The sequence below is a fragment of the Stenella coeruleoalba genome (genome assembly GCF_951394435.1).
Source record: "Stenella coeruleoalba genome assembly, chromosome: 5".
Classification (NCBI taxonomy): domain Eukaryota; kingdom Metazoa; phylum Chordata; class Mammalia; order Artiodactyla; family Delphinidae; genus Stenella; species Stenella coeruleoalba.
Window position 1 is genome coordinate 119,201,162 of NC_137150.1, and position 288,358 is coordinate 119,489,519.

Consider the following 288,358-nt stretch of genomic DNA (forward strand, 5'->3'; position numbering starts at 1 on the left):
TTTGTTTTACTTTAAATATTTTCATTTTTATATATTTTCTATGTAGTTAACCTTCTTTCCTTGAGCTTAGTGTCTTATTTATGAAGGATGTTGGTTTGATTAAATTCCTTGCTTGTATAGTCAGTGCTTTTCTGATGGTAAGTAGTTAACTTCTTTGGCTCCGGATGCGCAGGCTCAGCGGCCATGGCTCACGGGCCCAGCCGCTCCGCGGCATGCGGGATCTTCCCTGACCAGGGCACGAACCCGTGTCCCCTGCATCGGCAGGCGGACTCTCAACCACTGCGCCCAGGGAAGCCCAGTAGTTAACTTCTTAGTGGTGAGGGGATCGGAGGATCAAGTAGTGAGACTAATTACAATTTACAGATTATTTTGAACTTTTTTCTCCAACTATACCAAAAGTACCACGTGAACTTAGTCTCCTGCTTCTGTTCCTGTGTACTGTCTAATAGCATGGCTACTGATATCCGAAGTGGTAAAAAATTAACCCAGCTCTACAGAAACTGAATAATTCACGGCTGAGTTTTCTCACTCTCTTCTCCACCTTTTTTTTTTTTGTTGTTATTACTGTTCTGTGCGTTGAATATCTATTCTTTGGGTCTGTCAGTGTTATCCAAAGACATTTTAAGGGGATACTTCTGAATATTTTTATATTTATTAAAATTACATTAAGTACTCTTTTTTTTTTTCTTTTTTTTTTTTTGTGGCACGCGGGCCTCTCACTGTTGTGGCCTCTCCCGTTGCGGAGCACAGGCTCCGGATGTGCAGGCTCAGCGGCCATGGCTCACAGAGGGCCCAGCCGCTCTGCAGCATGCGGGATCTTCCCTGACCAGGGCACGAACCCTCGTCCCCTGCATCGGCAGGCGGACTTTCAACCACTGCGCCACCAGGGAAGCCCTACATTAAGTACTCTCGCTCTTAGACATTAAAAATAGTATGTAGGAGATTATGTTTCTAAAATTTTGTTACTTAATCGGCAGTTGCAGTAAAGTTTGTTAAAATATTTTAAAGATAACCAGTTCTATGTTGATAAATTGCATAATATCTGTATTATTTGTTCAGCAAATACCAGTTGAGCACCTAGGGGCATAGAGTGCCTAAATTCTGTGTAGGCTAGGACTGTGTCGGGCAAAGTATCAGGGTAATATACGTGTATAAGAATAATAAATATCATTATAGGATGGTGTATGATTAAGCTTCTAATGAATAGAGACTATGTGACCAAATTAGAGTAAACATGACATTGAAATGATTTAATATTCTAAAACTAATGTAAGATGCTGCATGTGTTTTTTTCTTTTCCATTAATTGACAAAAATAAACAGAATTATATTTTTGGAACAAATGAAAACAAATTTACAGGTTATTTTCTTAGTAATTCAATTTATTTTCTCTGAACTATTAATTTAATGAATAGTGCCCTAGGGAAAAAAAAAATTAGGCAAGAGAGCAGTACCAGGTCATTGTAAGAAATTTCAACAGTTTTCAAGTGTGTGACAATTGAAGAAATCTTGCCTCATAAAACCAGGGAAAGAAACAACTTGCAAGCCTTAATTTATGATTATTTTTTAAAGAAGTAGACACTATTGGAAAGCAAATCTAAGATGACATTGTTTGTAGGGGACAGAAATGTGCTTTAGAACATTTTTACTCGAATCATCAATTCCAGGTGCAGTCCATATGCAGTTATCTGCTGCTTATTGTTGTGATGAGAAATCTAAATTATACACCAATAATAGTACAGAAATAATCCTGCTGGTCTTTGAATCACAGTTAGTGTCTCATGTTATGCTCACCAATTCTTGCCTATCTTTTCCTACTTTTGTACCTCCTTTGTCATTATTACCTGTAGTCGGTTATCATCAGCATAGATGCTCTGGATTGCTAAATGCAGTTTGGGGTTACAGGGGTTCACCCAGTGGATCCAAGTTGCAAAGAGATCTTTATTCAGAGGTAATTAAATATTGACTTTATACTTAGATCATTTCATATAAATTTAAATTCAAAATACAATTAGCTGGAATTTTTTTTAGAAATCAATGTTCATTTTGCTTTATAATAAACTTTTATTTTCATCTGCATTTGTATTTGTCTTATTTATCATTATGTATGACAACTGCACTTATTATTTACAGAGATTAATCCAACAGCTCCGATAGAAAAGACTTATTTTACAAATCAACCTGGAGACACTCATCAAAACGTGGTTGTTACTGAGGCAGGTAATTAGTTCACATGTCTCTAACTCACCTATCAAGAGAAGAAAATGTACTTTTACACTTTGCTTCACGTTGGCCCCAACTTTTCTTGTTGCTTGGTGAAATAGTGCACTAAATATAGGCCTATGGAAATTTACTTTAGGACTAGGTTAGAACAAATGATGCTAAGCTAGTTTTTGAATAGAAAAACCTATTTTGTTTTCTTTCTATTTTCACTTAAGTGGATGTATCTAGTACTAAACTAAGTATATCCTACACCAAAACGTGGATCCACAAGGATCTTCCCCAGTATGTAGGTGTTATGATGTAAATGGGTGCATTCAGTGGCCTATATACAGTTGGGTACTGTTAAATGTTTAGGGATTGGCTGCGGTGGGCTGGGCTTAAAAAAGCCTTATTTGTAGACTTTGAGTTTTCTGTGGTGTGGATACTCCCACCCTGGTCAGTTTCAAGCTACCAAGTGACATCACTGAACAGCAGGTTGGGTAGTAGGCATCCAATGAGCTTTCAACTCTGTGTCTCCAGCACGCCACTGTCTGCAAAAGACACAAAATGCAATCCCAGTGCAAATCTCATGTTAGTCAAAAACTGCTCTTAGGCTCCTTTAGGGGCTTGTTTTAGCATGGCCCTATGCCAATTGGACAGGAATATTAATTTATACTAGTTACTTCGTAAAGATTGAGCCAAAGACCCAAAGTCTCAAAGTCTTTCCACAGGTGATGCAAAATCCATGAAAGAGTATGAAATACTTTCTTTTTTCTTTACTCTTATATGTAAAGGATCATGATGGTCTTTTGAAAAGGAAAGGAAATGCGTCTTGAATCCTTAAAATGCTTGCAGTCACCTTAACAGGCTCAAGAGTGGATGAAAACATAGCAGATTATCCCCAAAATACCCCATCACTTGACCTCAGTTAATTTTTCTTCTCTTAACAAAGGAAATGATGTGCAGTTAAATGGAGAGTTTGATATAAATCCTGTCCACTTTGACCAGAATTATTTAGATTAATTATGATGATGGCTTTCAATTTGCTAGCTCAATGCATAGTTTTCCAATTTGCTTTTCTTGTATGGACATGATATTAAACTTTAGCGCTTTTCACTTTCAGGTGTCTGATTTTAAAACCATTCAGAACATGTAAATCTAATTAAATAGATCAGTAAATAATTACATTAGGAATATTTACCCGCCTATGACATTGAAAAATTGTTTGATAAAGTCATTTTAAGTCGTATGGGACATCAGTGTGGCACTTTTTTATTTTACCAAGAATACCTAACGTTATCAAATGTGATAGAACAGGATTAAAAGATGATTCATTTTAGAATTTAATGAAGATCAAGTGTTTATGCCTCTGTAGTCTTATGTCTCTAGGTTATGACTCTATCATCATTTAATATTTACATATTTTGGTTTAATCTCAGAGAGTCACGCATATCATCATGGCACTGGGCTTATTAGTTAGGATAATTACATATCCAATAAATCAACAATTATTTTAATCATGATTATTCGTTAATAATCAGTACTTGTTTCTCAAAGTAATAACTGAGAAGGATTAATGAAGCGAGATAACTGAGATTATTAATATGTTGTAAAAACCAGTCCCTATCTTAACTGAAGATTTAATAATAGTTTTGGAAATATGGACATTTAAGTGGAGCATGGCAACCATGCAGTATATTTTGTTTTTAATTTCTAATGAAACATGAATATATTATTTCATTAGATTATTCAGTATTCTGGGAAGAACTGTACTTGGAATCTTATTGATAATAATTATACTTTGCCTTAACTTTTTGGAAAGATTTTATACAACTTTCATGTCAGAATCCTGCCTCAACTATCTGTTTACGTTAAGACTGTTTTACTTTTGTAGGAATAATTCCCAATCTAATCTATGTTGTTATACCAACGATCCCATTGCTCTTACTGATACTGGTTGCTTTTGGAACCTGCTGTTTCCAGATGCTGCATAAAAGGTAAATAACTCATATATGCAGAGACAACTTGAAAAGCTTTAAATAGGTTTTCAGGACTCTTTAAAAATTTAGCGTAAAATTATATTTTTAAGTTGTCTTAAGAAAGTTTTGATTTTCATGTCTGTCAGTACATACCCGTATACATAATCTAATAAAATATACCTCGATTATAGGATTATGAATTATCTCATTTAATCCTCACAAGCCATATGAAGTAGGTATCCTTCTGTTTCCATTTTTCAGTTGAGAAGATGGTGGCTTAGATGAGTCACACAGTTTGCCTTGGGTCTCATAGCTAATGTGTGTGATGGACCTGAAACGTGAATGCTTATAAGCTCACAACATATGCAACTATGTTACACTGTCTCTTTTTATTAAATATAAGCATTAATGCTAAACCTTTCAATCCTGACCTCAAGTTGTATGAAAGACTTGAGTTTTGTAAGTGAACTTTGTAGTACCTTTTCAAAATTTTAATTCATAGACTTCTGTTTTATTTCCAAAGGATCTTTTAAGTATAAGAACTATAGTATAATGGTAAAAATGGGTTACTTTTTAGTAGGCATCTTGAAATAAAGTGATATGTCTTAACAGCAAGATTCTTGAGAGTATTACTTTATATCTGTTTACGCATACCCTGAGTTACAGGTGAAATTTTTTCATATGTGTCAGTTTGGCAATTAAACTAAAACATTAATGTATGAAATATAAATATGTATCAAAGGAAAAAGGAAAAGATGTGGATTTTAATTAGTGCGTGCTTGCTAGAATAAATTAGACATTTTTGTCCAAGTGTTTTAAATAACAACTGATTAAGAGAATGCTTCCTTCAGGGAAGGACCTGCAAATAAGTCATTTTTCTCTTTTGACTTTACTTCATCTTCTTCTTTTCCTGAAATGAACCCTAAAGAATTGCTAAATAAAAATGCCCCAGAAAAAAAAATTAAATAGATGTAAACTCTAAATGGTTCACATAAATTTTTTAAAGAATCCAACCTGTGATTTACTGGCTGTTTAAAGAAGACATTTTGAATAATGATAAATAAAGCCTGGCAAATTAATACTACCTATTGTGACATATTTTGTCCTCTTGACTTTCATATATATATATATATATATATATATATATATATATATATATACACAACACACTTAAAATTATTTTTCAATATTTTATGCAGAATAAAGACAATAGTAAATATCTAATTTTTACCCTTAATTCCTAAGGCTATAGATGGAAAGAAAATTTATGATTACGACAAACAATGAAGTAGAGCGAGGATTTGATATAAATCCCCCCATAACCCAGCCAAACTGTTACAGAAGAGCTGTAAATAACAACTCAATTTGAAAAAAAAAAGGATTTGAAAAAAATTATGTAGACCTTCTCATTTCTAAAATTAACATTAGTAAAGTGCCTGTTTTTGGAGTTTTCTCTGAAGTTCGTTTTCCTTCTTCCAAATAGTGTGTTGTTGTGGAGATTCCGCTCATTCTCAAGTCTTCCAGGTTTTTATACTTTGAAGACCCGTGGAGTTTTCACTTGTTTGAAATTCTCAGAGTGAGAAAATAAATCAACATAGACTACCTCTGAAATTAAGCTGTTAGCGCTTAATTCATTCTCTCTTAGATCCTCCCCTTTTTCCTTTCTTCCAGGAAAGCAAGGAGAAACTTCATCAAAGACTCAACTCCATTGTCATCTGAATGCCTTGCAGAAAGTTTAAATTCCAATCTGGTACACATGATGGCTTCTGTCATTCCATGTCATGTTCAAAATAAGAAGTCTTGTTTCCTTAACTCATAATAACTCCTAAATTAAATAAATACTAATGCTACACAAAAGCCACATTAATAACTTAACCACCCTTTTGTTTTAACCATTTAGGAAACTTTCATGTTTTTCATAGACTTTGCTTGGCTTATTTTCCATTCATGTTAGATGACTTCATAGATAGAGATGTACTGATCTTACTTAATTGGGTGCAAATCTTTAAAACATATCATTTAGATACGGTAATTTATTAGTAACAAATTCACAGTTAAATTGAAGTCAGTTAAGTAATATAAAATTGTATGACTCAGGCTTGTTTAGGAAGACTTCATTTCTTTCTTTGAAGGAATTCTGCAATGTCTGATAGACAGACTGATTACCATCTTCACATACTGGAATAATCTAGAATTTTTTGTAGGAATGAAAAGTATGCTGGTGAGAGAAGAAAGACGCTTTCATAATAAGGGTCTGACATATCTCCAGTTGGACCAAGACATGCCTAGTTTGATAAGAAGTCTCAGACATTGAACTTATTACTTCTTCTGTTTTTCAGTAAAGGAAGAACAAAAACTAGCCCACACCAGTCCACACTGTGGATTTCAAAAAGCACCAGGAAAGAAAGTGGCATGGAAGTATAATAATTCATTGACTTGGCTCCAGAAAAGAAAATAGAGTTTTGTAATTCTGGATCTGTATAAGGAATGGCATCAGAACATTAGCTTGGAATGGCTTGAAATCTCAAAGGATGTACAAGATGAACTGTAAGCTCCCCCTTGAGGCAAATATTAAAATAATTTTTATATGTTTATTATTTCATTTATAAAATAACGCTGTGCTGATAATGGAGTGAGACATGCTTATTTTGCTAAAGGATGCACCAAAACTTCAAGTAAATAGGATGGACCATGCAGATTAAATTGCTATGAACACATCAGAGAAGTATGTGCATTGGAAGCAGTTATTTTTGTTTCTTTCACCTTTCATAAGTTGTAATCTAGTTAATGTAAGGTAAATTGCATTGAAGTTTACAGTGTGCAAAATATTTTTCCTTTACATAAGTGTTAGATAAAAATGGACTGTTCTTGTATTTATTTTTACAGTGTTTCATTTTTAAATACGTGCTGTTTTGATTAAAGAAATGTATCACTGCTGTCAACTGAATTCACACACACATAAATATATTACCATAGAAAAAGTTTCTTTTCTAGAAATGGCTCATCTTCTTTTAGTTTCTCTGCTTTGGGTCAGAGTAGGTTTAGGAAATCTCTTCAGAAATAAGAAGTTATTTCATTAACCGTGGTATAGATCTAGTCAAATATTTTACTTGGAGGCAAGCATTGTCTAATTTCAGTTGTGCAAGACATGTGCCTTACAATTATTTTGCATTTAAAATTCAACAGATTTTGTAATAACTTTGTTAATAGCTGTATAAACAATAATATACTCAATCTAGAGCAACAAAAGTGGCATACACGATATAAATCATATGTCTTCACGTATTGCCTATGTAACCACAAGTAGCTCTCTGAGGGTTCTGGAATCGATTTGGCCCCTACCTTGCCAACAACACAAAGATGGTTGTGTGGGGTCTGGGACTGACCCTGGAGGCCGATACCTACAGAGTTTGTCTAAGGTTTTTCCTAGCTCCGTTTAGCCTCTGTCAGCATATAAGGCGGTTTTACAGTTGGGACTAGTTGAGTGGTCACCACTAGTGTGCAGTTAAGCACAGCACACTGACATTTCTGCAAGGAAAGAAACTGAATTAGTATAAAAATGGGTTGGAGGGCATCAATGATCACGTGTTCGCTGTTCACGTTTGGCTGAGAGAGTAAACTGGGGTGCCTCCGTCCTATCTTCTAGTTTCTTCAATGCTTGTGGCTCCTTCTTCTCAAGAGAGAGTTGTAACTATCTGGTCTTCAAATGTCTCTGTGCTCCTTTTAACCAAATAAAAAGTTCTTGTTTCTGAAGAATGATCATTGGTGTTGTCTCAATATCTTAAGTGAACAAAGTACAGATATGTTTGCAATAAACTAGGGGAACAAATGACTGTTTACGTGTGGTAAGAATGGAAGTTATGGTTGTACACTGTTTTAAACCTCATCTTTTCAGTTAGATAATGAAGAGCTTTCACTAAGGCAATTCACAACTCCAGTTGGTTGGCAAAATTAAGAGGCAAAATAGAAATTAGTGGGCATTGGTCCTTTTTCAGCTGCTCAGAGACTGAGGAAATAGGCAGCTGCGTTCTAAGCTTAGATCTGCCCACATTTAGCACTTCTTTTTCTTTTCTTGGCGACTCATCTTTCTGGGCAGAATAGGAGACCAGCTGCTGGGATCTACCTCTTCCCTCCAAGCTCCCACCATGCATTTCTTCCTTTAGTCAGGACTTGATGGAGGGAGACTAGGCTTTCCCCATCGTCTGTGCCACCCACAACTGCAACAGCTGCAGGGCAGGAGAGGCAAAGCAATGGGGAAGGGACTTGGTTTTGCCTTTTATCTTGATCCAGAGCTGGATTACTCTTCCGGTGTCAATTACTAAACGCATAAGTTCCTAGAGTTGGGATAATGAACTTCTGTCTTATTGGAAGATGGTAGAGAGACTGTCCTAAGGGTTCCTTAAGCTGACCTTTGAAAAATAAAAAGGAATAGATGTTGTATTTGTATATTCAGAGCATACTTCTAATAAATGTTGTGAAATGCAGAGCAATATTCAGGAAATAAAATCAAACAGCAGACCCTACCCTTGCTGTTCCATCCTTCCTAACCACTCCATCCTTCCTATTAGGAACAGGTCATTGGAAAGGTTTTAAAAAAGAGTAGTGTGTTCAGGGACTCCCAATTTTTGTCCTAAGAATAAATCCTGTGATTGTTTACCAAGAATTTGTAATCCTCAATCATCTGGATACACCTTTTCTTTTTTTAATTTTTACTGCCGTATAGTTGATGTACAATGTTGCATTAGTTTCAGGTGTACAGCAAAGTCAATCAGTTATACATATATCCACTCTTTTAGATTCTTTTCCCATATAGATCATTACAGAGTATTGAGTAGAGTTCCCTGTGCTATACAGTAGGTCCTTGTTGGTTATCTGTTTTATATATAGCAGTGTATACATGTCACCTTCTTTATATGGTATTGTTTTCCCTTTCTCTGACCATTGCCCAGAGAGAGTCTTTTGCTAGGACAACTCATGATTATCTACTGTCCCTTCTCCCTGAAATTTCAGGATCTCTCCCACTTACACGGTGGTCCCCACTGCCTCTTCAGTACGTCAGTAACAACTATTCCTCTCAGGTGTAGCCCAAGTCTCCTTTCTTCCATAAGGCCAATATAAACTGATTGACCCCTTCTTTCAACTGCTTGAAACCTTACTCTCTCTTCTATTACTTTGGACCATATAGACCCATGCAAGAATGTATGTGTGTGTGTGTACATTTGTATTAATTTGTATGAATTTTGTCTTCCTGAAAAAATCAGTAGATTTTGTGTGGTAAGCTAAATTGAAGTTTACATTTACTCTGGAAATGATCCAAGAGTTTAAAGCAGTGGAGCAAATTCATTTATTCCACATTTTTGGCCTTCCAGTGGGCAATTCAGCTGTGTCTAAATAAGTTTTGCACATGTTAGAAATATCCACTGTAACTCATCTATCAGAGAAAAACCACATTTGTAATAGTTGTATTTCTTTGATATGTCTGATAATTTTTGGAAACCTAAAAAACACTAGCTTGAAATAAACGGGCTGTATGAATAATCCAGGTAAAAAATGATCCAATGAAAGTATGACAATATTAGTTAATTTAGCTTTAATTTTGGTACAAGGGCGATATATGGACTTGTGCTATTTTGCTGTTTAATTAGCTTATTTGAGAGAATTGTGCGATCAATTTAGTTCAGGTCTGTGACATGAGCTTACAATAAATATTTTTGATAAGTGGGAAAAATATTAAGGATGTGCTCAAGTTGGATTGGAAATGCATTTGGATAGAAAAGCAGGAGAATTACTGAGATTCTTATAATAGTGATCTAAGGTGGAATTAGATAATTTACAGCAGTCTATTTTAAACAATAACATACTTTGTGCAAATAGTTTATTTTGCTTCTCCTAATTTTGCTTAAACTTTAAGTGTAATAGTATATGCTTTAAAATAACATTCCTTTAAATAAGAGAATATGATCAAAATAATGATTAAGAACAAAGGAAATATCTGTGAAAGAATAACTGTTCACAATAAAATCAAACTTTATTATTTTAAAGTTACTTTGTATTGTAAAGATTAGTTTTTGTTTTCTCCCCCAGCATTTCAGTGGCTTAGGTAAAGAATCAAGGCTTTTAGAAATGATTTTTTCAAAACTCTCAATTTCCATGCTTCTTAAAGTGGAATGGGAAAACTGCCTGATTTTCATCTTTGCTTCAGGAAACACTCTAATGTAGAAAACTTTGTATCCATTCTGTGAACCTCGGAACCCGGGAGCACACCCCTGGGCGATTAGGCAGTGCACACTGGTATCCAAATGAGGTCACACCAACCAGGAACCATCTGTTGTTTTCTTGGCACGTGAGTGGTCCTCCTGAATCCCCCTAAAGAGTAAATTGCAAAAGAAAATTGTAGATGTGTGATCAATTGATATAAATATATATATATATATATATATATATATTTTTTAAGCAAATAAGTTCAAAACTGAAGATCAAAAATATGGTTTAATTGCCATTGCAAGTCATCTGTAAATATTCTCACCATCACTCTAGGCCAAGAATTAGAAATTTTCACTGCTCAGTAAGTACACAGAGAAACTATAGCAACTAAAACAAAATTTATATGTAATTTTTTATGATTTACTCTTATAGCAAGCATTTCCTTGCTTTAAGTATGGCATTTTAATGGGTACCAAGAAATTTTCTAAGGCACAACTCTGAGAGCATCCCAACCAAAATATATGTTAAAAGCTAATCCTTTTATTAAAGGAGATATGTCCTAAGTATTATGAGGGGCTTTGTGGTAAGACAATATTCCACATTATGTGCTTTAGGATAACTAATAACTCACACATAAAGTTGATTTTAGTTCTCTTGGGCAGCATTAACTTTTTAGCATTAGACAAGCACAGTCAGATTTGAAAAAAAAACAATATTTCAGCTGAAATAGGCACATTTATGATATAATTTCTAGTGAGAGGCACACATTTTCCTCTATCTTAATTGATGAAATGCTTTTAATTTTCATAAATGTTAATTATAGCAATGCCTAGTTGAGTTCATTACATAGATTTTATTTCCACAGGATTATTCCCGTGTAATGCAAATGAATATAAAGCAAATGTATAGTACCGTTATTTAATGACAGAGAATTGACAAATATTGTCTCCCACATTAATTGTGACAGCATTTTAAATTAATCTCTTTTATATTTATGAAGGAACTTAAAGCCTTGTGTACTTTGGTAAATCACTAGTACAATAGAATATTTCAGCTAAGCTTATGTTAAAAAGTATCCTGAGAGACATTTTGCCTGATTCTTTATCACCTTTGGGACTTATATTTAAGGGAAAAAATTGTGGTCTAGAAACTCACCCTTTCTCTCCTGAGGGAGAGGAGTATAAATCTCATTGGCAACCATGGGTTACTCCTTTTCTAGATGTAACAAATGCGTTCAAGCTGTTTGAAGGCGGGGGTTGTGATTGGACTTCTGCATCCTAAGCCTTAGTTCATAATATGGTTCAGAAATATTTACGGAACAATGTCAATTCAAGGTAAGAATAAATACTGACTCAAAGTGATATGTGACTTAGAAGTTAGTAAAAATAAACCTCAAATGTTTGGGTATTTTAAAAAGGAGTCATTTGGTTTGCTTCATATCTTCAAAAATAATTTCATATTTTTTAAAAGACAGTAGAATCCAGACGTTGATTACTTGAACAAGGATTTTAAATTACCCAGCACGTACTGGCTCAGTGGCTGTTATTCAAAGAATCCACCAGCAGGCCTGAGGCCAAACAGCTGAGTGTTCTGTCTGTGTCTATCACTTCCCATCATCTAACTACATACACCATTTCAGTTCTACTGTGTTACTTCTCTTCGCTTCATTTTCTGATTTGTTCAATGAAGTTATTTCCTTCCATTATCTCAGAGATGTGTAAGTACTTCAAAAATATGAGTGAATGTCCAGACCATAAAGTATTAACCTAAAATTTATGTTTCTACAGAGATGCTATATCTATAAAGGAAAACAAAAATCATTAACTTCTTTGACTGAACATCTGAGTATAAGGGTTGAAGACCATTTTTATTTAGGGTAGTGGTTCTTATACCTTGGGTTGCATCAGAATCACCTGAGGGCTTGCTCACACAGACATTGCTGGGCCTCCACCTCTAGAGTTTCTGATTCAGTGACTCTCTGGCAAGGCCAAGAATTTGCACCTATAACAGTATTTCAGGTGATGCTGATCTCCTGGATTGGAGGCCACATTTCAAAAACCAGTAGTGTATAGAACAAGTCTCAGAATAGTCAGCAGAATGGGTTTTCTCTTTGTGTCATTCACTTAGTTTTATAGAGAGAGGACTTTTGACAGCCACTCATGGTGCCTTAAAATCCAAACAGCTGCCTAGCAAGCACAAGCCTTTGGGAAGCCAGAAGATATTCAAGAACATGTGAATGACTAATAAGGCAAATTCTTCACCACTATAGGGAAAAAATAATGCTTCGAAGAACTCATTCAAGTGATATATCAATAGTAACATATGCATAATTTAAAATAATGTATCCTTTTGTAATCAGTCCTCCTTTTTAACACAATATTAAAGATGAACAAAGAAAATCATGTAACTCTCTAGACGATCGATTACTCAATCATGATAACATTATATTATACAAGGTATTGCCTTGTGTGGGAGCTTTCTTACTTGCTAATGAATAACATACTTAGACTCTCTAGAAATTGGAACCAAATATGAGATTTCAGAGACCTGGCATGAGTTGCTGGCTTAATGTAACCCAAGCATCGATAACATCAGCAGTCATATTTTCTACCTAGTGCATGAGGTGCCTGCCACACAACCCCCATTAACTCTAATTGAAGTTGTACAGCTGATTTCCCTTCTGAGCAATAATTCTATAAATCTCCCTCTAAGTGGCAATATATCTTACCTTTAGCACACTCTTCATTTTAAAAGGAAAGTATAAGAGAAAAATTGTAAACAAGAATGCTATCCTATTCGTCTTGAATATGCAAGTGTCATCAAAGCAGAATAAATATAAAACTAAGCTGAACATTTAAGATGACATGAGACATTGACTTCACTAGAGAACACATATTCGGATCCACCTGTTTAACTGTCTGTTAAGAAAGTCTTGTATTCAGTCCAATTATTATGACATATGTATTAGTATGTGTCCATATAGATAACAAGTTGTTTACACTTTAACAAAGTGAAGCCCTTTCCTCACAGTATAGATCGCTACATCTGCATTTGTAGATTAGTAATTTGCTCAGTACTGCTATCAGGTTTCATCTAATCCAGTAGATGTTAGTGCATTAATATTTTATTAATTTTCAAATATAGAAAATATGCTCCAAAATTTATTTTAAAAATCTCGTAATAAAAATTGTTAATATTTTTGTGCCCGTACTTAATGCCTTACATGTGTTATCTCTTTTAAACCTCTCAATAATACCTAAGTGACTTGCCCAGACTCACTGGTAAGCGTTAAAGCAAGGGTCAAAAAAGTAGTTTGAGCACAGAATCCATGCTTTCATGGCTAGTCCATACGGCACCTAAAATTTAATTATAAATCTAAAATCTAGCAGAATCTACTTTTTATTTGTTGAATGTATATAGATTTCATGGAGCTGATAGATGGCTACATTATTTCTAGGTGGAAATAGAGACACAGATGTAGAGAACAAACGTATGGATACCAAGGGGGGAAAGTGGCAGGGGTGGTGGTGGTGTGATGAATTGGGAGAGTGGGATTGACATATACACACTACTATGTATAAAATAGATAACTAATAAGAACCAGCTGTATAAAAAAATTAATAAAATTCAAAAATTCAAAAAAAATAAAAACATGTTTTTATCTTCCATGAGGGTTAGTTTGTGGGTAAGAGTTTTCTTTGAAAGTCACACAAGTCAAAAGAATGAGCAAAAAATCACACCTCTCTAAAAAGTTCCAATTGAAAACCTCATTAGGACACTGGATGCCAACTTATTAGTGCTTCTATTTACTTATTTTAATGTTATTCTCAAAGTATTTGTTTTTTAAATAAATCAATTTTTATTCTGTAAAAAAAAAAAAGCTAGTGATACTTCAAACATATTGCAGGCTCTCTAGGTTGGTTTTCATGCAGAAATTATTCTGGGTCACTGGACGCCTGGACTAGACTCTAAATCAGGGTTGAGAATTAGAGGAGTACAGGCCAATTTGGCCCACAGACCTGTTTTTCTTTGATTTGTTTGAATAGGGTTTTAAAGAATTTGAAATTGAAAATAAATGATTCTAGCTAAGGTACATACTCTCAGTTCACCCCCAGGCCCAATACTGCATACTTTTCCTGGCAGTCAGACACATCCACATGTTATGCCTAGTCCCTAAAGGCATCTGATTTGTAACCTTTGTTGATAAAAATTAGTTCTGTTTCTAATGCTCAGGTCCACCAGGAGTACTATGCAAATAAGCCACAAATAAAAGTGAAAAGTCACAGTTTTGTAAATGAGGAAATGAAATTAAGACCCTGATGATTTCTGCACTCCCTAATCATTGTTGAGTGATGAACTCATCATGTAGCAATGCTTTCTGGAAATATTGAGTGAGCAGTTTTACATATTTACCTGACAAGAATCTACACCTCCTTCTTCGTAGCCTGCACACACCATATTTTCTGTAATGTTATACTCTGGCATCTCTTGTTGGCATTTCTCATTTGATAGAAGGGGAACATCAGCTTCTTGCAGTATGTCTGCAGGAGGACCTGTTCAAAATGGATAATGCAGCCAGCCAGTCAGAAGTCAGAAGTGATCATCATTGAAGGAGCCACCATCAGTCTTTTTATTTCAATAGTTCACTCTCATTACTGAGTACTGTGTGTATACATAATGGAACTAAATGCTAAAAGCACATAATAAAGCCCATCTGCAGATTTTGCCAAGTGGGTAACAGTAAAACACTTCTTTAGTTCCCAAGGGCTAGCAGGGATGGTGGGTTGGACTAGACGGTCTTTAGGTATTTTCAGTAATTTCAAATGGTTACAGCATTGCTTATGGGGGAAAAAAGCCCGCCAACACAAAAAGTTTCATTCATGGAAATCAGCAAAGTCTCAGAAATCCAGCAGTGCTTTTCATTTGGCACCTGAAGAGGTGCTCCCTTATAATGGCATTCAGCTCCTTCGTGGGGCTGTATGAGCAAACAGGTGCGTACTGAACAGGAGACGAAGCTCAGAGGAACTGTGCCCTGGTCTCAGGGCAATCAGCTTGTCATCCACGTGCAGGGGAAGAGAAAGGAGGCATTTAGTAGCAGAGTATACTTCCATGCTTTTCACAAAATGACTCATCTACTGGAAGCATGAATCTCTGTTTACCGAAATACTAATCCCAAGAGGGATGTGAAAAAAACAGGTGTCTAGTGCACCCAGAAAAGGTACATGATAAGCACTTTCTAATAATTAGCAATTCTATTTGCTTTCTCAGGAAAGGCAGAAAGTTGAAAATAAGCTAGTACATTTGACAGCCAATGTTGTTGCAAAAATGTATGTGCCCTCATTTCTAGCTAAGTTTCATCACCACACTAAAAAGACAAGAAACAAACGCGCACGCGCACATAGGTGTAAAGCAATGTATATGTAATCAGTGGTGTGTTGGTAAATGTTTAATAACCGATTTTTCAAGAAATAAAAACAAAGCCCCACTGTGTATTGTCTGCCAATTTGTCTGTTGTAAACACTGCAAACATGGTCAATTTCAAAGTATGACAGTGTGAAGTTGGGAGGCGATTACCAGCTGGTGCCAGTGACTTCAGAGGCTGGATGACTTTTCAAGTTTGACAATGAACTTGAATTTTAAAAAGTGATTTAGAGAGGTTAAGATGGGGGAGAACTTTCAGCATCTCACTGTCATTTGTTCTATGAAGATTGAGGATGGGCTGGTAGAATTAGTTTTAGAATTAAAAATAAAAGAAAATTTTGCTGCTTGTCAAGGAAGAAAAAATTGTTTGGATATATGATAAAACTTTTTGGTAGAAAGAAATTTGAGCAGTGTTCTTACCTTTGATATTTGTCAACATGAGTTACCATGAGGATAATTGAAAATATACATATTCATACCAAAAAACCCACATAAAAATGTCAGTAAAGTTATTTAAGTTTACTAGTTGCCTTAATTTAATCAAATAATACTCCTTTCTCTCTTAGTAAGCAACATGTTCATGATCTTAAAAAATTAACTAGTGTAATATACTCAAAGGGGAAAAACTGGGGTTTTAGAAATAGTTGGAAACCCTAGGAAAAAGTTCATAACATTTGTTAAAATTGCCACACCCAAGAAGTATTTAAAAGTAATCTGTTTATTCCTAAATGAAATTGATCTCAGATGCAGATTTTTTTCTTGTCTCCATACCACTCCTAGAGACTTTTCCTAAGTCAATTAAATGCATATCTTTAGTGACAATAAGCAAATGTGAGCAAGTTTACTCAACTCTTAAAACAATAATAATTTCCTATGGAATAAAGAGTCTTAAATTTTGTTAGTAGATAATTTGCTTTGAAGAGTACATTGTGGTCATAAATGTCTTTTAGCTTGAAGTCTGATAGAGAAAATATCTATCTAAGAATCATTTTTACTCTTTAGATTTCAAATTTAATAAGTCATGACATTTTTCAAGTGGAGGAAATACAATAATATACAGACTTTGACTTCAACATACTTTATGGGCAGCGGAAATGAAGCATTTCAACAACATAACGTAATTGCAGTAGAGAACCTTTGTCAGAATCGTCAGGCAAGGGTTTGACTTAGATTTTATGCTCTCTTTTACAAGAAGTATTTTAGCTGTGAATCCTTTGCTTCTGGGACATGCACCTCTCCACAAGATTTTGTGCCTTTTCATCTTAAATGCAATTAGGATTTTTAAATATCATGGATATGACCTGTTGTAACTCTAGAGACCAGGTTTTTCCACCCAACAATACTGCTGTTCCTTTTTGCTTAACTATTAGTGAGTGGTCAAACTCTAGCCTAGACGGAGTAACTCCTATTAGGAATTTTGAAACCAGTGAAACTTGCAGTTACGTTTAGAGGGTTTGAAGTACTAGAATGCTTTAAAAAAAAAAAAAAAAGTGTGGTTATTTTTTTCCATTGTAAGACATGCTTTATTTGCCATGAAGAAAGAAAATAAATTTTCCAATTTAACTGTGGCATTTTTTTCATTTTACATAGTTTAATGTGAAAAAAATGTACATCTTAGAGTTGATGAAATATTGCAAGGACATTGGAATAAATTTTATCGAGGTATCGTTGGCATACAACATTATATTATTTTCAGGTGTACAACATAATTCGATACTCTTTGTTTGGAAAACATGCTATTAAATAATGCTGGTGAGTCATTGGTTTATTAATTTATAGTCTTCAATGTAAGATTCATGCCATATCTGAGTCTTCTTGTCAGTAGGCAGAATGAGCATGTTGAAACTGACTCCCTTCTCATCTTAGGGAATGTGAGTGTGAAACATTTATATCATAAATACAAATAGTTTTATTGATTTGGAAAATGTGACAGTTAATAACTTGGCTTTTGATGAGACTTTATCCATATGCTTTATAAAAATACATTTTTGTAGCCTTTGGTTATATTTATTTCAATAGGTATATATTTTCATCAGAGAGTTTATAATACTAAAATTAGATATTGAGTTTAGGGAATGCTTGAATTTCCCTCTAATAAGAATTATAGTTTTATAATATGCTCCATGCAATTTGGAAAAAAAATTAACTCTACAAATATGCAACATATGAATATAAGCCAGACAGTGCTTTTAAGAGATATTGCAGACAATTGTTATAGTATAAGAGTTTTTTAAAATGTTGAAAATATTCACAGGATAGAGCAATAGCATGCTTTTTACTAATAGGCGTTTTCTATTGAGTCTGATAATTTACCTTGATATACAAGTGTTCCCCAGCCAGCAATAGAACAAATTCTTCCAGGAGGAAAAACTTGATTTTCTTCGGGTAAACAAATAGGTTGTATATAATCTGTAAACATGAAAGAAAACAAAAACAAGAACAGACACACATTCATTTCCAAAAGTTTTAAAAATCAATCATTTTCAACATTTCATCTAAAAAAAGCCTTGTATTTTCATTTTATCCTGCCTGGACATTTTTTAGACATCAATCTTAGGGGATAGAAGCATTTCAGAGAAGCACTTCTTTGACAATGGATTAGGTACCACTGATGGCCTTTTAGGATTTTCTCCATTGTCTCTATGACTCTGTTATTATGTACACAACATCCTAGTTCTGGAATTAGTCATTTACATTTGATTTTTAAATAATCACAGTACTTAATAGAATGTGGTTCCAGTTCTATGAAAATCTTGGTAAGACTGTATTTTTCAGGGTCAGTTAAGAGAAACTTGGGCAAATGTTCTGAGGTGTTTTTTTTTGTTATTTTCCCCAATTACCTACACATTCAAAAAGCTTTTAGGCGATTGTTTTATAGGGTACTTACGGAGGCATTAGCATTGGTGGCTGACTTTTTCAGCCTTTCTCCAACAGTTTGCAAGCCTCCTAACATTCATTCAACATCCATGACATGTAAAACCCAAGGCAGACACAAAAGTGAATAAAAGGATAGGTCTAATACAATGAACTGCAGCAATCATCTGCCTTTGTTAAGTGCTCTCACGCATGCGGAGACAGAATTCCAGAGAAGCACAGGGACGCACTCTCTCCTGACTGGACACTGGGAAAGTCTTCAGTGTAAAGGTTGGAGCTGAGCAGAGCCCTTCAGATGAAGTTCACTCCCTCAGGTGATTTCTTGCACCTTATCTAGGTATTTGGAGGAAGTCCTCCATCTGCTATTTTATTAATATTATTGAATCTCCTTTATGAATGACCATTCTTACTCACTTCGCTCTTTGAACATATGCTTGTCTCTCACTTTGTCCTACTCCGGCCTTTGTGGCAGATGGACCTATCTTTCTTTCCCATGAGAAACAAAGACGGCACACAATAGAGCATGACCTATTATCTCTGGGCTGCTCCTTGGAGTTTACTGATATAGAGGGCTCTTAGAGTTGTATTTTACTGTTCAATTTTCTAGAAAGTTGGATTTAAGCACTGTGATGAAGGTAATTTAATGTGTTTCTCTATATTCCCCAATTTCATTTAAATTATAGCGATTTCTATAACAAATTATCCAACTTTTATGGACTATTAATGCACTGGTACTGATATTTCAAATCTAATTTTGAATTAATTTGGGCAGATAGGATGACTAAAACTGATTTCTCTTACCTGTGTAATTCACTTTCGATTCAAGATGCATCATGGCAATGTCACTGTCCTTTCTCCGTTTATTGTAGTGTGGATTTATGACAATTTGGTCTATCAACCGAGTTTCTATTTGAGGAGAAGTCAGATTCGATGTCATATGCAGGCCTAGGACTGCTTTCCACTTAGATGGCTCTAAATTTCTCCTTAAGTTTAAGAAAAAGAAGAATAAGAAACACTCCATCCACCACAGTTAGTTTCTAGAGATCTTCACAGTAGGTATTTCAGAATTATGTGTTCCCATCCTCAAATATTCTTGAGTTTCTTTGAAGAATTCTTCTTTAAAAATATTTCCTTAATTTCAATTTTTTCTGATCAGATCATAGAGGAAGCCTTAATTTGTGCTAATCTCTATAACTTCTCTTAAATCATCTCTTAATCTCTGGTTCTAGATTGTGGTTCTCAACTTCCATTTCCCATTAGAATCACCTGGAATGCTTTTAAATAATGCTGTTACCTGCTCCCCCTTCTCTGTCTCTGGTTTAATGAGTCTGGGATGGAGAGGGGCATTTTAAAAATTCATTTTTCAGTTAAATCTCCATGTTGATGATAATGCATAGCCAGGTTTGAGAAACGCTGCTTTAGATCATATTCGAGTGTGGAGACTGCATCTTTGTGCAGGGTTTCCCTCAGCAACCACAGTAGCTATGGTAACAATGGAAGGAGGTTCAGCAGCATCTCCTGTTTAGGAGGTCACTGAATTCACACAGAGTTCACATAAGCAGTAAAACCTATTATGATGTTTATAAGCTAATACATGAGCTTGAGTAATTTCCACACATAATGAACTCGAATAATTTTTCATACACAATGTTGACCACTGATAGTGTACTGGTAAAAGATAACATTTGTGTTATAGGCAGATTAAATTGGAGAGTATATTAGAGTCTGAAAGTGTACAGGCACTCCTAAATGTGCTACTGGCCTGCAACATCTTCATGCCAAGAAATTACCAGTGAACAGCTGGAATTAAGCCAACTGAGCCATATTCACAATGAAGTCAAAATTCAATAACTGCAATTAGAGCAGAGCTAGTGATTTAATTCTCAATAGTTGCAAATGCCTAGTTTAACATGGTATTTCAAATGTTAAAATACAAGTCACCTACAAATATATAAATATATAAAGAGCATGAAGTTATTTCAAGTCCATCTGTTTATCTTTTTATCTATCTATTCATTACATTGTTATATTTCCTAAAGGATTATGTTTGATCAAGTAGCAGTCTTCAGTAAAGCCGATGAATGCCCAAGCATCCAGAAAACACCCTCTGATAACTGCACTGCCTTAAAATCTGAGGAAACTTACTAAGTGTTTTATAGCAGTAAAACAACTCCCATTTGTGGAGAAGCTATTTTGTGCCAAGTGTAGTGCCAAACACTTTGCATCATCTCATTTTGCCTTTAACACAATTCTATGGATTTTACTATTAGAACAAACTGGGTGCTAAGAGTTTAACATTGTAGGGTAGAGAGGATTGGTGCCGACCAGCACTCACCAGCCTGAGACGCTTGTCTGCTCACCCGCTGGCGCGGGTAGGGGCTAGGAGCTGAGGTTCGGGCTTTGGAGGTCAGACCCCAGGGAGAGGACTAGGGTTGGCTGCGTGAAGACAGCCTAAAGGGGGCTAGTGCGCCACAGCTAGCCGGGAGGGAGCCTAGGAAAAAGTCTGGACCTGCTGGAGAGGCAAGAGACGGTTGTTTCAGGGTGCACAAGGAGAGGGAATTTCTGTTCTGTGTGCTCACAGAAGGCAGAGCACCACCTAAGTGAGCTCCAGAGATGGGCGTGAGCTGCGGCTATCATCTTGGACCCCACAGATGGGCACAGACCACTAACGCTGCCACCGCTGCCACCAAGAATCCTGTGTGCAAGCACAGGTCACTACCCACACCACCTGGGAGCCTGTGCAGCCCACCACTCCCAGCGTCCCGTGATCCAGGGGCAACTTTCCCGGGAGAACACATGGCACGCCTCAAGCTGGTGCAACGTCAGGCCAGCCTCTGCCACCTCAGGCTCGCCCTGCATTCCAATTATGACTACTGTACCCCTCCCTCTCCCCGACCTGAATGAGCAAGACCACCTATTCGGCTGCTGCTTTAACCCCCTCCTGTCTGGGCAGGGAACATAGGCCTGAGGGTGGCCTACATGCAGAGTTGGGGTCAAAACCAAAGCTGAACCCCAGGAGCTGTGCAAACAAAGAAGAGAAAGGGAAATCTCTCTGTGTAGCCTCAGGAGCAGCAGATTAAATCCCTGCAATCAACTTGATAAACTCTGTATCTGAGGAATACCTGAATAGACAACAAATGTTCACAAAATTGAGGTGGTGGACTTTGGGAACAATTGCAGACTTGGGGTTTGCTTTCTGCGTCTGATTTGTTTTTGGTCTTATATTTATCTTAGTTTAGTTTTTAGTGCTTGTTATCATTGGTGAATTTGTTTATTGGTTTGGTTGCTCTCTTCCTTTTTTTTTTCTTTTTGTGAGTGTTTGTCTGTGTTTCTTTGTGTGATTCTGTCTATTTAGGTTTGCTTTTACCATTTGTCCTATGGTCCTGTCTGTTCGTATTTTTGTTTGTTTGTTTGTTTTTAATCACTGTGTGTGTGCATGTTTCTTTGTGTGATTCTGTCTATTTAGGTTTGCTTTACCATTTGTCCTAGGGTTCTGTCTGTTTTCTTGGTTGCTGTTGTGTTTTGTTTGTTTCTTTCTTTTTATGACTGTGTGTGTGTATGTTTCTTTGTGTGACTTCGTCTGTTTACTTTTGCTTTTACCATTTGTTTTGAGGTTCTATCTGTTTGTTTGTTTTGTTCTTCTTTTCCTTGTGAGCCATGTAGCTGGAAGGGTCTTGGTGTTCCAGCCTACTGTCAGGCCTGAGCCTCTGAGGTGGGAGAACTGAGGCCAGGATATTGGACCACAAGAGACCTTCCAACCCCACTTAATATTAATCAGTGAGAGCTCTCCCAGAGATCTCCATCTCAGCACTAAGACCCAGCTCCACACAACGGCCAGCAAGCTCCAGTGCTGGACGCCCTATGCCAAACAACTAATAAGAGAGGAACGCAACCCCACCCATTAGCAGAGAAGCTGCCTAAAGTCATATTAAGTCCACCAAAAACACACCACCGGACATGGCCCTGCCCACCAGAAGGACAAAATCCAGCCCCAACCCCCAGAACACAGGCATGAGTCCCTCCCCACCAGGAAGCCTACACAAGACATTGAACCAACCTCATCCATGGGGGCAGACACCAAAAATAACAGGAACTACAAACCTGCAGCCTGTGAAAAGTATGGAGTTTCCTTAAAAAACTAAAAATAAACCTACCATATGACCCAGCAATCCCACTACTGGGCATATACCCTGAGAAAACCATAATTCAAAAAGAGACATGTACCACAGTGTTCACTGCAGCACTATTTACAATAGCCAGGACATAGAAGCAACCTAAATGTCTATTGACAGATGAATGGATAAAGATGTGGCACATATATACAATGGACTATTACTCAGTCATAAAAAGAAACAAAATTGAGTTATTTATAGTGAGGTGGATCGACCTAGATTCTGTCATACAGAGTGAAGTAAGTCAGAAAGAGAAAAACAAATACCATATGCTAACACATATATATGGAATCTAAAAAAAAAAAAAAAAAAAAAAACTTCTGAAGAACCTAGAGGCAGGATGGAAATAAAGACACAGACGTAGAGAATGGACTTGAGGAAACGGGGAGGGGGAAAGTAAGCTGGGATGAAGTGAGAGAGTGGCATGGACATATATACACTACCAAATGTAAAATAGATAGCTAGTGGGAAGTAGCCACATAGCACAGGGAGATCAGCTCGGTGCTTTGTGACCACCTAGAGGTGTGGGATAGAGAGGGTGGGAGGGAGGCGCAAGAGGGAGGAGATATGGGGATATATGTATATGTATAACTGATTCACTTTGTTATAAAGCAGAAACTAACACAACATTGTAAAGCAATCATACTCCAATAAAGATGTTTAAAAAAAATAGAAAGAAAAGAAAACACTATATAAAAGCTTTTCCCCATCAATTATATTTATAAGGTTTCCTAAAATATAGTTTGTTTAGGAAAGCGAGAATAAACTTAATTCTCTCCCTTAATTTCCATCTTTCAAAGTAGAAAATTGGAGCACCAGCACTCCCAGTGGTGACAAATGAGTTGTATTTTACGGAGGGACAGAGAAAGCCTCTCTGTGTTTGAGCACGACTGATATTTGGTTAAGGTTATTCTATCAACTGTAGACATTTTCTTTAAATGCTCTGAGTGGTGTGTTTGGGGCCTGTAGGCTTTCTTCGGCCTAGGTCTGGGGGCTTCTGCCATACTCCACCAGTCTGGGAAAGCTTCCTCCCTTCCAGCTGGGCCTTTGAATGGGGAATTGGAGATGGAAATCTGGCACTGGGGTGCTCACTGTTCCTGGGATGTCTTTGTATGTAAGCTTTATAGTCTATACTGGTACGAAATACACATTCAAAATAAAATAAAGTCATGATTCCAAAATAAATAAATAAAATAAAATAAATTAAAATAAAATAAAATGGTAGGGCAGAGACTTTATGTGGGATGGTCTGATTTTAGAGGCTTCCCTTGCACCAGGATACTGGGGAGCCTCATATAGCTATGAGCAGGTTCTGTGGGAGGGACTGAGAACATGAGGGGCAGGCTGGGAGGCAGGAGAGGGAGACATTCCCACTGCCGTTGGTTACCTGGGCTCAGGTAGGGGAGGATGTCTCTGCTTCTACTGATTGGTGGCAGCTCCTTAACTCTCCAGGTGCTGGGCCAGGAGGGCATAATGTGCTGCAGAGGCCCTGTTTGATTATCAAAGGCCTTCTGACTTTCCCTTTTTCAGGTCAGAGGAATCAGTACTTTGGCCAAGTTGGACATAATGATAATTTCAGATGCTCTGACAGCACCCACTTCCACTGTCCCTTGGGACTCCCCTGCCCACTTTGACCTGTCCAGGGAGAAGGGGTAGGGTGAAATCTCCTCCCTGGTGTCCTGTCTCTGAGCTTCTTTCTCTGAGGACAAATACTTGAGAATACAGAAGTCATAGCCAATGGTACTTAAATTTTATGAAGCAACTGAGAAATTTTCTAAAAATTCAGATTGCTAGTTTCTAGTTCTGGAGATTCTAATTTGGAAGGTTGGCATGGTACCCAAGAATTCATACTTTGTAATCACTGTTGGGGTACTGAGCAATATAAAATCCTTCTAGCTTTTCCATTCACCCAAAGCCAAGAAATGGGGGAAGAAAGCCTTCCGAGAAATCATTGCAGATGAAGAAAAGGGACTTAATTATATTTCAAAATATTCTTGTTTCAAAGCATCTACATTCCAAAAAAGCAAGGAGAAGCTATAAGACAGAAGACAGGTGAGGATAGGAGCAGGACGTAATCCCATAGGATAGGCAGACCCCAATTCAGCTGAGGCTAAAGATGGCAGAAATAGCTTACCTTTAGGTAGAGAAAATTGGCTGAATTTTTGCTACATTTCACCTTTGCCTGCTCTGGCCAGAGTGTTTTTCTCAGTAGCAAGGGAAAGAAAGGTACAGTTTGATAGGAAACAGGAAACATGATCCTGACTTCTGTAACCTCAAAGCCTAGCATACTCCTTGGCACACACTAGATGCTCCACAGATGTTGCACTGGATGGGATGAACTAGCGCTGTCCCGTTCTATGTTGCTCTGTGTTGGGTTGTAAATAACTTCACTACTCTGAGCATAAGACTGTCCATTTGTACATGGAATTTTCATTGTGGTGGGAAGTAAATGTGGTAAGATAATTATGATAGAGCAACATAATATGCTGAAAGGAAAAAAAAAGATCAATGGGACCCGATACCATAAATTGAATTTTTTTTATGTTCTACCATTACTAATGGTGGCATAAAGCAACCTCAGCAAGTTTGCTTACCGCCAGTCCCAATGTTTACCCACAGCACAGAGCTTTTGGTCTCTATTAATCATTCTAAAATGAATGGGAAAAGATTCCTGAGAGAATAGCCAACTCCTTTTTTTAAAGGCAAGTAAAAATTAGAATGCCCCTGAAATGTGGTGGTATTGTCAGAGAGCAAGAAAATTTTCAAGAATATCAGAGGTAATTTTTAAAGAATAAAGGAGCCACATTAAATGGGATAACACTAGCTAGCTTTAACAATTTGGGCATCATATAATAATCATAATAATTATCCTAGTTAATAAAATACACTGTTAATGAAGGCCCATGAGTCGATAAAGAAACTCAAAAGCAAAAAAACAAAGTGTGTAAAAGGCAGTTGTATTGTGAAAGAAGGGTAGACAGGGAGGATGTGTTCAATTATTAGTCTTTATTTTGAGTAGGGACAAGATTGTCATACATGTGAGTATTTCTATTTCATTAAGTAGAAGCATGTTTTTAAAATAAAGGTATGCGTTTATTTGTTTAAGTGTAAAAAAAGAGAAGTAAGAACAGGGAAACAGGAGTAAGCCAAATAATCCTCAGCATTATTTGACCTGGTGGATTATTTCTAGAAATTTAAGGAATCACCTTTGAGCTCCTTTCTTCACTTGACTCCCAGCCAGGACTATCCACACACTTGTGATTGTCCTTTCATTTCACTCTTTGATTTTCCTCAGTTTTTCTTTCCCAGCTCTTTTCTTCTCAAAAATCTGAATATTTAGAATACTCTAGAATTCTGCCTTCCGCCTTCTTCTCTTCTTCATTAACAGTAATTCCATAGATGATCTCATCCAATGCCATGACTTTAAATACCAGAAATATGCTGAAAACTTCCAAATTTGTGTTTTAATTCTTGACTTCTCTGAACTTTAGATTCACGTACCTATGTGCCAATTGGCCAGTAAATACCACTTCAACTCTGGTAGGAAGTCTCAAGTTTAGTATATAGAAATCAGAACTTTTATTCCCCTTCCAGTCCTGTTTCTTCCCATTTTCCTCATCTCAGTAAATGATATCAACACTCATCCTATTGCTCAAACCCAAATCCTTGGTTCTTCTCCTCATCTATCTGTGATCACTAGTGAGTTTAGATAGCTCTAAGCATCTGAACTTACTAATGAGATCCAGACATTTGTCCAGCTTCCTCAGCCATAATCTTAGGGCCACCATTGTTTCTTTCTGACTGGTCCCCCCAATTTTATCCTTGCTCCTCTCAGCAGTCTAATCACCACACAGACGCCTAATTAGATAATGTCACTCTTCTGCCTTCTAAATTGTCTCACTTCCTATTTACCATGGGCAACTGAGTCCTCACCAGAGCTTAGGATCTGGTCTTGCCTGCATCTCCAATCTTGTTCCTACCCCACTGCCAGTCACTTCCTGATCAACTGTGGTAGCTGGGTTTCTCAAGGTTTCTGTTTTCCTGCCCTATCCTGTAATGTAAGCATTATTAGGGCAAAGACTTTGTTCGTCCGTAGAGCACTATTATCCCCAAAACTTAGAACAATGTTTGGCACAAGATAAGTGCTCAGTGACTGAATAGGTATATGAAAAACAAGAAGCAATCCAGGAGCCAGAAAGATTGAGCACAACCAGTGGTCACACATAACAGCCAGGTAAAGAGAGGGGAGTTGTAAATAAAGCCATATCAGGACAAGTGGTTACACAAAATACATAAGGAAAAAGAGGGCACAGTAATGTGATCCAAGATGATGAATTAGTTCTCAAAGTAGAACTAGCTTCAGAGATCTCATGCTGGAACTTCTAGGAAATAAAACTTCTGGGTAGACTAATAACTATAATAAGATACCTGCTAATAAGAAGTGTGTTATTAAAAATAGTGTTAACAGAATAATGTCAAGGAAATGGGTTATATAATATGGGCCGTGGGTGACTTGAAGAATGCATAATTTTAAGGAGATGATGCCAGGTTGGAAATTGGTAAAACCTATGAGAAAGGCAAAAATCTAAAAGATTCTAGTGAAGCAGTAAGAAATTTTTTACCTATCAAAAATATGAATAGCAACTCAAGCTTGAAATCCGTTGGAGTCAAGATCTATGCCATAACCAAAAACCAGTAAGTCACTAATCTAATCTTGAAATCTCTACTCGCCTAGGAAAATATTCTTCCTTTTTTGATCTGTAAAAGTTACTATAATCTTGAAAAAGTATTATAGTATTTCTGCAACCTGAAGAAGATAATTTATTATTAGCTGATCTCCTAAAGCCGTAAAAATAGGTAGATAAATAGAGAAATTAACTAAACCCATGATGTTTATTTTTTAGAGTAGGTTTAAGTAGAAATGAAATAATTTTTAAAATATTATATTTGAGTAGATTCTGTATCCTAGACCTATTTAGTATGTTTGAGGTATTAAAAAGAATCCAAATTTTAAATTGTAATTGCACTATCAATTAATTAAGCAATGTTATTTTATAGTCAATACTGTTTAAAAAGTTGGTTTTCAAAGTTTTATTAGTGCAGTTAAATTAATTTAGCACTAAATAAAGTATAAATAGCAGTCTGTATTTCTTGCCATACACCAAGACACCTCATTATGAAATCATCTACTTCAGAAATGTTAACACCTATTTCAAGAAATCATTTTAATAAGAAATGAGGTAATCCATATGGTGCATTTGGTCTTCTCTGAAGAGCAAGTTAAGGAATGGAAGATTGGCAAGAGGCTTCTCTATGGGTAATTTCATCATTGATATATGTCTATTCAATAGATGTGATCCAGACTGTAAATCTATAAATGACCAGCCCACCCACCATGGAGACTGAATAGTGGTCCCTTCTGGGGTCCACTTCAGGGATGGTGATGACTGGGAAGGGGTATGAGAGGAATTTCCAGGTGATAGAAATGTTTTATGTCTTGATAGGAGTGTCGGTTATACAGGCTGATGCATTTTCAAAACTCATCAAATTAGATACTTAAGATTATGCATTTTGCTATATATCAGTGGGAAAAAAATGAAAACAAATATTAAACTCCAGTTGGTAAGTTTGCTTTACACAGTGGTATGGGTTCACAATTTTCAAACTATTTTTCCATTCTAAGCGTGAGCAAATCCATAGATATTTTGTGGACAGCACAAATAAGATAAGAGCTACAAATACGGAAGGAAAAAAGACTAGGATGTACCCTATGGTATATTATATGAATTAGAGCTATCCTTATGAGTTCATATTTGTATGTACAGAGCTATGTCCATTGAGAGGGTGTAGAAGCAGGACACACAAGCAGCTGCAAGGGGCATGGAAGATCTTGTTTTTTAAAATGTAAAAGGAACTAAAATAGCTAAATGGATTTGGAGTTTCTTATAGAAAGCTTGATTTCAGGGCAAAGGCAGGGAAAGCACAAGATGAACCTGGAACATCTTATTTTGCCAGAAAGTAAAAATGTTCTCAAAGAATGGGGATATATCAAGACCAACAAGGGAGAAAGCTTGAAGGGTTTCCCCAAATATAAGGACTGTCTATAAAATAACTTGCTTGTATTAAGAAAAATAACAAAGACAAGAAAGAAAACCTGAGAAAGACAAAGACAGTAAGGCTGATGGAAAGGCTATTCTAGATTAAAGATGAAAGAGGCATAGCAAATAAATGCAGTGCGTTATCCTAAATTGATTCTCGGGTGGAAAACATACAAACAAACTATAAATGTTATAAAGGGCATATTTGGGACAATTGACAAAAGTGAATACATACTGTATTAGATAATTAGATTAGATAATTGTATTGACTTAATGTTAAACTTCCATGATTTTCTGTGATTATGTAGGAAGATATCCTGTTCTTAGTAAAAATAAAAAACAGGGTAAAGAGGCACAATGTCTAACCTACTATCAAATGATTCAGAAAATAAATATTTCTCCAAATTGGAGGGAATTAAAGAATGATAAGAAAGTTTTCATAGCATAAAATGTAAACAACTGGTGAATCTCGGTGAAGGTACACAGGAATTCTCTGTACTGTTATTTGCACTTTCTGTGCATGTTTGAAATTATATCAATATAAAAAGTTTAGAAAATAAATGTGCTGAATGTCTCGTGGGTAAGACTTAGAGTCTTCTTTCACAGACCTTTCCTGATCAGGAAACAATAAAAATTTTATTGCACATTTCTATAATTCACAGTACGCAAAAGCATTGCAGCATCTTAATTTTGTCCTGACAATCACCCTAGGAGGTAGATACCCTGTGGACACCCTACAGATGAGGATCCTGAAACCCACAGATACTAAGTCACACAAAGTCAGTAGCATAAGTTGGATCAAAATATTCTCTGGTTTGAAGTCAACCTTGTCTTTAAATCACAGCAAATATTTCTTAAAACTTCACAAATATCTCTTTTAAGGTTGGAAAAGAAGACAAGTCAGTAGTAGAGAAACAGAACAGGCACAGGGAAGTTTAGTGACATCCAGGAATACTGAGGCTGAGGAGTGGGAAAGAGAGTGTGGACAATCTGAATGCAGACATCGAACTGTCCGATTAGACCATTTAACTACCCACAGGTGAAAACTCCTGGAGCAAATTTACTTTGGGGTCAGGTCATTTGTGTAGTATGGTTTCAATAAGTTTCTTGATCTGGGTTCTTCTTTTTATTAGGAAATTAAGCTTTTTACTGTATAAGTAGAGTTTTAAAAGACAAATAAGACTCAGTATTAGCATACTAGTAAGAATATTTTTTGGATAAAACTATTTGAAATAATATCAGAAACTTTCTTGGTTAGAGACATAAAGAAAAAAGTAAGAAAACTCCTGGTAACCGGAAAAATAAGAACTAATACCACTGAGTGGCTAAGGAGAGTAAAATGCAAGGTTGGTGAGCAAATGTTTTTCATCACGATTCTGTTACAGCTTATGTTTGTTTGCTTTCGTTCAAACTGAAACTGTGTGAAAAGACATTTTATGTCCTATATGACTGAACATGTGTTTATATTAGACGAAACTGCTTTTCTATTTCCCTCATATATTTACGGTTTGAAAAGATGTTATTGGTATAATTGACCTATAGTAAGTACATCTGTAAGGTAGCTAATTGAAAGAAGTCACTAATATCACTGCAAGCCTGGTTGACTTTTAGAAAGCATATGTTCTGCAAGAACGTCAAATGGATGAATTTACAAAATCTGTGGTTAATACAGGAGGTGGCTGTCTTACTAAGACCTACCTATGATGCAGCAGGAAACACTGAATTTCTAGCTAAAGATACCTTTTACTTGTAACACAGTTAGGATATAGGTTACCCACCTGTGGCACACCTAAGACATAGAGTATGTATAGGTAAAGGTTGAAGTCATGTTTAGCAGAGGGTGGGAAAGTTGGCTGCTGTAGACATTTGTTATGATATGGCTGAAAATAGATTAAAATATAATTATCAAGAGGCAGCAAAGTTAAGAAGGTGTAGTTTAGATATGGAAGAGGCTATAGTTTAGTCACCCAGATACGGGGTGTAATGCACAGACTCAGACAGCTTTAGATGTAGATGGGCAGTGCCTTGGACAGTCCTTCTGGAGCGCAGGTAATTGGCCAAGCTGGGATGTAGCTGAGGGTCCTCATTTCCAGGTTCCCAGCCTTACGAGTTTGAGTTTACTCTCACTCTTGTATGATGGGTATTTCTGCATAGGCTCAATCCTTTAATACTCCTTCTCCCTGGCCCTCCCTATCTCCCAAATAATTTTGACAGCCTCCTGTAGCTGATAGTCTGTCTCCATCCATCCAAGACCTTTCAATGCCTGTGTTTGTACGGAGTTAGTCTTTTATCCTGATTAACTAAGGCTGCATCCTCCATTCTGAGCACACACACTTCTCTCAGAGATTCTGAACTCTAGAGGCTCATTCTAATCCTCACAGGTAAGGTCATTCCCTGGAAGTCTCTTGGGGCAGGAAATCACCCTTGTCAGGGCTTATGAATCTTTAGGAGGAAGTTACGTTTTTTTCTAACTTAATTCAGAAGTGTTGGAGTACAATTACCTAAAGAGGTGCCCTCTTTCAGGCAGAAGAAGAAATTAACATGTTCTTGGGCCCAGGAATATTGATGTTTATTTCCAGGCCCTTCCACCCACTCTCTTTTCTCCTGTGACACTGCTTTAAGAATGGCTGCTCTAGAGGGAGAAGATAAATTCTAAAATTCAGCATGTATTTTGTCATATCAAAAAAAGAATTCGACATGGTTGATATTAGTTCTAAGTTTTAGTTACAGTTAGCATCAAAACAGATCTGACCTGAGAACTAAGGAAACATTTTTATGCTAATTCAGAGCAAAGCGCTTACACGTGAATTTCAAAGGGCACACTTTTTAATTTGTAACTTGAAGGCTATCTATACATGCTTTTTTTGACATTGACACTTTGCTGACAATAAATATTGTCCTAATTGGCTGATAACCAGCAAAATTTACATAGTGAAAACTAATTTTATACCTTAAAAAATGCTTACCTTGTAAATAGGTGGAAATTTCAATTTTTATGAATGTATGAACCATAATACTTGATCCAAGGGTCTAATGAAGAATAAATTTTAACTATACTTTCTCTATTTTTATACATGATTTTAATGGGAAAATGATTGGAAAGTTTATAATGTTATAAACAGCAGGAACATTTTCCTGCTGGGAGGGTTTGGGGAGGCTGCCTGAAATGGGATGCCTAGTGTCTGCTGGGGTCACCTCGTTGGGGAAGGGCCAGCTGTGATATCGCACTCACCCATACACGCAGTGGGCGGCCGACACCAGCCAGTCCCTGCTGACCAGAGAAGCCCCACAGAGCAGCCGGTCGTTATAATACACAGCAACGATCCAAGGCCAGGCTCCTTCTCGGGAATTGTTTCCTCCAACGATCTTCGGGCTAACTTCTTGAGCCACCAGTTTTTTTCCACACGCTGTTAAGATCATTGAAGAAAGAACTTGTAGTTAATTTTGGTGGATTTCCTCTGGTCATGAGAATTGAGTGGATCACTGCAAAATAACTTTAGGTGACATAGTGACTCTAAACAGAATGATTGTGATGACTGAATAGGAAAAACTGATGCCATTGCTACTGCCACCATCTTCAGTAAAGCCTAAAGACGGTCTTCATAATGTATGGAGATTCCTCACTGATGTGTTGCAATGGACACTCCCTGTAGATCACAACAACAGGATGAGAAGACTCAAGTTTCAAAGTGACCTACAGGGTGATATTGGAGAGAACTGTATCCAGGCATGTTGACTGTTTTCATTGTTGCCATTGGAGTAAATCTCAGGAGCTTGAATGATGGAGGTGTTATTACACAGAGAAGCTCAGGATGGTGTGATTTCAAGGCTTCATTACAGTACTCCCATAAGTATTAAGTGCACATTTTTAAAATTTTCACATATCACAGGGAAATTTAAAATTGACTCATAAAAAAATCATCTTTTTCAAGATTTCAAAGGACATGGAAATTCGTGAAGTATAATATCATCTTAAATGCCTTTTTAAAATTCTGCCGCCTCTGTCTGTGTTATCTACTATTAATGAAATTTTGTGCACATCCTTTTGGGTGTATGGATAAATTTTAAAAAAGAAATAAACAGAATTTTAAACTGAAGGCTTGAAGGAGAACAGGAGGAAATATTTACTTACATTTATGGTTACATTGTAACAGAAGCAGTGAATCCTCTAAGCACTGTTTACTGTAATAGAAGAACAACTGTATTTCAAAAATGGTGCACACAACATTTTAAAGCAAAACATAGTGTAAGTTGTCCTATTTTTTCTCTTTAGTAAAATGGACCTTTAAATGTGTCATACATAAAATGCATAGCAGAAAATCCTCAAAGTCAAATAAAGCTGAGTTCGTATCTTTAACTCTACTGCTTACTCTTCATGTGATTTTGGATAAGTTGCTCAATATCCCCAAGACTCAGTTTTAACATCCATAAAACAGGAGCAATAGTACTTTATTGGAGTTTTGTGAGATGTAAATAAATATTTGCAATGGAATTATTATTGTGTGTTATACACAATGAATACCTGATGAACGGTAGCTTCTGTTAGTTTCTGTGAACCAACCTTGAATTTCACCGTTCTATAATACAGAATATGCTTCACTATTGCTAACGAGGGCCTATTCAGGGCCCCAAACTGTGTGTGAGGCTGTGTACTTTATTCAGGGAATTCAATGATGAATGAATCATGAGTCCTGCTTTCAAGGGAGGCAGACATGTAAATATAAAATAAAGTGCAGGCATAAATAATTAAAAACTCACTACCCATTTAAATATTTGGATACCAACTTTTTTCAAAGCCAAGAATTCTAAAGAAAAATTAAAGAAAAAAATTTAAATGTGTTATACTTACTAACCACTAGAGGTCAGTATAACACAAGGAATTAAAGTACTTGCCCACACCTTTCCCTGATGGCAGCTACTGTAGCTATCGTTTGCCTTAAAACACACAAGTACACACAGATAATTTTAATGGTTTCTATTTACATATTTAACAACACCTACTGTGCATGTTTTTTAGGTGCTTGAAATTTTAGGGAAGAACAAGTCAAAAAACATAAAACATGGCCCAAGATGCATATGAGATCATTAAGTACAACAAAACAATTCAGTGTGTCTGGAACATACATGATAAGGATTACTTGAAATTACATGCATTCATGTTGTCTGAAAAATCCCCGAGAGCAGACATAGCCAATTGAAATATAAGTAAATATACATTTTATTAATAAGCAATGTGCATGTAGGTATATCTATCTAGATATAGATAAATCAATATGCATTCATAATTCCCCAAAGAAGAAGTCTCAGTTAATGCTTCTTCTGTTATCCACCTATGGTTAGGAGAGAAGTCGTTTTTAGGATGCATCCCAGCATACTGTCAAGTTTCATTCAAACTTTCTACATCTACAATATCCATCAATGAAAACTCATATTCAAAATGGTTCATCATTTTTAGGTGTTAAACAATATTTAAGACTCTGTGGTCTGTGAAAAATGGATGAATTTCTTTTCAGCAAGCACAGAAAAGTTTTTGGTTAACTTAATGGTTACCAGAGAATTAAACTGAGCTTAACACCTCATTCTTCAAGTGTTTTGGTTAATTAAAATTTTCATACACAAACACACACGTAGGGTCTCAGTATACAGCAGTAAGTTGCTTCACTTATGGTCAGAGTGAGCAGTGAGTACATTTGTCCAGGTACGTTATAGAGATTAGAGGAAAATAGAATAACTTTCCTGGCCTTCAGTCCTGGAGTCAGAATTAGGTCAGCCCTCTGTATGGGAAAAAAGTAAATGCCATGATCCTGTATCTTGCTTTCAGCCCAGAGGGACAATATCGGGATACAAATGGATGGGTTTGTATCTACTGTGTTGACAAAATGAACTGATTTCTCTCCCTATATATGCCCAACAAGTGGCCTTTTTTCTTTCTTTTTCCTTTCCAGAGCTGTTATTTAAAGTGATATGCTGCCTTGGAGAGTTCAGAGGTAGCACAGTAGAATGGCAAGTGGAGGGCTTTGAAGCCAGATAAACCTGGGTTAGAATCTCATGTTGCCTCCAGCTTTGTGAACGAGTCCAAGTCACTTATCAACACCAGGCTTTTCTCCTCATCCTTACAGTGGAGCCATGCTACTTAAGTCAAAGAGACTAGAAATAACCTCTGTAACATTGCAATGTTTCTGCCACAGCATCTGTCACAGGACAGGCATTCAATAAACTGTTGATAAGCACTCTATATCCTGTACCTAGCACCATGCTTAGAACACATTGTCAATCAATATATATTAAGTCAAATTTTTTTTGTTGTTGTTATCTAGGACTACTAGACAAAAAATTGGAGGAAAGGGAAACCCAATACTGGCAGCAGCATGAATTGTACATTTCCAGTTATATCAGGTCAGATTGCTGGTACCATGTTGAATGGCCTTCTCTCAGTGGTGGGAAAATAGTAGTCTAGTCATGCATATGCCTCATAATAGGAGAAAAAAATGGGGATCTAAGTTGATCTTCATAGTTGGAAGAATCATCTTCTTTGATATCCTCTTCCTTTCCTAATTTTTTTATTATGACCACTAGTGAAAGGGTGTTTTCAAAAACACCAGATTTCATGGGGCAATAAATGTATTTCTGCAATAAATAAATACATACATACATACATACATAGATACTAACTAAGTGCATATATGTCTGATTTCCTGTCAACCCAGTATAAGGTGGCTAATTAAGGAAGAGATTAAGAACGTTCTGGATTATTGATGTGATGAAAGTTTCAAGTATCTTTGTGTGTAAATGGTGTCTCTTTCAAATAACATGAACATACATACAATAAAGACATCAATGTATAATGATAATGGCATTTTGTTGATAAGCATGGAATAAACTAGTTCTTATTTTAAATATGCATATACTTAATATAAAATATTCTGTACTTTTTCCTTTTTTTCTAACTGATTCTTAAATGTCTATGAAATATAAATAAGAGACATTCTCAGCATACACACTGTTCAAGATCTATAATGATAATGCAAATTTAGACATGCTTTATAGAAAGGAAATCTAGTAGGCCGCTTTCTCACTTGCAGATGGTTTGTTTCACCCTTGATGAGACTAATAAAATCAGTCAAGGCCCTGCAAATATTCATACAAAATATTCAACTGCAAAGTACTTTGGTACTAAAACTACTCCTTTAACAATCTGTTTTACTGGTTGAGCTCACAGACATGGCAACTTTTCATGAAGAGCTGAGTAATTATATAATTTCACTTTTCACCATTAAGTGTATTAAACAAAGAACTTCAAGCTAATGCACCAGCAATGATATCTTAAATCCTTGTCTGTTGTTACAGCTTCTTCTTGAAGTTACTATCTTCCCATCCAAGCTGGCCTTTAATGGAACTGTAAAATTCAGAAGCCAATTTCAACCGAAGTTATCATTAATTCCCAAACAGCAGAAATGACATAATCTAAGCTAAAACAGATCTTTGAATACAGGAAGGATGCTGCTTTTTAAAACATGAGTAAAAGCTGTAAAAGTGAACCTGATTGTAAAGAGCAAAGGAGAAAATGCAGACACAACTTAAAGTCTGTACTCTTTTACTTAATAACCATGTTCTATTTGCTAGAGAAAAGAATACCATGACTTTTTTATCCCTTTCTTCTCTTTTGATGATAACTAATTGTGTCACTCTTTTTAGTCTGATCAACATTGGACCTATTTATTCCAACTCTCACAATTTCTTTGTATGGGGTTTACTTGTTTATAAATCCAAGAGTATGGATAAAAAGAATGTGGAAGTAAAACTTATTGAATCTCTATCAGTGTGCTCTCTAATTACACTGTAATCTTCATTTGACCCTGTTACCATACGTATATGAGGATTAGGCAATGTTATCAGATAGGATCGATTAGATACTGTTTGAGATTACCTGAATAACAAAAAAAATAAATAACTTTCAAGATTATGTGGCATATATGGTGGTAATAAAAGCTGACTGACTTCAAAATCCACCTTCTTTCCTGTCCATGTACAACTAGTCAAAGAACACATTTTGAGACCCACCTCGGTGTTAGTATTAAGCTGCCATTAGGTGTTGTGTTTAGTTGTACAAACGGTCCATGTCCAGTAGAAAAGATTGGCATGGATGAGTTTCCACTCCTAGGGAAAAGCACGCAGACAAAACAAAAACACAAACAAAAAAGTCATAAACGAAACTTCTAGTTATTTAATGCTGTGGACGTTGAAATAAATTATGAAATTCCAGGCAAAGAGATTAACATTTTAATATTAAGCTTCAAATGTTTTGATGTCTAAAAGATGGTACAACTCAGTAGAAGAATTACTCATAATGACATGAAATGTAATTTTAATTTTTGCATAATACCTCTTGTTCTTATTTGCCTGCTCATATATGTTATTTAACAGAGTTAAAATCAGTGCATATGTCATTTGAGTGTCTGATTTGTTTCATTTGACTTTTCTATGTTGTCCAACAATTTCTATAATGGTCAATTATAATGACAACTTCAAAGAGTTGCCGCAACATAATTTATTAATCTTTTTTTTTCCTGTTGAGTGTAATTCATCTTTTAAAAAAATGCACGTTACCTAAGAACAACATAGAAAAAGGAGATCCTCAGTGTTTACTTTTGTTGCTTTGTTCTTGATATTTCATTCAATTCAAAGCCTAACAGCCCTAATTTAAAATCGGAAGCTATGTTTTTGCTCTAAAAGAGGGAGTATGCAGCCTGTACCTCCAAGTGTCAAATGGTGAACCAGAATGGGATAAAAAGACACCTCCATGTGACAAAAGACATTAAGTTACTGGTCTTTCTTATCCCTGAAAACCTGTTACAGCCATGCTCTCAACTGTGAACCTTCACTGAAGATTTCTTTTAATTATCCACTCTTCCCTAGGCTTAGCTGGAAACTTTTAGCTTCTCACTTTCTAATCTTTTTCTTGCCTTTTATTTATTCCAGATTTTAATCTTCATATAAAAATATACCTTTAGGCTGGAAACATCCTGATTCCTGCTATCTTCTCTGGGCTGGCAGGGAGATGATGTGGTTCCTATCTTTTAGAGTATCTTGAAGGACCCATCCACTCCCTCTTCAAAAGAAGGTCCAGTGTTTTTTCCAGGCTATAGTCAACGCTGACCCTTTTCTGTCTGTGTGCATAGAGGAAGTTTCCAAGGAACACTCACGGCTGTTATGATCAGTAAGAGGAAAAGAATGAAGTAGAGGGTGTTTCCTTTCTCTTTCCGGTAAGACAACACCTTAAAGAAACTGAAAGTGTCTGATACCTTTCATTCACTGAACAGAGAACTGGAACAATGGAGCTTGTATTTAATGTCCCAGAATTTATCATCTTGCACTTTCATTTTATAAACAGATAAATGTTAACTCAAGCACACAAATCAATCACCATTCCTTTAATAAAACCTGAAATGGATTTACCAAAGGGAAAATGAGTGTTGCTACTATTATTGCTAAAGATTAAGATATTCCTTCCATGTGGGAAGAAGAATCATCTTATTTAAGGACTTATATAAAATATATTTTTTTATAGCTCAGAAAACAAAACAGGCATAAAGACATGCAAAAAAAAAAAAAGGAAAACACTAATCTGAAAAGATACATGCACCCCAAAGTTCATAGCAGCATTATTTACAATAGCCAAGATATGGAAGCAACCTATGTGCCCATCGACAGATGAATGGATAAATAAGATGTGGTACACACACACACACACACACACACACACACACACACTGGAATATTATTCAACCATAAAAAGAATGGAATCTTGTCATTTATGACAAAATGGATGGACCTGGAGGGTATTATGCTAAGCAAAATAAGTCAGACAGAGACAGACAAATACTGGATGTTTTCTAAAAAACAAAACAAGTGAACAAATATAACAAAGTAGAAACAGACTCACAGATACAAAGAACAAACAGGGGTTTGTTCACAGATACAAAGAACAAACAGGGGTTGCCAGAGGGGAAATGGGTGGAAGGAGGGACAAAGAGGTAGATTAAGAGGTAGAAACTTCCTATTAATCTGTCTCATATCAATTTAATTTAGACCAGCCAGAAGAAGCTATAGAAGGGTAGAGGAAAATTTCTCCCTCCCTGACAGTGTGTAATCTATAAAAATATCCAATATGTTGTACACCTGAAATTAATATAATATTGTAAGTTAACTATACTTCAGTTTAAAAAAAAAAGATCTCAAATGGCAGCAGAGGGTATAGAAGATCAGGAATGCTCTAGATCAGGAAGGACTTTACCACTGCAGGAATCTTTTAGTTAAGGACTCACACATTTAGGGAAGACAGGATGTGGATCAAAAGAGATTTTAGATGACTGAATTTTACCGTCGGTACAGCTTCTGGTACAATTCATCAACACTAATCTTGACTTTTAAGAATATCAGGGAATGTCTATCCAATTTGAAGAGGTTCTAGTTGTGTTGACTTTACATGAAGGCTCCAGAAACATCATTGGAATTGGTTGATTAGTGTACCTCTTCACTGGGAGGGACAAGTTGGTGGATCCTAGTTACTCTCCAATCTCCCCTTTAGATGTCTGTCTTCTTTTACCACTTTTGGTTCATGTTCTCAGTATCCTTATTCTGCTGAATGCCTATGTGTGTTGTATATTCTTCTAGGTAGTTTTCTATGTTCCCGACTCTCCATGATGAAAGATTTTCCAGGTGTGTAATCCAGATAAGCAACATTAGCCTCACCAGGGGCTAGTTACAAATCGTCCAGCTCTATCCCAGATCCACCCACAATTTTGAAACTCTGGGGGTGAGATCCAGTGATGAGTCTTTTAACAAACCTTCCAGGTGATTCTGACGCTTCCTAGTCGCAAACCATAGTCAAATGAAATATCTAATTCTTTACTTGTTCAGGAGGCTGCTCGTTGGTTTCCAAAGTGACTTCTAGTTACCTATAGTAATCTTACTATAAGCAATCTGTTTAAGCCACTGATAAAGTTAATTCATATATCAGGACCCACAAAATGGTGGTCACCCAGGGGCCTGGCCCACATCACAAATCTAAACCTAAGTCAGCCTACACTTACAGGAAGTGTTTCACTTCCTGAAATATAGAAAGAAAATGTAACACCAGTCACAATCTTCCAACTCAGGTTTAGCTAGCTCACCTTACCCTAGAAAATGGGACCTGGTAGCCTATATGCCTATAAGGAAATCCCTGACCTTCATTGCCTCTTCTAATGTTCCATAAAACTCACTGTTGCCCCAAATCCCTCAGGAATAGTGCTCCACTGCTTGTGAGGCACTGTACCCCCAATCTATGGGCTGTTTACTCTTGAATAAAGGACGTCAAACTCGTTATTAAATTGTTTTAGTTTTGTCATTTGACAGCACTCATGACTACGTGGGGGGACATCTAGAAGAGTAATTCATTAAAAATATACATCAGAGTTGTGGATTTAAGCCTTCTATTATCTCTAGCTGTTTTTAGTCTATTGCTTAGCTGTCTTTTTAAAGACAGATCCTGAGGGGATGCATTAATTTCTCTGGAAACTCAAAACAAAATTAAATTGAAAAAATATTGCAAAATTATTTATAAATCAGTTTTTAATCTGGTATCTCTTTATTACACACCTACCACTGGCATTGCACTGATAGGATTGGCAGTTAAATTTTTAACACATGCCTATTCTAGAAGAAAGACTGGAGGCAAATCTTTAAGAATAGACTATTTAGTAAACACTAAATGTGCTACCCTGGGATTCTGAAGTGCTGTTCCATAGTGATGTTTTCACGATCTGGTGGAGAAAAATAGAGATTATGTATACACGTGGAAAAAATGACACACATAAAGCTTGTATTCTAAGATCGTGTTCTATATATGCAGCCTCAAACTTTATATGAGAAAAGACTGCAGTTAATGGTGTAGATATATTGTTTGGGGTTATTCAGAACAACTGGAAAAAACATTCTTTTGGAAAAAACTTCTGAAGTACTCCCATAATTAAATTTTTTGTTGTAAATATTGGTATCAGCAACCTAACAGTGGTGTATAGAGGCCATCAGTTCATACAAATATTTCCAGGTGTCAGTGCTGGATGTTAAAAGTTGGAATTTAATTAGAGACAGAGTAACTGCATTTCAAATCCTTCCAAATCAAGCTCACCTTTTTCAGACTGAACACAATTTATTCCAGTTTGTATTCATAGTAAGCAGAATATAAGCAGCAGAAGTTTACGACAAACTATTTCTTATTTTAAGAAATGATGGAGACAATAAAGATATATTCAATATTTAAAATATTCTTGATCATTTGTATATGTGATCAAGAATATTTTAAATATTGAATATATCTTTATTGTCTCCATCATTTCTTAAAATAAGAAATAGTTTGTCATAAATGATGAAAAATCTGAAAGTGAAATCAAGAAAACACTCCCATTTACCATTGCAACAAAAAGAATAAAATATCTAGGAATAAACCTACCTAAGGAGACAAAAGATCTGTATGCAGAAAATTATAAGACACTGATGAAAGAAATTAAAGATGATACAAATAGATGGAGAGATATACCATGTTCTTGGATTGGAAGAATCAACATTGTGAATATGACTCTACTACCGAAAGCAATCTATAGATTCAATGCAATCCCTATCAAACTACCACTGGCATTTTTTACAGAACTAGAACAAAAAATTTTGCAATTTGTATGGAAACACAAAAGACCCCGAATAGCCAAAGCAATCTTGAGAACGAAAGAAGGAACTGGAGGAATCAGGCTCCCAGACTTCAGACTATACTACAAAGCTACAGTTATCAAGACGGTATGGTACTGGCACAAAAACAGAAAGATAGATCAATGGAACAGGATAGAAAGCCCAGAGATAAACCCACGCACATATGGTCACCTTATCTTTGACAAAGGAGGCAGAAATGTACAGTGGAGAAAGGACAGCCTATTCAATAAGTGGTGCTGGGAAAACTGGACAGCTACATGTAAAAGTATGAAATTAGATCACTCCCTAACACCATACACAAAAATAAGCTCAAAATGGATTAAAGACCTAAATGTAAGGCCAGAAACTATCAAACTCTTAGAGGAAAACATAGGCAGAACACTCTATGACATAAATCACAGCAAGGTTCTTTTTGACCCACCTCCTAGAGAAATGGAAATAAAAACAAGAGTAAACAAATGGGACCTAATGAAACTTAAAAGCTTTTGCGCAGCAAAGGAAACCATAAAGAAGACCAAAAGACAACCCTCAGAATGGGAGAAAATATTTGCAAATGAAGCAACTGACAAAGGATTGATCTCCAAAATTTATAAGCAGCTCATGCAGCTTAATAACAAAAAAACAAACAACCCAATCCAAAAATGGGCAGAAGACCTAAATAGACATTTCTCCAAAGAAGATATACAGAGTGCCAACAAACACATGAAAGAATGCTCAACATCACTAATCATGAGAGAAATGCAAATCAAAACTACAATGAGATATCATCTCACACCAGTCAGAATGGCCATCATCAAAAAATCTATAAACAATAAATGCTGGAGAGGGTGTGGAGAAAAGGGAACCCTCTTACACTGTTGGTGGGAATGTAAATTGATACAGCCACTGTGGAGAACAGTATGGAGGTTCCTTAAAAAGCTACAAATAGAACTACCATATGACCCAGCAATCCCACTACTGGGCATATACCCTGAGAAAACCATAATTCAAAAAGAGTCATGTACCAAAATGTTCATTGCAGCTCTATTTACAATAGCCCAGAGATGGAAACAACCTAAGTGTCCATCATCGGATGAATGGATAAAGAAGATGTGGCACATATATACAATGGAATATTACTCAGCCATAAAAAGAGATGAAATTGAGCTATTTGTAATGAGGTGGATAGACCTAGAGTCTGTCATACAGAGTGAAGTAAGTCAGAAAGAGAGAGACAAATACCGTATGTTAACACATATATATGGAATTTAAAAAAAAAAATGTCATGAAAAACCTAGGGGTGAAACAGGAATAAAGACACAGACTTACTAGAGAATGGACTTGAAGCTATGGGGAGGGGGAAGGGTAAACGGTGACAAAGCGATAAAGAGGCATGGACATATATACACTACCAAACGTAAGGTAGATAGCTAGTGGGAAGCAGCCGCATAGCACAGGGAGATCAGCTCGGTGCTTTGTGACCGCCTGGAGGGGTGGGATAGGGAGGGTGGGAGGGAGGGAGACGCAAGCGGGAAGAGATATGGGAATATATGTATATATATAACTGATTCATTTTGTTGTGAAGCTGAAACTAACATACCATTGTAAAGCAATTATACTCCAATAAAGATGTTAAAAAAAAAAGATAGAAAATAAAAAGAAATAAAATAAAATATTCTTGGCAAAATAAAAGGTTAGCAACAATATATTAAGTCACCATTTATTATTTAGAAACAAAATCTCAGAACTGAAAAATTGAACTGTTGAGAATATATTCAAGGGATGATAGTTTTCTCCTGTCCTTATCTGTTTCTATTTTAGAACATAGAAGCCTCCCTCCCCCTCCCCAAACAACAGGATTTAAGGGAATGGTGAAGACATTTTGGTTTGGGGAAAACCATAATATCTTGCTGTTTTTATGTAACAAACTTTACGTGCAAAAAAGTCTTTGAGTAAAAAACAAAAACAAACAAATAAAATCCCTAACTCTGTTAACAGACTTTTATAGACTAAACAACTATGTTGCAGAAAATTTATTGGTAGATGATTCACAACTGACCAAAAGAGATTTTCTTAACCTTTATGTGTATAATTATATTCTCAGTAAATTCCTTGCAACATAAATCTCTCTGGGTTACAAAATACCCGTTTGAGTGTAAGTCAAAATAAAAGTTAAAGACAAAGAGATTTCTCCTTAAATTGTATTAATAAAAATAAGTGACATATCACATAAAAGAGTACCTTAATTCCCAATAATATGTTTTCAAATACTTAGTGGGATAAATCAGGAATGATTTTTTTCCAAGCAAGCAATAATACCAACCTGTGTTTGTTGAAAACTTAGCCATGATTTTTTTTTTCCCTTTTAATTATGTCCTACTTATAGTGGTCTTTTTAAACTCTCTAATTTTGTTTTGATCTACTGGGGGAAAAGTTTTCCAGAGAAGTTAAAATAGGCTAGTGTTGGAATGACAAGCTGAGGAATCCCCTGGATTAAGTCAGAGATGACCCTCACATAGGGTATGTGAGGGTTCCTACTGGTTGCAGTAGGAAACAAATGTTTGTTTGTTTGTTCTTACTTTGTTTTTAACATCAGATGAAATCAAACTGCCAAACTTTGGAGATGTTTTGTACAATTTCTATGTTTTTTACTGAAACAAGTACACAAAGTTCCATGGGTTCCTTTGAAATGAGAGGACTACTTATCAGAATCACGGGGGCTTCTTTAAAGAACCAAGACCTCTGGGCCTCATTCTAGCCAAAATTCCAGCCTGGGTTCTATGGAGGCCCTAGTAGTTCATGGTAACCTGTAGGGGGCTTATATTTGGAGGAGAAATAATGACATCTTTATTTTTACTAGCTAATTGAAATATAGCCTTTTCTTCTGATACAAATTCAGGTGACTAACCACAATATTATTAGAAATACCTATACTTTTGCCACTAAAACAAATTGCAGATATCTTCAGATCACACTGCAGTTACTGTATAACTGTAAAAATATCATTTATGTTCATTTCTGATAGTACAATAATCATTGGAATCGCCAGTATATCTTATTTACTATGTTAATAAAGAAATATATAATACCATCCTGTATTTTGAATACTTTGATAATTTTTTTCAATGTAATGAATTTCCTTTGTAGTTATGTGTATTTTACTTTATGCAAAAATATGAACTTAAGAAGAGGTTGACAAGTTTCACCAGACTGCTAAAAATGCCCATGACACACGCAAAAGAAGGTTAAGGATGTCTACCCTAGATAGTGGTTCTCAAACTTCAGTGAACAGCAGACTCACCAAGAGCTATTCAAACACAGATTGCTCTGCCCAGCTCTAGACTTTCGGATGAGAGGGTCTGAGGTGGCGGTTCCAGAATATGCGTCTGTATACATGCATCCCAGGTGTTGCAGGTTCTGCTAATTTGCTTTTTTTTTTAATTCATTTTATTGAAGTATAGTTGATTTACAAAGTTGTGTTAATTTCTGCTGTATAGCAAAGTGATTCAGTTATTAACGTGCTTCTAAAATCACACACTGAAAACCACTGACCTAGACCATCCTGAATCTGAATGTCTGGGACCATGACCAGGTGACTGTAATGCATCACCAGGTCTGGGAGCTGCTGATCTAGCTTCTGGATTACAAATCAGTGGTACGGTGGTACGCTTGCTTTCATGCCCTTGCCCATAGCACATGTAATTACCTAGCCACTGTGTTTTCCCCAACCCTGTTAGATAATAAGCCTAAGATGAATCTTAGGAAGTTACACAGTTACAGTAGTTTGCTATTATTTTCTCTTTACTTATTTTTAATTAACACATTTCTAATTCTAAAACAGGAAAAAAAAAAACCCATCAGAGTTATAAATTGCAATTCTGGCAAATGATGAGCTTTTTAGCTAGGTCAGTTAAACCAAGTAAAATAAAATTTCTTTTCACCCCCTCCCCCTAGCGCCCCTACCTGACCAGCTCACTGCCTCACTCATCCCACCCTAGGGACATAGCTAAGACTAAAATTAAAATTTCCTTTGGTGTTGGACTTGTAAATTAAAATTTAAAAATAACAGAAAACATTATTTAATTATTTTTGTGTCAAGTTAGCAAATGAAAAGAAATCATTTAAAGTTGAATGTAGCAGTTATATATTTTCTATTAATTCCTATATCTAATCTTTGTTGTTTTATGTTAAGGCTTTTTCCCACATAGTTGAAAATTTGGGGACACTGACAGAAAATATAGTCAAGAAGAGGAACATTATTTTTCTACCAATTTCTTAAACTAATAGGAAACACAGGTTCTATTTTCAGTTTTCCAGGAACCTATTTTTAGTGCTAAATTGTGCATACAAATTTGCTGTAGTGCTTACACAGGAAATTAAATTATCATGCTCTATTTATTTGGCAGGTTAACTTAAAAAAATTTTACCCCTCACCACCCCCCGCAAATTTTTGAAACACCTCTAAAATGGAAGAACATTGAAGTAATTCCGTTTCTTATTTGGGGTTTCAGAATGAGAGGCTCAACTTGATGTTTTTGATATTTGAACTGAAGGTATCTAGCCAGGACTATTATGCGATTTAAAAATTAACACCAGCTCCTCATAGGGCTGCCTCATGGGGATACATATAACTAACTCTATTTTTAAAACATTAGTATTTCCTGAATTTTGTAGAGCTGTACAGACCTGATGACTTCTCGTTTTTAATCGCTTAGCAGGGCAAAACAACTGCATAGTTCATTTACTGGGTTAGCAACAGGGCAGTGTGCTTTCCTAGGAAATACCATTTTAAAAATCACTACTCTAAGTTTCCTTAACATTTATTCTTGCATCAGTATAAAATGTTTTCTTTCATACTTTGATCAGAGACAGGAAAATGTTATTCAAAGTACTTTTTACTTATGCAGCTATCAATGGCAGGGAATGAAAATGTTTCATTTAGAAAAGGAAAAGCTGACGAAATCTGCCTCATATGATTTACTAGAATCTGTGGGGAATTGCATTTTGTATCCTATCTGAATAAATAATCTTGAGAGACTGCAGTGCCTTTTTAATAAATTGACTCCTAAATTACTTCCCACTGTACCAAACACATCATTTTAAACTCGCCAAGTTTTCTTTCATTACCATGCACCACTCTAGACAAATTCTCATTAAGGCTCTAACTTTCTTTCAATTACTAGAGCACTATGGAGACTATTTAATAAGTGCAGGTCCAAAGATTAAAGTCTTTGCAGAGATTACCTGACTCATTTCTGAAGAAAACAAGCGCCTGACCTTCACGAAAAATATTGTATCCAAGAGTGGGATGTACTACTCGCTTTTCACACACTAAAAAAATCTAGTTTTCTGTCCCTGTCTCCATCTGGAAGGACTGTGAGTCATTAGAAATGAGGTCAGTGAACTAGATAGTAAAATATGGTTGGGGGGGAAAAACATGTAAATAGATGGTTGTGTGGAATTGGCTGTCATCCACACAGCTCAGGCCATTTTCTAGAAAGCCTTTCCTGACATGCCCAAATTGAGTATAGGTTCTCCTATAGCACATTGTATTTATCACATTATGTTGTAATTCTTTTTTTTTTAACATCTTTATTGGAGTATAATTGCTTTACAATGGTGTGTTAGTTTCTGCTTTATAACAAAGTGAATCAGCTTATTTATGTGTCTATCACCACCACATAAGCATTTAAAGCAAAAACAATGTCCCATTCATCTGAAGACCAGGCACAATATCATTACCAATGCTTAGATTTCCGATCTACGAGTAAATAAAATATTTATATTAGCAACTATTAAAAAATAATAAAGATAAATGTTTCCTTTCCAATATGTTCTCTCATGCAAATGAAGGAATCAGCACTATGCAATCACCCAACGAATTTTATTCAAATTCATTCAAAATATTTCTGCCAAAGAAGATATCAATCACTTTGATCTTTGTAAATGATTCATCTTAACCCCGATCTATCCTCGAGGAAACAATTCAGTTAAGATTTACAAACCACAGTGGAAAGAACACCTGTGTTTATAAGCATATAGTGATGCTTAGGTGACAAATTGGGACTCAAGCTCCTGTGTAATAAAAGCCCAATCATCCAGGGCATTTAGATTCATCCATTGTGGACACAAGGTCAAGTAACCCATCTCCTCAGCCTAAATTTTACGCAGTTTCTGAGTCTATAAAATAGTTCCTCAGCATTACTGGCAAGTTTAGTAGTGGAAGCAAAGGACTTCCTAGGGCCTCACCTGCATGAACTTGCTATTGAACTAAAATCAACACTAAAGTAGGAACCTGGAGTCAGCGCCACTTATGCAGTGCTTTACTTGAAGTGGGGTTAAACAATTGTCTGTTTCAGTGTTTTGTTGATTCTTCATCAAAAAACTTTATTTCCCCTAACCTAACCTCCTCCAAGACTCTTTATGTCTCAAAGCTCCCCAGGTTAAAAGGGTTTTTGTTAGAACACAAACTATAATGTATAATAAAAGGGATATGTGTATATATATATATATATATATATATATAAAAATTGCAAAGTTTCCAAATAATACAGATAAACCAAATTGATGATTATTTACATGATGGATGGTAAAACTCACTTCCTCCATTTGAATTTGACAAGAACTGCCTTCCTGACGAGGATGACATCACTTGCATGAGACTTGGAGCTGGCGAGTTCCCATTCTGAAGGAACAGCATTTTGGGAGGTAAAGGGAGCTGAAAGCTCTCAATCCAACTAGTAGTTATCCAACTTCTAGTATCCAAGAAGTTATAGAGCATTTCTGACACTCTGACTGGGGCCTCAACACATTTTCCTATTGTAAAATATCTCTATGTGATGGTTAGGTGCTATTTTTGGCACTGGTAATCAATATAACTCTCCAAGTCTACTAGAAATTAAACACTGCACTAACATTATTTCTAGTTGAAAATATGTTTTGGGTTAAGAAATAAACATTTTGAAATAAATTTCAAAAATCTGTGTATAGAATGATGACTCCATGAATTATTAATCAGCAAGAAGGACCCCTTAAGAGGAAAGCAATCAATTACCTTTGATTTTGATGAACTAGAAATAGCTGAGATAACTTGGAAATGCTGGGAGTATAGGTGGATGTGGACTTAAATTATTTTCCTTTGTAACTTTGTGTAATCTTCTAAAATAAATTAGAAAACAATTCTCCAGTTCAAGGTGGAAAGGAAATTATAATGATTTATAACTGGCAAATGTATACTTCTGGCATACATTTATTTAGCTAGAAATATTTATATTTACATATATACTTATACATAAAGAATAATTTATTGCTTCAACAAATATTTTTTAGCACCTGTATTTTGAAACAAATATAAGTCTAGATATTAGCAATGCAATAATGGATAAAATAGACATGGGTCTTACATTTATAGACTTCTTAGTTTACAGGCCAACCCGGTAAATAATATAGTGCTATGAGTGATAAATAACCATATGTGACCCAATATGGTTAAGTGTCTCAAATCATGAATACCAAAGGATCAGAATGGTGAATTAGAGTTGACAGATTATACAGCTTAAATGAAGTAAATTATTACTACTTATCACCCACCATTTTTCACCTCATCACTTTTGAGACTGATGGGAAGGTAAAAAACGAATATAGTGAACTTATATATTTGAGGTAATATATTATGATATTAAACTGGGATGTAAAGTAAATTTTTGGTGAATCATTAATACGGAATTGTCACTTGAATTAAGTCTTGTAATTTTGCATATTCTTTATCACAATAATTATACTGATACAGATCTTCTGAAAGAACTATTATGAACATGTCACAAAGATACAGCAAAAGCGTGTTCTCTGCGTTACCCTTGTGATTAGTTATATACATTATAATATCGCATAAAATGGAATATTTCCTTTTCTTAAAAATCTACAGAAAATATTTAATGACATGAGAAATGTTCATGTGTAAGTAGGCTACAAGACAGAGCATAATATGGTATTTTGTATGATTTTGTAATATACTATTTCTATATACTTATATTTATGTAATATTTATAAAAAGGTTATTAACTGTGGTTGTTGTTTGAGAATGGGGTTAGGCAAGATTTTTATTTTTTTCCTTTTGATCATGTATATTTTCTAAATCCATAACTTCCATAAATTTTAAATTTCTTAATAAACCCAATTTGAAACCCATAAAAATGCTTGAGAATAATTTAAGAGAGAGCTGGGTAGAATTACTTACCCTAGTCCCAGCAGCTGACAAACATCATTTGAAATCTGGGTCGTCCAGTTCTCAGCACAAGCTACATGCCATATGCTCTGTATTCTGAACTGCACCAAACCACGGTTTGTCGTGCCATTGAAGAGACGCACTAAAGAGATTAGATCATACATAGGGTCATTGTGACCTAAGTTGATAAAAGGAAATGATGGACTCTAAACATGCAATGTTCTTAATATTGAGAATTTAGAGATTGATAGTATGTAATTTTTCGTAACAGTATGCTGGAAGTCTTAAGTTGAAAAAGATAAATTCGGTAGACTTAATTTTGCTCTTTCATATGACTATAAAAAGGGAAAGGGCAGAGAAATGCGAGTTCACTGCATACCAATACAGCAAATAAACAGAAAATAAAGCTTTTTGAAGAGAATATCTTATAAATGTGTTCTCTAAAAGAAGGAAAACTCAAGTTCAGGAATAACTGTAAGCATTTTTTTTTTCCTACTTCTTTCTCCAGAAGCTATTTTCTTTACCCTTATTCTTTTGCTGTTTGGTTTCCGTCATCTTCCCCTCTGTCTTACAACCATTTTGGATAGAGTGTTAAGGCCATTAGTGGCTAAGTGGGGATTGGGTTAAGCTAAGCTAGTTTATCAAACAGGTAAAATATCACCCATCATAGTTTTACCCACAGACGCCACATTGTAATTCTGTAAGTGAATGTTATGTTTACATTTTTTCCCTATTATAAAAAGAATAACAGCATGCACTTTAGAATTAGACAGACTTAGGCTGGAAACACAGCTCTAGCCCTTGCTAGGTGTGTGATCTTTGGCAGCCCCTTAACTCCTCCAAGCCTCAGCTTTCTCATGACTGAAATAGAGTTCATTCTAATTACGTTAAGATTGTTTTACAGCACTTAGTTACAGTGCATGGCACATCATAAATAGCATTAAGTATGTGCTCTGAAATAAAAGTAAGACAGAGTAAAAGTAGCCATTACTCCTAATGTGATAGAGATCTGGAGTGGGGCTGGACAGGAGTCGCAGGCAGAGGGAGTAGTAGATACTGAAGAATCAAGCATGTGAAGGAACAAGTCTAAGAAAGACAGTTATAAGTGAGCATGAGGGTGCCTCTGTGTGTAGGCAATGTACAGAGTATAATAGTTAATAAGAGTGATGCTAGAGTGCCTGGTGTGGGCTGTTGTCTCTCTGTGGTATTTTATGCTTTTTACCTGAAGATGGGTTGTCCTAGACTTAAAGTTATTAAATGTAGTCAAGTTTAAACAAACAAACAGAAACAAGAGTTTGCATGTTAGCTTTTATTCTAACCAGAATGGTGACAGCGGTGCTGAAATCACTGGGAGATCATAACTTCAGAGTACCAAAATATATCCTAGTAAATATAGTCATAATCTTCCTTTCACATCTGTAGAATCCAAATGTAGAGGTTAAGCTGATAAAAAGTATTTTCCTAAAAATAAAACGTACCACAATGTGCTTCATCTGAGCCATCCTTACAGTGTGGAAAACTGTCACAGAGATTCACCAGCGGGACACACTCTCCATTTTTACACTGAAAATTGTCTTCCTTGCAGGGCTCTGTGGGGGAAAAATATGTACTGTATAGGATAAAGAAATGACAGACGGTTCTAGAGTACCCATCCCATTTCTGCCCCTTTAAACATCCTGTTATTTGCCACAGTGCATAGTTAAAGCTGGCTTCGATATTGACTATGACTACACACTTACTGCTCAGAATGTTTCTGCAATAGTTCTGTCAAAGCCAGAGGCATGGCTTAAGAAGAGCATGTATAAAACCTTAAGCATCTCCTTTGCAGCAGAGGGCAGGGCAGTTGCAAGAGATGGCTGAGAGGTTTTGGACATACCTCTCCCGCACCATCTCCGTGAGTCTCAAATTCTTCCAACCCAAATGAACATATTGGGCTGGGCAAAAAGTTCGTTCATAAGATGTTATGGGAAAACCAGAACAAACTTTTTGGCCAACCCAATACAAGTAACAACCACTGGCATGTTACACAAGCATAAATAGATCTCTTGGTTTTACCATCCAAATGATACCTCCAAACCTTTATTATATAGAAATGTGGAAGGGGCCTTTTGGTGGGATCAAAGTTGGACCAGGCTGGAAGCAGTGAGCTTGATTAAAATGTGATGAGATGGGAAAAAGTCATCTAAAGAAATGGAACCTGCAATAGTGGTAATTTGAAGGGACGTAGGAATGGAGAGCCAAACAAGAAAAGCAGGGTTGGAGTCATGGGAATGTGCTTGGACATTAAGAAACAGAAGGAAAATGAAGAGGCTGGACAAGGAAGGAACTGAGTAGATCCGGTAGTTTTTTCCAGAATTTGAGTTGTGCAGAAAGATGTCTACTTGAAATACTCATTGTTTAAAAGGAGTGAGAACTATGTTTCCTGTAAATGTTTGTTTAAATCTTAAGGACTTTTGCCCTGGGAGAGTCTTCATCTCACTGGAAAGAGGGGTTTGCTTTCCTCGAGTTGTTTTCTGATTGACTTGGGAGGGGTAGCTACATCCTGATATTAGGATCTCTGTTGGGGCCACACGGGAAATGGACCCTCTGAGAAAGGAAATATTAGCTGGGTATTGAGAAGCTTGAAGTTTCTTCCCCTAGTGGTGCATGTACAACAATAATAGGGAAGAAAAAGCACTTGAAAAAAAAAAGGAACAGGGAAACCTGTATTTTAAAAGCTATTAATGAATATTAATCATTGACTACTATACTGTACTGTTTTCATAGATACACAATTCATGTTAAAACGGTTTCAAAAACAAATGGTACTGGTCTCCATAGAGACTTTCTGAATTTATGATGGCCAAATGTAATGACACCTGAAAGGAATAATTTCTGTTGCTTTAGAATCTAGGTTGTAGCCCCAAATCTGTGAGAATTGACAAATACTGTAATGTTCTAAAGAGAGGTACTAAATGTAGCCATACTAATACTTTAAAAATTACCGAAACTAGTCTGGTGACTATAAATTTCTAGCTAGCACCTATTTCCAGCTATGAAAAAGAGGATTCGAGTTTTTTTCTAGAAACAGACTAAATAAGGGTCTTAAGGGATAGTGTTTTCATGTGCAATATGGGAGGAAGTTGCCATCCAGCAAACCAAGTGAAGGATGCCCCGAGAGAACCAACTCATACTGGGTTGCCTTAAAGAAGAGAGGTCATCTCACTCCCCAGCTGAAAGTTTGTTACACTGCAGAGTCATAAGGGCTAGTGCTTACACGGGACTAGTGCAGGGACTTTCAGGTACTTTTTTCAGCTGGGACCACAGTAAAAATACATATTTTAAATTGTACTCTAGGGCATACCCCAATGTGTATATGTGTGTGTGTGTGAGTGTGTGTGCATGTAACTAAATTAAAATTTACTTTGTTCTGTTATTTCTATTCCATTCCATTCCATTCCATCCCATCCCATCCCATCCCATCCCATCCCATCCCATTCTATTCTATTCTATTCTATTCCATCCCATTCCATCCATTTTGCTCCATAGCAAAGAATGGTGGCCAAAACTCAATAAATTGATTTCATGATACACTTTTTTTTTGTTGTTTCCTGCGGTACGCGGGCCTCTTACTGCTGTGGCCTCTCCCGTTGCGGAGCACAGGCTCCGAACGCGCAGGCTCAGCAGCCACGGCTCACGGGCCCAGCCGCTCTGTGGCATGTGGGATCTTCGCGGACCGGGGCACGAACCCGTGTCCCCTGCATCGGCAGGCGGACTCTCAACCACTGCGCCACCAGGGAAGCCCTCATGATAAACTTTTTGAAAAATACCAGACTAAACTGAAGTATAGTGAAAAATTTCATGGGAGATGGTAACTTTAGTGTCCTAAATTTTGTGGGTAGATAGCTATGTAAATAAAGATCAGCATTCACTTCCTGTGTAATGAATTTAGAAGCCAGACATTTGGCTGGAACTTTCCTTGATGATAGTTAGGTATAAGAGAGAGGGTGGCAGTAGAAAAAAGCTGCATTTTCTCCATGTGCAGGGCAGTGCATGAGTTTTGTTTTGGCCACATGGACACTGGGAAAGATAACTGAGTGACAGCCGCCTGTCAGGACAAGCTGGCTCCAGCACAAATACGTGCGGGAATGAAGCCTGGCTGGTGGGGATTATGAGCAAAGCAGGGTTATAAGAGATCACAGGGTAAGTAGTGTACTACCCATGCCTACTGTGCAGTGGTCCTGGGGAGGGGGGAGAGGAACACACCAAAGAACCCACAACTCTGTTCTACAAAAGAGTTAGCATTTGTCCAGGAGCTACTGTTAGCTGAAAGAAAACTACAGTGGTGGAAGATTATCCTTTTCTGCCTCTCTTCCAACACTGGAGCTATGGGAAGATGGAAGGGAAAGAAAGTGGGAAATAAGTTAAAGACAATATTTCCACCTTCTTCTACTTTAAGATATCGGGCCAAGATTTGTGCCTGAGTTGGGAGATTAAATAAAAAAGAGCTGTGACTTAGATGATATTAAGGTTTTAATGTTGTATTTGACTGTACGTTTTAATACCTAAAAGTGAGGTTTAATTACCCAGTTAAGAAAATTGCATACCTAAAATAACTGGAAAAATGAAGAGATCTGCCTGAAATATCCCAGAATAAAAAGAGAGATTTGGGGCTTCCCTGGTGGCAGAGTGGTTGAGAGTCCGCCTGCCGATGCAGGAGACACGGCTTCGTTTCCCGGTCCGGGAAGATCCCACATGCCGCGGAGCGGCTGGGCCCATGAGCCATGGCCGCTGAGCCTGCACGTCCGGAGCCTGTGCTCCACAACAGGAGAGGCCACAACAGTGAGAGGCCCGCATACCACAAAAAAAAAAAAAAAAAAAAGAGAGAGATTTGAAATAAAGTAAGTAGAGAAAAATAAAGTTTTATCTGTTTATATTCTCATCAGGTCCATTCTTTAAATTGAATGTACAATGTACTATCTGTAATACCCTTATGCCTTGTTTCTTCATTTTATATGCTTAGGACTTGACAAAATGACTGGAACAGAGTAGGAAATCAGTAGATATTTGTTAAGTGTTAAGTGAATTAATTTATGTTAAATGAGTGACATGCCTCAAAAATCAGTATGAACCTTAGTAATAGAGTTGACACAATACAAAGAAATCTTTAAAAGTATGATTTCAAAAAAATATTTAAAAATTAGGCAGTTGATTGGCTGATGGTAACTCTATTGATTTGAAAAGTAAAAATTGATTCTATGAATTATGTAGATAAAATTTACTGATTTGAGTGGTGGTTAAAACGTAAGCTCTGGAATCATATGACTGGTTTTATCTGCAGCTTAGCCATTCCCTATTTTTTTTTAACATCTTTATTGGAGTATAATTGCTTTACAATGCTGTTGTTAGTTTCTGCTTTATAACAAAGTGAATCAGCTATACATATATATTCCCATATCTCTTCCCTCTTGCATCTCCCTCCCTTCCACCCTCTCTATCCCTCCCCTCTAGGTGGTCACAAAGCACCGAGCTGATCTCCCTGTGCTATGCGGCTGCTTCCCACTAGCTATTGGTTTTACATTTGGTAGTGTATATATGTCCATGCCACTCTCTTACTTTGTCCTAGTTTACCCTTCCCCTTCCCTGTGTCCTCAAGTCCATTCTCTAGTAGGTCTCCATCTTTATTCCCATCCTGCCCCTAGGTTCTTCATGACCTTTTTTTTTTTTTTTTTTAGATTCCATATATATGTGTTAGCATACGGTATTTGTTTTTCTCTTTTTGACTTATTTCACTATGTATGACAGACTCTAGGTCCATCCATCTCACTACAAATAACTCAATTTCATTTCTTTTTATGGCTGAGTAATATTCCATTGTATATACGTGCCACATCTTTTTCATCCATTCATCTGTCGATGGACACTTAGGTTGCTTCCATGTCCTGGCTATTGTAAATAGAGTTGCAATGAACATTATGGTACATGACTCTTTTTGAATTATGGTTTTCTCAGGGTATATGCCCAGTAGTAGAATTGCTGGGTCGTATGGTAGTTCTATTTTTAGTTTTTTAAGGAACCTCCATACTGTTCTCCATAGTGGCTGTATCAATTTACATTCCCACCAACAGTGCAAGAGGGTTCCCTATTCTCCACACCCTCTCCAGCAGTTATTGTTTATAGATTTTTTGATGATGGCCATTCTGACTGGTGTGAGGTGATAGCTCATTGTAGTTTTGATTTGCATTTCTCTAATGATTAATGATGTTGAGCATTCTTTCATGTGTTTGTTGGCAATCTGTATATCTTCTTTGGAGAAACGTCTGTTCAGGTCTTTTGCCCATTTTTGGATTGGGTTGTTTCTTTTTTTGATATTGAGCTGCATGAGATGCTTGTATATTTTGGAGATTAATCCTTTGTCAGTTGCTTCATTTGCAAATATCTTCTCCCATTTTGAGGGTTGTCTTTTCATCTTGTTTATGGTTTCCTTTGCTGTGTAAAAGCTTTTGAGTTTCATTAGGTCCCATTTGTTTATTTTTGGTTTTATTTCCATTTCTCTAGGAGGTGGGTCAAAAAGGATCTTGCTGTGATTTATGTCATAGAGTGTTCTGCCTATGTTTTCCTCTAAGAGTTTTATAGTGTCTGGCCTTATATTTAGGTCTTTAATCCATTTTGAGTTTATTTTTGTGTATGGTGTTCTAATTTCATTCTTTTACATGTAGCTGTCCAGTTTTTCCAGCACCACTTATTGAAGAGGGTGTCTTTTCTCCATTGTATATTCTTGCCTCCTTTATCAAAAATAAGGTGACCATATGTGTGTGGATTTATCTCTGGGCTTTCTATCCTGTTCCATTGATCTATATTTCTGTTTTTGTGCCAATACCATACTAGCCACCTCCTTTTTATTTATTTTTGACCCTGGGCAAATAAATTAGTCTTTCAGAAACTCAGTTTCCTTCACTGTCAAATAGGATAAATACTACTTATGTCTTAGGTATATCATGAGAGTAAATTTTTATAAAGTTAAATGCATTTAGTATACCAATATGAATACATTGAATGCAGAATAAATTTTATCCTTAACAGCAAAGTATTGATAGTAACATTTAGAAATCATCCTTTTCATTGATATTTTTAAGTTACTATTCTTACTTCTATGTTCTGGTTGTGCAACTTTCCCCTCCAGATAATGCAAGAAATCACACATAATCCTTTCCTCTGGGTATCTCACAACAATAATTGGAGCTATTGGTATAGGTTATTTTAAACTTTGATGAAGTCTATATTTTTTCATTCCAAATTTAAGTTACTTTAATAAAAAATACTTTAAGGAAAGCATGACTGGGCTGGTTGTTTTTACAAATCTTTATCCAATGAGAATAAGTTACATATATCAAGTATAATACTATTAGGGAGGTTCTTGTAAATTTAATTATCAATTTATTTCACAAACACATATTTTTTTTTTTTTTTTTTTTTTTTTTGCGGTACGCGGGCCTCTCACTCTTGTGGCCTCTCCTGTTGCGGAGCACAGGCTCTGGACGCGCAGGCTCAGCAGCCGTGGCTCACGGGCCTAGCTGCTCCACAGCATGTGGGATCTTCTCGCACCAGGGCACAAACCCGTGTCCCCTGCATCGGCAGGTGAACTCTCAACCACTGCGCCACCAGGGAAGCCCCACAAACACATATTTTTAAACCAGGTTAGTGAGATGATAAATGGGCAAAGACAGCTACTTACTCTACAGGCAAGTATTAATGTTCTAACTGAATTTACATTTTAATCTTTCTAGTGTTAATTTTCAGTTAGCAAACAGGAATACTTAAAGCTAGGTACATATGTTTTTGAATTTATATATTCTATTTTAAATCTATACTTAATAAGCATTATATTTATTTAAAAACCTGATGGCCTAATTATGTACCCATAATCAAATATCATAATATACTTATAGAATGTTAGTCACAGCTAGTTATTTTTATATTACCCCATTTCTTTGTTTTCATAGTTTGTTAAAATCATTATGTAAAAATGAGTTTTCAATATCAATAATTTAATAATAGATAATTTATTAATAATTTTACTCTTTTACTAGTATAGCCAGGCTATATTTAATTGGAGAACACATATCCATTGAATGAAAATTTAAATATCTGAATATCTGAATAAAAATATGAATGAAAACATGTATAAATATCTGAAAATTGTAATTTATTTTTGTGCTCTAGCCAAAGCTGTTAAGGTTATACCGTATGAACATAGAAATATTAACCTATTTCTATAAGATGAATATATTGGATGAAAAAATGCTGTATGGAGCAAAACAATCTATTGCTGCTGAACTGAAAAGAATGACAAATTCTGAGGAGAAGTGTGAATAAACTCTTTCAAAATTTCCCTTTACATGCATGAACTGAATTCTGATTCTTTGTAACATATAACAGCTCGGCTTCATTAAGAAGTCTTTAATCCAAAAGTTTAACTCTCTGTGGCCTCTTATATCTTATTTCTGATAATTTTATACCCATAGTGAGAGAGAGAGAAAAAAAATATTACTAAGAACTGAATTTTCTCATCTCCTTTTTATGAAGTCTCCAGTAGCCCTGCCTCATTTAGTCAACATATGCTTGGTTTTAATGGAACTGAATTGATCTCTAAGGCACATGCCACACAATCTGGGGAGGGCTCTAAACCCCTAAATGTAATCAGCTGCCACTTCCACAGTTGCCAGATAAGCACTATTGAATTCCAAATTAAGATTCTGATATTCAGAAAAGAGCAATGAAGGGAACTTCAGAGGAGAGTGATCTTAATAAATCTATATTTCATATACTCTAGTTTAATGTAAATAAAATGTGAAAACTAAGATAAAGAAAGGAGATACAAAAATATGTTATATAATTGTTTTATTCATCAACTGAATGCTTTGGAAGGTGTCCCTAAAATATCTCAGAAGATAAATGAAGCACATACATGCTGCAAATTTATGATATTCCTTTGATCCCTTTTTCCTAAAATGACCAGCAAAGCAGAGCACCAATATAAACAGATATGTGTGCCTAATGTCTCTTTCCACTACCAGTGTGATTATCTGCCACTGCCAATTCCCTGTTTCTATAATTGCTTTTCAGCCTTTTGGTGTAAAAATCTCTCTGGGAGAAGATTATGCTGATGATGACTCAATCCCTCCATTTTCTACTCTCCAGCAGCATCTGTCCTGTGGCCAAGAGGGATATGAAACCACATTCCCAGCATATTAAGCACACAGTGATGGTCATGGAAGACTCCATTTTAGCTTCAATTTCTCTAAATGATTTATTACCTAAATAACATAATCATAGTAACTGAAATCTAGTGAAAGGGTAAACAAATATAAGCAACACCTATGCCATAAATCTCCAATCTATTTTTTGTTGGAAGCCATAGATTACGTTCTTTTGGCTTTTATCTTGAAGGGAAATTTATTGTACTATTTTTCAAAATCCTAATGTATTTATCTTATTATAAGACTCTAATAAAAGCTAGTAACTGTAATATTTTTAATAGAAGAGATGTTGCTGCCTTTCTTTTCCCAACCTATTCTCTTTCCACTTCTTTCCTCCCTTTTCCCTTACAATTTAAAATATGGCTTTAAAGACCTACTATTTCTCTAAAATTTCAAGATGCTTTCACTTTTGCAGATGGCGGAATGCTCAATAATTATTTCAGTTGTTTGGATTTGTAAATAAATTCACTCCCTTATTGGTTAGAGCTATTAGTTTTCTTATCTCATTAGTTCAGTTGGTTTTACTATTCATCTTCATTTCTTTAAAAATATAGTACTTCTCAGCCAAAGACCAATATCATATGATATTTCTCATATGTGGAATCTAAAAACATGATACATAAGTTTATTCTTTTTGGTGCGATGGTGAATGGGATTGTTTTCTTAACTTCTCTTTCTGATCTTTTGGTGTTAATGTATAGGAATGCAAAGGATTTCTGTGTGTTAATTTTGTATCCTGCAACTTTACCAAATTCATCCATGAGCTCCAGTAGTTTTCTGATGGCAACTTTAGAATTTTCTATGTAACTAACAGAACATTGTAAATCATCCTTACCTCAATAAAAATTTTAAAAAAATTAAAAAATTATACAAATGAAATTATTTACAAAACAGAAAGAGACTCACAGACATAGAAAACAAACTTATGTTTACCAAAGGGGGAAGGGGGTTGGGGGGAGGGATAAATTAGGAGGTTGGGATTAACATATACACACTACTATATGTAAAATATATAGATAACAAACAAGGACCTACTGTATAGCACAGGGAACTATACTCAATATTTTGTAATAACCTATAAGGAAAAATAATCTGAAAAGAAATATATATATATATATATATATATATGTATATAGTATATATAACTGAATCGTTGTGCTGTACACCTGAAGCTAACACAGTATAATAAATCAACTATACTTCAATAAAAAGAAGAAAGTGAAAAAAAAAGTTTATGTTTGCAGTTCATGTTAATTTGGTGAACAGATATGGGACAATATTAAACAGCTAATAATTAATTAGAGTTGCAGTTAATATAATGTGCTACAAGTTCTTAGTTTATTCTGTGTTTTTATACTTACTAGAAATAAATGTTGAAAAATAAATTTTATTGTAATAACAAATAAATAAATATAATAAATTTAAAAAATATATAGTATTTCTCAAAAGTTCCTTTCATGACATCCTTGGAAAAAAGTTTGGAGGCTCACCCCTCCAAGAGAATAACTATTACGTATTTTCTTGCTCTATTTTAAAATACTTTATAGAACTGAGCACTTAATTCTATAGCATTCAAATACAAGTGATATTGATGTCTATACATTTTTTATTGCAGAAGTTTCTCCTCAAAAATTTAGAAATGTCACTCTGTTGTTTTAAAATATTCACCATAAAATGACTAAAATACAAAGCTGAACTGATTTTTGACATCTTTGAAAAATGATTCTGTTTATTCTCCTTAAAAAATTTGCTGACTCTGATGGGAAGCAGCCACATAGCACAGGGAGATCAGCTCAGTGCTTTGTGACCTCCTGGAGGGGTGGGATAGGGAGGGTGAGAGGGAGGGAGATGCAAGATGGAAGAGATATGGGAACATATGTATATGTATAATGGATTCACTTTGTTATAAAGCAGAAACTAACACACCATTGTAAAGCAATTATACTCTAATAAAGATGTGAAAAAAAATTTGCTGAAAAATTTTCCTCTTGAAATTAAAAATTTTAAACAGGAAATGTTACAACACTGATTTCTGCTTATAAATTTTTTACAGTAAGCAATAAGACTTCATGATTTTTCAGTCACTTTAATCAGATCTAGAAAGTATATCGTTTTTTCCCATTACACCTTTCAGTGTTAGTTTTAACTGGTTCTATTATTTTCAACTTGTGGGTTGGTCTTTTTCCTGTTTGCCCATCACAGACTCCCACATTTTTCCATCTCTTTACCTATTGTTTTTGCTTACTTGATCATGCTTTTGTGCTGCACTTTTGTGACAATGTGGTATTTTGGTGCCAGGGTTTTTGAATAGGTGTGCAAAATAAACTGTGCAGTTCACACCATTAATAAAAACTTCTGATCAAGTCAGAAATAATAATCTGGTTGTGGTAGAGTTTCAACGAGAAATTCCTCTGCCCAAAGGTGGCCATAGGGATAGAATAGTGACAATTCATAATGGTAGTCTGAAAATTGTCTTGATTAATATTTTCCAAGGCAGTGATTTACTTCTCCTCTAAGTTAATTTCTGATTTTTATACATTATATCTCTCTCTATGTCTATATATCTTATACATTATATTTATACATAATGTATAATATATAATTTATACATTATATATTTATACACATAACTATATTTTCATGTCAATATATTTTCTTTTTTGATATTTTGAAAAATAATTATAAGTATAATTTAAAAATAAATAATACCATTTATAAATTAAAATAATTATAAATCATATCACTTTCTATATTTTTCTCATTTTTCATGTACTCTATTTTAAGATAAATTCCAATTTTCTGTTGATCTAAAAGTCTTTATTGCTTTCCTTTGGTGTTGTATGTTCTTTCATAGTCCTTAATATTTTTGTTTGTTTACTTCCTTAGTTGAACTTTTGTTTATATGCTTCATTAATTGATTTTTTTGTTTACTTCACTAATGGATTTTTTGATTGATTCATGTCAACATTGCTTATAAATCATAAGTAGCTGCTTCTAAAACATCACAAAATTCTTCTGAGGAACAGGATAGTTGGCTGGGCTACAACTTACTCTCACCTAAGTAGCTTGGGTAGTAACAATTGTTATGACTTATTTTCAGGGCCAGAGGGTATATAAGCTACAGGTCAATTTTCATATTTGTAGTAATGCTGAAAGCATACAACTTTCTGGCATGGAGTCTAAGTTTTAGGCCAGTTGTAAGTAGAGGAGCAGAGATTTGTACAGATGATTCTAGGATCAGATAATAGGCCAGATGATGAACAATGCTCCAACACTACCTCTTTTCTAGACATTTTAATTAAAGACAAACTGACCACAATCTCTTATGGAAGGGAAGGATAGAGGTAGGAAGGAATGTGTATTCTGTTTTTCTGACATATTTGCATCTAGAGAGAACTACTAAGTTGTGGGACAGAAGTATTTAAAAAAATCATAGTACAAGGGGAGAAGCAAGCTATAAAAATTCTCTATAGACTGTTGAATGCAGAGTTATATTTTACATATATGAATGAAAATATTGATATCTATATCTACATCTACATATATATCTATATATCTCCATGATACAGAAGGTTCTTATTAGTTATCAATTTTATACATATTATTGTATATATTTCAATCCCAATCTCCCAAATCATCCACCCCTACCACCACCCCTGTTTTCCCGCCTTGGTGTCCATACGTTAGTTCTCTACATCTGTGTCTCTCTTTCTGCCTTGCAAACTAGTCATCAGTACAATTATTCTGGATTCCACACATATGTGTTAGCATATGATATTTGTTTTTCTCTTTCTGACTTACCTCACTCTGTATGACAGTCTCTAGGTCCATCCACATCTCCACAAAAGACCCAATTTTGTTCCTTTTTATGGCTGACTAATATTCCATTGTGTATATGTACCATAGCTTCTTTAACCATTCATCTGTCCATGGACACTCAGGTTGCTTCCATGTCCTGGCTATTGTAAATCGTGCTGTAATGAATATTGTGGTACGTGTGTGTGCTGAATTATGATTTTCTCTGGGTATATGCCCAGTAGTGGGATTGCAGGGTCATATGGTAATTCTATTTTTAGTTTTTTAAGGAACCTCCATATTGTTCTCAATAGTGGCTGTATCAACTTACATTCCCACCAACAGTGCAAGAGGGTTCCCTTTTCTCCACACCCTCTCCAGCATTTGCTGTTTGTAGATTTCCTGATGATGCCCATTCTAACTGGTGTGAGGTAATACCTCATTGTAGTTTTGATTTGCATTTCTCTAATAATTAGTGATGTTGAGCAGCTTTTCATGTGACCCTTGGCCATCTGTATGTCTTCTTTGGAGAAATGTCTATTTAGGTCTTCTGCCCATTTTCTAATTGGGTTGCTTGTTTTTTTAATATTGAGCTGCATGAGCTGTTTAGATATTTTGGAGATTAGTCCTTTGTCTATTGATTTGTTTGCAAGTATTTTCTTGCATTCTGAGTGTTGTCTTTTTGTCTTGTTTATGGTTTCCTTTGCTGTGCAAAAGCTTTGACGTTTCATTAGGTCCATTTGTTTATTTTTGTTTTTATTTCCCTTACTCTAGGAGGTGGATCAAAAAGGATCTTGCTGTGATTTATGTCATAGAGTGTTCTTCCTATGTTTTCCTCTAAGAGCTTTATAGTTTCTGGCATTACATTTAGGTCTTTAATCCATTTTGAGTTTATTTTTGTGTATGATGTTAGGGAGTGTTGTAATTTCATTCTTTTACATGTGGCTGTCCAGTTTTCCCTGCACCACTTATTTTTTAATTTTTATTTTATACTTTTTTAACATCTTTATTGGAGTATAATTGCTTTACAATGGTGGTTGGTTTCTGCTTTATAACAAAGTAAATCAGCTATACATATAGATATATCCTCATATCTCTTCCCTCTTGCGTTTCCCTCCCTCCCACCCTCCCTATCCCACCCCTCTAGGTGGTCACAAACACTGAGCTGATCTCCGTGTGCTATGCAGCTGCTTCCCACTAGCTATCAGTTTTACATTTGGTAGTCCAGCACCACTTATTGAAGAGACTGTCTTTTCTCCATTGTATATCCTTGCCTCCTTTATCATAGATTAGTTAACCATAGGTGCATAGGTTTATCTCTGGACTTTCTATCCTGTTCCATTGATCTATATTTCTGTTTTTGTGCCAGTACCATATTGTCTTGATTACTGTAGTTTTGCAGATAGTCTGAAGTCAGGAAGTCTGATTCCTCCAGCTCTATTTTTTTCCCTCAAGATTGCTTTTGTTATTTGGGGTCTTTTGTGTCTCCACACAAATTTTAAGATATTTTGTTCTAGTTAGGTGAAAAATGCCATTGGCAATTTTGTAGGGATTGTGTTGAACCTGTAGATCACTTTGGTTAGTATAGTCATTTTCACAATATTTATTCTTCCAATCCAAGAACATGATATATCTCTACATCTGTTTGTATCATCTTTGTTGTTGTTGGGTTTTTTTTTTGTTTTTTTTTTTTGCGGTATGTGGGTGTCTCACTGTTGTGGCCTCTCCCGTTGCGGAGCACAGGCTCCGGACGCGCAGGCTCAGCGGCCATGGCTCACGGGCCCAGCCGCTCCGCGGCATGTGGGATCCTCCCGGACCGGGGCACGAACCCATGTCCTCTGCATCGGCAGGCGGACTCTCAACCACTGTGCCACCAGGGAAGCCCCTGTTTGTATCATCTTTGATTTCTTTTATCAGTGTCTTATAGTTTTCTGAGTACAGGCCTTTTACCTCTTTAGGTAGGTTTATTCTTAAGTATTTTATTCTTTTTCTTGCAATGGTGAATGGGATTGTTTCCTTAATTTCTCTCTCGGATATTTCATTGTTAGTGTATAGGAATGCAAGAGATTTCTGTGCATTAATTTTGTATCCTGCAACTTTACCAAATTCATTGATTAGCTCTAGTAGTTTTCTGGTGGCATCATTAGGATTTTTTCTGTATAGTATCATGTCATCTGCAAACAGTGACAGCTTTACTTCTTCTTTTCCAATTTGTATTCTTTTAATTTCTTTTTCTTCTCTGGTTGCCATGGCCAGGACTTCCAAAACTATGTTGAATAACAGTGGCAAGAGTGGGCATTGTTGTCATGTCCCTGATCTTAGAGGAAATGCTTTCAGTTTTTCACCATTGAGAATGATGTTTGCTGTGGGTTTGTTGTATTTGGCCTTTATTATGTTGAGGTAGGTTCCCTCTATGCCCACTTTCTGAAGAGTTTTTAATCATAAATGGTGTTGAATTTTGTCAAAAGCTTTTTCTGCATCTATTGATATGATCATGTGGTTTTTATCCTTCAGTTTGTTAATATGGTGTACCACATTTAGTGATTTGCATATATTGAAGAATCCTTGCATCTCTGGGATAAATCCCACTTGATCATGGTGTATGATCCTTTTAATGTGTTGTTGGATTCTGTTTGCTAACATTTTGTTGAGGATTTTTGCATCTATATTCATCAGTGATATTGGTCTATACTTTTCTTTTTGTAGTATCTTTGATTTTGGTATCAGGGTGATGGTGGCCTCGTAGAATGAGTTTGGGAGTGTTCCTTCTTCTGCAATTTTTTGGGAGAGTTTGAGAAGGATGCATGTTAGCTCTTCTCTAAATGTTTGATAGAATTCACCTGTGAAGCCATTTGGTCCTGTACTTTTGTTTGTTGGAAGACTTTTAATTACAGTGTCAATTTCATTACTCCTTATTGGTCTGTTCAGAAATTCTATTTTGTCTTGGTTCAGTCTTGGAAGGTTATACCTTTATAAGAATTTGTCCATTTCTTCCAGGTTGTCCATTTTATTGGGATAGAGTTGCTTGTAGTCGTCTCTTATGATTCTTTTTATTTCTGTGGTATCCATTTTAACTTCTCCTTTTTCATTTCTAATTTTATTGATTTGAGTCATCTCCATCTTTTTCTTGATGAGTCTGGCTAAAGGTTTATCCATTTTGTTTATCTTCTCAAAGAACCTGCTTTTAGCTTTATTGATCTTTGCTATTGTTTTCTATGTTTCTCTTTCATTTATTTCTGCTCTGATCTTTATAATTTCTTTCCTTCTACTAACTTTGGGTTTTGTTTGTTCTTCTTTCTCTAGTTCCTTTAGGTGTAAGGTTAGATTGTTTATTTGTGATTTTTTTTTTTTTTTGTCTTTTGAGGTAAGATTGTATTGCTGTAAACATCCCTCTTAAAACTGCTTTTGCTGCATCCCATAGGTTTTGGATCGTCATATTTTCCTTGTCATTTGTCTCGAGGTATTTTTTTATTTCCTCTTTGATTTCTTCAGTGATCTCTTGGTTATTTAGTAACGTATTGTTTAGCCTCCATGTGTTTGTGTTTTTTATGTTTTTCTCCCTGTAACTGATTTATAATTTCATAGCATTGGGGTCCAAAAAGATGCTTGATATGATTTCAATTTTCTTAAATTTACTAAGGCTTGATGTGACCCAAGATGTGATCTACCCTGTAGAATGTTCTATGTGCACTTGAGAAGAAAGTTTATTCTGTTGTTTTTGGAGGTAATGTCCTATAAATATCAGTTAAATCTATCTGGTCTGTTGTATCATTTAAAGCTTGTGTTTTCTTATTAATTTTCTGTCTGGATGATCTGTCCATTGGTGTAAGTGAGGTGTTAAAATCCCCCACTATTATTGTGTTACTGTTGATTTCCTCTTTTATAGCTGTTAACATTTACCTTATGTATTGAGGTGCTCCTATGTTAAGTGCATAAATATTTATAATGTTATATCTTCTTCTTGGATTGATCCCTTGTTCATTATGTAGTGTCTTTCCTTGTCTCTTGTAACATTCTTTATTTTAAAGTCTATTTTATCTGATATGAATATTGCTACTCCAGCTTTCTTTTGATTTCCATTTGAATGGAATATCATTTTCCATCCCCCCACTTTCAGTCTGTATGTGTCCCTAGGTCTGAAGTGGGTCTCTTGTAGACAGCATATATACAGTCTTGTTTTTGTATCCATTCAGTGAGCCTGTGTCTTTTGGTTGGAGCATTTAATCCATTCACATTTAAGGTAATTATCGATATGTATGTTCCTATTACCATTTTCTTAATTGTTTTGGGTTTGTTTTTCTAGGTCCTTTTGTTCTCTTGTGTTTCCCACTTAGAGAAATTCCTTTAGCATTTGTTGTAGAGCTGGTTTGGTGCTGCTGAATTCTCTTAGCTTTTGCTTGTCTGTAAAGCTTTTGAAATCTCCATCGAATCTGAATGAGATCCTTGCTGGGTAGAGTAATCTTGGTAGTAGGTTCTTCCCTTTCATCACTTTAAATATATAGTGCCACTTGTAGTTTTTCTGCTGAGAAATCAGCTGTTAACCTTATGGGAGTTTCCTTGTATGTTATTGGTCATTTTTCCCTTGTTGTTTTTAATAATTTTTCTTTGTCTTTAATATTTGCCCTGAATTGATACAGCCACTATGGAGGACAGTATGGAGGTTGCTTAAAAAACTACAAATAGAACTACCATATGACCCAGCAATCCCACTACTGGGCATATACTCTGAGAAAACCATAATTCAAAAAGAGTCATGTACCAAAATGTTCATTGCAGCTCTATTTACAATAGCCAGGAGATGGAAAAAACCTAAGTGTTTATCATCAGATGAATGGATAAAGAAGATGTAGCACATATATACAATGGAATATTACTCAGCCATAGAAAGAAATGAAACTGAGCTATTTGTAGTAAGGTGGATGGACCTAGAGTCTGTCATACAGAGTTAAGTAAGTCAGAAAGAGAAAGACAAATACCGTATGCTAACACATATATATGGAATTTAAGAAAAAAATATATCATGAAGAACGTAGGAGTAAGACAGGAATAAAGACACAGACCTACTAGAGAATGGACTTAAGGATATGGGGAGGGGGAAGGGTAAGCTGTGACAAAGCGAGAGAGTGGCATACGCTACCAAACGTAAAATAGATAGCTAGTGGGAAGCAACTGCATAGCACAGGGAGATCAGCTCTGTGATTTGTGACCACCTAGAGGGGTGGGATAGGGAGCGTGGGAGGGAGGGAGACGCAAGAGGGAAGAGATATGGGAACATATGTATATGTATAACTGATTCACTTTGTTATAAAGCAGAAACTAACACACCATTGTAAAGCAATTATACTCCAATAAAGATGTAAAAAAAAAAATTGCCAATTCAATTACTATGTGTCTCGGTGTGTTTCTCCTTGAGTTTATCCTGCCTGGGACTCTCTGTGCTTCCTGGACTTGGGTGGCTATTTCCTTTCGCATGTTAGGGATGTTTTCAACTATAATCTCTTCAAATATTTTCTCAGGTCCTTTCTCTGTCTCTTCTTCTGGGACCCCTGTAATGTGAATGTTGTTGCGTTTTATGTTGTCCCAGAGGTCTTTAAGGCTGTCTTCATTTCTTTTCATTCTTTTTTCTTTATTTTGTTTCACGGCAGTGAATTCCACCATTCTGTCTTCCAGGTCACTTATCCGTTCTTCTGACTCAGTTATTCTGCTATTGATTCCTTCTTATGTATTTTTCATTTCAGCTATTGTATTGCTCATCTCTGTTTGTTTATTCTTTAATTCATCTATGTCTTTATTAAACATTTCTTTCATCTTCTTGATTTTGCCTCCATTCTTTTTCCGAGGTCCTGGATCATCTTTACTATCATTATTCTGAATTCTTTTTCTGGAAGGTTGCCTATCTCCACTTCATTTAATTGTTTTTCTCTGTTTTATCTTGTTCCTTCTTCTGGTAAATAGTCCTGTGCCTTTTACTTTTGTCTATCTTTCTGTGAATGTGGTTTTTGTTCCACAGGCTGCAGGATTATAGTTCTTCTTGCTTCTGTTGTCTGCCCGCTGGTGGATGATGCTATCTAAGGGGCTTGTTCAGTCTTCTTGATGGGAAGGACTGGTGGTGTGTAGAGCTGGCTGTTGCTCTGGTGAGCAGAGCTCAGTAAAACTTTAATCTCCTTGTCTTTTGATGGGTGGGTCTGAGTTTCCTCCCTGTTGGTTGTTTGGCCTGAGGTGACCCAGCACTGGAGGCTACAGGCCCTTTAGTGGGGCTAATGGTTGACTCCAGGAGGGCTCATGCCAAGGAGTACTTCCCAGAACTACTGCTGCCAGGGTCCTTGTCCCCATGGTGAGCCACAGCCACCCGCTATCTCTTCAGGAGACCCTCCAACACTAGTAGGTAGGTCTGGTTCATTCTCTTATGGGGTCATTGCTCCTTCCCCTTGGGTCCTGATGCATACACTACTTTGTGTGTGTCCTCCAAGAGTGGAGTCTCTGTTTACCTCAGTCCTGTTGAAGTCCTGCAATCAAATTCTGCTAGCCTTCAAGTCTGATTCTCTGGGATTTCCTCCCCCCATTGCCAGACCCCCAGATTGGGAAGCCTGACAAAGGCTCAGAGCCATCATTCCAGTGGGTGGACTCCTGTGGTATAATTGTTCTCCAGTTTGTGAGTCACCCACCCAGCAGTTATGGGATTTGATTTTGTGATTGCACCCCTCCTACTGTCTCATTGCGGCTTCTCCTTTGTCTTTAGATGTGGGGTATCTTTTTTAGTGAGTTCCAGTGTCTTCCTGTTAGTGACTGTTCAGCAGTTAGCTGTGAAGGTGCTCTTGCAAGAGGGAGTGAGCGCACGTCCTTCTACTCTGCCATCTTGAACAAATCTTCCCTCCTGTATGTTTCTACTGTTTTGCTCCAAAAGTTACAAGGCAGCATGTAATCCCGAGTGCACTTACCTGGAATCCCCAAGTGATAGCCAGTAGTGAAATTTGCTTTAAATCCCCCTTTTGCCATCACATCATCAGTGATAAAAAGCACAATCATTCTGTTGGTGGTTGAGAACACATCCTTTACTGGACCAGGCCCTGTGTACACAGCTGCTCAAAAAAAAAAAAAAAAAAAAAATTAGTGAGATGATCCTTTGACTCTAGAAGGAATATACCCTTTTTCTCAGTTCTGTCTCCCAGAGGTATGAAACATGCAGCCTGGCTTGCTCAGGAAGCACCACATGTAAGTAAATGCATACATTCTCTTACATTTTAGGCACTGCTTCTAGGAAAGCCAACTTCTCTACTGATCTTTTCCAGTATTACTTAAGGTTTCTGCAGCTCTATAATTTAATGATGAATTACTCATAATATTGTCTGGCTTTGCATCACTACTATTTAAAGCTCATGTTATCACAGAAAAATAATTGTTTGCCTGTTTTTAAAGACCCTTATAAAATAACAGAGCTTATAGTCTCCCTTAATAATTTTTTGTCTAAATTTATTTTATATTTTTTATAAATTGAATCACTAACCTAATCTGAAAGATGAATTAATTAGAGACTGATAATATAAACCTAAATGATGGTTTTCAATTTTTTCCCTCTAATCCCTGGGCTTTGAGGGTTTCATAAACAATAAAATATTCTTTATTAAAAACTAAAGGCTTCAGTTAGTTTAAAAATACATTCATCTTATTAAATATTTTATATATTGGAATCCTTGAAAGTGATTCTGTATCAAAAGAACTTCTCACCTACATATTTGAAAAGGATGATTCTGAGATCCTTTTGGAATTCGTATTTACTTTTCCGTGATTGATGGAAATACTAAGAGGTGAAATGATAAAAATTGATTTTTCTTAGATCATGAGAACACTGAAGTTTTTATTAGAAAGACAGAGTAAACTGAAAATGGAAAAACTACTCAAAATGTGTTTATAACTGTATTGAAAATCAAATTTGAAGTTCCTCAGTTCTTGCTAGCACAAGGCTCCTCACCTCACCGAGACTTTCATTGTTATTTGTTCTGTGTGTGACTCTCAAAATCCTCTCCCAGGAAACTTGTACTTTAGAACTTTGTGGGATTTTTCTGAAAAGCCTCCATAATGGTGACTGATTAGTATGGCTGGGGAACCCTCTCCACCACTCTGCTCCTTCATTGCTATAGAGCATGCCCTCTGGAGTCTTCATCCACTGGCTGCAGTGTTCATGTGATTGTATAGCTATCTGACTGGATTTTATAGGAAATAATTAATACAGGTCTAAAGTACAGTTAGATAAAATACTTTTACTTGTAAAGTGTGCTGTTTCTGCATTCCAGTTGACATTTCATGTATTTTCATAGTTCAGTGCGTGACTTATCAAGAGACACTTCTTTCTTAAAAATTGGTAGTAATTGAGCAAGATATTAGCCATTATACTTGATAGATTTTTATTATATTAACATGTATTTTATGATCTAGGTATAATAATTTCCTGTAGAATAGAACACTTTCCCCCTATGTCTATTTAAAAAAAATAATGATCAACAGATGTTAGGGAAAAATCAACTTGCTCAACTTTTGACTCATTCTCAGATACTTATATAGAAGCAGCTAGTACTAGAGACACAGACAATCAAAGTAATAGTGAAACTCAAAGTAAAAAGCATTTAAAAATTTTGCACAACAAACACAATTGTTCCTCTAGTTTGAAGTGAAATAAAACATAATATAATAGCTATCTTTGGAAATACGATGTACACATAATGCATAGAAAACTGCATAATGGATGTTCTTAGCTTTTAGTCTCTAAAGTGTAATGCTTATTGTAGTAAATTAATATCAGCTGGTAGGAACTGCTGAATCAAAACTACGAATCCTCGTTTGCCAAGAATGCTTCAGAAAAATACCATTCTGTCATCATTGTAAACACTCCCCATATTGGAAGTGTGACATACAGTTTGACATGTTACTCTACTGCTGTAATTTCACTTTGCTAGTTGTAAAAGAGTGACTACATTTATTGAGAAATGCTCTCTCCATCAGTCCAGTGTCTTGAGCCATACAACCTTCACAATATTTAAACTGGAGACTTACCTAAGAGCAAGGAATCATCTCCTTCACCATCTCTGATTTCAACAATATCTGCAATATTTTCTAAGTCAAATGCTTGAAAGTGAAGCTGAATATTTTTTCCCTTTTGTGCATTTAAATTCCAAACACCTTAAAAGTAATAAATAACAACATAGTTTAAACATAGTTCTTTTGATTTCTCTTCAAAACTTCAATCTCTTGAGAATTTCAAATTACTTTCAAAGATTTATTTCATTTTATATAAACCAATATTACAAGCTGTTTGTGTGTGTGAAGAAACATTTTGTCTATTCCAGAATATTTGTAGTAAAATTTCAACTAAATATGAAATAATTTACTGTAATTGAATTTGCTTTATTTCATATAAAATGGAATACTTTAATCAAAGCTTGCCAATAGGCTTTTACTCCTACAATCTAAAATTTATGAATGTCAAAGATGTGAATATTCTATTTGCATTTATTTTATTTCCATGACTAAATGCAGAGGAAAACGAAGTGATTAAAATGCAATTTGTAGGGCAACTAAACTTTAGTATTTCTTTAAGCAATTGTTGCCATTATTTATATGTGTCATATGATGGTAGTTCCTTTTGGAACAAAACAAAACAAAATTACTAGCCTTAGTAACAACAAACACTCCTTGTTCTTTATTGATTCCTTAAAAGATTTAGTCTTTAGATTTTGTTCTAGGTTCTTTCCTCATTCTGCTTGAGTGTTCTCATTCACTCTTAAGGAAATCATTTCATCAACATAGTAATGACATCTAAGTCTTTATTTTCTACACTTTTTTTTGAGAAGCAGATCCATTTATTCAATTATTTACTGTGTACAGATGTACGTATCTCAAATTCAACGTGTAATACAGGGAACACTCAATTATCTCTTTCCCCAACTCATTCATTTTTTCATTCTTCCTATCTTGGTGAATAGCACCACTAATCATCTACTCATAGTTTCTATACCAGAAACCTCTGCATCTCCCTTGATGGCCTCTCTCCTACTGCATCCAATCAATCACCAAGGCTGCCAATACTACCTCCTATATCCCTGGAATCCTATTTCCTTCTCAGTCTCCACTGCCACTATCTGAGTTCAAGTCACCTTTATTTTTCATCTCCTAATTGTTGATGCTGATGGCTCCCTTACCACCTGTCTCTGATTCTACAGCCAGATGGATCCATCGAAGATGCAAACATGATTTCATCACTATTTTCCTCTAAACCATTTAAAGTTTCCTTAGTGCTCTCAGAATAAAATCCAAACTGCTTAATGTGGTGTGAAATACCTTCACACTTCATTTGTTATTATGACTTAACTTTGCTTGAAAATTCAAGAAAAAAAAATCAAGGTCTTCTACTTCTGAACTTTTTGTATGTTAGGTACCTCTCATGTCCCTCCACAGTCTCCTGCCTTTGCACTTATTACAAACAGTACCTTAGACATTTTGTGATGCCTGACAATTTATCTGAATCCTTATGTAGACTGAATTATGTTTGTTTCTTCTTTACTTACTTCAGTTCCTAACAGATGAAGCATTCAATAAATATTTGTTGAATAAATCAATAAATTTAATAAATTTCTCCAAATTGTTCTTTCAATGTTCTGCTTATTTTCAGATATTTTTAAATCATTACTTTGTACAAACGACACGTTTAAAAGATATTTCCAATGCGAAGAAGAGATGATCATCTCTGGTTCCCCATACAAGTCAAATTAGATTAATGGCTGTTTATTTTTTTGGAATCAGATATCTCCCTATAATAGTGACTCTATTATCCTATCAAAATAATACTTATCTCTGGATCATTTGAAGGAAGAAATGACATTTTCTAATGACACATTTTTCACTATCATTGGGGCATTTTTTTCACTGGTAGAATTTTCCATTTAGGTTGGTGGTGTTATGGATGGCTGTGAAAGGCAGGGGAAGAACATGTCTGTTTCTCAGAACTACTGGAGTGGAATCTTTGTAGGATGGGCCTGGGAATCTGCATCTTTAACACAGACAATCTCTAAGCAGCCTTATGAGCTTCTCTATTTAGGACTAATGACCTAGAGACAAGCTTTTTATGGTTTTAGCATACTAGTCTATTCTCTCTAGACTTAGAATATTTTAGTGATCCTCTTTATTAGTTCATCTTTTATATTGGGAATCTAATCACATTACTATAACTACCTGCTTTATTGACCTTAGTCTATATTTATAAAGGGTGTGTATGTCACAACTGGCTCTTTGCTTTTTATACTTTCCACTGACCGTATTCTATGGAATTGCAACTTTGTTATACACACCATAAACATTATATGCATAATCAAGGGGAGTGGTGTCTGGGGTAAGGCTGCCTCTTTCACTTACTGGTTTTATTCAACTTTTAGATTTGAGAAATATAATAATATCATCTGTTTTAAAGAATTATTGTGAGAACTGTCTAAAATAAGGTATATAAAGCATTAGTGCAGTGACTGGCATAAAATAAATGCTAAAAAGTTAGTAATTAATTATTGTTATTCTTGTTATCATTCTATTAAACAATCTCACAGATGTGGTAGTTGTATTCAGATACAGCAAATTTATAATTACTTTGCTGTGTCAAGGGGAGAATGTAACTTTGATATATACATTTGTTTCTCATGGCTGGAAAAGAAATGACTTACAGAAAGCCTGATTAGGGTAGTTGTTTGGAAAGTTCATAGACATGAATGTTGTATTTGGCTCCCACAGTTCAAAAGGTCCTCCACAGTCCGCTGAAAAGGAAAGCATTGAAAAATCATTAGTAACATATTGTTTATTTCAGACATAATACTATATGCCCATAAATTTCCAATTATATTTCTTGGAATACTGGTTTTGACAGATACATTTTAGAGTTTGTGTAAGGGAAAAATATAGGCTAACAGGTCTCTTTACTGAAGAATTTCTCAAAACCTTAAATATTCTTATGTTCTTTGTGATTCTCCAAGAAGGCATAATAGTATTCAGCATTTCCCAAAATTATTTAGGCAAGAAAACAATTTTGAAAGCATCTTTTATAAATAGGCTTCATGAAATAAGGTATCAATGCTCTACTGTCGAAAAAAAGATGAATCTTCATAATAGAACAAATCTTACATCTGTCACTCTCTTATGAGAAGGGCTAGTAAATTACTAATCCTTCCATTTCTTGTTATTTCTTCTTTTTTCCTACTTTTTTTTCAGTAGAGAAGAAGCTTCACCATCCTGAATATTGTATTGAGGCATTTGACTGTCAGGAAAGGGGGATAAAATCTCTACCTTCTAGATAATTGGCCTAGACTGTTCAGGAGTCAATTTGGAACTGAACTTAATGCAAATTTATTAGAAAAAAATAAAGCACAGATCTTCCAGTTAAGAGTATGATGCTTCAAGTGGGTTAACTAACTTTATGAAATTCTTAATCTACTTTATTTATCTTGCTTATTAGAAAGATATTCTAAACTAATGTAAAACTTCATCAACCACTTTGAGTATCCCAGTTCTATCTTATTTTTTATTACCATGTTATACTTAAGATCAAAAGAATAAAAATAATCTAATTAGAAGAATATATAAAACTGAGATAAGTAGATAATTTTTCTATTATTAAAGGTAGACGATAATGGTATTACTTCCTCCCAATAACACAGAAATCAGATTAGAGGAGGGAAAAATTAAATGTCTCTACATCTACAGCAGTGATTTCCATCAGATCCTCTTGTTTGATCCCTCTTTTACATGTCATCTGCCTCATTTATGTAGATCCTTTCAATTCATGCGCACCTTTCAAGTTTGTATGTAATAATCTTCTTAGATTTGGGTTTTATGATATGTACAATGGGACAGAGAGAGGCAGTTGCTGTGGCTCAAACTAGTATCATTGCCAACATATCCTGTTCTATAAGGTTTGGTTCTGTAAGGGCTTGGTCTACCTTATATGCCCTCCTGCAACTGGCTTGTCCAGAACCAGCTGAACTTAGCAAGAATAATAAAATCTTTTTAAAAAACCTTACTGTTTGCAAAGTTTCCATGCACATTGTCTTATCTGGAGAGAGAAGGTGGTGTATAAAGGAAAGATGTGTTGGAGTTGGTGGATTAAAACTATCATTCTGAGTTAGTTACTTTTCTTTTTGAGACTGGGTCTTCTCATATATAAACTAGATATATATTAGAGATTTTCAAGGTTGTTGTAAAAATCAGACATAATTTATGAAAAGTGCCTACACATTACCTGGCGTGCTCAGTCCTGGTTGTCAGTGCATTCTTGTGAATTAGGTAATTACTATGACTATTTCAATTTTCTTTTTTAACATCTTTATTGGAGTACAATTGCTTTACAATGGTGTGTTAGTTTCTGCTTTATAACAAAGTGAATTAGCTGTACATATACATATATCCCCATATCTCTTCCCTCTTGAGTCTCCCTCCCTCCCACCCTCCCTATCCCACCCCTTTAGGTGGTCACAAAGCACCTGCCTTGCACCTGTTAACGGAAAATTCGGGCATCGGAGGTGTTCTGTTATTTGCTAATGCCAAGCATAACCACTTAGTGTCAAAGTCAAGGCTTCAACTCAGTTAACCTGAAACTCATCTCACAGTATGTTACTGTCTGTTATTGGGCTGATTAAACAGAATCATTTCAACCATCTGGTCTGAGCTATAGGCAGGGTTTAGGCTGAGTCTCAGTAAGTGGCACTTGGTAGGTATGTGACAAGGAGAAGGAGGACAGAAGGAAACGTGGATGAGAGCACTAACAAGTAAGGTCAATGATGGACAGACCTAGAAGGAAGAAAGCAGTGTACACAGGGTGCTGAAGAAGACATTGGAACCAAAGAAAGAGTGATAATTTGGAACAAGGGCAGGTTCTCCACTGGGAAAGGCTGAGGGAACTGTGTACTCCTACAGCAGCAGTTCCTCCAAGGCAAATCCTCTCCTCGATTGTGCAACTTATTGTCTTGACAAGATTTCTGAAGAAGCATCCACTACAACCCCTCAACTCCCACATACACACAACTCACCTAACTTTAGTAACTCTAAAGTGCCGTGAAATGCTTTCTTCAATCTTCAAGAAAACTAATGATGAGGGGAGAGTGTAACTGCAGGGACAAAAATAACACTGCTGATTGGTGAGGGGGAAAGCCAGCTCTTCTTAAATTTAGCCATGGCCAGTGTGGCCAGTGGGAGTGTTGTTGTTTAAGCATCATTCTCATTTCTCTTCAAGGAAAAAAAATTCTAAATCATATACTCCTCATATAGGAAATAACCAACAATTTGGAGAATGTATTGAGTGTTCACTTCTCTGAACACTTGATGGTACATTATATTATATGCAGATGAGTAGGTAGGACTTAAATAAACACACAACCAGAACTAAAATATTGTCAAGTGTGATTGTTAAGTCTGTCAAGGCAGGCAGTTGACTTAGCATTTCTCCTCTGAATAGAATTCTTGGAAATTCAACCAAAAATACTTTAAAAAATAATAAAATATTTAAGAAGTATTTTTGAAATACATTTCAAATATAATTTTATGTCAAATAAATGATCAGTAAGTATCTCTGACACTTGGTCTTATAAGATTGATAAGTTACTCTCTGTATATAAACGACTGTAAGGAATTGGCAAAAACACTTTCAGCCATTCTAAATATGATGACACAATTTATTTTAACGGTGGTGTTGCTATAGCGGAGATGTAGCATGTACTTCTTAGAGGAGCCAAAGACTCATGAAATGTGATCCTGGAGAGCACAGTCCTGCTGTGTCATTTAATAAACCATCTCCCCCCACAGAATGAGAGTTAAATAGTTTGCCTGATACAGGGAACTCTTCAATTACAGTTGTTAAATTCTACCATTGTTCTTTTTCTTAGAGCTGTTCTCTCAAAGATTTGTATTTTGATTAATTTCTTACTATGCCAGTAGGAATCTTCATGACATGCAATATGTAAATAATATGCAGTATTTTGCAAAATGGCTGTCAGGAATAGATATTTTCCTCGAGGCATGTCATTTTTAATCCATGCTTAAACCTCTGACATAAATGATATATGTGTCAATGTGGAGGCATTTACTGAAGGTTGAAAAAAAGGAGAGTCCAGCTTTCACTTACAGTAAAAGGGTTCAAATTAAAGTTATTTATGACAAGATATTTAAAGCAAGAAATAAGGATGATAAAAGTAGGTTTCTGATTGCTACTTTTTTTTTAAGGTTTTTTTTTTTAATGTGGACCAAATTTAAAGTCTTTGTTGAGTCTTCCACACTCCTCTGCATTGGAAGGCGAAGTCTCAACCACTGGACCACCAGGGAAGTGCCTGATTGCTACTCTTATGTGAGGGAAATAATAGGTGCAGTTTAAGAAATACTACCGCACATTGATGTTTGAATATGTTAAAAGTGGCTAATTTTCAAAGTCAGCAGTTTTTTAAAAATAATCATAGTAATAGATAACAAGTCCTAAAGTATTACAGACACAACAATTTTAAAAGTTTAAGTGGTAATATAAAAAGAAATTTTGGGGTTCAGTTTGTCAAAATTTATATTTCCATTAACAGGTTATAGTGACCAGCTACGATACAAATGTTTTTATTAAATTTGTGGCAATAAAGTTCAAATTTATATTCCCTGTGGTTTACATTTTATTTATAATCACTAGCCATCTAGCCAATAATAGATCTAATAAATAGGCTGTTTTGAAGGTAAAAAGATGAAAACAAGAGTAGCCAAAAACATACTGATGTAGGAGCATATGAGGGCAGTTAATTTGGAATTTGCTAAGGGTATCAAATCATACTAATGATATAAAAGGCAAGCAGCTCTACATGACCATCAATTACATGAGCGTTAAATTGGTACTGATTCATTTTTACATGAATAACTAAAGTTAAAGATCATTTAGCTCTAAGTATAATATCAAGCCTATAAACTTTCCAAATTAACTTTTATTTTGCTTTTGGAAATGGAAAGTGGCCTAATAATGGCCAAATAGAGTGAAACTATAGAAATAGAGTGACTATTACAATAGTTAAAACTAGCTTATCCTTTTATTTTTTTTCCGTAACTAGTTTTAACAGCCCAGAAATAAGCCAGGTGCTGAAAGGTTGATTTCTTTTTGTATATACCTATTCTATTTAGTAGGTGCTTGTCATGAAGCATTCCAATTGTGTTGCAAATTGGAATTATATTTGTGTAATGGAATGTTTACTTTTTAAAAATGTTCTCAATACAATCCCCACATTTAAATTATTTGTGCCAATGTCACAGGGCAAAAATCATAGAGCTGATGCAGCAGCAAGTGATTAAAATCACATGATGGAAAAAGCCCTGCAGTTATGAAAACTGAACTTACATTTCCCCAAACAAAGCACAACCTAGATCCCTAGGAACAGCAGAGAAAAATGGCCTTAGCTCGTCAGTTACTTGATTATTTTCTTATTTAAATGCTCTATAAGAACCAAAGAAAAGACTATTAGCCAGTCAACCATGGTTTCCCTTTGTTTCTGCTTAAACAAATCAGTGATCTGGAACCAGAAAAGTTTTGCTCAGGTAAGAGTTTCGCTGAACCAATTGCAAAGGGCATTAGAATGAAATTGTTCAGAATGCATTTGATGGTAATTAGCATTTTCTGCTGTGCTAAATATTGCCCTGAAGTGAACCATTTGGAACCTGGAACAAATACACTATGGGAAAATTCTAAAGTTTATATTTTAAAATCAGATGGGTTATTCTACCGTTATAATTTCCCTATTGTAAAAATATGCAGGCATATCATGCTTCCTTGACATTGAGGTATTATATTTTTCTCTTTCTGATTGGAAGAGATAGGAGGACTGTGTGGGTTAGACAGATACATTTCTAATATGAAAAATCATATTTAAAGTTTTCTTTATATATGTATGACTTTACATATGAAAGTTATCTCAAATTTTCTATTTTATACAGTGATGAGATTTTGCTACTTTTAAGATATTGAGCCTATGAAACTATGTTACTTTCACCTGTAAAATTTTTTCTTCTTGACCACTTATTGATGAGTAGAACATGCTGGCAGAAAGGATTATGAAGACAATCTGTTTTTTGTTTTTCTTTTTTTTTAACTTTATTTTTTTATTTTGGTATGCGGGCCTCTCACTGTTGTGGCCTCTCCCGTCGCGGAGCACAGGCTCTGGACGCGCAGGCTCAGCGGCCATGGCCCAAGGGCCCAGCCGCTCCGCGGCATGTGGGATCCCCCCGGACCGGGGCACGAACCCGTGTCTCCTGCATCGGCAGGTGGACCCCCAACCACTGCGTCACCAGGGAAGCCCAAGACAATCTGTTTTATTAAATGATTGCAATATCAAAATAGCAAGATGTTGCTAATATTTGGTATCTATAGCAATTATTTATCAAACCAGCAGTGATTTTAATGATTATAATATTTTGCATGAAAATGTTTCATATAACAGACAGGAAGGGAGTGGGACACATACAAAATGAAGTGAGACAATTATTATTATTATTATTCTTTTTTTGGCGGTACGCGGGCCTCTCACTTCTGTGGCCTCTCCCACCACGGAGCACAGGCTCCGGAGACGCAGGCCCAGCGGCCATGGCTCACGGGCCCAGCCGCTCTGCGGCATGTGGGATCCTCCCGGACCGGGGCACGAACCCGCGTCCCCTGCATCAACAGGCGACCTCCCAACCACTGCGCCACCAGGGAAGGCTGAGACAATTATTTTTAAACAACACTGTGAAGCCCAAATTATTGTGTTCATGTGGTATTTTATCCATCCCTAGCCCCACCATTATTTCCAAGCTTTAGTTCTGGTATCAGAATTTTGTTTGGCAAAAATGTTTAGAACATACAGCCAAAATAGAGAGAGAAAGACAATGAGAGAGGATAAGTTTATACCTAATAGTATTTGTTGATGATCTATTTATGCAATGTTAAGAATCAGTCAGACACCAGTGAAGCAAAGGTGAATTAGATCCAGAATTTGGTGTCAAGAAAACTTCTTGTCACAATTCTGTGGGAATGCATGGTAATTTCCTGTTTTTGTTTCAATTTTGAGTGTCATTCTATCTCTTAAACTGAATGCTTCCTTGAAGGTTTTTCCAGCTCACACTCTCTTCTCCAAAGTCTTCTATCACTTAATCCTCTCATTTACTACTTTTAGGGGCACATAGTTATATATTGCTTTTAATATTTATTAGTTTGTTAATTCATTAATATTATATATTATTTCATGTATCAATGGTTATTGCTACATCTTACATTTCTTGTGCAGTGCTTTGTATGTAGCAGATATTTATAAAATTCGAATGAATGCTTGAAATATTGAGGAATATATGTATAACTCATACATGCATCTAAACATGTTAATACACATGATGGTAAGTATAAATTAGCCTTTTGGTGGGATGTAAGTGCACATTCAATATGGTGGCATGGGACAAGTATGACAATGTGATTACTCTCCTCCTCATTTGTCATACATTCTCAAATGCCAGTCATTTGTCTTTAAAGCTTTTGAGTTGTTAAAGAAACTCATCTGAAAAGTCAGTTTTTGTTTAACTTAAAGATTAGAAGCATAGGTGGCGCAGTGGTTGAGAGTCCGCCTGCTGACGCAGGTGACACGGGTTCGTGCCCCCGTCCAGGAAGATCCCACATGCCGCGGAGCGGCTGGGCCCGTGAGCCATGGCCACTGAGCCTGCGCGTCCGGAGCCTGTGCTCCGCAACGGGAGAGGCCACAACAGTGAGAGGCCCGCGTACCGCCAAACAAACAAACAAACAAACAACAACAAAATTAGAAGCATAAAAATATATAATTTTTGAAGTAAAATCAAATTTGGATAGGTTGCCACCTGATTTGCTGATGTGAATATGGTTAGAATTTCAAGTGTGCTTGGCACAAAAGGGGAAATGGAAAAAGTGCTGTGTTTTATGATAAAACAAAAACATCTATGAGGTTCAACACAAGCAAAGCTGTACAGCTAGATGAGCTTCCTACCACCATAATCCAAAAACAAAAGGGATGTTTTTGCATCAAAACTACAATGTAGTGAAAACATCCCAATAGAGGGACAATAGGTAATGATTGTTCCATATCATTTATCACTACACACACACACACACACACACACATTTCATTTGTTTGTTTATTTTGGTCAGATCCCATAGTCTGAAAGTGGTATGAAGTTATTGTCTCCTTTGGCCTAATAAGATGGTTGATAATGTACCTTTTGCTTCTGAAATGTCATGTTTCAAATTTAAGAGCACAGGTAGATACAGGCTCCGTTTTGTTCCTTTGAGATAAAAGATTCCATAGCACATTGGAAATCCTGGGCATTGCTCTTGCAAGGCCTTACAAAAAGGCACCATGACAGGACAAAAATCTTTTGTGTGATCTAGGTATATTCAAAGTCCAGACCGAATCATTATGTTAAATTATTCTGAAAATAGGCTTGGTGGGTTTCAGCCTTAAGTAAACTCCTCTTGAGATTTTAACGTCACTCTCATAAGAAGGCTATGAGAATCTTAAGGCTTCTTCCCAAAAGACTATAGGCCATGCTACATGGCTAATACAGCATTAGTTTGTATTAAGTTGAAAACAAAATAGAAATAAGCACTTTGATTATTATCAAAAATGAAAATTTAGTAAAATTATCATAAACATGATGCATAACAAAGTAATTTCATTGTGAATTTTTATATAATATGTAATATTTTACTAGTATCCATTTTACTTATATTTTAAAGGTTTTGATTTTCAGTGAAAATAATAATACTAGGGAAAGATAATAAAAATGTAAGTCAGAGAGAGATCTACCTGAAAATAGTAATAACATAATTAGGAAAAATACATGTTAAGGTTACTTACTAGGAAGTTCTGGCAGAGGAGTTGGGACCAAAGTTGGTTCTGGATAAAGACTCACATTGCAAATCCCATATGTTAGGCTAATGTCATCCAATGCTATATCACTCAGGAACTGGTTTTTAAATGCATTAAAAGCAACCTATAATTCATAGAGGCACATAAAACAATTCTGCTTTAATCTTTTCTCATTGATTCTTCTTGTGGCCCAGTATTCTCTGGAGAATCAATACTGCCATGCCCAAGTAAATGTGGACAAGTTACCGCAAAGTGAAATATTGCTTTTCAGTGTCCTTCAGCTGAGCCCAGCTTCCTATTATGTGCTCATACTAGTCTAAATTTTCACTAGTGTCTTCTTTCTTTGTTAGGCAACATTGTCACAGTTTCTGTCTCTAGCTCTTTCTTTCGTGATATTGTCATACTCCATTCCACTCCGTCACATATACACATCATCTGGCAGGGGAGATCAATCTTATTCTAGGTTTGTTCCCTAACAATATTAAAAATCCGAGTAGCTGTCTGCCTTCTTAGAGCATACAATCTTGAAGAGAAGACACACTGATTAGATAATTTAAATGAGAGAAGGAAACAAGAGAAAATATGAGTATGATATAGTTGTTCAGGGACAGCTGGTACTGGTCATAGTTTTTACCCAGGAAGCTGGTGTGGGATATATTGTGAGGGTGATGCTCAGAGGACACCAACTCAGACTTGGGAGAAATGTCCAGTGGTCAGATGAAACATATTAGGTTCTTAAGAACAGTGGGTATTTTTAACTGGACTTTCCTGAATCCTCTCCTGTCTGGGAAAGGAAAGACATAAACTGAATACCTGATATGCTAATTACTGTGCAAGGCACATTGTATACATTATCTCTTTTACTTTTCCCAACACTAATGTACAGTCATCCATTCACTCATTTGTTCATTCATTCCACCTACTTCATGATAGACACTGTTCCAAATAATTGTCCTCTCCCTTTTATGTATGCACAAGCAGAATGTCAAAGATACTAAAGTAACTTGTTCAAGATTTCACAACAAAGTGGCAAAGCCAACGTGCAAATATCTGTAGAACTTGGTGCTCTCACACTGCCTGATGAACTAACTTTGAAAAAGTGGATGCAGTTTTATTACTTTGTTTTTTTTTTGCGGTACGCGGGCGTCTCACTGTTGTGGCCTTTCCCGTTGCGGAGCACAGGTTCCGGACGCGCAGGCTCAGCGGCCATGGCTCACGGGCCCAGCCGCTCCGCAGTATGTGGGATCTTTGCGGATCGGGGCACGAACCCATGTCCCCTGCATTGGCAGGCGGACTCTCAACAACTGCGCCACCAGGGAAGCCCCCTTTTAATTACTTTTAAGAAACGCTTGGTGAGTTGAGCCAGATTTGGTCACTAAAATACTTAGCTCCCTGATTCTGCCATCTCTTTGTTCCTTCATGTTCCATTTTCCTTAACCCTTCCTTGAATTATCAGAAAACAAAGGTGGAGAAGAAAACGTCACAGAAGTATAGAATCAGAAGAAAGAGGATAAGGAAAAAGGAAAGGAAGAAAAAAAGAAAGATGGGAGGAATACAGATGAGGGTCATTGATTATCTCCTGCCTTTTTTCAAGTCACAGGAAAGCACTGAAACTTCACTGATGATGGTGTCTGTCCAAATATATATCTTCTGAAAGTTACATTCTCTTGTCTGAAATTACCCAACTAAAACATTGTTAATTTGGTCAAACGATTAGCCTGTATTAGCCTACATTTTATTTTTTTAAATTAATTTATTAATTTTTGGCTACATTGGGTCTTCATTCCTGCACACAGGCTTTCTCTAGTTGTGGCGAGCGGGGGCTACTCTTCCTTGTGATGCGTGGGCTTCTCATTGGGTGGCTTCTCTTGTTGTGGAGCACAGGCTCTAGGTGTGTGGGCTTCAATAGTTGTGGCTTGCAGGCTCTAGAGTGCAGGCTCCATAGTTGTAGTGCATGGGCTTAATTGCTCCTGGGCATGTGGGATCTTCCCAGATCAGGGCTTGAACCCGTGTCCCCTGCATTGGCAGGCAGATTCTGAACCACTGCGCCACCACGGAAGCCCCTATCCTACATTTTACTTGCAAACACCCTTAGGAAAAAACACGAGAAGTTGTTACATGAAAAATTAATTCACCCTAATGTAAAATAAATGATCAGAGACTTCCCAATGAGACGGCTCATAGAATTTGTTTCTAAAGGAAAGATATGCGATTAAGTGGGGCAGGGTGGATGGATTCTGGTGGGATGGATGTTCTAACAGGAAAAGATGATTCCCTAGAAAAGTGCAGGGCTAATCTAGGTGGTGTATGTGAAAAGTTGCAAGACCTAGTTAGGCAGGGGACATAGGAAAACACGGTTGGCTTGTGCTAGAAAGTTGCTGAAGAAAGCTGAAATATCCTTCAAAGTTTCTATGACTTTTATGGCTCATTATAAGTAGTACTTTCATGTAGTAAATCGTTCCTCAGTAAATGGTTTTTAATAAGTCAATGAATAATTGAAAATAGAGGCACTCAAAGATAATAAAGGAGGAAGATTAGGAAAGTAGGGTGACTTGGCTATACCCAGAAAGTAAATTAATTTTTTCACCATATCACCATAAACTGTAATTGTACCACCATTTTTATAATACAAATACATGATTATAAAGCGTTTTGCCAACCTTAAATTCCACTGTCTCATTTAATGTTACTTGTCCATAGTTCCAATTTTCTCCATAATTTCCTTCCTTTTGGAAAATTGTCTTCTCCATGTTTTGGTCACTGCTGATATTAATGCTTAGTTTATAGACATTTTCACCATACATATAATACCTAGTTTGGAAGCAAGCAAAAATGAATGGATTCCTACAACATTAGAATATATATATTTTAGGGTTCTTCTAAACCCTTCTAAACTCAAATACCCCCTTTTATCTTGGATGAGGGAGTTGCTAGAGAAAAGGAGGGAGTTTCCCAGTATTTTGCTACTTTATCAGCTGGAAAAGTAATGACTAATACATTAAAACTTGGGACAACACCTTAGTAAAATTTGAGCCTGGCAACGTTACTCATTAAATAAGATGTTACTTAATATGTGTTTATAACATACCAGAAACTAAGGCAGACTGGTTCCAAAGTGGGGTCTAAAAGGAGACTTAAAAGTCCTACTCTTTCTCGTCTCCCTCCTGGTCCAGTTGGGGTGGAAATGTAAAATCCTGTAAAAACAACAAAAATTGTTTACTTCACTTAACTATTAGCATATTTGTTGTGTGAGCTATATCATTCATAAGCAGGAAAGCACAACTTTAAGATGAAAATATAAGGAAATGTATTTAGGTACAGTGGAAAGGACAATGGACTGGAAGCCAGAAGACAGCTTCCATAACCAATTGTTATTTAAGAAAATCACTTCTCAACTCTGGACTTCCCAATAGCCTTCAATTGGAAGGATATATCAAAGTCTGAGTTACTATGAGTCCATGTGACTGTTTCATCATATTATTATGTCCAAATACCACTTTAATTCCAATTTATTAGATGTTTTGATTAATTCACTCCTTTAGAAACAATCAGTCCATTAAGATATTAAGTTATGCTAGTGGACTAACGCATGATATAGGCAAGTAGTTAAGTACAAATTCGAAGGCAAAGTTAAGTGTTTCAAAGAAGGTCAGTTTTTTATTCCATCGCCTATACTGTGTTTCTCTAAATAAGAAGTGACCTGATTTTACAACGGTCTTATCTTCCATATTCCTTTGAATGATAACTAGTTAGATCACAGAGGAGCAGGAAACATGCTAATCCACATAAGAGCTTTCTAAGTAGCTCAAGCCACTGTATAAAGTGCTTTCTGGTCTGGAATTCATTCTTGCAGCCAATGATTTGAGTCATCTGAAGTGTGGGAAGAGTTGTTGGGATGAGATCTCTTGAACGTTTCCTTAGACAGATTTAATTTTTTTATTTTTAGTCTGCAGCTCATGTATTATGACAGAAAGCAGGAATCATGAAACCAAATATGATGTAAAGCAAATGAAATATCGTATAAATTTAATTTTATTGGAATGTAATTTTTTATGAAATGCTGAAATTTAGTGATTATTTGAAAGCAATCATCTTCTCTCATGTGCTTTCAAACAGAAGTGGTTTTTTTAGGACATTTTCATAATTCCAAAAAGAAACCCATGCCCAATTGCAGGCACTCCCCATTCCTGTCACCCTTCTTCCAGCCTCTTGCAGCCACTAATCTACTAATCTAAACCTGTAGACTTGCCTATTCTGAAGAGTTCGTGTAAATGAAACCATGCAACATATGGTCTTTTGTGAATGACTTCTTTTATTTAGTTAGTGTTTTCAAGGTTCCTCCAGGTTCTAATGTACTAGTGCTTCATTACCTTTTATGGCAGGATAACATTCCATTGTAGGCATATATCACATTGTAAAATTTATCCATTCACCAGGTAGAGGACATTTAAGTTGTTTCTGCTTTTCTGGATATTTTGAGTAATGCTGCTATCAACTTGTTTTTATGAAGGTGCTCATTTTCATTTCTCTTGAGTATGTACTGGGGAGTAGAATTGCAGGGTCATGTATTTAACTGTATTAATAATGTTAAACTCTATGTTTAACCTTTCAAGGAACTACAAGACTTTTCCAGAGTGACCATACCATTTTACATTCCCACCAGTAGTATATGAATATGAGGTAACCCTTGTTATTGTCTGTTTTTTTGATTATAGCCATCTTAGTAGATGTGAAAAGTAACAAATTGTAGTTTTGATTTGTATGTACCTAATGACTAATTTAATGATGTTTAATTTAATGATGTTCAGAATCCTTTTATGTCATTGGCCATTCATATATCTTCTTTGGAGAAGTGTTCAAATCCTTTGGCCATTATTTGTCTCTATTATTGAGTTTTGAGAGTTCTTTCTATATTCTGGATAAAATTCCCTCACCAGGGAATATGATTTTCAAATATTTGATCAAAACATAAAACTTTCTAATAGTTTATCCCATTCTGTGGGTTATTTTAAAAATTTTCTGATGGTATCCTTTGAACCACAAACGTTTTATATAGAAATTTTTATAGTCAATGCTATGTATAAAATTCAGACCCATTTATTTATAGCATGTGGAGTAAGGACAAGACACAAAGAAAAATGCTAATAGAACTGCCAATAGATATATCAATGCATATTTAGATCAATGAGGCAAAAATTATTCAGAATGAGTATTTTATCAAGGTGAAATCATCATCAAATATCTTACTAAATGTAATATATGCACATCATTGGATTTAGATTACAAAAGGTAAAATAGAAATGAATGTGTATTTAATATTTTATAGTATTAACATACTACTCACACTTTGTATATTGCTGTGATATTTCATGAGTACTTATTTTAGCCATGTAGTTAGTGTTCAATTATTCAACCCAATAAAAAGTAGTATAGATACAGAAGACATATTCCAGAATCGACTCTCTAAATGTCCAACTCCAAGTCCCTTTTGAGTTGCTTAGAGTATAGTTCTAGAGGAAATAATTAAAATGCCACTGAATGCCATGAATAAGTACTGAAATGGTTACGCTATTCAGAAATATTTCTAGTTAGAAGCAATTATATAACTTAAACACACATCATGCTCCTATTTATGTTTGGCCATGTTCACAATCAATTAGTTATAATTAGAAATATTTTGAATTTACTGTTTACCCATTAAACAGTAATAAACTTGGGGTTTTCCGTCCAATTAAGGTATCGTGATGTTATGAGCTTTGTATCATGGTTCAGATAAAAAATTAATTATGTGGACTGTAATACCTTATGAATTTTGCATAAATAAATTAAAAAAACACAATACACTAAGTATCAGATAGAATTGTGCATTTTTGAATAAAGTAAAATGATAAATTATTATTCCTATGAAATAAGCTAAATTCTTTAGTTAACAGATTAGAAGAGGAAGGAAATTCTTCATAAAATTATGAATTTCAAAAGTACAGAATTATAATTGACATAAAAATTTACTTAGTCTAACTACCCACTGTCCTTAAATTTCATCCACAACATTTTGCCTATGGGGGTCACTTGATGTCTGTTTAACATATATCAAATGCAGCAGGAATCATTGCATTTCAAGGCAGCCCATTCCATTTCAACATGATTAGAAAATTCATCTCATTTTTAAGAATAAGTTATTGTGCACCTATTATTTCCAGTTTTGCCTCCTGGGCTCATTAGGATAAGGTGAATTTATGGTAGCTCTACAAATATGTAAAGGCCAGTATAATGACTCTCTTGGTCTTCTCAAGATTATCGGTCCTTTTTCCCTTCAATGATTTTAATATGGCGCAATTTCAGTTTGATTCTTCATCTGATAAATTCTCAATAGTTGTACATCCAGTTGGTTCTACTCAGAACCAACTCAGAGTATGGAAACTAGAAGTCCACACAATATTTCTGCTGCAGTATTTCACCAGGTGGAGGAGTAGGAACATCATAAAACTTGGGACTAAGACTTAAGTCATCCCATCATAGTCACTATCTTTTTCCAAGTGTGTCTCGTAGTACTCTGACTCCCCGTGAGAATTCTTCATCACTTACATCATTGTTAAATAATGCTTCCTTCTGTACAATCTAATCTGTCCCTATTCAACATTTTTCACCATCTCTTTGTTTCCTACTAAACCAACAAATTCACTGTGATGTTTGAGGCCTCTGTGCTTTGACTTCACTATCCTTTTCTAGCCATAGTTCTTATAATTCATGTATTAATATTGACATGCAGCACTTCTACAAAACTAGATTATTTTAATTTTTCCATCACCGAGAAATTTTATAACTCTTGGGGTTTTTGTTTCTGTTTTCCTGTCCTTTTAATTTTCCTTACAATTGTACCTGTCAGTATCCTACAAATTTTTTGAGGTCATTTAAATCAAATTAACATCTCCTTCAGAAAACCCTTCTTGGTCTTTCCAACTAGATATAACCCCTCCTTTGGAATTCTCAGTTGCACTTGTACTTCCCTGATGTCACTTAGTGTATTCCGTTGTGTATTGTATTTATGTTTACATGTGACTTTTAAAACTTACTAGAAATTTGGCAAAAAGAAAGACAAGGTACATTTTTGAATCCTCTATATGGATTAGCTGAATACTGTTTAATATGTTCTTGTTACACTAATTCGACTGGCTTTTTTAATTTATTAAAGTACTGCACAAAATAAATGATTAAATAGATATTTTCCATAACCATATGGGGAATTATATGGTTAAATGATAATTCCTTTTTTTTTTTTACATCTTTATTGGGGTATAATTGCTTTACAATAATGTGTTAGTTTCTGCTTTATAACAAAGTGAATCAGTTATACATATACATATGTTCCCATATCTTCTCTCTCTTGCATCTCCATCAGCTTTCTTGAAATATCTTTGAGAGCTCTTGGAATTAATCACAGAGTCAGCTTCAAACCCAGAACATTTTGTAATTTAAGCATTCAGTGAGACTTCTCTGTGAGCCATAAGGTTTCTCTTACAACTTCTACCTATCTCTTTTTCTGCTTATTTCTCTATGAACTGAACCTAACCTCTGCCTCCAACAGCCCAAATAAAAAGAAGTGCTGGGCATGTGCTGATGCTGACGTAGAGACAGCAGAAACTGCAGAGATGGCAGGATCTTCTGGAAACTTGGAGGTCCCTCTCAAGAAGAAAATAAGCTTATATAAAGCACTTTGTGAGTTTGTGGGTGCATATAAAGTTAATTGAATCTGGTAGATAAATATTGAAAGGTTTAGATTGGAGAATGGTGCAAATTCAGTCAGATTCTATCAATATTAAAGAGTAATATTATTTTCTGAAATTCAACATCACAGGAAAGATAAGGAAATAAGGACAATTTTACTTTGAAACACTAAAATTCTACTTATTTTAGAATAAGGTTATAAGCTAAGTAAAAGACTTATCCAAAAGACTTAATATACTTTTGAAAATTGAACAATAGTATTTAGAACAATATCACAGCCAATTTGTTTCTGTTGAATACATCTGTGGCATGAAAAGAAAATAGTTATAATACCTAACATTTATAAAGCATTTTTCATATGCCAGGTATTTTCCTAAGTTTTTTTTCCAACATACTAATTTAATGTTCATAACATGCCTCCAAAGTCAGGTTCTATTATCATTGACCCACTTTCCAGATGAAGGAACTGAGATAGTAGATAGATAACTTGTCTAAATGGCAGAGCTCAAATTTAAACCTAGCTATGATATCAGGGTCTCTATTTTAATGATCTTTACTACGACACTATGCTAGCCCCCAGGTGTTAGAAAAATTATGATTTCACCAAGAAAGGCCAATAAAAAATGTTTTCTTTGGCTCCACTAGCTCTTTTGTGACTCTTCCATTTCTTAAGTTTTCACATGTTACTAACCTCATTTTCCCTGAACGTTCTGAAAAAACAGGCCACTGCTGAGCATCCCAAGATGCTGCCCTGTATCAGGGCCACCGTCTCCGCCAATTCCCTTTGTTTCTGAGAAGTACAGAGAAACTGAGCATTGAAAAAACAGAGATTCAGGAGTCGGTGCTCCACTAGGAGAAACTTCTTCAGAAGTTAAGGGACTTGGATGTTCTTCCCTAAAGCAATGTTAATTCAAAGTTTATCTGTTTCATAGAGACTTTCCTGTGATTTAAAGTGAAGGTAAAAAACTAAAAAAACCTTCATGGGTAAGAGGAACAGCGGGAGAGATTTAATTCCCTTCCATCTCAGAGGCAGAATGTTCTGACACATAAAAAAGCAGGCTGGAAGAAAAATGCCCCTTGTGGGGGAATGACTGGTAGTTTATGAAATCACTGGTATGAGAGTTGGAAAGGACCTATTAAGGCCTCTCATCCATTCTCATTACAGTGCTGCCTCTGGTGGGCTCTGAACTGCTCTAACTCATCTCATTTTAAATAACTCCTGCTACACGACTTCTCCTGAGACTCCATTTCCAACCCAACTATTTAAAACCTCTACCTGACATTCAACCTCTTTCACTTTGGTCAGTTTCATTTTATTTCTTTCGTTATTTAATCTGTTGGCAAGCTGAAACCATTTTTCTCCTGTAACGTACTTATAGTGTTCAAATATCAGTGGAATTATTTTTCTCTCTTATTATGATGACATAAAAGGAGAAAATGATAATTTGAACATCAAAGATTTCAGCTACGTAAAAGCTATCTGCCATAGTCCGTAGATATAAATGCTTTCTGCACTTTCCTCTAACTACCCTTGTCCAAGTGTGGTAGAGACATTTTTTTTTTTATTAAAGTTAAGGAAAAAAATTGGTCAAATTATTTGACTGTTTTAGGTCAGGATTCTTTAGAGGGTTGGGTGATTATCACTTGGGGTTAGTCTTCAGCTGTGGAGATTACTAATTTATCCATAGAGGATCAGGTTCTGGAAATCACTTATTCAGAAGAGAAAAATTATGTATGAGATGATACATGTCATAATTTTCAGTATTAAACATGTAGGTCTAATGAGATTGGCCATCTATGCAGTGCACATTTTTTGTCTATAGGTCCACACTAGTAACGAGTTTAGCAGGATCCTGTTAACTTTACTTTCAGATTATATCCAGAATCTGACCTCTTCTCACCATATCTGAGAGTCCCATGGCCTCTTTTCTGGATTAGGTGATAGCCTTTCACTGGTCTCTCTGACAACACCTTGCCCTGCCATAAAATATTCTACCAGCCAGTGTGAATTCTCTCATTCCTACACTTAAACTTCAATAGTTCCTAATTTCACTGGGGAAAAAGCCAAAGCCATGGAAGACCTGTTATTATCTAGGCCCTACTGTCCCTATTGATTCCATCTCAGCCATGCTGGTTTCCTGGCCTTTCTTCAAGCACGTCAGGCACACTCCCTTTAGAACCTTTACTCTGCTTGTTTCCTCTGTCTGGAATAATCTATATGGCTAATTCTTTCCATTCCTTGGAAGTTTTGATTCAATTGTCACTTACTATTTCAATGAGACCCGAACTGATGACTCTATTTTAATTTGCAAAAGCACCTTAACACCTGCCCTCCTCACTGACCTTACTAAGCTCTGTATTTTCCCAGAGTACTCATTCACATTAAACAGACCCCCAAAATGTAATGACTTGTTATGCATATTGCTTATTTTCTGTTTTTCTTTGCTAAAATATGTGTTCCACGAGAGCAGAAAATCTTTTTTTATATTCACAGATACATTCTGAGGCCTTGAATAAGGCCTGGCTTCAAAAAATACTTCTTAAATAAAGGAATGAATAAACACACTGAGAGGAACTTTCAATGATTTCGTAGGGAAATAGATTAAAATTAGGCACATTTTATTAAGAAATACTTTCAATTTGAAGTAGTATGATGAACTGTATTTTATTATTCTGAGGATGTATTTTCTAAGGAATCAGGATTACTCAGATACATTTCTACCATGAAAAAAATAACTTTTTAATGTACCCTTACTAGATGTCATTCACAATTGACATTAACTCAAGCCATTTACTTTTCAGGTTATAAAAACAAGGATATTGATCTTTGTAATATAAGGGGCTATTAATAATAAATTACAATGCATATGTGCTCAAGCTATTATTATGTTATAAGCAATTTCATGTAGTCAATCACTTATTTAGAAATGACTTACTGAATAAAAGTTATAGACATTCATCCATATATTTAAAAATAATTTTACATGTTAGATTCAGGCACTGAGAATACACTAGCAATTCAAAGATGAAAAAGACAAGGTTCTTGTTCCTGAAGAGAATACTGTGTTGGAAAGAAACAAATAAGTAAGCAGATATAAGGCCATGTAATAGGAAAAACAAAAGAGGTGCTTTGATGTTTAACGGAAAGGAAGATTTTAACTTGGAGGCTCCAGAAAGACTTTGTAGAAATGGTGATGTGTGATCTGTGTCCTCAATGCCTAGAACCATACCTGGTTAGAGAGAGGTTTTAATATGTGTTCTTTGAATTGAATTGAATTCTCATTGGTAAAAAGAGATACTATAGGATAGATTTTGTCTAAGAAAATTATCTAAATGTATGAATTTCTATTCTGTCCTTTTCCTTACCTTGTAAGATCCATATTACTTCTAGATTTGTAATTAGATTGTATTTAGTATTATGAATACATGCTTCCAAGGTTTACATGGTTGGTCTTCTCACTATGAGTTCCTTATCTCCTGATAATTCCCAATAAGTTCTGGTCTTCTCAAATTTTATTGTCTCAATGTTAATGTCTCCACCTGAAATCCATTTCTAATATCCCACTCATGTGAAAAATATACCTACAAAAACACCACTTTTCCCTTGGGACCATGCTTTAGAATCAGCTCTTCCATAGTTTTTCTGCTATGGACTGAATGGTTGTCCCCCCCAACCCCATACGTTGAAATCCTAAACCCCAATGTGATGATATTGGAGATAGGTCCTTTGGGATATAATTAGGTCAAGAATGTGGAGGCCTCATGATGGTGTCAATATAAGTGATCTTATAAGAAGAGACAGGAGAGAGCTCTCTCTTATGTTCTCTCTCTCTGTTATGTGAGATTACAGTAAGGAGGCTGGTGTCCATGAACCAAAGGAGGGCTCTCATTGGAACCATACCATGCTTGCATCCTGACCTCAGACTTCCAGTCTCCAGAACTTTGAAAAATAAATATTGATTGTTTAGGATAACCAGTCTGTGGTATTTAGTTATGGAAGCCCTGACGGACTAAGAAAGCTTATCAGAAGAAGTAAACCTGCCTTTTTATCTGTATTTCAAAATGGTATGATCTTGATCTATTGAAAATTCTAAAGAATTCTTAAAAAACTAATAGAGTTAATAAACAGTTTCAGCAAGGCTGCAGGGTACAAGATCAACATATAAAATCAGTTGCATTTCTATACACTAGCAATGAACAATCAGAAAATGGAAATTAAGGCAGAGTAGACCAAAGTTCAGAACAGTTATTTACCTCCCACAAGTCCCCTTAGTTAATAATAAGTGGCAAATCTAGGGTGACAACCCAAGTCTCTTTGTCTCTAACGACCTCTGTGTACTTTTCAACATTTCATGAATATATAGGGTAAAAAATATATTTCTTGAAATACTCTTACTTGCCTACTTGATTACCGTTTTCATTTAAATTCATTTATTAGTCCATGATCAAAAAAAAAAGAAAAGCTGGGGCTTCCCTGGTGGTGCAGTGGTTGAGAGTCCGCCTGCCGATGCAGGGGACGCGGGTTCGTGCCCCGGTCCGGGGAGATCCCACATGTCGTGGAGCAGCTGGCCCTGTGGGCCGTGGCCGCTGGGCCTGCATGTCTGGAACTATAGAACAGCGCATGACACTTTTCTTTTAGTTTATGAATTAAATATGAATTATACCTGAATCATTGCCAAAAGTGTGATCAAAATTCGGACCAGTAGAGGGAGGAAAGGTGTTTCCCTGAATCCTTTCCCACTCATTGTCATCATTTAGATCCTGGATCCAGAAACAAAAGCCATCTTCAAAATTACAGTTGATTTTCTCATAATCTGTAAATTAAAAAAATAATAAAATATTTCAAATGTAGTCAACAATATGACTAATTATAATAGATTGAATTGAAAATAACGTAAACTCATACAGTTTATAATTAAGTGGCATGCACAAAATCATTTTTTAAATTCATTTTAATTGTTTAATTCCATTTAGTTAAAAAAAAACCCACATCATTTTGTTGCCAACTGTGTTCTTATGTTTCTTATACCCCATTAGGGCTTCAGCAAAGACAAGCATCTTGTTCTTTAATTTTTATATCTTACCTCTGTTGGCTTACCCACATAAACTTTGTCCCAAATTTTTTTCTCCCCCTATTTATTTACTAAATTTAATACTCTGGTCAAAATTAGGTTGATGTGGAACATTCTCAGATTAGTTTTATGCTAATTTCTTAAGCTTTGAATACTTGCAGTATATAAAAGTTTAATTTTCCTATTGATTTATAATTTTTCTCAAATTGGTTATTTGATTGTTTTGAAGAATGTGAGCTGTTTTCTAATTTCTCATTTCTTTGCAAGTATCAACTGGAGAAAGGTATACATAAGAGATACTCATTAAAGAACCTGCATAATGAAACAGATAGTGACCCTGTTCTAAAATATTAGGTCCTGCTACTTTTAAAATTCCATTACAGTATTAAAGCACCTGAAGATTCAAAGGCTAAGGAATAAACAATACTTACTATTAAGCACTTTGCTGTTAAATGCAGTGTATGTTGCATTAAAGCCAATATAATCATTTTCAACAGATTGTATAAGAAAAGTGGCAGTAACTTGATTGGAAAAAATCCTAATTGTGCCAGGATTATTTGACCAGAGAGAAGCTACAAAAGAAAATGAATGACTGTTATATGTACATATATATCTATTCACTTATCTATTGATCTGTCCATCTATCCATCTATCCATTCATCAATCAATCTATTGATCTATCAATTGATCTATCAATCTTTTTATCTGATCCTACTCTTAACTAAAAGCATTAGTCCTATAATTAATTTATTTAAAATAAATATCTCTTGTCCTATAATAATAATGTTTCAAATTATTACATATATTTGTGGTTTGATAAACTATATTTTCATTTTTAATTGTTAGTTAGATACACTGTAAACACATATAAAAAAAGATCCATTCTTTTACAGAAAAAATTAATCTAAGAAACATACAAGTTAAACAGTTATAAAACAAAACATGAGTTTGATTCTATCACATTTTTCCCATGCCCCACTAACAGAGGCTAAACTCAATCACAATAGTAGAAATAAGGGTATTTCTTTAGCTTTCTACCCATATAGCTGTAGGACCTCAAAATAATCCTAGACAATTTAAGGATTGTTTCTACAGATATTGATCTTATCTCTTTTCCATTTTAATTCTAGCTACAAAAGATATTAACTTTCTAGCCTTTTTATTTTCAAGGGTTAATATAGTGTTTGAGAAATAAGAAGTACTCACATGGTGATTTACCAAAAAAAGTATTGTTAGATAAAATTTGCTTTTATAGAAATTTATTATTTACCACATACATTCTCAAAGGGGGTGATATTGCCACCTACGTGGTAAAAATTTGTATTCAGGGACAGAAAAATTCTTAGTTTTTAAATTTATAAAGCCCAAGATAGCCGTACAGTACATAAACAGGTATAGAGAATATCTGAAATATTAAAATTTCATGGGGAGCAATTAGGGGAGAAAAAGGTCTAAAAGTTTCTTAGTGGGAGTGATAATGAAAAAAAAAGGATAGGAAGCAATGGCTTCACATTTTAGTTCGACAGTTTGAACTGGGTATCAGATTCAAGTTTATGAAAGGTATCTCACTTGCAGATTGAAGACAAAGCACCACTGTTAATTATTGAGTTCTGAAGAAAGATGCTTTCATAAACTACTGAAAAATTCTGTGCTTATCATGTAGAAATTAGTGAAAAAATGTGATTACATGCATGATAATTTCAGGAAAATCTAATGGAAAGAAAGCCATGAATAAGCATTGATTTATATCTTACTCTTTTCTGCAATAAAGTTGTATTTCATTCTTTCAGTATTTTCTCATGAAGGACTACATTGGTTATTTAGATTCCTTCTACAAACATATGTAACTGTGTAACCCAAATGGTTGTCATATTTAAAATCTTTGTAGTCCATAAATGTCTAGTTGCTTAAAGCATGTGAATATTCTAGAAACTTTGCTTCAAACCTATCTGCCTCTCTTTCTTTCTTTATTTTCTATAGCAATGGAGTTTGGGGGGGGGGCATGGCTTCTGGTAGGATCTGAATGTGGCTACTGGTTCAATGGCACCCTTCATGGTTGTGATGTGTTGGATTCCCATGTTGTCTAATGTTATTGTACTAGTCTAGTCAGTCTGGGGTTTATGTCCTGAGATTCATTAATACGCTTCAGAGTTACACATAAATTTCTAGAAATGGTGTAGAACATTTGCATCTATTGAGGCTTTGTAAATCTTTTATCACATTCTTAAAGTTGTGACTAGAAAGAGTCCCAGAGCCACAGATGCAGTGGAGAGAATATTATCTTATGCATCCACAAAGGTAGTAGAAGACACTGGTTAAAAACAGAGGCTCCAGAGTCAGCATGAGATTCATTTCTGGCTCCACGTCTTATGAGACTTCTCAGTGCTTCAGTTTCCTCTGTTGTGGTATAACACCTTCCATAAACATTTGTGATAAGGAGTAAATAAGTAATTTCCACATGATAGAGTGACTGGTATATAGTAAGTGCTCAGTGAATGCTAGCTATTATTCCTTGATCTGCTCAACTGGATTGTAAGCCCTGAAAACGCAGAGACTACACTTAACGCTTTCTGAGTCTCTGTCATTGTGTCAGACATGGGAAACTTTTAATCAATTTTTGGATGCATGAACTAAGATGTGAGTAAATATAGCAATAGAGTTTGCCTACATAAAAGAGTCATAAAAGAGTCAGGGCAGGAGTTGAAAGAAAAAAATAATTTCCTAATAATTTCTAAAGCCTGGATTTTTCTCTACCTGACACAAGAAACTTTTAAGCAATAATTCCTTAAGAAAATCCAGTGCCTTTTACTAAAAAACAATATTGCTATGGATATTAAAGTTGCCAAGCAGCCACACTTGTGTGAATTAACTCATTTGTCTTCTAACAATAAAGGCTCTGGTGAATAAGTTTTGCAAAAGAGGAAAGCTGGGAAGCATAATTAAAATTCAGGGAAATTTGAGATGAGGGCAATGGGCAAGGATAACAGATTTTCCATAGAGTATAATTCAACAGATCTAGCTCAAAACTATTTATTTTATCCTATTCATAAGAGAAGAAATTCTGCAGTTAGATTAGCTTCTTTGTGTGTTATAAAGGATTTCTAATATCGACAACACATTTTATTGAGTGCTCACTATAAATTTAGTATGGTGCTAAATGCTGGAGAAGAAATAACCAAGTTCCCCTCTTAGCCTATTAGAAAAGTTCAGGTTAATGAATTATAAAAAAATTACTTTGGAATTGATAGATATGAGAGAAATGCCATAGGAGTACTGAGGAAGTAGCTCTTAATTTTTCCAGGGACTATCACTGAGGAATCTTCAAGAGCCTCTGGGAAGTCCAACACCTTAAGCCAGTGCTTGTTAAACTTTTCCATATAACATACCCCTATCAACAGAAGTGAATGGATGGGTACTTCTAACACTACATGAAAGTGTTCTAATAAAAGCACAAATTTTAATAAAAATGTTTTACTGTGAAAAATGTTTGTATATATTATTTAATTCCGTGTCCACAATACGATTATTTTTGTTGTAGGATAAGTTGACAATTCAGGAAGATCCACTATGTTTATTATATAATTTCGTCTATATCTATGCCCACTTTTGTGTGATTCAGTTTTAAAAACATGTCCTTAAACTGCTAAGCTCCAATACTGGGGGTATGCTATTAATAGTCCTTTGGGAACAGAAGAAGAGCTAAGCACTTCAGATATAAAGAATGGTGTAACAACTACACACACAGAAATGCATTTTCCTGGCTTGTCAACTTGAAATTGGTTTCAGCGTGCTCATACAGGCTGTTTCTGTTGTCTTTCTTTGAGGATACATAAATATATCTATGTATTTTTTGAATAAAGCATTAATGGAGCATATTTATCATCTTCTACCACTTCCATACCCAGTACTGTTAATTATTACCACCAATGAATTGAATATTTTACCTTCATCACTACAGTTTAAAGAAAACATTTTTGACTACTATCCTGTTAATCTATTCAGAGAACTTTTACATCATGACTGTATATAAAAATGACTGAAAAATGCCTTTAAAATTTGTTCATACTAACTTACCCCTAATCAAGTATATAAGAACTATTTTATGGTACCGGATACTTTTATTTTCTTATAATTCCTTTACATAATCTTATTTTCCTTGATTTAATTAAAATATCTATATATTTTCCACGTGATAAAGATAATTATCTTTATTCTGAATTGTAATTTAATAAAAGTAATTGTGTACACATCTCTCACAATAAGAAACTTGCTAAAATATTTAGAAAAAAAGATGGGATTTTGAATCAAGAGTGAAAGTATCAGCATTGTTACAAAACAAAATAACTGTAGAGTTATAAGAAATGCTACTGATATTCATTAATTAACTACTATAATACCATGATATATAAACCTGCTGGTTTAAATTTAAATCAACAAATACTAAATTTTTACAATATATCAGGCATGGGCTAGATGCTGGAGGTAAGACATTTTTACATATCTTTAAAAAAGGTATTATTTTAAACTTTAAAAGCAATTTTAACAGCTAATACCATTTCTCATATTTTTTCAATTTAAATTAAAATATTTAATTTAAAAAACTTTGAAATACATTTATATTTCAAAAAGACCTTAAAAATTAAACAACTACCTATTTGTTATAATTTAAATTCATTTTCTTAGATTTTTTCTATTTTCTATTTAGTTTATTGCATTTTTATGATAATTATTTGTGCATTATTGACATCACTATATATAATGATTCTAAGATTTAGTTATGTATTTCTGATGCTCTAAGCATGTGAAAATAAGTAAAAATAGCGTTCAGGCAAATGGTATCTGAAGAGAAGGGAACATGAGGGTAATATACACCTATCATTTTTGGGAAGTTAACCTCTATGAATTTAGTTTTTATCTGTAAAATAAAGATTCTAATAGCACCTGTGTAATATGGTTCAGGGGAGAATTTTTTTTCTTTGAGTTAAAGTGCTGAGAACACTACTTTGCATATTGCAAGTGATCAAAGTATGCTAAAATTTATTATTAATATCACATTAGCCCTTGGAGAAATTTATATGAACTGGCTTATTTGTCCACCTATGTAAATATTTATGTTGACATAATTTTAAGGAGCTAGATTTATCAACTACAGAAATAAGTAGATTATGAAATGGCTGGTCCATTTATTTAAGCCAAATATGATTTACCATGAGTTCATCTGTTTTATGTATACTCATGATTATATTTGTACTTGGGGCTTTTAAAACACAATGAATAAATGCATTGTGTTTGAAGTCGGAGGGTCTGGGTCTGATTTCTATCTCCAACACTAACTAGCTTTGTGGACTTGTGTCATTTAACTTCTTAGATCTCATTTTCTTCTCCTGTAATGCATACTTTGTAGATTTATTGAAAATATTAAATAAGGATAGCCACAAAGAGTACTCAGTATGATGTGTGTCATATTAAAAGCACCCAATAAAAAGTACTTATTATTATCATATGCTTAAATATTTATCAAATCAATAAGTCAATCAAAACATTTATTCGATAGGATCTAATTTTCATTATTCACAAGTGCAATTTAAAATCCAAAATTATTAAAATAAATACAGCTTTATATACATGTTAATAAGAGATGTCACTTGTAACCTTAGCTCTGCTAAGATGACTATTGACTATTCCTCAAATGTGTGAGGAAAACTAGTTATTCCCTGGACTCCACTGCCACATTCTTTTCTTCATCCTTATTTTATTTCCTCCTGGAATTTCACTCCTACTTTTGTTGGATATCATGAATAGGTCTATTCATTTGGGGACCAGATGGAATAAAGTGGGGTAGTCACACATGTATTATTAGAGCATTCCCTACCCTTTCTCAGTTCCCATTGGTGTCTATGTCCATAATGACAAATGGCTACATAATAACAATACCATCCACATCTTCCATTTAGTGAGACTACATCCTGATCTACTCATTGTTTTACCAACTTTATTAGTAATAGTCCTTCAAGAGACTGAGAAGCAGAGTGCATAATAAAAATAGAAAAAGAAGAGATTCATTGTTGAAGCAAAATAGCTGTTTTTAGGGTTTGTTTGAATTTTGCTGAATGGGGAGCAACACTTACAGTATAGTAGAATTCCACATGATTTTTAAAACATCAATTAGAAGAGAATCATGTGAAACAGTACATCATTTATTACTAAGAAGTTTGATTACACAGAGCACTAAATTATTAATTTTTATAATCAGGACCAGTTTTTCTTTTTCCTTTCAGTAACTTAAAGTACAAGCTCATATTCAGTTCAAAATCAAAAAATGGGTGTAAGACCTAAGTAGACATTTCTCCAAAGAAGACATACAGATTGTCAAGAGGCACATGAAAAGATGCTCAACATCACTAAATATTAGAGAAATGCAAATCAAAACTACAATGAAGTATCAACTCCCAGTGGTCAGAATGGCCATCATCAAAAAATCTACAAACAATAAATGCTGTAGAGAGTGTGGAGAAAAGGGAGCCCTCTTACACTGTTTGTGGGAATGTAAATTGATACAGCCACTGTGGAGAATAATATGGACGTTCCTTAAAAAACTAAAAATAGAGCTACCATATGACCCAGCAATCCCACTACTGGCCATATACCTGGAGAAAACCATAATTCGAAAAGACACATGGACCCCAGTGTTCATTGCAGCACTATTTGCAATAGCCAGGTCATGGAAACAACCTAAATGTGCCCATCAGCAGATGAATGGATAAAGAAGATGTGGTACATATATACAGTGGAATATTACTCAGCCATATAAAGGAACAAAATTAGGTCATTTGCAGAGATGTGGATGGACTCACAGTCTGTCATACAGAGTGAAGTAAGTCAGAAAGAGAAAAATAAATATCATATATTAATGCATATATGTGGAATCTAAAAAAATAGTACAGATGAACTTATTTCCAGGACAGGAATAGAGACACAGATGTAGAGAACAGATGTGTGGACATGGGGGGTGGGGGAAGGAGAGGGCAGGATGAATTGGGAGATTAGGTTTGACATAAATACACTACCATGTGTAAAATAGATAGCTAGTGGGAACCATCAGTATAGCACAGGGAGCTCAGCTCAGTGCTCTGTGATCACCTAGATGGGTGGGATGGTGGTGGATGGGAGGGAGGTCCAAGAAGGAGGGGATATATGCATACATATAGCTGATTCACTTCGTTGTACAGCAGAAACTAACACAGCATTGTAAAACAATTATACTCCAATAAACAAACAAACAAACAACTCGCATCAATAAGAGAATGGGTTATTTCACAAATCATATTGCTACATATCTGGAAGAAAATAAAACCAGACATACAACCTCAAAAAAAAAAAAATCAAAGGGAAAGCACATCACTCCAAAAAGTTTTCCACATATTTTCATTTTGATAATGGACTGTATATTTGTTTTAACTTACCTCTTAAAATCTTGCTTGAACCCACACCTTCATAAATATTTAATACATCTGTATAATATGTATTAAAATAATCAACGTTCAGTTGAATGGAAAGTCCTTTGTTTACACTAAATTAAAAGCAAAAAATAGACTATTACACTCTTAACAGTTGGCACAACTCAATGTATTCTAGAATTTGAATGTATTTTTCTAATTGTGATAAAGAATATGTAACATGATAGACTCTCTTAACAATTTTTAAATGTATGGAACAGTATTTTTAACTATAAGCACAATATTATACTGCAGCTCTCTTGAACTCTTTCAACTTGCATGACTGAAACTCTATACCCACTGAACAGTAACTCCCCATTTTTTCTCTCCCAGCCTATGACAACCATTATACTTTTTGACTCTCTGAGTTTGAATACTTTAGATGTTTCATATAAGTGAAATCATGCAGGATTTGTCCTCCTATGACTGGCTTATTTCATTTAGCATAATGTTCTCAAGGTGCAACCACGTTGTTGCCTATGATAGGATTCCCTTCTTTTAATGACAGAATAATATTCCACTGTATGTATACACCACATTTTCTTTATCTATTCATCTGTCAATGAACATTTAGTTTGTTTCCACCTCTTAGCTATTGTGAATAATGCTGCAATGAACATAGGAGTGTGTATCTTTTAGAGATCTTGACTTCAATTCTTTGGGAAAAATACCAAGAAATTGGATTGCTAGATCATATGGTGGTTCTATTTCTTATGCCTTTAGGGAGGCTTCATACTGTTTTCCATACTATCTACACCATTTTGCATTCCATCCAACAGCACACAAGGGATCCAATTTCCCCACATTCTCACCAACATTTATAATGTTCTGTTTTTTTGGTAATGGCCATTATGATTTTGATTTGCATTTCCCTGATGATTACTATGTTGAGCGATGCACTTTAGCCATTTATATGCCTTTTTTTTTGAGCAATATCTATTTGAGTCTTTTGCCCACTTTTTATTTGGTTTATTTTGCTATTGAGTTTTGTAGGAGCTCCTTATATATTTTGGATATTAACCCTAATTAGATATATGGTTTGCAAATATTTGCTTCCATTCCTTAGGTTGCCTTTTCATTCTGTTGTTTTCTGTTGTTTCCTTTGCTGTATAGAAGGTTTTTAATGAGATATATTGTCACTTGTTGATTTTTGCTTTTGCTGCCTGTGCTTTTGTTTTCAAATCCAGGAAATCATTGTGAAGACCAATGTTATGAAGCTTTCCTTTTATGTTTTCTTCTAGGAGTTTTATGATTTCAGGTCTTATGTTTAAGCCTTTAATTCATTTTGAGTTTATTTCTTGTGTATGGTGTAAGGTAAAGGTCCAATTTTGTTCTGCATCTGAATATCTAGTTTTACCAACACCCTTTGTTGAAGAGACTATATTGTTTCCCTGTTGTGTAGTTTTGACATCCTTGTCAAAGATAATTTGACCATATATGTGTGGGCTTATTTGTGACCTCTCTATTCTGTTTCATTGGTCTGTATGTCTATTTTCATGCTGGTACTATACTGGTACTGATTACTGTAGCTTTGTAATATATTTTGAAATCAGGAAGTATGAGGCTTTGTTCTCTTTCTCAAGATTGTTTTGGCTATTTGGGGTTCTTTGTGGTTCCATATGAATTTTAGGATTCTTTTTTTCTTTTAAAATCATTGGGATTTTGATAGAGATTGTGATGAATCTATAGATCATGCTCAGTAGTATGGACATTATTATATTACATTATTATATTTTAACAATATTAAGTCTTCAAATCCATGAACATGAGATGTCTTTCCATTTATTTGTCTTTAAATTCAGTCAGTAATGTTTTATTATTTTCACTGTGTCTTTTACCTCCTTGATTAAGTTTATTCCTAAGTACTTTATTCTTTTTACTGCTATTGTAAATGGGACTGTTTTCTTAATTTCCTTTCTGGATGATTAGTGTATAGAAACACAAGTGATCTTTCTATGTGGATTTTGTATCCTGTAACTTTGTTGAATTATTTTATTATTTCCAACAGGTTTTTTTGTGGAATTTATGGTTTTCTATATATAAGATCTTGCCACCTGTGAACAGATAATTTTACTTCTTCCTTTCTTGTTTGGATATATTGTATTTTTTTTTCTTGCTTAATTGCTCTGGCTAGGACTTCCAGTATTAAGTTGAATAAGAGTGGTGAGAGGGGGCATCCTTGTTTTTTTCCTGATCTTAGAGGAAAAGCCTTTATGTTTTCATCATTGAGTATGATATTTACTCTGAACTTTTCTTGTATGACCTTTATTAGATTTAGGTAATTTCCTTCTATCCTTATTTTGCTTAGTGTTTTTTATCATGAAAGGGTGTTGAATTTTGTCAAAAGCTTTTTCTGAATCTGTTGAGAAGATCCTGTGATTTTTAGCCTTCATTCCGTTAATGTGGTGTATCAAGTTGATTGATTTTTATATATTGAAACATCCTTGCATCCCAGAGATGAATCTCACTTGGTGATGGTGTATAATCCTTTTAATTTTCCATCGAATTTGGTTTGCTAGTATTTTGCTTGAGGATTTGTACATTTATATTATCAGAGGTATATTATCAGGACTGTAGTTTTCTTTTCTTGTGGTGACTTTGTCTGGCTTTGGTATCAAAGTGAGTGTTCCTTCTTTTCCAATTTTTGGAAGAGTCTGAAAAAGATTAGTATTAACTCATCTTTAAATATTTGGTAGAATTCACCAGTAAAACCAGTGGGTCATGGTTTTTTTGTTGGGAGGTCTTTGGTTACTGATTCAATCTTCTTACTAGGAAATGGTCTGTTCAGATTTTGTATTTCTTTATGATTCAGTGTTAGTAGATTGTAAGTTTCTAGGGATTTATCCTTTTCTTCTAGGTTATTCCACTTAGCACTTCTTTTTCTCTATCCCATAAGATTTAGTATGTTGCTGTTGTTGTTGTTTTTCATTTGCTTCAAGACATTTTCTAATTTCCTTTTTGATTTAGTATGAGATCCATTGACTCTTCAAGAGCAATTAGAACCTTGCAAGTTTCTTTTTGAGTGGTGTCTAATTTTTTGCTCTGTCTGGTGTCTGTATGTGGTGCTGCATATTCTCTGGTCCTACCACAGCATGTCACCCAACTATACCTTGTTCTCTGCAGCCACAGTCCATGCAAATTGTGCTGGCTCATCAGCTCCTCATTCATGCAAGACATATACCCGTTGCTGGGGAAGCTCTTGAAACAGAATGTTGGAAGCATGCTGCACTTCTTTCTTTCCATCCTTAGGGAGAAGCCTTGAATCGCACACTTTCTCCCAATTGTATCAAGCCTTGCTGGCCATAGCAAGCTGTATCCACTTCTCTTTGTTCTCAGTATCTCTCAGGCATCCAAACAATACCAGTTCCATCACTTATCCATATGAGGTGAGACAGAAACTAGTCTCTTAGGCAGCTCTTGGAAAAGCTGGGACACTGGATGCATGTTTCATCCTTCTTTTTCCTTCCAAGGAAGAAGTAGTGAGTCAAGACTTGTGCTGAGCTGTGCTGTGTTGGGGAAGGAGTTGATGGAGGGTAAAATAAACTTGATCTTCTTGTCCATTTCAGTGCAGCTGTCCTTGGCTTTGTGTTCACCTGGGGTATTCAACTTCTTAACTGAATTCTGGAATTCCCATAAATGACTTTTGGTTCACATTTCACTGTTAAATCAACATATCTGTGGGGGAACAAAAGCTGAGGCTTCTTGGCTACAGAATAATTCCTATCTCATTATGCCAACATCTGTATGAAAATCTCCTATGGTGTGATTTAGTCATGGCAGATTAAAAGCTGAGAACACCCTGTATATACACCATTTGTGCTAAATCTTGAATAAAATTTGGATCAGTTGCTATATATTTGACCTCCAAGCTCTCAATTTGGTTGACCAATCCAATCATTATGATGATCAAAATAATCAAGTTGCCAATGGCTTATCTACCTTATGCTGAATGCTCTGTGGGGAAAAATGTTCAAATTTTAATTTTCAGTTTGGGGAAAAGGTGTCCAGGGCAATGCCTATTTATAACTCTACTGTCTCACTGAAGTGTAGGATCAGAAATGTGAGTAATTCTTTAGTGTTTGGAGGTACAAGGTTCCCCTGAACTCTGCAAAAAGGAGGAAGGCCAAACAATTAAAGCAGAGCATAGATAATGTTGAACCTGGTTGAATATTGAAAGGGTGGATAATAGGGAGAGATCTAGTCTCCAAAGCCAAGAAGAAGACTGAGAAGATACTTGGCTTCAGAGGCTGGCTGTGGAGGCTGCTGATTGAATCATGGCTCCTGCCCAGGGGCATGGCAAGTTTGGATTTTCGGTAAGTTATCAGTAGTACCTTGATCAGTTGGTAAACTGGGGACATTCATCACAAATGTAGTTAATTTTGAAACTCTAAGTTTCATGGTTGGGAAAGGTCCATTTGGGGCAAGACCTGAGGTTTAGCAAACATATTAGATCCCTGATGAGGGGCTGGAGGCAGGGCTAAGGTTTAGTCTTCAAGGAGTGTGGTTGACAACATTGCAATGGCAGCGACTAGCAGGGGAGGATTAAAAGACATGTAAGCAGTAACCCAGGTTTTTGGATATGACCAGTGTTTGCTGTCAGGAAGGTGATGTTAGAACAATGGTGGGTTGGTTTTAAAAAATATTGACACAGGGACCTCAACCCTGGATTTCAGATTCCATGGTTCTGGAATGGATTTGGGGATGTACATTTTTAAATACTCCAGGAGCGACTGTGATGTGCTCTGAGGTTTGAGGGCCACTGGAGGAAGATAGGCAGATGCAGAAGATGCCATGCTCATGGGCTACCCTCAGATGTATTTAGTAACCACAGGAGGTTGACAGGGGTGGAAGGAGATCAACATGAGGGAGCAGGAGATACTCCCAGAGCAGACTGAGAGAAGGAGAGAGAAGCAGATGATGGCAGCTGTTTAAAAAAATTCTACCTCTGTTAGGTCTCTTCAACCATGTGGAAAGTGAGCCTGCTAGTGCGAACTTTAGGAAATCCAGCATCAAAACTGAAGAAGACAGAGGAAGAAGAAATAAGCTGCCTTCAGGGATGGTTTCTCTTATTTTAATGAAAGTTTTGGTGTCTCCAGGCAAGAAAACAGTGAGGTTTTTTTTGGTTGTTGTTGTCTGCTTGTTTGTGTTGTTTGTTTTTTTAACAAGTGATGTTGTTTTCAAGAAACTAAAGGATGCAAGAGGAGCTTCCTAGGAAACTTTGTGTTCAGAAGCTGTTTACTTTTTCAAAGTAGATAGGTAGAGGAGAGAAATGAGTGCATACTGTTTTCTACTTTCTTCTGTTTCAGAAAAGCCAACTTATTTGCAATAAAACAAAGTCATTTATAAAGGTGAGATTAATTGTAGAATATCATATCTGATGTTTTTATAATATTAACCACAGTTACCTTCTGAAATTTTGAAGGAAAGGATAATTTCCTAAATGTAATTTTTATATTTTACATTTTTGTATCAATAGCTACTCTTTTTAGAGCCCATTTTTACTGAGCATATAATAGAGTGCTAAGTGTTTTACATTCAATATTACTTTTCATAATGACTTTGACCCCTGTAGTTAGAGATATTGAACTCTATAGATGTAGAAATTTTGTCTAAGAGATTTAGTTATTTTTCTGAAATCACATATCTTGAATCTGAAGAAGCCAGATTTGAAACCCATGCCGACAGTCTCCAGTGCTCACATTCTCCATCACTGACGCTCTGCTACATGTGGTCTTAATATAATCCCAAAATATAGCTTAATTGCATCCTAACCATTTCTCCACTAGTTATTTGGTCTTCCAAGCTTGTAAGAAACATTATTGTCTTAACCCCATTTTGATCACCATTAGGAAAAACAAACCATCAGGTCTAATGCATCTCTAATGTAGTAATCAGTTTTGAGAAGAAAATACACTTAGATTATTTATATAATTTTAAATCATAATTTAAAGTATCATGAAGTACAGTATTTATTTATTTTAGATTCTATAGGTTTTAAAAATCATCCCTAGATTAATGGTGGATTTCTTAAAATAGTTTTAAAAATTAAGTGATGGAAAAAGAAGTAAAAAGAATAGAACCATACAAATCTTTAATTAACATAGTGTGATTATTACATAAATGATATTATGTACTATTATAGAAAAAGTTTATTGTGATCTGCTTATAAGACCTCCCTGTAGTTTTGACCTAGCTCTACTAAGAAGTGGATTGAACAATTAAATTATCATTATTTAGTATTAATAAAATTTCAAAGATCACATGAAGAAATCACTGTGTAGTTAGGAATGTAGATCAGTTAGAATTCATTTTCTTTCAATTTTCAAAGGAAGTAATTTAAGATTTTTCTAAGCTTTTCTGCTGGCATTTTAGGTAAAGAATTGAATATTTTTCATTTTTTTATGAACAATGCTAATAGCCATTTATAAATGCTTCTCTTTAAATATGATGTGATTATATTAGAAATGATGTCCTCTAAATTTTTAAGTTTTCACTTGACAAGAATTACCTAGAACTGCCATTTTAAATACAAAATCTTATCTTTGGAACACAAGTAACATGTTCTTTAGAGCATGAAAAAAAGGAAATAGTGCTCTTAGTTATATCACATGACTTACATGAGGCTGAGCTCCAAAATAGAAATTATTTAAGCAGAACAAGATGTTCTTGGTTTCCTGAATAATGCCAAGTAAATGTGCTTAGAACAATCTTCCCTTCATACCTCATCTCATCTCTGGAATATGTCTACTCAGGAAAACAACTCTTGTGAGTCTTTATGGGGCCATTTCTTATCATTTGTTTGGCAAGAACCCAAAGCTCTGTCTTTTAGCCTTCTCTAACCAGCTGTTATATTGATTCCCCATTTTCTAGTGAGTTATCACAATGATTAAAATAAATATATAGTAGGTCAGATTGGGAAACCATAATCTCATCCAGCTGTAAAGAAAAATGAACGAACTAGAATGCATTTCTCAAAATGAATTCCACAGAGCACTTATGCTGAATGCTCTGTGGGGAAAAATGTTCAGTGGCTTAATAGAAAATATATATATACAGTTGACTCTTGAACAATACTGGCTTGAAGTATGTGGATCCACTCATATGTGGATTTTTTCAATAAATGCATACTACACAAACCCTGGGGAACCATAGAACAGAGGGCCAACTGTAATGTTATATGGGGATTTTGACTGCATGGGCTATTGGCACCCCTAAGCCTTCTGTTGTCAAGGGTCAACTGTATATTTTGGGGGAAATTTACTTGCATCTTAACTTATTTAAGGCTGTGAGAAATCTTGTACTTTTAAAACAATTGTAATGAGTTTATTTCAGAGCTCCTTATATTTATTCTAGTACAAATGATATTTACCTTGAAATATCTGAGAGAAACATTAGGTACTACTCCTCTGTGAAAAACGTTTAGGCAAATATTAAAGTAGACAAACTATCAGCAGTTTGATTATTTTGATCATCATAATGATTGGATTCGTCAATTGAATTAAGACTTGGAGGTCAAATATATAGTAAGTGAACTAAGTGTTATTCAAGATACAACACAAAAGATGAGTATAATGGGTTTCCCAGCTCTTGATCTGCCATGACCAAATCACACCGTCGGAGATTTCACATGGATGCAAGCATAATGAGAAAGGAACTACTCTGTAGCTAAGATGCAGCTAAGTGAAATACAGTTTCTTGCAATACACAGACATACAGGCATGTTGTTAATTTTGGCAGCATTTGATTTGTGCCAACTATATGGAAAAAAAAAAAACTTTCTACAAAGCCCAATGAGATGGCCCCATTTATTGTTCATAGGGCAAAATTCCTTTTTAAAAGGTTAAGAATGAGAGAGAAATTTCTTGGACAGGATATCAGTTGGGAAGGCTTTGCTTCGTAGTTAATGAAAAAAATTGTCCAAAACATAAATACATTACTAAATATGGTAAGACTAACTGCATCAGAGAAAGACTTTATGACTTAAGAACATGGAATAGAAGATGGTATATTACCGTATAATCCACCGACAAACAACACTTGGATTAGAAGACTTTGGATAATGGGCAGCTTCGAAGGACCCAGAAGATCCAGTCAACAAAAATCTTCCATCACAAGCTGTGGCTGTGAAAAAATGGCAATTAATATTAGACAAAACAATCTTGGAAGGGTTTCTCAAATGAAATGGGATTCAAATTGCCTAACGAACCTTCATAGACTACTCATGATTAAATCTCTACGAGGCCATTTCACAAAACTAAAATGATCGAATGGAAATAGATCAGATTTTGTGTTTTAAATCTATTAGCTATTTTCAAATACTCTTACACAACCCATTATAGATCCTTTAGAAAATCATTCTATTTCTAAATACCCATAGTTAAGTTGCATTTTTAGTATATTCTTTTATATTTGTAAGAAAACAAATACACCTTAATTGTAAACTTCCAATTTAAAGAAGCAACTACTATTTTTTGCTTTATTTTCCCCATTAAATTGGAGCTAGGGTGAACTTCCTCTATGCACACTAGTGATACGTTTTCCTGAAAATGATCAGAAAATGGCCAGGAAAATGATACATATGGTGAAAGGGGCCTGAAGAGATCCTTCCATTCAATCTACTGCACACAACTTTTAACCTTCATCACTTTTGCTCCTTTTGTATGGACTCACAATCTAGCTCAATATTGTCATTCAATATTCCTGAGTGTTTTTCTCTCCCATGACAACTCATTTTCCTCTTTTAATTCTTGTAGCACATTTATTTCATGTACTTCTCTTACATCTCCTTAATGTCATGAATTACTAGTTGTCTTAATTTATATCTGAGTCATTTCCTACTAGATTAAAATCTTGAAAGAATGAAAGAGGAGTCATAATTTGTAGCTTTTTATTTTATACTTGCTATGTATAGTATGCATTAAAAATAAAACTGATTTGATTTTCACAATCTTTAGCTTTTCTTAGGTTATTTTCTATATTCTTACTACTGTTGACACCAAAATTCTAAAATAATGACTCCTGGAATATGTCCTTTTTCTTTTGGTATTTTGTTTATTCCTCGTATGTTGGAAGTGTTGATAGAGGGCAGGGAAATCAAGGAAATTTATCAAAATTAAATTGCTGCCCTTGGAATCTGAGTGCAGAATAAGCTAATCCTAAATTGATAAATGGAAAAACCCACTGTAACATTACACAGTAATTCTGCCAAGTTATAAAACACAAGCTATTATATGACATCAAACATTTTATATGAACAGAAGAAAGAAATTGAAAAGCACATAGAAATCCTGATAAAAATACCACATTTTGGTTGGCTTTTTGCTACTTTTGGTGTACATTTTTAAAAGGCATATAAGGTAGAGGCATAAAGAAAGGTAAATAAATTTTAAGACAAAGTCCATTTAAGAATAATGTCCTAGGAATTAATTGCATTGGATTATGCATTGGATTATTATAGCCCAATTCCCAAGGGAAAAAAAAATTAAGAACAGAAAAGATAATAACCCAATATCATAGACTTCAGGAAATTAAAGAGAAAAAATTGTGACTTGTTGAGAGAACTGAATCACCTTACGTGTAATACTTGCTGGAGCAGAAAGGACAATTAAGGCTAATTTGTATGATTTGAAGATAAACAGTAAAATATATGTCTGTTTAATGCAGAGCAAAATAATTTTCTAGTTGTAAAAAAAAAAATCTCCTTTTTCACTCTTAACTCTCTGTGCATCACAAACCACGCCGAATAAATGAGAAAATCACTTAGCTTCAATGACCATAAAAGTAAGAATAGTGTCTGCTTGTATTTTAAGTGATATATGAAGCTTTTTAGTCACAGTTTGTCAAGAAACATGTGGGCTCCAAGAGTACAGGCAGTGCAAGAAAATCCACCACTATTATAAGTAGTTTATATTTAAACTATGACACTTAGGAACACAGTAAGAAAGAACAATCAATCCTACCAGCCCTAAAATACAACTGTTAGCATTGGTGGAATGTTTATTATGTGCCAGCATTGCTCTAAGGTCATTATATAAGTGTTAATGTCCCCTTCACCACAAATTTATGAAGTTTTAGGTGGGGAAGCTGAGGTACAGAACGGGTAAGTTAACTAACATAAGTTCTTCCAGCTTACAAAGGTTGATTCAAAGCCAGGCAATACCTAATATTAGCCTAATACAGCAATATATAGAGCTATCAGGGTGACATCACTCAGTCGTTGAAAAGCAGGATGTGTGTGTGTGTGTGTGTGTGTGTGTGTGTGTGTGTGTGTGTGTGTGAGAGAGAGAGAGAGAGAGAGAGAGAGAGATTTTAAATGAAAGAAGAAACAGAAAATTAAAGGAATTTCATCATGTCCAGTGTTTTTAAAATTAGAATATAGATCACGTTTGCAACAGCACTTCACAACAAACAGGAGGGAGCAAAAAAAGATAGAGTGAAAAAAGGAAAAAAACAAGACTGGTTTTAGAATTTGTAAAACCTATTTGCAAAGCTGGTGACACTTTAGTAATTCTTCATGTCCACTCACTACATATTTGGGGGGAAGATATCAATAGCTTTGGGCTGTACAATGGGGTTCATAAATTTCCAAAAAGCTGAGTGATGACCCTGGTGGCAGAGATTGTTGTATGTTTGCCATACCCTTATTCAGTCCCTTTCTAGGTACATGACTAGACTGCATATCCTAAAATGGGTCACGTGACAGAGTCTGGTTAATAAACTATAGTGAAAGTGATTGTGTTTATCTCCAGATATGATTTCTAAAAAGATCTTCTATAACATTTTTCCATTGTCTCTCAGCAGGTTGCAAAGGATCCAGGGGAGAACTTGGCACAGAAGGGATGGTGGAGGAACCGGCATGCTGAGTGTCTGCAGAACACAGCCTCTTGCCATCTTTCTTGGACTATAACGTAAGTGATAAATAAACTATAATTGTCTTACATTGCTAAGATTGTTTATCATAATATTTAGCTTGCCCTTAAGAATATGATCAGTTTGCCTGTTCAGTTTTCTATGAAGTTGCTGAGTTTTAGTGGAAATGGATAATCTACAGGTCTAGTTCTGCTCTAAAGGGCCTCTGGGAATTCCTGCACTTAAGTAAAGATTAAGAAGAATATTCCTGAACACATTTAAAATAAAATTACAATAATATTGAACTACTTATAATAGCAAAATTCAGAATGCCAAAATATTATCATTTCAAGATATAGGCTTGTGCTAGGGACTTTCTCGTACATTCTTTCATTTAATTTCAGGATATTTCTGGAGAACTTAATGTTACATGTCATGAAGCAGGACAGACTTTTGGCAAAACAGATATAACCCAGCCATGGCTGAGTAGGATTACTGGGTATTCAGGATTGTAATTTTTGACTATGAAGTTCTTTTAAGTGTAGCATCAAAAAAAAATTCTCAGTGAGAGATCAATGAGCCTGCCAAATAATATCAGCCATTCTATTGCACTATCTGAAATTGCCTGTAATGGAATGAGATTCATATAGGTGTGTTCTTAGGACCCAGCTCCTTCTGCTGGCTCAATGTTTATTAGTTGTGTGTTTTCTCAGGGTTTTGAATTCTCTAGGAACGTAAATCAAACATGATCTCTGCCCATCTATTGTGCACATACGTATAAGGCATGCACATACATTGTGCATGCAAACAATCTATGGAGACACTTGCCAACTTCCAAACAGGCCCGAACATTGTCCTAAAGGCTGTTTGAGTCAGCATCTCTTCTTCTCATAGGTCAGCTAAAAAGTGAACTTTCCTGCTGATGCAATTTTCATCAGAAGAAAAAAACAATTTAAAGAAATCTTGGTTCTGCTATAGTCAGCTATAAGTTGTGAAAACCTAAATAACTAAAGACTGTAAAAGAAGCTGTTTAGCAAGTTAACATTATTATGACTCTATTAATAACACAAACTAGAATTAGAGCTCACAGCTGGAGGAGAAAAAAGAGATAGAGCAAAGGTCAGTTTCACATAGAGAATTCTCTTAAAATAATCTTTCAGTGAACATAGATTGATGGACAGGGCTTTCATGTAGAAATTATGCTATAGAAGTTTGAGGTGGTGCTGAGGTGAAGAACTCACAATCATTCATGATTAAATAATAAATAAAACAACTTATATATGCTTGAAAAATCCTAGATGGATAGAGTAATTGATTTGTCCACTTTTCCCACAACAACTTTAAATTGTTTTTCAAAAATAGATATAATGCTAACTTTAAAACACAAATAAAGACGAGAATCAAGTAAAAGTGGCAAACGAGGATTCAGAGGCTTAAGAAAGTTAGTGACATGGATGGTGAATTGATACTGTTTAAATTAACATAAAACCTCCATGATATTGAAAAATAATAATGCAGTTTGATTATGTTTTTCAGGCAAATTTAGAGAATTCAGTTCTAATAGTGAGGTTCACGTCATGAGTTTAGAATGACTAAGAAAAATAATTCATGGCCTTAAAACTTGTTTTAGGACAAGTTGCCACATATAGGATATTTCTATGGTTATTTTTTGATATGCATGGATACTATTTTTTTATGAAAATTATAAACTCCATGACGGTAAAGAGCACATAATAGGTGTGGTTCATTTTCTGATTATTCATCTTATATATTTTTCCCCATTTAAAGTTATCGATCATCATTATACAGGCTTAAAGGTATGTGTCTCACTTTGATACACATTATTTTTGAAATATAAATCAGCATCACCTTTATTACCTCATGATGGCACACTTGCATCACATTCTCTGTGAAAAGGTTTTGAAAACTGCCTGAAAACCATAGCAAAATAGGATGTTGTTTTCTTTTTCTTTGAGTAACTTAGTTATATAAAATAGATTAAAAAATATTCTGTAGCCTACACTTTCTTCCAATATGCTCTGAGTGCACTTCAAAGTATGTAGTTAAACTCTGAAGTTTGAATTTTATCCAAGAACATTTGAATTAGGATTGCTTAGTAGAAGACTCTTCAGTCAAGTTGCCAGTTTTTGAGTTGGTTCTGGGAAACAGAACAACTGCCTGTCTTTTCAAGTATATACTGAGGGTATAGGTAATTTTTTAAACTTCGGTTGGTAATGGAGCATTCATCTTCAATTAAAATCAAGCAAGAAGAGCAAAGTGTAACAAATAATAGAAGAACAAAGTGTAGCAAATTGTAATTAAAGCCTTTTCACATTTCGGGAACTAATGGTACTCATGGTCAATTTTTAAACTGATTGTAAACCACACCAAAAATTTGTTCAATTCCTGCTGTTTAATTTTTCAAGAACAAATTATAGATTAGAATTGTTCAGATAGTTGCTCACATTCCTTACCAATCTGTATGTACATTTATGTGTTAATCTTTCATGTGTATATTACCCAGTGATAAAATGAAGAAATAAGCCAAAGAAGAAATATGTTTATATCACTTAGAGCCATGTTTGGCATTTAGTAAGTACTACTTAAGTGTTAAATAATAATAATAATAGTGATTTTAAAAATTATTAGCACTCAAAACAAATGCCAAAATTTACAAAAAAAACACAGATATTTTATTGATCAAACATGAAGATCTTATTTGTAGCTGATTTCCCTTGTTCACAGAACTACAACTCAGTACAGTTTTTAAGATATCTTTTGTTTCTTTGCCAAAAGGTGAATAAAGGCAACAATAAAAATTAAGGGATGGTGATTACTGAGTTAGAAACTGTTAAAATAGCAAAAATAAAATGACCAATATTATGATAAGATGGTGAAAAAGTGTTCAAATTCATAATAGTTTGTAGTAGATTAATATGGGATGAAAAATAATGCCAATCTCCTCCCCCAGACATTAACTACAGTATTCTTTCTACACTTGTCGAATGGAATTCTGTTTAATTAATATGCTTAATGTCATGTGATAAAGTTTAGGAAATATTAATATAATTATTTTCTGGAGTTTTGTATTAAATTATAAACATGGCTATTGGGATATATCATTCTCCAGTAGTTTTTGGTACTTGAGGAGTGTGTGTGTATGTGTGTGAGTACATAGTGAGGGAGGATGGAAAAGAAGGGGGAAGAGGGAGGGAAGGTCATCACTTACCACAAATTTTATTGTCTTCATCAGAGCCATCTGGACAGTTCAATTCTCCATCACAAAATAAATCAATTGCTATACAATTTAGAGCATCAGCACACAGCCTTGAATCAGGTGGGCACTCTACTGAGACATGTCCTTTTAAAAAAAGATTGGATTTATAAGTTTCCCACATAGTAGATTTAATTTCCAACTAATGAGATATGTACAATGTCTGGATAGTTACCATGTATTTTTTGTCATTTAGGTAAGTATGTGCTTACTTATAAGCATGTATTTCAATTTCCAAAAGAAATATTTATTTCATTTAATTAATTGATCATTTGTAAAATCTTAGAGTTTTAAATTTTGAAGAAATGATACATATTTCTTCATAGATGTCAAATATGATGTTTATTTTGTTGATTTTTAACCTCCACAAATCAGTACTACAGTTTGGACATTTAGTCACCAATATTTACACCTCCTAGGATTGTAATGTGTAATGTGGGACAATTTATTGGAATATGTATCACATCATCTGCAGTATCTAGTAGCCACTTCATTTACTTATAAACTTATCATTTGAAAATATAGTGACTGAAGTCAAGGTTTGTATCCTGCAGAGTAAAATTTGTCAAAGAAAGCTATTTTATAGTAAAATAAAACACTTAAAATTCCCAGCGCATTGAGCATGAGGAACCCAAAGGTTATTTCTGTTCAATATCTCCTCACTTCTTGAATCAGAGGTTCTTAGGGGGAAAGGTGCAAACATGGCCCTGAAGGACTCCATGCCATACTCTGGCCATGATCTGATCAATTTGTACCTCTCAGCCTGTCCTGTCCTTCCCCTTCTCCTCTTCCACATTTCTAGATATAGAGATGGACTGAGAAACACATTTTACTTCTAGAAATTGACTTGGAAATTTTAGGTGCAATTCTAAAAATATATTTGTATGCCCACTAGATAAACACATATGTTTTTATTTTCTAAGCAATGTGAGAATTTGAATATTTTTTGTCTATGATTAGAATAACAATGACAGTTTAAAGTTTTTGGAAAATCTTTAAGCTCAATAACATTTTTTGTTATTGTTCTTAATCTTAAAACCAGCATTACACTGCCATCTGCTGGGTTTTAAACATATATTTGATTCTGAAATTTCTCCTTATACTCCAAGAAATTAATTGGAGAAAGAAAAGTGCTTCTGTCAATAAATCTGCTAAGGTAATACTTAATTAGGAACATTATGGACAGGGTTGCTGAGTATATATACAACTAAATTGGACTTTTGTAATTGTCTGTAATTAACGTGGATATAAACCATTGGGAAATTCAAGGATCACCTAACATCTAAAATAGGAAAGGATAAAAACCAGAGCCATTCCCAAATGACAAAATACTCCCACTTAAGAGAATAATAATTGATAAAAATTGTATTGAATAAACACATATGCATATTATGAGATATATATGAGATGCTCATCAAGAGAGTCCTTAATTGTTGAGTCCCTAATCCATGAAAGGCATAGTGTTGATAGTATTCCATAAATGCTTGATAAATAAATAAATGAGAAAAAAGGGCATTATTCTAGAAATTCTAAGTCTCATTTTAACAGTTGTTAATAGAATTCTAAGTGTTCAGCATCTATAAGAATAGATTTGGGGATATAACTAGGAAAATTATAATTTTGTCTAATCTAATGCTTCTCATGGGAACTTCACTTCCTGATGTTTCATATTTTGTCTGTTGCTTATTGAACTTCATAGAGTGAATTTCAAAACCACACTGGCAAGTGACACCCCTTGGGATCTTTTGATTTCATTAATGATCATTCATTCACTCTACAAGTATTTATTTCTACTTTGTGTCATGGATTTTTAAGGGATAGAGATAAAAGGATGAGTAAGGCAGAGGCTATTCTCATGGAGCTTGGAGTTTAGTTGGAGACTGGTTCATTAACTAATAAATTTTTTAAATGATGTAGAAAAAAGTGATATGAGAACATCAAAGACTGGGCTACACAATGGATTATTTTCCTTCTGAGGTAGGGATTGAAGGCATCTTCACATAAACTAAATTTTGAAGGATGCTTAGAAATACACAAGGAAGAGAGGTATGTGAAATGTATACATAGTGATATGACAAGAGCATATTAATATATGCAGAACAGAGGACTCTACCTAGATGTTGGGATGTTAATTGAAGCTATGGCAGGAAGGGAGTTTAGTGCCAAATTCTGGGGGACTTTTTAAAAATCTTTTAACATATTAAAGTATTTTTCTATAAGCAATGGCATTGAAAGTGTTTACATATATATGTGATATGACCAGTCCATGTTCCATAAAGACAATTCCAGGACCAAGTGGAGAATCTCTTCAGAGCAGACCAATTGAGAAACTGTTTCAATGGTCAAGGTGAAAGTTGATGAGGGTTGGAACTCAACTCTTGCACTTGCAGAAGAGATGGGGCATATTCCAACCGCTATTTTATAAGTAGAATTGATGAGCTTTAGTGACCAGATGTGCCCCTGATCAGAGAGCGGTGGCTAAGGGGATGCTAAGGATGGTAAGTCCACTTTTGGAGTGGCCAGTTGAATTACCAACGGTCATTAGTCATGTTAGTGATTATAAGAGAAACAGCTGGTGGGATTAGAAAATAACTCTAGTTTGAAATATTTTGATTTGAAGGTGGAAATATTATATTATGTCAAGATTGTACTCTATCTCCACATTCTGGTATATAAACACACTTCAGCTGTCTTGGTCCATGAATAAAGAGAAGTTCCTCATATCAAAACCAACATGAGGGGGAGACCTTCAAGATGGCGGAGGAGTAGGATATGGAGATCACCTTCCTCCCCACAAACACATCAGAAATACATCTACAAGTGGAACAGCTCCTTCAGAACACCTACTGAACGCTGGCAGAAGACCTCAGACCTCCCAAAAGGCAGGAAACTCCCCACGTACTTGGGTAGGGCAAAAGAAAAAAGAAAAAAACAGAGACAAAAGGATCGGGACAGGACCTGCACCAGTGGGAGGGAGCTGTGAAGGAGGAAAGGTTTCCACACACTAGGAAGCCCCTTTGCAGGTGGAGATGATGGGTGGGCAGGGTGGAAGCATCAGAGACACCGAGGAGAGCACAGCAATAGGGGTGCAGACGGCAAAGCGGAGAGATTCCCGCACAGAGGATCAGTGCCGACCAGCACTCACCAGCCCGAGAGGCTTGTCTGCTCACCCGCCGGGGCGAGTGGGGCTGGGAACTGAGGCTCGGGCTTCGGAGGTCAGACCTCAGAGAGAGGACTGGGATTGGCTGCGTGAACACAGCCAAAAGGGGTTAGTGCGCCACAGCTAGCCGGGAGGGAGTCCGGGAAAAGTCTGGACCTGCCGAAGAGACAAGAGACTTTTTCTTGCCTCTTTTGTTTCCTGGTGCACGAGGAGAGGGGATTGAGAGTGCCGCTTAAAGGAGCTCCAGAGACGGGCACGAGCTGCGGCTATCAGAGCAGACCCCAGAGACGGGCAGGAGACGCTAAGGCTGCTGCTGCCACTACCAAGAAGCCTGTGTGCGAGCACAGGTCACTATCCCCACCTCCCCTCCCGGGAGCCTCTGCCGCCCGCCACTGCCAGTGTCCCGTGATCCAGGGACAACTTGCCCAGAACACATGGCGCGCCTCAGGCGGGTACAACGTCACACCGGCCTCTGCCTCCGCAGGCTCGACCTGCACTCCGTGCCCCTCCCTCCCCCCGGCCTGAGTGAGCCAGAGCCCCCGAATCAGCTGCTCCTTTAACCCCGTCCAGTCTAAGGGAAGAACAGACGCCCTCAGGCGACCTACACGCAGAGGGGTTCCAGATCCAAAGCTGAACCCCAGGAGTTGTGCGAACAAAGAAGAGAAAGGGAAATCTCTCCCAGCAGCCTCAGGAGCAGCGGATTAAATCTCCACAATCAACGTGAGGTACCCTGCATCTGTGGAATACCTAAATAGACAACGAATCATCCCAAAATTGAGGCAGTGGACTTTGGGAGCAACTGTAGACTTAGGGTTTGCTTTCTGCATTTAATTGATTTCTGGTTTTATGTTTATCTTAGGTTAGTATTTAGAGTTTATTATCATTGGTAGATTTGTTTATTGATTTGGTAGCTCTCTACATATATATATATATATATATATATTTCTTTTTTCTCGTTTTGTGAGTGTGTATGTGTATGCTTCTTTGGGTGATTTTGTCTGTGTAGCTTTGCTTGTACCATTTATCCTAGGGTTCTGTCTGTCCATATATTGTTGTGTTTTTAGCATAATCTTTAATGCTTGTTATCATTAGTGGATTTGTTTTTTGGTTTGATTGCTCTCTTCTTTCTTTCTTTCCTTTATTTTTATTACTTTTAATTTTTTTTTATTTTTAACAACTTTTTTTATTTTAATAACTTTATTTTATTTTATTTTTTCTTTTTTTCTCCCTTTTCTTCTGAGCCGTGTGGCTGACAGGGTCTTGGTGCTCTGGCCGTGTGTCGGGCCAGTGCCTCTGAGGTGGGAGAGCCAAGTTCAGGACATTGGTCCATCAGAGGCCTCCTGGTTCCACATAATATAAAATGGTGAAAGCTCTCCCAGAGATCTCCTGCTCAATGCTAAGACCCAGCTCCACTCAACGACCAGCAAGCTACAGTGCTGGACACCCTATGCCAAACAACTAGCAATACAGGAACACAATCACACGCATTAGCAGAGAGGCTGCCTAAAATCATAATAAGGTCACAGACACCACAAAACACATCACCAGACATGGTCCTGCCCACCAGAAGGACAAGAGCCAGCCTCATCCACCAGAACACAGGTGCCAGTCCCCTCCACCAGGAAACCTACCCAACCCATTGAATCAACCTTAGCCACTGGGGCAGACACCAAAAACAACAGGAACTATGAACCTGCAGGCTACTAAAAGGAGACCGCAAGCACAGTAAGTTAAGCAAAATGAGAAGACAGAAAAACACACAGCAAATGAAGGGGCAAGGTAAAAACCCACCAGACCAAACAAATGAAGAGGAAATAGGCAGTCTACCTGAAAAACAACTCAGAGTAATGATAGTAAAAGTGATCCAAAATCATGGAAATAGAATAGAGAAAATACAAGAAATGTTTAACAAAGACCTAGAAGAATTAAAGAGCAAACAAACAGTGATGAAAAACACAATAAATGAAAATTAAAATTCTCCAAAAGGAATCAATAGCAGAATAACTGAGGCAGAAGAACCGATAAATGACCTGAAAGATAAAATCGTGGAAATAACTACAGCAGAACAGAATAAAGAAAAAAGAATGAATATAATTGAGGACAGTCTTAGAGACCTCTGGGACAATATTAAATGCACCAACATTCAAATCATAGGGGTCTCAGAAGAGGAAGAAAAAAGAAAGGGACTGAGAAAATATTTGAAGAGGTTATAGTTGAAAACCTCCCTAGTTTGGGAAAGGATATAGTCAATCAAGTCCCAGAAGTGCAGAGAGTCCTTTACAGGATAAATCCAGGGGGAAACATGCCAAGACACATATTAATCAAACTATCAAAAAGTAAATACAAAGAAAAAATATTAAAAGCAGCAAGTGAAAGACAAGAAATAACATATAAGGGAATCCCCATAAGGTTACAGCTGAACTTTCAGGAGAAACTCTGCAAGCCAGAAGGGAGTGGCAGGACATATTTAAACTGATGAAAGAGAAAAATCTACAACCAAGATTACTCTACCCAGCAAGGATCTCATTCAGATTTGATGGAAAAATTAAAACCTTTACAGACAAGCAAAAGCTAAGAGAATTCAGCACCACCAAACCAGCTTTACAACAAATGCTAAAGGAACTTCTCTAGGCAGGAAACACAAAAGAAGGAAAAGACCTACAATAACAAACCCAAAACAATTAAGAAAATAGTAACAGGAACATACATATCGATAACTACCTTACATGTAAATGGATTAAATGCTCCAACCAAAAGACGTAGACTGGCTGAATGGATACAAAAACACGACCTGTATATATATGCTGTCTACAAGACACCCACTTCAGACCTAGAGATGCATACAGACTGAAAGTGAGCGAGTGGAAAAAGATATTCCATGCAAATGGAAATCAAAAAAAGCTGGTGTAACAATTCTCATATCAGACAAAATAGGCTTTAAAATAAAGACTATTACAAGAGACCAAGAAGGAAACTACATAATGATCAAGGGATCAATCTGAGAAGAAGATATAACAATTATAAATATTTATGCACTCAACATAGGAGCACCTCAATACATACAGGAAATGCTAACAACCATGAAAGGGGAAATCAACAGTAATACAATAATCATAGGGGACATTAATACCCCACTTTCACAAATAGATCATCCAAAATGAAAATAAATAAGGAAACACAAGCTTTAGATGATAAATTAAACAAGATGGACTTAAATGATATTTATAGGATATTCCATCCAAAAATAACATTATACAATTTCTTCTCAAGTGCTCATGGAACATTCTCCAGGATAGATCATATCTTGGGTCACAAATCAAGCTTTGATAGATTTAAGGAAATTGAAATTGTATCAAGTATCTTTTCCAACCACAACACTATCAGACAAGATATAAATTACAGGAAAACATCTGCAAAAAATGCTAACACATGGAGACTAAACAATACACTACTAAATAAACAAGAGATCACTGAAGAAGTCAAAGAGGAAATCAAAGAATACCTAGAAACAAATGACAATGAAAACATGATGACCCAAAACCTATGGAATGCAGCAAAATAGTTCTAAGAGGGAAGTTTATAGCAATACAATCCTACCTCAAGAAACAAGAAATATCTCAAAGAAACAACCTAACCTTACACCTAAAGCAATTAGAGAAAGAACAAAAAAAACCCCAAAGTTAGCAGAAGGAAATAAATCATAAAGATCAGATCAGAAATAAATGAAAAAGAAATGAAGGAAACAGTAGCAAAGATCAATAAAACTGAAAGCTGGATCTTTGAGAAGATAAACAAAATTGATAAACCATTAGCCAGACTCATCAAGAAAGAAAGGGAGAAGACTCAAATCAATAGAATTAAGAATGAAAAGGAGAAGTAACAACTGACACTGCAAAAATACAAAGGATCACGAAAGATTACTACAAGGAAGTATATGCCAATAAAATGGACAACTTGGAAGAAATGGACAAATTCTTAGAAAAGCACAACCTTCTGAGACTGAATCAAGAAGAAATAGAATATATAAACAGACCAATCACAAGCACTGAAATTGAGACTGTGATTAAAAATCTTCTAATAAACAAAAGCCCAGGACCAGATGGCTTCACAGGTGAATTCTATCAAATATTTAGAGAAGAGCTAACACCTATCCTTCTCGAACTCTTCCAAAATATAGCAGAGGGAGGAACACTCCCAAACTCATTCTACAAGGCCACCATCAACCTGATATCAAAACCAGATAAAGATGTCACAAAGAAAGAAAACTACAGGCCAATATCACTGATGAACATAGATGCAAAAATTCTCAACAAAATACTAGCAAACAGAATCCAACAGCATATTAAAAGGATCATACACCATGATCAGGTTGGGCTTATCCCAGGAATGCAAGGATTCTTCATTATACACAAATCAATCAATGTGATAAACCAGATTAATAAACTGAAGGAGAAAAACCATATGATCATCTCTACAGATGTAGAAAATGCTTTCAACAAAATTCAACACCCATTTATGATAAAAACTCTCCAGAAAGTAGGCATGAAGGGAACTTACCTCAACATAATAAAGGCCATATATAACAAACCCACAGCCAACATTGTTTTCAATGGTGAAAAACTGAAAGCATTTCCACTAAGATCAGGAACAAGACAAGGTTGCCACTCTCACCAATATTATTATAGTTTTGGAGGTTTTAGCCACGGAAATCAGAGAAGAAAAAGAAATAAAAGGAATCCAAATCAGAAAAGAAGTAAAACTGTCACTGCTTGCAGATGACATGATGCTATACATAGAGAATCCTAAAGATGCTACCAGAAAACTACGAGAGCTAATCAATGAATTTGGTAAAGTCGCAGGATACAAAGGTGAATGCACAGAAATCTCTTGCATTCCTATACACTAATGATGAAAAATCTGAAAGAGAAATTAAGGAAGCACTCCCATTTACCATTGCAACAAAAAGAATAAAATACCTAGAAATAAACCTACCTAAAGAGACAAAAGACCTGTGTGCAGAAAAATACAAGACACTGATGAAAGAAATTAAAGATGACACAAACAGATGGAGAGATATACCATGTTCCTGGATTGGAAGAATCAACTTTGTGAAAATGACTCTACTACCCAAAGCAATCTACAGATTCAATGCAATCACTATCAAACTACCAATGCCATTTTCCACAGAACTAGAACAAAAAAAAATTCACAATTTATATGGAAACACAAAAGACCATGAATAGCCAAAGCAATCTTGAGAAAGGAAACCCAAGCTGGAAGAATCAGGCTCCTGGACTTCAGACTATACTACAAAGCTACAGTAATCAAGACAATATGGTACTGGCACGAAAACAGAAATATAGATCAATGGAACAGGATAGAAAGCCCAGAGATAAACCCACGCACATATGGTCACCTTATCTTTGATAAAGGAGGCAAGAATATACAATGGAGAAAAGACAGCCTCTTCAATAAGTGATGCTGGGAAAACTGGACAGGTACACATAAAAGAATGAAATTAGAACACTCCCTAACACCATACACAAAAATAAACTCAAAATGGATTAAAGACCTAAATGTAAGGCCAGACACTATCAAACTCTTAGAGGAAATCATAGGCAGAACATTCTATGATATAAATCACAGCAAGAACCTTTTTGACCCTCCTCCTAGAGAAATGGAAATAAAAACAAAAATAAACAAATGGGACCTAATGAAACTTAAAAGCTTTTGCAGAGCAAAGGAAACCATAAACAAGCTGAAAAGACAACCCTCAGAATGGGAGAAAATATTTGCAACTGAAGCAACTGACAGAGGATTAATCTCCAAAATTTACAAGCAGCTCATGCAACTCAATATCCAAAAAACAAACAACCCCGTCCAAAAATGGGCAGAAAACCTAAATAAACATTTCTCCGAAGAAGATATATAGTTTGCCAGCAAACACATGAAAGGATGCTCAACATCACTAATCATTAGAGAAATGCAAATCAAAACTACAATGAGGTATCACCTCACAGCACTCAGAATGGCTATAATCAAAAAATGTACAAACAATAAATGCTGGAGAGGGTGTGATGAGATGGGGACCCTCTTGCACTGTTGGTGGGAGTGTAAATTGTTACAGCCACTGTGGAGAACAGCATGGAGTTTCCTTTAAAAACTAAAAATAGAACTGTCATACGACCCAGCAATCTCACTCTTGGGCATATACCCTGAGAAAGCCATAGTTCAAAAATAGTCAAGTACCACAGTGTTCATTGCAGCTCTATTCACAATAGCCAGGACATGGAAGCAACCTGAATGTCCATCGACAGGTGAATGGATAAAGAAGATGTGGCACATATATATAATGGAATATTACTCAGCCATAAAAGGAAATGAAATTGAGTTCTTTGTAGTGAGGTCGATGGACTAAGAATCTGTCATACAGAGTGAAGAAAGTCAAAAAGAGAAAAACAAATACTGTATGCTAATGCATGTATATGCAATCTAAATAATAATAATAATAATGGTACTGAAGAACATAGGGGCAGGACAGGAATAAAGACGCAGACGTAGAGAATGGACTTGAAGATACTGGGAAGGGGAAAGGGTAAACTGGGACAAAGTAAGAGAGTGGCATGAACATATATACACTACCAAACATAAAATAGATAGCTAGTGGGAATCAGCCGCATAGCACTGGGAGATCAGCTCGGTGCTTTGTGACTACCTAGGGGCGTGGGATAGGGAGGGTGGGAGGGAGACACAAGAGGGAGGAGATATGGGTATATATGTATACATATATCTGATTCACTTTGTTATACAGCAGAAACTAACACAACATTGTAAGGCAATTATGCTCCAATAAAAATGTTAAAAAATAAATACCAATGTGGAAAATATGAATATTGTTTTGCTATATAAAGGAAGTGTGTTTTGGGATTTTATCAGATTTTATTTTTACCTAGTCTGCTGCCTCTGTCTCATCTCCTTTTGTACACATATATGATTTCAATTCCCCACAAAACCATTGGTTAACACATTAACTATTACAGAAATTATCCAGATGCCAGTTTTTTTAAATGACCTTCCATTCTTAAAACTAGAGTCCTTTGATTTGTGTACTACTTAGTTTACCATTTCATTCCTTAATTTTTGCTCTAGTATTTCTTCTTTTCTAGGAAATCTGTACAGTACTTCTCAAGAGGGAATTTTTAGCAAAGGAGTTAAGAAATTCTATTTAAGGAAATGTGCACAAAGAGAATAATAATTGGTTCTGTTTATTAAAAGCTGTTCAAATTGTCTGAATATTAGTTGCTGTTTTCTTGAGTGGGAAAAAATTGGCATATTTTTATATCTATATGGTATTTTATCTTCTGGATATTAATTTTTTGGCAAATTATGAAAACCCACCAGTAAATTAGTATTATTTGGAATTCTGCAAATGGAAGGTTTTAAGTAACTGTTTATATTTGTATTATGAAGGAGTCAGTACACACTGAAATGTGATTACTTCAGAGTGATTCACAGTCATATCAATGTCCAGTGATTTGGGGTGAGGAATCTCTTGTGCTTACTTTGTGCAGACTCTGTGCTGAGCATTGTGGGACCAAGTTCATTTCATTGTACTGTATTAGAAAAAGAGATATCACCTTACAGAAATTCTCATCTACTTTAAAAGAACAAATTTAATCTATTTAGTAAGACTATGACTGGTCAATTCAAATGAAATTATAGTGGAAAGATACTTTAATTCTGTTATCACGTACATAGGAATGTCTTAAATTAGAGGACAGTGCTTAGCAATATATGTATACTTTTTTCTCAAATGCAGAGAAAAAAAATACTTAAAGTCAAAATACATTTGGTGTTGGTTACAGTGCCTGTGTCTTTGTCCTGGGGCAATTAATTCATTTGAGGAGTATAATTCTGCCTTAACTTCTCTTGACCCAACTTTATGTTCTTCACCAAATCAGCCAGTTCCTTTTCTTCAGTCCCCAAACCCCTCCACATAATGGAATTGTGGCAAATTGCATGTTGTTGGAGATTGAGAAAGCCCATGGTAATGAAACTTTTGTTTTTTTCTCAATCATTGCCTACACAGTAAGCAACAAAAGACTAGAACAAGCTGTATTCTAGAAACCCTTCAAGCATATGAACAATTGCCCAAAAGAGCCCCTCTCAGGCACACTGTAGCAGCCAGAAATCAATCGGTATAATTCAACCTTAGTTCCCATCTCTCCCTTTACTCTTCCAAATGGGTTAGTAAAACTTTACAGTAATTGGCAAGAAAGACAGTTGAGCAATAGAACATAATCTTCATGGACTTTGTACCAACTATCATATAAAAATTCTCTGCGGCATAATTTATAATATTACTAACGCTCAGGTATATGATGCATGCATTTGCTGATTTTTCTCACACTCTGTCTTCCAGGCATATAAAAAATAAGAATAAAGTTAACATCCCTGAAAGGCACATTCATAATAAATTATTGCTTGGAAACTGTGGTTTTCAAGTTTAATTGTCTCTTTCCCTTCTATAGATTTATAGTATCTTGACATATGAGAGGAATAAATGGGAAGGATGACTGGGGACTCATGGATCCAGTAAAAGAGGGAATGTGATATTTTGCCACCTGCTCACCTTATTATAATTTTGTGAGGATTGAGTAAAGTAATTTAGTACAGTCTCTAATAACAGGAAAGCTTTGGATATGGAGTTTCTTTGGTCAAATAAATGATCAGATTAAAATGAGCATTACTGAATACAGTAATCTTGTCTTAACCTTAGTTTAGTTTTTGAAAAATGTTTTTAAAAAAGTATCCAGCTGCTTTTTTTTTTTTTTGATCTAAGTCTGAAGGGGGAAAGGAGAAAGGATCTAACATGTGTCCCTCTTTATGCCAGTCATTAATTTGTATTATTTCTCTTCTTCACGACCACTCTAAGATATATATTTAAATCTTTGTCTTTCAGATAATAAATACAAAGTTCAAGAAGACTAGGTAGCTTATCAAAAGTGATGTGTACAGTAATTGGTGGAAATGGTTATGGTGGATTCACCCACACACTTTCAATGTTTGAAAATTGTATGTTACTTTTTGGTCTTCATTTTGATTATCAAATGCTTACATAAAGAGTGAAAGATAGGACTAAATATGTACTGATCCCATTCTTATAGTTTATATGTAGGAAAGGAGATTTCTATTCCACTCCCTAGGAGAGAAAAGTAAGGGTTGAGTATTACCCTTATGCTCTCTGTTCCCCATTCTCCATCTCCTTTGACCAGAAGAAACTGGGCTGTTAGCCAACTTTTGATACTGGCCAATATGTCACAAGACCTTTGGCCTGTGAGATATTTTGGTCCATAAGACATTTGGTTCATTCCAAAAGGTCCTTAAAATTTGGTCCTATATAAAATGTCCATGAGCATATTTAGTCCATGCCAAATGATTTTGGACAGGACCAAATTATCAAGGACCTTTTTGGTGTGAACAAATTTCTTATGGACGTTTTGGACAAGACATAGTCCTGCAAGGAATTGGTCATATGGTTCAGCCACTTTCTATAATTTTGGTGGGTTTGTCTTTAGGAGAGTAAGGGGGAAAACTTAAGTCCAAGGATTTCTTGCTTTAACACATTTTTTTACCCCACTAAGTCATTCCACATATTTCTCTTACAGCATTTTATATACCTAAGAGGTCCTCAATAACTGTGGGTTATTTGAATCACTCAGTGAATCAGTAAACAGACAGATAAATGGAAAACAGAGCACTAATTTAGATATTTGTTGCTGACTTTTAAAGTTTTAGAAATAAATTTCTCAAAATATATTAGAATTATTTTTTCAGTTTATTTTAGATTAAAGGAATTAGTCACTATAGATCCTAAAATCAGTTTTTGAAAGTGTGTTGAAAGGTGATTTTAGAGGCTATAAATAGTTTTCTACATTGGATAAGGGACTATGGGCTGAAGAGCAGTTTTATTTTTCAATATGTTGTGCTACTATATGGTTAACACCTACATACAACCCCAGGCAGGCTTATCCTACCATAAAAGACCTCTATAGGTTTAGAGGTGGGATAACTTGTTTCATAAAGCATTTTGATTAATGATTCGTATATCATTCTGCTTTTCAAACATCACACCAACCATTTTATCCAAGAATTATTGTGTTACTCAGAGATCATTTATAATTTCACAAATGTTCTCTCCTTGTATGTATATAACATTTGATATAAATTCTAATAACATAAAAATGGCAGTATTATTTTTGGAGCTGACGATCCACACACTATTGCCTTTATGGAGTTTACCTAAAGAGATTAGGTTCACATCCAGACCACTTAACATGAAGATTAAGTTAGGACCAGAGAAGACATTTTGGTTAACCAGCACATAGACAAAGGTACAGTAGACAATTACTAGGAATCCAGAAAAATTTTCACATTACAGTTACATATCAGGAGTTGGCACAAGGTAGGCATTTAATGAAAAATTGCTGAATGAATGAATCCAAGGCAACTTTGGTACTGGTTTGGCAACCATACCGTGTTAAGAGAAAGAGCAAGCATGTCTCCCTTGCATGCAGAGAGAATAATTAGAGAAAAAATTCCCTCACATCCTATGAAACTTACATCCTTTCTGGCAGACATTTTGATCCTATTGGTGGTGTTCTTAGCAAAAGGTAATAACCATGGCTCTAATAGATGAAGGACTGAAGTGAGATCAGATAATCCAGGCCTTGATTGCCTCAAATATATTGTTAATTTTTGGTAAAATATTAGGCTAAAAGTATAAACTTTGATGCTCTAGTTTTCTTATCTATTAAATAAGGGTACTGTTAACTGCTGTGTTATCAGAGAATTCTCAGGAGTCAAAATGAAATATTAGCAAAAAGTTGTTTTAAAATAAGAGAAATAATATTGAAACTGATCTGGAGTTGCCAGAGGACTGCTGGTAGTTAGCTTGTCTGTAAAAATAAATGACATAAAAATATCAATTACATTTAAAAACTGATTGTTAGGAATTCCTTCTGTTTAATATTTTACTTGAGAGTTTTAAAAATTACTATGAATTATTAATATTTATTAACTTAAGAATACATCATTTGTATCTGGAGCTGAAAATAAATCTATTATGTTTTTATTGATTTTTAGAGCTGTACAGCAGAGGTTTTTAGATGTGCTTACTTTTTAAATAATGAAGATGATGTTTGTCAATTATCAATAACTAAACATAAGAATTCATTAATTTCATAATGGCTGTAGACTAAAATGTTCTAGATTAATCTGCTATTGTTTGAAATAGGAGCTTGAGTTATGCTTAGACCATGGGCTTTGGAGTCCAGAGGAATTCTTTTTAATTCCTGACTTTGATAATTAATAGCTGTGTGGCTCTGGGCACATTCTTTATTCCTTATGTATTTTTAAGTGGAAAAAATATTAGTCTCTACAGAATCATTCTGAGAACTAAATGAGATAATGTTTGCAAGAGAGTGGCATGTACATATATACACTACCAAACGTAAAATAGATAGCTAGTGGGAAGCAGCCACATAGCACAGGGAGATCAGCTGGGTGCTTTGTGACCACCTAGAGGGGTGGGATAGGGAGGGTGGGAGGGAGGGAGACGCAAGAGGGAAGAGATATGGGGATATATGTACATGTATAACTGATTCACTTTGTTATAAAGCAGAAACTAACACACCATTTAAAAGCAATTATACTCCGATAAAGATGTAATATATATATATATATATATATATATATATATATATATATATATATATATATATATATATATGGTACCTGGTCCAAGTAGATACTTCAAACAAATAGATTTTTCAAATATTATAAAAATGGTCATGATTATGGATAACACTAAAAGTAATGTGGTTATAGTTTTATAACAATTTACACTTTAAAATCATTTTTATATGAATTCAATACTTGTGATGACTTCTAAAATATTTAGAAAATTTTATTATTTACAATTTATGGGAAGCAGATTTTCAGAAGGTGAAATGCCCAGTGATTCTGGTAGTTGACAGACAGGATTAGTGTTCAAATCTTTTGACTTCAATTTTTCTACAACAGAATGATTTTCCATTTTAACATAACTCAGGTTAGTTTTTAAATGATTGATAATTTCTCAAAGCACTCTTTTGATAGTCAGTATGATCTTGATAAGACAAAGTGAAGAGGTAGTGACCAATTGTAGTTAGAAACATAGGGTGGAGAAAATGCTGGAATAGAGCAAATTTAACATTAAACTTTAGATTGTCCTTTCCAAAGAGTATGATACATTTTGAAAGTTATCATTTCATTATATTTTAAATTCCTTTCCCTCATTTATAATGACCTTACAAATGTCAGGGTTTCATTTCCAAGGCTGCATTATCAGAGCCATATTTTGAGATCACACACATGCGCACACACAAACACACTCTCACACATCATATATGCATACATACATATATAGAATTTAAAATATGAAAGGAGCATTGGAATTGGAAATGCATATCCTTATATATATAACTAGGCACTATGAACTTTGCAATATTATTAACTATGTTATTCCTAACCAAATGTATGCTTTATACATTTTGATATGAAGACTAAATATCTAATTTAGAAAGAGCCGCCAGAAAAATATTGAATCCTTGACTAATGTCATAAAGTTTTATGATCACCAAATTATACATTTTGAAATGCCATAAGTACTGACCTGAAGTTGTTGCAGGACTCATCGTAGAGAAATTCTCCAAAGACGCTGGAATAAAGTTGGTTTGACGTTAGGGTTTAGAGTAGAAATATATTACAAAACATCGAGTGCAGTTTGAATATTCATTCAAAGGGCATCTGATCTACCAGAGTTTCCGTTTCATCCTTTCTCATCCTGAATGTTCCTATTTATTTATTTAATTATAATTTGATTGTGATACATTTGATGAATTTCCAGAATCTCTATGTATTCTCTATAAATTTACCTATGCAAAATATTTGCTTTATTTTACCCATTTAAGAAAGATATCTATTTATTCATCATAATTATATAGAATAATTTATATTTAAGAGAGACAATATAACACACCATATCTTGTCAGACCTAGAATCAATTGTTTTGCACTGAAACAAATGGATGCCAAAATAATCTTACACATGATAATATCTACAGGGAACTAAGTACTGTTTAAGTATAAAGTGCTTTTCACATAAAAGATAAAAACTAGCTATTTTCTTCACCCATTAACATGTTTAATATTTTTAAAGATATAATGATGACTATATTAAAAATAAAGAAAATCATATCTTATGATCTAATGAATTTGTTTTCATTCAAAACAATATTTATGGTAAGTGGGTTAAGAGGTATGTCCTCTTCTACTAACTAGATTGTTTATTACGTTATTTCTTCATTACTGCACTGTCTTCTTTCTAAAAGATCTATAGCAGTTTCATAAATGTTATATGGTAGATTATTGATGAAGAAGATAAAATAAGTTTTATAAGATATTTTCATAAAGAAGATAATATTTTAATTTTCACTATGTTTGGTTTGACAGTATACTATATAAAAATCAAAGGTATCTGTGAAATTATTAACCAATTTAAAAATGTAATAAATTTGAAAATTCACATGATGCAAGTGAATATTAAACTTAAATACCTAAAATTAATTATGTTGATTATGTTAATTATATTAATTATGTTTATAAATGTGTTTTAATGTAGTTCAACAAGTTAAATGTAACTTCAACTTCTGGATCATATTCTTGAGTTGATGTTGTGATATAGTTTATTGCATTTATGATCCTTATTCTAAGTTAATTCAAAGGATATAGTTTTATTGAATAAATAAAGTTTTTAAAACCACAAACTCCCCTCTCCCAAATAGTCCCACCATAGAGTCATGAAAATAAGTTTCAGCACACCTGTCAATTCATTTGCCTCTGCAGACCTCCAGAAACTGATGCCTATTCAAATAAAGATAGCAAGATACCACCTTTCTAGAAGAAAATTGACTATTGAAAAATAATCAACATTGTTTAAAGACAAAACTATTACAAAGAAACTCTAATATAAGTGCTAAGAGCGCAGATATTAGGCTAAGACCGCGTGGGTCAGAATCCTCAATCCACCTCGAAATAGCTAAATTTTCTGTATGTTAGTTGTCTCATCTGTAAAATGGGGGTAGTAAAGATACTGTGTAATAAGATTGGTATGAGGAGTAAATGTGTTGATAGAAAAACCACCTGTTGTAGTTAATAATAGTTAGTAGTAGTTTTCAGCTCATTTGAATCAGACAAAAATCCAAAACAGTCTCTGCTCCAGCAGCTATGCCAGAGGGGACCAAACCATCAGTTGAAGAAGCACTTAAGAGCCTGAGCTGTCTTCTCACTGAACAGGCACAGCAGGATATAGTAGGGGGCTTAGTGAAGGAGTACTGTGCTTTATGAACCCATGTTGTAAAGGAAAGCAACTCGAGGTTTTGTATCCACTATAACAAAATTTTAAAAATGCATGTTTTTTTATGTTTCCTTTAAGGGCAAATCTATACTGACATCTCATTCTGAAGCAAAACTATTTGAACTGGCAATAAGCTGTTTGCCTTTATTCCACTTGATGTGGATATTTATATATTGATGAGCTTTCTAACATCTAAAAATTTCTGAATTCTAAAACATATTTAGCCTGAAGGTTTACAGATAAGAGATTGTGGATCTGGATGGGCCTGGCAACTTACTATTGTTTTCAACCAAAATAGGACTCGGTATACATGTATACATGTTTGTTGAATTAAATTGAATGGGAAATAACCAAAATGGAAAATTTAGAATGACCTAACATTGATAGGCATTATTGTCTTGCTATTATATTTGATGTCCTATATCTCTTCCCCTTTGATTATTTTTATCTTAAAATTATTTATCATTTTAAAATAAAGTTTTATTTTTTATAAGTAACTGGGATGAATCAAACTCATAATCCCCTCTTTTTACTTCCTTTCCTTCCTTTTTTTTTTTTTTTTTTTTTGCGTTATGTGGGCCTCTCACTCTTGTGGTCTTTCCTGTTGCGGAGCACAGGCTTTCCGGATGCGCAGGCTCAGTGGCCATGGCTCATGGACCTAGCTGCTCCGTGGCATGTGGGATCTTCCCGGACCGGGGCACGAACCCGTGTCCCTTGCATTGGCAGGCGGACTCTCAACCACTGCGCCACCAGGGAAGCCCTTCTTTTAAGTCCTCAGTCAGAGACTGGATTTGCCACTTGACTATGTAATCTAATAATATCTATATGACTATCACAAAGTAATGTGTCACTTTCCAATGCATGGTTCCTGGAAAGTCAGGGTGTGCTTGGCCAATGGCAAAAGTGTGATCAGACCCACAAACATTTATGCATGCCAGTATTTTCAGAACCTTTTTGATGTTTGATGTTTTACAAACATTTTCTCACTGACATTTTTCTCCAAAACAGTTTCTCCATATTTTATTTTTACTATGTAAATGTGTTACCTCAGTCAATAAGACAGGTTTCTAAAGTCCAGGGTGATCCCACTGCTCCCCTGATACATAGCTAGAATTTTAATTTCATAGCTTAACAATTCAAAGAAATCAAATAATGTTCACAGGTACCTGTAATATCAATGCTGTTCACATCAATATGGAAAATGGCCAGTTGGCTGGATTTCTTTGCTTCAATGCCTTGAATCATTTCTTCTTTTACATTTTCATCTGACACCCACTGGGCAAAGAGAAGGTCAAATATGACTATAATGCTGCCATTTCTGCAAAGCAAAAAAATGACATAAGAGAAAAAAGTTAGCCTTCTTCAAATGATTTGTGTTCAATTTATGTAAGGTGTCTTTGAAATTCTCCACGGTTATCCCCTTGTTAATCCTTATTACACCTATACAAAGTAGGTCATATCAAATATTATCTTTATTTCACAGGTGGAAGAAAGAGAAATTTAAGGACAATGTTTCTCCAAGAACACAAGATATATCCAGATTAGAACCTGATTTTTCTGAGTTCCACATTAGCATGCTAATCCCTAGGCTAGACCACAGATACTTGTGTCAAATTAAACCAAATCACATGGTATCATGACATTTATTCTTATTTTACTGTTTGAAATAATGAAGAATGTGAATTTGTAATTTTTCATAGATGACTTCTAAGTAGGAATAGGTCTAAAGTAGTTTCACTGATTTCAGAGAAAAATTTTCTATATAGTTTACGAATGCTTGATAGCAAGCTTATAGCAACTAATTTATATCTACTTTTTCTTAATATAAAATAAATAAAATATGCCCTGATTTAGAAGGGTAGAAAGAAGACAAGCATAAGTGGATTATTGGGAATTTGTGGGATATTCTGTCTCATGGTCAAGTGTTGGGATTATCTTGCCTACTCGTCTCCGACCATAACATTAGAGTTCAAGTACATGACCCAAGTCATCTTCTCTTTTACTTCATCGCCTTCTCTGAAATATGCATTTTCAAAGTTTTCTTCACTGATGATTTGTTTACAGTTTAAAGAATCATAAAAATGAATAAAGTTTGGGCCCACTAGAAATACTGGAGAGATTTTTGCTCTTCTGTCTACATTTCTACTTTGCTACTGTGCTTTTAGGATACAACTGCTTGGGAAACAAACTCTAGCTCTGGTCTTCATTCTGTATCCCTCAGTAAGCTGGGGGTACTCAGGGTTTACTTGGACCCTTAAGAGGCAGACCAAGGAGAACCAGATTTTGCATGGCATGTTTGCTGGTTCTGAAATTTACACATTCACATTCATATCCTTGTGATATCTTTAAGTTAATGAGTTTCTTGAAGGGTTTCATCAACTCCTGAAGAGTTCTTTATGTATCTGTATGTATATATGTCTTGATAAAAACCTATAATAAATGTTTTTTTTTTTCCTCCAAGACTATATACAGGATAAAAATGTTCCTGAAAGATCACAGCAGATCAGCATTTCCTCTCGGTAGGATATTCCTTTTTGGTTTCTGTGCTACTATTCAGGTTCATCGTTTAACAGAAGTGATTCCTTTTTATGTAGCTAGCTTTTCATGATTGATGTGAACAGGATTCTCTGATCAATAATTGCACATTTCACCTCTATTAGATATATTATTTTAAAATGTTAGAATGTTTAACTTTCCAATCATCTGATTAAATCAGAGTATCCAAATCTTGTAAATGGCAAGGCTCCTTAGTAACTATTTAGGTCCGGGTTCCCAAATTTACCCGCACATGGAATCACTGCTGTCCTTGATAAAAATAGATTTCATCACAGACACTGTTTTTATCTATTCTTCCACACTTGTTAATTTTTCCATGCTGGCTGGTCTCTAATTTTGTTTGAGAATAACTCTCCATTTTCTCATGGCTTCTCCAACCATTTCTCATGTCAATGATAGTTTTATTCATGGGCATATGACGAGGCCCTGGTCAATGGAACATGAGGGGATGCTGATCGGAAACTTCTTGAAAACTTCTTTATATTTAATCAAATAAAGGTTCATAGTGGACTACTACTCTTCTTTGTTGAATGTTATTATGTATACATGTGATTGCTGGAACTGTCACATCTATGTTGGGACCATGAGGCAAGCTATGATTGACAAGCTAAAGATAGTACAATAAAACAATGAAACCACCTAAATTCTTGATTATATCTCTGTCATTGTTCCACTGAATTAACCTCTGCTGAAACCTCCAGATTTCTTGTGATGTCAGATGGTAAATTCTTGTTGTTTAAGGCACTTTTAGTCACATGTTCTGTTAATTGCAATTAAAAAAATCTTAACTGGCATACAACTCTCAGGCCTCATCCATATTTATTTAAACAGATGCTCAAGAAAAGGGAGATGACTATTTTTGCATCTGATGTTGGCCAACATTGCGATTTTATAAATAGGGAGAATGAGACTCAGAGTAATATAGGTAACCTTGCCTAGAGTTATACAGCTTATTAATATCAGAGAGAGAGAAAGGAATAAAACCCAGAACCTCTGTTTCCCAGATGTGTTTTGCTATAGTTCCCATCCCCACCCCACATACCACTGCTATCAACACCATTGTGAACTATTTGTCAATAGGAAAGACAATACAACACATTTGCCTAGATGCAGATCCAGGTTTTTATCATCTTACATTGTTACCAGAACTTTATATCTAAAAAGATGCAGAAAATAGCTAGTTGGAATTGGGGGGGGGGGGAGGATGGATATTTTATTGCCGCCACACTTTGAGAGATAGAAGCTTCCCTCTTCCTGTCCCTTTCCCTTTCTCCCTCCTCCTCCCCGCCACCTGTTCTTTTTCTTCTCATTTTCCCTCATCCTCCATCTCTTCCTCCTCCTCTGCTTCCTCCTTTTCATTGTCTCCTTAACAAACCTCACCCCCCAAAAATTCTTAAATGGACAGGGTTCAATATGGTAAAGATAAAGTGAGAGTGAGCAAAGTCCATTAGTTTCTCTGTCTTCAATTTCTAATCTTTACCTCCTTGGTTGCACAGCAGATAGCTTTAATTCTGATGAAATCGGATTTTTCTCTTTGTGTAACTTTCACATATTAAGTTTGACTGACCACTTGCTTTTATTTTATTTGAGTTAGGGAGTAAAAGAGGTAAGGTAATTTTGGTAGAGAGCGTACAAATCTGGAATTTTCTTTCACTGAGTTGAAAGTAACTGGATAAGTTCATCCTCAGGCATAAAACATCTTTGTATGAAAGATGTGTTTTCTTACTTGTGAATTATACATTGAATTTAATAATTTATACTTTGCAAGGACAGGAGTGACAGATCCTATATCCACATACAGTTGTATTCTTTAAAATTTGTTTCTTACTCAGAGTAAATGTTGAGATAAGAGAGATATACAGTAAAAATCAGGAAACCCATAATAAACTTTTGTGTTTCATGTAATAAGAAAGCTATATTATGTTAGTAGTTTAATAATGATCTCTATCACTGCTGTGAAATTGAATTTATTTATTAAGGTAATGTGAATTCTTCCTTTAGGGAAAAAAAAAAAAAACAATGGCCATTTTCATTTCAAAGTACTGTTCCAGTGGAATATCTGAGTCTGTTTTTTTTTTTGTTTTTAACAGATAAATCCTATCATTATACAGAAAGCCTGTGTGCAATAAATCAAATGTTTCTTATCTCTTATTTTCCTTAATGATACTGATAACCTCTAGGGTTGCTGAGTAAACAAAAGTCTTTCCTTTCCTAACTTGATGACTTATCTGTGCTCAAAGGGCAAAATAAGCTTCATATTGCCATAAAGTGTAAACAGCACTTTATTAGAAGAATCAACTCCTAAATGCTCTTTGAGTCAAAGTGCTTTCCACAGAGCAGAATAATAGAAAGTGTTCCCAGATGAGTGTAAACCATTTGCTTGTCCTGTAGAGTGGCTCTACACACACACACACACACACATACAACTTAGCAGGGGGAGCAAGATTTGACATTAAATAATATTTTTAAAAGGAAAAAGTGATAGATTAATGACTAAGTTTAGTATTCTGAGTGCTATAACTTGACCATGTACACAAGAATGAGGTGTGTATTTCAGTAAAATCAGTAACAAAAAAGGAAATAGGCATTTTAAAGGATCTTTAGATGTATTTTTCACAGTTGGTGTGGCTATTGTTAGTTAGTTGAGAAGTCAGTTATTTCTGTGTTTTGATTTTATCAATTGGAGTTTAAGGTGAAAATAATTTACAAAAGGAATTAAGAGTCTGTCAATTTTTTCTATAAGTGGAATATGTCATTTTAAATGTGATTATTTAAAGTAAACCTAAACGTTTGCTTGTTACTTTCTTTCCTGCTTCTGAATTTTTCTCATCCTTTTATTCTCTGTCTCCCAAAGTATCTACCTGTAATTTATATTACAGACATTTTCATGAAATTCCTTTGCATTGCATCTTTTAAAAACTCACTTCTGATTTAAAAGTAGTTCAGCTACAATGAGGTGAAAGTCTCTCTACACTGATGAAGTATATTATTTGAGAATTGTTATAAAATACGTATCAAGGCTTAGGAACTATATTAGTCTCCTAGGTTTAAAGGAAGGGAAAGAAATAATTCCTTAGCTCAAATAATTTACGGTTTCACATATAGTGATTTTACTATCTAGAGAAACATAAGTTTACTTAATAAATATCAAAGAAAATGCTCGGGTTTTGATAAATCACCAGACCTTATATAAAAGTCTATATTCAGCAAATTTTCCCAATCTAGTAAAAACAAAGTTATCCAGCATGTTGTAAACAAGAGAAGACAAAGAGTTCCATTAGCAAAACTATCCTAATAAACTCTGCACTAGATACTGTGCTTTGCATGGGTTTCACTGGTTAGAGCCTGAGGAAGGTGAGGAAGGACCAGGGTTACCTCTCCTTAAGCAAGGTTTTAGTTCTAAAACCTTTAAGAACTAAATTTGAATTGAAGATTTAATGCAGATCTCCACGGTCAATCCTCTCTAAAACTGCAAAAGAGAAATTGGTTCCACTCATTCCAAAGCAGAGAAATAAAGTGAAATAAAATCTTTCATGCATGGTTTTACCTTCACAGAATAAATACTGAATAAATATTTTAAAACAGTGCTTTGAGGAAAACACACAAACAAAAGAAAATAATAAAAACCTTTCCTGAGAGTTCACCTGTGTCATTATAGCCCTAAAATTAGGCCATGAAAGAGGCTATCAGAGATCATAAGTCCTGGAAAACAGGAGTCAAAGCCTCTGTGTTGTGGATAAGAATGAAGCCAGTAGATGGAGGGAGGGTGGACTGGCTACTGAGACTATGATCTCATGAATATGCAGTGGGATAAAGAATGATAAATATAGATAGATAAGTAGGTGAGAAAGAAGGAAACAGAGTTCTAATTTTTTTTTTTTTTGGTATAAAATGAATCTTTGTGCTTTTTTTCATGGTGGCTTCCACTAAGTGGATACATTTTGTTCCAACAAGAAATGGCAAGGCCTAAAGTTTCCTTCTGCCCATTAACTAATTCTGTCATTGTTTTTCTTTTTCTAAACATAATCTCTTTTCCTTTGACTTGACCTCCCTACCTCTATTTGGTCATTGAGAACTAAGGACCCTTTTACTAATGTCAGGACTTTTGTGAAGACCATGTACCAAGTATCTTTGGTGCCAGGCTTTCAGGTTCAATTAGTCTTTCTATAAAGTGAGATTAGTCTTTCTATAAAGTGAGGCTCACTGCATTCTCCAATGACCTGGAGTACCCTATGGCTTCTATTTGATATAGGTTAAATGTCAAGACTCCTAGGCATCTGTATGCAGTCAACCTCAGCCTTCTCCATGTGTCTCTGAAAGATTTTGCACTTAGGGGAGAGAATCATGTTAATATGAGATAAATTATCTAGCATTATTATTTGTTACAAATATAAAAGTTTATACTATGCCACTTTTCTCAATCCTCCTGGAAAATGTTGAAAATTCAAAATGTTGCATTTTCTCCTAAAAATAGTGACACTCTTTTACAAATATTAACAAAAAGATCACTATTTTGTGATCCTGTGCTTTCTATCTATAGAAAAATTTTGAACTATACTTACTCAAATTGTAAAACTCTTGAGTTTTTATATTCATTTTTCAGATTACTTGATTGAAAGATATCATCTATCTAAAAAAAGAAAAGGTTAAGAAAAGGCATATTAAATTTAAGATTTTGTTTAAAATTTTAAACAAAGTGATCTTTATATTCTACTTAGAACTGTATTGGAGTGATTTCCTTCTCTGTGATGATGGGTCTCATACATTTAAGTATGAGTAAACGTAAATGTAAGTACCTTTACATTTATTGACTAATTTTTTTCAAAGAGAACAAGATCTATGTATCTTTTGGCAAGTGGTTAGCAAAACTATGTTATGAAATTTTAAACTAGTTGAGGAAAGAAGGTCTCTTACCATTTGCTGAATGTCAAAAGCAAGAACTTTGAAATCAACTGAGAGTTTGTCTTGCAAATTAGGATTATATGTAACTCCGGATATTATTGTCAATGTCCCTCTGGCTTCATGACTTTTTCCAAATGCTGCATCTAGATGAATTAATAAGAAACAAAACACTGAAAATGTGAATAATGAATAAGAGAAAATATGCACATTCTGGTTAAGACATAGAAGTAAAGTTCTTGCTTAATGTGTTGGCCCTGGAGTTCTTGATTTTCTTCTTTGCAGTCTTCGTGTTTCATCATCAGCTGTTTTTTATTTTTTAACTTATATTTTTAGCTATCTAGTTGTTTTAAAAGATTGAATATTAAACTTCTTCTTCTCTATCCCATTATTTTTTTTTTCTTTTCTTTGAAGTCTAACCAACTCTCCAAGCTTCCAAGTTTTGTTTGGTTTTTGTTTCTTTGTCATTGAGATTTCTGTTGGAAGATACAGGGATGATCAACTTCCACCAATCATGGGAACTGATTCAGGGAAACATAGTGAGAAGTGGACCATTAAAAGTTTTGTAGTTACTTTCAGATACTTCTTGAACACCTGGCATCAAGGGACACTGCTCATTTTCTACATGTGGATTGCTGTGAAGATTTCAGTGTGTGTATTACTTTGGAGCATAGCTTTGAAACTACTTCTCTCATTCTAATAATTATAAAATTGGCATGTATGACCTTTTGCCATTAGATGGAGACTGTCATTACTGGAGAAGTTATTGAGAATGCTGCAGAAAATTTATTATCTCAATATGAAACAATATAAGAAAAAAGCTAACAAACTGAATACAAACATGGGAAATAAAATGTGCCACTAAGGCCAGTACAATCCCATTATGAGATTATTTTCTTTGCATATATATTTATATTTAAAATGAATTGCTTCAGGTGAAACTCACACAATGATGAAATCATTAGTAAATGTAATAATAATGATGCATTGACCTGGTATGAGAAGATGTTATTTCTTCTTTTCCCAGATGGGGAAATTTGGGCTTAGATTCACTAAGAAAATTTCCCAATGTGATAAAAGTGACAGATCTGGAATTCAGAAAAAGGATTGACTGACTTCAGAACCCAAGATCTGTCATATATTGACACAAATCTCCTAGTCCAGAAGGAACTGTAGAATTATTACTTTAAACAATAAACTTGCACTTTGTCTATACAGTTACCATTGCATAATTGATGTAATATATTATTAATACTATTTCATTTGTTTTTTAAATATTCAAAATAACATTTAGACTTGCATATTTAAAAGTGAAAGGCAAGGAAAGACTGAGGAACTGTCATGGATTAGAGGAGACTAAGGAAACATGATAACTAAACCCAGTGTTGGAATCTGCACTGGATCCTGAACAGGTAAAGACCTTAGTGGTAAAACTGGTGAAAGTTGAATAAAGTGTTTGGTTCAGTTAATAACATTGTAACAATGTTAATTTCTTGGTTGTGACAATTATACTATGTGTGTACTAGATATTGACATTAGGGGAAGCTGGATGAATGTCTACAATTTTTGCAACTTTTTAAAAGTCTACAATAGTTTCAATAAAAAGTGTTAAGAGTATATAAGAGTAAAAGTATGTACTGAAAGTAGAATATCTTATATCCTCTAGTGTTCTATTACTGCCTATCTCAAATCCCTTCTTATATTCAGTTGTTCAATTAAATCATATTAACATTTATAAATATTTATTTTTTTATTTTTCTGGTAAAATAACTAACTTTTGTATTTTTATTGAGCATCAAGGCTTCCAATAGACTTCCAAATAATTACATATCCTTGAAGTTATTCACAGTATTTAAGTAAGACCAAAGCAGCCTCTTTTCTAAAAGTCTCAGTGAATTTCTATGATTTATTAAATTGTTCTTATAATTATATAAAATATCACAAGCTTTCTTTCTCTTTAAAATATATTCCTGTATGTAGCTATAGTAGTTAAATAAACCAGAAATTATATTGGACTTATTTTATAAAACTATAAATCATATTTATTACATTCTAATTTACTTATTTACTAAGGGAAAATAACTAACTCAAAGGCTGAGCATTTTGTTTTCTTGGTAAAACCCAAATCACTCACATATAAAAGGTTTTGCCCTGAGAGTTTTCAGAAGGAATTAATATGCCTATATATAATTCATCATTTTTTTAAAAAATGTGAAAATGTTCTCAGAAAAAATAAATCTAATACCCAAGTTTCTGCTATGCTGCCATTTTTAAAAAAATTATCTTAGAAATGAATAAATGGTAAAGAAGAGCACAAGTTCTAAAGTTGGACTGTCTAGTTTGCACCACCTGGCAATGTTGCAAATTTAAGCAAGTTACCTAAATTCTCTGTCTCTGATTTTTCACCTATAAAAGGAGGGTAATAATAAAAACTAACTCGTAGGTTTGTTGTAACAAGATAATACAATTGGAGATCTTTTAAAAACAGTTGGTACAGGTAATTTAGCTCTAAATAAGAATTACCTTTTCTTTTTTCTTTCTGTCAATCACAAATTGCTACTCAGGCAACTTGAGATCTTTATAAATCCACAATTACATTCAAGTTGCCTTATACTGTTGCAATTCAAATTGTTGTACTAATAAGAGAATAAACATATAATTCTCTAGAAATAAACAATATTTTTTCTTTAACCTGGCCTACTTATCTTCTTCTATGGTCAACAATGTTTGAATAGGTTTATGACTTAAATTCTATCAGAACAGACCCACAGGCTATGAACCTACTTTATTATATGTTGGAACTGAGAACATTATCATTTTCTGTTTTAAAAACTTAGTCTCATGTTTGAATCCTGAATTAAAATCCAAATTATATATCATGTTAAAAAAATTCTATGAAGTAAACTACAGTGAAGCATCTGGATGCAATATAAACACCTTGCCATGAAAGCACAGCAATGCATACAATATGCTGGCAGGATTCTGGAGATTAAAGTGTATACATTCATCTGAGAGCACTTTTCTGTAGCCAGGTCTATATGACTTACCTCTTTCTGATCCCCTGATTGACAGCCAGGCCACTGCAATTAACCCAACACAGAGCACCACCAATATGGCAAAGAGAGCTGCAAACATGACTTCATAGGTGCTGAGAGAATGGCTCCTTGAGGGTACACTTCGCTTTGAGCCCATCTTTGGTTTTTGAAGGTTTGCTACTCTAAGGGCTCTGAGAGAGCATAGAAGCTTCACCAGCTGAAGAGCACAAGCTCTCCAGTTTTCCAAGAAGACTTGTCTAACAAATCTACACTAGTGTTACTAGTCAGTGTAAATGAGTTGTGTATGTCCCTTTGGCAACATTATGTCTCTATACATTAAGTAGCTTTAAAAGTGCAGTTAATGTTTAAAAAGATATTAGTGAGTACAGAGAAGCTTAGAGTTGTAAATGTTAATCACCTGAACAGGCCAGTTGTCAGTGTGAATGATGTTAACTGCATGTTGTAAACAAAAATGATACTTTATCATTTTGAGAACTGGTAGAAGAAATATGAAATTCATGGTAGTCAAATTAATCATTGGGCACATGCACATGATATTTGTAAAGAGTCCCTAACAGATCAACCTTCCACCCTCTGACTCAAGTCATTATTAAGGCATTTTTTCCTGTTTTATGTAGGTGTAGACATTCTAAAGATAAATTTTAAGCACATGTGTGTGTATGTGTATATATATATATATAAAGCCTAATATATATATTAATACTTAATCTCTCTTCCCACCCTCCCTATATCCCACTTTCTCTCTCTTTTTCTGTATCTCTGTATACATATATATATATATATATTTTTTTTTTCTTATTGAAACAATCACAAATTTTGTAATCTTCATTACGTCACCCATGTGAAGTTATGCAGTGTAAGGGAGTATTGATCTAACCTAAAGGAAAGTCCACTGAAACAAGGCTTCATATGCTCACTTTTTATGGCCTCGTGTAGTTATCAATGAACAGGAGTAGCAGCTGTGAGAGGAATTAAGCATTTTTTTTTTTCTATTTTAAGAAAGTATTCTGGGTGGGGAAGACATTACTCACTTGCCCAGGACTTTATCTTTTTAAAAATGCCAATAGGGCTTCCCTGGTGGCGCAGTGGTTGAGAGTCCGCCTGCCGATGCAGGGCACACGGGTTCGTGCCCCGTTCTGGGAAGATCCCACATGCCGCGGAGCGGCTGGGCCCGTGAGCCATGGCCGCTGAGCCTGCGCGTCTGGAGCCTGTGCTCCGCAACGAGAGAGGCCATAATAGTGAGAGGCCTGCATACCGAAAAAAAAAAAAAAAGCCAATAATAACAAGAGGACATGTTGAAAATTCCACACTCATAACTGTGGTTATGGGAAAACCAGGACTGTTCTCTGATAATTAAAGTACAGTTTATCATGGGAACTTCCACACTTTGAATAACAATGAGTTTAGAATTAAAAATTAATAAATAAAACCAAACCTGTTCTGAAGTAAACCAATTTACCTCTTGTTCTGGCAAGTAAAACTGGCCAGAGATAAGGAAGTACTAGGTCAGAGGTTAATGTGCTGAAATTGTGGCATTTTATAATTGGCTAAAATAAGCAAGAGCCATGTTTGTTTTTTCTTCACTCTTGAAGGAAAAGAACCACATGTTGCTCTCTGAAAGCCTTGCTGGTAAAAAGTGAAATATAAATAAATAAAGGTATGTCATGGAATGTATTTATATTTTTTATTTAACTGAATTAATACTAACTGTATTCTTAATCCCTTTAAAATACACATGAAATGAGAGATATCACTGGTGGAGTTGGGAGAGCTTTATCCTATTTATATCCTAGTAATAGGTGAGACCCTCCCATACAATAGGAGCCTGGAGAATGACACTTGAATTTGGGGAGCCAAGAATATGGAAGTACAATGACTGTTTTCTTCATTATAGCTGATGCAGGTGCAGCATATTTGCTTTCAGGAAATCGAGTAGAACTTTGTTTTATTTTGACTTTATATAAGGGAAGGAGAATATAACAAAATGAGTTCACATACTATGCTCCAAGCACAGGACAATAATATATTAAACGTAAGATTGAAAATAAAAAATATATATACTTATGTTCAGAAAGGAAATCAGCATTCATATTATAAATTTTCCTTAAATTATATGTTTTAAGTGATTATACTTAATATGTTCAAATAAATAAGTGGAAGAATAGCTTTCCTTTAAAAAGGCATTAATTTATAAAGGACAGAATGAAATAAAACAAACAGGTTAATGTGAAAAACGGACAAATCATATGTCCTGAAATTGAAAAATTTACTAAAATAAAATGGAACTTGGCATATCATATAACAAAACTCATTAAGCAGTTATAATAATAAAGAGTGCGTGGTATTGGTCCAGGGGTAGAAAAATATCTCAGTAGAATAAAGATCCCACAAACATCCTGATTCATATGTGGAAACTTCACATGTCAAAAAGATAGTCTTACCAATACGTGAGACAAGGATGGCTATTCAAGAAATGATGCTGGGTCAGCAGGTTAGTCATCTCAGGATAAATAAAATTAGATCCTTATCTCACATCATGAAGAAAAATAAATTCCAGGTGGGTTAAATATACAGAAAAACTGCAGAAAAAAGTTTGAAGAAAATGTAGGAAGATGTCCTCCTGATGTGGGATACTAAAGGAGTTTTTAAAAAAGAATAAACATTTTTAATTTTATTAAAAAATAAAAGGATGAACTAGGTAGAAGAATATTGATAAATTTAGCCAATAATAACACTGAGTGATTTTTAAACAAAAGATATAAAAAGAAAGTAAAAACAAGACACAAAACGGATTGTTTCCTTTTTTTTTTCTTTTCTTTTTTTACTGTGTATGTTTTTGTTTGGCTACAACAGAACAGAAGTGCAGCAAAGATTTTTGTATGGGTTTCTAAAATTTATTTGTAAGGTAATCCATGGAAAGTCCATGAAATGAGTTGGAAAGTGAAAAGTGGGGAAAATAAAGCCAATAAAAGTATGTAATCAAGCCAGAAACTACCATAGTCTCAGGAACATAATCCTGCTGGGGACTGCTGCATGAGACAGAGAGAAAAGTCCTCAGAATTACCACAATTAATGGGCAAGGAAGCAGGGATGTTTATTAATCAAATAGCCTTGCTCACTGGTACAGAGTAGCTTATGGGGCTTTAACTCTCCTACTTTCAGCTTACCCTGTGTGTGCGTAGAACATTCATGAAACTCTGCCCTCAGCTTGCAGAGATGAAGAGAGCCTATGTGATAAGTACCCTTATAGTTTACAACTGAAAAACATTTTCCATAATTCATGGAGAATTTCTACTAATTAATACGTAAAAGACAAACAGCAGGCAATTAACAAAAACACAAACCCAAACAAACAATACGGAAATAAAACATGATCACACAAATTTCTATAGGTTCTCACTTTTAGTAGATGGTCAACTTCAGTAGTAATTATGGAATTCCAATTAAAATAAAAAATGAAATATTACTGACCTCAAATATACTAGCAACAATTAACATCCTTAGCATTACTAAGTAGTGGCATTCATCGCTTGTGAGAAAGAAAATTCAAATAATCGTATAGAAGAGCAATTTGGTAATATCTATCAAAACTAAATATGCATATATAATTTGACCCCTGTAGTAGACTATAGTTAGTCTACTAACTATACATCCTAGAGAAACTCTAACAGTTGCAGGCTATGAGATGATATTCGTTACAACACTATTTTAAGCCCCACAAAATAGAGAGAAAACTTGTGTCCATCAATAGGAAAATGATTTATACTTTTTAAATAATAAAGTATTACACACAAGTTAAAAGTGTACAAACTGGAGCTCTATGTACCAGCTTGGAAATAATAAACAAACTTTTACACAAAGAAACAAGCTATACCCCAGGATCTGGCCCTGTCCATCATCAGATATTTGATAGATAGATAGATAGATAGATAGATAAATGATAGATAGATAGATAGATAGATAGATAGATAGAGCATTCTGTCCAAAAGCAGCAGAATACACATTCTCTTCAAGTGACATGGAACATTCCCCAGGATAGATCACATGCTAGGCCACAAAACAAGTCTCATTAAATTTAGGAAGATTGAAATCATATCAAGCATCTTTTCTGATCACAGTACTATGAGACTGGAAATCAACTACTATGTTGTACACCTGAAGCTAACATAATATTGTAAGTCAATTATATTTCAATAAAAAATAAGAAACAAGCTGGAGAAGAATATATTCAGTGTTACACTATTTAAAGTCAAAATAGAAAATAATTTGTTTAGTAATGCAGTTATATGTAATAAAAGTTTACATGGGAATGGTAAATAAAAACTTCAGTATCATGATTACTTCTAGGTAGGGATGGGATTGGATAGTATGGGAATGGAATACCAACCAAGGGGACTTCAACTGTATTTGAATTGTGTCAACTCTCTTAAAATTTTTGAAATAAATTAGTGAACCATATTAACTTGACAGAGTTAGATGATTAAGATATATGAGTTAATAGTTTTCTACATTCTTCTATTATATATATATATTCTTCACTTTATATATATATAAAGGGAAAGGGAAAGCATATGATTGATGTCTCTGTGTATTAGTTTCATCTTTATTAAATAACAAGTAAATTTGAAAAAAACTTTATGCATAGAACTTTCTACTTTGAGAAACGTGGAAGTCACAGAACCAGCCCCCTTAAGTCAGTCATTGAATATTTATAGGAGAGTAAAATACTTATTTTAAACATATATTTAAAAACTTAACCATATAAGTTAAAATGATCTAGATGAAGTAGAAACAAATAAGTAAGAACAAATATCTGGTATGGTCAATGAAGAGAATATGTAGCTCTGGATAGGTCAGCATCATTAATACTCTTAATGAAGCTTTCAGTGAGGAAATCAAAATCGTGACAAGTTCAGTGATGGGAATGACACATTCCAGTTAAGTGAATAATGAAGTAGGAAGATACTTGAAGATAGTGAAAAATGGAGTAGGTAGAGCCAATATTGAACTTTTGGAGACTCCTAGGGGAGATTATATGTGTTTTAGCCTATAATGAATGAAAGGATAAGAATTGGAAACTAAGAAAATTAAGAGTGTATAAGCTCTTGTTAATATTATTGAAGCATAAGGACCAGAGAGTTAAGAATCATGGTGCATAACATAGTCCATTCATTTGCTCAGCGTGATTTTATACTCTGACTGCCCTATGTAGCTGTAGTAACTGCAAACAATCTCTAAAGATTAAGGCCCTGAGCATTTATAAAACATTTCTTCCACTATTCAGCATAATGTGAGAAACTCCCAATAGCTTTCATCTTTTAATAAATTCCTGTGACTGGGTTGTTATTGGACACATTTCTTGAATAAAGACTAAATTAAAAAAATAATATAAAACAAGAAAATCAATATTACTCATCAATAATACTTTTGGATATTCTACAGATGATATTTTTCTCTGAAAATGTGTCCAAATACTCCAGTGTAGTCAGTCAATTAACACTTAGGTGACTCCTATGATTCCTGGTTCAAGGATGACAGAGCTGTATGAAATACACATCTGCTTGACTCCAAGGCTGGTATGTTTTTCTTTGACTTTTCATATAATTTCGACACAGTATTCTAAAACCTAATTGATAAGTCTTTTTATATTTAGGTGTTACAAGGGACAGTAATCTTTCTTTGTGAAATATCTGAGGACTTTGATAAACATCTTATGGGGTGAAAAAAAGAGTAGGTCTTTAAATATTGTTAGACATCTTTGTCAGTGAGGATCCTTAGATACTGTAATTCTAGATCACTAGGTATTATTTTTTATAGTTTTGACACTTGAAGAAAAATTTGATGGGATGTAAAATTGTGGTGCCATATCATCTTTCTCTCAGAAGCTTGTAGGTATTCCTCTGCTATTCTCTGACGCCAAGTATTGAACTAGCCTTCTTTTATGACTTTCTTTCATCTTCTGATTGCATGTGCATCATCATTGTTGGCCAGTTTTTCTGTGTGTGTTATTTTTAGGGCTGATGGGTTCTATATATTCCTTGAGTTTATTCATATGTGAGAAACCTTCCTCTTTCTTTTATACTTGAATGATACTTTTCTGGGGATTATATGCATGGGAAAATGACAAGTTTATTTTTTTTCCTTGGAATTCTGAAGATATTTTTCTAATATTGTCTTTCTGACACAGAACATAATTGGGAAAATGTCTAAAGCAAACTCCATATCTTACTTCTCTATGTGACATGTTTTATATCTGCTTGATTGCCTAGAGAATTCTTGTTTCATACATGAGGTTCAATAGTAAATAATTTGGCATTGATTATTCTGAATTGAGTTTTCTTGGAATGTTGTGTACCTTTCTCAGTTTCCACTTTATTTAAAAATTAGCCTTCCTTTATTAAAATTTTGAAATTGTTTGTTGTTCAATCTACTAGATGTCTTACTGGGGGTTGGAGTCCAATTTTTTTAGGTTGAATTCTCTTAGTTATTTCTTTATATTATTTATACATTTCTCCTAATTGTTACCATATCTGTAACTCCCTTATACATTTTAATTATATACGATATTCAACTCTGGGTTTTTTGTTGTTTGTAATTTATTGTTAGTTTGTATCATGCTGCTGATTCAGATTGCAATTGGTTTTTTAAATCATAATCTTTCTCTTTTAACTACTTCTGTGTTTTATTATTTTATTATTGTCTTGAACTTATTTTCTTATTAACTTATTTTATAATAAATAGTACTGTAGAAAACTTTCCTTTTGTTGAATTTGCTTCTAGAATCAAAGTTTTGGGCAACATTTTATAAACTAGTCTCTTCCCCTCTCCCTTCCCTCCTTCCTTCTTTCCTTCTGAGGTATATTTGCATGGCTGCCTTGCTATTACTTTTTGTTTGGTTCATGCTTTATTTAGTTCTCTTAGGCTCTTTCCCATGGCTTTCCCATAGAGTGGGTGAATTCTCCGTGCTTTTGTATGAACAACAGTTTGAGGAATGCATATGATCTGCTTTTTTACTTTTTGTAAACTGAGGGGTTGGGGAAAGGTGTTGAGAGAGAAGTAACCCATAGGAGGCTATATACTCCCTTTGTATGATGGCTCATATTCCTTTCTCTCTTCTGCAATTTTACCAAACACCCTGTCAAAAGGTTCCTTTGTACTAATGTGGGTTTTTTTGTTTGTTTGTTTGTGAATGTGTGTGAGGTACAACTGTGCTGCATACTCTTTCTTACAAATTGATGAATAGCACTGAGAGATCACAAGGCCCTGTGGTTTTCTGCCTGTCTCCACTTAGATACCCTAGCATCATTAGCTACTAGGGGTTGCTAGTCTTGAGATATTTTCTCTTTTCTCAGGCTGCTGACTCACCAATTTGACCTGCTTTTCTACAAATTGCAGGATATTGATGAAAATTAGAACTTTTCTGGAGTTCTTTTCAGCAATACTGGTGGAGAGGATAGGGTTTATAGATGACTGATAGATAAAAGAGCCATGTTGAGTTTCATAATATTCTTGTATTGGATATAGTTTTTACCATGAACTTTGTTGTTTTTTCTTTGTTTTGTTTCTGTTTTTTTTTTTTTTTTTTTGCCCCTGCTGGTGAATTTTGGCTAGCTTATAACTGGTTTATAAGTCATTCAATTAGGTTCTTGAGAAGGATGCTTTAATCTTCAGCTTCAATTCAGACTTTACACAAAAGTCCATCCAATGTAATTTCTGACCTAAAGACTATTTCAAGTTTATTCAACTAAACTATACCTAAAAATTAGTTTAGATGTCATACCAAAGCTTCCTGGCTCTGAAAAAATTTGAGTACACAATATTACTTAGTTCATTTAGGGACAATGTTTTCAGGTGAATACTAGTTTACTAACGGATACGTACATGAAAACTGAAAATGAAGAGAATAAAAATCCTTTCAATTTATAGTAATCTCCTGCATCATTTAACAGTCCGATCAAACAGGAGTTGGATTCCTGTACTACTTTTAGGTTGACGATAAAAAGAAATCCTTTAAAGTTGTTACACACTGAAATATTCTGTTTAAATTGCAAAACTGCATCTCTTGAATTAGTAAAAAATGTATTTGCCATTCAAAGAAGGTGGTGTGACGTGAAAAATGCACTAGTCCTATAGACAGTACACCCACCTTTACATATAGACATGGACCTTGCCTATGCAACCTGGAGCATTTCACTAAACCTCTTATTGAGCTGCAGTTTTCTCATCTGGAGGACAAAGTTATTGATCTTAAAATCACTTTCATTTCTAAAATTTCCTGAGTTTATGATTTTTATGGTCCCTTCCAAAGGAAAGTATATAATTTATGTCTCTTCACATTAAAAAGTCTTTGTTTCCCATATTTCTTTCAGAGAATCACCTAAAAATCACCTGCATGAGACAAGGTCTTTTCAAACATTTTCTTAAGATCTTTTCCTTCATCTCTCCCACTGACCTTTCAGTCTCAACGCAGCTTTTTTTTATCCTCCTCTTGTCTGACTACAGTGAAATCATATTTACTTTCCCTTTGCTGATGCAAATTATGCTTCCCCTTTCTTCATCCTTTGTTCCTGCTCTACACGTGGCTTCTTACCTTGCCATATGAAAGTCACTCTCACCAAGCATATCTCTCCAATCTACTTTTGTCTGTAAAGTGGATTATGAAACTTTTGAATCAAAGGTATTATACCTGGACATGCTGAACTGCATAGCACTTAACTGTTCCCAAAGAGAACTCTATTCATGGCAGTATTCAAAAATAGACCTGTACTTCAGGAAAGAAAAATGAGTTAGGCTGGGAGAGATTGGTTTTTTTCTCGTAGGGGTTACCACACTTTTTATAGCATCTTAGTTGGTTAGTAGGGAGCTTTGAAAAAATATCAGTATGTTCTTCCCTGTCACCTGCTAGTTTAGGTCATTTTCAAAGAAACCCCCTATGTATCCAGAATCCTAACCAATTCACACCCCCATGATTTTATATTATTGTGGTGGCCACATCTGTAGCTCAGGCTGGATTTATCATCTCACCATGCTACTTTTGAACTTTAATCATCTTAGTGCCTGGAGGTCAAAAGATTTTTTGATATTGAAAGGGAGTCTGCCTACTTGTCAAATTTTCTCAGTGCTTTTTATCTAATTGCCCTGTTATCATCACCAAAGTCTTTGGTCAAGCTATACTTTTTCCACAGAACAAATTTTCCACATTAACTTGCTAAAGCAGTTTTCACTGTCATGTCATTAAAACAGTTTCAGAAAGCTCATCCTCTTTTCTTTTCTAACTGAAAGAATAAAGATAAGATCAAATTAAGAGACCATCTAGTTAAGGAAACTAAAGTTTTCAGCTTTGATCCAGACGTCAAAATTCCCACATAAAATTTTGCACTTCACTTTATGACTATGTCTTTTTAGATATCACCCAAATAAACCCTTTTGGTAATATTGTTTACTAGGTAAATGCATAGTTTCTTTACATGAATTTTGTTTACTTCTCCTTTATTATTGAGTGTCAGTTCCTAGATGGAAGTGGCCAGATATGTAGTGAGCTTTTGCTTAAATAATGTAATGTATTCAGAATTATGTGTTTAATGAATGTTTCTTGCTGCTACTGCTGAGTTGGGACTACTGACATTAAAAATAAAATAAAATAACTTGCTACTGCAAGTTGCTGTTAAGTCATTATTTTAGGGTGGCAAAGTCAATGACAGAGGCATGAGTTTGGTGAAGTTGGTTAGACATAAGGAATTAAGTAGGGTACATATATGTTAATTGAGATTTCTTACACTAGATCATTGGAGAGATTACATAAAACTAAGAAAAAATTTATATAAACATAACTGTGGTGGAGATTACTCTTTCCCTCTTTTCATTCTCCCTCATCCTTTTAGAGATGGAACTCCCTGAGTTTTACCTGTGAGCCATGAACAACAGCTTTCTTTCAGTTTAGATGTGGCCTTGTGATTAATTTCAGGAGAGTGGGGTATGAGAGAAAGTTATATGTGCAACTTCTGGATCATCTCTTTAAGGAGCTTTGTTATAATTTTTTTTCTTTCTTCCTGAAGCCTATAAAATGGGGAAAAGTAGTGGTCTTGGAAGCTACTTGTGAATGGCAGAGCCAGACACATGCCCTGGCCCTTTATATCTGTGCTAATATGTGAGAGGAAAACAAACATCTGTGTTATTTAATCAACCTATTACTTCTTTACTTCACTTTTATAATAAACTTTAACTATGGGTTTTGATGAGGAATTTAAATATAATTCATGATGCACTTTTAAAAGATTAAAAAATATCTTTAGAAAGTGCTCACTTGTTTATTTGAAAGTAGAAATTCTTTAATTGCTATATTTTAATAACATTTTTCTTTTCAATGAGTGAGTGTTCCAGTGTAGGAATGTATTAGTTCTGAACTTAATAGACTGCCGTTAGAATATTAATTATGATATCATGTCTATTTTTTCTTAGTTTCTTTAAAAATTTTTTCTAATTCTTATGATTTTACAGTATTTATACTCCATTGTAACCTTCAATTTTCCAGGATATCCTAGATTAAAATTCAGATCATCCTAAACATCTTTTGGACAGTGGACATGTGTGGATGTACTGTTAACATAAGGCATTTGTTTTGAGAGCTCAGTTTGCTATCTCCCTGGTCTGCAACGGTGTCTAAAGGACATTCGATCCCTATGATTTATCTATACCATTAACAAAGTGGAGATGGTATTCTTTAGTTTGTGAAGTTCTAATATTTAGCCAAAATGTGAAATCCTTTGATAAAGTCACAAACTATTTGCAGCATATTCTAAAGCATTTTAAAAATGTCTTCTTGTTGGTTTTGACTTTAAAATATCCAGAGCTTTTGACTTTATCTCTTGCTATTGGCCATGATAAGCTCATTCATTCAAGAATATACACATTTATATCCTGCTGATACCTTGAATGTACTTATCTACTGTGGACACATTTTCTGTGATCTTCATTTTGCTTTAATGAGGTTTTAAGACATTAGTTCTGAAGACAAAGCCTGCTCATACCAGGTTAATTTGAAATAAGCCATGCCAGTCAACTTTCTATCTCTTTGAAGATAATGGTAAAATGATCATATCGATTTACATTTTGATTAATTGTAGGATTAATGTTTTTGTGTGAGGTAGCAGTTTGAAGTGAGTGGATATAGAATAAACTGTAATCAAAAAATCGTGTTGATTGTAACATTTCAGACAAATTTTACATAAAATGCCTTGAAAAATAGTTTCAAGATTTTGGACATGTAAACCTAATCACCATTTATTTGACACTTCTGCTTTAAAATTTTTTACCTCTTTTCACCAAAAATACGATATTAAAGATTCAATCAAAAAGTCTCCACTTTGTGAAGATAAGGGAAAAATAAACCATTCCAACACCTTACATAATCCTACTGTCGTCTCCCTTATACAAAAATTTTGCCAGAGCAAATAAGCAAGTGCAATGACAGCTTGACGGAGGTCTCTGAAGATAATGAATAAACAGAGATGTTACAGAGAGATTCCCAAACATAGTTATGTAGTTAAAATGTGCAATTAAACCATGGAATGCAATTAAAATAGCTACCGCATTTCTTTTCAAGAGAAGACTACTAAAAAGTACGCTACTTTAGAAACATTTTAAGATTCCTACTACTAAGTTAGTATCTACATTGAACAAGATTTGTTATGTTCACACTTCAATTAAATTCAAACTCAATAACCCTGTGATAAAAAAAGACAGCAACTCTCTCAGATGTCTGTATCCTCTAGGTGTTTCTGATCTAGAAAATAAACTCTTCAGTGCAATGATCCAAATAGATTGTCAGGAACTAATCTTGCTCAATGTGAATTGATCCATATTATGAAAATAATGACAGCAACATGGATGGACCTAGAGACTGCCATACTGAGTGAAGTAAGTCAGACACAGAAAGACAAATTATCATATGATATCATTTATATGTGGAATCTAAAAAAATGGTACAAATGAATCTATTTACAAAACAGAAATAGAGTCACAGATGTAGAAAACAAACTTATGGTTACCAGGGGATAAGGGGGAGGAGGGATAAATTGTGAGGTTGGGATTGACATATACACACTACTATATATAAAATAGATAACTGATAAGAACCTGCCGTATAGCACAGGGAACTCTGCTCAATACTCTGTAATGGCTTATATGAGAAAAGAATCTAAAAAAAAAAAAGAGTAAAGATATGTATAAGTATAAATGATTCACTTTGCTGTACACCTGAAACTAACACAATATTGTAAATCAACTACACTCCAATGAAAATTTTAAAAAAAAGAAAAGAATGAGGAGAATGTTGTCATCATAAACAGCTTTATGTATCAGTCAGAACTGCCGCCTACACACATATAAACACACATGCACACAGACTCACACGACAGCACACACATTAGCACATATACACATGCACCTGCACACAATCATACACACATACATACACACACTCAGAATCGCATACACATTCATACAATAACAAGCACACGTATATTCACACACACACAAACATAATTGGAATATAATTGCCAAAAATGCTGTATCCGTTTCACAAGGAACCTGTTAGAAAGAATTGAAAAGCCAACCTTCCCCTAGCAGGGTTGTTGGGAGAAGTTGAACTTGCCTAGCAATTTAAGAAAAACAGTCATTTTGCATCCTGGTCTCTCTCTTTAGCTAAAAGGTAACTACACATGTTATTCATACCTTCTCTCCATCTCTCCCAAACACACCATCCTCTCTGGTTTCATTTCATCCATTAATTTCTTTAATATTTGGTACCAGCTGGCAGACAATATCCAAAAGAGAGGGTCTAAAGGATACGCTGCTTCTGTGAATTATGCATGAGGGAGTTAAGTCTGTTATTCTGAAAAGTGTCCCTCTGTGCTCTTTCCTGCATCTCTTATTTTTATCTGCTGTGACCAGCTGGAATGATGTCATTTTACAGCCAGTGAAGTAGACTCAATGATTTTATAGTCACATAGGTAGAAATGACAGTGGTCACAACTTTGTGAGAGTGGAATTATCTGCCTGTATACATCAGCTGGCTGGGCTATAACTTTAAACTTGAGTCAACCTTCCTGTGCTTCGGGGTTGCCATATGCGTGACCTCTTGTTAATACAAAGAAAATGGCACCCTCTCAATAATTATAAAAGATACATATAGCTGTATTCTTGTTCACAGGAGAGAATACTCTCATTTAAGTACTTCAAAATAAACCTGACCAATCTCTGCTAGAAAACATTGTTGAAATTGGAACCACCAGGGAAAGAAAATAGACTGACTATGGGCTGTTTATTGAGTGTATACTATAAACACTAGATCTATGCCAAAACAACAGAATTTGCCCCATTTGTAATTGTAGAGGACTGTATCATTTAAAAAATATTATTTATACTACCCTAGTAGGAAAGTATCCTTCTCTGCTCCACTGACATCAAGATTGACCATGACTTTTGCTGCGTTCCTCCCTGCAAGTAGAAAATACATGCTGTCATGTTATGATTTTTTGGACTAATGAAATATGAGTAAAAACAAGTCATTATTTTTCCCCTGTGCAATGAGAAAAGCAATTGCCCAGATAGGGCTGCTCTGTCAACCTCTGACCAAAATTGGGCATGCAACGTGGGCAAGAAATGGATGTCTGTTGTGTGTCACTGAGACTTGAGAGTCATTTTCTAATGCCGCATAACTTAGCCTATACTGACTGATACAGTAATAGTGGAGGTATGTATATGTAAATAGGAGGCTTTTCTTTCCTAAACGCCAGTCTAAAAGTCAAAATCTAAAGTTCCCTTCTTGATTTTGCTAATAACATTATCTTAAACAACTTAAGTAAGTTGTTTGAGTTTTAGTTTCTGCATTTATACAATGAATGGTTTAGACGAGACAATGTTAGCCAGCTTTAGCATCATGAAGTCAACGGTAAGAGCAACCTTAAACAACATTGCTAAAGTCACCATTTGTCTTATTTAAGGCTGCTACAACAGAATACCATAGACTGGGTGGCTTATAAACAACAGAAATTTATTTCTGACAATTCTGGAGTCTGAAGTCTGAGCTCAGGGTCTCAGCATGATCAGGTTATGGTGAGGACCCCCTTCTGGTTGCAGATGGCCATTTTCTCATTGTATCCTCATGTGGCAGAAGAGGCAAGAGAGCAATCTGGGGTCTCATTTTTAAGTGCGCTAATCCCATTCATGAGAGCTTCACCTCATGATCTAATCATCTCCCAAAGACCCCCCACCTCCTAATAATGTCACATTGGGAGCTAGGATTTCAATATATGAATTTTGGAGGAACACAAACATTTAGTCCTTAACACCATTATCTAGCTTTTCTGTAATCTCTTTCCCTTCTTTATTTTTTTGTTAGGTAATTGGAAGGCACTTTGTGGTTGCATAGAATACTAACTCAATCACCAACAGTAGCTTGCACATATTAAAACTCATATATCACCTAAAACAACTAGTAATTTGATTTAGTGATATTGTTATCCTTTATGACACCATACTGGATTAAACTGTGTAATATATAACAAGCACACTTGATCTTGCTGTTGTATGAAACCAGCTTTTTATCTCTGATTTCCTGTTAAGTACAAATAGCATGGCCAGGCTTGGGCACTGAGGAATATACTGCCAATGGGGTGCACCATGTAGATGTCACTCTGGGTCTTAGTTACATTAGAGACATCACTGCAGTGAGTCCCAGCAATATATAATCAAAGAGTTTCCTGGTGTGTGGGCTTTCTTTCTCCCCCGAGAGGTATATAGAGAGGATGTGAAGAGGTTATATCTTTACCATTCAAAATTTAGTCTCTGAAAAATATCTGGAAGCTTGTTAGAAATGCAAAATCTCACCAGAATAATTTACCAAGAATCTCTATTTTAACAAGATGCCGAGGTGACTTATATGCACATTGAAGTTCTAAAAGCACAGACTTTTCAAAGAATAAGCTACGTGAGAAACTCAGAAATTCTCTTTTTAACTGTTATTTTAAACATCTGACTTGGGACCACTATACCATTGAATACCATACCACTAATATTGGGAAATGCTACGTACTAATAGTTGTGAACATTGAGAATATTAATACTAACAAATAACAATTTGGGGAAACAGCACTAATGTAGGATTACTGTGACCTGCAATGATATAAAAATGTGCAGTATATTAAACGTTTCAAATAGGCTTTTGGTCTTTGCGTAGAAGAATCTGGAATTTTATGTTCCAAGACCTTGGTCACAGTTTTCATTGCTCCATCCTGATTGTGAAGGGATGGCATTGCTTTGTAAAAAACATTGACTTTGAGTCCTCCTTCTTTAGTTCAAATCTTGGCTTCTTGTTACTAACTGTAAAACTGTGGATAGTTTTTACTTAATTTCCCTGTCAGTTTCCTCATCAATATAATGGGTATAATAATTGTCTAACTATTAAGAGAAAACTTCAGAAAAAGTTCTCCTTTGAGACCGTATATTCTTATGCCTGGTCAGATAACAATTTTCCCTTTTGTAGGGTTCTATTCAAATTCTACCTAGTGTTTTAATTTAGGGATGCCAGAGGTCAGCACGTCTCTTGTTAGATAACTACACAATTTCATTAAAGAAAAATAGATAACATATGCAATTTCCATACTTTGTTTGGGGATTGTGCTTTCACTATATTGAATGTATTTCTCCTTAATCTATTTATGGAATAGTTTGCTCCTTTGTTTAAGGTCTGAATAGCATTTTTCTGATATCAAATTCTGCCCAGAAAGATAATGGATTAAGTCTCATGGAGACTGTAAGTACATTTCTTCGTATGTTTTAAGTTCAACATTCACTGCCCCAAGAAAAATTATTGTTGACACATCTCTTCAGTTATGTCCACTGAAAATTATAATGCCAGCTTTGAACAAAAGACTTCTCACACTATTGTTGTTTCTGCCTTCAGGCAGAGGGCTGAAAGCAACGTATTACCCTTAATAGACAATAAAGGGAAGATGAAACCCTTGGAGTCTTGATATTTTGTTGTATTATGATTTTTAAAAATCACAGTATGGTCTAACTCAGAGAAGAAACATGTCATTTGGGAACAGATCTTTATTTCATGTGATTATTTTTTAAATAGAGTAAAATGAGATAAAGCACAAAGATAATTTCTTACATTTAATGGTCATTTACTACACTATGTGTCATTCTAGGAACTTTACATGTGTATTTTATTTTATTTAATTCTTATAATAACACTGTGGGTTAGGTGCTACTATTATTCCCACTTGAGAGGTGTGGAAACTGAGGCACAGAACATTTGAGTAACTAGCCTAAGGTATTAAAGCCAATAAACACCAGATTCAGGAAATAGATTCAAGTAGTCTAGGTCTAAACAGTAAACTCAGTGGTTTCACATGTGTAAATTTAGGTAAATTAACTTGATTTTTCAAATGCCCTTCTCTGTAGGGTTCTAGGCCAGGCTGGCCCCAAAAGAAATGAGTGAAATTTGGAAGGTGGATGTGAAACAGTAGCTAGTAAACTAGGAGGCTGGTGCCATGGCTCTAGGCATCACTGTGGATTTCACATTGTTGCTGAATGGCTAGCTCATCTCAGCATGGGGCTGCAGCCAGCACAGAGTTCCTTCTGGTTCTTTAAGCTGTGGGTCAAGCTCCTTTGCAGTGCCAAGGTGAAGGGTCCCTGCTTCTTCTGCAGGTCACTTAAGGCTACACGTTGCATTAGAAACAATAAGAAAAGCAATGAATGACAGGTATGGGTTTTAGTTTATTTTTGTGGGTTTCGGTTTGTCCTCACGGTTTCTTACTTACTTTTCATTTTTCTCATTTTAGATACAGATTTTATTCAAAATTACCTATCCTGCTGATCTATAGCCTGTCCCATCCTGAATGCAGAGGAAACAGTCTTCTATAGCTTTCACTAACTCTGGTCTGTGATTCCTTGTTAGTGACTTTTCTCTGATCCTTCAACCATACTTTTGCTAATCTTTCCTTTTGTGCATTCTTTCATAATTGTGGAGAATCTAATCTCCAAAATGAATTTCTTACTCCATATGTCTCAAAGTTTCTCCTTCCCTAATAGAACCATCACTGGTACATATCTCTATAGAACAAAAATACTGATTATCTATAAAAGAAAGCCTTCCTGATGTTAACCGATTATGGCTCAATGTGTTTAGCGTAATGCCAGAGACATTATGGTCACTCAATGATGTTCCATATCATCCTCATCTTCATCTTCTTCTTCTTTAAAAATTCACGGAAGCATTATCACAAAGCTAATCAAAAAGGGGAGATTCAAGTGTGCTTCAGTTAAAGAAGAAATCGTTTCAACCAGGCATCAAGAGTTTACTTAAATATTTTTTTACACATCTTTATTGGAGTATAATTGCTTTACAATGCTGTGTTAGTTTCTGCTTTATAACAAAATGAATCAGTTATACATATACATATGTTCCCATATCTCTTCCCTCTTGCATCTCCCTCCCACCCTCCAAATCCCAGCCCTCTAGGTGGTCACAAAGCACCGAGCTGATCTCCCTGTGCTATGCAGCTGCTTCTCACTAGCTATCTATTTTACATCTGGTGGTGTATATATGTCCATGCCACTCTCTCACTTTATCTCAGCTTACCCTTCCTCCTCTCTGTGTCCTCAAGTCCATTCTCTACATCTGCGTCTTTATTCCTCTCCTGCCCCTAGGTTCTTCAGACCTTTTTTTTGTTTTATTTTGTTTTTAGATTTCATATATATGTGTTAGCATATGGTATTTGTTTTCCTCTTTCTGACTTACTTCATTCTGTATGACAGACTCTAGGTCCATCCACCTCACTACAAATAACTCAATTTCATTTCTTTTTATGGCTGAGTAATATTCCATTGTATATATGTGCCACATCTTCTTTATCCATTCATCTGTTGATGGACATTTAGGTTGCTTCCATGTCCTGCATATTGTAAATAGAGCTGCAATGAACATTTTGGTACATGACTCTTTTTGAATTATAGTTTTCTCAGGGTATATGCCCAGTAGCGGGATGGCTGGGTCGTATGGTAGTTCTATTTTTAGATTTTTAAGAAACCTCCATACTGTTCTCCATAGTGGCTGTATCAATTTACATTTCCACCAACAGTGCAAGAAGGGTCCCTTTTCTCCGCACACTCTCCAGCATTTATTGTTTGTAGATTTTTTGATGATGGCCATTTAGACCGGTGTGAGGTGATATCTCATTGTAGTTTTGATTTGCATTTCTCTAATGATTGGTGATGTTGAGCATCCTTTCATATGTTTGCTGGCAATCTGTATATCTTCTTTGGAGAAATGCCTAAATATTTTAATGGAAAGCATGTTCCTTCACAAGTTCTCAAATGGAAAGCCATTATGTTTTCCACCTCTAAAGCAAGTATTTTAAATGTTCTTCACCAATAGACTCATAGTGTTATCTGAGGCATGTTTACTCTTTAGGCTTCCTTTTAGCTCAGCAATAATCTCTAAACCTCATAACTTCACTAACTTGAGAGAAGATTCTATTTTCCAGCCCTTTCATACTCCTTTTCACCCCCTTCATATCCTGAACATCTTACTTAACCTCTAGCGCCCAGACTTCTCCAAACTGTCTAACAAAGCTCTAAACCCAACCAAACACTGTGGAGAAACTATACAGCCATTCCTTTACTCTACACTCCTGTTTTGATATCTCAGTGAGTCTATTTACATGTAGTAATTTCCCAGTGCCAGTTAAAGTCAGAAAAGTGCTTCACTGAGGCATTCTTGCAAAATATGACAGATGGGCTCATTAGTCCTTTGATTCATAAAACTCATGGTGCTGTTTTGCTTAAAATAAGAAACACAAAATAAGCAAGTCCCTGATAGGTTTAATTCAGAGTCAGACCTAAGTAATGCCAACTCTGCAGATTCATGCAAAGGACTGTGCACATGAGTGCATTATGCTTTGTGAAAAGTTACGAGCTCTGAGCCCATAAGCTACAAGCCCGGTAGGAAAGGGCTGGGGATACAACAACTAGACAAAAGATGTACAGAAAAGCAAGAGTGACTTACTAAATTGCATGCTGTTTATGTTTTCTTGATGTAAATACAGCATTAGAAAGGATGAAAAAATTAAACAATGAGCCTTAATAGAATGTCAAAAAAGTAAGATGCCAAAGATTTTAAAGGCAAAGAAATCCCTAGCAATGCATGACTAATACAATGCAGAATAGTATCTGTTCACAAAGAAGCCAAAATAGAGGAAGACATCTTTGGAATGTTGACATTAAAATCTCTTCAAGAAAACGAGTAAAGTAGCTGCATGCCAGCAGAAAAGTATTCTTATTAAAATTTTCATTCATATTGATTTGGCCAACTGTGTTTTGTTGTAATCAGCAAATCTGCCTGGTAGGACTCCACAGTCAAATCTGAATTTAAAATTATGGCTAGTAGGTTTTCAAAACTTATCTGCTGTCTTTCCTTTGAATGCAGCTTAAAGGAAATCTGCATAGATTGTAATATTTCTTACACTTCAAAAAAATAATTTAAAACTCAAGAGATAGTAAAAAAGGAAGTCCCATCATGTAAATCTTTATTGAGCAAAAGGCTTCCACCAGTAACCTAAAACATCTCTGCTGTTGGAGAAGCTATGGTTTTTTCAGTTTCTCCTGGGGTGTGTCTGTTTCTGTCATTGTCTTCCATGGTATGTGAATCATAAGATACATCTTAATCTTTAGCAACTACTTATGTAGTTACATAGGTAAATCATTTAAGAAATTTAAATATATATGCAGATAAGAACTTCTCCAACTTTGAGAAGAAACTTCTCAAAGTTTCAAATGTTTTGAAAATATTATCTTACTGGAAAACTGTTTTGCCTTATACCACATTCAGGGAAAAAAAGCTTTAAAAAATCTTCCAAATATACTTGTACACAATTTTCTTACATGTTTTGATGATTCAGATACATCAGTATTCTGATCTTCAAGCAGGCTTGGTGTTAAAAGCCTTTAATAACCTGAATGAAACATAACAATGAAGCATAATATTTTTGGGTGGGAAAAGAGAAAGACAGTAACATTGATTTTTGGCTCTGCACCAGACTCGATGCTATGAATGTGACAAATGTTAACAAAATATCTCTTTTCATCACATATTTATTCCCTCCCTAAATATTTTCAGGAAAATTTTTTTAACTCTGCATACCTTTTTCTGTAATGGTCTTTGTTTTCCTTTCTAGCTTCAAGGACACACAATTGCTTTATTTTACAAACTCTTGTTTAGCTACTATGTATACAGATAACCTAAGTACATGTACTTCACAGATACAACCTCATTTAATCTTCATATATATTCTATAAGGTAGGAATTAATATAATTCCCTTTATACGGAGGGAGATATCAAAGAATAGAGAAGTTAATTCACTCTTCCACTGTCGCTTAGCAAGTAAGTGGTAGATTCAGAATTCAGATGATCTGGCCACAGAGAGGTGCTCGACTGTGCAGTGTTGTGATGTGTAGCAAGAGGCTCCATGAGGAATTGAATTCAATGACTTCTGCTCTCTGATTAGAAGACTTTCTATTTCTTGGTTTTATTAAAACATCCTTTCTGATAAATTGGCCATCTCAATAAAATGTGTTCCATTATTAAGGTCTGTTGAACTCAGCTTATATTATTTCCTTCTTTCCAAAGATTTCTATCATTATAACACTGTACATTTTCATTGATAAAATTTGAAAAATAGGGAATTCCCTGGCTGTCCAGTGGTTAGGACTCTGCGCTTTCACTGCCGTAGGCCCAGGTTCGATCGCTGGAGGGAGAACTAAGGGCGCGGTCAAAAAATAAAATTTTGAAAAATAACGAGGCAGGAAAATGTGTTGCCAAATGGTTTACCAATTATACTAATAGTATAATGATAATATATTTCAGTTTTTCCTAGCTTACCCACTTGTCATAATATGAGTTCTTTTTACCACAGGAATTAAAAGAACAACAACAAAACTGTTTACTTAAAGGTTGTGAAATAAAAAATTTTAAAAAGTCTCCCCTCCCCATTCCCATCCTCCACCATGCCTGGTTTAGAGTAAATTAATCCTATCTGGAGTTTTTGATAAAATATGATGCCACTGGAACCGCTTTCATTGTAACTTAGTTTTGCTGGTTGGTTAGTTGGTTCTTACAGAGAGTGGCTCTAAGCATCAAGTTAGCAGGCAAGGTGTATCTAGCAGCAGTCCTCTGAGAATGGATTCAGCTCCCCGCTTGCCACTTGCTTATTTGCGTGTGTCTGTGGCAGACAGTGTTAGTTGCATAACCAAAATTCTGCTTCCCTTCTTCTTTGCTAACAGAACCCCAGTTTTGATGAGGGTGTCAATGTGTGCAGCCCTCGACAAAGCATCACGATTAGTCTAACCTTCAACCTACCTATTTCCCCGACTCACTTGCTGTTATATTTAAGAAAATAAAGTCAATATGTTAAAAATTCAAAAGAAAATTCTTACCTTTTTATATCATTAAGCAGTGTTTTGATACAGGCAGACCCTCCTTTTGGATGGTGCTATGTGAATAAAAACTATTTGTTTTAGTCACAGCTGGTAGAGGACTTTAGTTACAGTCACGTCATTTATTACTAGTTCACTACCAGAAGCAGAGCTACTCAGTGGTGCTCTATTTCCCCAAAGGCTGTCCCATCACACTTCCATTCACTAGCTTATTTTCCCTCAAGAAAATGTCATAGATGCGAGGTTCTAATTGTTCTTGATTTAACCCCTTTGTCTTATCCAGGAACAGATTTTGGCAACATTCAAGACCAAAGCACTGTTCCCTGCACGTGTGCTTCTTCCATGGCTACTCTGTTACGTCCTCTCCTCCCAGATCTTTAAAATACAAAATGTTTCACCAAAATGTGTCTGGGGATTTACATTTTTTCATGAAACTGGCCTAATAAATGTGTTTGCTCAAATCGTTCTTCAAATCAGGAAATTGTTTGTCTATTATTTATTTAATTATTCCCTTTTCTTCATCCATGCAATTCTTTTTAGAATTCCCAGTTCACATACAGGAAAACTTCTGGTTTTCGTATCCATGCCTCTTAAATTTTAAATTATTTTCATATGTATAATGTTTAGTACTTAATAGATATTCATATGTAAACACACACACAGGCTTTTTCTTCTGATGTCCCAATTTCTTCAGTTGGTCTTTTATGTCCTTGATTTATATGACTTCAGTATTCAATACACTTCTTTGAACTTTTCAATTTGGAACTGATGTTGCTCAGCTGAAAACAGTGTTTAATTGTCTCAAAATTTTCTTTCATTTAATCCAATTGAAAATCATGATGCAATATTTCTCCAGAAAGAAAGAATCACTCTTTGGTCTGTGACATTTCCTCTGGTGAAATGCCTGTTGCAACACTTACTTAAGGAACGTTCACAGGATCAAAATGAACTGTGGAAAAATTGCAGAATATAATCTGTGCCAATTCAGGGCCTGTCTTGTGTCACCAAACTTCTTACTGAGAACTCTGTAAGCACTGAGTAACTAGTAATGGATGAGATGCAGCCACACTGGAGAATGGCACTAGACAGCCCAAGGAAGTCATGTGCTGCAGAAGGTATAAAGATGGAAGGGATTCCAGAGTTGACAACCTACCTGTGCTGAAGTGGTACCCAGTCAGCCTTTTCTCTTATTAGCACATGCATGTCCCAAATGTAGAGTGATTTAGAAATGTTGCAACCTGTGCCTGGGAGTCACATGACTTCCACACTGCATGCTGTGTGACCTGTCCTGGATTCTTTCTTAAAGGTAAGTCAACTTGATACTGGGTGACATTTACTGTGTCTCATGAGTCTTTTCAAGACCACTGTTACTGGTCAAGGAGAGGGGGGATTTCATTCATATCTTCTACTTAAAATATTTTCTCTTGTATCTTGTAGTGGGAGATTTGTATTGATTCTTCAGGTGTAACAATTCTTTGTCTTGTTTTTAAATGACTGGTGTGCCCCCTGTTGAGGTTCTACTTAAATGAATCAAGTTTCAAATCTAGTTTTGGAGAGTTGGGATCACTTGCACTGTACTAGCAGCTTCACAGTTTTGTTCCTAAAATCATCCAACGTGCTTTACTATCATTGAACCTCTTGATATCTCTCACATTCATTAAGAATTTTAAAGACAGAATTTTTTTTTGCTCAGATCATTTCTTTAATTTTTTTTAATTTCTCTTATTTATTTATATTTTAATATCTTTATTGGAGTATAATTGCTTCACAATGATGTGTTAGTTTCTGCTTTATAACAAAGTGAATCAGATATACCTATACATACATCCCCATATCTCCTCCCAATTGCATCTCCCTCTCTCCCACCCTCCCTATCTCACCCCTCTAGGTGGTCACATAGCACTGAGCTGATCTCCCTGTGCTATGTGGCTGCTTCCCACGAGCTATCTATTTTAAGTTTGGTAGTGTACATATGTCCATGCCACTCTCTCACTTTGTCACAGCTTACCCTTCCCCCTCCCCATATCTTCAAGTCCATTCTCTAGTAGGTCTGTGTCTTTATTCCTGTCTTGCCCCTTGGTTCTTCATGACCATTTGTTTTTGATTCCATATATATGTGTTAGCATTTGGTATTTGTTTTCCTCTTTCTGACTTACTTCACTCTGTATGACAGACTCTAGGTCGATCCACCTCACTACAAATAACTCAATTTCGTTTCTTTTTATGGCTGAGTAATATTCCATTGTATATATGTGCCACATCTTCTTTATCCATTCATCTGTTGATGGGCACTTAGGTTGCTTCCATGTCCTGCCTATTGTAAATAGAGCTGCAATGAACATTGTGGTACTCGACTCTTCTTGGATTATGGTTTTCTCAGGGTATATGCCCAGTAGCGGGATGGCTGGGTCGTATGGTAGTTCCATTTTTAGTTTTTTAAGGAACCTCCATCTTGTTCTCCATAGTGGCTGTATCAATTTACATTCCCACCAACAGTGCAAGAGGGTTCCCTTTTCTCCACACCCTCTCCAGCATTTATTGTTTGTAGATTTATTGATGATGGCCATTCTGACCTGTATGAGGTGGTACCATATTGTAGTTTTGATTTGCATTTCTCTAATGATTAGTGATGTTGACTATCCTTTCATGTGTTTGTTGGTGATCTGTATATCTTCTGTGGAGAAATGTCTATTTAAGTCTTCCATCCATTTGTAGATTGGGTTGTTTCTTTTCTGATATTGAGCATCATGATCTGCTTGTATATTTTGGAGATTAATCCTTTGTCAGTTGCTTCATTTGCATATATATTTTCCCATTCTGAGGGTTGTCTTTTTGTTTTGTTTATGGTTTCCTTAGCTGTGCAAAAGCTTTGAAGTTTCATTAGGTCCAATTTGTTTATTTTTGTTTTTATTACCATTTCTCTAGGAGGGGGGTCAAAAAGGATCTTGCTGTGATTTATGTCATAGAGTGTTCTGCCTACGACTTCCTCTAAGAGTTTTATAGTGTCTGGCCTTGCATTTAGGTCTTTAATACATTTTGAGTTTACTGTTGTGTATGGCGTTAAGGAGTGTTCTAATTTCATTCTTTTACATCTACCTGTCCAGTTTTCCCAATACCACTTACTGAAGAGGCTGCCTTTTCTCTGTTGAATATTCTTCCCTCATTTATCAAAAATAAGATGACCATATTTGCATGAGTTTATCTCTGGGCTTTCTATCCTGTTCCATTGATCTATATTGCTGTTTTAGTGCCAGTACCATACTGTCTTGATTACTATAGCTTTGTATTATAGTCCAAAGTCCAGGAGCCTGATTTCTCCAGCTCCATTTTTCTTTCTCAAGATTGCTTTGGCTCTTTGGGGTCTTTTGTGTTTCCATACAAATTGTGAATTTTTTTGTTCTAGTTCTGTGAAAAATGCCAGTGGTAGTTTGATAGGGATTGCATTGAATCTGTAGATTGCTTTGGGTAGTAGAGTCATTTTCATAATGTTGATTCTTCCAATCCAAGAACATGTTATATTTCTCCATCTGTTTGTATCATCTTTGATACCTTTCCTCAGTATCTTATAGTTTTTTGCATACAGGTCTTTTGTCTCATTAGGTAGGTTTATTCCTAGGTATTTTATCATTTTGTTGCAATGGTAAATGGGAGTGCTTCCTTAATTTCTCTTTCAGATTTTTCATCATTAGTGTATAGGAATGCAAGAGATTTCTGTGCATTCATCTTGTATCCTGCGACTTTACCAAATTCATTGATTAGCTCTCGTAGTTTTCTGGTAGCATCTTTAGGATTCTCTATGTATAGCATCATGTCATCTGCGAACAGTGACATCTTTACTTCTTCTTTTCTGATTTGGATTTCTTTTTCTTCTCTGATTGCTGTGGCTAAAACTTCCAAAACTATGCTGAATAATAATGGTGACAGTGGACAACCTTGTCTTGTTCCTGAACTTAGAGGAAATGGTTTCAGTTTTACACCATTTCAAACGATGTTGGCTGTGGGGTTTTCATATATGACCTTTTTTATGTTGAGGTAATTTCCCTCTATGCCTGTTTTCTGGAGGGTTTTTATGATAAATGGGTGTTGAATTTTGTCGAAAGATTTTTCTGCATCTGTAGAGATGATCATATGGTTCTTCTCCAATTTTTTAATATGGTGTATCACATTGATTGATTTGCATATATTGAAGAATCCTTGTATTCCTGGGAAAAACCCCACTTGATCATGGTGCAATATCCTATTAATATGCTGTTTGATTCTGTTTGCTAGTAATCTGTTGAAGATTTTTTCATCTATGTTCATCAGTGATATTAGCCTGTAGTTTTCTTTTTTTGACATCTTTTTCTGGTTTTGATATCAGGGTGATGGTGGCATCATAGATTGAGTTTGGGAGTGTTCCTCCCTCTGCTATATTTTGTAAGAGTTTGAGAAGGATAGGTGTTAGCTCTTCTATAAATGCTTAATAGAATTCGCCTGTGAAATCATCTGGTCCTGGGCTTTTGTTTGTTGGAAGATTTTTAATCACAGTCTCAATTTCTGTGCTTGTGGTTAGTCTGTTTATATTTTCTATTTCTTCCTGGTTCAGTCTCAGAAGGTTGTGCTTTTATAAGAATTTGTCCATTTCTTCCAGGTTGTCCATTTTATTGGCATAGAGTTTCTTGTAGTAATCTCTCATGATCCTTTGTATTTCTGCAGTGTCAGTTGTTACTTCTTTTTCATTTCTAATTCTATTGATTTGAGTCTTCTTTTTTTTTCTTCATGAGTCTGGCTAATGATTTATCAATTTTTTTAATCTCAAAAAACCAACTTTTAGTTTTATTGATCTTTGCTATTGTTTTCTTTGTTTCTATTTCATTTATTTCTGCTCTGATCTTTATGATTTCTTTCCTTCTACTAACTTTGGGTTTCTTTCTTTTTTCTTTTCTTCTTTCTCTAATTGCTTTAGGTATAAGGTTAGTTTGTTTATTTAAGATATTTCTTGGTGATGTATCTGGGTCCCAGGGAAGGGAGGGTGTGAGACCAGGAGGGTCCCCAGGTAGAGCCCTGACTCCCAGGCTTGGATGCTCCATGTGTGGCTGGTCGCAGCCGGACCGCAGGGTGGGGAGATCTGGGCTGGACAGCCCACTGGACCTATTTCTTCCCTCAGGGAACAAGCTCTGTTGAAGACACTTGTCTTGGACCGGGACACGGAGGCGTGGCAATGGGACCCTACTTTTTCAGGTCTGCAGAGGGTCAGGGTTGTGGATGTGTCCTTTGTGAAGGGAGATAGTGTCAGTGCCTGTGCCTCACTGGTGATGCTCAGCTACCCTGAGCTTGAGGTCCTCCAGTAAGCCCCCCTTCATCCTGCAAGAACAGGAGTTGCTCTCAGCACCCTCTCATTCCTCTTTATCACACTGGGATGGAATTGGCCTGTGTGTCTCCCCTACCAGAATGTTAACTCCACAGTGGTAGGAACCATGTTCTCTTGTCCACCGGTTGTAGCCTCTGCACCTAATTCAATGCCTGGCACATAGAAGATGATTGAATAGATACGTGAATGAATGGACAGCGTGCCCCCTATTCCTTTGGAGTCAACAGCTCAGGAAGCCTTGGCTAAAGAAGAGCTTGATGAGGAAACCTCTGCTCTGCAGCTTCAGCATTTCCCCCTCCCTGCTTTTCTGCCTCTTCCCAAAGCTACCACCTTCCTGCCTCAGCGTCTTTGTGCTTTATTGGGAAGATCCTTTAATCAAAATTCAGCAGAAGTAAATTGATACCTGACTCAAGAGTTTGGTGAGGAATAATTGAGATCATGCATGGAAAGCAATTAGCATAATAAGCGTGTGGTAAGCCCTCAAAAATTAAATGCTAAGCCACTGTTAATTCTGAGGATGACTTCTCACTTCTCAAGACCCAGTTCACTTGTTCCCATTGCTCTATGCCTTTCTGTACCTGCAGAATTAACCACCCCCTCGTCTCTGTCTTAGGCCTCTTTCTTATGCATGTGCTATTACAGTACTTCTCACACTGTATGAAGGTTATCAGCTTAGGAGGTACTCGCAGATCTTACAGCCTGTTAACAGAGCACTCTCCTTTTGTAGTAGTCTTCCTCCCCTCATTGCAATAATAGTTTTGAATAGTTCCCCTTACCTCAAAGAAAAGTTATTTGTATATTCTGGTTTTCCCACCATCTGTAGGTTCTGAAGGGCAGGGTTATACTGTATTTCTTTTGGAGCCCCAGCACTGAGCAAAGTGCTTGCTACTTGGATGTAGTCAACACTTGTCATCCTGTGCTGTGGAAGCTTAGACTAGGGAATGATCTTGGAATAATCTGGTCCAGTGACTCCCAAATGCCTGACCATGGATCTATGCAATGGGAGTTGCCTGGAAGTGCATTTATAAATATGGATTCCATAGGCAAATCCATATAGACACAAAGTAGATTTGTGGCTGCCAAGGGCTAGGGAGTGAGATGGAGGGTGACTGCTAATGGGTATAAGAATTACCTAGGGGTGGTGAAAATGTTCAAAAATTAGATTATGGTAATGGTTGTACAACTCTGTAAATACCAGAAAGTGTTGAATTATACTCTTCAGGTAATTTTATGGTAGTAAATTATATCTCAATAAAGTTGTTTAAAAAAAAGAAAAATAAAAGATATTTCTTGTTTCTTGAGTTAGGATTGTATTGCTATAAACTTCCCTCTTAGAACTGTTTTTGCTGCATCCCATAGGTTTTGGATCATCGTGTTTTCATTGTCACTTGTTTCTAGGAATTTTTGGATTTCCTCTTTGATTTCTTCAGTGATCTCTTTGTTATTAAGTAGTGTATATTTTTGCCTCCATGTGTTTATATTTTTTACAGTTTTTTTTTTTTTCCCTGTAATTGGTATCCAGTCTCATAGCGTTGTGGTTGGAAAAGATACTTGATACAATTTCAATTTTCTTAAATTTACCAAGGCTTGATTTGTGACCCAAGATATTATCTATCCTGGAGAATGTTCCATGAGCACTTGAGAAGAAAGTGTATAATGTTGTTTTTGGATGGAATGTCCCCAAAATATCAATTAAATCCATCTTGTGTAATGTATCATTTACAGCTTGTGTTTCCTTATTTAATTTCATTATGGATGATCTGTCCATTGGTGAAAGTGGGGTGTTAAAGTACCCTACTATGATTGTGTTACTGTCGATTTCCCCTTTTATGACTGTTAGCATTTGCCTTATGCATTGAGGTATCCCTATGTTGAGTGCATAAATATTTACAATTGTTATATCTTCTTCTTGGATTGATCCCTTGATCATTATGTAGTGTCCTTCTTGGTCTCTTGTAATAGTCTTTATTTTAAAGTCTATTTTGTCTGATATGAGAATTGTTACACTAGCTTTCTTTTGATTTCCATTTGCAAGGAATATCTTTTTTCCATCCCCTCACTTTCAGTCTGTATGTGTCCCTAGGGCTGAAGTGGGTCTCTTGTAGACCACATATATATGGGTCTTGTTTTTGTATCCGTTCATCCAGTCTATGACTTTTGGTTGGAGCACTTAATCTATTTACATTTAAGGTAATTATTGATATGTATTTTCCTATTACCATTTCCTTAATTGTTTGGGGTTTGTTATTGTAGGTCTTTTCCTTCTCTTGTGTTTCCTGCCTAGAGAAGTTCCTTTAGCATTTGTTGTAAAGCTGGTTTGGTGGTGTTGAATTCTCTTAGCTTTTGCTTGTTTGTAAAGGTTTTAATTTCTCTGTCGAATCTGAATGAGATCCTTTCTGGGTACAGTAATCTTCATTGTAGGTTTTTCCCTTTCATCACTTTAAATATGTCCTGCCACTCTATTCTACCTTGCAGAGTTTCTGCTGAAAGACCAGCTGTTAACCTTATGGGGATTCCCTTGTACGTTATTTGTTGTTTTTCCCTTGCTGCTTTTAATATTTTTTCTTTGTATTTAATTTTTGATAGTTTGATTAATATGTGTCTTGGTGTATTTCTCCTTGGGTTTATCCTGTATGGGACTCTCCGTGCTTCCTGGCCTTGATTATTTCCTTTCCCATATTAGGGAAGTTTTCACTTCAAATATTTTCTTAGTCCCTTTATTTTTATCCTATTCTTCTGGGACCCCTATAATTCGAATGTTGGTGCATTTAATGTTGTCCCAGAGGTCTCTAAGACTGTTCTCAATTATTTTCATTCTTTTTTCTTTATTCTTCTCTGCAGTAGTTATTTCCAGTCTTTTATCTTCCAGATCACTTATCCGTTTTTGTGCCTCAGTTATTCTGCTATTGATTCCTTCTAGAGAATTTTAAATTTCATTTATTGTGCTGTTCATCATTGTTTGTTTGCTCTTTAGTTCTTCTAGGTCCTTGTTAAATGTTTCTTGTGTTTTCTCCATTCTATTTCCAAGATTTTGGATCATCTTTACTATTATTACTCTGAATTCTTTTTCAGGTAGACTGCCTATTTCCTCTTCATTTGTTTTGTCTGGTGGGTTTTTACCTTGTTACTTCATCTGCTGTGTGTTTCTGTCTTATCATTTTGCTTAACTTACTGTGTTTGGGTTCTCCTTTTCACAGACTATCAGTTTTTAGTTCCCATTGTTTTTGATGTCTTCCCCCAGTGACTAAGGTTGGTTCAGTGGGTTGTGTAGGCTTCCTGATGGAGGGGACTAGTTAATGCCTGTGTTCTGGTGGATGAGGCTGGATCTTGTCTTTCTAGTGGGCAGGACCACATCTGGTGGTGTGTTTTGGAGTTCCTATGACCTTATTATGATTTTAGGCAGCCTCTCTGCTGATGGGTGGGGTTGTGTTCCTGTCTTGCTAGTTGTTTGGCATAGGGTGTCCAGCACTTTAGCTTGCTGGTCGTTGAGTGGAGCTGGGTGTTAACATTGAGATGGAGATATCTGGGAGAGCTTTCACCTTTTGATATTACATGGAGCCGGGAGGTCTCTGGTGGACCAATGCCCTGAATTCGGTTCTCCCACCTCAGATGCACAGGCCTGACACCCAGCCAGAGCACCAAGACCCTGTCTTTTTCATGTTCCCTCTTTTCAGCTTCCTTCTCTATGAAATCATTTCTTGATTTAGATATAGTTTTAACTCACCAGAGGATGATGCCAAGTAATTAAAAATATGTATGTGTGCATGTATGTGTTTTCAGCTCATGAATCATCCTGTTATGTTTATCGTCACTGACTGATATGCCTTAGCTCCCATCAACTTTACACAGCTGTAGTTATAAAAACCTCTGTTCTTAGTAAATTTTTTAAAAAGGAGGCAATAAAATTTGGGATTCTGTGTTAAGCCCCTTATTAGATGTGTATCCATGTTAATGAGTAATATCGTATGCCATAATAAGTGATTTTTTTTCCTTAAATGAGGTTCCACATTATTCTGATATTGATAGTTGAAATAGTTTTTCTCAGAGGACATATGAGTCTCTGTTCAAAACATTTAGTTCCAGTTAAAACAGAAAAGGAAATTATTTTTTCCTTTGGGTAATTTTATGTTACTTGCTTATGGATCTGGTTATGATTTGGGGAGAGGAAATATACTGGTGATGACCTAGACGGAAGACTCATTTCTAAGTGGATTGGTCCATTCTTCATCTCTGCTGTAGTACTTCAAATACATCTGAGCATTTTTCACTTGTCCAACTGGTGTGTCTTAATTAGGTGTAATCTCTGACAGTATTCTTACTTCACTTATGCCATACATTTCAAATGAAAGATGATCACGATTGTCAAAATCTGCTGCTCTATATTCTGGTGAGATAACACCTTATTGGACTGTCAAAATCAGCCTCACACACATTTAGCATCTTACCTACTTTCAAGGTTTCCTAATAATTTCAAGGATACATGTAATCATGAGGCACAAGCAAAACAGGGAGAGGTCCTGGGTCACCAGTGCAACACCTGTAGTGCTTTCTTGCTGCATCAGAAGAATTGATCCACATTAGTATATGAAATCTCTAATAATGTATGCAGTTACATTACTCACACAAAAGAGAGTTCTTTTGACCTTGAAACATCTCCATTTGATTCTCATAAGCTGTATAACTTATATGACATTTTCCAAGCAATGCTCCATATATCCATAGAAACCAGATTTACTTACCATACACAGTCCTACCACACATCAATCTATCTCAAAGTAGTCTATAGGATGGGACTCTCCAGTAACAAGGCTATCCTTTGATTTTTTATTAATGTGTTTAGAAGAAAATTGTCCAGGTGGCTTCCTTTCTTTGTTGAGTAGATGACCAGTAAAGAGAGATAAAGGGTTGTATACCTGCTGCATCAAATTATGGAATAGAAATATGTGATCCACCTGGGCTGCAAGTGCCCCAAGAGCTGGCCTAGACTAGGATCTTATTGCTTTATCCTGGCCTGACTCAGATAATGTTAAAGATCCTGTGCCCTTCCAACCCAGACAGAGTTTTCCTGCACATGCTGAATTTCAGTAGGTTGACATGTTCCTCAATATAGTCTTATATTGACAATACCATGTAAAATATTTTTATGGTTCTCTCCCTTGATTACATTCTTTTCAAGTAAAAGTTTCAGAATTTTCCACCCATTTCTTTATTTTTTTGTCTTTTTAAAGACAATATTCAAGGAGAGTAAACAGATCGATTCAAACCACCATCCTGAATAGCAATTAAAATTTTGTTTTTAATTATTGTGTACATCTTTCCTTCTTTTTTTAATAAGAAAATTTTCCCAAATATATTTAAGTGTTCATCATATGAGGCAACCTGAGCCATTGTTGGATAACTTGAATAATTTATTTTTAAAAGTTTCATATATATAATATTACTTACTGCAATTTCCATATAATTTTATAAGTTCTTCCTCTTTAGAAAGCATAGGCTTTATCTACATAATTAGCAATACCTACTAGATGTCTACAATATTTCCACAGTATATTTTCTGAATATTTGATAAACATGCTTTCCAGTTAATCCTTGGCACTTCTACAAGATTGGATTTTTATAACACAAAGATAACCTATATTTCCATTATTTGAAGTGTTAATGAATTTCCATTGCTTTTAGAAATATAAGTTGAAAAATTTGGAATATGATGCAAAGAATTTTAATAAGTGTTCCTATGTTTATCTTAAGCTTCAGCTCCTGCCACTTATCTGAAATTTTAGTTCTGAATAGTTTGTAGTTTCATGAACATATTTTGCTTTTTCACGACATCACTCCTTAGTATAAAGTATTCTCTTAGTCTACAGCTATCCTCTTCTCCACTCTGTGGCACTCCAAGGGCAATGGTGCTTCAAGAGCAAAGGACAACCCTGCCTGAAAAAGTTTCAGCGTTACACACCGTACCGGACTCTCATCGCCCTCCCCACCATGTTACAATGGATACGAAATACCTGAGCCCACCTGGGCAACAGGACCTGTTCCTCTCTCATCCCAAATAAGGAAAAGCATATGCTCTGTCCCACTCCCAGACTATAGAAGGAAGGTATATGTGCCTCGACCAATCAGTAAACGAAATTTTCACCTCGGACTATTCCTTTTTTTTCTCTGGTTATAAAAACTGACTAATAGCATATGTTCGGGGTCGGCTCTCCCAGACTACTAGGAAGTCAGCCTGCTGTTCTGGCAGCGACCACTCCCTCTAATAAATTCTATCCTCTTTACATTCTACCTTGTGTCTGGAAATTCTTTTCAGAGTTTGGACCATGACACACACTCTTTCCTTACTAGAGCCCTCCTTGTATTCTTTAAGACATATTTCAATAATTTTCTCCTCTGCTAAGAATTCTCTGAACTCTTTTATTAGTTGGAGACACTATGTCTTCATCAATCTTCTGATCTAATTATCCAATATTTAATAACCTTTAAAAAGGATGTAAGCTTAGTTTTGTGTCATGTTTTGGATTGAATTGTCTCACCTCTAAAAAGATATGAAATCTTAACCTCAATACCTCAGAGTATGACCTTATTTGTAAATAAGGTCATCGCAGATGTAAATAGCAAAGTTATGATGAGATCATGCTGGAGGGGGTGGACCCCTAATCCAATATGACTGGTGTCTTTATAAGAAAGATGGACATACAAAGACACTGAGACAGGGACGATGTGATGTGAAGACAGAGAAAAAGATTGGAGTTATGCTGCCACAAGCCAAGTAATGCCTGAGGCTATCAGAAGCTGGATAAAGCAAGGAGGGATCCTCCCCTCAGAGGTTTTGGAGAGAGCACAGCCTAGCTGTCACTTTGATTTTGGATTTCTAGCCTTCAGAAGAAGAGAATAAATTTCTGTTTTTTTAGCCACGTACTTTGTGGTACTTTGTTATGGTAGCTCTAGGAAACTGATACATCTAGATATCTTAGGTATTATGGAAATAGTCAGATTCTTTTATTGTTTTATACCCATAAATTATCACAAATTTTTTTTCTCTTAGAAAAAAGTTGGGAGTAATTATTTATGACTTTATTTTTATCAAGTAAGTCACACAAAAATTTCTGTGTACTTTTCTTAGGAAGACAAAGTTCTTATCTGGAAAGAAATTGAAGATGTGAAACTTAAAACAACCTGGTGAAAACCTCAATTCATAAAAGATATAAATTTACTCTTTAAAATGTTAATATTAAATAATAAGGAGTGTCTTGCCCACTAGACCTGCCTTCAGTGGGACAATGGAGATATTGTCTGACCTTACCACTGCCAGGAATATCTGTCCTTTTAATTTTAGAGCCGTCCAATACTCCAACTCATGGGGACGAGTGGTCTGATCCACCCCAACTGATAAAACAAGAAGAGATTTCAGGAACAGTGGAATGAAACTAGTTTGATTCTATCCACATGCTGCACACTCTCATGTTGAAAATAAAGGAGCAGGAGAAACTCTTTGATTAATGTTCTGGAATTTCTGCCACATCATTTCTCTTAAAAGTAATAAAGATTTAGCCTATCCTCCCCAAAAGATAGTTACCTCTGATTTTGATAAGGGCCAAATACATTCCAATGTACCTTCTTGTCACTGACGTTAACTTTACACATTTTCATAAAACCTTGTGATTTAACAATTTGTTCTGGAGTCTTGCAGAAATTTTGTAATTAACTTTTCTCTCCTTTTGAACATTTGAAAAGATCTATCCATCATTTTATCCCACTTTCCTCAAATAAAATCCAAAAATTACAGTTATTCAAAGAAAGGTAAACATAATTGCTAATTCCTCTTCAGATTATCCCTTTTACCAGCACATGGTAAGCTGTAGGATACAAAAGTGGTTAAGCAAAAACCATAAACATTTCTTTACATTTGTATGGTGCTTTATGCTATTTTTTTCAAGGACCTTCATATCAGTGATTACTAAAAATTACTGCCAACACTATAAACATGGTTCTGAGTCACAGTAGGGATTTTAACAGAAACAGCAATAATAACAAATCACACTCTAATTATATGCAAAATACATGTGCATACATGTATGCAATTTTTTTTTTTGGTAGAAATTTGGTTGGGTAGTGTGGTATTGAAAATTGACACACTGTGAGCATTGGCCTAGAAAATAAATCTAAAGCAGAAAACCTCTGTGTCAGGCATGGATGCACATCAACTTATGTTTCTTTTTGCAGCCACCATTTAAAGGAAGTTGAAATTTCACTAGGAGAACACTGAACTAGATTTAATTAACAACTTCAAATCATCACGAAAGAATGCTTTAATGAAGAATGTTGTAGATCATTCATTTGTTCTTTCTTAGAGTCACGAAGCCCTTAAATCCATATGGTTTTCTCTGAAATCTTTTAATTAATCTGTTCTGCATTCTTTCTCATAAATCTTTTTTCTTATGGTTAATGTTGAAAGCAATCTGCTCTAAAAAGTCAATTCTCCCTTTATATCCAATTCCAGATAAAATTTCTCATATGCTTCTCAGGAATTACTGCTGGCCATTTGAGGTTTACACATACTCATCTCTGAATTTGCTTTTACAAATTTACCCACAGCAAATGGCCTTTTTCATTATAATGCTTTGCATTTAAATAGTTCATTACATTTAAAAATTAATGTAATTCTGCTAATATCTCCAAAAGGAAGCAATGATTTCTGTGATCATATTATTGATGGAGAAACTGTAGTTCGGGGGGTTTAAAAGATGTACCAAGAGATAGTCAGCAACGGAATAATTTAGTTGATGATAACAAGGCAGGAACACTTATTTTTCAGAAGTCTTCATTCTTTCTTTGAAGCAGTATTCTTTTCAGTATGTTCAATAAAGTTTTGAAAGAATTTTGGACAAAAATAGTGAATGCAGTTTTTATTTTAATAAAAAACTTTAAAGTATTAGAGTTATCAGAGTATAAAATATAGAGCTGAGAATTTTCACACCTACTGCATTATTTTTTCCAATTCAAATAACATTCGTCATATTTTCTTAGAGAAATAGGGTTTTGAAAGGATGTAAGTTATAAAAGCATCATGATCAAAGGAGCAACAATCAATAACAGTAAGGCAGGTTAAGGAGAAGTATATATTAAGTAGGATTTATAGGTGGACAAGAACAGATTAGTTAGGTTTAAAGGCACAAAATTATAGCATGGGGAGAAATGGTATCATCTTTAAATCTCCTATTAGAGTGTAAAATATTCTGAGTGGATAGCAGTGCAACCCAGTTCAGAGATGTTTATCCAAAGCCAGAAATCACTTAAGAACTGAGAGTTGAGGTCTGAGATAATGACTTAAATGGCACAGAATATTTTCATGTAGGATAGCTGTGAAGGGGGCAGGGAGTTATCATGAAGTCCTGTAATTAAAGAGCATGGGGTTGCTAGGTTCCCAGGGAAAGTGCTTAGGGAAAGTTATAGACAAATCTTACCTATGTGGATTTACTTAGACAAAACTGTGGTGATACATCTTTCTATGGGGGTCAATACAAAGAGTTTGTATAACCTGATAGGAGAAAGAATTGAGATTATGAGCACTTGGAACCTGCATTTCCTTGCCAACTCACAGATCTGATGTATATCAGAATCCTGGATGTATGTTTTTTAAATTCTAAAATGTTTAAATTTGAAATTAAGTAATAAAAACACTTCAGTTTTTTAAACAAGCAGCCAATATTCATGCATTTTGAATAATTGTGTATTTTAAAATTTCAAATAATGCTTTGTTAAATTCTTGTCATGACCTATTCATATGAATGTTAGCTAGACGTTCATTGTAATATCTTTTCTGCCATACTTTAAGGACCTGATTAGAAAGGAAATCAGTGTACTATAATGATTGATAATAATATGTTTTTTTTTTTTCTGCTTAAATGGTAACTATTTCTATGTTGCAAAATGATCAAGGCACTGCCCAAAAGCAAGAGTTAAGATGAACTATTTGAACAATTGAACATTCAGGAGACTCTTGCAGAAAAGTGAGATTATAAAAGTTGTCAGCTTTAAGATACCTTGATTTTACTAAATTCCCTCCTCCAGTGAGCAAATTCTTCTTTAGTTTAACCCAATCTCCTATTCATTTTATCCTCCTCTTCCTGTATTCTTACTTCACTACAATTGTCTTTTCTGTTATTAAAATTCCTATCTCTCCAATGATACAGCTTAAATTTTAATATCAATGAGCATTCTTTCTTAGTTATTTTGAGCGTTATTTTCATTAATTTCATTAAAAAAATTATTCCCACATCTTCTCTGCTCTCTCTGTTCTTGGGTGGCCTCGGCCTGCAGCGCCTTCAAGCAGGGTTTCAGTTCCTGGCCAGTGACTGAGGTTGGGTCGAGGCGGTGAGAGCACTGAATCCTGGCCGCTAGACCAGTCATCAGTGACAAGGCCCTGGCCCTACAGCTTTGCAGAAAAAGAATTCCCACAAAGACGGAAAGTAGTGAAACAAGTAAAGTATTTATTAGGAAAAAAGAAGTACAGTACATGTGGATAGACACATGGGTGAGCTCAGAGAGTAGTCGCACCCTCGTGGCAGTTTGAATCACTTTTAAGGGGCATTTCTTCCGTGTTTCCTTTGACCAATCATTTTGATTTGCCTGGTTCAGAGTCCATATTTGGTGTATCTCAGGATTTTCCCATGTGTGCGCATGCAACTGTTAGCCAAGATGGATTCTACCGAAGAGGCCTATGAGTAGAGAGCATCAGATGGCATCACTCCCCTTTTGACCTCCAAGGAGTCTTTCTGCACATGTGTAGTTGGGTAGGTCTCCTGACTTCGAGAATATGTGGTCACTTATCTTCTATCTGGGCAGGGCTCAGCCTCCTCTCTCAACTGTCCTGTTATTCTCCTCTCAGAGTTTCGGTCCACAGGGAACGAACTTAAACCGTTTTCCCTGAGGGCCCATCTGTCTCCTGCCTCATCTCCATCAAATACAAATCTTTCCCAGAATTATATTTATCCTACTTTTCCTATCATTAGCTCTTGGCATGGACACGCTTGATGTGTTTGCTAGCAGATTATCTGCTATAAGTAATAAAACATTCTGGCACCACATGACTGTTTATGTGAACAAACAAATGTTTTCTGTGCTTTTTTCTCCTCATATGTATTTTTCATTCACTCTTTCAAACTTTTATTCCAAATGGAAATGAAGCTATAAAATAGTAAAAATTTTAAAGAAATTATTCAAATTCATCAGTACTAGGTTTTCTTTAATGACACAATTTCTCTAGGCATCGTTGGGAGAGGAAACTCACCTCCATCACACAAGGCCAAAGCCCCACAACCCTGAAAATAGCATTTCTTATTAGAGTGAGTTTGGGACAGCTTATGAGGCTCTCCAGTTATTCAGCTAGCTGAGCAAGAATACAAAATATTACTGTTTATTTTCCTATCCAGGTAGTCAATGGTAATTCCTCCTAAGCTAAAATCAAAGTGTTTATCAAAACGTTTATTGTGACTATTTCATTCTGGGGTCCACAAAGACAATGTTCTGAATGAATAAAATAAGTGCAAAAGTAGAATATATTTTATTATGTTTCTAATTTATAAATTCTATTTAGCTGAAAAAAAATCAACTTTGGAGATGATAAGTGTAGTTAGTCACCACAAGATATTATGAAAGAAGTTATTGAACAGGTTAGGAGAAACAGGTGACTCTGTATGTTGGTAAGAATTAAGTTCAAATATGTTGGCCTTGTGTATCCCTGACCTTTACCCCAAGACTATCCATGAACATTTTGTTTGTGTATATTTACAATTAAGAATAAATCATCGGGGCTTCCCTCGTGGCGCAGTGGTTGGGAGTCCGCCTGCCGATGCAGGGGACACGGGTTCATGCCCTGGTCCGGGAGGATCCCACGTGCCGCGGAGTGGCTGGGCCTGTGAGCCATGGCCGCTGAGCCTGTGTGTCCAGAGCCTGTGCTCTGCAACAGGAGAGGCCACAACAGTGAGAGGCCCGTGTACCGCAAAAAAGAAAAAAAAAAAAAAAGAATAAATCATCAAGCTAACTCTAATTAAATAAGTGTAGAAAAATAAGAAATGAGGAAACAGAACAGGAGAAGAGACAAAAGGAAGAACTAAAGTTAGAGGGGAAAAAACATACAAGACTGCTGTCTTTCTAAAATAAAGTTCCAAAGCTTCTATTGGAAATGCGGGAAGATTCTCAATTTGTCCCATGAGTCCCCTTCTCCCTTGGCTAATTTCCTCTGAATATTAATTGCTGCTCTTACCATCAAACCTGGCCTCAAGGGGAGCAGCTCTTTAACACTGTATTTCACAACTTAAGTCTAGAACTTGTACATAACAGTTAATAGCCACTAACAGCAGCTTAACACAAAATTTCTCAAAGAGAATTATCTGGTTTAAATAACTTACTGTTATAGACTGAATGCTGTGTCCATGCAAAATTCGTATGTTGAGACCTATTCCCTAACATGATAGTATTTGGTGGTGGGGACTTTGGAAAGTGATTAGGTCATAAGGGTAGAGCCCTTATGAATAGGATGAATGCCCTTGTAAAAGGGATCACAGAGAGCTCCCTGATCCCTTCTGCCATGTGAGGACACAGGGAGAAGACAGCCACCCCTGAACCAGGAAGGGGGTCTCACCAGACACAATCTGCACATGTCTTGATCTTGAACTTTCCAGCCTGCAGAATGTGAGAAATAAATTTCTGTTGTTTATAAGCCCACCCAGACTATGGTCTTTTACTATTTGTAGCAGCCTGAACAGTCTAAGGCAACTATTTTAAACTTACAGTTCAAGAAAGTAAAATCTACATGGCCAGGTAACCAGAGGCTGTCATTAATCAATACCATCTGGGCACAAGCAGAATCATCTTTGATACTCAAACCCATTATCTAGGGAAACAGTTTTTCCATGGTTGGCATTTCAAATTTGTATTTCCTTGTCTTCACACAACATCTAACATATGATTAACCCAATCACTTTTAGGGAAAGCTACAGATAACCATAGACATGTGGCCTTCAATATAGCATAATAAACATCCATATAAAACAGACATAAATATCTAATGGGAAAGGGAACAGTTCTTTTATCACAGAAGCCTAGAACTACCACCTAGAGTCATGTGACATTTTTGTATTGGGATTCTTAGTTGTATATGTAAACGCAACTTTGGGAATTATTGGAGAAATGAAAAGAAAATGAGGAACACAGTTAGTTGCTTGAGAAAGTTGACAGTGAAAATTATAGTATTTTTATCTTTAAAAATGAGAATATTTATATTTTCCCTCTCTATGTTTAATTCTAAAAAAACACTAAGTTTGGTGCTTTGGACATATATAAGCTCCTCAGGAGCTTCTCTTTTGTTTTTCAAAGCAGTTACCAACATTTAAGAAAATTCCAAAGTCTTTCACACTTATATTTCATCAACCCTAGAATGGTGTGCAGGAGTGATTGTCAGAGTGGTGGAACAGGTGAAGCAAAATGAGAGAAGAAAGAAACCAAGAAGGCTGGTTTGAACGTATGTGCATGGAGTGTCTGCTATGGCAAATATGTTTGCTTTTATTTATTATTGATTTGTGCAGAAAAGGATTTGTTGATACACATTTATCCTTTTATAATTTATTTTATTTAACATATTTATTGAGCTTGCATACTGTGTCTGTTTTAGGGGCTGAGAACACAGACTGTATCCTATTTAAAAAGCACACAGTTTTCTTCAAGTGTCATGGATTTGAGAATCATTTGGGGATTTCGTTAAAGTTAGGTTAAAAAAAATATATCTAGACTCATCACAAAGGATTTTGATTTCATTGGCCCTGGGTGATCCAAGAAGACGCTTTATAACACAGTCTCCCAACATGGTCCACAGTCTTTTGGTTTTCTTAGTATATTTTGAGAATACTGGTCTATGCATCAGCAGAAAGGATTATGACATTGTGTCTAACTGATCTTAGATCTTAATACACTTTACTACAGGAGGGTCACTAAGAATGCTGAGTCTGGAGCCAGATTTCCTCATTGCACAGCCCAGTTTATTTGACACAAGCTTTGGGAACTTGGGGGATTAGGTAAATTTCCTGCCACATTTCCACCATCTTCACCGTGGAGGTAATAATAGCACCTTCTGAATAAGGCTATTTGCTGTTTGAATAAGGCAATAGATGCAACACACTAAGAAGATACATGATGCATTTTGAGGAATCAGTAAAGTTTGGTTCTTTTTGCTTGGTTGGTTTTTGAAAAAATTCTAAGTATAGAATATGATAAAACAAATTTATTAGTATATGCCTTATAATGACAACATGATATATTTGTATAATTTTAAATATCATGTTGTAATGTTGTCCCATTATGATATTCAGATTCCCAGAATCCATTATATTTGCATTTGTTTTACAATTTTTATTTATAAATGTCAAAAACTATTGTTTAGATAAAATTTAACTACTACATATTAACATAAATAAAAGATTTCTATCAATGATTTGAAAGTTGCCTGATAATTTTACAATATATGGAGCATGTCTTATTCTTTTTTTTTAAACAAAACTGACTCAAAATATATTTGATAATTATGTTGTTTGTATAGGTGAGTTATATGAGCCAATTTGGTAAATGAAGAATAGATGTTTGAGTAATTAAAATATATAAACATAATTTGCTTTTCTGACCTAAAGGTCACACTGAGGTGAGTTGCTGCTCTTTTCGTACCTTCATTTGGGAAAAGGAAGGGAAGAGGCTAATATTTATCAAATGAATTATGACTTTATTCCAAGAGCTTTTGAAAATGTATTTTATACGAAAAATAGAATTTCTATACAAAATTTAACAGTTCACAGAAAACAACCTTTCATGTATTTTGTTCTATTTCATGCATGTAGTAATGCTGTGAGATGGAGACTGCTAATCCATTTTGTTAATGAACCAAAACGGGTCCTCTCACCCCGGTGCAGTAAAACCAATCTACTGATACTAGGTTGTTGTGAAGGAAAGTGCATTTATTGTAAGGCACCAAGCAAAGAGTGTGGGCAGGACAGCTAATGCTCTAAAAACTTGAACTCCCGAATGGGTTTCAGCAAAGCATTCTTAGAGGCAAGGTGAGATAGGAGAGTCCCAGGGTGTGTGATCAGCTCCTGCACAATTCTCTGATTTGTTGATGGTGAGGTACCAGGGTGGTGTCACAAGGGTTAACATTATCAATCCTTAGGCATCAGTAGGTCTGGGGTGGGGGGGCTCTATGTGCTCCTGGTCATCAAGTAGTTAATTTCTTCCATTTGGTGGTGGTTTTAGCATCTGTAAAACAGCTCAGGAAATGTGCCTCAGATACTGTTATCTAGGTACTTCAGAGGGAAGCTAAAGCAGAAGATATGGGGGAGGGGTCTGTCTCGGGAAGGCCCCATAGGGTCCTGCTTAGTTGCAATCTCACAGGTGAAAAGTAGCTCTGAGTTGGGGTGACTTGTCAAAGTACTACATGCATGTGTGTCTTCTTACTTCAGGATCACTCTACAAGTTCTATCAATATCCTTTTCCCTTGTGTAAACAAGAATTAACATTCTTGAGTTCAATTCCTGATATTACCACTTACTGACTGTGTGACTTTGGTCAAATTATTGAACTATTATGTACTTCAGTTTCCTCCTGAATAAGATGGGGCTACTCATTGAACTTCCTTCCATAGGTCTTTGTGACTGTAATTGAGTCAATTTATGTAAAGTGTTTAGAAAAGTCCCTGGCACATGACTAGCACTCAATGCCTCCCACTTACTATTGTCATTTCATTTTTTAAACCAAACTTTCAAAATTATGAGTATTTTAGCAATGAGAAATGTCCAGACCTTCACTGAAATCTTTGAACGACTCTCAGATTTTTTTACATAGGCTTCAATGGGAAATATCTTACTCTGAGGTGACCCAGGAAACTCACCAATCTTCTCTTCCCAAAGACAAATCCACGCAAACTGGAATGATAACCCTTAGAAAATACAAAATAAGATATATATCATTTATAAGATTCCACCCAATTTTTTCTTAAAACATGTACTTTTCAGCTTTCCATCACTTACATTTCATTTAAGTCTTTCATTTTCAACTTGTGGCAGAAATTGGTTGAATGGAAACTCCATGGGAATATACAGCCATAGAAAATAGTTCATTATATACACTTTTTGCATTCTTTTATATACAATGCATATTCATTTTCAAGTTAATGAAAATAACCTTATGTTTTTTTATTGCTTGTATGAATTATTTCAAATTAAATAAAATGCATATTCCATTATTTCACATGTTTCTCTAACATTCTATTCCATCTGGGGCTGTGAAATGGAAGGATCTATTTTCTCCTGAAATCTTTTGTCCTAGTTTGAAAGGATCAATGATTCCCTGTTATTCCCTGTGATTCAGTTTCACAAGGCTATTTTCCTACGGGCCCTTAAAACTAAGACTCTCAATGCATTTTTGTCTGCTTAAGAATTTTAAATCTTCTTACTTCATTCTGTGATTATGCCATCCCTTGACAATGGTTTCACTAAAAGATTTTCAAAAGCTGAGTCCTGGGAGTAGAGACAGGTTTCAACTTTTAATGCTATTTTCTGATCAATTGGAGCTCTTTAATCCTCTTCCTTTACTTTACTGTGCTCTGGTAAATAGCTGTCAGCCAGGGAAGAAGTTCAATACCTTTGGGCCATGACCCACTTAAATGCTCCTTCTGCTGGGAAAAAAATCCACGCAGCCTTGAATGTCAGTATTCTCCTGGCACCCTCTGGCATCAGCCTCAGGGGTTCGATTGTCATGTGTATATATAAATTCCGGCCTTTTCAAATAAAATACTGGAAGTTATTACATCTGTCAGGTGAAATAGAAGTTAATACAGACCTGGATTATAAATATTTAGTCCATGTATACATGGTAAACAATAACAAAGCCAGGGAGACATTCTAATATTTGAAGCTGTAAAATAAATTCTATAGTTATGTGTGATATTCATTACAAATTGGCTGATTATTTCTATCCTACTCATTTCAAGATAATCCACAATTAATCACTGGCACAACATTACAGTGCAATGTTCTATCAAATTTATGCAGATGATTGACCTACTTTTCAAAAAACACTGAATGCTTCTTTTTCATTTCTGATGCAGTGATTTTGTTAGGAATTTTATTATAATACAGTTCTTCAGTTTCCTGGGAGTTTGGACCTATGTAAAAGGACATTTCTTAATGAAAGGTTCATGATGAAAACGAAAAAGGTAAGATGAAATAATGTGCCAAATACTACTATAAGGTTACCGATAGTTATGAAGTTATTTTAACTGCAGGCAGTTCACCAAAAAACCTACTGAATTAAATGTCCATTTTTAATCTTAGTGGATTGATCATGGATTTCTCTGCCACAACTCTTTTATAAGATGTTAAGGCATGATATTGTACAAAACTGCAAATGTATAATCTTGTTTAGATGTAAACTCCTCAAAATGAAAGCCAATATTCTAGTTAAGATGGATAAATCTTGGTTTCCCAATATGCCACACTGAGGTCTTCAAGCTAACTGGGGACTCCAGTGTAGAAGAGTCCAAAAATCTACAAATAGTAAATGCTGGAGAGGGTGCGGAGAAAAAGAAACCTTCTTACACTGTTGGTGAGAATGTAAATTGATACAGCCACTATGGAGAACAGTATGGAGGTTCCTTAAAAAAAGTAAAAATGGAGCTACCATATGACCCAGCAATCCCACTCCTGGGCATATACCTGGAGAAAACCATAATTCGAAAAATACATGCATCCCAATGTTCATTGCAGCACTGTTTGCAATAGTTAGGACATGGAAGGAACCTAAATGTCCATCAACAGAGGACTGGATAAAGAAGATATGGTACATACATACAATGGAATATTATTTAGCCATAAAAAGAACAAAAGAATGCCATTTGCAGCAACATGGCTGGACCTGGAGATTGTCATACTGAGTGAAGTAAGTCAGACAGAGAAAGAAAAATATATGATATCTCTTATATGTGGAATCTAAAATAAAGGGGAAAAATGAACTTATTAACAAAACAGAAGTAGAGTCACAGATGTAGAAAACAAACTTATTGTTACCAGGGGATAGGGGTGGGGGTAAGGATAAATTGGGAGATTGGGATTGACATATACAACACTGCTATATGTAAAATAGGTAACTAATAAGAACCTGCTGTATAGCACAGGGAACTCTACTCAGTACTCTGTAATGGCCTATATGGGAAAAGAATCTTAAAAAGAAGAATGAATATGTATATGTATAACTGATAAACTTTGTTGTACAGCAGAAAATAATACAACATTGTAAATCAACTATACTCCAATAAAAATTTTAAAAAACTCCTAAACAAACAGAGTCCTATATATTTACCTAGGCTCTGGTTTGTCTTCCTTACAACAGTTTTCTGCAATTACAAAAAAATCTTTGCAGCAGAGCTTGTGCTTTTCTAGACACTAACATATTTTACTTGTTATTAAATTTACTTTTGTTTTTTGTTTCCACTCTGCTTTGTATACTCCCCTGAAGGAAAAGTTTCACTTTTCATATGGCAGTTCAAGATGAAAACAGAATAACAGGCTATAAGTTTTGGCTCAGGTGAATTTAGAGGCAATCATTACTGTCAATCCAATGTCAAGGTTCACACACATGGCATGCACAAAGCAATTACTCTCCTAGTTGTGATTTTATACATTCATTGTGATTTTTGCTTCCAACTGAGGCGATTGAATTAAAAAAAATTTTGTTATGATTTTTACTTGAGACAAATTGTCTCTGGACTTCTGGAAACCAGTGCAGGATGGAAAAACTATCTCCTACTTTGTGGCTCTTGGAGAGAGATCAGCTGGCAATAAATGAGCTAATATTAATGTGATGGCACCTCCAAATACATAGGGACTGAATGAGTTAGCAACTTAGTTAAGCTTTTCCCCATACTTTGGGATTCTTTGTTTTGGATTTACAATTTCCTAAGCATGGTTTGTTGAAATTAGCACATATAGGTATGAGGAGTAGCAATAACTTGTTTAGGTTATTCTCTGCTTACAACTCAAACACACACACACACACACACACACACACACACAGAAGGTGCATATTATGCAACATTATGATTCAGTAGGATATTTTGAGTGCTGTATTATTGAATAGGAATACAGATAAATGTGAACTAATTGATAAAATTTCAATACAGAGTTGATACTCTAAGCCAGCAGAAAGCATTTTCAAACTTATCCTTTGTTTCTTGAGACCTAGTTATCAAAGGTAGAAATGTGAGTATTGGAAATTTAATATTGGAATATCTGAAGTCTTTTATTCTATAATGGAGACAATTTCATATAAAGAACTCAATTTGCAAAGTTTCAAAGAGGATACTCGTAATTATGAAATAAACTCTAATTAGAAATTTGGGCATTCTGAAAATCATTTTCTAGAAAAACTGGTTAGATGTTGAATGCATCATATTTTTCCCCTTGTTGATGTAATACCATTTTATCCTGATGCGATTTTTTCCTTCAATTGGAATTACAAGTGATTAAATTCTTCAATTAGGGTAGAATATTGTCTTTTGCCCCCAAAGCCATTTTAATATAAAAATACGTGGCTCTTCTTAGGAGCATGTGAGATTAATTTTAATGTTTTGATAAGGCTTCATTATTGCCAATGGAATTGTGTAATTGTAGTCCTTCATGGAAAGCTATTTAGATATGTTCCAGATATTTCCTCATCAAAATGTGAGTTAGTTAAAAAATATATCTGCTATTAGGAAATAATTGATCTGGTGAAGTCATGACCTCTACTTACCAGAAATATCAGAACTTCAGTTTCTAAATCCCTATTAAACTTCCCATACCTTGAAATTATTCATTTATCAAAATTCACTTTTGAACATTTTCTCATTACAAGGGAATGGCTGCTCATCCTTTAGTCCTGTGCTTAGGGAGAGAAGACTTCCTTAAATTCCTCAGCAAGAGACTCTTGCTTTATGTCAGTTATTAAAGTGAAAATCAGTGAGTCTTGGGGAAAGAAGTATAGTCATTTAACTCAATAAAATACTTTAGGAGACAAGAGATAACAAATAATTGTTACTAATTTTAGCAATTGAGAGGATGAAATCAGGACCAAAGGGGAGTAAAAGTAAAATGTCTCCTCTTGTATAGTTTTGAATAACAATCTAGACACAATTTGATTTGGTTTCCTTAGAAGCATTAAGTTCTGGCTACTTGTAGATCACTAAAATGAATAAACGAATCCTTTTGCAAATTATTTAAAGTAAAATGAATTTCTTGAATACAATCAAATGAATATAATTAACATGGGAAATAAATCCTTTAATTAGAAAAGTCAAATAATTATTTTTCTTCAAAGAAATAAAATTACTGCAATTACTTTTTGAACAGATACTACAGAATTATTTAATAGATAACTTTAAAGAGCCCACAGAAGGAAATTTTACTAAGTAAAATATGTACAGGGCATTCAGGGATTAACTCTCTATTACAAGAGATTCCTTAGAACTTCAGCATTTATTTCCAAATCTTAAAATGGAATGATTGTGCAAACTCAGTTTCATTGAGCAACTCTTTAGGCAAATTTATTTTTATCTTAGAAATTGTTAGTCAAATAGGGTTTAAAAAGTTAACAATTAAAATTATGTCATTTAGAATTCAGTTTAATAAGACATATACAGCACATAAAGTCCACTTATTCTGCCAGCTACATCTCTCAGTGTTTAGGACATTTAAACTGAACAACTTCATATTTTAGGAGAAATTTAGTAATGGAGCTGAAGAGAGCTATATAGTTTTCTAAATTCCAATATGATACTCAAATCACTAAATTAAGATAATCTTTGTTTAAAATAGCATGGGGAAACAGTACAAATATTTAGCAAGATTCTTACTGCAGAGCTGTTTAGAATTGTTAATTAGAGCTGGATATTGTTCATGAATTTAAATCATAAATGAATAATTTAATACATAAGTAGTGCTACTGCTGCTTATAAGAGTCAGCAAAGTTTATACTTGGAATAAACATATTATCCTTGATACACATACTTCAAAATTAAAAGAGATTTCCCCAGAGATTTGTATTTTTCTCTTTAAAAAAGGTGTGAACAGTTATTACAAAAGATAAGTAACATTGTTTAGTGTAAGATATATTGCTCCTCACAATAAAATGTTTAAGTAGCCTGAATTAGGCAATAAAATATTCTATATTTTAGCCCATCACTTTTAGGAAATATCATGTTGTGATTAAGAAAGTGAGCTCTGGAATCAGATAGATTTGCACATGAATTTGTTTTGTGTTCCTTACTGTGTGACCTTTTCAGTAAAGCACCTGACTCATTTAAGCCTCAGTTTCCTCACTGTGAATTGTAGAGTAATTGTAACTATTTCATAAGATTGTTGAAAACATTGGGAAAATTACATGTAACTTGCTGAGCACTGTGTTTATACCAAATGCCTCAATCTGTGTGGTCTACTATCACAATGATTTTTCGTACAGGATTACACATGAAGAAGGAAAGTAAGCATGTGGATAGTGTCAGCTTTAGAATATTTGAGTGTTTTCTCCTTAACTAGGCCACTATTGGAGACACATATGTTTCTCTCTTACCCTAACTCCCTTGGGAGGAATAGAGTTATGTCTCAGAGCATGCACACATAAGCAACTTTTTATGCTTCCACTTAATTTGGAATGGGTGCTGATTAAGAACCTTAGGTGGTATAGTATCTCCTATGCACAGGAGATTGCTTCACAACCACTCACCCTGGAGGTTTAGGAGTATAAAACAGTGCTTAGCATTGTTTTATTTTTGAAAGTAAAAATCTTATACTAGTCATTAATAACGCAAGAGTTTAAAATCCTGAAGTACAAAACTTAGTTTCAGCAAAGAAGGTAAAACATTTGGGCTAAAAAGTAGGCTCTCACTTCTAAGGTGAAGAACTTGATAGTAAGCAGGCAGCAAGTTTATGCTTTCCATTTCTAGTGAGGATAGATATTAACGATGCAGGTGACAACTTTTAAGAATCCTTATCAATGGATGGGGCCATAATTGATATAGCCATTTTTTTGTTTAACATTTTGTAGCCTGAACACTTGGATAAACTTTGGACAACCAAATTAGTTTGGGAGCCCCGAAATTATAATGTTTGATTCTAGAGAAGTGACCACTTACATTGTTATTATGTCCTTATATTGTCAGTAATATCCTTTGTTAAAAATGATTTAATCCAGACTGAGAGAGGATACTGCTTTGAGACTAAGGCCAGGAGTTTAATGGAAGTATAGCTGGTGCAGCTACCTCTTTCTTTGTTCACTAATCAGAAGCAAATAAACCTATTTTTAATAGGCTTATATTATTAAAGCAGTTCAATTAGAATGACAGGGTAAGGAGGATTGAGATTAAGCTATTCCCCCACTCTTATTTTGTCATTTAGCTAATTCAGACACTATTTGGAAATGGCTATTGGAATCTTTGCATGAGGAAAAAAAAAGAATTAGAGGTAATGAAGTGCTCGGGCATTCTCCAGCAAAAATTGAGAGTGGTACCATGGGGAAGGCATGATAAAGTCTACTTTTGGCATCCATGTTCAGGTTGGGAAATTTTAGACATTTGACTCAGAAAAGTTGAATGCACACTGAGCCAGAGCTGTTAGAACTTTCAGATTTCAAAATAAAAATCTCAAGCACTTACTAAATAGATGAAGTTGAATAATGGTAGCTGGATATCTTTTAATAAATGTCAGAGTAGTGCTCAGAAGAGTTGGGACTGTTTTTAGAAAGTGGTTGGACAAAATTTCCATTCAGGAAATTTCTGACATGTGGCAGTAGATAAACTGGTGAGAAGTGAACCTGTCTCTAAGAATAGGAAGCCTCAAAATTAACATCCTACTGCAAAAGCTATACATTTCATAGTCAAGGGAGGGATTAAGGGTGATCTCTGAATGTCACCTCTGTAATATCTATAAAAGAGACTCAATCCTACCAGACCATGACTTTTTTTCTCAAAATAAAATTCTTAACTGAGAAATATGAAGACTGAAACAGGTGCCACAAATACCATGAGCAGTATTCCTATTGATCATGCAAGCTTTCTGTAGTGGAAAACATCTTTTAATGGAAAATTGTACCATTTAAAATTTCACAAAATCAAATTCATCATTTTTTTCTTTTGTTGTTGAATTTTTGTCTTATTTCTTTGTCTAACTCAGATGGTGAAGATGGTCTCCTTTGTTTTCTTCTAGTACCTTTATAGTTTATCATTTATGTTTATGTCAATAATATGTCTTTTTTTTAATGTGTGCATGGTGTGAAGTACATAGTGTGTATAAAGTCAGGTTTGCTTTTTTCTACATGGATATACATTTTTCAGTATGATTTGTTGAAAATCAATTTTTCCTGATGAACTTGGTACATTATCAAAAATTGTATCCAATTGTATCTTATAAGTATCCATCGATTTCTGGATATTCTGATCTGTTCTAGTTATCTATATGTCTATCCTTAAGCTAATATCTCATCTCTTGACTACTATAGCTTTAAAGTAAATATTTATCAAATTGTGTAAATCCTGCCCATGTATTGCTCTGTTTTCAATATTTTTGGTCTTTTTAATTTCTATGTAAATTTTACAATCAGCTTTCCTATTTCTATTTAAAAATTGCTGGAATTATGGTGAGACTATATCAATCAATCAGGGGAGAATTAACAACTAAACATATTGATTTTTCTAATCTATAAATATGGTGCATCTCTCCATCTATTTAATTTGTCATAAATTAGCTCAGAGAGATTTTGTAATTTTTAGTTTGGAGGTCTTACACATAATAAGTTAAATTGATTTCTAAGAATTTTGTTTGATGCTATTTATATGTGAATTTTAAAAAGATACATTATTGATAGCATAAAGAAATATAATTGATTTTTAAAGTTTGACAGTTTCTTCTGTGACTCTTAAAAATTTACTTATTAATTGCTGTAGTTTCCTGATAGATTTCTTTTTTTTTTTTATTATGTGTTCTGGGACAGAGATAGTTTTACTACTTTTTTTTTTTTTCAAGTACACATATTTTTTTCTTTTTAATGACCACATATTACATCACCAAAGAGAGTTCAATGACTTCAAAGAACAGCTAATGCATAAAACATGTTCTCTGCCCAGGATAAAAAAGATTAGAATTCAAGAATAAAATGTTTGGAAAGAAAAAAAAGTACTCCTAAATGGTTCATAGAGAAAATCATAATAGAAATTAAAACACTTGTAGAACTGAATGGCTATGAATGCACTACACAAAAGGAGTTTTACTACTTTTTGATATTTACGTTATATATTTCTTTTTCTTACCTCATTGCATTGGATTGGATCACCAACACAATGTTGAAAAATATATTGTAAGGAAAGATATCCTTGCTTTGTTCTCAGTCATAACAAGGATGAGTTCAATACTTCACCAGTAAATATGGTATAACAGTAGGCTTCTCATAGATACCATTTATCAAATTAAATTCACTAAATTTTTTTATAATAAATTGTTGAATTTTGCTACATATTTTTTCCTCTATCTATTGACAGGAATGTATGATTTTTGTTTTTTATTCTGTTTAGATGATGAATTCAATGGTTCTTTGAATAAGCCCCTGTAATAGCATTATAACATTTTACTTAAATTATTAAACTATTTATTTACACTATGTATTCATCATCTTCTCCATACAAATGGAACCAATAGAATGTGTGTGTGTGTGTGTGTGTGTGTGTGTGTGTGTATATATATATGAGAGAGAGAGAGATTGAGAGATTTATTTTAAGGAATATGTTCACATAATTATGGAGACCAGCAAGTCCCAAACCTACAAGGTGAGATACCAGGTTGGAAACTCAAAAGAGAGTCTATGTTGCAGTTCAAGTCTGAAGGCTATGCATTACAGAATTCCTTCTTGCTTAACAGAGGTCTTCAATTTGATGACGAACTCACAGCATCAGTTATTAATAAATATGCACCTAACATTGGGGATCTAATATATATAAAGCAATTATTAACAGATCAAACAGGAGAAACTGGCAGCAGCACAATAATAGTAGGGGGATTTAATATCCCACTTACATCAATCAATAGATCATCTGGACAGGAAGTAAGCAAGGAAGCAGCAACCTTAAATGAAACATTAGGACAGATGGACTTGATAGATTTACTTAGACCATTCCATCCAAATGCAGCAAAATACATATTCTTCTCAACTGTACATGGAATAGTCTCAAGGACAGACCATATGTTGGGCCACAAAACGAGTCTCATTAAATTTAAGAAGATTGAAATCATATCAAGCATTTTTCTGATCACAATGATATGAGACTAGAATTCAACTACAAGAAGAAAGCTGGAAAAATCACAAATATGTGGAGAATGAACAACATGCTACTAAACAATTATTGGGTCAACAAAGAAATCAAAGGAGAAAGCAAAAATTCCCTGAAGACAAATGAAAATGAAAATATCACATTCCAAATTTTGTGGGAGGTCTCAAAAGTGATATGAAGAGAAAAGTTTATAGCAATACAGGTATATATCAAGATACAAGAAAAATCTCAAATAAACAATCTGACCTTACACCTAAAGGAACTAGAGAAGAACAAATGAAGCTCAAAATCAGTAGAAGAAAAGAAATAATAAAGAGCAGAGTGGAAATAAATGGAAACTAAAAGGACAAAAGAAAAGGTCAATGAAACCAAGACCTAGTTCTTTGAAAGGATAAAAACAATGACAAGCCTTTAGCTAGACTCACTAACAGATAAAGAGAGAAGGCTTTGATAAATAAAATCAGAAAGAAAGAGGAGAAATAACAAGGAGTACCAGGAAATACAAAGGATTATCAGATAATATTATGAACAATCATATGCCAACAAATTGGACAACCTAGAAGAAACAGGCAAATGCTTAGTATCATACAAACTTCCAAGACTGGATCATAGAAAACTTGAATAGATTAGTTACTAGGAAGGATATTGAAACAGTAATTAAAAACTCTCCCAAAACAAAAGTCCGGGACCAGGTGACTTCACAGGTGAAGTTCTACCAAACATTCAAAAAAAAAAAAAAATACCTATCCTTCTTAAACTCTTCCAAAAAATTGAAAAGGAGAGAATGCTTCCAAAGTCATTTTACAAGGCCAACATTATCCTGATACAAAAACCAGACAAGGACAGCACAAAAAAAGAATATTACTGACCAATATCTCTGATGAACATAGACACAAAAATCCTCAATGAAATATTAACAAACCAAATACAACAATACACTAAAAAGATCATATGCCATGATAAATTAGGATTTATTCCAGGGATACCAGGATGGTTCAACATCTGTAAATCAACCAATGTGATACACCACATTAACAAAATGAAGGATAAAAAAATCACATGATTACCTCAATAGATGCAGAAAAAGCATTTGACAAGATTCAACATCCAGTTATTATAAAAAAAACTCTCAATAAAATATGTATAGACTGAACATAGCTCAGCATAATAAAGGTCATATATGACAAACCCACATCTAACATCATATCTAATGGTGAAAAACTGAAAACTGTCCCTCTAAGATCAGCAGCAAGACAAGGATGCCCACTCTTGCCACTCCTATTCAAAATTGTATTGGAAGCTTTAGCCAGAGCAAAAAGCAAGAAGAAGAAATAAAAGGCATTCAAATTGGAAAGGAAGGAGTAAAACTGTCATTATTTGCTGATCACATAATTTTATATACAGAAAATCCTAAAGACTCCACCAAAATACTTTTGGAAGTAATAAATGAGTAGTTAAGTTGCAGAGTAAAAATTAATATACAAAAATCTGTTGCATTTCTATAAACTAACAATGAACTAGAAGAAAGAGAAATCAGGAAAACAATTCCATTTACAATAGCAACACAAATAATAAAATACCTAGGAATAAATTTAACCAAGGAGGTGAAAGATCTGTACACTGAAAACACTAAGACATTGTTGAAAGAAATTGAAGAAGACATAAATAGAAAGCTATTCCGTGCTCATGAATTGGAAGAATTAACGTTGTTAAAATGTCTATATTACCTAAAGCAATGTACAGATTCAATACAATCCCTGTCAAAATCCCAATAACATTTTTCACAGGAATAGAACAAAAAAATCCTAAAATTTATATAGAGCCACAAAAGACCTGCATACCCAAAGCAATTTTGAGAGAAAAAGAACAAAGCAGGAGGTATCACACACCCTGATTTCAAACTATATTAAAAAGCTATAGTAATCATGGTATTGGCAGAAAAACAGAAACATCGATTAATGGGAGAGAATTGAGAGCCCAGAAATAAACCCACTCGTATACAGACAATTATTTTATGACAAAGGAGCAAAGAACCTACAATGAAGAAAGAAGTGTCTCTTCAGTAAGTGGTGCTGGGAGAACTGGAGAGCCACATACAGAAGAATGAAACTAGACCACTATATCACATCATACACAAAAGTCAACTCAAAATAGCTGCACCACAACGGAAAACATTATGGCGATTTCTCAAAAAATTAAGAATAGAACTACCATATGATGTGTTTATTCCACTCTGAGCATTAATCTGAAGAATACAGAAACATTAATTCAAAAAGATATGTGCACCCATATGTTCATTGCAGCATTATTTATACTAGCCGAGATATGGAAGCAACATAAGTGTTCATCAATAGATGAATCAATAAAGAGGATGTGGTATATATATATACAGTGGAATACTATTCAGTCATTAAAAGATGAAATCTTGCCATTTGCAACATGGATGACCCTAAGTGAAATGAGTCAGAGGGAGAAAGGCAAATACTGTGTTATTATACTCATATGTAAAATATAAGCAAACAAACAAATAAAACCCAAGGTAAATGAACAAATCAAACCAAAAAAAAAAAAAAAAACAAGCTAGAGTAGTGGTTACCAGGGGGAAGGAGGGTGGGGGGGAGGGTGAAGTAGGTAAAGGAGGGTCAACTGTATGGTGTTGGATGGAAACTAAACTTTCAGTAGTGGGCATGCTGTAGTGTATACACATGAAACTTATATAATGTTATAAATGTTACCTCAATTAAGAAAAAAGAATATTAATATACCTTATGTAGATTGTATCATTAATAATAGCTAGACATCATGAAAAACTAAAATCTCCAACATTTCCCTTTTTATAGGAAGGAAAAATCAACATTTCATTAATGCTGTTTCCACTCTCAGATATAATACATATTTTCTGTTTTAAGCAAAATTTTATGAAATAGCTTATGAAATAAAATTTGTCTCATAATTTTTAGTTTCTTCTTTTACAATAATGTTTCATTCAGACATCCCTCCCCTCTTTTTAACTATTTACTATGGAATGTTAGTCATAACTTAAAATGAATTATTTTCAGTGCCCTTTTAAAGTTATCAATTATCTTTCGCTACTGGGGTTGTCTGGAATTTACTTCCATGTGTTCTAAAATAGGCATAAACTTCCTTTCTGGGAAGAGGAATTTCTTTCTATATCTTTGTTTATTAAAATTATTTGCAAAATTTTATAAACTTCCTATGCAAAATTGCCTTGGTCAAATATATTGTTTTTAAAAGTTAAGTTTTTGTGAGAGTCATTATATTTTGTTCTGTTTTTGTTTATAATTCTGATATGACTTGGATTTATTCTTCCTAATGCAGTTGTACACATTCAAGTGATAGGGAAAGAGTCACAACTAATGTTGTTACAGTGTTGATAACACAAAGAAAATACATTTCCACCCTAAAAAGAGCCAAAATTGCTAGCACTCAAGGTCATAGAATGCTGCAGTTAATTGAGTTTTTGAGAAATGAAGTCTTAAAAGATTAAAAGTTGCATTAAATATTATTCATGATTATGTACAATAGCAGTATAAAACACAGTGTGGTGAATTACAATAAATTCTAATAGTTTGTTCCTATAAACCTTTGCTCTATCAGAGTGTGATATAGTCTCACAATTTCTGCTTGGACTTGCTGTTTTATCCATGACGTCTCTAATGCAGGTCTCTCACCTGAGGGGGTATGTTATACCTAGAAAGGAAATCCATTTTGTGAGGAAAATCACTGTTAGACACAATCAAGTAACTATTATATTTGTAAATGGTCACATATGAGGAAAGAACAGAAAGAACACCATAGTCTTTGCTTGTTGTCTCACACATTATTAAAATAAAATAAAAATTTTGAAACAGGTAGAATATACTTAAAATTTACCTTTTAAGATGTTGAGAACTTGAACTTGGTCTAAGGAAAATAAAAATGAGAGGTGACAGCAAGAAAAAAAAATTGATTGTAGAAATAGCTTTCAGTTAAAGAGAAATGTTTGCCTAAATATCACAGCTTAAAATCTCAGGTTAAAGGAAAACAAATTCTTACTTTCCTATCATGGAGCTAAAATGTGAGAACAATTAATCTGTTGAGTAATAAACCTTGATGAATCCAATGTTGAGATGCAAATATGACACAGAGTAATTTACCTTTAATTAATTTAATACAAATAAGTAATGTACCAGGGTTTGAAAAAAGTCTTTTTTTTTTTTCTTGGAAAATGTTTTAGAGTAGAGTTGAAAAGAGGAGGAACAGAGTAGAGTTCTTGAACCTGAGAAATACAGGTTTAATCATGAGAGAGAAGTCCTGTGTCTGTATGAAGAGGAGGATGGGAGTCAATCAGGACCAGAAGACCAGGATGTAAGATTTATGTTTCAAGGAAGACAATATGATGAAGATATTATTTCATAATATTGCCCTGTGGATGCTACCAATAAATTAAGCTAAAAAGATAAGGGAGTAAACAGAAAAGGAAGATTATGTTTGGATAATCCCAGAAAAAAGGAAAATATTTCAGAATCCAGAGTTTCTGTAATTTTAGTTTTCTTAAGACAGAAGAGAAAGAGACGGGAGAGAGAGAGAGAGACAGAGAGAGAGAGAGAGAGAGAGAGAGAGAGAGATGATGGCTAAGGAGAAAAAGAGAAAAAGAACGAGTGAGAGTTTCACTGGAAAGTTCAGGCCAATTGTGTGAATTACAATGAGAACATATTTACATAAAAATAACAAAATTATAGAATATACACGAGTAATTCAAACAAATTCTACAGATTTCTATTTTCACAGTGGTTACAAAATTGAGATTTTTATTTTCATTTTTAGCTCTTTAGAGATTTAGAAAGCGTATATGGATAATTGACCTTCTCTTTTCGAACCCATTCATTTACAAACAATGAAAAAAGAGAATCCCTTCAGTGGGTGATTTAGCCTTAGTGCTATAGCTTTTTTCCTCTATGCTCTTTCCAGGCTATCACGCTCACTGGCAAAATACACAATTACTTTATCCATCCATGTACCCATACTTGGTTGTTTCCATATCTTGACTACTATGAATGATGCTGCAATGAACGTGGGAGTTCAGATCACTCTTTGTCACATGGATTTCATTTTCTTTGGATATACACCTGGAAGTGGGATTGCTGGATTACATAGTATTTATATTTTTAATTTCTTGAGGAACCTCCATATTGTTTTCCATAATGGCTATACCAATTTACATTCCCTCTTCTCCACACCCTTGCCAACATTTGTTACCCCTTGTCTTGCTGACACTAGGCATCTTTACAGGTGTGAAGTGATATCTCATTGTAGTTTTGATTTGTATTTCCCTGATGATTAGTGATGTTGAACACGTTACCATGTACCATTGGCCATTTTGTGGTATATATACACACAATTGAATATTATTCAAACATAAAAAGAAGGAAATCCTGCCATTTGCAACAACATGGATGAACCTGGAGGACATGATGCTAAGTGAAACAAACCAGAGAAAGAAAGACAAATATTCTCATATGTCATTTCCATACAGAGGGTAAAATAGTGAAACTCAGAACCAGAGATGAGAATGATGGTTGTGAGGGGCTGGGTGGTCGGAGAGATTAGGAGATGTTGGTCAAAGCGTACAAATTTTCAGTTATGAGATGAATAAGTTCTAGGGATATAATGTTCAACGTGGTGATTATAGTTAATCATACTGTATTGCATACTTGAAATTTGTTAGGAGAGTAAATCTCAATTATTCTCACCACACACACACATACACACACATACACTACATAAGTTAACTATGTGAGTTAATGGATGTGTTAACTTGACTGTGGTAATCATTTCAGAATGGAAAGGTATATGAAATAATCACATTATACACTAACAAAAACCCAAAACATCATGTAATACAGCCTAAATATATATGATTTTCATTTACCAATCATACCTCAATGAAGCTGTAAACAATAAACAATTGCTTTATTTTCATTATGGGAATACACCAGCCAATTCAGATTGATATATAATTGCTATGTAATTGCTGGTTAATGAAGGAGATATTTCTCTTGTTCACTGGGTGCAACGTCTCTTACTGGCTTCCTTTCCAAAGCTCTCTGGAACCTTTAATTTTGGTGCATATATAGAACAGAACAAACCAGGGAAACATATAGTCCTTCTATCAAAAAGGTAATCAATGAGAGTTTTGCATACTTTTTATCTGCTTCATCAATTATTTCTAAGAACTTTTTCATTATATACTTTTATAAGTCATATTTAAGTTACACATTGAGAAATGAGGCAAAGCTTGAAAATATAAGACCTGCTTCATAAGTGGATAATTGCTTCCTTTACCCACAGTCAGTGTTTCATTTTATTTCATTTACAATAAATGAGTAACTGTATTTCATATGCTTTGTATGTATACTTATTTCCCTGCCTTTTATTTTACCCTCTCAAGACCTCCAGGTGGTACCATATGTAATTCTACCTTTCACAGAGCAAGCTGCACCCTGTAAGGTTCAGTAAATGTGTTCTAGTAATAACTTTCATTTTGAAAAAGCAAAACAAAATACGGAGTATTCAGGCATGTCTTAAGTTATGACTTCCTCTGAATGGAAGTCATTCTGGTGCTAATAACATTTGCATGTATATAAAGTAGAAAATCAAATGCTTTAACATAAATGTCAGAGGAAAAAGCAATTGCAGCTGGCTGCTGAAAGCCTTGGCTCTCGGGTCCACCTGACTAATGAACATAGGCTTCACTACAGTTGCATTTCCAGCAGTTTCCTTTTATTTGTCCACTACAGTTCGGAGGCAGGAGTAGGACATGGGTGATTACAGAATGCTTTTGGATGTAAATAAATGTTTGTAATAAAAGAAAGAGGTCACTTCCTTCTTAAGTGTTTGAATGCCTAAATATAGCCTTCATATATTGAGAGGTTATTGTTTATAATTTCTTGTTCTTGTTTTTACATCTTTATTGGAGTATAATTGCTTTACAATGGTGTGTTAGTTTCTGCTTTATAACAAAGTGAGTCAGTTATACATATACATATGTTCCCATATCTCTTCCCTCTTGTGTATCCCTCCCTCCCACCCTCCCTATACCACCCCTCTAGGTGGTCACAAAGCACCGATCTGATCTCCCTGTGCTATGCGGCTGCTTCCCACTAGCTATCTATTTTATGTTTGGTAGTGTATATATGTCCATGCCACTCTCTCGCTTTGTTACAGCTTACCCTTCCCCCTCCCCATATGCTCAAGTCCATTCTCTAGTAGGTCTGTGTCTTTATTCCTGTCTTACCCTTAGGTTCTTCATGACATTTTTTTTTAATTCCATATATATGTGTTAGCATACAGTATTTGTGTTTCTCTTTCTGACGTACTTAACTCTGTATGACAGACTCTAGGTCCATCCACCTCATTACAAATAGCTCAATTTCATTTCTTTTTATGGCTGAGTAATATTCCATTGTATATATGTGCCACATCTTCTTTATCCATTCATCCAATGATAGACACAGGTTGTTTCCATCTCCGGGCTATTGTAAATAGAGCTGCAATGACCATTTTGGTACATGATTATTTTTGAATTATGGTTTTCTCAGGGTATATGCCCAGTAGTGGGATTGCTGGGTCATATGGTAGTTCTATTTGTAGTTTTTTAAGAAACCTCCATACTGTTCTCCATAGTGGCTGTACCAATTCACATTCCCACCAGCAGTGTTCCCTTTTCTCCACACCCTTTCCAGCATTTATTTTTTCTAGATTTTTCGATGATGGCCATTCTGACTGGTGGGAGATGATATTTCATTGTAGTTCTGATTTGCATATCTCTAATGATTAATGATGTTGAGCATTCTTTCATGTGTTTGTTGGCAGTCTGTATATCTTTTTTGGAGAAATGTTTATTTAGGTCTTCTGCCCATTTTTGGATTGGGTTTTTTGTTGTTTTGTTATTGAGCTGCATGAGCTGTTTATAAATTTTGGAGATTAATCCTTTGTCAATTGATTCATTTGCAAATATTTTCTCACATTCTGAAGTTTGTCTTTTGGTCTTGTTTATGGTTTCCTTTGCTGTGAAAAAGATTTGACGTTTCATTTGGTCCCATTTGTTTATCTTTGTTTTTATTTCCATTCCCCTAGGAGGTGGGTCAAAAAGGATGTTGCTGTGATTTATGTCATGGAGTGTTCAGCCTATGTTTTCCTCTAAGAGTTTGATAGTTTCTGGCCTTACATTTAGGTCTTTAATCCATTTTGAGCTTACTTTCTTGTATGGTGTTAGGGAGTGATCTAATTTCATACTTTTACATGTACCTGTCCAGCTTTCCCAGCACCACTTATTGAAGAGATGGTCCTTTCTCCACTGTACATTCCTGCCCCCTTTATCAAAGATAAGGTGACCATATGTGTGTGGGTTTATCTCTGGGCTTTCTATCCTGTTCCATTGATCTATCTTTCTGTTTTTGTGTCAGTACCATATTGTCTTGATTACTGTAGCTTTGTAGTATAGTCTGAAGTCAGGGAGCCTGATTCCTCCAGCTCCATTTTTTGTTCTCAAGATTGCTTTGGCTATTCGGGGTCTTTTGTGTTTCCATACAAATTGTGAACATTTTTGTTCTAGTTTTGTGAAAAATGCCAGTGGTAGTTTGATAGGGATTGCATTGACTCTGTAGATTGCTTTGGGTAGTAGAGTCATTTTCACAATGTTGATTCTTCCAATCCAACAACATGGTATATCTCTCCATCTATTTGTATCATCTTTAATTTCTTTCATCAGTGTCTTATAATTTTCTGCATACAGGTCTTTTTGTCTCCTTAGGTAGGTTTATTCCTAGATATTTTATTCTTTTTTTTGCAATGGTAAATGGGAGTGTTTTCTTGATTTCACTTTCAGAATTTTCATCATTAGTGTATAGGAATGCCAGAGATTTCTGTGTATTCATTTTGTATCCTGCTACTTTACCAAATTCATTGATTAGCTCTAGTAGTTTTCTGGTAGCATCTTTAGGATTCTCTATGTATAGTATCATGTCATCTGCAAACAGTGACAGCTTTACTTCTTCTTTTCTGATTTGGATTCCTTTTATTTCCTTTTCTTCTCTGATTGCTGTGGTAAAACTTCCAAAACTATATTGAATAAGAGTGGTGAGAGTGGGCAACCTTGTCTTGTTCCTGATCTTAGTGGAAATGCTTTCAGTTTTTCACCATTGAGGACGATGTTGGCTGTGGTTTGTCATATATGGCATTTATTATGTTGAGGAAAGTTCCCTTTATGCCTACTTTCTGCAGGGTTTTTATCTTAAATGGGTGTTGAATTTTGTCAAAAGCTTTCTCTGCATCTATTGAGATATTCATATGGTTTTTCTCCTTCAATTTGTTAATGTGGTGTATCACGTTGATCGATTTGTGTGTATTGAAGAATTTTGCATTCCTGGAATAAACCCCACTTGATCATGATGTATGATCCTTTTAATGTGCTGTTGGACTCTGTTTGCTAGTATTTTGTTGAGGATTTTTGTATCTATGTTCATCAGTGATATTGGCCTCTAGTTTTCTTTCTTTTGACATCCTTGTCTGGTTTTGTCAGGGTGATGGTGGCCTTGTAGAATGAGTTTGGGAGTGTTCCTCCCTCTGCTATATTTTGGAAGAGTTTGAGAAGGATAGGTGTTAGCTCTTCTCTAAATGTTTGATAGAATTCGCCTGTGAAGCCATCTGGTTCTGGGCTTTTTTTGTTGGAAGAATTTTAATCACAGTTTCAACTTCAATACTTGTTATTGTTCTGTTCGTATTTTCTATTTCTTCCTGATTCAGTCTTGTCAGGTTGTGCATTTCTAAGAATTGGTCAATTTCTTCCAGGTTGTCCATTTTATTGGCATAGAGTTGCTTGTAGTAATCTCTCATGATCTTTTGTATTTCTGCAGTGTCAGTTGTTACTTCTCCTTTTTCATTTCTAATTCTATTGATTTGAGTCTTCTCCCTTTTTTCTTGATGAGTCTGGCTAATGGTTTATCAATTTTGTTTATCTTCTCAAAGAACCAGCTTTTAGTTTTATTGATTTTTGCTATTGATTCCTTCATTTCTTTTTCATTTTTTTCTGATCTGATCTTTATGATTTCTTTCCTTCTGCTAAAGTTGGTTTTTCTTTTTTGTTCTCCTTTCTCTAATTGCTTTAGGTGCAAGGTTAGGTTGTTTATTTGAGATGTTTCCTGTTTCTTAAGGTAGGATTGTATTGCTATAAACTTCCCTCTTAGAACTGCTTTTGCTGCATCCCATAGGTTTTGGGTCGTTGTGTCTCTATTGTCATTTGTTTCTAGGTTTTTTTTTGTGTGTGTGTGTGTGGTACATGGGCCTCTTACTGTTGTGCCCTCTCCCGTTGTGGAGCACAGGCTCTGGACGTGCAGGATCAGCGGCCATGGCTCACCGGCTCAGCCGCTCCATGACATGTGGGATCCTCCAGGACCGGGGCATGAACCCGTGTCTCCTGCATCGGCAGGCGTACTCCCAACTACTGCGTTACCTGGGAAGCCCTGTTTCTAGGTATTTTTTTATTTCTTCTGTGTTTTCTTCAGTGTTCATTTGATTATTAAGTATTGTATTGTTTAGCCTCCCTGTGTTTGTATTTTTTATAGATCTTTTCCTATAATTAATATCTAGTCTCATAGCATTGTGGTCAGAAAAGATACTTGATACATTTTCAATTTTCTTAAATTTACCAAGGCTTGATTTGTGACCCAGGATATGATCTATACTGGAGAATGTTCCAAGAGCACTTGAGAAGAAAGGGTATTCCTTTGTTTTGGGATGGAATGTCCTATAAATAACAATTAAGTCCATCTTACTTAATGTATCATTTAAAGCTTGTGTTTCCTTATTTATTTTCATTTTGGATGATCTGTCCATTGGTGAAAATGGGGTGTTAAAGTCCCCTAATATGAATGGGTTACTGTCGATTTCCCCTTTTATGGCTGTTAGCATTTGCCTTATGTATTGAGGTGCTCCTATGTTGGGTGCATAAATATTTACAATTGTTATATCTTCTTCTTGGATCAATCCCTTGATCATTATGTAGTGTCCTTCTTTGTCTCTTCTAATAGTCTTTATTTTAAAGTCTATTTTTTTCTGATATGAGAATTGCTACTCCAGCTTTCTTTTGGTTTCCATTTGCATGGAATATCTTTTTCCATCCCCTTACTTTCATACTGTATGTGTCTCTAGGTCTGAAGTGAGTCTCTTGTAGACAGCATATATATGGGTCTTGTTTTTGTATCCATTCAGCCAACTGTGTCTTTTGGTGGGAGCATTTAGTCCATTTACATGTAAGGTAATTATCTATATGTATGTTCCTATTCCCATTTTCTTAATTGTTTTGGGTTTGTTATTGTAGGTCTTTCCTTCTCTTGTGTTTCTTGCCGCAAGAAGTTCCTTTAACATTTGTTGTAAAACTGGTTTTGTGGTGCTGAACTCTCTTAGCTTTTGCTTGTCTGTAAAGGTCTTAATTTCTCCATCAAATCTGAATGGGATCCTGGCTGGGTAGAGTAATCTTGGTTGTAGCATTTTCTCCTTCATCACTTTAAATATATCCTGCCAGTCCCTTCTGGCTTGCATAGTTTCTGCTGAAAGATCAGCTGTTAACCTTATGGGGATTCCCTTGTGTGTTATTTGTTGTTTTTCCCTTGCTGCTTTTAATATGTTTTCTCTGTATTTAATTTTTGACCATTTGATTAATATGTGTCTTGACATATTTCTCCTTGGATTTATCTGTATGGGACTCTCTGTGCTTCCTGGACTTGATTAACTATTTCCTTTCCCACATTAGGGAAGTTTTCAACTATAATCTCTTCAAGTATTTTCTCAGTCCCTTTCTTTTTCTCTTCTTCTTCTGGAACCCCTATAATTCGAATGTTGTTGCATTTAATGTTGTCCCAGAAGTCTCTGAGACTGTCCTCAGTTCTTTTCATTCTTTTTTCTTTATTCTGCTCTGCAGTAGTTATTTCCACTATTTTATCTTCCAGGTCACTTATCCGTTCTTCTGCCTCAGTTATTCTACTATTGATCCCATCTAGAGTATTTTTAATTTCATTTATTGGTTTTTCATCATTGCTTGTTTCATCTTTAGTTCTTCTAGGTCCTTGTTAAATGTTTCTTGCATTTTGTCTATTGTATTTCCAAGATTTTGGATCATCTGTACTATCATTATTCTGAATTCTTTTTCAGGTAGACTGCCTATTTCCTCTTCATTTGTTAGGTCTGCTGAGTTTTTATCTTGCTCCTTCATCTGCTGTGTGTTTTTCTGTCTTCTCATTTTGCTTATCTTACTGTGTTTGGGGTCTCCTTTTTGTAGGCTGCAGGTTCGTAGTTTCCATTTTTTTTGGTGTCTGTCCCCAGTGGCTAAAGTTGGTTCATTAGGTTATGTAGGCTTCCTGGTGGAGGGGCCTAGTGCCTGTGTTCTGTTGGATGAGGCTGGATCTTGTCTTTCTGGTGGGCAGGTCCACATCTGGTGGTGTGTTTTGGGGTGTCTGTGGACTTATTATGATTTTAGGCAGCCTCTCTGCTAATGGGTGGGGTTGTGTTCCTGTCTTGCTAGTTGTTTGGCATAGGGTGTCCAGCACTGTAGCCTGCTGGTTGTTGAGTGAAGCTGAGTGCTGGTGTTGAGATAGAGATCTCTGGGAGATTTTTAGAAAAAGTAGAAAGAAAGAAAGAAAGAAAGAAAGAAAGAAAGAAAGAAAGAAAGAAAGAAAGGAGAGAAGGAGGGAGGGAGGGAGGGAGGAAGGAAGGAAGGAAGGAAGGGAGGAGGGAAGTAATGAAAGAAAGAAAGAAAAGGTAAAATAAAATAAAGATAAAATAAAATAAACTTATTAAAATAAAAAATAAATATTAAGAATAAAGATTTTTTTTTTAAAAAAGAAGAAGAAAAAAAAAAGAAAAAAGGACAGATAGAACCCTAGGACAAATTGTGGAAGCAAAGCTATACAGACAAAATCTCCCACAGAAGCATACACATACACACTCACAAAAAGAGGAAAAGGGAAAAAGTAAATAAATCTTGCTCTCAAAGTCCACCTCCTCTGTTTGGGATGATTCGTTGTCTATTCATGTATTCCACAGATGCAGGGTACATCAAGTTGATTGTGGAGCTTTAATCTGCTGCTTCTGAGGCTGCTGGGAGGGATTTCCCTTTCTCTTCTTTGTTCTCACAGCTCCCAGGGGCTCAGCTTTGGATTTTGCCCCGCCTCTGCATGTAGGTCACCGGAGGGCATCTGTTCTTTGCTCAGACAGGACGGGGTTAAAGGAGCAGCTGCTTCGGGGACTCTGGCTCATCCAGGCCGGGGGGAGGGAGGGGTACTGAGTGCAGGGCAAGCCTGCGGTGGCAGAGGCCGGCATGATGTTGCACCAGCCCGAGGCACGCTGTGCGTTCTCCCGGGGAAGTTGTCCTTGGATCACGGGAGCCTGGCAGTGGCGGGCTGCACAGGCTCCCCGGAAGGGGGTTGTGGATAGTGACCTGTGCTCGCACACAGGCTTCTTGGTGGCGGCAGCAGCAGCCTTAGCATCTCATGCCCGTCTCTGGGGTCCACGCTTTTAGCCACGCTTTTAGTCTCTGGAGCTCCTTTAAGCAGCACTCTTAATCCCGTCTCCTCGCGCACCAGGAAACAAAGAGGGAAGACAAAGTCTCTTGCCTCTTCGGCAGGTCCAGACTTTTCCCCGGACTCCCTCCCGGCTAGCCCTGGCGCACTAGCCCCTGCAGGCTGTGCTCATGCCGCCAACCCCAGTCCTCTCCCTGCGCTCCGACCGATGCCCAAGCCTCAGCTCCCAGCCCTGCCCGCTCCGGCGGGTGAGCAGACAAGCCTCTTGGGCTGGTGAGTACCGGTCGGCACTGATCCTCTGTGCGGGAATCTCTCCACTTTTCTCTCCACACTCCTGTTGCTGTGCTCTCCACCTCAGCTCCGAAGCTTTCCCCCTCAGCCACCCGCAGTCTCCACACGTGAAGGGGCTTCCTAGTGTGTGGAAACATTTCCTCCTTCACAGCTCCCTCCCACTGGTGCAAGTCCCGTCCCTATCCTTTTGTCTCTGTTTATTCTTTTTTTCTTTTGCCCTATCCAGGTACGTGGGGACTTTCTTGCCTTTTGGGAAGTCTGAGGTCTTCTGCCAGCGTTCAGCAGGTGTTCTGTAGGAGTTGTTCCACGTGTAAATGTATTTCTGGTGTATCTGTGGGGAGGAAGGTGATCTCCGCATCTTACTCTTCCGCCATCTTCCCCTCGTCCCCCTATAATTTCTTATCTCAATTTAACTACATAATATGATACCTTAAGTTCTGGAATTTCCCTGAAATTCAGTTTGCATTCCTGGGCCTTGAAGCATTTTTACCATAAAAAAAGAATCACTGGGATAAATTATTAATATTTGTTATTTGTCAGGAGATACAAAAAATAAATTTTATACATAGCATTTTAAAAATTTTGTGAAAATCTTGGATCCTGTGTAATAAATCACCATGTAATTCCATCTGGGTCTTTGTTTTTTTGTTCCTCATAAATTATTATTATAATATTCTTTATAATAATTAAAATCTTTATATAAGGAAGGGAGGAAGTATATAGTGCAAGAGCCACATAGTTTAACAGATTTTGGTGAGAATTTAATGTTATTAATAGGCAGAATTAATTTGGAGAGTCTCCTATAAACTCTGTTCTGTAATCCTGTGGGAATGGCAACACAAGTATGCCGTAAAATTTTAAGCAATCAGTCTTATTTCTTTTAGTCACAGGACTAACTCAGACTCAGTACTGTATACTATCTCTGCAAATGCAGTATAGTCCTGTATCTTTATTAAAGTTAAAGATAACTTTGTTTTTTTTCATGTTACAGTAAGTAAAATGATTCTGAATTTTCAATTACCGTGAAAACTAAAATTGAACTAGAAACATTGTTAGCTTTTAGTAAATTTGGTAAATTGTCCTAAATATATTTTATTTTGTTATTTACTTGGGTCTGAAACAAAGGGTAGCTGCGTGTTTTAGTAAATTTTCAGGTGAACAAATCTACTAGAGTCATCGTTCTACTTTGTGGAACAAGTAAGGATTAGTTAGGGAATATCCTTTGTCCTCTCCCAGAGAAAGTGACACTAAAGCACCTGTATTACTCACTCTCCATTTCTTTCATTTCCCTCCAACTTTTCTTTGTGACTCCAAGTCATCCTTAGCTATGATTTTCTTACATATAATTCCAGATCCCAATACTTGGTCTCATATATTCCCTTCTCATATACAAAACAAAAATTAGAATGCTTTTTTAAGGGCTTCCTTGTTCTTGTAAAATTTTAAGAATATTGTAGAAAGTGACTAAGAATTACACATTTCAATATTACCATGTGGTGCTTCTAGGCCTAGACTACACTGACCTATATCTCTTTGTGAAGGTGATCAACGTGTATAAAACAAGCAGAAAAAGAAGAGCTTAAAGTCTTAAAGTTCATTTATAATGCAAATTAATAAGTTCTACTCATTGATTTCACATATGTCTCACTTGAGTTGCACAGATTCTTTATTTTCTTTTTCTTTTTTTGTTTTTGAAGAAGTTACCAATAGTGATAAACTTTATTATATTAATATTAAGGCTTTTGGAAGAGAGGAAAAGAAATATGAAAGAATGGGGGAAACAAAGGGTAAATAATCTTATCTCAAGTATTTAACATTGTAAAAAAAACAAAGCCAGAGAGGCTTTATTTCCTCTATTTCAAAAACTTGAAATGTACTGGTATAAGATAAGGCTTTTCCACTAATAGATATTTTAGTGCTAAATACCCACAAAATGCTTTTCTGGGAAACAAATCTTTGTATCTTTAAAAAGATTAGTCTGGAAGTAGAGAAATCACAAAGTTTGTAAAAGTTAGCATCATTGTTTTTAAGACTTCTTAAATCTCTATTTCCAGGGATGATTGATATACAAAAGCAGGTACCCGGACACCATTGTCTATAGTGGAACACACTACAGAGTGAACTAGAAGAGATGGAACTCAGTTTTTCTTACTGTCAAGGGCAGAAATGTTGGGTTTCAGTAGTCTGAAGTTCAATAGAACTGTATCAAGTTTACACATTGTCTCCTAAAAGAAGTTAGGCTGTTTTGATATATATATAAAAAAAAAGAATTTAGTATTCTATTTGTGGTTTTGGAATCTCATGTCTATGAATTAACTATACCTTTTTTCTATCTGTAGTATCTATGCTGCTATTTTCAGCTAGGGTAGATTTTTGAGGTCTCGCTCTGCAAGGCAGAAGCCAAGGAAGTTTATCAGCGTGACAGACAGGAGAATTAAATACATCCAGTAACATTATGGGGGTCAAGACAACACAATCACTGTGGTCGGCCTGCTGGGGTGAGAGCAAAGGGCAGGCAATACGGGCAGTTGTCCTTTGTGTAACCGTGGCTGAAACAAACTGATAAAATGGGAAGTAAAATAAAGCTCCTAGAGAGAGACAGCACAATTCATCTTTCTCTGAAGATATTGTTGCTTCAGTCAGAAGTTGCTTTGGAAGTGGGTATCACTCAATAGAGAAATAACTATCAAGGATAGAAAATTTAGATTAAATATTAAGAAATAATTGTTGAATGAGTGATGCTTACCGTTTGTGTGATTGCCTGCAATTTTATTTTCATATCACTAAACAAACATTTTCTCTCAGTGAAAAGAAATCTGGAGTAAAAATAATGAATAAGTCTCACAGTTTATATATCATATTCTAACAGAAACTAGCCTGAAAATAAATAAATGGGTCATGTTCTAGAGGTGAACTTATTTCTTTTCATGTGTGGAACTCAACTCAGTCAATTATTGGTGTGATATTTCTCATAGCATAGAAAACAGGGTAATGTGAAAAATTTAAAGCTAAATGAGTGATACATATCTAATCATCTAATTGGCTAGGTTTCTATTAGCTTCATGATAGCAAAGTAGCTCAAAATTATGTCACAAAGCACCGAAATAAAGTATTAGATGAATTTAAACGAATGGCACAAGCACACACACACACACACACAAAACAACCAAGAAATGAAACCAATAATAGAGCAGCTCATGACAAGAAGTACGAGTTAGGAAGAGGAAATATGCCCAGAGATTCAATAGGAATAATACACAAAATTTTACATACAGTAATTCCGTGGGGAAAGAAAAAGAAATTGCATAAATGTTTAGATCAATAAATGGGAATGTGTGAGGTTGGGGCAATAAGAAAAACTACACTAGAAGTACTTTAGAATATGAATGACCTCACTGAAAATGTGAATTCTAGAGGCAGTTCAATAAGAGGGCACAGTAACATATAAGTTTGGTAAGACTATTTTAACAAAGCATGTGATTATAGTAATGAGAACTATGAGATGGATGTTGTTTGTATCCAAATAAAATTCTATCGAAATCATGTTAAGGGCTAGGTAAGGAATCTATCTGTCCAAGTTGTAGCTCTAGCCTAATTTTTCAAGTCCCAAGGGAGAAAGGTAATAAATAAGTTAAATGGAAATAAAACACTCTTATCTAAAGCTGAGTTTTTGGTGCAGCATAAAAATCGGAAGCTCTTTAAGAATGAGCAGTTTTATCAAAGCACACGTTTCTCTCTGCCTTTGAGTAGTTACTTTGTGTAAAAGACAAGAGAGGTCATTGACCATGGAAGGAATATTATGCTTATTTGAAAATTCAGGTCAGCTTGGTTAGCAGAATGTTATTTTATAAAATGTGCATTTTGTGATTATGATCCTTAAATTTGTCCTTGCGTTAATTGATAAAGTCTGCAGGCTGTATCCATACAGGCACAGCTATGACTTTTTTTTTTTTACAACAATCTTGTATTGTTTTCACTATCTTTTCTTTCCTCATATCTGTTGTAAATGCATATGTGTGTCTGTGTGTTTTAATCCCTTTTTAGTTATCTGTTCTTCACATAAATATTTTGAATAAATCAATCTTTATCTAGGAAATATTCTTATAGCAGCTGCAGGGAATTGGACAAGACAAGTACTCTTTCTAATAAAGAAAACTGGTTATACAACTGATTATACTACGCATTTCACACCTTGAGAATATCCATTCCTAATTTCTCTCTTCCATCTTATTGACTGCATATTATAATTAATTATTGAGTAAGGCAATTTTTTGTAAATGGCAACCTTCTTGTTAATGTACTTTTTTCATTAATGAACAGGAAAGTTGATTTTATTGATATAATTTACTATCTACTTTTTCTAGACTATACCAGCTAGGTTGCTCTCACGAATTTGTGCTATCTTGGTCAAAGCCTCATTGGCATGTGATTGAGTCTTTTGGTACAGATAGATGGTATTAAACAGAGGTCATAAGCCAGTGACCATTAAGTTATTCAATGTGATCAGGGACATTTTATTTTTAAAGGGGCAGCTCTTAAGTCCACTGTAACCCTATGTGTATTATGAAATATATAAAATGTCATATATATCAATATATATCATATATACAGAGATATAAAGATATCCATATGTCACCTATAATCTATCACCTACCTATCATCTAGCCATCTATCCATATATCAACAGAGGTACATGGATAAGTATGTAGGCAACAATATAAAGAAAGATATATATTTTTGCTATGGATATGATGTATGATATGTGAACTGGCTATTGTGATCAACAAAAAGGAATTTTGCAGAGAAACTAGGAAGAGCTAATTAGCCAAGCGCTAGAAAGGTCAAGGATGAGGGAAGTTCTGGAGGTACCAAAAACAGCTTTTCACAGACTCTTCATAGTGTCAACAAAAGATGTTATTAGGTTTTAGCACTATTTGGGTTCATGATTCTCCATTCCAATTGTTTATTTCATAGGATGGAGTGGGGAGAAGCAGATTAGCCTAATCTAAGACACAAATGTACCTTCATCTTCCGTGGTAGAGGAGCAAAGGTCATGGAGCTCAAACACAGGCCCAAGTATGCCCTGTCACAGAATCGAAATCATGATGAATTCGGCAGCCTCCCCAGAGATACCTGCTTCATGTGAGTAGGATGAGACCATGCAGTTACCTGGACTGGAAAGATGTGAGACAATGGTGTAGAGTGTCTCCATGTGAGCATGCCACTCATAATGACCCTTATAATAGCAACATTATTTCTAAGGGAGCTGAAACCTAAGTGTATTGCTTTGCCTTATTTTCCAATAGAGGCTGTAAATTATTATGGACTCATATAATAGCCCAGTAGAAAAATTAGTCATTTTTTAATTTGATTTGAACCATGTATAAATGCCAATTCCAAATTATTATTTTTGTTCACACAAATGTTAAAAAAATTCCAAACTGGAAGCTAAAATAAAAGTCTGTCTTTAGAATGTTTGCTATTATTAAACAAAAAGAGGTAAAAACAGTGAATTAGTATCAATTTTTTTTATGCTTAAAATATAATTGTCCTCCCAATCACTTCAAAATGAAGGGAAAAGGGAAGAGGTTTAATTTCAAAAATGCTGATTTTTCTTCTGATTTTGAATAAGTGATAATAAATTATAAATTATTTTGAATAATGATAGCAGTGCTATTAGGCTGAAAACTGCTAACTTTATCAGGCACTACCAGCAAGTGCTATAACTTTTAAGATAAAGCACATGTACTACAAACAAGGGAGCAATTGCTTTGACTTATAGCTTGTAATAGTTTGAACTTCTGGCTTTTTTTTTAAACAAGATCACTTTTGGACTTTGTACAGATTTTATTTGCTCACATAAAATTATGATCCTTATCTACATCTATTAAATATAAGATTTAATTTTATTGACAGAATTCTAGAAATGCTACATTAATTACAAAAAGCTTGATGATGCAGATTATAGTAAGTTAAGTATTAATGAAAATTGTATCTTACTCTGCTGCAAAGAAGCCAAAAAAGTGTTTGATGTAACATGTGCAAGTCTGAATTATAGGAACATGCACACAATATTAAGAAATTATGTATGAAAAAAGAATTATATACCATAAAACTATTTTATCTGAATCATATTTCTTAGTATTCTTCTCCATTAAATAGCTGACTTAGGGCCTTAGACCATCCTGAGAAATGATGTCCTTGTAGGTGGCATTTATAAATATTCCATGATAAGAAAAGATACATATACTCCACATTTTTAGCATGCATTATTTTATGACTTCAAACTGCAACCCCAGATTCTTCCCCATATTAAATTATTTTTAGATATGTGGTAGGAAAATGTGTTTCAAATCTTTGTGGGAGAGAAATACTCTCAAAAGGGAGAATGAACTACAATATCAGAAACAGATAAATGATTTTTACAATTTTGTGTAACTAATGGGAGGGATAGAAAAAAATATTACATAAAAAATTTTCATGCTTAAAACTGCAAACTATTTTAGACTGAAGCCAAACAATTGCTGTCATTTATCATTAAATTAGCAAATATTTATTGAGCTTCTACTGTGTTCAAGAAATTGTGCTCTGCAGTGAGGAGAGAGGCAGGGCCTGCTGGGTTTCCTTAAAGCCTTACAATATTAACTGGCTTTTCAAACCATGTACATCCATTACTCTAATAAAAAAATGAAAATAAAAAAAGAAATTGTGCTGTGTGTTGTGGGTTTATAGAATCTAAAGCAAAACATTGCTGCACTAAAATAACTTACAACCATAAGAATTCTTTCGTTTTTTAAAATTTTTTATTGGAGTAAAATTGCTTTGCAATGGTGTGTTAGTTTCTGCTGTACAATGAAGTGAATCAGCTATATGTATACCTATATCCCCTCCCTCTTGGATCTCCCTCCCACTCCCCATCCCACCCATCTAGGTCATCACAGGGCACCGAGATGCACTCCCTGTGCTATACAGCAGGTTCCCACTAGCTATCTATTTTACACATAGTAGTGTATTTATGTCAAACCTAATCTCCCAATTCATCCCCTTTGCCCCCTGTGTGCACATGTCCATTCTCTACATCTATGTCTCTATTCTTGCCCTACAAACAGGCCATTATAAGCATCTCAAGCAGAACATTCAGCTAAAAGTAACAGAGTGCCTGACTAATGGTTAGATAATAATAATGACATTGATTTGCTTGTCCTAACAAGAACTCTGAAAGATGTTAGTCCCAGGGCTGGTCAGGGCATTGCGTAGATGTAATTCCCTTGGCTTTGTCTCTTGATTCCCATGTGACTGTGTCAACTCCTAGCACTACATCTCTCATCACAGTGTCCAACACTGGAAGAAAACAACTTGAAAATGAGGGCTCTGTTACCCTATGTCTTTCTTAAATCAGTGAAAAGTGTTCCTGGAAAGCCCCTAGTTGAGTTACAGAGAGTAATGAAGTCCCAACATAAAAATTATATGCCTATACCAGTGGTTCTCAAAGTGCCATCTCTAGGAACTTGTTACAAATCCGAATTCTCATGTCCCAAACCAATTCTCTGCCAGAGACTCCGGCATTGGAGTATGCAGAGGATAACCAAGATCTTTAGGTAGTTTTATGTATTATGTCTGAAAATCACTGACTTACACCGGTCATTATTCATTCTTGGAGGCTGGATATGAATGAGTGAGGTTTCTAATCATTCATCTCAGAATTCTCACTGATCTCTGGGCTTTTCTACATTTTTTTCATGATCTAAATAAAGAATTAGGAGTCATAAAAGGCCATCAAATCTACAGATACGAAGTGCATAAAATGATAGAGTTCATTATCATAGATATCATTTATCCTTTAGGGCTTTTGGTCGCAAGTAACAAACATGAAGATTGAACTGGTATGGGCAGAAAAGGGAAAGAAAAGTGAATCACATAAATCAGGTCTTGTAGGATTTGAGAAGCATTAAGTGATACAGTTGTAGATGGTCTCTCTTGACTTGTTCTTTTCCATGCAGACTTCAGTCATGGCATTTTGTTTCTATGAACTCCAGGACTTCATTTACTAAAGTGCAGGTCTAGAGGAAATACAAGGTTTATTTTCCTTTTCCTAAGAGTATGATTAAAATTGTATGCCATAGGTGGGTCACTTATCCTTTCTGTGTTAATCATCTTTACCATGATATTGTTTTAGATGGCTTGGCTCAGGTCTAAATTACATGCCCATTCTTAGACTGGATTTATGCTCCAGTTCCATGCTTAAGAATGGGGGAGATGTGGTTACCACTCATAATTTGGGAGAGGTCCTCTTTCCAGGACAACAGTGGATGGATTTGAGTGATGAAAGTAAGTAATATCCATTCAAATCTGTAAAGTTATCCATGAGGAATTGAATTCATAAGGGTAATATCTGATCCTATACTTGAGTTCATAAATGCAACTGTAGCTATAGAGGATGTTGAAATTTCTGATTTATGATTGTGGAAAGGCTAATGAATTTTTTCCAAAGTAAATTCCATATACATTAACCATGTGATACATTAGCTAGAAAAAGTAATGAGGCTTTTGAAAATATTAAAAAAAAAAACCAGAAAAACCACAGTGTCACTGAGTTATGTCCTTTGTAACATTTAACTTTCAAATGAATTATTTTCATCCCTCGCTCCACACTACCCCAAACGAATTCCATGATCTCTCATCTGGGTTTTGCTTTGCCTCCCCCTCGTTAAGCTTAATCCTTCTATTATCTATTTTATAGGCTATCAGATTTTTAAAAATAGCTCTTTATTTTGGGATAATTTTAACTTTACAGTAAAATGACTAAGGTAATACAGAGAGTCACGGTGTACCCCTCAACTAGTTTCCTTCAGTGTCATCTTACCTGGCCACGGTACATTTTACCACATAAGAAATCAACATTGGTACATGACTTTATTTAAACTCCAGGCTTTACTTGAGTTTCACCACTTTTCCCACAAATGCCTTCTTTCTGTTTCAGAATCTACTCCAGGATACCGCACGGCATCTAGCTGTTATGTATCTACAACATCCTCTGGTCTGTGTGAATTTCTCAGTCTTTCTTCATTTCCTTGTCAGATTTGAGGAATACTGGCCAGGGATGGTATAGAATATCCCCAGATTTGGATTTTTTCTTATGTTTTCCTCATGGTTAACTTGGGGTTATGGGTTTTTGGAAAGAATGACACAGATACGAAGTGATCTCATTACGTAATATCAGGGAATGCAGGATTTTGTCATAAAATTACTGGCGATGTTAACCTTCATCATTTGGCTAAGGTAATTTTTTCAGGTTTCTTCACTGTAAAATTACTATTTTTCCCTTTCAGTACTCCCTTCTCTGAAAGTATGGCTATCTCTATATCTCTATCTTTACATATATCAGCTTCAATCTTAAGCTATAATTTCTCTTTGTATAATGCTTTCATATATCAATGGCCCTTAAATTTGAAGTTTCTGTATGATTGAACACATGCATATACATACATTTATACAAAAACCCCATAACATATATACCCTGACTTTTAATGTCAGATGTGTTCTATTCAGAATTCACTAACTCTTAGGAAATGACTGTACTGGTAAATAAGTCAAAATTTCCTTTTAGAGAAGACAGTTCTGTGACAGGTTGCCAAGTATCTGGTGATTAAAATTTGTTAACTACCTGACAGGGAAGCATATTAAGTTTTATAGTTTTGAGTCACAAATACATTTACGGTAATTTTTTCTCATGGTCAGTTCTCACTTTTGAGGCCTAAAAGAACATTTAAAAACCTATCTAAAATTAGAGTCTTTCAAATACTGGAAGGTTTTTATTATGAGCTAACTTGTGTTCCTCACAAATTCATATATTGAAATCCTTAACCTCATTACTTCAGAATGTGACTGTACTTGAAGATAGGGTTTTTAAACAGATGATTAAGTTAAAATGAGGCCTTTACATTGGGCCTAATCCAATATGACTGGTGTCCTTATAAGAGGAAATTTGAACACAAGGGAGACAACCATGCACAAAGAAATGACCATGTGAAGACACAGGGAGAAGTCAGCCATCTGCAAGCCAAGGAGAGAGACCTCAGAGAGGAACAAACCTTCCAACTCCTTGATCACAGACTTCTAGCCTCCAGACCTGTGAGAAAATAAATTTCTGTTAGGTCACCCAGTCTGTGGTAATTTTTATGGCAACCAGAGGAAACTAATCCAGCATCGGTTTTCTCTGAATTATTTCACATTAAATTTCTCCAATTCTTTCAACTGCTCGTCATAATAATATGGTGGCCAGCTGTCCTAGTCAGTGCTGGACTATGCTGCTTTTAGCACTAGGATTCTCACACCCTGAGAAACTTCTCAGTCCAGTTCATCTTGGGTGCTTACTTGTCTTTCTGACTCTCTTTTGAGTGACGTTTTAAGTTGATAACAGCTTTTTACAATAGATTCTCCAGGAGATTTTAATAAGCTTTCTACAGTCTAACCAGGCCAGGTTATGTCATGTCAACTATGCATATACAAAAGTTTGAAGGCATATATGACATATTCTTAAAGTAGAATTGAATTTTACCAAGACCTACAAGTTTAGTTTTTAAGTAAAGATAAAATGACTGAACGACATCGATGGATGGACTTTAGTTCTTTGGCCAGTGTGATGATGAGGGTTCATCTATAATCTCTTATCTTGCATCTCTTGTGACCAGCCTTACTTATTTTTCAGAAAAAAAATGACTAGCTTGGATCTGAGAGGGCAATAGACAGCTATCAAGTCTAGAAAATTTATGTGACTCAAATGGGATTTAAATTCATGACTCTGCTTCATTAACACTAAACACAAAGCAAGTGAACAAGGTAAAGAATATTAACTCTTACCTCATTTTCATGTGCTCTTGTTATATTACTAAGGGTTGGTGGAGGTTACCTATACAGTCATTATTCCTAAAATGACTGACTCTTATCAACAAGATAGCATAATGAAAGAATAAAATGAAACATGACTAATTCTAATTAACATTATGAGTCATCAGTAGTCCCATTAATAGAATTTAATCAGGTCTGAATATTATAGTCTTGGATTCAAAAATGAAAAAATATTTTATTTTATATTGGAGTATAGTTGATTAACAAGGTCGTGTTAGCTTCAGGTGTACAGCAGAATGATTTAGTTATACATATGCATGTATTTAATCTTTTTCAAATTCTTTTCCCATTTAGGTTATTACAGAGTATTGAGCAGAGCTTCCTGTGCTATACAGTAGGTCCTTGTTCGTTAGCTATTTTATTTTATTTTTTAAAAAAATTTATTGGAGTATAGTTGATTTACAATGTTGTGTTAGTTTCAGGTGTACAGCAAAGTGAATCTGTTATACATATATCCACTCTTTTTTAGATTTTTTCCCCATATATGCCATTACAGAGTATTGAGTAGAGTTCCCTTTGCTATGCAGTAGGTCCTTATTAGTTATCTGTTTTATATATAGTAGTGTGTATATGTCAATCCCAATCTTCCAATTTGTCCCTCTCCCCGACTCTTACACCCTGGTAACTGTAAGTTTATTTTCAACATCTGTAACTCTATTTCTGTTTTGTAAATAAGTTCATTTGTAACCTTTTTTTGATTCCACATATAAGTAATATCATACATTTCTCTTTCTCTGTCTGACTTACTTCACTCAGTATGACAATCTCTAGGACCATTCATGTTGCTGCAAATGGCATTATTTCATTCTTTTTTATGGCTGAGTAATATTCCATTGTGTATATGTACCACATATTCTTCAACCATTCCTCTGTTGATGGACATTTAGGTTGCTTCCATGTCCTACCTATTGTAAATAGTGCTGCAGTGAACATTGGGGTGCATGTATCTTTATAGCAGTGTGTACATGTCAATCCCAAGAGAAATATAATGGGAAGAAGCACAGAGTAACACCTGATATAAAGTTGTCCCTGGGTATCCACTGGGGATTGGTTCCAGGACCCTCCTCAGATACCAAAATCTGCAGATACTCAAGCCTCATGGTTGGCCTTTTGTATACTTGGACTCAGCCAACACAGAACCTAAACATGGTACATCATCTGTGGTTGGTTGAATCCAAGGATGCGGAATCTGCAGATACTGAGGGCCAATTGTAGTGAATTCTGGGGTCAAATTACATATCAGGATTTGAATCCTGGCTCTACTATTTGATAACTGGCCTTTGGAAGGTTACTTCACCTTTCTGAGACTTTGCTTTTTGATGTATAAAGTAGTATTGTAAACAGTTCCTCTCTTGTTTGATCAGTCAGATGACTTAAGTCTGTTTTCTTGACTGTTCTGAGCTTCCTTTTGCTCATTTATGAAATACTGACTTTGATAGCATCAATTTATATTTGTGAGGATGAAATAAAATAAAGTATATAAAGTTCTTAATCGAACTCACTAGGTTATACAGGTGTTATGTATAATCTGTTTTATCCTAATAAATCAAAGAAGAAAGATCTGGTTTATTAAGTTACACATAATTTTCATTTGTAGGATAATCTATGTTGCTCCTTGATGTTTTCTTTTGCTGATTCCTGCTTGACGTCAAAGGTGAGGGGTGTTGTCTCATGAACTTTGTACTCAAATTATCAACCTGTCAAAAGCAAAACTAAGGAAGATAGATCAGAAAATAAAAATTTTTATCTTGAGATAAAATAAAAAGTCAAGCCTTAATCATTGACATTTTCCCAGCCCTATATACAGTTCTGTCTTTATAATCTCTTAATTATTTTTTTATTCTTTTTTCCTATTTTAACTTAAAACAACCGTCCCCGAACTTTGTATAGCAGCAACAGGCAGACAAAACAATACAAATATCATTTAATCAAGGGCCTATTTCAAGGCTTTATAACCACAAGGCAGATCTGGTTCCAGTAGGAATTAATCTTAATATATCTGATCAAATGCAGCGGGGGAAAAAGAAAAATCATGAAAGTGAACTCTGAGAAAATACTTGTTTCATAAGTTAAACATGTTTTTCTTCAGATATAATTAAATACTAATAATTTTTGTGTAATACAATTAATTATTATTTTATTTTGCTTTGGAAATTATATTAATGTTGTAATTTTATCTATGATAGCTATGATTTCAATAATTTTATATATAAACACTTGTGAATGTATTTAAACTAAACTGATATTATTTCAGTTTATTTTATTCACTTTTTATTATTAATATTAATGAATTTGAATCATAATGTAAATAATTGATAAACTGAGTTTAACTAACAATTATCCAGTTTGAACACTGATTTTGATGACACCCTTATAAATTTGATTTCAGAAAGTATGTATTTAAATCAATATTTTCACACTTCTAAGAACAGTATATCACAAAGTGTTTACAAATAACCATATATTCTTAAAAACATAAGTTTTATCCTAGCTTTATTTATTGAGGTAACATTGGTTTATAACATTATATAAGTTTCAAATGTACAATGTTACATTTTGACCTCTGTATATACTACAGCATGCTCACCACCAAAAGTTTAGTTCCATCCATCACCATACAGTTAACCCCTTTACTCATTTGACCCTTCCCTCAGCCTTCACCTATAGTAACCACTACTCTGTTCCCTGTATCTACGTGTTTGTTTTTGTTTGGTTTGATTTGTTTATTTATTTCTTTTTCTTTCTTCTATTCTACAAATGAATGAAATCATATGGTATTTGTTTTTTTCCACCTGACTTATTTCACTTAGCATAATACCTTCAGGTTCTGTCTGTATTGTCACACACACACATACGTGATATATATATATATATATATACACACACACACACATATATATGTGAGATATATATATTACATCTGTTTTTTATCTATTCATCTGTCCATGGGCACTTAGGTTGTTTCCATATCTTGGCTATTGTAAATAATGCTGTGATCAACATAGGGGTGCATATATCTTTTTGACTCAGTATTTTTGTAATCTTAAGATAAATATCCAGAAGTGTAATAGGAAGATCATATGGTAGTTCTATTCCAAATTTTTTGAGGAATCTCCATATTGCTTTCCATAGCAGCTTCACCAATTTACATTCCCACCAATAGTATATAATGGTTTCCTTTTCTCCACATCTTCCCCAACATTTGATATTTCTTGCCTTTTTGATAATAGCCATTCTAACTCTATGTTTTCTTTGGAAAAATGTCTATTAGGCTCCTCTCTCCATTTTTTAATTGGGTTGTTTGCTTTTCTGTTGTAGAGTTGTATGAGTTCTTTATATATTTTGGATATTAACCCCTTATCAGATATATGATTTGCAAATAACAAAGAATATACAATGAAGAAAGGATAGTCTCTTCAATAAATGGTACTGGGAAACTGGACAGCCACAAGCAAAAGAATGAAACGAGACCACTATCTCACACCACACATAAAAAATCAACTCAAAATGGATTAAAGACTTGAATGTTAAGACCTGAAACCATAAAACTCCTAGAAGAAAACATAGGCAGTATGCTCTTTGACGTGGGTCTTAGCAATGTCTTTCTGGATATGTCTCTTCAGACAAGGGATACAAAAGCAAGAATAAACAAATGGGACTACATCAAACAAAAAAGTTTCTGCACTGAAAAAAAACCCAAAACAAAACATCAGCAAAACAAACAGATAACCTACCTAATGAGAGAATATATTTGCAAATCAGATCTCCTAATTTTATTCAGTTTTATATTTACTTTTTTTTTTTTTTTTTTTTTTTGGTAATTGCAATTTTGGTTGGAATGTGTATAAGACAAAGGATATAATTTTAAACTCCAAGGAAAATATTTTATGTGATTCTTTTAAAAGGTCTAGAATGAAGATTGTTTAAAGTTTTGTGACTCAGTGTATTTCTTTCTCATTTCTCTTACTATCCCTCTGAAGTCCAAATGCTAAATAAATAAACTAGGTAAGCATTTCCAAACCCATTTAAATATTAAAAAAATATTTGAAATCTGGTCTGGAATTTTATGAATTATATTTATTTTCTTTCAAGAATACTTACCCCTTTATTCCAATTTAACATCTCAATATACAATATTTTTCTATAAGGAGTAATTCCTAAATTCAACTTAAATACTTTCTCATTAATAATTTATTTTATCCTAATGTGCTTCTATCACTTTTTATTTTTCTCCATACTTTTAGATTATCTCTAAAGTCTTGGGCCTCAAATAACAAAAAGTTCATTCTTTTCAAACAGCCATGGTTAGTACTATTAGCATCTATAGTACCAGATAGGCTTTAATCATAGAAATTCCTGATTTACCTCATTAGAGTTACCATAAAATTTCTACATTCCCTTCTAAATTTATTAGTATTTTATTTGTAACATTTAATTTCCTTTGTAATTCTTAAAAATAATTTTGTTCAAAGCACACTAGAGTCCAGATGAAATGTGATTTTCAAGCAGGGGAAAGCATAGGTAGTCTTTACTTGTCACTGTTATTTATTACTTTTCCAAAGTTAGCAGTTAGGTTGTTTGTACCTTGGGTTATTTCTCAACTAAAACAGATTGTACTCTGATGTTTAGCAACTGCTTGTGATTCATTCCTTTGGTTCTAATGTCAGAGTTTTGGTTTTAACATTTGCTACATCATGATATTTTTGAAACCCTGGGCAAGTCTTTTAAGGTGTTCTATGTAACTTTTTCCCTTTTAGTAGTGTTTATATAGCACAATATTTTTAGTTAGCAAACCTATCAAAATTATTAGAAAGTTGCATACACAAATTTTCTTTGAAGATTTGTGAATTTGTATAGTAGGTGTGTGTTATTCATAATTGTTCATTATTAAAATGGTAGGACAAGACCAGGCTGATATTATTTCAGCCTGTTTCCTTAAAGCAATTGTGTGATTATTAACAACCCACCTCACTTTTCTAGATCTTGTTTTTTTAAGTCTTTTTTTTTTTAAATTGGAGCATGACATTTATACCCCCCCCAAATGCACAAATCATCACATATACCTTGATGGATTTTCACAAGGTGACCACACACAAGTAAGCAGAATCCAATAGAGAAACTGCTACCAGCATGTCAGAAACTTCTCCTGTGTCCACATCCAGTAGCTAATCCTCAATTATAACAATATTCTGACATCTAACCCCAAAGATTAATCTTCTTAACTAATCCTTGATTTAGAATTTTATATAATTGGAATCATAGTATATATGACTTTTTACCTTTTCTTTTTTTCCTAAAAAATTATCTTTGTAATATTTATCTATATTGTTGCATATGGTTGTATACACGAATACACAAATGTATTCATTCATGTTCTGCGTAGTATACCATTGTGTGACTATACATAGTGTATTTATCTATTCTTAGAAGGGATTTGCTACCTGGTGAACTAAGAAGTCTTCACTTACAATAAGGGTCAAATTGTCATATCAGATGCAATATAATTTTTAAAAAATCTTACCCAGTACCAAATTACTAATGATTCAGAGGATACAGGAAGTAGCAAAAGACATGACTAGGCTTTGGGAAGGTCCAAAATTGTCAATGTTACTCCCCAAATGCTCTTCATCTCTTGTATTCAGACATGCTCTGGTTTGGATTTAACATGAGATGCTCATGCAATGACTTTACAAGTACATCTGTTTAATGGCATAATTGCAAGAGGATTTGATCAGACTATTTCTCAAGTGTCCTAGTAAAGCAAGAAAATAGGTTACAAACCTGCTTTTAATTTTAACCCTATCCTTCTCATGCAGAAAAATATTTATATTTGTCTATTTATCTATTCATTCATTCATAAGGTTTATATATTTAGATATGCAAACCATCTGGTATATTTTTATGCATAATATGATATATATAGACATCAAGATATAATATTTTTCCAATTGGATTTCCAATTGACTCAGCACTATTTATTAAAAAGAATTGCCTTTCCCCACTATACTGCAGGTCGTTGACATAAGTAAGGTGATCATATATGTGTTGGTCTGTTTCCATATTCTATATTCTGTTTTTATTATCTATTTCTACCATAATTATCTAGCACCATCATCATGCAGTCTTAATTACTATTAGTTTTTAAAATATATGCAAGTGTGCATGTTTCTGTTTTTGTTCTTATTCTTCAAGATTATCTTGCCTATTTTCAACACTGCATTAATTTATAAATTTTAGAATCAATTGTCATCTTCCTCATAAATGAGAGATTTTTAATTGGGCTTGCATATCGGATTAGGAAGAATTGACACCTTTATAATATTGAGTGTTTCTATATATATATATATATATATATATATATATATATATATATATATTTGCGATACGCGGGCCTCTCACTGTTGTGGCCTCTCCCATTGTGGAGCACAGGCTCTGGATGTGCAGCCTCAGCGGCCATGGCTCACGGGCCTAGCTGCTCCATGGCATGTGGGATCTTCCCGGACCAGGGCACGAACCTGTGTCCCCTGCATCGGCAGGCGGATTCTCAACCACTGTGTCATCAGGGAAGCCCTCCAATATATTGAGTTACTTAAGTCGTATTTTTCTTCCTTCCTTCCTCCCTTCCTTCCTCCCTCCCTTCCTTCCACCCTCTCTTTCTTTCTCTCTTTCTATTTCTCTTTCTTTCTTTCTTTCTTCCCCTCTCTTTTCCCTCTCTCTCTCTTTCTGTTTTAATATAGAGTTCTTACACATTTTGTTAAAATTGTGTATAATTTGTTTGTATATTGTTGCTATTATAAATGGTATCTTTTACAATTTCAGTTTTCATGTGTTTGTAGTTAGTAAACAAAATCAGTATAATTGTTTTCTTCATATTGACTTGTATCCCATACATTTGCTAAATTACTGGATTTTCTATGTACAGAATCAGTTCATCCCTAAACAATGATAGTTTTATTTTCTATTTATTGAAATCTTTATGTATTTTTTTCCTTCCATATTATAACTCTCTAAAACCTTCACTATAATGAAGAATAAATAGGGATGATAGCAGGCATTCTATTTTTTATTCTTGAAGTCAATGCGAAAAGTCATCAAGTATAATCTTAGCTATAGGTCTTTTGTAGGTACCATTTCTCATATCAAAGAAATTCCACACTATTCTTATGTGCTAAGTTATTTTGCTTGTTTTACTTGTTTTTAATTGTGAATGAGTACAGAATTTTGTCAAATCATTTTTCAGCACTTATTAAAATAATTAAGTTTTCTCCTTTATTCTGTTAACATGGTGAATAATATTAATTGATTTGTGAATTTTAACTTTCCTTGAATTCCTGAAATAAACCATACTTTGTTATAATTTATCATCTTTTGTGTATATTGTTGTGCTATATTTGATAATATTTTGTTTATGAGATAAATCTGTAGTTCCCTTTCCTGTCACATATTTTCAGATATTGATATTAAGATGATGCTAGTCTCATAACTTTTTAGAACTCTGGAAGTTCTTGCAAAAACACTTGGAGAGTTTGTATATTTGTATTTATTCCTCTTTAAATATCTTATAGAAGTCTCCAGGGAATCCTTCTGATTCTAGGGTTGGACCAGAGTTTTTAAACTACTACTTGTAGTAAATGTTACAGAGTAACATAGTGAGGTATTATTTTGTTGCAGGAAAACCACTAAGATGGATTATCTTATTTCATCTATATAGAAACTCTATGAGGTATTAGCGATATTTTAAAAACCCAGGGAATTGGAGTTTAAGGAGGACAAACAACTTGCCCAAAGTTACACAGGTAGTTAGTAAAAGATCACATTTTTATAGACACTGTCTCCTTATCTGTCAAATGAAAACATTGAGTAGATTGTAAATGTTCCCATCACAAGAAGAAAAAAAATGTAACTATGTGTGGTTAACTAGATTTACTGTGGTGATCATTCCACAATAGACACATATATAGAATCATTGTGTTTTAAAACTGAAACTAATGTTATATGTCAATTATATCTCAATAAATAAAGTGAAAAAATGACAAAATGAAGTATTGACAGAGTTAAAGGGGTATTAATCAAGGTAAAGAGGTATGTATTTAATATGATAAAAAGGACTTTTTCACAGCATTTTGTATAAATTGTTGAAAAATGATTAAAGATGATTTATATAATACAAACGTTATTGTTGAACCTCATGAAGCAGACAGTCTCCATTCACAGAATTGCAAAATGGGACAGAAGGCAGGAAGCTTTTATGGGATGAAGTATAAAGGACCAGGAAGAGACAAATACAAAGTATCTTGCTTTAACCTTGGTTCTTACACTTCTTATCTCAAATTTCAACATCCTGCTCTCAATACAACCTCCCCCCTTTGCAGCTATCATTGCTCTCCATCCAGTGCAGATTTCCTTTGACAGCAGTGTAGCCTTCAGTGTCAAGGCCACATCAACCATTTTCACTAGAGCATCTGTATCCTTTGATCTCCACAATATGAGGAAAGCAAAGTCCTGAGTCTTTGTCAGTACTGATTGTCTTTTCTACGACTACACAGGAAGGGTTGCTTTCATACAGAAAAATATCGAAGAGCCTTTTGAACTGCAGACACTCTATATTCATCTTCCACCCTCTCAGTGCTTCTTAAAGGGATCTACTCACTGGGAAATTTCTTTCCTATTTTCTCATTGGCTATTTATTTTAATTTTCACGGGCTCTTCAAGGGTTGTATTCCATGTTTCAACTCTCACTTTTAGCTAATATTCTTGTCCAACCACTTCTTTTGAAATAAAACAATACTAGGTTACAAAAATCTACCAACTTTTTATACTGAAATATGAAGACCCCCATCTGTAGCCACATTACCCTTATATAAATTCATTCTTCTGTTGTTATTGGTAAAAATGTCTTTCCACTTATGTGTCTGAGAGTATTTCCTCCTTTACTTCCTTAAAGGATTTTTTTCCATGAAGTATCCCATTCCTTTATTATTTATTCAGCATAATACTGTGTATTAATACTACACCAAATATTTTGTATATGTTCACAAATAAAATAGATACAGGAACCTGTTCTCCATTATAATGGGAGGAAGGGACAAATAATAATAAATAAGTAGAGTTGATAAGATATTGGAAACTTGTAAGTCAAAAAAAAAAGTAGGTAGAAGTCAAGGAGATCGGGGTTATTCAGGGAGACACGAGCAGGTTACAGTATTAAATATACTATTATGATTGGCTCTAATTTCCTCTAGTACCCAGGTAAAGTATTTCAGTTTCTTCATTAATGAATTGATGTAGCTGTGTGAATCCAGATTTTCTTTGGCCTTTAAAATTCAGTGAGTCCATATAAGTCATAAGTAATCATAGTAATAAACATGCATAAAGTGTTATTTTTTTATTTCTAGGACTATTATTCAAATCTTAGCAACACCATAATGTTTATCAGTCATGGCATTTCTTGTTTACAAATAATTTCTTGTAGCAGGAATACAAGTTTAACAAGAGATTCCGAAGAGAAAAAGTAATCTTCTAAGAATAAACTCAGGGGAGTCACAAGTAAGGACTCAAAATAATTAGTCTGGTTCTCCAGTGTTGTACATCTTTCATTCTGATTGTCCAGTCTCACTCTGAAAATTTAACTAACCCTAAATGCATTGGTCATTCCAGAAATCATTCTTAAACTCTGTCTAGCAATATCTTAAGTATCAATTCATCTTGTAAAGTAGAGGTGTCTTTTATTTTTCTCTTCTACTCATATCTCAGCATCTTAATTGTACTAACTCATGAGCTGAGTCTGTTTTTATTTTATTTATTTTATATACATTTTTGTCTGCTTGAAGTAGTGCTGATGTGTCACAGAACAGTGACTATAGCTGCTACTATAATTGATGGGAACAAATTCTTCTGTGATGTATTAATACAGCTGCAGGCAGCAAGGCAAACAGTGAATGGAGAGTAAATGGGTTCAGGGGCTGTAGCAATGCTGATGTCGCTGGGGGCAAGGTGGTAGGCAGCCACTAATAATTACAGCTAAACAGTGGGAACGGAGCGTGTGCTAGGTTTATTTCACTCATCATTGTATATCGTATGCATTTGGCAGTTATGATCAAATGTTGTTTTCCCAAACCAATTAGCCTTCACTGTATTGCTATGTAATGCGTATGTAGCTACTAGTTTTAATGATCACTAGGCCTTTGATTTTAAGCACCCATGTTAAGGATATAGATTTTCTCCGGGGTTTTAAAGACAAAATATTTTTTCTCAATCTTGAATACTTTTTCCAAAGACCAAGATTCTACTGTGTTTGAAATTCTAAGACTATTTCTTTACATTTTTAATTGTGGTGCTCAAAACTTAGGCCTGTAGAATTTTAGTTCTGGTTAAAACAATTTATTTTGCTGAATAAGAGCTTGCTCTAGAGAAAATGAGTTACTTGCCCAAGGTGCAAAAATTGCTTATGGACAGCATTCAGATAAAAGCAAACTCTAAAGTTCATCATGGTTAGGTTTACTAGCAATTCAGCAAAATGTATTGAGTATTCATTGTGTTAGGCATCACGCTAAGAGACAAAGACACACTTAGAAATATATAAGCACTAATTATTTCAGGGTATATAATTATTTGCTAGTGACTTAAAGAAAGTAGAAGCAAAAGGAAGGAAATTGTTAACTTTGATTAGAGAGTTAGAGGACAATGATATATCTACAACCAGTAGCAGGCATTATTGGGAAGAAAAACAGGAAGCTTGCTACAGAGTCTTTGCAGGACATGGTGCAGCAATGTATAAGTCACTAACCCAGATGTGCCTATTCTCTTACAACTTTTGTGAACTGTGTTTACACCCTGAGTTTCACAATTAAGGTAAAGCTGCAACTTTCCTACCTGCAATTTGCATTGTACGGTGAAGAAAAGCCAGACACTTAGCTTTGATGTGGAATTTTTAGATATTCAGCACATCTCATTGTATACCTCCAGAAATAAGTATCTTCTGCACATTCATCATTGCAAAGTTTACTTTACGAAATAATAGAGAAAAAGAAAGACATCCTGTTTGATTCATGTCTTCCATGCCCTTGACTTTTCAATGCATCAGTGACTTCTAAGATCCTTGGATTTCTAAGATCCTTGGATTTCAAATCTTTAGTAGTAATTCCTTAAACGGACATATTTCTTTGTAAATAAAGAATGAAATTAACTCACATGTCCAGTTGCGAAGAATTTAATGACTCCATCATCATGTGGCATCTTCCTAGTGAGCCACGGGTCACACTAAGCATGAAAAGTTACTGCACCAAGCGCCTGATGTGGATTGCAACCTCCTGTGGAATACTCAGTATTTAACGTTTGCATCGGTTTTCAGCAGGCATTTTGATGAATATGAATGTAATAGAAATGCCTGAATCTGTGTATGAATCAAATATAAACCAAAGAGGAAATTCTTTGATTTCTTTTGACTTTTTTCTTTTTGCCTGGTCATTTCTTGAAGCATCAGGCATAAAACTGGCTTAGTGCTGGAATCTCATTCTCCTGGAGAGGAAGGAAATGTTTAGGGGACACATAAAAATAAAATAAAAATGAAAATATCTTAAACCTGTTACTTTTTGGAATGACTCCATGAAGTTTACTATCTTCAAAAGAAGTTTTAAATTGATAAAAGATGGTTTTATTTGAAGAACTTGTATTATATAATAATTACACTGTCAGGTAGTCATGAAGCAATACTAAGCATTCCTCAAAAACTGCCAAATCTATTCTTTTCAAAATAATTGTAATGTAAAAGGCTATGTCTGATTGAAATGTGAAAGCATCATCAACTCTAATGTAAAATAAACATCTCAGAGATTAGAGAATAACGTTCTCTTTACACCCCATTTGGAAAACAAAGGGAAGTAAGTTGGGCATAATACTATAGAGAAAGAAGAAGCAGAGATAAGAATGCTTTAGAGTTATCATTTTTCTGTCATGAACATTGTAGGACCAGATTTTTATGAACTGCTAATTGGTGCACAATGGGTTCATTAAATGCTATGATCAGGTTTTAAAACAATCTTTCTTAACCACATAATATTCGAAAACCAGATAGGACTCCTTTAGACCATGAGTCCTTAGAGAGAAATTATTTCTCGATTTCTTTCAAAAAAATAAAAATGTGAAAACTACCTAAGGATACATTTTCTGACCATAATTGACCAAGTACAGATTTAAGAGCTCAATTTTGGCCTGTGTGTTTCTATATGTCTCTTAAGATATTATCAATTTTTATATATAGAGAATAGTTATGACTATCCTCTTTTTCCCAATGGACAAAAAAAAAAAAAAAAATGTAAGATAGCTAATGTGAAAGAGTTAATGTGTGGTGTGGAATTTGAGTATGAAACCCATGCCAAGATTTAAAAGCTTTATGAATAAAGATTCGATTTTCTCATGTGTATAATAAATGATTACATTAAATCATCTTCTCAACTTAATTCTTATTATTTTATGATTCATAATATACATTCTTAAGAACCACTATTCTCTTTTTTTCGAAAAGGCTGTGTCTTAGAAATAGTAGGCATAAAAACACCCTGTGAATGAGTCAACAGGATGCTCTTCTTAAATAACTATGGTTCCTTATATAGTTGTTAAAATGTGCTAACTGGTATTATGTTCTATTTACAAAGATTCTTTTAGTTAACACTTTTCTATGCTCAAGTACACTTTTGCCTTATTTTGAGTTAAGAAAGTCAAGGATGAACATTATAGCAATCTCTACTTCTATATTAATTCTATGGGATCCTATGCTTTCTAATAATGATACTTCTCTATTATTCTTCTCAAGAGAGATCCTACACTGAATAAAAGACATCAGATAAGAAGATATTAAGTTCCTTTTCAGATTTTTTTTTCTACCTGTAGTAAGTTGAGTGGTGGTCCTCCAAAAGAAATTTTACCTGGAGCCTCTAAAGGTGACCTTTCTTAGGAAAAAAAGGTCTTTGTAGATGTAATTAATTCAATAATCTTGAAATGAGAATATCCTGGATGATTAAGGGTTGGCTCTCAATACAATAACAAGTATGCTTAGAAGAGAAGGAAATGGAAGACATAGAGGGGAGGGTTGTGTGAAAGCAGGCAGAGACTGGAGTCCTGAACACTGAGTAACCTCTGGAGCCAATAGAAGCTGGAAGAGGTGAGGACAGATTTTCTCCTAGAGCCCCCAGAGGGGGTCAAACCCTGTTGACATCTTGATTTCAGACTTCTGGTCACCAAAACTATTCTAGGAAATGACTGCTATCATTGCTGCTAACTTAAAAAAACAAGGGGCTTCCCTGGTGGCGCAGTGGTTGAGAGTCCACCAGCCAATGCAGGGGACATGGGTTCGTGCCCCAGTCCGGGAGGATCCCACATGCCACGGAGCGGCTGGGCCCGTGAACCATGGGCCCTGAGCCTGCGCGTCCAGAGCCTGTGCTCCTCAACGGGAGAGGCCACAACAGTGAGAGGTCCGCATACCGCAAAAACAGAAAACAAACAAACAAAAAAATACAAGCAAACGAACAAACGAAAAGCCCCAAACGGGACTAATACATAAGGGTAAATCAATTAGGAACCATATGATTCTAATAGGGTATTCAAGAAAATATAAGAAAATGACTCCTTATAAAGGTGTGATCAGGGTGTAGGAAAGCTTGCAGGTATTTGTTTGCTAGGTCTGCCATAACAAAATACCACAGACTGGGGGGGCTTAAACAAGAGAAGTTTATTTTCTCACAGTTCTGGAGGATAAGAGTCCACGCTGTAAGTGCCGGCAGGGTTGTTTTATTCCTGAGGGTCTCTCCTTGGCTTGCAGATGGCTGCTTTTTCCGCTATGTCTTCAGAAGGTCTTTCCTAGTTGCCCATGCATTCCTGGTGCCTCTTTTGTCTGTGCTAATTTCCTTTTCATAGAAGACCTCCAGGCAGATTGGATTAGGGCGCACCCTAACAGTTGGATTTTAATTTAATCACCTCTTTAATGACCATTGCTCCAAATATCTTCTAAGGTGCTGGGGGTTAGGACTTCAACATATGAATTTGGGGAGCACAATTCAGTCCATAACAGTGCTCTCGGCAAGGCGAGGCCTGAAGAAATGAGGAGAAGCAGCAGTTACATGAACCCAGAGACAGAGAAGACCTTGCAGAGAGATACCTGATGGGACCTGAGTGTTGGTGAGAGAAAAAGCAAAGCCCCAGAGGAAATGAGGCTGGGGAGTGAATTCTTCTTTCCCTTTGACTCCTGGGAGCCACAGGAAGGCCAGAAGACCACTTCTGTAGTGCATCCACATCAGCCTTCTGGCACTCAGAGCAAGGTTGAGAAGGGTCAAGAGAGGATGTGAAAACTCAAATGAAAGATATCCAGCAAAAATGAAATTTCAACATTATTTCATGGAAATCACTTGTAGCCACTTCTGCGGTTTGAAGGCATCAGTAAACTAGGTCCAGCATAATAAAGTCTTTAACAACTCCTTTTTTCATAAGGAGTTGAGGAGTTAATGAAAACAACATAAGTTTTGTATAACATATTCTCAACAATATAGACCTGCCCTGGAAGCTTTAAAAATCTTGCTTCTTATGGAAATATTCACATTTTTGATTAAAGTGTATGTCTACTTGTGTTTATAAACACTATATATTTTAAAACATCACACAGGTTGACAGGTATTCTAAGATTTAAATGCTGAATGCCTACCAGGGTTCTGTTCCTGTTTTCAAAATTCACTACGACACATTCTGAACTTTCTACAATCTAGTTGTTTTACTGGTTCGGCGGGAAGGTTATTGATATCCAAGAACCAGATGAAATTACTACAGGATATTATTTTAATAAAACAAGTGCTGGAGAAATGCTGTTTGTGACTGAAGCACATTTATTAGTGTATCTTCACCACCCAGTGCTGATATAAATATTTATTTAACTGAATTAAACAGCAATAGACATCTGCTCATTTTCCTAGGTATATAAGCCACTGGAAAAGAATTGTTATTTGAACATCTTTATGTATTCTGGGCAACTTAGTAATGGGGGAGGAGTAAATATTTGAACTTACTCTCAGGCTGTTCCTTTTCCTCATGGCCCCCTTAGCCATTTTATATTAAAATTTGCCATATATAAAATATATGAAAAATATTTTTTCAAACTGCCCCAAAGTTTCGCATGTATATTGAATTTCTAGTCATATTTGGCAAGAAGTTGAAACCAGTTCGGGTGGAAAATTGTCAGAAATATTCTAGAGATTTGATTTCCACGTTAAAAAAAAAGTTAAATATTTGAAAATCATTAAATTAATGGTCGTATATGTTTTGATATATTTTCGGAAGGATAGATAATTTGAAAAAAAATGTGTATCCAATTATAATTTGTGACACATTTCACTAGAAAACATTTATGAAAAGTCAGTCAAAAGTGGTTAAAATTATTTAAGGAAAAAAACCATGCTGCTTCCTAAATGAAAGTAGCCACTAGAGGGCACTGCTGCTCTATATCAAACCAACGTGTAACCACAATAAATACTGAAGATTTTAAAAGGTAGGGGTTCAAGGTGGCAAGTTTGGATTGTAATATGAAATGCTCTAAAAGAAGAAAAATAAATTTTTTACAGTTAATATTATTTATCAGACGATTTGAAAACTCTGAGCACTTAAATTGGCACTTCCATCAAACTAATTTTACTAGACTTTGTGATGTACATTTAAGAAAAAAAAATGTACATAAAGAAAAAGATATTTATGGAACCCCACAGTAGTTTTGCTTAGATAAGCCCTGTTATCTTTTTATTATAAAGATTACTATTCTTCATAATGTCAGATAATAATGGTAATGATAACTTAGCTGCTTTCCTCAGAAGGGCTATGATGTATTTATACATATACAGTATATATTCATAACACAGTATATATATTCATGTTTACACGCCAAAGTGAGGCAGTAAAGACAGGTAGTATAATCACCAACTTAAAAGGAAAGAAATTGAGGTACAGAATGTCATTGCTTGTCTAAATCTCAGAGAAATTAGAGAGTGAATATGTGTGATGTGTATGTGCACATACAGGGGCAAAAATGGAGATAAAGAAATACTTTTCCAATAAAATTGAAAGAAAGAAATATCCACAATTAAATAATGAATTACATACATACATATAACAAACACATATTGGAGAGAGAAAAGGAAGTTAGTTATTATGTTTCACTAATAAATATTATGCTCTTTAATTTAAAAAGCAATGAATAGTTCACTGTCCTTACTATGAACTAAAAATGAGTGGCTAATATAGAAATATGAGACACATTCTTTGAAGTAAATAATTGAAATAGAGTTGCAGAGACAATGCACATGTCAAAATAGACTATACTGCATAATTTTGTGTGAGAAATATGCTGGGTGTTATATATACAGACTTTAGGAGATCATCATGGGTTGGAGTAAACTAAAGTGTTCTATGGAGAGGGGATAGGAATTTGAACTTGGTCTTGAAATTTGGGACAACATCAGATAGGTGATGAAGATGTTAAAACATGGGAAGACTCAGAGATCTGGGTGGTCCAGACATGTACCGATGCCAGTCAGTATATAAAGCTATCTGTCTTGGTGAGTAGGGGTAGGGAGGTGTAGTTGGAGCAATCTAGAAAGCTACATTAGGGATATATTGTATGTAATTTTGAATTCCAGGTTGAGATGCTTTGATTTGATCCAAGGCATTGGAATCAGATGTGTGGCATGATCAAAGCAGTGTTTAGAAAGATTAATCTGCTTGCCAGATAGATTCATACGAGGAGAAACTTGAGTGAGAGAAGACCTTTGAGGAATCTGTTTCATAGAACAAACCTGAGATGCTATGAACCTTAATTAGGACAGTGGCTACAGACATAACAAAGAAAAGGCTAAAAGAGAAGTGAGATAGAAATAGGAAACGGTATGGATTTGGGTTGATTAAATGTGGAGGTCTCAGAAGGGAGAGGGGATGAGAAGCAGTTATGAGAATTTAAGCCCAGAGGACATGAAACAAAAGGCAGAGGAAGCGAATTTGTACTGAGCATACAAGACAGAAAAATCTGTTCAGTTTTAGATATGTTAACATGTCTTTCATTGATTAAATGTAATGATTCTCCTCAGAGATGCAGGGCAGAGCTGCAGAGAGGAGTTAGATTGTCAGTGTAGATTTATAGTTGTATTTACAAATGCTAACTTAATCAGAAGGAGGTGATACATTTTTGAGTGAAAGGAAAAAAAAAGTGAAATAGGGGACTAAAAGCTAAAATACAGGTTAATCTGAATTTAATAGTTAGAGAAAGAATAACCAGCACTGAAATATTCAAAATGATTGTCTTAGATGTGCATAGGAGACAAAAGATCAATTAACCAGAAGCACAGAATGAGGGATTCCCTGAAGTCAAACTTTAAAAATAGGTCAACAGAGCTGGGGAAAATGCCATGGAGTTAAGTAATTAATAATAGGTCAATGCCATATTGGAAAGTGTCCTTTCATCAGAGTGATAGAGATAGGAGAAATGTTGACTGGTTAGAATAGAGAAAAGGGGAAATAGATGCTAGGGTAAATCACTGTTTGAGAATACAGGCAGTGAGATAAATAGGAAACTAGGATCAAGGGATTACCATTAGGTTCAAACATCATGTTATAAGATTAGGAAATATTGCATTACAATATATAGGAAATATTGTGTTGTAATATTTAGTCAAGTAGATTGCATGCTTGCAGACAAAAGGGAAAAAGAGAATGAGAAATGAAAGATCCAAAATAAAGAGAGAATAATCGAAGGACAAAAGGAGATAAAAAGAGGGGACCGAGGACCCTGGCTGAAGCAATATCCCTTTAAAGCTGTGATAATGCATCTTTTGATAAGCCTGAAGAGATATGTTATATGGTAGGTTTACATCAGGATATTCTTAGCTATCTCAAATCTATTTTGAAATTATATATGGGACAAGTCAATCTATAAAAAACAGAATCGCTTCAGTCATCTTTATGTTGTAGGAGATGAGATGACCCTAAAAAAAGGGGGGGCACAAAAGGTAATTTTGCGGGCCTCACAATCTTCCTGTTGTTCATTGCTGAGTAAAAATCTGGGCTCTAATGTGTGAATCAGAGTTTGCATGAAGACCATTCTGTCTATTTAAATCAAATAACACATGAAAAGCAAATTGAGCCTTTTTGTAATCCTGAAGAGTTGCAATAGTAGAGCCTGTCAACCAATGTTCTAAACCTACCTGTTTTCATCATTTAGCTTTATGGGCTTTTATTTTTCCATCTTGAAAAACCAGACATTAAAAGTCTGAAATATTCTGTAATTTACAAACAGCAGAGCAGCAAGTCTGCTGGTTATATTTGATCCCGACTGGTACAGAACTGCTGGTGAGATGTCCTGCTTGTCAAATTTCCTCATTCTTGTGCTGATCTGGTTGCAGACCCTCTGACCTTGCTCTGCTCTTTGCTTCCTTTGAATTTTCTGATTCCTGACTACCTGCTCAGCCGTTCACTCACCCAGCATCTTTTCTAGGAACTCCCTACCTGTGTACTTTTGATCCCCCAGCTGCCTGTCTAGCTGATAGACTACCATGCTCTGACCTCCTGTACCTAGATTGTTGTTGATCAAATATTGCTTACTTGAGTCCTAAATTGCCTCTTCCAACTTGGTGTAGGATGTGTCGATATGTGTAGACTGCCTGCCTGAACTCCTGTACCCTATCTTCAGCAAGCCTTGCTTGGCCTTTCCTAATCCTGACTCATCATCCTCCTTCAGAAAAGCATTTTCCCTCAAGTCCTAACGGAACAGCAATTAAAGAGGATGCCAAGGTTTATTAATCCTGGGTGATGGGGATTAAATGGATAGGAAAGAGTGAAGGAGGTAATGAACTTTGTTGTGGATTTATTTTATGTAGGATTATAATAGATGTCTTATATTGGTTGTTCACAAGATTTAAGGTATATTTTCTACTATTTCTCCATCAGGGAGAAAAATCATCAACTAATCTCATTATAATGTATTAGCTATTATCTAGGTCTAGATAGACTGGAGTTCTATTTAATATTTTTTAAGGTCCCAATTGTGGACTATTATAATGAATTGTTTCTAGGAGTTAAAACTATGTAACTCTCTTAAGACAGAACCACTTTAGACTTAATTATGGCTGAAAAAAAATCTTAATTGATTCTATTATGCACATGTATATCTTACCCATATGAATTCAATAACAGAGAAAGTACCACCAATGTTTCTTTTGCTTCTTTTCTGAAAGATTTATTATGGCATGATGTTTAGGAGAGGGGTAATTATTATTTGTGTATAAATTCTTCATGTAGTTTCTTCCTACTTTTCCCATACCACACGATTCTTAGGAAATGAAAATATGTTAACATGGATCTGAAGAAATGTAACAGGCTTCTCAAGATTTGTGGGGATGTGTTGAGGGCTTCATCTACCCCAAGCCATAGTAACCATTGTGAGAGCTTAGGGGATCATAAAGTCTGCTAAATTTCAACCTGTTACCATACTGGGTTGGAAATTCTGCTTGGGAGTCATCATCCACCCAGTCAATCAACCTGGAAATGTGAGGATTATCCCTCAACTGTCTTTCCCTCTCATCCTCAACCTTCACCAAAACATCTAGAAACATTTTGAATCACTTCCTTCCTTTCTATATCTCTGTGTCTTGTCCTAGTTCAGGCAAAATCATATTTTCCTAGAATGCTTGTTATACTTTCCTGAATTGATCTTCTTTATTCTAGGATTTTCTCCCTTCTTTGACATTGGTCCCATTGCCCCTCTGCATGGAATGCCCTTTCAACAACTACTAGTAGGACTAAAGATTCCAATTTTTGAAACTCAGCTCAAGGGTCACCTTGAGATGACTTTCCTGATACTACACATCTCCACATTAACTTGGTGCTACAAATAGGCTGAGTGCTGCTTCTTTTTCTATAAAACCCTGTACGTATTTCTGCTTCTGCATGTACAACATAGTGTCACTGTTGTTCTGGGTCTACTTTCCCCATTAAACTTAGATTTGATTGAGGGTAAAAAACATATTTTATTGTTTCTCCAGAACTCAGTTTAATGCTGAATATATAGTAGGCACTCCATAAATGCTTGTTAAATAAATGAACAAATATATAGATCTGTCTTTATACTCTATTTTCCATGGGCAAGAGCTCTTATTTTTATGTTACATTTGGCACTGTAACAAATATGTGACAGATGCTTAACAAGTATTTTTTCAATGACTGTCTCGATAAACTGCAATCATTTCCCCTTTCAAGGTCTTATGCAAGAAGAGCTCATATCATATATCTCTTTCCAATAATTTAATTGTACTTTGTGACAAATTTTTAGATTTTACTGTAAAAAAAGGTGGTGGAAAGTTTAATAAAATTTTCTTGTAGATGCCTTGGAGAATTCTACACATTTCCAAGGTCTGGACAAGAAGAGCTCATTTTAGCTGAAATAGGATTACAATGAGAACTATGCAGGACATCAACTGTCTCCCCAAATACTAATGATATGATATGATATGATATATATAACATAATATGATTAATATAATACATTGAAAACCTCTCTGGGTGAGGAGGTATTTATGAAGGGCTTGGTTTAGGGTTATGAAGAGATTGATTGATTGCCTCTGGACCTCATACTATCATTTGCTATTCTGAGAATTCAGGACTAAAAATAATTGAGGAGGTGGGCAGACAGGATTACTTTAACTCAATTTAACATTTGACACATATTCTTTGCTCGTTGCTACAATTGCATTTTTCAATTGTTTTGTAATGCTTCATGTGCCTGCCACCTTGCTAGAACTGTGAATTCCTGTTCTCCAATTCTGTGTCTTATTCACATTTATAGCATAGTTTATAAGTCAGAGTAGGAGTTCAACATATACTTTTTAAGTGGTTGAATGAATACATTTTTGACCAACAATGTACAAATCACTGTTAAAATGAATACGGCCAGGCATGCATGCATAAGGCACATTTCCTTTACTCAGTCAAATGAAGGAGGGGACAAAAGGGGATGGGTAGGAATGTTTTATACAAAGAAAAATTTGATAAAATCATGGAAAAAATACGTAAATAGAGCAATGGCCATATTTGTACAAATGGTCATATTTGCAGTTTAATTTAGACCTCTTATTCATACTGACAGGAAAAGCCCTAGAATTAATGTAGAATGGGTTTCTGTCAGGAGGCCATGGCACTCTGGACCCTAGATTTTGGATTCATCAACAAGTTCCAAAAATATTTTAACATGTTGGAATCTATAAGATGAATCTAATAAGGCATCATATAATAGCAACAAATGGAAAACCCTTTTCAACCAAGTGCAAAATCAAAGAATAGGTAAAAAAGCTTTAGATTTTTAAAAAACTCTGAGTCTGATACAAATCAACAGTGAGTTGGTTTCTAAAATGTTATAAGTATCAGACTTCATTGATAGTATGGCACCTACCAAAGGACAGATAATTGGTTCTCTGTGAATGTTGGAATTTACCAAATGCATTAACATTTTATTGATCATTATTTGCTTAATTTATATTCTGCCTAATTTCTAAAATAACTTGAGACAACTACCTTGGCTGTCTTTTTGTGTAAGAATTTCAGACAGAGTGGAGTATGGAAAAATTAGAGAAGATCCAAAACGATGACTAGAGTCAAAGCTGTGCAACATTAGCAATAATTAAGGAACTAGCAATATATTTATTCGCTAAAAAGAATTCAGTAAGCAAATGTTTGTTGAATACCTACTATGTACCCAGTACTCTATTAAGTCTCAGGGATTCAACAGTGAAGGAAGAAACAAACAAGGAAAAATCCTGCTGCATATTTATGAAGCTTAGGAGTCAGATGAAGAGATACAATCAATGATTTTAGAAATAAATGTATAATTGCAACCATGCTAAATCCTGAGAAGGGCAAGGATGTTGTGCCATGAAGGTATAACTAATGGGACGTATTAGTTGTGGTAAATGTGGTCAGTGTCAGCTCCCCTGAGAAAGTGAAATCTGAGTTGAGATCTTATTGATAAATAAAATATTAGTAAATACGAATTCCTTGTTCTATTGTTGATAGATGTGGAAATCAATATAATACTTTAAGAAGGTAATTTTGTAGTAACTATCAAAATGTAAAATATGAATACCTTTTGACCCAGTGTTTTGGACTTCATGCTTGTGTCTCCCCCAAAATTCATATGTTGAAATCCTTAACACCAAATGCCATTGCAATAGTATTGGGAGATGGTGCCTTTGGGAAGTAATTAGGTCATGAAAGTGGGCCCTCATGATGGGATTAGTGCCCTAATAAGAGACTTGAGAGAGTTTGCTTCCTTTTTCTCTCATGAAACCACGTGAGGAGAGTGAGAAAGCAGAGAGCCAGGAACAAGGCAGCAGAACTGTCCCCCATAATTGCACTAATTTTCTATTGCTATTTTGACTTTCTAGAAGTCGTTTGCTCTGCAAGGAGTAAACATTATAGAAATGTGCATTTGTGGAAACATTTGATCTTTTTAACATTTAAAGATATGTATTTTCAGCAATTTAGAGCAGTGCATTTACTTTATCATTCTCTGAGAAATGTAAATTTAAAAAAAGTAACTTGTAACACAGAACTAAAGCAAACTTCAAAAACCTTTTTCAGTTTTCAATGACTGATTTATTTTCTCCAACCCTAATTTAACTACTTTCCTTTAATCCCCATGTTTTCATCTCAGTTATTTTATATATTAGAAATACATTTTCTCAAAGTACAAATCCAAACAAAATTCTATCATATCACTCATATAGTATAGTTGCTTATCCAGTAACATTTTTAGGTGCTTTCCCAAATACATATGAAGCTTAACTTAGATCTTTAGAGAACTAAAGCAAATTTTCAGTGATAAAATAATGGGTGCAATAGCCCAGATACCTACCATTTTTAAAAAGTGAAAATTGTTTATCTACAGACTTGAGAAAAAAGAGGATCAAGACCTTTAAGGGCCCCAAACTGAAATGTCTTAAGAAGCCATTCAGGTGACTCAAATTGCTGAACAAGGACAGGTACTGGACAACAGGTAGCAATGGGGGTTTTGTTGAATTAATGAGTAAAATTTTGGCGTCAAGAGGTCCTCATCTCCAGACAGATTCAGTATTGCTATACTTTCTTGGATTATTTAAAAAGTAGCTGGAAACTGAACTTTTATAGGAAGTTTCTCAGTTTTTCAAACTTTTGTCTGCTGAATCAAAGGGCACAGGAAGGTTAGATTTAGCTCTCCAGGTCCCCACTTAGAAAGAGTTGAGGTAATGGAAGTGGGGCAGCCTTGAGCTGGAGAACAGAGAGAAAGGGAGCAGGTCACTGGGGATCCAGTAAACTCTAGAGGGAAGAGAAACCATCCAGTCATATCCATGACTATGCTAACCAGCTTAAGACACTGCAGATAAGGCTTTCACAACTATTGGCAATTTTTGAACATTGAGGATATTTTTGCCACAGTGTAGTTACATTTGTTGCTTGACTCCTCAGGAAGATAAGAGAATATCAAAAACCTAGAGCAGGGCTTCCCTGGTGGTGCAGTGGTTGAGAGTCTGCCTGCTGATGCAGAGGACACGGGTTCGTGCCCCGGTCCGGGAGGATCCCACGTGCCGCGGAGCGGCTGGGCCCGTGAGCCATGGCCGCTGAGCCTGCGCGCCCGGAGCCTGCGCTCCGCAATGGGGGAGGCCCACGTACCGCAGAAAAAAAAAAAAAAAAAAAAAAAAGCTAGAGCAACTCCTAGTTCTTGTAAACCTAGCTGCCTTTGAATACAGGCATTTTCAGAACACTAACAAATGAACGAACAAACAAACACAAAAGGGTAATTTCTTTAGATAGAGCTATTTACTGTATATTGTTATTCTTAATGCCATATTACTCTTGATTTTCTTTCTTTTTAGATCTCATTATCAAGCTTTCCTTTGGCTCTTATTTCTTTGGATATTAACAATGGATCAAAGGTTATCATTGACATGTTTATCTTTACTTAAGTTTCAGTGCTAAGCACATGTTTCTGGACTAATACACTCAGAAGAACCTCTCGTCAGGGAATTAGCCTTAATTCTTTTAGAAGCCATCAGTGATTCTGCCATCTTTGTCAGGTCCTCAGTCGTGTGCCTCATTGGATTTCTTTATATCTTCTTTTAAGGAGAACCTGTAATTTCTTCTCTCAATGCTACCCTGGTATTTGGAAACAACACTCGGATTTTGGAAGGGAGAAAAGGAAAACATGGCACTCGTTGGAACACGTTTTTTCTCTCTTCACAGACGGCTTTCTTGTTTTCCATCCATACAATCACTTTTGTTAGTTTTTACGGATTCTTATTCCATTCACCTTTCAACCTGACTTTCAGATGCATTCCCATGGCTGCTTCCAGTCCCTAGCTATGCTGTCATAAGGATTACACTCAGTTATATAGAAAACAAACATACTTTTCTTCGTATAATTTTACTATAACGTCTTTCTGAACCTAAAGATTCTGTATGCAAGTGTGTATGCACACATACACACACACTCACATAGTCACACAAATAACTCCCCCCTTATTTCCCACATACACCCTTTATGATATTATTTCACATTAATGTGCTCTGCTGTCTCCTTCAAGGTTCCCAGAAGAAATGAATTACTTCTGGAAGCCTAAATGATCTAAATCTCACCATCATTTTCTCCTAATAGTCCAAGGTCTAGCTACCTAGATTATGTGTTGTTCTGTAAAAGACAATAAGTCCAGCTACAAGAGTTGTAGCTGATGTGCAAATGAGGGTCCAATTCAAGGGATACCAATTATTTCATCTTCTGCAAATTTAGTCGATGGTCTTAATTTTATCAATTTCTTCTCTCACAATGCTTCCTCTATTCTAGTGTCTTTAGTAAGGATCCTATTGTCCTTTACTTATATTATTTTGAAGTAAACCTCCCAATGGAATATAACAGTCCCCAAAATATGCAACCAGAAGCATGCTATCACTCATGAATTTGCTCCAATATCAGCAGAATTTATCTAATTATCCCTCAGAATCAGGCCTTTGTAGCCTAACTGAACCGTGTCTCTGCTTCACAGTGATGATCCTGACGTGGGACCCAGTGTACAGAGGACCTCTGCCATTAATAGTCTCATTGCAGTGCCCCATTAATAAATATTACCAGATCAAAAAAATTTTTCAACTAGTGATCTCAAACATGTTTTTATGTTTTCAGTAATTTCTGTTAAAATTCTTTGTCGTCAGTTGCAGGTTAGGAGCATGGAAACAAAATCTGCAATTAAGAATAAGCACAGCTGACAAAACGAAGAGTCATGGGCACACGCAGAGAGCATGGCAGGGTGAAGCTGCCCCTGGAAAAGTTAGAAAGAAAACACTTAGCTGACATTGCAGTATCAGCAAATGTACATGGATTTTTTCCCCCCATTCTTTGTTGTAACTATCAAATTAGCCAGTGTATTCGAGAGAGTGCCATGCTCCTGGGAAGGGGCAATCATTGCTTCTCCTCTCACTCATATTCCTAGTTGACAGTTCCCTAGGGGGACAGCAGAAATAAATTCAGGCTGTCCTGATGAAGGCGAGTCAGCTCATTAGCAGCTGCCATCACAGCACTTTACCTCGAGCTCACAGATGGAGACAAGGGGTCTTTGAAGGCGATTCTAAGGCAGCTTCGTATGGAGCAGCATAAGTCGGGATCCTGTAAAGTGTTGTCTCCCTGGAAACCAAATGCAACAATTACCCTGTTTTCATCAGTTCAGGATGTGTATAGTTCACACATAAATGCCGAGTTTGTGGAGAAATTTGCACAGTGGATTCCTGTGTTATGGATACACATAAACGAGAGATCTTTAGGACTGTCAGTCAGATCCTTTATGAAGTCATGGACCGCCTTTGAAAGAGTGGCATGTTAAAGGTCTGAAATAAATGACTCCTGTATGATGTATGTGTGATACTGAATCCCTGTGTGAAATACAGCACTCCCTTATGCAATTCAGAAAGAGGTATCAATTTTAATTGAATTAGATCTTGTTTTAACATAGACGTTTACCTTGTTCATTTAATTCCCAGATTCTTATTTGTGGGAACACCAGTAGTGGAGTTTTATCTTATTTCTCAAGTAACAATATCATCCCAATTTCATGCATACTCATTCGATTCGAAATACAATTAAGAAAAGAGGCATTATTTTCTACAATGCTTTGTATTTAAGCCCATGAAGATTAAAAAAAAAAACTACCAGTTTTTGAGAGGGCTCTGACTTTAAATTGTGTGTGATTTAACCTTCTGAATATTAAGTTTAGGCTATAATGAGTAAAAAGTAAGTTTAAAGAGTTAGTAGTTTATAATCCTGGATTCCAGCTATCTCATCAGAAAATACATACCATCAAATTAAGATACCAGGAGAGAAGTTCCTCAGACAGGAATTCAGAGAATGATTATTCAAGTAGAAAAGTTTATAAAAATAAGTTGCCCACCCATAGTATAGATTAGAGACATTTTTAACAGTAGCAATTGTAAAGGATCTCTAAATGCCTCTACAACCTAAACACTAAGCTAGAAACTGGCCTTATTTGTCAGCTTAGCTCTTAATTGCATAACGTGTTTTTAACTAATAATTCAATGTTGATACTTTTATATTTTGGTGTTTATGGAAAATGTTAGTGACACCAAAGATAAGCAGTCTTTACACTGTTTGTACATTTATTATTTATCTTTTCCATATTCCCCATTTGAACCTTCATTCATTTTGAGTGGAATTCCTTATCAAAATTATCCTAAAACTATCAGGTCCAGGTAGGGATCATCTTGGTTTAACACATAGAGAAATGGGTGGTACCAAGAACCTGTCCTTTATCTGTGTTCACATTAATAGAGCCAGGTCCTCGGATTTTCCTTCTTACCATTTAATCACCAGTTTGCAATAGGCTATAATTCAATTCTACTTAATTAGACTGTATAATCATAATGATTGATTAGTTAATACAGATACATGTACTTATTTTAACTGCCATTTGATCTTGAAATATGGTTTTGCACTGTCTAGACTGTCAAAAGAATGAAACTCTTTCTTTTTTATCTCTTGTATATTAAATCTCCCCTTGGCATTACTGCATTATGGCAGTGTCTGGTCTATGGTTTCTATATGCAAGTAAGCTCAAGTTTTCATTCTTTAGCTGTTAGTCACATAGTTCTAAATGTATTCCAAATAATGCTGATGTTGAATGTTTTTTACTCCACTGTGTGTTTCTAATGGGATTTTACCAAAGAGCATAACCTCTAACCATATTAATAGTTAATCAAGCAATAAACATGCTTTGCTGCAAGCTCAAGCCAACAGACTTTTCTCTGATGATGAATTTTCTATTCAATTGACAAGGATTTCTTTTGCTTTATCTCATTATTGTAAAACTGGGGTAAATGCCTGAGTGTTCAATTCCCAGTAAGTGCCCTAAAGGGCTTCTTCCTAACTCTTTGACCTAAATAAATGAAGTGTCCCAAACTGCACATTAATATATTATCCCAAAGCTTTGCTTCTTTAGAAATAGCCTCAAAAAACATGGATCTATTAGATAAAGGGTTTTGAAACAGGAAGACAAAGTAAAGGTAGTCACTTATTAAATTTAAGAGCTTGCATTATGAAATATTGAGAAATTAAAAAAATACGAGTGTGCTAAGGAAAACTACGACGATTTATATAATACTAGGAAAACTGGCCCAAAGTGAAAGCAATGTGCTTAGATTGTACTTAGGTATTTATCCTATAGAGGAAAGTGAGACAGAGACAAGGTTACACAGTCACCATACTGTTTCCTCCTCCTGCAGACACAGAAAAACATTTACTACATCATCATGTTTCCTACACTTGCCTGCAGTCAGGATGGGGTGTTACTGGCTGAGCTTTGGTCAGTAATTTATGGGCAGAGGTGATGTAAGCCACCTCCAGCTCTTGTTCTTTCTTTTTTTAATAAATTTATTGATTGATTTTTGGCTGCATTGGGTCTTTGTTGCTGCGCGCGGGCTTTCTCTAGTTGCAGAGAGCAGGGGCTACTCTTCGTTGTGGTGCATGGGCTTCTCATTGTGGTGGCTTCTCTTGTCGAGGAGCACAGACTCTAGGCACATGGGGTTCAGTAGTTGTGGCACGCAGGCTCAGTAGTTGTGGTGCATGGGCTTAGCTGCTCGCGGCATGTGGGATCTTCACAGACCGGGGCTCAAACCCGTGTTCCCTGCAGTGGAACACAGATTCTTAACCACTGCACCACCAGGGAAATCCCACCAGTTCTTGGTCTTAAAAATCACCCTACAATGTCCCCCAGGCTCCTCTTTCCCATATACAGTAACCTTGAAAGCCTCTTCTTCTAGATGGCGGAGCTACAAGACAGAAGAAGCCTGGGCCCCTGTAGCTTATAAATGTGCTATCTTCCATTAAAAATACTTATGAGACACAGCTAACCTCCTCAAACCTCTTAAAATTAATTTATAGATTGATTCTGGCAGTCATGAAATCAATTAAAACACATAATCCTTAAGTTATCTTTTTGAAGACATTCTAAATTGTATAGTAGTCATGGCAGAGCTCAGTTCATGGGTCAGCCTTCTTATTTTTGTCTTTGTCCTTCTTATAATTAGAAAATTAAATTTATGGCTAATAAATTATCTTCAATATCAAGCAAATTAGTGTGTGTGTGTGTTGTGTCTTACCAAAGTGGGAGTATATTGCTCATCTCACTCCAGGCCTTTGTGTGGCATTTGTGGCTTCAGCTGTGAAAGGAGCAGTTCTGGTCAAGGACTCAGGGACCAGCCTGAGACTGGAGGAACCTCAGCATTGTTGGTCTTCAGGCTTGGTCAGACCAGGGACTATGCTGGGAAGAGTGGAGTTGTACTGGGCTGTCTAATGTTAAACTTGTCGTGTCAGCCCAGCACTGGCGTTGCTTCCATTCCTTTCATATTTTGGGGAATATGGTTGTGATTGCCCAGCATCTATTCCTAAAATGACAGTGCATTTTCAGCGGTTCTTTCGAGAGGGCCATTTTGATCACAATGTTGAGTTCTCTTTGTTTTGGTTTCCCTGATGTTTCTCTCAGTTTACTTTCTCCAGGACTGACTCTAAGGAACTGCCAGAGCAATAATTATTTGTTCAAAAGGAATTGCCCTCTAATGTGGGCCTTGTATATTCCTTCTGTTTATTCGATCAATGTACAATGGTTTGTTTCTATGCATATCAAATTATTAGTCTGCAAAATGAATGAATTTGAGAGTAGTTGGACCTTTGCTCTCCCTTGGTTAAATTCTATCACACAATATTCCCTTGAAAGACTCAGGAGGTCTTTCTATTTGTTGACGAATCTAAGCAGGGGCCTTGGAATGAATGGTCTAAAAAAATATAAATGCTGCAGTAGATTTATTAAGTAGTAGTTCCAAACAAATACTGTGGCGTACAGGAGTAATTGCCAACATTTGTGCTCTTAACTCAATTTCCTACAGAAGGAACAGCTGAAAAAACAAAAACTATTAAAAATCCATTACCTGTTGTTTAAGAAGCAAAATAGCATTTTTCATAAGCTCCTTGTCAAGCAATTGGATGCAGCAGGATGATGAGCAGTGAGAGTGAGGGTTAGGCTGGCATTAACATTTTGCCTAGTAACTTAAGTGATTACACCTTCACTAAATTAGATCAAGGAATTTAATTTCTTTTCAAGTCTTTATGAATTTTCTCTAATACAGAAATGATCCGAGACAGAATGCTCAAGAAAGTTAAACAGACACAACACTAAAAAGAAAAGTCTGCATTGCTCTCTGTGGAGGGCACTCATGGACCATGAAACACACAGAGTCTCTTGGACAATTTTCTCAATACAATTTTCAAGGCAAATTCGGATGTGTTTGCTGTGTACTCACAATGTATTCATGAGTTAAGACTTGAACGGGGCTTCCCTGGTGGCGCAGTGGTTGAGAGTCCGCCTGCCAATGCAGGCGACATGGGTTCGTGCCCCGGTCCGGGAAGATCCCACATGCCGCGGAGCGGCTGCGCCCGTGAGCCATGGCTGCTGAGCCTACGCGTCCGGAGCCTGTGCTCCGCAACGGGAGAGGCCGCAACAGTAAGAGGCCCGCGTACCGCAAAAAAAAAAAAAAAAAAAAAAAAAAAAAAGACTTGAATGGTAGAGCTAAGCCTAAATTGGAAGCTTCCACTCTTTCTTAAGGTCGTGTAAGCTACCTTATATACTTGAAATCTGGTTGCAGTGTTAGTTACTAGGTAAATTCAGTATATATAATAATTTTTATCTATATCTGACATGGGCTGAACGAAATCCACAAGGTGGAAATCAATACAAAAACTGCCACATATTAACATGGGTTATATTGCATATGACAGAGGGCAGAGGGATTTAACATAATGCAGTTATCTTTCACAGCAGCCACAAATGCGCTGTCCCTCAAGTAAGCAAGGTCAGAAAGCTGCCAGGTCTTTCCCTTTGAGGCCAGGGCAGAAAGAGCATCTCCTGCTCCTGAAAGAAGAGAAAATGGGCCTCACAGGTCAGCGTGATCACTGCTAGCCCAGAGTCTGCACTGTTTTATCATCTAAATAATAGAGATGCCAAGGGCAGCTTCTAGGGAGGTTTTAGACTTCCCCTCTAAAGAAAAATAAGTCTCCATTAGCCTTAAAGTCACTCTGTTCATTGTCTGAATGTTGTTTTAAACTATTTAAATAAATGTACAATCTAAATGAAAAAATCCAGGTGCATGCTAATTACAACAATTTGAGGACACTCAATCATTTGAGTCCTTCTAAGCTTGACCCCATTCCAAAGAAATTGCCCAGATTTAAACCCCTTCTCAAAGCATGCTCCACACCTTAGCCATAATAGGATCAGGGCAAAGAAGACATATATATTTTCTTCAGGAAAGAAAATAAAACAAAAATAGAGCAGACCAAGAGTCTTGTTCCTTTAGGTCATACCTCTGTAGACAAAGAAAAACACATCACTGCGGTATAGTGTATGAGCACGTACACACATATACATACATGTACAAATTTAAGGAGGATTTTTATCTGTGAGGATGAAGAGGGAGTCGGTGTATTTGGGCAGAGAGGGGTTGTAAAGGAAGGGAAGTAGCATATATAAAAGTATTTTTAATATTATATGGAAAATTAGTGAAAATAGCATGTTCATTCACTGAAATGCCACCTGATAAAGAAAAAGAAAACTAAGAGCCTCCAATGCCTAGAATATTCTGTACAAAAGCTTGAAAACTTCAGTAGTCAATAGGTTCTCTTCAGTTTGACTCATAGATGTCATTGTAATTTGCTGAGGGTTGTAACTTAAACTATTAAGGAGGTGGCTTTTGTCATTTCCTTTTTTGCATTCTCCTACTGCTTAAAATTAATCGACAATTTAGTATTTTTAAAAACTTGTTAAAGAAAAGCATATTTAGGGATTCCGTCAAACCAGTGAGTCTAAAGCTAACTGCCATGACAAATGGAACTGCTTCAAGTGAAATAAATAGCCATTCCTTTGTGACTATGTGTTATATCTGAGTGATATGTTTTAATATCCCAAACATAGATAGCATATAAAGAACATGCAAATCCATAAAATAATAGACAGTCTGAATTGTTATTTATTTCATAAAAAATATCATGGTAATGGGATTGAAAAATGAATGGTAAAACCTCATCATTCTCAGAACTGACACTAAAGAATTTGATAATTAAGACTTCAAGGTCAAGTGGTAAGTAATTGATGAAGCCTTGCTTTTCATAATATTTTTAGTGAGGATATTAAACTGAAGTGCCCTAAATTTCTTGGCTGCATAAATTGAGTCATGATTAAAATAGCCAAAATAAGGTTTCTTTATAATTTGTTTTTACTCCGTGAGACTGCTGAGTGGGATATTGTGTTAAGCTTTTTTCCTTTTTTTTTTTTTGCGGTACGCGGGCCTCTCACCGTTGCGGCCTCTCTCATTGTGGAGCACAGGCTCCGGACACGCAGGCTCAGCGGCCATGGCTCACGGGCCCAGCCTCTCCGCGGCATGTGGGATCTTCCCAGACCGGCGCACGAACCTGTGTAACCTGCATCGAGCAAGCGGACTCTCAACCACTGCGCCACCAGAGAAGTCCTGTATTAAGCTTTTATATTCAGGTGTTAGTGTCTCTGCTCAAGAAAAGCTAAGAAGGTGATAAGCAAAGCCAATGATTTTCTAAGGGACACACTGTTGCACTTTTGTCCACATTACAAGATGCCTGAAGTGCTTGCCATGGTTGTCAGACTCTACTTATTGGGATGCTGGAATCTGAATTGAAGCAGGAAAATGAAATGAAAAATGAATGGCTATATCATTTTGCTTTTCTTGCAGTTCCAAACGTGAACTCAGTGCAGAAAGAAAAAGAATTCTCTAGAGCCTCGGAACCCTCTAATCATGATATAGGTCTCTGTGCCACCGATAAACTGTGCCTAGTTCTTCTGATGAAAGAAACAGATATGATTCCCAAAGCACCAAGACTGACGAGATCAGACAGGAGAGCCACTCCTGATTCCAACACTTACACTGGAGAGGGAGGTGCATCCAGGGTGGCTGCTATTTCCTGCTTTTCACCAAGTGAAGGTGTGTGAAAAGCATACTTTCAAACAATCCTAAGGACTCATAGTCATTTTACATTTCCAACTATTTTTCAGAGAAAGGTATTTAGCAGTATCCTGCAAGAACATGAGTGTTTATTTCAGCAGCTTTTACTATGATTTCACTTAGCTCTGCTTGCACTTTAGTTAAGGGTCATTTTTCTGTGAACTTTAATTAAATCCATTGTCTTCAGGGACTGATTTGCATTGGTCCTCCTTTCCTCAAGGTCCCCAACTCATATCAGGCCTCCTTGAAATATCCTAAGTTAATGATATCTGTTAAGGGGATATTTTCTCACCACTGAAAATTTCAAATCATTCAATATATCATTTTAGGCACACAGCTGAATCTTCTGCTATGATGTAGTCCTTGCCATTTTTTAAATATAATAAGCCTCCTCCTAGTTTCTGGATTCTGATGATAATTGGAAAAATCTTCTATTTTTAAATATAGTTTATTTGGTTATCTTTCAAAGTAATTTAGTGAATGATTTGGTCATTACTTTATAAATTATGCAATTAATTTTAAGAATATTATCACAACATTTAAAATGCTTTTGAATTTTCTCAAAATAATAGGGTTAAATGCCTAACAGGTCAATGCAAAAGTTTGAAATTTTTTACCTAAAAATTAAGGAGAGATAGGAAAATGAAATACAATACATATTTATTTGCCGCAAAGCAAATAAAATCTATTACTAGTCACAAAATTTCCATAACAAGCGTATTTCCACATTTTAGTCCCAGTGAAATTTAACGTGTATGTTACCTAGATTAGTTAAATGCTATATCACTTGTTGTTCTTTAAAAACACATTTCAAATCATTGTATGTCTATTAAAATATGTTAAGTTGATCTATGTTTAATGTGGAATACATTTTCATTTTTTTTATCAATTATAAGGTTTCCAGTCACAAGTAATAGAAATTCTAACTCAAATTAATTTAAACTGTAAGGTAAATTTATTAGCCCAGGTATCTGCGAAGTCTGGAGGTAGAGAAGCTTCTGGGTTGTTTGGTTTAAGCAATAGGATAATATTATCACTAACTTAGTATTATTATTATTCCCACTGCTTGCCCTTCCTCCATCTCTCCTTTCCTTCCTTCCTTCTTTCCTTACTCTCTCTCTCTCTCATATTTCTTTTCTTTCCCTTTCTTTCTTTCTTTCTCTTTCTCTCTCCTTCCTCCCTCCATCCCTCCCTCATTCACTCTTTTCTCTCTCTCTCTTTCTTTCTTTCTCCTTCCCTTTTTCAGTAGTTTTATCCAAAGGCTGGACTCCATTATGTTGGGAAATTTGCCACAGTCATTCCACATTTCATGTCTGTCTACCATATATTCAGTAGATTTTTCTTCCCCAGAAGCCTTCAGTATCAGTCTTATTCAGACAGATGTGCTGAATTGGATCCTATACTTATCAGTATCTGTGGCTCTGATGATGAATTTCAGCAAATTGTCTTAGGCTTCAGCCACATCAGCCACATGCCCCAATCCTTGAACCATGAGGATATCAGTTTCTTTAAAATGTATGGGTTCAATGGGGAAAGTCTGAATATTTAACTGAAGAAAATAGCTATTGGGAAACAGCTAAAAACCCATTAAAATAGTCCAATGAGACTCACCCCACCCTTCTCTCTCTGTGTCTCTCTATCTGTCTCTCCAGGCTTCATCTCTCTCTGTTTTGTGTGTGTGAGTGTGTCTAGAAACTTTGTTCTTATAAAAACCAAAAAGCTTGTAGACATGGTAACATGTTTCTCCCCGTCTCCCAATTGCTTAACCATTTCCATCCTCACTTTTTTTTTTTTTTTTGTAATTCACTTTTTGTTCGATAATACTTTTAGATTTATGGAGAAGTTGTGAAAATAGTACAGGTTTCCATATACCACCACATCCAGTTTCCCCTATTATTTATGTTAACATCACTATGGCACGTTTGTCACAGTTAACACAATTAATTAATTAATTATGGAGACATTGTTATTAAAATCCACATTTTATTCAGATTTCCTTAGTTTTTAACAAATGTCCTTTTGGCGCTCTAGAATCTTACTCAAGATTCCACATGTACATTTAGCCTTCATTTCTCCTTAAGTTCATCTTAGCTATTAACGGTTCCTTAGACTTTCCTTGTTTTGGATGACAGCTTGACCTTGACAACTTTGAGGTTTCAGTGAGTTTTTAGAATGTCCTCAACTGGAATTTGTCCTATTTTTTTTCTTATGATTAGAGTGGGCTTATGGGTTTTTGAGAGGATGATGTGGAATAAAGTGACTTTTTCACCACATTATATCAAGTATACATACGTCAACATGACATCATGTTGACATGATGTTAACATTGATCGCTTGACAGATAGTGTTTGACAGGTTTTTCCACTGTAAAGTTCCTCTTTTTCACACTTTCCTCTTTGGAAGCAAGTCACTATGTACAGCCCACACTTAAGGATGGGGAGTTATACTCTATCTCCTCAAGAGGGGATTATCTATATAAATTATTTGGAATTCTGCACAGATTTGTCTATTTTCCTTCAATTATTTACTTATACAATTATTTCATATCGGTATGGACTCATCAGTATTTTGTACTTTGGGTTATAATCCAAGATTACTTTATTTTTGTTGCTTAAATTATTCTACCTTTGGCCAGTGGGAACTGTTTCAGGTGGTGCCTATTTCACTTTGAAATACTCCCTTCTCCACTGTTTTCTTTTTAAATTTCTATCCTACATGCAGTTTGAATCATTACTCTAGAGTAATGGCTCTCAAAGGTTGTTGCCTAACCAAGAGCATCACTGATGTCTGAGAACTTGTTAAAATATAGATACATCCTGGATATACTGAATCAGAATCTCTGGATGTGGAACCAGCAATCAGTCTTTTAAGTCCTCTAGGTGATTCTAATGCACAGGAAAAATGAGAACCAGTGACCTAAAGGTTCATGAGAAGAAAGGAGGAGGCAAGTATTTACTCCATTCCACAACAGATAACTGAAGAATAAAACAAGTAAATGATTCATTCCGGCACTCCCCAAATATATTACATTCTGCATGAAATGTGCTGATTTCTAGTCTGACATTTTTTGAATAATAATTTGGATTCTTCTCTTGAAATGACTGTCTTTTTCTGTTTTAATCATTTATCAACTTTTGGGAAAATAGAGTTTAAAATCCATTTCTGTTTATTCTAGATTCTCTCAACTTCATATCATTTCAAATATATTTTTTTATTGGGGTATAGTTGCTTTACAATGTTGTGTTAGTTTCTGCTGTACAGCAAAGTGAATCAGTCATACATACACATATATCCCCTTTTTTTTGGGTTTCCTACCCATTTAGGTCAGCACAGAGCACTGAGTACAGTTCCCTGTGCTATACAGTAGGGTCTCATTATAGTAGTGTATATATGTCAATCCGAATCTCCCAATTCATCCCACCCTATCCTTCCCCCTTGGTATCTATACGTTTGTTCTCTATGTCTGTGTCTCTATTTCTGCTTGCAAATAAGATCATCTGTACCATTTTTCTAGATTCCACATATATGCGTTAATATACAATATTGTGGGATCTTAGTTCCCTGACCAGGGATCAAACCCATGGCCCCTGCATTGGAAACGCGGAGTCTTAACCACTGGACTGCCAGGAAAGTCCTCAAATATTTTTTATCCTGGGATTTAATTTCTCTTTCATACAATTATTTGTGAGGACAAAGTCAGCAGAATGCATCTAAAACCCCTATGAAGAAACTAAGTACACATATCCTCTGGAAGTGAATATTAAACTATTTTTCTTACTAATCCAAATATCTTTTCGTCTGTGTGTATGTGTATGTGTGTGTGTGTGTGTATGTGTGTGTGTGTGTAGTTGGTTTCTCACCAAAGCCAACTAATATCACAAGACAAATATTGAGGTGTACTTGGTTTTGGAATAAGTGTTGAAGAAGAATGCGAACTTTTAGTAAAAACTTTCCATTCTGACTCAGGTGAAACCCACAGTCAATACATTCTTAGATTAGTTTTTCTGACATTTGTCTTAATTGCTTATCATATTTTATTTGGAATCAATAATTACTTTGAGTTTAAAAGAGTTTGTTACTGGGATCTTTATAAACTCTCAGATCTTAAAAAAATTAATAATAAATACATGCATAACACAAATAATTTATAATGATATTTACTTTAAATGAAAAAACTTAGTATTATTCCCCATCTCTGAGAAGAGTTTCAAATATCTATCATCTGTCCCACCTGCAAAGGCCATTGTTAATTTGCCACAGAACCCCAAGGAAGATTAAAATATATATGACAAACTGTGATTTCCTACAACATTGAACTTATCCTTTAATGTGTCATTTTTATGTTATTTTTTTCACAATTACCATGTTGAGTTGTAAAGCAAAACATAATGGTTTTATAAAGGTTTTGTATTTCTAGGAAGGAAACAATTAGTGTTATTAGGTTAAGTCTTTTCCATTACCTTTCTATTATTTTCCAAGTTTTTATATACATATTTTTAAACGAGTTGGATAATAATACACAATTCAAAACTATTTCTTTGAGTTGAGTTTTACTCTATGAAGTCTGAAAGTCTTATGTCGTAAAGGATTCTAACATTGAGGAGGTCTGTTTCTTTTTGTCTCACTCACACCTCCCAACTTCACAGTACTCTATATAGAAACACAGCTGTCACTGCCAAGGACTTCGGTGCTTCCACTTTCAGGCTGGATGATATCTGACTGACAAAGTGACACATCAGTCATTACACATGATGACTCACACCATCCTTGTCTTGGCAGGAATATACATATTGCTAACACTAGCATTTCTCTGGAAAGGCTGAAGCATTAATGCATTCCTATTTTTATTCTAACCAAAAGCTCCAAATCATAGGAACATTGCAAACTTCTCTTACAACCGTACAATTAATCTGGGAAGTTTTAAACTGTAACTAGAGGGTGCATTTTATTCTTTAATGACATTCTTATAATTTGTTCTTAAACACTTAAAATTATTGCCAAATTATAATTATACTTATGGTGTGCTTGTATTTGGATCTTCTTTGGTGTCTATTTGTGATTCAAAATACATTGGTTTCATTATTAGGTTAATAATTTTAATTAAGAAAATATTAAAATAAATGAAAGGAAAGCTTTCATATGAATAGTAAATCTGACACTCAGAAATCAGAAGATTTAAAATATTAAAATTTTTTGTTCATCTAATAACTTCTTTCTTTTCTATTTAGCAAAATTTTCAATCAAGATAAGACTAAAAGCAGAGCTTAGTATATAAAGCATCTTTCTATTTCAAAAAAACATATATTTGATCTGCTCTTTACCTTTAGTTTCTTTATGGTGTGACTCATTTTTAAGTGCACAATAGTGGTAATTTAAAATTAATTGCAAACCATAAAAATGTATAACTTTATACTGAATATAATAGGTATATTATGTGCCATGTTTCAAATACTGTATCATTTTTAACATATATAATGTTTAAATGATCTCTGTGGTAGTTTAAATTGATTTTTAATGTAAAATGAGAATTAAAGATTTTAGATTATTAATTATTCATCAAAGGGCATATAATGGTTCAATTCAGCTGGTATACATTGACATGACAGTCAATAATGAGCTGAAATTATTAAGGAAATAATGTCAGTTAATATTAATATGAAACAAGTAACGGCATTTCTTTCTTAGGAATAACTGCTTTATCTATTGGGTAGTATTTCAAGAAGTGAAATGAACAAACTCTTGTTGTAACATGTCTTCCCAGGTTTTATTTTAGTTCCAAAGTAGAGGACAATCCCAGGGTGCAGTCAACCTGATTTAATATGATTACCTGATTTAGAGGTGGTGTGTAAATCTTGGGGTCTAGAATATGCCATTTCCAAAGTTTAATCACTTAGCACATTTCAGGTGACCTTCTCATGTGATGTTTCCACTACTATCACTTTATAAATTATTTTTCTTAACTTTTATTATATTCAGTATTTAAAGAGTGTTTATGTTCTTCTCTAGGAGAGAGAATCAACAGTCAATAGTTGTCAGATAATAAATTCGTATTTAGAATTCCATGTGATTGGCATAATCACCTGGTGTTTTTTGACTGATAACCAAGATGAAATATTTATTAAAAGTATTCTTAGGGGTTTCCCTGGTGGTGCAGTGGCTGAGAGTCCGCCTGCCGATGCAGGGGACACGTGTTCATGTCCCGGTCCGGGAAGATCCCACATGCCGCGGAGTGGCTAGGCCCGTGAGCCATGGCGGCTGAGCCTGTGCGTCCGGAGCCTGTGCTCTGCAACTGGAGAGGCCACAACGGTGAGAGCCCCGCGTACTGCAAAAAAAAAAAAAGTATTCTTAGGTTAAAATTAAGTGTATAAAAGTACAGCGAGACACCCTACAGAAGGTGTTCAGCAATCACAGCAGCTTACAAATATGTACATTTTGAAAAACTTCAAGAAACCTTCCTCATATCTGCATAATCTTTCATTATTATATTCTTACATTTTTCTTATTTTCCAGGTTCTTTCCTGAACTGACTTACCTGTAAATTCAGCATCCTATTCTGACACGGTAGGATTATAATCAGTATGTTTCTAGAGTTGTAGATGTTGTATTCTGAATGGTAGATGTAACAGAGGCATCTAGGAATAGCACATCATAGGAGAAAAAGCAGATGGAATATATTAGTACATATCCATGCCACATATATTTCATATATAATAGAAAGCACCCTAGATTGTTACATGCCAAAGCCATAGAGATTCACATATCTGTGGGGCATGATATAAAAATTATACATTGTCCTGCTGGACAAAAGCAAGTTTTCAATGTGTTTTGTAGAATTAATGCATTATGACTAAATACAAAGGATAGGTTGGTTGATCAATTATTGTACAACTGAAGGAGTAAGTTGAATCTCTTAGAAAAAATCATTTTGCTGGGTACTGGTTAAGCAAGAACAGGAACAACATGATTCAAATGACACATTCTGCCTCCAAAAATATACCAAAACATATTCATAACTGTCTACATTTTTGAGACACCTGTTACTTAACTTTATGTATTTATGTGCTTGCTTATTTATTTATTTTTACAATGTTATTGACTATATTTCCCATGCTGTACGTATCAGTCCCATGACTCATTGACTTTGTAACTGGAAATTTGTACCTCTCAATCTCCCTCATCTATTTCACTCATTCCACCATCTCCAAACCCTCTGGGAACCACCTGTTTGTTTTCTGTATCTATGTATCCATTTGTTTTGTTCTGTTTGTTCCATTTGTTGTTGTTTTTTATTTTTTAGATTTCACATATAAGTGAAATCATATGGTATTTGTCTTTCTCTGTCTGGCTTATTTCACTCTAGGTCCATCCATGTTGTCTTAAATGGTAAGACATCATTCTTTTTTATGGCAAAGTAATATTCCATTGTATATATACATACCACCTCTCCTTATCTATTCACCTATTCATGACACATAGGTTGCTTCCATATCTTGGCTATACTAAGTAATGCTGTAATGAACATAGGGACACATATATGTTTTTGAATTCACGTTTTGTTTTCTTCAAGGTAACTACCCAGAAGTGGAATTGCTGGATCATATGGTAGTGCTATTTTTAATGTTTTGAAGAACTTCCATACTGTTTAACATAGTAATACTGCACCAATTTACAACCCCAGCAACAGTGTATGAAGGTTCGTTTTTCTCCACATCCTCGCCCATACTATTTATTTCTTGTTTTTTTGATAATGGCTGTTCTGACAAGTGTGAGATGATATCTCATTGTGGTTTTGATTTGGATTCATTTAAGCCTTATGTTTTGAACTCCAATGAAATAATCAAGCTCTTGATTGCTCTTTGAACCCTATACTAATGCAAACTAAAGTTCTGTTTGACAGTGCATTCTACTGGTTCGTATTTAATTTAACACTACTACTTTACTTATTTTTCTGACTCTGATAGTTTATCTTTGAAAAGCAGCTAGTGCTTTTCAAGCTGGACACAGGTCAGTACTGATGATGCATTTAAGTGGGGACTGTCAAATCATCTTTATTTCATATATATGTCAAATATATATATATATATATAACACATATATTATATTCATATATAATGGAATAATGATATTTCCCTTAAAGTTTTTTTTCATATTGTCAACTCTCTTTTCAAATACGTTTTCCTTTGCAAATCACGTTTCATCTAGACTCCTTTTATAGTCTCTAATACCACTTGGACTTCTTTTGCAGCCATAAGGCAAAGTCCTCAGAATATCTTAGTAACTGGTAGCAATTACCGTGATTTTTATTGAAGTCACTGTCCTTGCTATTTTTCAGCTTGTTACAAACAACAATCTTCTTTTTACCATGTTACTGTTCCATCTTAGTCTGTTCAGGCTGCCATAATACAATGTCACAGACTGCGTAGCTTATAAACAACAGAACTTTATTTCTCAAAGTTTTGGAGGTTGGAAGTCTGAGATCAGGTTGACAGCACAGTTGTGTTGGGGCTCTTCTCTGAGTTACAGACGTCTCATTGGGTCCTTACATAGTGGAAGGAGCAAGGGATCTTTCTGGAGCCTCCTTTTTAAGGGCATTAATTCCATTCATGAGGACTCCACCTTCATGACCTCACCACCTCTTAAAGGCCTCACCTCCTAATACCATCACCTTGGATATTAGATTTTCAACATATAAATTTTGGAGAGACACTATTCAGAACATAGCACCTTCTTATTTCTCAATCTGTTCTTATCTGCAATATTTTTGTACCAGTTTACTGCTCAATACCATTTACATTTCCCTTGCTTATAGGGACACTTTTATATACCTCAGAATGGCATTCAAAGTCTCTTCCCTTAATTGGTCTTCTATCCTAGCTAAACATTGCTATTTTTCAAATATGTTTACTCCTATTGACCTCAAACACATACTATTTAAGTTTACTATAAAACAATGCCAACAAATTGGTCTTCTTTCTTTGAACATGTAAAATCCTGATCATTTTACATTTAATTGGAAATTTTAAATTATATATTATGATAACTTGTTATCTCAATTTTTATATATTTTCTTCCTCAACTACATTATAAGCTATTAAACAGAAAGCATTATGACTTATACTTGTCTTGCATATTTTATGTAGCTAGCACAATGCTTATGACAACTCTAGCCACTTGACACATCTGCCCAAGAGAATGAATGAATGTAATTCATTACCATGTAAACTGGCTAAGTAATTACTAATCTTCTTTATCATTCCTAAGGGCATACAGCTATACTACATTTCCCAACCATCCTTGTAGTGAGATGTGGCCATGTAGCTGAACTGGAATCAATGGAGAGAGAGTGGAAGTACCATATGTCATTTCATACTAAGGTCCATCAAAACCTTCTATGAATGACCTTCCAAGTTTTTTCTTCCAAGTAGGCTTGATATCAATGATAATGGAGAAATTTTGGAAGTCACACATTGAAGATGGAAAAAATACAGAAGCAACTTGTACTCCCCGCTCCCAGAAATAATGCAAAAGAAAGAAAGAAAAACACACATGCACAAAATTAGAGAAAACCCAATAGTTAATAAAGAACTAGCATTTTGGACTTATGAGGAAAAAAAGAAAAACTTTTATCATGTTTGAAGACTCTCTCTCTCCCTCCTTGAATAACACAGGGATGAAGAACAACAACTTTCAGGCAGCTGAAAATTTGTGTATAACTTTATAGTCAGCCTTCCTTATCCACTGTTCTACATCCTCAGATTCAACCAACTACAGATCATGTAGTAGCTGTAGTACACATTTACTGAAAAAAATCACATATAATTGGACCCACACAGTTAAAACCCTTGTTATTCAGGGGTCAACCACATTTAATTTGTTTGTTGTAACAGGTAACATTATCTTAACTAATACATTACATTGCTAATTAGGTATAAGTTGTGGCTACCAGTATTTATAAATAATCTAAGTTTTACCATTGAATGAAGACTTTTAGCAAAAAGGAGATACTTCCAAGTCTGAATACATAGATTTTACCTGACTCTGGCCTTTTCTCTATTCACCAAGATTTATAATCAATATTCTGTATATGTACAACTTATATCTAAAACTATTTGCTTTTATAAATAACAAAAATAATGGTATCATTTTAATGTACAAATTCCTTTCTAAATAGTAAAAGTATGTATCATAATGCAAACTTTAGAAAATTAATGATTTTTGCCCATTTTAAAGAATGTGTTGAGCCATTTTCTCCAAAATATGGTGAATGCCTTCTAATCTTTCCTATTTAAAATCTACTATCCTCTTAAAATCCAACTAAAATGCAAACACTTCTGAAATAGCTTTATTCTTTATATCTAAAGATATCTTATTTTGCCCTGTGCTCCCAATGTCTTTTTGGCCTTCCAGAGCAGCTTTTAATTTACACTGCCTCATGTGACACATCTTTGTGCACAGGAGTTCTAACTAGAGAATAGCAATCATGGAAGCCTCGCCATTATATTCTGATGCACATGACATATATCTTATTAATAATTGTTGTATTGATGTTATGAATTGACTCTTTTTAATTCCTTAACCAAAGGTTAGATTTCCTTTTTGCTTGTTTTTATTTTTTGATTGTTTTGTTTTGTTTTTTTGCTACACCACTTGCTGAAGAAAGAGTAATAATTTCCAAATGAATTTACCCTTGTGATTTCACTTAACCAGAACTAAAAGGGTATGAATTGATTTTTTTTTTTATAGGTGAAATGTTTCTCATCTTTTCTTGAGATCTCAGTCTATTAAGATTTGGTAATGTATGTGGTTATATATTTTTTTAAAAGATATTATTCTTACAATCTAACTCATGGTGTCAAAATTCTATGAGCTGCAATTAGTCTTCATAGACTGTCAACACCATAGAAGACATCCCATTCCTAATCATTTTTATAATAGGAAAAAATCTAGCCTCATTATGTAAGTCAAAGTATTATCTTACCTTTGGAAGGCATGCATGACTAATGAAGGATACTTTAAAGTTACTACATATTTTGTTAAAAAGAAATGAATATTTATTTTATTTTAAAAGCCACTCGTATTTAGGACAGTTAGAAACCAGTGGCTTCTTCTATAAAAGCTATGATTGTTTTACTATTCTTTTCACTAAAGAATAAAACTATAAAATAGTTTTTATAGTTTTAGTCTTTAAATAAAATAAATAAAAAATAGTTTTTATATAAAAAATAAAAAAAATAAAATATAAAAAGGATAAAAAATAAAAAAAATGTGGGCTTCCCTGGTGGCGCAGTGGTTGAGAATCTGCCTGCCGATGCAGGGGACACGGGTTTGTGCCCCGGTCCGGGAAGATCCCACATGCCGCGGAATGGCTAGGCCCGTGAGCCATGGCCGCTGAGCCTGTGCGTCCGGAGCCTGTGCTCCGCAATGGGAGAGGCCACAGCAGTGAGAGGCCCATGTACTGCAAAAAAAATAATAAATAAAATAAATAAATAAATAAAAATTTAAAAATGTACTTCCTTATAAATTTTCAAAATGTGAACACAGTCTTATAATCACTGTTCAGGTCACAAAGTTTCTTACCAATACCTTAACACCCATACAGCTGCTCCCCACCTTCCTCCTAAAGGTAACCACTCTCCTGAATTTTATCACCACAGATTAGTATTGCTTCCTTTGAACTTTATATATATGGAATCAAATAATAAACCTTATTCAGCTCTGATTTATTTAGTGTTATGTTTTCTTTGTGTGATTTGCCTATATTTTTCATGCAGTGGTTCATTGTTATTATTACATTACCTTTTGATAAACATTAAATTTGATTCCAGTTTGAAGCCATTATGAATAAAATGTACTGAACATGTTTTACATGTGTTTTTGTAATTATATGCAAATTTGTGTATTGAGTACAATTTTAGGTCTTACAGTATGTTCAGCTTTGTTACATACTACCATAATAGCTTGTAACAATTTTTTTTTTAACAGGCAGTGTTTGAAAGTTAATATTTTGTTCCAAATCATTGCTAACACACTATATATCTGTATTATTATCTATTTAGCTATCTGCTTTCCTATCTATATATGCTTATCTAGATAAACCATTATAACATGGCTTGTATTTATTTAATTAATTAATTAATTTGCTTGGATGACAATAGTTTTTATTTTATTTATTATTTTTTTAATTGGAATAAAATTGTTTTACAATGTCGTGTTAATTTCTGCTGTACAATGAAGTGAATCAGCTATATGTATACCTATATCCCCTCCCTCTTGGACCTCCCTCCCAACCCCCAATCTTACTCATCTAGGTCATCACAGAGCACAAAACTGAGCTCCCTGTGCTATACAGAAGGTTCCCACTAGCTACCTATTTTACACATGGTAGTGTATTTATGTCAAATCTAATCTCCCAATTCGTCCCACCCTGCCCCTCCCCCACTGTGTCCACAGGTCTGCTCTCTATATCTACATCTCTATTCCTACCCTACAAATAGGTTCATCTGTACCATTTTTCTAGATTCCACATATATGCATTAATATATGATATTTGAAAATTTGGTTCTTTGAGAAGATAAACAAAAATGATAAACTTTTAGCCAGACTCATCAAGAAAAAAAGGGAGAGGATACAAATCAATAAAATTAGAAATGAGAAAGCACAACTGACACTGCAGAAATACAAAAGATTATAAGAGACTACTACAAACAACTATGTACCAATAAGATGGACACCCACGCAGAAATGGACAAATTTTTAGAAATGTACAATTTTCCAAGACTGAACCAGGAAGAATTAGAAAATATAAACAGACCTATCTCAAGTAATGAAATTGAAACTGTAATTAAAGATCTTCCAACAAACAAAAGTCCAGGACCAGATGGCTTCGCAGGCGAATTCTATCAATCATTTAGAGAAGAGTTAACACCAATCCTTCTCAAACTCTTCCAAAAAATTGCAGAGGGAGAAACAAACTCGTTCTATGAGGCCGCCATCACCCTGATACCAAAAGCAAAGATAGCAAAAAGAAGAAAATTACAGAACAATATCACTGATGAACATAGATGCAAAAATTCTCCACAAAAACTACCAAACAGAATCCAACAACACATTAAAAGGATCATATACCATGATCAAATGGGATTTATCCCAGGAATTCAAGGATTCTTCAATATACACAAATCAATCAATGTGATACACCATATTAACAAACTGAAGGATAAAAACCATATGATAATCTCAATAGATGCAGAAAAAGCTTTTGACAAAATTTAACACCTATTTATGATAAAAACTCGCCAGACATAGGCATAGAGGGAACCTACCTCAACATAATAAAGAACACGGCTTTTAAATTTAGCTCTTCTCTTGTGAGTGTTATGGTATCCAGTTTTGTTTTTAATCCACATGCCCTCAATCACTAATGAGGTTGCCTACTTCTTCACATGTTCACACAGAGACCTTACTTAGGCAATGCATGCATAGCCATACTGCACAGTCTTCTCATGGGATACTATTCTTCTGCTGGCAGAATTCACTTTACTATTTCCTTTATTGTGAACCTGATGCTGAGCACTTATTTCAGTTTTTTTCTTGTAAAATACAACTGTATTTCATCTTTATTTTGAAAGTTTATTTTCACTAGGCATGTAACTCTAAGGTCTTTTTTTTTTTTTAGCATTTGAAGATATTTTCAATACTTATGTGACTTTTGTTTCTTTTACTTTTCCTCCCTCCCTCCCTCCCTCTGTTCTTTCCTTCCTTCCTTCCTTCCTTCCTTCCTTCCTTCCTTCCTTCCTTCCTTCCTTCCTTCCTTCCTGCCTTCCTTTTCTCCTTTTCTTTCTGAGGTCTTAGCTGTCAATCTAACTGTGGCTGATATTTCTCATTTTTAGGTAATATGCATTTTTGCTCTGCATGCTTTCAGTGTGTTTTCTCTGTCTTTGCTTTTCAGCAATAATATATATATGTTATGTCCAGTACAAGTTTTATTCATATTTATTTGCTTTGAAATTTAAGTGCTTGTTAAAACTGTGGCTTGATGTCTTTTATCAGTTTTGAGACAGTTTTTGTTATTTTTCTCTTCTACATTGCTTTTTCCCCATTCTCTTTTAGAGAGTTCAGTCACTAATATGTTAGACCACTTCACCATTTTCCATGTATTTTATATGCTTTTTCTTTAATTTTATCATTTCTCTAGAGATTTTTATTCATTCATTCTATTTTATTCATTCAATTTTCAACTTTATAATTCTTTTAAACTCTGTAGAGTCTGTTAAAATTATCCATAAATTTTTTAAGTTTACTTATTTTATTTTTCAGTAGAGAACTTTCACTTGACTTTTTTTTAAGTTTCCATTTCTTTGTCAAAATTCACCAGGCTTATGTTATTTTCTTGCACATACTTAAGAGTTATTTTAAGGTCTACAAAAATGGCTTCAATATATGGATGTCCTTATATATTGAGGTGCTCCTATTTTGGGTACATAAATATTTACAATTGTTATATCTTCCTCTTGGATCAATCCCTTGATCATTATGTAGTGTCCTTCTTTGTCTCTTCTAATAGTCTTTATTTTAAAGTCTATTTTTTTCTGATATGAGAATTGCTATGTCAGCTTTCTTTTGGTTTCCATTTGCATGGAATATCATTTTCCATCCCCTTACTTTCAGTCTGTATGTGTCTCTAGACCTGAAGTGGGTCTCTTGTAGACAGCATATATATGGGTCTTGTTTTTGTATCCATTCAGCCAATCTGTGTCTTTTGGTGGGAGCATTTAGTCCATTTACATGTAAGATAATTATCTATATGTATGTTCCTACTCCCATTTTCTTAATTGTTTTGGGTTTGTTATTGTAGGTCTTTTCCTTCTCTTGCGTTTCTTGCCTCAAGAAGTTCCTTTAGCATTTGTTGTAAAGCTGGTTTGGTGGTGCTGAACTCTCTCAGCTTTTGCTTGTCTGTAAAGGTTTTAATTTCTCCATCAAATCTGAATGAGATCCTCGCTGGGTAGAGTAATCTTGGTTGCAGTTTTTCTCCTTCATCACTTTAAATATGTCCTTCCAGTCCCTTCTGGCTTGCAGAGTTTCTGCTGAAAGATCAGCTGTTAAGCTTATGGGGATTCCCTTGTGTGTTATTTTTCCCTTGCTGCTTTTAATATGTTTTATTTGTATTTAATTTTTGACCATTTGATGAATATGAGTCTTGGCATATTTCTCCTTGAATTTATCCTGCATGGGACTCTCTGTGCTTCCTGGACTTGATTAACTATTTCCTTTCTCACATTAGGGAAGTTTTCAACTATAATCTCTTCAAATATTTTCTCAGTCCCTTTCTTTTTCTCTTCTTCTTCTGGAACCCCTATAATTTGAATGTTGGTGCATTTAATGTTGTCCCAGAGGTCTCTGAGACTGTCCTCAGTTCTTTTCATTCTTTTTTCTTTATTCTGCTCTGCAGTAGTTATTTCCACTATTTTATCTTCCAGGTCACTTATCCGTTCTTCTGCCTCAGTTGTTCTGCTATTGATCCCATCTAGAGTATTTTTAATTTCATTTATTGTGTTGTTCATCGTTGTTTGTTTCATCTTTAGGTCTTCTAGATCCTTGTTAAATGTTTCTTGCGTTTTGTCTATTCTATTTCCAAGATTTTGGATCATCTGTACTATCATTATTCTGAATTCTTTTTCAGGTAGATTGCCAATTTCCTCTTCATTTGTTTTGTCTGGTGGGTTTTTATCTTGCTCCTTCATCTGCTGTGTGTTTTTCTGTCTTCTCATTTTGCTTATCTTACTGTGTTTGGGGTCTCCTTTTTGCAGGCTGCTGGTTCGTAGTTCCTGTTTTTTTTGGTGTCTGTCCCCAGTGGCTAAGGTTGGTTCAGTGGGTTGTGTAGGCTTCCTGGTGGAGGGGACTAGTGCCTGTGTTCTGGTGGATGAGGCTGGATCTTGTCTTTCTGGTGGGCAGGTCCACGTCTGGTGGTGTGTTTTGGGGTGTCTGTGGACTTATTATGATTTTAGGCAGCCTCTCTGCTAATGGGTGGGGTTGTGTTCCTGTCTTGCTAGTTGTTTGGCATAGGGTGTCCAGCATTGTAGCTTGCTGGTCGTTGAGTGAAGCTGGGTGCTGGTGTTGAGATGGAGATCTCTGGGAGATTTTTGCCATTTGGTTATATGTGGAGCTTGGAGGTCTCTTGTGGACCAGTGTCCTGAACTTGGCTCTCCCACCTCAGAGGCACAGCACTGACTCCTGGCTGCAGCAAAAAGAGCCTTTCATCCACACGGCTCAGAATAAAAGGGAGAAAAAGTAGAAAGAAAGAATTAGTAGAAGTAGAAAGAAAGGAAGAAAGAAAGAAAGAAAGAAAGAAAGAAAGAAAGAAAGAAAGAAAGAAAGAAAGAAAGAAAGGAGGGAAGAAGAGAGGGAGGGAGGGAGGGAGGGAGGAAGGAAGGAAGGAGGGAAGGAAGGAAAAAAGAAAGGAAGAAAGAAGATAAAGTAAAATAAAATAAAGTAAGATAAAATATAATAAAGCTATTAAAATTTAAAAAAAATTAAGAAAAAAAATTAAAAAAAAAAAAAAAAACGGACGTATAGAACCCTAGGACAAATGGTGGAAGCAAAGCTATACAGACAAAATCTCACACAGAAGCATACACATACACACTCACAAAAAGAGGAAAAGAGGAAAAAATCATAAATCTTGCTCTCAAAGTCCACCTCCTCAATTTGGGATGATTCGTTGTCTATTCATGTATTCCACAGATGCAGGTACATCAAGTTGATTGTGGAGCTTTAATCCACTGCTTCTGAGGCTGCTGGGAGAGATTTCCCTTTCTCTTCTTTGTTCTCACAGCTCCCAGGGGCTCAGCTTTGGATTTGGCCCCGCCTCTGCGTGTATGTTGCCGGAGGGTGTCTGTTCTTCGCTCAGACAGGACGGGGTTAAAGAAGCAGTTGCTTTGGGGACTCCGGCTCACTCAGGCCGGGGTGAGGGAGGGGCACAGAGTGCGGGGCAGGCCTGCGGCAGCAGAGGCCAATGTGACATTGCACCAGCCTAAGCCTCGCCGTGCATTTCCCTGGGGAAGTTGTCCCTGTATCCCGGGACCCTGGCAGTGGCGGGCTGCACAGGCTCCCCGGAAGGGGGGTGTGGAGAGTGACCTGTGCTCACACACAGGCTTCTTGGTGGTGGCAGCAGCAGCTTTAGCGTCTTATGCCCGTCTCTGGGGTCCGCACTTTTAGCCGCGGCTCGCGCCCGTCTCTGGAGCTCCTTTAAGCAGCGCTCTTAATCCCCTCTCCTCACGCACCAGAAAACAAAGAGAGAAGAAAAAGTCTCTTGCCTCTTCGGCAGGTCCAGACTTACTAACCCCCTGCAGACTGTGTTCACGCCGCCAACCCCAGTCCTCTCCTTGCGCTCCGACCGAAGCCCGAGCCTCAGCTCCCAGCCCCACCCGCCCCGGCGGGTGAGCTGACAAGCCTCTCGGGCTGGTGAGTGCCGGTTGGCACCGATCCTCTGTGCGGGAGTCTCTCTGCTTTGCCCTCTGCACCCCTGTTGCTGTGCTCTCTGCCGCGGCTCCAAAGCTTCCCGCCTCTGCCACACGCAGTCTCCACCTGCGAAGGGGCTTCCTAGTGTGTGGAAACCTTTCCTCCTTCACAGCTCCCTCCCACTGGTGCAGGTCCTGTCCCTATCCTTTTGTCTCTGTTTATTCTTTTTTCTTTTGCCCTACCCAGGTACGTGGGGAGTTTCTTGCCTTTTAGGAGGTCTGAGGTCTTCTGCCAGCGTTCAGTAGGTATTCTGTAGGAGTTGTTCCCCGTGTAGATGTATTTCTGGTGTATCTGTGGGGAGGAAGGTGATCTCCGCATCTTACTCTTCCGCCATCTTCCCCTCGTCCCTGGATGTCCTATAGAATAGTTTATGTTCCAGGTTTCCTTTTTTGTTGTTTTTGGCCAATTCTTATTTCATTATTTTTAAATTGAATAACAGATATTTTTTATTAAAAATGTAGATACGTTTTAATACTTAATATAATATTTTCCTCCATAAAAGTTTGTTTTGACTAGTCTGCCAGTTAGATTGAGGTTATATTATCAAATATTTAACTGGACTTTACTTCTTGTGTTTATTAATGTATACTTTGTTCAACTTACTCCTGAGGTTTATGCACAATTGAAAGTCTGTGTTACTTAACAGGTCCTTCATCCTTGGTAGATCCTCAGCTGCACTTTTCATCCAGCCAGCCCTATAAGTTTTCTAATATTTCTGTTCATCCTATCATCCATAGCTTTGTGGCTGGCAAATAACCTAAAGTAGAAGAATATTGGTCTGATATCCATGGGATTCTCTTCTCTCTGATAGCTTGTCTTTTCTCCCCCTCAAGTCCTTGTAACCTTAGCAACTTTCCAATGCTTTTAAACAGATTTTTAACATATGTATATTTTCTTTTTCTTTTTTGTCCAGGTTTTATAGTTCCCACAGTGTGGTTTTTGAAACAGAAGATCTACAACTTCTCTACATAATTCTTTGTACAATCTTCTTATAAATATGAAATTACTTGAAGCAAAATGCAAAATATCACAGTTCTTACAAATAAAAATAACAAATGGAAAGAGAAGTAATGTATTGTATTATGTTGATTATGATGAAGATGTGTTTGATTTATACCACCCATTAACAATTTTAAATTAGACATTCAAAACAATTACTGGAATTATGTACAACATTAGGTAAGACTTTACTTAATATATCTATCTATTTCTTGGTAACTGATCTTTGCACAATAACTTATTATTGATTTTTATTACTACTCACATAAATTTTATTTTATAAATGTGTTAAATATTGATTTTACATAAATAGTTTTCAAAGAGCATTCAGTAAGCAATCTGCTGATACAAAATAATATTAAATACTTTTATACTTATGTTTTAACTTTAATTATGTATTTTTGAGCATTAAAATCCCATATATAAATAATTTAAAAACTTTCTTTTTCTGTTTAATTTGTCTACTTTGCCAAAGCAGTTACTGGATAATTATACAATTGTCTCCTCCATGTCTTTTGATACTTTTAAAATACAGTCCCAAAAGATATTCCTTTTCACCTCAAGAAATATCCAAAGTATGAAAGGAGGCCTGCTTGGTTTTTTTTTAATTTTCAGATTTCTGTTCTCTAGTCCTCTTTTATATATTTCCTTTAGTGTAGCATGTAAATCACTATACATCTAAAACATTGTTTTGGAAACAAGATCTATTTAATACCATATATGAAATCTCTGGTCATAAGTTATTGATGCAGAAAATAAAGAAAAAATCTCAACAGGCATTACTTGATTATAATCTTTGTGCCAGGCATTGTACTAAGAGTTTGAAATTACACTGGTGAAAAATATATGGCTCTTGTACTCAAGGAAGTCACTGTCTAGCAGATATAAACACATGTAAATAAAAGTAATATAGTGCTATAAAGTGCCATAAAAGAGGACTTTAGAAGGCATTTCACAATAAAATATCATATATCATATGGAGTGTTTACACCAAATTGTGAATTTTGTTTCTGCTAATTAGAAAAAAACTCCTAGCATTTATAGAAAGACGTGAAGTTAGAGGGGTGAGTCGGATGAGATCAGACACAAGGCAATATTTTCTTCTATATTTATACCTTATCTCTAATTAGTGGCTTTGAATATCATTTATATGTTTATAACCACCAAACATAACTTAAACCTTGATTTCTATTGATCTCTAGTAAGCAGTGTGTCAATATTTCATGAGAGACTTGTTATGGTGGGACATTGGAAGAGTCCATAAGAACACAATAATTATGCTACTATATGTGGGTGGATTTGGGGGCTTATTGACAATACTAACACTATTACTACTCATAATAATAGTAATAACTATTGAATCTCAATTTTGATTCATTTAAAATATGGTCTTATTTCAAATAATGCTGTGATACAGGCATTATTTTCCTGGTGTTATAGAGAAAGGTTTGAAAGCATAGAAAAATCCTTAAATAGCTGAGTTAGAATTCAAACTCAGTCTGTCCCTCTGAAGTGGGAGTGTATGTTATGAAATATGGAAAAAAGATAATGGGTTGACATTTGAACATTTTAATTTTGAGAAGGGTTTGGGACACCCACCCATGTGTAGTAAAGAGGATATTGAATATTTTTGAATGAAGCTCTTGAAATGATCCTACATAGAGATTTGTTCTTAGATATCATATAAGGGGCAGGTAGAAGATTGCGTGTTTGAGACTGCTGAGATATTTGTGTAAGGAATAATGAAGAAGTCAAGTATAAAGTCTTGAATAACACAATACTTCATAAACGGTTGAAGGAAAATGAGCAGAGGAAAAAGAATGAAAGAGTTTAAAACTTAGAAGAAAAACTAGAATCTTCTGACATAGAAATCAAAGAGAGTCCTTCAATTAATTGAAGATAGTCAGTGAGTGCCGCAGAAAGATTAAGATGAAAAGTCAGCTCTAAAGTTCAATTTTACTTGGATTCTGCCTCTTCGACTCACCTAAGCCAAAAAGAACCTTTAACTTAGAGCCAAAGAAATTCTAGGATTTTTATTCAGTCCTATATCTCTTCAATTAGGACAAAAATATTCTACAAAATTGTCATAAATTGTCAATTATGTTTTGTTTGAATATTACCATCCAGAATTGAATTGGTGAAGTTACAATTAGTGCAAGAAACAAAGTGTATTTTCAGGTATAATTTTATCTATTTAGGAGAATTTCTAAAAGGGTTTGGAAATAGACTAACAATACCCTTCTCAGTCAAGACTTACTAAAGCTACAAAAATAATGAAAGAATCAATATAAACACATAGAGATGTATTTTGGTTGAATCAGAGGTAGTAACACTTTAACTCTTACCTACCAATTCTGAACCCATATTCCTCTACCTTCTTAAAGATTCTCTGCTCGTGGCAGCCATAGTTTTCTTTAATTATCAAGGGATATTTGACATCATGTAAATATTTATTCTGTCCATGTCCTCTTTTGAAGGAAATCCAGGAACTTCATGGGAAGGAATGCATATTAAAGTTCAGATTTTCACAAATATGTCTGATAGACTGGAAAAGTTCTAATAGAATCAACTCTGCAGGAAAGAAAACAGGAATATGGGTATTTTGTTCAGAGAGAGGCAGGAGGCTGATGTGATGATCCACAGAGACCAAGGGGGCAGTGGTTCCAAGTGAAGTGTGAGTCCATGTGAAAATTATTTTGTTTCCATGTCATTACTCCATCAAAATCGAGATTGATTAAGTTCTGAGAGAATCCATACTTCCACTTAGAGTAGAAAACAATTTTTCCATGCATTTTCTAATGTTTTCAAGCCACATAGGTACCCAGGCTCTTTTCCCTTAGAGATAATTGGTTACAGGAGGACAGTTTCACAATACACTGAACTCTGTTGACTAATGAAAACATATATTTTCATTACTAGAGACTACACTAATCTACTAGAAAACAATATGGTTTAATGAATTACCTACTTTTTTGAAAGCAATGAACAAATGGCTTCATTTATAGAAGTCAATAGCAGACAGAAAATATGTTATATATGAAAAATAAAATATCTTATCCATTCTTTAGTGCTTAATCCAATTTTAGTTAGGGTATGTAGAATTTTGCTCACAAATATTTCTAGAGCTCCTAAATCCCGGGTCAATTAGCTAAACCATCCTTTACCCCCAATCAAATATAGGTTATCAAATGTCTTGTTTTCCTGAATTAAGTGGACAGCAATTTTTCTTTTTCTGTTTGTCATTGTTAATTACTGACTTCCTTCTATTATGAGTTTCTTTGCTTCAGTGGCCATTTATAATTTCCACTGCTCTCTTTTTGTTTTCAACACATTTCTTTTTAAATTCTTTCATCTTCTGACATTTGGCTCAAAAACAAAAAAAGTAAAAGAAAATCTGTTTTATTGTCTACAATTTGGATAGCCAAAGTTTTACTGCCTATATACTGAAAAGAATCTTTCCATTTACCTATAGCTCAATGAAGACTTCTACATTATGGTAAAACCTTACATACTGCCAATAGCTCAATTATATATACTTTTATAGTTCATTACCCAAACCATCTCTCTTCCTGAGAAATCCAGAAGTTTAGCTATGCCTCATTGATTCACAGTAGATACACCAATCTGGATGGAGTTTAAAAAATAAGAAAATTACAGAATTAAAAACAACTGCATTCATTTACATACACACTATACTGATGTTCTTGTTTATTACTTTATTACACCAAGGGTTCTTTTTAGCCCATTGAATACTGTTGTATTAGTTTAAAGAAGATTCTAAAACCATGTTCAGAATCTGATCTCTCTGTCGGACAATGGACCTTCTTCTCAGCCAGTCTTATTCAAGTCTGCAGTGTGTTCAGTGGACAGCAGATGTAAAAGCACAGGAGAGTTTCTTACACTCAGAGTCAACATTATTTTGAACTGTGTGCCCTTGTTCCTGAGAGGTGTATGTGGATGTATCAGAACACAGGGGTTATCACTAGAGGATACTATCACATTATCCCAACCATTAAGTTTTCTCTGGTCTTTGATACATGTAAGGACAAGTATTATTATGAATGTTAGTATCATTATTATGACAAGAATTTTACACAATTACAATCTGAAAGAGTGATTCACCATTCCTCACCTTCTTTAATATTTTAGACAGCTGTGTCTGTCATGACCCCATTTAAAAGACATTAAGTACATTTCAAAAAATTTAGGTCACACATAACCCATGATGTTTGATTTATGATCTACAAATGGACACGTGGGGCATAATTATACACCTATAAAGTTGTTGTAGGAACCATTAATTATCTTCTACATAATGGCAGGTTCTAATTGGTTTGCTAAAAAGTTTATTACTGATTATCACACAGAACTTGCCACTGAAGTCATCTTTGTTATAATCCCAGCAGCACAGATGAACACATTTTAATGCAGGTATCAGACATAAAGTAGGAAGCATGCTGAAAATCTATTAACAAAAACTATTTCAAGAAAAACAATTTTGTAAAAATTCTATTTATCTTTTTTTTTTTTAAGGTCAAATCTTTTATTTATTTATTTATTTTTGGATGCTTTGGGTCTTCATTGCTGCGTGCAGACTTTCTCTAGTTGCAGCAAGCAGGGGTTACTCTTCATTGCAGTGTGCAGGCTTCTCATTGCGGTTGCTTCTCTTGCTGTGGAGCATGAGTTCTAGGCGCGTGGGCTTCAGTAGTTGTGGCATGTGGACTCAGTAGTTGTGGCTCACGGGCTCTAGAGCACAGGCTCGGTAGTTGTGGTGCATGGTCTTAGTTGCTCCGCGGCATGTGGGATCTTCCCAGACCAGGGCTTGAACCCATGTCCCCTTCATTGGCAGGCAGAGTCTTAACCACCATGCCACCAGGGAAGTGCCCCATTTATCTTTGATATAACTTTCTAATAGATTCTTGTTTTTCATCAAAAATAATACTGAGCAAACACTCCAAATAACTTCAAAATTATTTTTTCAAATCAAGCAAGACTTATGTAGAATTCTGAAAACCATGTCTAAATTAGGTTAAAATCTTCAGTTTAATGAATCAGTCATGGTATTAAAATTGATTCAATGTTTACTGACAAACTTACAGTAAAATATGGGCTTTTTCTCCATTTTATTTAAGAAAATTAAACAATTCAGCCAAAGAACTGATTACAAAAGAGAATGGCATTCAAATTCCTACTCCTCACTCTGTGAATCTAAATAGTAGATTATGTTGTCCATTTTACCATTTTGAAAATTTATATTTTTCCAATACTTAAATTGGTAATTGTCAAAAATGGCATTTTAATGTCCAATTATAAGGCAGATGTTGCAGATGTATGATATTTTTGCAGGTGTTGCAGATGTTGTATATTTTTCTTTCTTCTCATCTGCAACTCTTGAACGTTTACATATTGTTTAAATTGCTACTCGTTGTTTCCAAAGTTGTTTTTTGATGGATTATAAATAATTTTTAGTGGGTATTATTACATTGTGATGGCTTTATTTACACATTTAAAAAAATAAGCTTATAGAATAGAGTATCATGGGAATAAAATACGAGGATCCAAAAAGAACCTAACAAAAAACTAAAAATACAACAAAAAACTGGCTTCTCATGAAGGAAGTGAGTACTTTATGCAATCTGGGGTCTATATAATCAAGAAAGCTAACCAGTGAGTTATAAAGAGATTGGAAGAACAAGCCAAAATAGGAATTCTTTTAGGACTGTCAGTGCTAAATGAACTCTATCAGGATCACAATAAGATACAGAGTATTCAGGAGTAGGCTAATTACCTTTCTCAGTATGAGATGGCTCAGGTCTCATTGGAAACAATTAGGAATAAATATGTTCATTTATAAGGTCCTTGTTCTACTCACATATATTCAATGTATTTACATGCATAATATCTGAAGTTTTAGGAAAACTACTACACTTAAGGAAAAACTCAAATATATGTATATGCATGTATTTGTAGATACCTATCTATCTATCATCTATCTATATCATCTATCTATCCATCTATCATGTCTTTCTTTTACAGGAAACTGAAGCAAAATATCATTGTAAAGTGTTTTAAATTCATAAACTCTTTAATCTTTAGTGAGGAAGTATCTTCAGGGAGATAATTCATCTGCTTTTCTTCCACCTTCCGTTTTGTAAAGTTTACCTTAGCAAGGCTTGTTAATCCTAAGAAACATTTTCATTACCTGAAGGCTTAAGCTTAAAAGCACAATTGAGAATCATTCATAATAGTCACATAATTTTCCAATGACTGATTGCTGCCTGCTCTCAAAGAACAATCATTTGTAATCTTATGATAGGATGGTGAGTAAGCATCATCTTACAGCAGTTTCTTTCCTATTAACCTTTCTGCTAATGCCACAATCTGTTTACAACAAAAACAAATCAGTCAACACTTTTGTAATTTTCATTAGTGGTACAGATTTTCCCTCTGATTCAAAAGCAAAATGCTTAGTTGATGTGTTCATTAAATTCTGACTTTTTTTTTTGTCTCCATGCAGTATTAAAAAAACAGCATGTGTGATTCTTTTTAAAGAGAATTGGAGTCTAAGAGAAATCAAAACCAGAGTTCTGTCATCCCTAATATGCCCTTGAGAACTGACTGGATTCGTTAGCTGAGTCCATTTTAGCATGTTTCAGATTTTGCCTGTGTGTGTGTGTGGCTGCCATGAAAGCCAGATGGATACTTTGTGAATACTTTATACTTAAGAAAAAAAAGAGGGGTGAGATGTAGAAACTCCAGCCACTAATAGATCTCAACCCATCTTATTTAGATAACAATTGAGTAAATGTGGACACATATTGATTACCTTTCTAGAAATGATTTCTTTCTTATTTTCTTTTTGGCTCCTTATCCTTGGCACAAGAAATTGTTACATTAATATTGTTTTACCACAAGATATGAAGGTTTATTGCCTGGAAATTATGTATGCAGTTTCAATTAATTTTATAAAACATCTGTGTACATGTGATATACAAAGAATTTATAGTTAATCTTAATCCACCCAATGTAAACCACATAAAATTATTCTTTTTCGGGCTTCCCTGGTGGCGCAGTGGTTGAGAGTCTGCCTGCCGACGCAGGGGACACGGGTTCGTGCCCCGGTTTGGGAAGATCCCGCGTGCTGCGAAGAGGCTGGGCCCGTGAGCCATGGCCGCTGAGCCTGCGCGTCCGGATCCTGTGCTCCGCAGTGGGAGAGGCCACAACCGTGAGAGGCCCGCGTACCGAAAAAAAAAAAAAATTATTCTTTTTCCCCACTGCATAACCTACTATTAATTTTATTAATAAGCCTAATTGTCAGATCGCACAAAGACCTTGGATAATGACAAAGGACATATCTTCTGTGAGTTGGGCATTTAAAAATATTTTTGAAAGGTCAAACAAATTTAAAGCACTAGGTTATTTCCCTTCAGTCATTTTGTTCTACAAGTATTTCTACCACTGTTTGTCTGAGTGGAATGTACACTCTCTAATAAAAAGAAAATAAAACAGTGACTGTCACTGACAGAGGTCAATACTGAAAAGACTTCTACAAGTTCTATTAATAAAGTTAACAATTTGAGTAAATGCTGACATGCATTACTTTATCAACCGCTCTTAAAACACCTACTACTTCTGTATGACAATTTTCATTGCTGCGATAATTTGAATTGCCACCATCAAATAACATTTCTGAGAATCTGGCACTACATAGTGTCAGGTTTACTATTGTATCTCAAACAGGATGACAAGGTTCCTGCCTTCTACACACATCATGGCTGGTTAAGAAATATCTGGTGAAAACAAACACAATGATATCTTATTATTTCAAGGTTGTCAGCAAATTTTCTCATACTGATTAAAAATGTTGGGTAAACTGGAATACATAAAACAGATAAATTATGCATGACAACCCACTTTGTCAAGGGCTTATCATAAAATTCTGTTAAAAGGTACTGTTTATTATAGCATCCTAAGTGTAAGTGAATTTATAAAAGTACAGTGGAAACACACATTTTTAGTAATAGTTTTACCACCTAAAGTTTCAAACAACTTGCATATACATACAAAGTTATATCCATATGACATTTCACGTTTTTGAAGCTCTGGATGGACCTAATCATGGAAGGATGTAGAAAGAAGAGCACCAGTTTTCTTCAATCTTTATATTATTTAGAGATACTTTGTTGAGAGTTTATTTTCTACCCAAACTTTTCTTTTAATCAACCTTTAACTTCCATCTCTTACTTTCTTTTTAAACCATATGGTATAATCATATGATGTAAAAGGGAAAAAACGTCCTCTTAAAATGGTTCAATTTCGTTTCCAACCCCAGCCAACTGGATAACATTTTCAGTGCTTAAATGTGATGAATAGGAAACTGAGTCATTTAATCCGATGCATCACGCAGGAAATGTATAGAAAAGGAATCTGAAACCTAAGAGACTTTTTTTGAGTGTGATAATAAGCTCAGGATTTCATCAGACTTTTACAGCAGCTAATAGAGTGAAGGACGGGATAGCTTCACAAGGAGAGAGATAATGCTCCATTCCCTCAGTAGTTATATAATACCAATCACAGGAGCACTTAGTCTAACAAAAGACCAGATGAGTTCTTTCTGGGAATTACTTAAAATATAGGCCAGGACAATAAAGAGACTGAATGTTAGTGTGTATTGTTCACAGGAAAGGACAGAGGGCAGTGGGAGTTGGGCAAAGCAATAGGTATATCTCAGACAGCCTTGCTACCAAGTTTCCTTGATATCACATTTGTACTTACAAGTATTAGCACAGCCTCAGTTCCCACTCAGTCAATTCCTATTAAAGACTTCCGAGGCCAAAGAGAAGTGGAAGGATTAATTCTGGTAGTCATTTGCCAAATTCACATTAGAGAGAGTAATTCACCACATTTGGAAAATTAACTAAGACTCTTTACAAAGAAGATTTAAGACTTCTAATTTTATAAATGATTTCACTTTGACACATTTATATGATTCAGTTAAACCCTTTAACTTATAGGGGAATGGTCACTGAATCCCTATCAATATCTTGGCATATAGAGCTTAATTGATTTAATGTCTTATGCAGTTTGCACTAGAAGTAGAGAAGAAAAGTTTACAAATGTTGATGAACAAAATAGAATGATTTCAAGAAAAACATGAAAAATTAGCCTCCTCTGTATTAACCAGAGTTATCCAGAAAAACAGAATAAATAAGAGAGAGAGAGAGAGAGAGAGAGCAATTTATCATAAAGAATTCACTCATGCGATTATGGAGGCCTGTAAGTCCCAAGATCTGCAGTCTGCAAGCCTGAAGACCAGGAGAGTCGATAGTGTATTTATACTCCAAAGGCTGGTAGGCTCAAGATTCAGGAAGAGCTGAAGTTTCAGTTAGAGTCCAAAGGGAGGAAAAGAGTAGTGTCCCACTCCTGGGCATAAATACAGAGAAAACCATAATATAAAAGGATACATGCACCCAGATATTCATTGCAGCACTATTTACAATAGCCAAGACATAGAAGCAATCTAAATGCCCATCGACAGATGAATGGATAAAGAAGATGTGGTACATATATACAATGGAATATTACTCAGCCATAAAAAAGAATGAAATAATGCCATTTGCAGCAACATGGATGGACCTAGAGATTATCATACTAAGTGAAGTAAGTCAGACAGAGAAAGACAGATATCATATGATACCACTCATATGTGGAATCTAATTTTTTAAAAGATGCAAATGAACTTATTTACAAAACAGAAACAGACTTATAGATATTGAAAACAAACTTATGGTTACCAAGGGGGAAACACGGTGGGGGAGGGATAAATCAGGATCTTGGGATGAACACACACACTACTATATGTAAGATAGATAACTGACAAGGACCTACTATATAGCACAGGGAACTCTACTCAGTATCCTGTGATAACCTATATGAGAAAAGAATCTAAAAACAACCAAATATATTATATGTATAACTGAATCACTTTGACGTACATCTGAAACTAACACAACACTGTGAATCAACTATACTCCAATAAAATTAAAATATTATAAAAAATAAATAAAGTAAAAAAAAAAAAAACTATGTCCCAGCTTGAGGGCAGAAGTGCAGGAAGAAATTCCTTTACTCTCTAGAAGGTCACTCTTTTTGTTCTATTTAGGCTTTCATAAGATTGGATGATGTCCACCAATATTGGGAAGGACAACCACTTTACTCTGTCTACTAATTCAAATGTTAATCTCTTCCAAAACACCTTCACAGACACACCTAGAATAATGTCTGACCAAATGTCTGGGCACCCTGGGGGCCTACTCAAGTTGACACAAATTAACCATCATAAGTCCACGCCTTGTCAACATGGCACCCATACGCATTTCCTTAAAACCATACTTAATCTCTAATGAAAGACAATAACAAGGTCATAATTTTACCTAAAATTATACAGCTATTCTGCATACAATAAAGAATACACTAACTCCTTCCACAGAGGAAAAGGTAAAGTTCATGAGTGATGTTTACTTTTTTTGATATCCCATAACTAAAATACTATGATGTAGAATTGATAATACTTAAATACTATAATATAAATTCAACACATTTTACATTATACAATAAGAGAATAAGAGAGGTATGAAAACAAAGATCTTTTCTACACAAACACACACATACACACACACACACACACACACACACACAAACACACACACACATCCCCCAACATAGTCATTACATAGTGAGGAGGTCCTTATTTCTGTAACTGATTTTGTGCTCAAAGCTGGTATTTATGACTAACTTCTTCTATTATCCATTCTGTATTCCCTCTGCTTTTAGCAAGCACCTCAGCTGGTAGAAGTTCTTTAACTGGTAGGCTGACCCACACCTTTATTTCTGAATTCCTGAAGAGTCAGAGCCATCAGTAGTCCTGCCTGGATTGGACTGTAGTTTTCCATTGGCCATAGTCACAAAACATGGTAATATTAAGAGATGTCCTAAGAAATCTATATTCCAGACACATTCTTCGTTATGTCCACTGTAGAGTAGTTGTCCAACATCCCCTTGGTAGTCAGGATCAATCATCCAAGACAACACATTAACTCCCTTCTTTGCCTGTTGATTTGGAGGCATAAGGAGCCCAAAATGGCTGAGCAACAGTCTTAACTTTCAGTTTAATGGAAACGTTGTATCTCCTAGTGAAAGCATTCCTTCTTTTGGAACTAAAACCTCTAGGACAGCAGAGCATAAGGTCATGGTAACAGGAAGCAACAATTTTGCTAGGGTGTGTCACTAGAGGTAAAAGTAAGTGGTACCATTCTCATTTTCACTTCTTGATTCCTGGACCCATTAATCCTGGCTGTGGAAGAAAAAGCACCATATATTGAATGGCGATTCAGAGCATATGTAGCCTCTGGAGAATCTTACCTCAGCTTGGCAAAGTATTGCCACCTAGCTGGTGCTGTAACTGAGTCTTCAAAAAGCTATTATACCATTCTGTCATGGAAAACAGAGAATTTCATGATTATGAGCACATTGACATAATTTTTGTGCTGTGAAGTGAATTCCTTAATCAGAAGCAATGCTGTGTAAAATATCAGGATGGTGGATAAAGCATTTTGAAAGACTACAGATGAGGGTTTTGAAACATTGCTTGCAGGGAAAGGAAATTTGTATTCAGAGTAAATCTATTCCAGTAAGAGTAAAACATAGCCCATTCCTAGATAGAAGTTAGTCAACCTGCCACCAGGTAGCTAGCTGACAACCCCCAGGGAACGGTGCCATATCAGGGATTCAGTGTTGGGCTCTGCTGCTGGCAGATTGGACCTCAGTGGTGGCTGAATCCAGGTTGGCCTCAGTGAATGAAGTCCATGGCGCTGAATGCATGCATAACCTCCATCTCTGCCACCATGGCTACTTTGTTCCTGAGTCCACTGGCTGAGGAAAAATGCTGACAGGTGGTAAACACAGAATGTGTCATTCTATCCACTTGATTGTTAAAATGTTCTCTTTGATGATCATTCACATGGGGCAGAAATATTTTCTTGTTTTCTTTCCATTCAGAGAGGTCTACCCACATGTTCCTTCCCTACATTTCCTTGTCACCAGTTTTCTAAACATGTTCCTTCCAAATCCCTGACCATCCAGCCAAACATTGGCCACAGGTCATGAATCAGTATATAGTCTCATGACTGGCCATTTCCCCTTCCAAGCAAAGTGAACATCTGGGTAACCATCTCGAAGTACTGTCCATTGGGAGGATTCCCCTTCACCACTGTTCTTCATGAATGTCTCAGAAAAGAACTGTGCTAAAGTTGTCTACTTTAAGGTGGTGCCTGCCTATCCTGCAGAAACATCAATAAACCAGGCCCAATAGTTCTCTTTCTCTGTCAACCAATCTTATGGAATTTTTCCTGAGGCCAAAGGTGTAGGCTGGGACAGAGAAAACAGTGTAGCAAGAGTGGGGACCATGAGTATTTGGGCCACTTCATGTAACTAACTTTTGCCTTCTGGTCTAGCTCAAATCTGATCAGGTACATTTACTTCCATTCAAAGATGAGGTGTTGGTGCTCGTGCTTTATGGCTTGGTGGGTCAGATTACACCCAGTTCATGATAGGCAGCTATAATGGCAACTTGGCAGCCCATGGTTAACTGTTCAGTCTCTACTATTGCCCGGTAGCAGGCCAAGAGCTGTTTTTCGAAAGGATAGTAATTTACAGAGGATAGCAGGGCTTTGCTCCAAAATCCTGAGGACCTGCACTGTGATCCACCTATGGGGGACTGCAAAAGTCTCCAAACAGCATCCCTATCTGCCACTGACACTTCAAGCACCATTGGATCTGCTGGATCATATGAACCAAGCAGCAGGGCAGCTTCCATGGCAGCCTGGGTCTGTTGAGGAGATTTATCTTGTTTTGGGCCTCACTCAAAACTAGCAACTTTTTGGATTACTCAGTGAATAGAACAGAGACACAAACCCAAAGGAAGAATATGTTGCCTCCAATATCAAGAGAGGTCCTCTAGGTGGTGTGCTTCTTTTTGGTTGTAGGAGGGACCAGATTCACCTTTGAAGGGATATTTTGTCATGCCTCACACCACTGAACTCCTAGAAATTTCACTGAGGTAGGGCCCCTGAATTTTTGTCATATTTTTTCCCCCACACTCTGACAGGTAAATCTCTTACCAGTAAGTCTGGAGTCATTGTTCTTTCCTGCTCAGGAGGTCCAATCAGCATAATGTCATCAGTGTAATAAACCAGCATAATACCTTGTGGAAGGGAAGTGATCAAGATCTCTAGGAAGTAATTATGACATAGAGCAGGAGAGTTGATAGACTTGAGGTAAGACAGTGATACTGTATTGCTGGTCTTGCCAGCTCTAAACAAACTGCTTCTGATGATCCTACTGACAAGTATGGAGGAAAAAAAATATTTGCCAGATCAATAGCTGCATTCCAGGAACCAGGGGATACATTAATTTCCTCAAGCAGTGAAACCACCTCTGGTACAGAAGCTGCAATTGGAGTCACAACCTGGTTAAGGTTATTATGATCCACTGTTATTTTCCGAAGTCCACCTGTCTTCTGCACAGGCCAAATAAGCAAGTTCAATGGGGATGTAGTAGAAATCACCACGCTGCATCCTTTAAATCCTTGATGGTGGCACTCTTCTCTGCAATCCCTACAGGATTGCTTTTGGCTTATTATTCTCCTAGAGACAGTTAACAGCAGCTTCCACTTGGCCTTTCTGACCATAATAGCCCTCAGTTCACCGGTCAGGGGACAAAGCCAACTTATGAGTGTATCTAATCCAATTATCCATTTCAGAACTGGGGAAGTAACCACAGGATGGGTTGGGAGATACACTTGTCCCATTATGAGATAGACTTGAGCTAAAACTCAACTGGTCGCCAGACTTCCAAAAGTCCCTACTCTGACTGATAGACAACAGTGATGTTTTGGGTCTCCTCGTATTAGTGTCAGTTCAGAGCCGTTGCCCCCCAAAGTCTGATGATTTCCTTTCCCCCAACACACAGTTACCCTGGCAAAAGATCATAGGTCCCTTTGAGTAAGGCTAGGAGAAAAATGAATGATACATTTTTAGCAGTGTACCAGGGGCCCTCCTCAAGGGGGCCCAACCTTCTCTTCATTCAAAGTTTTCTGGGTCTGCAAACTGGCTCAGAAATCTGTGTTTGATTCAGCTTAGACTTTTGTTCACTTGTTCTAGAATTTTTCTGCTTTTACAGATCAAGTAACACGTTAATAGATTTCCTATTTATTTCACTTCTAGGAACTCCAGGATCAACTAGCCAATGTCATAGGTCTCTGTGAGTCAAACAATTCTTATTACTGCTTTCACCCTAAGGTCTGTTTATGGGAACCACACTCACCTTGCCTTTGGTGGTTGATGCTGACACTTTGTTCCTACCACTCCAGGATCAATTACTCCCCTTGCATTTAGGTTTCCCAATTCAGTGACCACAGTGCCCACTGTAAGGTCTGTTCTACAACAAAGAGTGATCACAGAGCTTACAAAAGTATTCCTCACAGATGTGATGAAAGTTGTATTTCTGGACCTTCCCAGTGTGGGTGAGTAGTTTTTAAATGACAAATCTACTCTAAAATTCCAATCCCACTAAGCCTTTGAATCACTTCTTCTACATTAAATCAAGGCAGGTTCTGAAACTGAGCAGAACCCTGTGGGGTTCCTGGGCACAAAAGCCTTTCTGTGTCCCCCATTTCTCAATTACAGGAAATAGGCTTCATTCAGCCTCCATGACCTTGCCCCAAACAGTTGCTAATTAGAGAAGGGAGGCAATACAGA

The 288,358-nt window shown here is 35.3% G+C and overlaps 2 protein-coding genes across 6 annotated transcripts in view; one reads left to right on the forward strand and one right to left on the reverse strand.

Moving 5' to 3' along the window:
- Positions 1-6,718, forward strand: part of CHODL (chondrolectin) — a gene marked incomplete at its 5' end in the record, with an annotated part of 606,923 nt that extends 600,205 nt beyond the window's left edge. For all 4 annotated transcript variants that reach the window (XM_079921894.1, XM_079921893.1, XM_079921895.1 and 1 more), the window contains 3 exons: positions 2,133-2,219; positions 4,096-4,198; positions 6,520-6,718. In XM_079921894.1, coding sequence (XP_079778020.1) covers positions 2,133-2,219; positions 4,096-4,198; positions 6,520-6,604 — 275 coding nt within the window. In that variant the 3' untranslated portion in view covers positions 6,605-6,718. The remainder of the gene's footprint in view (positions 1-2,132; positions 2,220-4,095; positions 4,199-6,519) is intronic.
- Positions 6,719-10,390: 3,672 nt separating this feature from the next.
- On the reverse strand, positions 10,391-145,516 carry TMPRSS15 (transmembrane serine protease 15; the record flags this gene model as incomplete). Of its 2 annotated transcripts, none has more annotated exons than XM_079922843.1 (25): positions 10,391-10,546; positions 14,798-14,937; positions 18,119-18,214; positions 19,481-19,662; positions 32,182-32,356; positions 33,082-33,131; positions 37,011-37,106; positions 49,909-50,038; positions 51,375-51,485; positions 69,869-70,009; positions 71,979-72,104; positions 74,633-74,722; positions 82,826-82,961; positions 85,498-85,648; positions 85,926-86,031; positions 95,227-95,376; positions 96,066-96,206; positions 103,098-103,204; positions 111,143-111,251; positions 117,208-117,339; positions 131,335-131,370; positions 136,036-136,187; positions 141,988-142,055; positions 142,340-142,470; positions 145,372-145,516. In XM_079922843.1, the coding sequence occupies 25 exons, from the start codon at positions 145,514-145,516 to the stop codon at positions 10,391-10,393; spliced, it is 3,057 nt and encodes a 1,018-aa protein (XP_079778969.1). The 2 variants fall into 2 exon arrangements, with proteins under 2 accessions (XP_079778969.1, XP_079778968.1); XM_079922842.1 differs by lacking the exon at positions 131,335-131,370 and adding an exon at positions 133,124-133,172 and having other exon boundaries at positions 117,208-117,377.
- Positions 145,517-288,358: the final 142,842 nt, after the last annotated feature.